General features: G+C 41.7%; 4 protein-coding genes across 5 annotated transcripts in view; 1 reads left to right on the plus strand and 3 right to left on the minus strand.

Moving 5' to 3' along the window:
• LOC141991282 (uncharacterized) overlaps window positions 1-8,171 on the minus strand; it is a 10,289-nt gene extending 2,118 nt beyond the window's left edge. Inside the window, exon 1 of the mRNA XM_074959594.1 lies at window positions 8,081-8,171. Within this exon, the coding sequence (XP_074815695.1) occupies window positions 8,081-8,171 (91 nt within the window). The remainder of the gene's footprint in view (window positions 1-8,080) is intronic.
• A 41,214-nt stretch (window positions 8,172-49,385) lies between these two features.
• On the minus strand, window positions 49,386-88,324 carry SEC23IP (SEC23 interacting protein). Its single transcript, XM_074959240.1, has 19 exons — window positions 87,967-88,324; window positions 77,745-78,283; window positions 76,207-76,423; window positions 74,448-74,641; window positions 73,588-73,677; window positions 72,148-72,268; window positions 71,123-71,212; window positions 70,315-70,456; window positions 69,132-69,340; window positions 67,698-67,816; window positions 66,756-66,926; window positions 66,327-66,422; window positions 63,625-63,822; window positions 62,812-62,967; window positions 61,840-61,942; window positions 60,621-60,806; window positions 59,458-59,620; window positions 54,405-54,505; window positions 49,386-50,326 (listed from the first exon to the last, which is right to left on the minus strand). The coding sequence occupies exons 1-18, from the start codon at window positions 88,322-88,324 to the stop codon at window positions 54,424-54,426; spliced, it is 3,234 nt and encodes a 1,077-aa protein (XP_074815341.1). The 3' UTR covers window positions 49,386-50,326; window positions 54,405-54,423.
• Window positions 88,318-119,431, plus strand: MCMBP (minichromosome maintenance complex binding protein). The gene is made up of 16 exons (XM_074959241.1): window positions 88,318-88,486; window positions 90,408-90,493; window positions 93,593-93,733; window positions 94,153-94,194; window positions 96,242-96,343; window positions 96,603-96,732; window positions 98,544-98,695; window positions 99,468-99,568; window positions 103,452-103,627; window positions 107,839-107,962; window positions 111,266-111,383; window positions 111,947-112,112; window positions 116,410-116,543; window positions 117,364-117,528; window positions 118,363-118,451; window positions 119,055-119,431. The coding sequence occupies exons 1-16, from the start codon at window positions 88,429-88,431 to the stop codon at window positions 119,179-119,181; spliced, it is 1,911 nt and encodes a 636-aa protein (XP_074815342.1). The 5' UTR covers window positions 88,318-88,428; the 3' UTR covers window positions 119,182-119,431.
• Window positions 119,432-126,052: 6,621 nt separating this feature from the next.
• INPP5F (inositol polyphosphate-5-phosphatase F) lies at window positions 126,053-230,030 on the minus strand. 2 transcript variants are annotated; one of them, XM_074959242.1, is made up of 20 exons: window positions 229,899-230,030; window positions 195,489-195,569; window positions 172,859-172,995; window positions 169,148-169,276; window positions 161,603-161,770; window positions 161,173-161,229; window positions 158,227-158,425; window positions 156,543-156,722; window positions 153,019-153,086; window positions 152,411-152,535; window positions 151,116-151,193; window positions 149,252-149,372; window positions 144,150-144,278; window positions 141,753-141,870; window positions 140,649-140,847; window positions 139,284-139,355; window positions 139,036-139,109; window positions 135,462-135,590; window positions 134,571-134,658; window positions 126,053-128,777 (listed from the first exon to the last, which is right to left on the minus strand). In XM_074959242.1, exons 1-20 carry the CDS (start codon window positions 229,993-229,995, stop codon window positions 127,628-127,630), a joined length of 3,399 nt encoding a protein of 1,132 aa, XP_074815343.1. In that variant the 5' UTR covers window positions 229,996-230,030; the 3' UTR covers window positions 126,053-127,627. The 2 variants fall into 2 exon arrangements, with proteins under 2 accessions (XP_074815343.1, XP_074815344.1); XM_074959243.1 differs by lacking the exon at window positions 229,899-230,030 and adding an exon at window positions 226,121-226,138.
• Between the last annotated feature and the right edge of the window lie 58,328 nt (window positions 230,031-288,358).

The raw sequence follows: 288,358 nt of genomic DNA on the forward strand, positions 1-288,358 counted from the left end.
GTGTCCCAAGGTGGGAGGACAGCACAAGGGAGAGCATGAAGAAAAGAAAAGGAAGAATGAAAGGGGAGGGAAATGTGACACAGCAGGTAGAGAAGGAGACTGTAAATACTGAGCAGCTGCTGTTTCTACTGCACCCCAGCTCAAAGAGATAAAGCAGCGAGGGACCAGAGTATGCACTCCAACAATGATAATAAGTTCAATGCCTCCTTATGTGTATTTCCTTAGAAATAAGAAACAGTGGGATTTCTACAGTGATCCTATAAAACATAATGTTGATCCAGTGGTAACTGAAGAATCATAGCATGTAATGTGTATGTCAAGAAAAAAAAGGAACCTAGTACAAATAATTAAAGCTAAATAAAAAAAATTCAAAGGTCAAAACCCCTTAAACATGGCATGAAAGGGCTAGATTATGATCAAAAGTCAGATGTGTGTGAGATGGCACAGAGGTTTGTGCATGGGATACTAGCTTTTCATCTCCAAAGACCAAATCCTGGCCTATCCATCTCTGCAACAGGGTGTCAATCAGAATCATATAACTCGGTCAGGCTCTGCCACCACACAGCCTGTTTAAAGGCTGTGGGAGGGGAGATACCTCTGGGGAGTGGAGGCCATAATTTGGCCCCTCACACATACACTTCTACATACAATATATGGCTGTGAGGAGGCTGGAGAATGTCATGCCAAGCAGAGAGGTAGAGTACTGCTTGGCTAATTGACATAGAGGACCAGGGGGACCAGAGCTAATGTCTCACTGGAGCTGTCCACCAAGAAGAAGAATGGGCTCCTTGGGACAGAGATCACCCACCTCCTATCACGGCAATGGCAAACAGAAATAGACAGCCTCCCACACGGCCCTGCTACCCCCTGCCCAAAAGACACATTTTTAAAAATATGCCATGGGCCCCAGTCCTGGCTCCTCTTGTTCGTCTCTTGTCAGTGACATTCGAGAGAGAGGGGAGCAAGGAGAACCTATGTGAGACTAATCCCTTCTGCTTAGGAGCAGGTGCTGAGCCTCTCTCTCTGCTGCTTTCTGATCAGGGTCCAAGTGCCCTCTGGATCAGGAGAGCCAGGCTGCAGCCTGTGGACCTGCTGTCCCACACTCCTTAGGGTCTCAGTAGCAGCCCTCAGGGTTTGGTCCTAAGGAACCAGTTCAAATCTGGCTCCATTTAGTAGTGGCTGGAAGTCCTTGCCCTCTTATGAGTGTTAGGTGGCCTCTGTCAGATAAATTGTCAGGCTTCAAGAGCAGTGGTGGGCATAAGCACAGCTGGGACCTAGGACAGGAGTCCTTGTAGGCCTTGGCTACACTTACAGATGTACAGCGCTGTGAGTTAAACCTGCCTTCGTACAGCTGAGTAGGGAAAGCGCTGCAGTCTGTCCACACTGACAGCTGACAGCGCACTCTCCTGGCCACATTTGCAGCGGCATTGGGAGCGGTGCATTATGGGCAGCTATCCCAGCATTCAAGTGGCTGCAAAGTGCTTTTCAAAGGGGGGGATGGGGTGGAGTGTGACAGGGAGCGTGGGGGGTGAGAGAGTGGGGTTTTGGGGTGCTGAGAGTGTGTAAGCAGGCTGTCTTGTAAGTACAGACCCCCCCACACTCACTGAAAGCAAACGGCAGCTGTTTCTTTTTTTCTCATAGACGAGATAAGCAGCCGCTCACAGAAACGGACCCCAACCCTCCTCTTCCCCCCCGCGCCGCCTCTCTCTTCAAGCAAACGTTAGCTGTCGGCACTCCAAACGGAGCCCCCTGCCTGACCCTCGCTCATGCAATGCAAACAGTGGCTGTGTTTGTTTTTTTGATAAGCAGCCCCCGCAATGGAGCTTTGAAATGGCACTTCCGCCTCCGCAGTTCACAACAAAACAAGAGAGGCCGCTTCAGTTAAAAGGATTATGGGGAGTTTCCGGAGCTCAATTGGTGCGTAATGACATTACTCCCCATTCACACTGTAGCTGGAGCGTCAGCCAATGCGCAACAGCTGTTAATCCTCTCGGGGAGGTGGAGTACCAGGAGTGCTCCAGCCTGGAGTCAGAGCGCTCTACGTGCCTTGCCAGTGTGGACAGGGAGTAAGGTAGAGCGCTCTGGGAGGCTTTATTGCAGTATAACGTGCAAGTGTAGCCAAAGCTGTGAGGCCATGGACATAGAAATGATGACAAGGTTATTGCTTTTCCTTTACAGGGCTCCTCTATGTTAGGGTCAACTTTCATTGAAATCAATAGTTGTCTTCCTATTGAGTTGACTAAGAGGTCTTAGGGTGAAAGGCCATTGATACAGCAATGTGGGCAGCTTTCACGGCCATTGCTTGTGCCCTCCCCATTCTGTGAATATATAAAAGACCTCACTGTCCAAAGCTGTCAGATTTGAGCCTTACTCTTTCAAAAAGTAACATAAGTTTGTGCAATACTTAGGCTAAGTTATGGTGCACGACTGGAATGAAATTGCAACCTCTATTTTGAACATCCTCAATGTTATATTGGAGCAGTTTTTTGCTTTTGAACTGCCAATGACTTCTCTTTCCGCACCCAAGACTAGACACTCGCATCTGGAATCCATTAGCTCCAGAGTACCTTGAACAATATGATTCTCTAAGTTGTGACTGAAGCAAGCTCGGTTTGCTTTGGCTCTCAAGTGCTCCTGAGCTCAGTCAGCTATGCAAAGCTGCGTAAGCTGCAAGGTGTTTTATTAATCAAAAACTGAAAGATAAAATATGAACAGCACAACTTATGTGCAGAACATAGTTTGTTTCCCTAGCCTCTCTTCCTTTATTTATATAATAAGTTCCAAGTCTAACCTTTCCTGCTGGTGAAAAATTCCAATTACACCTATAAAAAAACATAATCCTTTTAAGTTTAATTGAATTGAAATACACTGAATCATTTTAACATGTTCCCAAAAATAAGTTTAATATGACCTTGACGTGACATCTTTGCCTTAAATTGCATTAACGTCAAACGGCAAACTGCAACAGAACAGTTATCTCAGGCAGGACTGCTTTGTTCAAAGAACTTATTTCAGTGCTGGCTTTGCTCCAGTGTGCATTTAACTCTATGGACTCAATTCCTTGATGAATGCTGCATCCACTAAGAGGTTTCTTTCCCCAAAATGGAACTCATAAGTACTGCCAGGGTCAAATTTTGTTCTCAGTTACATCAGTGTTAATCTGGACTAACTTTTCTGAAGTTACTCCAGATTTATACCTGTGCAAAAGAGATCAGAATTTTGCCCAATATCTGGCTATGTTCACAAGTGAAGTGAGTTTGGTGGTCTGTTTCCAAGCCCTATGTGGACATTGATTCACAAAATGTCTACTCCCTCTCTTTCTTTTTAGAAAAGTCATCAAAATAAGCTATCGCGGTTCAGTTTAAAGTCAGCATTGGAAAAATAACAATGCCCCAAGCACATCAGCACACACACTGGCAAAACTGTATGGGGATCACTATAGTCAGTGTCAGCATTCTCTTCTTTCATGAGACAAGTCAGAGAGAATAAAAAGTTACAATTCAAATTTACTCAATGTTCTCCCTGTGCATGGTGGATGAAATTCACCCAGCACAGGGCTTACATGCTATTTAGGCCTGTGTTCTGTAGAGGGGTGAATGCTCCCTGCAGATGTAAGCTCTGCAGAGTTTGGGTAGGATAGAATCTAAGGAATCTGGGTGTATCCCACAGCTTCTGCTGCATCCTTGCCAGCAGAAATCTCCCCCACATCCGCACACATGGATGTGGCTCCATGTGTGGACTTCTTCCCTCATCCCCAACACTTCTTCACACCAGGACAAAGGAAACCACAATGGAATGGTGTCCCACGTCGCACATAGGTACCCTGCACGGGCTCCCCACACTTTGCCCCCATCCTGTGCAGTGGGGACCTACAACTGTTCAGTTTCACTTAGAGTCTTACGTCCCCCTTAGTAGGATTAGGCCCTAACAGAGTCATAGCAGTTTTCTCCCAAGAATGAGGTATAATTGGTTCTAGGTGTGTCTATCCCCAAGGAGGGCAAGGATAAATTCCTGCCTCAGATAAATAAAAGACACCTATACAGTAGAAACTCCTGCCTAGCTGTGCAATGGAGGCTTATATGGCAAGTGGACCCAGAGGCTGCTCTCATGTCTACTACAGCCACTTCCATGGGCTTTACATCCATGAATCATTCCTGTGTTCAATAAACAAGAAATTTACATAGCAACCCTGAAGGCTATGAGAGCTAGGCTTTTGTGGATCACGTGAACTCATGGCTTTTACCTTGCTCTAAAGAAAAGCATTATTACCCAGTGGGCAAACAGTTTCTTTGATTGTTCAGGGGCTAGCACATTGTATGATCAGTTGTTTAGTTTGTCCTTGATTAACAGGGATAGATCTTTGCTACAGGAAACTGGAGCCAGCTATCTTACAGGCAGATACCATGCAAGTGTCCTGATCTACGTTTGGCTCTCATTTCTGATCTGTCTCTTCTCTCTCTCTTCTCAGACTACCTGGTGTTTCCTGTTCAGAGAATTCAGGCTGTGCTAAACACAACCAGGCCCCCAGATATGATTATTTTTATTTGTTCTTTCCTGTCTTTCAGCCAGGCCCGCTGACAGCAATTCCGGGCCCCAGGGCAGAACAGTCAATGAGCCCCCAAGCACGCACAAGCTGCGCCCGCACAGACATGGTCCGCCTGACATTTGGGCGGTGCTGCACCTGCGCTGGCTGGTGCCCAGTGAGCTGCCGGCTGCGCTGACAGGCGTGCTCCTCTAGCATGCCCAGGGCTTCCACATGCCCACCCGGTAGGGTTGCCAACTGTCTAATCACGCAAACCTAAAGACTCTTGCCCCGCCCCTTCCCTGAAACCACACCCCTGTCCCACCCCTTCTCTAAGGCCCCTTCTCTGAGGCCCCGTCCCCTGCTCACTCCATCCCCCTTCCCTCCATCGCTCGCTCTCCCCCACGCTCACTCACTTTCACCGGGCTGGGGCAGCGGGTTGGGGTGCAAAAGAGGGTGCAGGATGCAGGCTCTGGGAGGCAGTTTGGGTGTGGCATGCGAGCTCTGGGAGGGAGTTTGGGTGTGGGGTGCAGGTTCTGGGTTGGGGCAGGGGGTTGGGATATGGGAGCAGGTCAGGGGGATAGCATTTACTTTGGGCGGCTCCCGAAAGTGACTGGTACACCCCTCTGGCCAGCAGCTCCTAGGCAGGGAACCCGGGGGGGTCTCTGCGCACTGCTGCCTGCAATCACCGCCCCCACAGCTCCCATTGGCCACAGTTCCCAGCCAATGAGAGCTGTGGAGTCGGCGCTTGAGGTGGGGGCAGCGCTCAGAGACCCCCTCTCCCCAGGGCCCACAGGGACATGCCAGCCGCTTCCAGGAGAAGTGCGGAACGAGGGCAGCCAGGAAGCCTGCGTTAGCCCCGCTGCACTGCTGGTGATGGCGGTGGCCAGGGACCCTGGGCCCTTTTAAATTGCCCAGGCCCCTGGGCAATTGTCCTCTTTGTGCCCCGCCCTATCAGCCATCCTGCTTTCAGCAGTGGGGCTGGGACCCACAAAGCTGGAAAGTACTGCAGAAGTGCATTTATACAATGACATTTAGCTATTTAATTATCTGCAGTATCTCTGACGCATCTAACAGGTTGGGTAGCGCAGTCTAAATGCCCTAACTGAACTTGAAGTCATAGCACAAAGATCTTCTGTGAAGACCCTACCTTGCCTTGTCAAACCCTATTTAAAATCACTATAAAACCTGAGAGCAGTCAGTTTGGATAATCCGTAAATTAAATGGAAAACAGTGGGAGTTCAGCACCTAGGTGCTTTTGAAAATCTGCATCTTTAGGTGCCAAAATACCTTTGAATATATTTCCCCTAAGTGCCCAAGTCACTTTTGAAAATAGGACTTAGCTGTCTAAGTCACTTAGGCCTTGCAATGCTCAGCAGAGAAACACCTACGCGCCTTTAAAAATCTGGGCTTCTGTGCCTCTATTCCCCATCTGTGCAATGGGGATAATACTTCCCCACCTCACATATGTGTTGTCATTGAAAGATCGATACATGCTCAGATATTATGGTAAGGGGAGCCATGGGATGTCCAAGATAGAAGGAACGGTCCCAGCTCCATTGAAGTCAATGGATGTAGGTTGATTTACACAAGCTGAGGATCTGACTCTATGTTTATAGTAACAGGTGGAATGAAAAGGAACAAACAAAATATCTACACAAGTTGAAAATTGTTTTATTTTTTTAATTAAAGGGACACAATCTGGTTAAATTTGGCCCAACTGTTAGCTGTTGTAAAAACAAACTTTTACTAAATCTTTAGAAATGTTTTCAAGCCTTTTTTGTTTGTTTGTTTTACAAAATATAATGGAAGCATTTTTTTAAACCAGTGGTTCCCAAACTTGTTCCACCACTTGTGCAGAGAAAACCCCTGGCGGGCCAGGCCAGTTTGTTTACCTGCCGTGTCTACAGGTTCGGCCAATCGCGGCTCCCAGCAGCCGCGGTTCGCTGCTCCAGGCCAATGGGAGCTGCTGGAAGCGGCGTGGGCTGAGGAACGTAATGGCCGTCACTTCCAGCAGCTCTTGGCCTGGAGCAGCGAACCACGGCCACTGGGAGCTGCGATTGGCTGAACCTGCGGACGCGGCAGGTAAACAAACTGGCCCGGCCCGCCAGGGGTTTTCCCTGCACAACCGGCGGAACAAGTTTGGGAACCAGTTTTAAACAAAGTCTCATTCAGCCTTTGGAACCCAAACATTACAGCACAGTGCTACCATCGGACAACAGACAGACTGGATTAGTTAGAAGTTGATCAAAGTGAAACATCAGAGTCTATCTTTGTTGTAGGTGCCAAGAGAAATGCAAAATGAAGAGAGAAATAGTACAAATGATAAAAGTTAAACTTGAATTTTAAGAGAGTACTTTAAGAACCAGAATGGTTATTTGTCATGATAGCTGATCAAATATTATTTGCTGAACGAATTATTTGAGAAACATTTATTAACCAGCTCTATTTGTTGTAGCACATAAGGAATTATTTTCTCATATCTCTTCTTTTAACCTGGCAGTGTCCCTTTAAGCAGTTGGCACTTTAGAATAGCTCTGCAGCAAAATACCGGGGAGTCATTAGAACGAAAGCAAAAAGCTTTTTGATTGCATGCGTGTGCTGAACTTGCATTGTGCTTAATTTGCTGCTAAATGTATCTTGTTAGGGATAGTTTTCTTGAGATACATATTGACCTTTCCTTGCTCTTTTAGCAGCAGCTTCAGAGTTAAAGCACAAGATAACTAATGGCACAACTAATCAAACAAGACATTGCATAGGAAGTATAGAGGATAAAGGAATTAGGGCTAAGCTAAGTACAAATAAGCATCCTGTCGGCTTGTATATTGCAAAAATTGTGCCGGACTGACAGTAAAATTTTAAAGATTGTTGTGGAAAAGACAGCTTTGTTTCAAAACCAGATGTAATTACAGTGCTATTTCAGCAGAGTGCCCAATCCAGAAAGCCCCACAGTGAGTGACCCCCTAGGGAGGGTTCCTACAAATTAGGTTTGAGATGCTGACAGGACAGTATGATCAGTGTCGTTTGTACTGATGTTGCCCATGTTGTGGATCTAGGCTCTTGAGTTTCCAGGATATCAGTCTATCATCTTCTTACTAAATTCACGTAAAATTAGAGCTGGTCAAAAACTGCAGAAAAAAAATGAAAACTATTCTTTTTTAAGTTTCCGTGTCTATAAGTTCCTAGGGGACTGGGGGGAAGTCATCAATTTTTTTCATGGACAGTTTTGAAAAACTTTTGCAAACAATTTTTGTTGACATTTCAAAACCTTTTTACCAGCTCTACCTAAAAATGTTTTCTTTCAGACCTAGTTAAATGTATGTTAAACAAGATTTGGTCATCAAAAATCTACAACTTAAAAAGACCAAGCTATGTATCTTCAACTCAAATGTTATTACTAGAGCTGGTTGGGAATTTTCCATCAGAATGGTTTTCCAGAGGAAAATGCCCTTTTCATAAAAATTAAACAAAATTAAAATTCCTGTGGAAAATTAATTTTGCCTGAAAATGTTGATTTTCCCATGGGAAAATTGAAATGAAAGCTCCCTAGCTGCCTACCTGCAAGGCTTTTATCAATTTCAATTTCTGCCTGCAGTGGGAGAGTGAAATCAGCAAGACTCTTCCAGGCTGGCGAGCTGAAAAATTCCATTTCTTTTCTCCCCCAAACTGACATTTTCTGGAAATCCCTTTCCATGAAATATTTTGCATTTTTGACTTTTCATCATGATCTGAGATGAACAAATTTAAAAAAAAAAACAGATTTTTTTCTAGGAAGGGATTTCCATTTTCTGGCCAGCATTAGTTATTTCCATTATAACATAACGGACATCCACAAAAGGTGTAGACGGGCATCTACATGTCTTTGAAAGCAAATGCCTCATGAAAATAACTAGGTATTAAACTGAATACATGTATAACAAATGCTGAGATCCATCAGAGAGTTCAATAACTTGGTATCTCAAAAACTGAAAATAAAATGAAACTATCTGGAACTTGTGTTAAGAATGAAGCCACAGCATTTCTCATGGCAGAGACGCCATTGGGCAGCTGAAGAAATACATAGAAGGTACCGACCAAAAGAATTCCTCCATCAGATAGAAAGGGAAAACTTATGGGACTTGACATAGAACACATGCGAACAGTGGCCTAGGATAGACAGGAATGGAAGAGCCTTGTTTGTGCCCTAAGTGCAGGAAGGATTCAAAAACATGTTGCCAGTATTTTAGCCAGGGTCTTCCAAAAAAATACCACACCATTCTCCTCCTCCTGCTCCATCACCACCACCACCGACAACTTAGCCTGTGATAAGCCCGTGTACAAACAAAAAACAAAAGAAAACACACATAACCAAGAAGAGATGCAACACTACTTGGCCAAATAACTTATATTATCCTGCAGTTTACTTGAACTATTTATACTTTGTTGCTGGGTATATTAATAATTTTTCTGCTGAAAAATATGCTGGTTACATTAGCAGTGTTGCATCTCCTGTACCTTAGTGGCAAAGATGGGGGCAAAGAGGTATTTTGCTGAGGTATCTTCCACAGGTTTCTTTTTTAAAAAAAAAAAAATCTATCATTTAGTGCAATCAACTTCATTCTAAAGGTTAAATATTTGCTCTTCTGAAATATTTTTAAAATCCCCCAAGGATAAGTTCTCTCTAGCAAGGAAGATTTAGCAACGTCCAGATTGGGGAAGACTCTAACAGAGGAAGGGAAATCAGACCAATGGTCCCTTCTCTTGGGTGGAAGAATTTTAATGAGGATCTTCCACCCGCCGCCTCCTGCACTTCAGTGAGTTAAAGTTAAATTAAAAACTTGAGGCTAAATTCTCTGCTGGCATATACTGATGCAGCTCCATCGATGTTTGTGGAGCTGCACCAATTTACACCCACAGCGAATATGGACCTTGCATTCCTTCTAACAATACTCTTCCTTAGCTCTCTATCCAAACCTTTAATGTGAGAATATTGTACCTTGAGATTCAGCAGTATTATTGATTCGGTTAACCTGTCATTGTTAATATGCACACGAGATTGACTGGCAATCATTGCGAACAGCAAACTCAGCATAATGACAACACTGATTGTCATTCACGCAAGTTCATTGCCACAGTTTACCAACAAAGGCCCCGATACTGAAAATGCTTTGGAATATGTTGACTCACTGAGTTCAGTGGGACTATGTCCAGGAGTAAAGTGAAGCTCACTGGATTGCACCCAACGCATTTCAAAACCAAAAGTCATATTCTGAACCCTATGGAATAAATCCCCTTCTTATTTATATAGAATAATTGCATCTATGGAATAAGCCCTTATCAAAAACAAGGTGTTATTTGCATATGAGAAAAGTTGTGAGGCTCAATCAGTATTATTACTATATTATGCCCTGTCAAATAGAGAGATTTGATTATTATATTACTGTATAATGTTTCTCAAAACAAAAAATTAAGTTCATTCTTGTAATTATTACAGATTTGTTTCTGATATTAACATATGATTTATAAACCTTATAAAACTTCCTAACTAAATAGTTATTACAAAAATTCTGAACTAATGATTGAGAAGTTAGGGGCTGCTCCTGCAAACATGGCCTAGCCATAGCATGTGTATCCCCACAAAATTCCCCACCGGGAATTCACTCAGAGTAGTGAGCCAACACCCACTAAGAAGTGACTGAAGGATTGGGCCCTTAGGCATTTGGTGGTGAAGAGAGATTTGCAGATATATATAATCTGGAATATTTTTCTGCTTCTTAAAGGTACCTGGGCAATTAGCCATCATGTCAGCCATCACTGATGACTGAGAGAAAAGATGCTCAGTGACAAGGGGTAGCTATTTATTTTTCCACCACCAACAGAAACAAAGTGACAGGTTCATACATGAGAAATGGGAAAGTCACATCCGGTCAGTCTGTGCAAAGAATCTCATTAAAAGTAAGGAAATATTTCTCTGAAAATGTTATGCAACTTTCCCAGCCTGTATTATGCGTGGCTTTTCAAAAGGAAGAGAAATACATACTGTAATTATGCATTTCCCTCTGTTATGTGTTATTTATTATGCATCTACTTGCTGCAAAATGGTGTGGGGGAGAAGTAATTTGATGCAGAATGTCAATCAAGCATAAGGAAATAATGAGTAGGAAATAAGTGCAGCTATAAGACTCATACTCCAAAATACAGTTACAGATACAGAAATACAGAACAGATGCAGAAAATACAGAACAGACTCTGAAACAAAACTGACAGACTCAACAGCCAGATTCTCAGCTGGTGTAAATTACACCAGTTTACTGGAACCAAGACCCTCATTCACTGTTTGTCCCATTTCTCTTGTACAAAATAAAATATGGTAATTCCTAACCCACTTTATTAGCACCTTTTCTTTATGTGCAGAAAACACAGTATTTGTTTCAGAAAAGGTCTGGGTTTTTTGAGAGCAGAGTTCTAAATTGTCCATCATGCTTTCCCCTCCACCAGCCCCTCGAGTTTATAACTCTTTCATCCCAGTCTTTCCAAATTAATCACAATACCTTAGCTTACACATGCAGTATATTTAGTTTATTTGTTTGCTGTGACTTATATTAGGTGCCTGAGAACCCCACTAACCTTCCTTCATGTGCCACATGTTTCTATTCTGAAAGTCCAGCTAGGGCAGAACTCAGTAGCCAACTTGCTCAGTGGGGTTCCTGGCTGGGAGCATGTTACATCTGCATTACATGATCTATACTAGCCTTCAGTTGTTTTCAGGTGCTATTTGACTTGTTATATTTCACTTATAAAGCCCTAAATGGTGTGGTGTCTGGCTTTGTAAGAGATTGGCGTCTTTGCTTGTGTGATATTGTTGTGATTGAGGTCAGCTGTGGTGATCCAGCTAACAAAAGCCTAGTCTAAATAAAAGCCATGCTTAAGCAGCTATTTTTAGGGAGGGACTTTGGTGCTTGGCCTGATAGAGTTTGAAGGTGGGGTTCTAGGCTATGCCTCTAAGAAGTACTGCATGTATCTCCTGGCCCCAGGAGGGATAGGGCTAAAGTAGCTATAAGTGACCTTTGCTGCCTTGTGATCTTGTTGCTCCAGGGCTCCCAACATAATTTAGTGAATCTTGGGGCCTGTCTCAATGACAGTAGTCTCCCCAGATTGCCCTGTGGATTGTAGTTCCAACTGTAATCTCCACAGTGTTGCATGGGGTAGTTCTGCCCCTCTTCCCTCAGTGCCCTCCCAGCACACTCCCTGCAGCCAGGCTCATGAGGAGGAGGTCCTCAGAAGGTAACCCACTGGCTCTGTTTTGCAGTACCCACACCAGGAGGCTCTTTCCCTGGCTGGATAGAGGGCCCTGTTCTACCCTTACAGCCCTGTTATGTGGTAGAATGGGGCCAGGATGGGGATGAGGTTTGTTGGCATTCACTAGATAGTGAATAGATGAGGCCTACCCCGGCTTTGGAGAATAAGTGAGTTAAGATTAATTAGCTACTCTCCCTACCATGCTTTGCATGTGGCAAGTGTAATATAAATGCTGGGTATTGTTAGTAAAAAGGGGAAATTGTGAAAAGGGGGCCCTTGTAGTTTGATAACTGGATGGCTGAGAAGTTCATTATTTATTGGTAAATTTCAGGCCTGGCCTGGCATCTCCTTGAGGGACCATTTCTAGGGATGAGAACTTAGTTCTGTTTCCATGGTGTATGCAGTCTATCTCCAGTCTGATTAGGTGGCTTACAAAGGTGCCATTTAGTACATCTGTGATAAGATGAATTGAAAAAGGGTATCCAAAAGGCCTGTGTTTTTTCTGACTGTAGTGTTGGCATTCTTTCCAAGACCTTTTCCCCTCTGCTTATCCAGAACACCTCATGCAGTTCTGGGAGAACACTTCATCCAGTTCTCTGGGAAAACTCAGTTTGGCTCCAGCTCATCACTCAGCTTACTTTATTAGGTATGTCACAGCTCTATGCCCTCACTGGCCAGGCCCAGACTAGGGGGATTTGGTACAGGGTAATATCATCAGAATTCCAAACCATGTCAACACCAGGGGTGCTGGGACAGGGGGGTCATGGGCCTCCTAGTTTTAACTGATCCTAAGGGCGAGCGATGGGGGGGGGAGCGGGGGGGGGCTCAGGGAGAAGGGGCAGGGCCTTAGGGGAAAGGGGCGGCAAGGGGAGGTGGGGCCATGGTTCGGGCACCAGTGGTCCCCCCACTTTTAGGGGCCTTCTTTCGCTCCTGTCACACACCACACAGTTTATATACATTTTTCTAAGCTCCTAATATCTATACTACTTGAATCTAATGGGTTTGGACATCATATGGATCATGTAAAGACCAATTGCTTACGTCTTCAACTTAGCTACATTTCAAGCTTATCAGTTCAGTGTCTTCCCACTTATCTCAACTAGCCTGAAAATACTGTGTCCAGCATACAGCCTGCCACATATTTGTTACAGTTTAACTTTGCATTCAAATCAAGTTATATGCAAGTTTCCTCGTTCCCAGCAAGAGCTATGACTACCTTCAGAAATAATTGTGAGTGACAAATCCTTAGGCTCTTCTTTAGGCCATCTCGCATATAAAAGTGGGAAAAGATAGATATATATTATCTGATATACCAGTATTTACTGGCAGAATGTAATCAAGAGAAGGAACAAAGGATCTAGGATAAAACAATACCTGTAACAAAGAAATGATTTACTTGTTAAATGCATAAAGTCATAACACCAAATATGCCTTTCTCACCACAGAAGTTACCTCTGAGAGTTGCTGTAATATTCTTGTTTGTCCTTGGTAAGATAGTAAACAAAGATAAGAACATTCAGACATAGACATTTATAACTAATTATAAACCTGTTGGGTTGAGAGAGGAATCCTGCTTTCGTGTTCATTGCTGTTAGCCTATTTCACTCATGGTGAGCACAAACCAAAACCCCAGATCCAAACACCCCAAAACTCTGGAAAGTTCAGATCCAGACACAGCCCTTCACTTCACAGTTCAGCCACATCTCTGATTTTTGGATATTTATCACAACAATCACCTCTGGGGTGGATTTTTCCTAGCCGTTAGTGATCAGCTGAGTGAATGACCCCCTAGGTTAGTCTGGTCCTCCAGGTGGCCATCGCCCTCTGCATTGCTAGGTGTTTCACAGCTCTAGTTCATTTCTATGATCACTTTCACACCTTGATGTGGCTGGAATCTGGGCTAGTTGAAGCCAGACCTAGGTTTAGATTCTTTCCTCTCTAGGCAGCAGGCTGGAGAAATGACGTGTGGGTCCTGCTTAGTCCCACACACTAAGCGATGCTGTCCATTTTCATGAGAAATCATTTGTTTGGGGAAGAACTTCGCTCCTCCAGAGTCACTGATAGTGATGTTTATAGGAGTTTAGAGGTTTCTTTTCTCCCTAATCATTCTGGGCTGGATCTCCACACAAAAGAGCCACAGGGGAAGGAGAAGTCTGTGAGGCTGTCCTAGTGGAGATCGTTCCACTGTGGCAGGAATGGGGAAGCCATTTCCTCCTCCTCCTCAGCCAAGAATTAGCAGGTGCTTCACCAGGCAAAACTCTTATTTCTCAGGGTATCCACGCAAAGCGCAGGAACACCCACTCCACCTTTGAGAGCCAACTTCCAGCTTGGCAGCAAGGCCCTAAGGGAACCTGCAAAAACCTCTCCTACCTGCCACTGACCCAGAACCTCCTTCACGGGGAGAAAGGTTCAATAGGCCGTTGGGGGGGAGTCCATAGACCAAGCAAAGCTCAGAGTGAATTAACTTTTCAGTGGATTCCCCACCAGTCTGGGCAGGGGAAGAGAGGGATGTTATGACTGGTGTCTCCCCATACTGGAGGGGCACAAACTAAAGGGGAGGTGTGACACTGCACTCCATATTCTTCATAATTGTATGATTCTAACATAATTATGATGCATCTGGTACAAGATATGTCCTGTGAGGTGTCACTAGAAAAGTTATGATTTGCTGAATATAGTTATCCTATTTTGTATGCATGTATCATTTTTGTATCTGTACGTGGTCAATTTGTTATCAATATTGACCATGTATCTGTATTTCAGTTGTGCTTACTCTGGAAAACCCCCACAACTAGCCTTTCAGGTACAACAATGAAGAAGCTAGACAGTGCTGATGGCCCTTCAGCAAAGACATTGGAGCATGGAAGAGCTTAGCCCTCCTGTAAACATTTCAGCCAGCCTGTAAGTAATGGCTGCTATGACTCAGCAGGACATGCAAGGGCATGTGAGCAGACCACATGACACTGAACTCCATTTTGGTATCTATTTTTCCACAACCTGGACTGGGAACTGAGTTTGAAACAAAGGGCTCCTGCCATATGGAGAAGTTATATAAGGTGAGGTGTGACATCATCTCAGGGCCTCACTCCCCACACAAGAGAACTCCTGGAAACACCAGAGGACCAAAGATTGAACTGGGGGAAGTGCTGGTCCCAGGCTAAAGGGATTTCTAACCTGTGTATGGAAACTTGGTGGACTGCCTGTATTATCAGTCGGGATGATAAATAGTTAATTCAAATCCTATCTATCTAATATGTTAAGATTCATTTGTGGTTCTTTTTGTTTGTTTGCTAGGTAATCTTTTTCGATCTCTTTGCTATCACTTATAATCACTTAAAATCTATCTTTTTGTGGTTAATAAACTTGTTTTATGCTTTATCTTAACCAGTGTATTTTGAGTCGAGTAGCTGGGGAAAAATCTCAGCTCTGCTAACAAGGGCTGGTGTGCATATTCCTCTCCACACAAGGAAGGGGAGAACTGGATAATAAACTCATACTGGTCAGATTTTTGACCAGGACAGGACAGTACAGCTTTGGGATCCTAGGCTGGAGAACTGGGGGATATTTTGGCTATAGTTTCTCTATTGTTGGTTCATGCAGTGGCTGGCCAGAGTGGTTGCCTGTGTGAATGCTGGTGGGAGAGTAGGACCAGGAGCAGTCTGCAGCTTGTCACATCAGCACAGTGTGAGAGGGAGCCCAGGCTGGTGAGTTAGAGGCTTTAGTGGTACCCCAGTTCCAGGAGGTACCCTGGGGGTACAAGCCATCACAGGAGGACACATGATCTCCCCATGTCTCCTCCCTGCCCAGCCCAGGACCCCATGCTCTCCCTGCCCCCTTCCCACCCCACATTACTGGTGAGGAGAGGCTCTATCCTCCTGCTGCACTGGCTCTCCACCCCCACCCCAGCACATTCTGCAACTCTCCCTGGCAGGACAGAGCCACTCCTGGTTGCTGCTCTGTGCAGCGTAGCCAGCTGCCTGGGAGAGAGCCTGGGTGAGGAGGGGCAGTGGCTGGGTCCCTGCCCGGCCTCAGCTTCTGGGGACAGGGGCCAAGCATGCCGGGGTGGGGAAGAACTGTGGCTCGCTCGGCTGCTGTCCCCAGAAGCCAAGCCTGGAACGGAGGCAGCCTGCCACCACTGCACCCAAGCGCTCTTGCAGGCAGCTGCTGCTCTGCACCAGGCAGATGTATCTGGATGATACATCTGCCTACATCCTGCCTCTTCTCTTCACATGGACTCTCAGAAGGCAATCCAAGCATGGTCCTAAAGAAGTAGCTGACAGCCCCTGCCCCCTTCTCCCACCCCTCCTCACACACCCATATCTGTGAGGAAGGGCAAGGTTACCATGAAAAAGGTCCTCTCCACATGCAGCTCTCAGGGGGATGATCTGGCCCGATGACTCTAATGTGCAGAGTTGCCAGGAAGAGCCCAATAAAGTCTCAATTAGCTTTTGTTCCTTTTTCTAGTAGCTGTTCCAAGAACACGATGGCATTAGCCATAGCACCACCACATGACATTGTCTTCCCCAGCACAGGGAAATAAGCAGTGCAACCTCCTAGTCTGACAGAGCTGGAGTTTATTGATTTTCAGGGCAAGTATAAAGCCTGCATGTTCATTCAGGCTTTTCCTAACAGGGTAGGTTGAGTGGAGAGGGTCTTAGTCTGTGGTGTTGGTGGACCTGGATGGGCGCAGTGTGTAGTATCAATGTTGAAATTGATTTTGTTTGTGCTGTATGTGTGCTTTAATTTTTAGTGAGTGAGTTACACTGCCATAAGCACACTGAAGAAATAGAATATATTAATCTGAATAAATGTGGGTGGACTGATCACAGACCTCTTGTCATGGAGCTTAATGAGCTTGTGAGAGTCCATGTGAAGAACACTTCTGAGACTTCCTGCAGCCCTACACCAACTTCTTTTTATACAGGAGAGAGAGAGATCCCTTCACAGAAATCTTTCTCCTACAAGCATCCATGTTGTAGTGCAATATCTCTTTGAATGCTCTGTTAGTTTTGGAGATAAAATGTCCCCTTGGGCCTATCCAGCCTTCCATGCCTACATCTAAATTGACATCAGACCATTTTTCTGTTCCCATCAAGAAGCACAGAAACAAGGAAAGGAAAAGCAAGAACCATGTTGAAATGCAATTCACTCATCCCTCTTGTCAACCCTGTGCAATCAGGATCTCTCACATTTCTTTAGGAAGCATGAGAGCCATTTAATCCCTTGAAAGAAAAAGGTGATGAGCCAGAAAATGGATGAATCATAAGCAGGTGCAGACAATCCATGGGAGAATAACAGATGTGATCTGGTTCCTGCCATCCAACTGTGTGTGTGTGTGTCAGAGAGAGAGAGAGAGAGAGAGAGAGAGGAGGAAAATATCAAACTTTTTGGTTGTTATTTTTCTTCCCCTTCACTTTTAACTCCAAAAACAAAAGAGCTGCAGAACTGATTAAAAATGGCCTATTTAGGGGTAGCTTTCCACAGCCTACCCTCTGAGCACACACAGCATCCAATGATTAACATTTTCAAGGAAACAGGCCTGAATTAATGTTAAGAAAATTAAATATGATCTTCCAGGTTTAAAAAAAATTGTGGAACTAATGTGACTGTTGCTGCCATCACATTGATCATTCTGTTTGTTTGTTAAACCCCCTTTCCCTACTTGTGTCTGTCTTGTCTATTGTAAATTGTCTACTACTCTGGGTTTGTATTTAGTGCAATGGGTCCCCATTCTTGGTCATTCCCTAGGCACCACTGTAATAAATATGATTATCAATAATAATTTAGGCTGCACTTTTCACAAGACGCTAAAAAGCGTGAGGTACCCATTGAAATTTAATAGGAGTTGAATACCTCATACCTATCAACTCCATTGAAAATTCCATCCTTAATTTGGTAACCATAATAGTCCATATTTTCAATGTTGTGTGTGTACACATCAGATACATACAAATACCAAATGTGCTCATACAGTTCAAACCACTGCATGTGGCTAGTTTGGTGATTAAGGCCTCAGTCCTGCAGCTGGATTCACTTGGCTGGACTTGGAATCTAACCCCCCATAGATTCCAAAAATCAGGGTCTATCTTGCTATGTGTGCCACAAATATTTATTACCATGTAGATTGCATATTTTCACACATAATATAGGCACACACAAATGAATGGACATAATTGCAAATGCTAAACTGTGACAATCTGACCTAGTATATGGGCCATTTGATTGACTAAAATCCTGTTACCAAAATCATGCTTTTAAAAGATTTTGTTGTCTACAATTCACCAATTATATTTATTGAGGAACACTGCTTTTCTTAAAGAACTAAAAGCAAGTCAATACTAAAAGTATGCATACATGTTTTAAAAGAATTTGATATATATACACACAGGATGCATGTTATGATATAAAACATACAGCAGAATAACGGATTTGACACTTGGATTTACTGGCATTTGTCTACACAGAGAAGTTTACTGGCATAATTATACTGCTATAATTACACTGATATAAACCTCCCTTTGTGGACACTTTTACTCCAGAATAAGAGTCTCCATATGGGGAGTTATATACATATAATTATAGCAGTATATTTTTGCTGGTATGCTTCTCTGTGTTGACAAACCCTTACTAAATATTGTTGTTGGGTTTTTTGTTTGGTTTGGTTTTGTTAGAAACTAACTAGATTGCTTTGGTTTGGAATATAAAATGAGGCCAGCAGATGTCAATATTATGTGCCTGTTGTGGGCACCACTCTGCTGTGAGTTTCTTACCGTGATCCATTGGATAAGTGTCAGGTTTTAAGAGATAAGTAATAACTGACTGTCTGGTTTACAGATATATGTGTACAAGTGCTTGGAGGGGTTCACCTAGGCATTGGCACAAACGTTTACTTTCAGGCTCATGTAAAGTTCTAGTACAGTGTGTGATAAGATATTATAGTATCACGCTTGTGATGCCATTAGACCTTCCTATAAAACCCAATTTTTAAGTGTTTGCCTCTCAAACTTTTCAAATTGGCTCCACTGACAGCATAAATTGTACGTGGTCCTTAAAGGGACCCTAACAACTCATTTAAGTTTTCTGAAAATAGCATTTTACAAAATCTACACCTGATTTACACCTGTCATATATTTTTTTTAATTTAATTGTAAACTCTTTTCTGTTTGGACTTTAAATGCTCCTTCCACTTCTGCAACCCAAATAGGGCAACTTTCTGCTCAAGCATGACAACCAGAAAGTGAAACTGACTAGGGTTATTTTTATTGTCCAAGACAAAGAATGTGTGAACAGTAAACTGACAACATAATATAAAGGTGGTGGATGAAAGGTAAGTGATATTATTTCAGATTTAATAACATAGGGTATTAGTAGTATAGGTAAGGATTTTGTTTTAATGAGATTTTTCACCAGACAATTTAAAAAACCATAATTCACAGATAGAAAATTAAATTTTCTGTTTGAAACACTAACACACATTTCATTTTTAGACCCATCCTTAGTAATGCTTAATTCAAACAAACATTCTTTTCCTGATTACAACTTATCAGTTAACCATAAAACATTTCCCTTTCATGAATCTGAGACTCTTTTGTCATGTTGTGTAACTGCTGTTATTCACTGAAAACTCAGCACAGTTATGTGCCCATCAATCACTGCTTCTTTTTATTCTTGATTTCCCCCCTTTCCTTCTCCAGGGTTATTGGTTTCTTAGCGGGTGTGGAATATTGCATGACAGTTCCATTTATATCTGATGTGTAACATAAAAATGTGAAATTTCTATTCTCTTGTAAGGCTTAAGGTACAGTACTTGCTACATATTCTTGCAGGACCAATACAACCAAACCCAGGTTCTTTCCAAACATTTATATGGAAAAAATGTAGCTGATCTAATTAAGAGAACAAATTGAATTAATCTTAAAATTTGATGCATATATTATATTTTAGCTAGAAAAGCCTGAGCAAAATCCTCAAACCACCTAAACTGTTCACCAGTATACAATTGCTGCGATAGCCAACCACAGATTCTATTAATACCAGCAAGGTCAGTAACTTTTCACTCTACTACTGGTTGGCTCATACCTATGAACTTCTCTATGCCAAGTAACTGTGACAAAACTTACTTTCTAAACTGTCCAAATATAGTGATTGGATATAGAAAATGGCTAGGTAATTCTATCACTAATAGCAAGATGTGTAGTAAATCAAGCTCCAGTAATAAGGGCTAACCAAAATGCATTCTTTGTTTAAGTCAACTGCCTATAAGGGGTTGGGGGAACAGGAAGGAATTGTTTCCTGCCCCGTGTTCAGTACTGAACTACTGACTAGTTGTGTTGGGGTGAGACACTGGACGAGATGGACCAGTGGTCTGATCCACCACAGAAACTTCTTTTGAAAGCGGAATAGTATCAATGTAGAATGGGTAGATTAGAGCCAAAGACAGCTGTTTGTACAAGCTATGTAAATGTTCTTTTCTAATGAATGGGTCACCACTAGAATTGGCCAGATAGTTAAAAGCATCAGGTATTTAAGTTAGGAGCACCTTTGTCTTGCAAACCAAACAGCCAAACAAGATAGCTGAACAGGTCAGACAAAGTCCTCAAGGTGGTCTTTACAAAAAACAAAATAAAAATATCACCATTGCTATCCCCCTTAATATCAATAACCTGTTCCTTTATTTTCTCTCTGATTTTCAGCATCATGAAAATTACCAGGGAGACAACTATAGTTCATTATGTTCTTAAATTGTTAGGACTGGCAGGAATTTTTCTGCAAAATCTTTAAAGTTAGTAAAAGATCTTCATCGAGCTGGAATAAAGAGAATCTTGACCCTGCGTCTTCTGTCCCCTGTGTTAGCAACCTTCCGCAATGATACAAGCAGCTGGTTGGCAGAGCTGCTATGGTGCTTTCAGGGTAATTGTGTATTCTGTGCCTATACTTATAGCTACAGCTGGGATACTTTTCTTTTGGTCCTTTTGCTCCCAATAATGTAACAAAATCATCTTTGTGACTTTCCTCTGATCATTCATGTCCTTGCTATAACTATTAAAAGTTGAAATCTCTCATCATTGTCTCCATGGTATGGGCAGAATCCCTGGTAGAAAAGAGGTAAAACAGGTATGGATCTACTGGAATCTGTCTCATTCTCCCTGATCCCTCACCCTGCTTTTGAATATGGCTGAAATATAATAAAATTCTAATAATATGCTTACATCCTCATTTCTGCTTTTCTAGATGAGGCAAATTAATATAATGGACCAAGTCCTCAGCTGCTGTAAAGCAGTGTAGCTCACAGAGCTGGGGTTCTGCTTTTCCAGAAGAGGCAAATTAATATAATGGACGAAATCCTCAGCTGGTGTAAATCAGTGTAGCTCACAAACCTATGCTGATTTACACCAGATGAATAATCCTGATCCAGATAGTAAGAGGAGAACAAACCTCCTAACTCCACCTACATTCTTATAGCAAGTTTCCTTTTCACCCAGGAAATCCACTCTAAGGTCCTATAACCAACAATACACTATTCTTCCAGCACTGCACTATTCACTCAGATGCTGTGGGGAAAAAAACATTTATTTCAATGGGTAGAGTGAACATTTTAGCACAATTGATACCCTTGAGTATATTTACACAAGCCCTATCCAGGGAGGCAATATGGCCTAGTGGATAGTGCACTGGATTGGGACTCAGGATACCTGAGTTCTACTCTGAGTTTTGCTACTGGATTGCCGGGTGACCTTGGCAAGTCACTTCACCTCCCCATGCCTCAGTTTCCACATCTTTATAAAGAGAACAACAACACTGGCCTCCTTTGTAAAGCACTTTGAGATCTATGTATGATGAGCACTATGTGAGAACTAGGTATTTTTATTATTATCCAAAACCTTAGACTCAAGAGAGACCAGAGTGATGGCACTCCTATTTGAAAATACCCACTTGGCAATTAAAGCCTCACTAACGAATGAGGTATTGACAGACTCTCTCATGATTGACAGCAAAATAAGGAGCCTAAATCCTATATTTTACCAACAAATTAATCCTAGCCTAATTCCAACACAAATAATAACCAGGAGCTAGAATATGCCTAGCCATAGAAGAAGCAGGAAACACCATAAAATGTTACCTGGTATCGTTTCAGGCTTCCAAAGGAAGGAGTTTGAAGACTTGCAGATCCCAAAGGAGCCTTAAGTGACATCCTGATCTATGGAGGATGTCACTTAAGGCTATGATAATGATATGATCTATCCATGATCTATGGATCTATGAAATTAGATGAAGGTTACTAACTAACTCCATCCTACAAGGACAGATCTCTGTGCTTTGACCCACCTCACCCTTGGCATCACAACTCCTTCAGCAGGATGGAGCCTCCCAGTCTCCAGGAGGTCGGCAGGGGACCATGCCATGGAGAATGCTGGGTGCTCTGTTTCTGGCCCACCCTTACAGCTCTTGGACGAACAGAGTGCAGCAACGTTAGGTACAATTCCCACAGGTCAGCTGAATGTTGAGCACTAGAAAAAGCATAAAAGTGTCAAAACCCATGAAGACAGGTTTCAGAGTAGCAGCCGTGTTAGTCTGTATTCGCAAAAAGAAAAGGAGGACTTGTGGCACCTTAGAGACTAACGCATTTATTTGAGCATAAGCTTTCGTGAGCTACAGCTCACTTCATTGGATGCATTCAGTGGAAAATACAGTGGGGAGATTTATATACACAGAGAACATGAAACAATGGGTGTTACCATACACATTGTAAGGAGAGTGATCAGGTAAGGTGAGCTATTACCAGCAGGAGAGCTGGGGCGGGAGGAGGGGAGAAAACCTTTTGTAGTGATAATCAAGGTGGGCCATTTCCAGCAGTTGACAAGAACGTCTGAGGAACAGTGGGGCGTGGGGTGGGGGGAAATAAACATGGGGAAATAGTTTTACTTTGTGTAATAACCCATCCACTCCCAGTCAGCCACACTTAGAACAACGCTTCCTTAGCTCTCGTCCCCTAATGCCCCTACTCTACTTGGCTACATTGATGACATCTTCATCATCTGGACCCATGGAAAAGAAGCCCTTGAGGAATTCCACCATGATTTCAACAATTTCCATCCCACCATCAACCTCAGCCTGGACCAGTCCACACAAGAGATCCACTTCCTGGACAATACGGTGCTAATAAGCAATGGTCACATAAACACCACCCTATGCCGGAAACCTACTGACCGCTATTCCTACCTTCATGCCTCCAGCTTTCACCCAGACCACACCACACGATCCATTGTCTACTGCCAAGCTCTACGATACAACCGCATTTGCTCCAACTCCGCAGACAGAGACACCTACAAGATCTCTATCAAGCATTCTTACAACTACAATACCCACCTGCTGAAGTGAAGAAACAGATTGACAGAGCCAGAAGAGTACCCAGAAGTCACCTACTACAAGACAGGCCCAACAAAGAAAATAACAGAACGCCACTAGCCATCACCTTCAGCCCCCAACTAAAACCTCTCCAACGCATCATCAAGGATCTACAACCTATCCTGAAGGACGACCCATCACTCTCACAGATCTTGGGAGACAGGCCAGTCCTTGCTTACAGACAGCCCCCCAACCTGAAGCAAATACTCACCAGCAACCACACACCACACAACAGAACCATTAACCCAGGAACCTATCCTTGCAACAAAGCCCGTTGCCAACTGTGTCCACATATCTATTCAGGGGGACACCATCATAAGGCCTGATCACATCAGCCACATTATCAGAGGCTCGTTCACCTGCACATCTACCAATGTGATATATGCCATCATGTGCCAGCAATGCCCCTCTGCCATGTACATTGGTCAAACTGGACAGTCTCTACGTAAAAGAATAAATGGACACAAATCAGATGTCAAGAATTATAACATTCATAAACCAGTCGGAGAACACTTCAATCTCTCTGGTCACTCGATTACAGACCTAAAAGTCGCAATATTACAACAAAAAAAACTTCAAAAACAGACTCCAACGAGAGACTGCTGAATTGGAATTAATTTGCAAACTTGATACAATTAACTTAGGCTTGAATAGAGACTGGGAGTGGATGGGTCATTACACAAAGTAAAACTATTTCCCCACGTTTATTTCCCCCCTACCCCACCCCCCGCTTTTCCTCAGACGTTCTTGTCAACTGCTGGAAATGGCCCACCTTGATTATCACTACAAAAGGTTTTCTCCCTCCCTCCCCCCCCCCCCGCCCCCGCTCTCCTGCTGGTATTAGCTCATCTTAAGTAATCACTTTCCTTACAGTGTGTATGGTAACACCCATTGTTTCATGTTCTCTGTGTATATAAATCTCCCCACTGTATTTTCCACTGAATGCATCCGATGAAGTGAGCTGTAGCTCATGAAAGCTCATGCTCAAATAAATATGTTAGTCTCTAAGGTGCCACAAGTCCTCCTTTTCTTTTAGCAAAAACCCATGAAGCTACTCCAATGGCTGGTGATACTAGAAGAGATTAAAACCAAGCAGAAGTCAGAGCAAAACATCCTGGGTAAATATGCTGATGCATCATCATGTCAATAAAACTGAAAAAATGTAGGAGGCTAGCAAATTGCTAAACTGCATGTTTGTCACATCCGTAGCGATGCACATGCCATCAGTAATGGCTCATTTTAAGTTCAATCTCTAAAATTCCTTCTAAACTCATCATATACTACACGCTCTGCTGCTGACATTTAAACCAGAGTAGCATACTAATAAGTGCAGGAAAAGACACACGCTTTCAGTATTGGATTTGTAGCTTCTGTAGATTTAGCAAGAGAAACAACACTGACTTAATAGCCAGCTGCTTTGCCAACCTGTAGTCACAGAAGAATCTAGCAATCTGATTACTGGCACGGAGTTTCAGAAGCAACTGTGTGGTGGCTCAGTTCCAAAATCATTTCATGTTTTTTTTTCTATTGCTTCCTTTAACAAAATTGGCTATTAGGCAAATAATACATTATTAAAAACAGATTGGGCCAGATTCTCAGCTAGTTTAAATCAGCATAACTTTAGTGAAGTCAAAGCAGCTACACTAATTTACACCTGACTCAGAATCTCCAGTTAGTTCATTTGCCTTATTTATTGACAATTCCACACACACATGCTGGGGAAAGCATGCAGAGTTGTACTTCCCTGATCGGGTGGTTTCTGTGTCTCTTCCAAGCCCACAAATACAATGTCTATTTGCAACAATTAACCACCTAAACCAAATCTAATGCTCCTTATCAGCTGAAACTAATACAGGGTCCAGTACAGGCTATGTATTACCACATTGCTTAAATAGAATATATAAATTGGTCTCTGTTGTGTCATGTAGGTCCAGCCCTACAAGTGGAGTTGTTTTGAGCTGCTCCACCACAGGAAGAGCTCCATGAGGCAGTGCAGTGGCGATGTGAGACTTTGCTTCCTCACCATGCCGTTTGGGGTAAAAGGTGCACCTGCCGGGATGCATGGAGGGAGCAATCCCTGCACTCCCCCAGGAGCAATTGAGATAGACCCTTGAATATGGCACATAAGGGTGAGAGGTTCCCTGTATGCATCCCACCCACAATGAAATTAGTAAAGAAGAAATCATTTCAGCTATAACCCACTATTTACTCACCACATATTCAGCCCACAGTTCTGCAAAAGCCTCTGAGCACATCTTCATGGACTCGTTATTGCTGTTAGGAGGTAGATGGAGAGAGAAGGATCTCACTGGAGTCATTGCTAGCCTAGCGTTTCCTTCCTTGCACCAGGTTCAATACCTACATAAGAGCTAATTTATGAATACTGGGGTTTAAAAACAAACGGGCATAAAGGCAAAATCCTGGCTAATTAATTTTATATAGTCAGTTTGCTAGTTCATGTTACTGGAAAACAACATCTGTGAATCTTCACTCGACTTTCCTTGATCAAATTCAAAGTGTTTCAAATGTGTTTTCATTTTCTCCAGTGGGAACTAGTGAATGTATTTTATTTCTAGTCACATGCATTTCTTTAATTCTCAGGCACATATAAGATGATTAGGATCGACATTCAGGTATTCTTCCGCTTGTCCTTGATGTTGTTTTGATCAGCACCTAAAAATCTGTCCTCTAGAACCTGCTACACTACTGATTCCTTTTCACAGATCTGCCCCATACCAGATATTTCCAAGGCTCCCAATTTTTTGTGTTAATGTCCTTGGAATTCTTAGCAGGCTGCTTGCACCATAGACACTAGTATATGTTGTATGTCTGGGCTCTGAATTCTACAGAACATGTCGATTTCTGCTGCATTTTTCCTGATTGACACTGAGTAAATGAGAAGAGAATCCGAGCCCTCCTTTCAGTTCTGAGTAGATATAAAATCACTCTGTGTCCCTCATTGACTCTGTTTCAAGTTGTCCCCACATCTTGGCTTGAAGCTGTAGAGAGACCTGTCAGTTTTCAGAAAGGAAAGTTTCTTTTCAGTACAACCAGCAGGCAAACCAACGATTATTTTCTGTGAGACATGGTTTGACTGGCATTTACAGACAGCCAAGGCCCATCCACTATTATTTTATTGTTTTCATTTTGTATTAAAAGCATTATTTTCCTTCCTTTGGGTAACAAAATATAACACTATTATTTATTATTTGCATTATTGTAGTGTCTAGGAGCCTTACCATGGACCAGGATCCCATTGTGCTAGACCATTGGTTCTCAAACTGTGGGTCGGGACCCCCTTTGAATGGGGTCACCAGGGGCTGACTTAGACTTACTGGGGCCCAGGACTGAAGCCTTAGCCCCACTGCCCAAGGCCGAAGCCAAAGCCTGAGGGCTTCTGCCCTGGGTGGCAGGGATCAGGTTGCAGGCGCCCTGCCTGGGGCTGAAGCCCTTGAGCTTCAGCTTTGGCCCCCCTGCCCAGAGCAGTGAGGCTCGGGTTTTGGGCTCCCCCCATCCCCGACCTGGGGCAGAAGGGCTCGGGTGGGCTCAGGCTTTGGTCCCCCGTCCTGGGGTCATGAAGTAATTTTTGTCAGAAAGGGATCACGGTGCAATGAAGTTAGAGAACCCCTTGTGCTAGACATTATACAAACACAGAACAAAAGCAATGTTAATAGAGACGATACCCCCGATCACATTCCCTTCCTAACCCCACACGACTGACAACTCCAACAGACTCCAAAACAGCAATACTAAGCTCCTTCGATCAACCACGGACACCCACCATCAAATAATCCTTCACTCCCGAGAAAAGCCTGGGAGACAATATATCTTGCAGTGTGAACAGATGTGGACTCTGGGGGGAGCAAATTCTGCAGTTGAAGGTCCTTCACCCTTCAAAAGTTCCCTGTCTCCATCAAACTCATGATTAGACTAGTAGAGTTAAAGGGATTGCACAAGAACATTCAGCATGATTTCAACTGCTGCAGAAGCACCCAGGCCATCCCTGGGGTAACCATAGACCAAACCCACTTAATGGGCCTGGACTGTAGCACCACATCCGTGGCCCTCTGAACTTGGGGAAGGTTCACGTATGGATGTGGGGTCGCAGCTCAAGCCATTTTCTCATGTTAAACACCTGGTCTCAGTGTTGGCCTAATTAGCTCTTGCTTCCTGATATCAAGGTTGTAGATACACGGGCATCATTAAAATATCAGCATGTACCATACTTGACTTTAACATAGTATTTGTGATATTCCTTATATTTAGGATGGGTAATACCACAAATATATTCTTGGTAAGTTTAACCTCTACAGTTGGCAAATATTGATTTTTATAGCAGCCACTACAACTGTTGTTCATTTTAAAAATATGATACATCTTTGTTTTCTAAAAAGACTTGGTCATGGGGCATTTGGTTCAACGGGACAAGTGATTCAGGACCACAGAAGTAAATATTAAGTATGGATGTGGAAAATGGACTTTGCACATAGGAAACGCAGCAGAAACAGCTATGTATGAAGTTATAATCTACATGGTTTGCAGGAAAGTGCCAAAAATCAAGTATAAATGGAGAAAATGAAAAAAGTGCTGATACCTAACACCATAGCTCCACCAACAAAATAGATTAGAAGTGCAGTCATGAATCTTGACTTCAATGAGTTTCTCTGTTTCGCACTGAAATGCCTTTTTACCCTGTTTCCCCCTAAAACAGAAATCAAAGAATCATAGAATACCTGGGTTGGAAGGGACCTCAGGAGGTCATCTAGTCCAACCCCTGTTCAAAGCAGGACCAACCCCAACTAAATCATCCCAGCCGGGGCTTTGTCAAGCCTGACCTTAAAAACCTCTAAGGAAGGAGATTCCACTGCCTCCCTAGGTAACCCATTCCAGTGCTTTGCCACCCTCCTAGTGAAAAAGTTTTTCCTAATATCCAACCCCACTGCAACTTGAGACCATTACTCCTTGTCCCTTACTATAGTTATATAGACCCATGAGCCTAAAGCTGAATGCTGTATTTACCCAAACAATCGTAGGGTTTTTATCTGGGAAATCAGCCAAAAGCCAAATTTCTAGTGTTATTTCTAAATTGCATATAAATAACTGCCTATAACTGCTTTAATAACGTTAATGTTGCTGCCATGATAAATTATTTCAAGGCCGGTGTCTGATTGGATATGTTTTGATGTAAATCAGGAGCATCTGCCTTGTAGTTATTGGAGCTACTATAAATTTACACTCCCATAAGTGAGATCAGAATCTTGCCCCTTACATTTTTGTAATTTACAGAGTTCTTCTGCAAATTACTTCCATTACCTTATCAAGACCCAGGAACCAAAATTAACCAACAACCCACTCTTATTATATCAGAAAGTAGGTAATTCTTATCATAAAAGTGAATAAAGCAAAATTAAAATTCTAATTCTGGGGCTACAGCCAATTACAAAAATAATTACCCTGCACTTGAGTCCAATTTGTGAGGAACAAGAAAGGATTTAAAACTATAAATGCCAGTGTCCTAAATCCCAGAGCCAGATACTGTTATGTGATCCCGCCACATTCGTCTGTTTTTTTACATTTTCTTATTAACTTCCCATTTTCTTTCCATTATGTTCCTCCTTATGCCAGCCTTGCACTTAGGTGACCCCTGTGGCAGGAGGAAAAGAGTGGATTTAACTCTTTGGGTTTCTAATTGCCAGCCTACAAACGATAGTGCAATGGATGGAAGTACCCTGGCGTCCAGGTAGATAAACCCAGTTTTTACTCAGAGTGGGGCTAAACTATTAATCTTTCTAACCACAGAGCATAAAACATTCATCGTCAACTGAGACTAATCTCTCTTGACTTTATTCAGGGAACCTCAGCTACTTGTGGTCAGGCTTCAGGATCAAAAACTGATATGTTATAGTGGCCAAGTTGGGATGTTAGTAGTGACTCTGCGCTACTTAAATCATCCCTCTGTCTGCTCTGGGAACCTCCATCTGTCCTTTCACTCATGAGATCTCACTGCAGAATTCTGAGACCAGAACAATGCCAAGATTCAAGAGCAAGCAGCTCAGCAGCAATCTACAGGAATGAAGGGGGAAAGGGACTGAAACCGCAGCTGATGCTTGGGAGGAACTCGCCCTAAACATCTGCAGAGCTACCTCAATATCCTCCTCAAAAAAAAAACAAAAACAAAAAAAAAACTGTTGTCATAAATATAAAGGGAAGGGTAAACCCCTTTAAAATCCCTCCTGGCCACAGGAAATCTCCTCTCACCTGTAAAGGGTTAAGAAGCTAAAGGTAACCTCGCTGGCACCTGACCAAAATGACCAGTGAGGAGACAAGATACTTTCAAAAGCTGGAAGGAGGGAGAGAAACAAAGGGTCTGTGTGTCTGTCTATATTCTGTCTTTGCCGGGGATAGACCAGGAATGGAGTCTTAGAACTTTTAGTAAGTAATCTAGCTAGGTACGTGTTAGATTATGATTTCTTTAAATGGCTGAGAAAAGAATTGTGCTGAATAGAATAACTATTTCTGTCTGTGTATCTTTTTTGTAACTTAAGGTTTTGCCTAGAGGGGTTCTCTATGTTTTGAATCTAATTACCCTGTAAGGTATCTACCATCCTGATTTTACAGGGGGGATTTCTTATTTCTAATTACTTCTATTTTTATTAAAAGTCTTCTTGTAAGAAAACTGAATGCTTTTTCATTGTTCTCAGATCCAAGGGTTTGGGTCTGTGGTCACCTATGCAAATTGGTGAGGCTTTTTATCCAACATTTCCCAGGAAAGGGGGGGTGCAAGTGTTGGGAGGATTGTTCATTGTTCTTAGGATCCAAGGGTCTGGGTCTGTAGTCACCTAGGCAAATTGGTGAGGCTTTTTACCAAACCTTGTCCAGAAAGTGGGGTGCAAGGTTTTGGGAAGTATTTTGGGGGGAAAGACGTGTCCAAACAGTTCTTCCCCAGTAACCAGTATTTGTTTGGTGGTGGTAGCAGCCAATCCAAGGACAAAGGGTGGAATATTTTGTACCTTGGGGAAGTTTTGACCTAAGCTGGTAAAGATAAGCTTAGGAGGTTTTTCATGCAGGTCCCCACATCTGTACCCTAGAGTTCAGAGTGGGGGAGGAACCTTGACAACTGTCCTTTGCCATACCTACAAAAAACTTGACAATGGTGAGGCCACCTATACCCTTAGGCCATCAACTATCATTCTGACCAATAATGTTTCATTGTTTCCCCCATCTTTCTGTCTGCATCCATTGGTTGTCTCATCTTATATTTAGATTTAAGCTCTTTGGGGCAGGGACTAAGTTTTTGTTCTGTGTTTGAACAGCACCTAGCTCAGTGGGGTCCTAGTCCCTAGCTGGGGCTCCTAGGCACTGTGGTAACACAACTACATCATAATAATGAGACTTAAAGAAGAACAAAAGCACAGCAGGTGACAGAAGTAATAGTTTCTGTGTGTTCATACACCGAGAGGGGCCACCACGCTCCCCGTTACACAAGCAGGTATGCATGCTGAATAGTACTATTTTGGAAGGTGAGCACAGGGCAGTGGTGGATCTAAAATCTGAATCCTCAGGAATCCCAAATACTTCACCTTACAAGTGAAGTATGCCAGGTGCCCTCAAATGCCGCTGAAGTCAGGAGCTGCTTGGCATCTTGCAAAATCCAGCTCTCAATCTGCCAGGGAGAAAATTCTTACACATTGGCTGAGGAAGAGGAACATGAGCTTCACTAAGGTAAATATGATTGAGGGGAAGAGAGAGGACAGCTGGTCATTTTGGTTAGTGTCCAGTAAAAGTCCAGGAGCCAAGAATTTCACCTGGGGCAGCACAAACACTAATGAAATCTAGGCAAAACTTGCTCTGCTTAGTTATTAGATAATATAGGGAGTAGGCCCCCAGGAGAAACTATTAGAAATTTCCAAGGAGTTGGATATACATATTTAATGAGAAAAAACAGGGTGCAAATGCAGTTACTTATTCTATAAAAAAAAAAAGGGTGTACTCATCTGGGTCTTCGGAGCTTCCTTCAGTACAGAGGGCCTAATCTAAAGCCCATCAAATTCAATGAGACACTTTTCCATTGACTTTAGTGGAGCTGGATTGAACCATACATTGAACCATAAGCGATGGTTACATAAACACCACCCTATACCGGAAACCTAGTGACCACTATTCCTACCTAAATGCCTCCAGCTTTCATCCAGACCACACCACACAATCCATTGTCTACAGCCAAGCTCTACGATACAACCGCATTTGCTCCAACCCCTCAGACAGAGACAAACACTTACAAGATCTCTATCAAGCGTTCTTACAACTACAATACCCACCTGCTGAAGTGAAGAAACAGGTTGACAGAGCCAGAAGAGTACCCAGAAGTTACCTACTACAGGACAGGCCCAACAAAGAAAATAACGGAACGCCACTAGCCATCACCTTCAGCCCCCAACTAAAACCTCTCCAATGCATCATCAAGGATCTACAACCTATCCTGAAGGACGACCCATCACTCTCACAGATCTTGGGAGACAGGCCAGTCCTTGCTTATAGACAGCCCCCCAACCTGAAGCAAATACTCACCAGCAACCACACACCACACAACAGAACCACTAACCCAGGAACCTATCCTTGCAACAAAGCCCGTTGCCAACTGTGTCCACATATCTATTCAGGGGACACCATCATAGGGCCTAATCACATCAGCCACACTATCAGAGGCTCGTTCACCTGCACATCTACCAATGTGATATATGCCATCATGTGCCAGCAATGCCCCTCTGCCATGTACATTGGTCAAACTGGACAGTCTCTACGCAAAAGAATAAATGGACACAAATCAGACGTCAAGAATTGTAACATTCAAAAACCAGTCGGAGAACACTTCAATCTCTTTGGTCACTCGATTACAGAACTAAAGGTGGCAATTCTTCAACAAAAAACCTTCAAAAACAGACTCCAACGAGAGACTGCTGAATTGGAATTAATTTGCAAACTGGATACAATTAACTTAGGCTTGAATAAAGACTAGGAGTGGATGGGTCATTACGCAAAGTAAAACTATTTCCCCATGTTTATTTCCACCCCCTCACCCCCGCTGTTCCTCAGACGTTCTTGTCAACTGCTGGAAATGACTCACCTTGATTATCACTATAAAAAGTTTTCTCCCCCCACCCCCCGCTCTCCTGCTGGTATTAGCTCACCTTAAGTGATCGCTCTCCTTACAGTGTGTACGGTAACACCCATTGTTTCATGTTCTCTGTGTATATAAATCTCCCCACTGTATTTTCCACTGAATGCATCCAATGAAGTGAGCTGTAGCTCACGAAAGCTTATGCTCAAATAAATGCGTTAGTCTCTAAGGTGCCACAAGTCCTCCTTTTCTTTTTGCGGATACAGGCTAACGCGGCTGCTACTCTGATTTCTATTTCTATAGCTTAAAACGAATATACTATGATGTGTCCTTTCTGTGCTGATGGGCTAGCCCTTAGTTGTTTCCTCTTGTGATTGCTCTCAGGAGAATGGGGGAATTCCTGCCAGTGTGGGTTCATATTAATAATAATTCATAATAAACAGTCCAAGTATCTGCTCTTTGATGCACTTTAAATGGAGAGCTAATTAAAAGTTCTGTAGAAGACTGTATTGGTTATAGTCAGTTTCCATCTACTTTTAAATGCCCTTTTTTAGTATGGTCGTTTGCAACTGCTGAATTGATTTGTTTTGTTTCATCCTGCTTTTTGCTTGTAGAGTAAATCCATTTAGACATTCATTTATGGTGCTGGAACGTTAAATATTTTTAAAGGTATAGTGACATTTTTTGATAACACTGCATACCTGAGCTTTATTACTGACTGACAACTTTGCTTGGAGGAGGAAAGAATCTTTATTGCACATCATTTTAACATTTACTATTTTATAAAAGGTGCATAAAAAAGTTAATATCATTTTTACTTTGAGTTGCTAGCTCAGAGAGATGGGCCCAATTCCCAAAGCTCAGATCCAGAACCAGCACTGATGTGTTCAGATCTAGGGTTTTGGTTTGGGCCCTTCATCTCTCGGATGTTTTGATTGAAAATACATTTATTTTACACATCTAGCTGATGAAGATCTAGGGAGGGGATTGTCTCAGCCTATTTTTCCACTCATTAAAAAATTAAGGTTAACTTTGTGTCATAAATACTACATATTCCTCCTCTAATTCACCTGTGGGCACATTCAACATTACCTATTCGGACCTGCTCCTGCAAGCACTACTGAATGACTTCTTCCAGGTGCTATTGACTTCCTGTGACCCTCCAGTCTGAATTGAGGGTGCTTGGTATCTTGTAGGTTCAGGGCTTTGTAGCTTCATTGAGGGGGCATGATTCTGATCTTACTTGCACTGGTTTTACTCCACTGTCATCATTGGAGTTACTCCTGATTTACATCAACATTAGTGGGGATCAGAATCAGGCAAGTTCTATGTTTTTTGTTTTGTTTTTCCAGACACTTAAAGAAAGGGGTCTGTTGTAGCAATTTACATTTTAAATCACTCCATTTTAGGGTTACCCTAATTGATTTCAAAGATCTCACTAACCGAAAGCTCGACTCCCACATCAAACTGGGGGAAACTTGGGGGCGCACTCCTTTTCATTATTTTGTCACAAGACTCTTATGCAACTTTTGCCTGGCTACTGGCTCAGGAGAGAAAGAGGAGCGAATAGACAGAGAGCAGAGACAAAACATTCACTGAATAGGAAAATGACTAATAGGGAAATAGAAAACCACTCAAAGATGACAAGAAAATAACTACCGCAGCCCCTGAAGTTAACTGAAAAGAAACAAGAGATGAAGTGTGTATGTTATTGTTCTGATTATGGCAGGGAAACGCTGGTATTTAGCAACTAAACTATTTTTATTTAATTTTTACATAACTCACACAATAGCAACCAGGTCTTGTATAGATGGCAGCTCCGTAACCTCTCCAGTTCAGAAGCCTGGCTTACAAAATGAAGAGCGATCTTTGGCCTCTGTAGCTGCTACCTCCATCCTTACATAACAATAGTAGCGGGCCTCAAATACATATATCAGCAACAGCATCTCCTTTTTCTACTGACGGGCAGCTCTCTTATTTCTCTATCCCTTTTGAACAACGATTATTTATTGGTCTTAGAGCAGCATCTATAGGCCCCCCATTGACAGTGGAGCCCCACTGTGCTGGGCACAGCACAAACACAGAGTAGGAGACAGCACCTGGCCCTGATAATTTTACAATCTCAATAGACGAGGCAAAGGCTAGGAGGGGAGACAGAGGCACAGAGAAGTGAGGTATCTTACCCAGAGTCAGAGAGAAGGGCAATTGCCGAGTCAGGAATACAACCCATATTCCTGAGTCCCAATCTAGTGCTCTATCCACTAGACCACACTGCCTCTCCTAAATAATTTCACTACCAATTATTAAAGAGGTGAAGGAGAAACTCAGCCATTTAGATGATGCCCAAGGTGAATTTGTGGTCACACTGCACAGCAGCGAACTGCTAGGGTAAAGAGGAATGACATGCAAGCACCACCAACATAATGTCTTAGCCTTGCTCTACAAACTTATGTTGATATTACTATGCTGCTCAAGGATCTGGAAAATCCACAACCCTGGAGCGATGCAGTTATACTGACTGAGATCCCAGCATTGACAACACGGTCACCGCTGTGTCAACAGGAGGGCTTCTCTGGTCGACAAAGCTACCACCTCTCGGGGAGGTGGAGTACCTACGCTGAAGGAAGAAGTTCTCCTGCCAGCATATGTAGTGTCTTCACTAAGCACTACTGCACCTTAGAGAAGGTGACCAGCTAAATTTATGTCTAAGGTTTCCCTTTTCTCTTCAAGGTGCAGGAGTACCCAGGATGAAGACAACAACAAAGATCTCAATACCCTACGCGCTTCTGATTCAAAAGCAATCAGTCAGTAAGGCCACTGAAAATCCATACAGTGACACTGACCATAGCAGAGGCACATGGAGAAGGCAAGTAAGCAAACCTGAGAGAGAAGGCAAAATTCTATAAAAACGTCATTCTTGCACAACACCTTTTGTGTCATAGATTCATAGATATTTAGGTCAGAAGGGACCATTATGATCATCTAATCCAACCTCCTGCACAACGCAGGCCACAGAATCTCACCCATCCACTCCTGCGAAAAACCTCTCACCTACGTCTGAGCTATTGAAGTCCTCAAATCGTGGTTTAAAGACTTCAAGGAGCAGAAAATCCTCCAGCAAGTGACCCGTGCCCCATGCTACAGAGGAAGGCGAAAAACCTCCAGGGCCTCTTCCAATCTGCCCTGGAGGAAAATTCCTTCCCGACCCCAAATATGGCAATCAGCTAAACTCTGAGCATGTGGACAAGATTCACCAGCCAGATACCCAAAAAAGAATTTTCTGTAGTAACTCAGATCCCACCCTATCTAACATCCCATCACAGGCCACTGGGCCTATTTACCATGAATATTTAAAGATCAATTACCAAAATCATGTTATCCCATCAAACCATCTCCTCCATAAACTTATCGAGTTTAATCTTAAAGCCAGATAGGTCTTTTGTCCTCACAGGGTGGAAGCTAGTGTAAAATTATGTACAAGTAATGCCTGTATAAATAGTTTCTTCTGTGACCATGGAAATGTTTAATTTCTCTTCACCTAGAAGCTCTTAGTGCTGCTTTACCAACCAATGGGGTATGACTCACTTTACTGAGGTAAGCAGCCCTGACAGTATAAGATGGAAAAAGTACTAATCCTGACTTTGGGTTGACAAGCAGTTCTGCTGAATTCAGTTTGAATTCAAATAGTTTCCAAAAGGCTGTTACCTTTTAGAATCCCCTTAGGCTTTAAAGGGCACTAACATCACCTTGGGCATTCGCTTCAATTCATTTTCCCTTCTTGGCACGCTAGCCTTGGGCTGACCTCCTGTCATGGGTTAAAGATTCCACACTAAGAGCTGCTCGCTATTTACTGCATGGATGAGCTTAAAATGTTAAAGCTTATTTCGCTACCTAACTTTGAAACAATGCCTTCTTATTCGTCTCAGGATGCTTTGCTTTTCTTCATAAATAATCAAAAGGGAATATTTCTGGTCTCTGTAAGGAATTGTTTGACACGCCTGGTCAGACTTCAGTAACTTTGTGTCAGGTTCTTACTTGGGAGCTTTCCAACTCTAGTAGGCAAGATTCACATGCAGTTTTGTGACCTTCCAAACACAAAAGCCCAGACTTTTCTCTGAGCTACTCTCCCTGGGTCGGGTTTAATTGGTCTCTGCAGTAGCTGTCCGTAAATGCAACTGGGAGGGCTACCACGGAGATTACTCATATGCATTCATTAGCATGTTTGGGGAAAAAATCCTTTAGAAACAAAAGTAACAAACAGACACATTTGAAACATTTAGTACACATGCCTTCTGAGGGCCAGATTTTTTAGCCTGTTGAAATCAATGACTTTGATGGATCTTGGATCAGGTCATTGGTTCCTTACTATACGCTCAACTAGCGCTGCATAGTTTAAAAATAAATAACATGGCCAAATGTAAAATCAGACATCTAGGAACAAAGGATAATTACAGGATGGGGGACTCTATCCTGGGAAGTAGTGACTGAAAAAAGAGTGGACATCATAGGATGGTGAATAATCAGCTGTGCTCCCATTGTAACACTGTGGCCAACACAGCTATTGCAATCCTTGGAGATTAAATAGGGAAATCTTGAGTAGCAGTAGAGAGGTTATTTCACCTCTGTATTTGGCACTGGTGTGATCTCTGCTGGAATGCCATATCCAGTTCTGGTGTCCCAACAAGGATATTTAAAAATGGAAGAGGGTTCGGAGAAGAACCACAAGAATGATTAAAAGATTATAAAATACGCCTCATACTGATAGCTTCAGCTCCTTGAGTCATTCTAGTTTAACAAAGAGATCACAGTCCATAAGTACCCTTCAGGGGGAGCAGAAATTTGATAAGAGGGCCCTTCAACTAGCAGACAAAGGTACAGCAAGAGCCAATGGCTGAAAGTTGAAGGTAGACAAATTAGACTATCAATAAGGCACAAATTTTTAACAGTGAGGGTAATTAACCATTAGAACTATTTCAGGAAATTCTATGGCCTGTGTTTATACAGGAGGTCAGACTAAACGATCACCATGGTCCCTCTAGTCTTATAATCTGTTTTATAAATTGGTTATAATTACTGACAAGACAAAAAATTCCTTTGGTATTTTATTTTAAAGAGAAGGCATAAATCTCACTCATCCAGCAACATAATAAATTCTTATAGCCCATTTTGAGGGTCTCAAAAAACTTGACATTAATAAATTAAGTCTCAGAACACACAAGTGGAGTTAAGTATTAGCCACAGTTTACAGGTGACAACATTGAAGCTGGAGCTTTGGGTGACTTAACCAAGATGACCTAGTCTGTTGGAGAGCAGAGAATATAGCCAACTCCTGGTGAGTCCCCAGTAAGAATGCTTGTTTTCTCCTTCTTCTTTATTAACACAGTCAACTTAATAGTAATTCCAGATAAACAGCACTATTTGTTATGTCTTTGTACAGTGCGTAGCCCAGTGGGGTCCTGGCCTATGACTGGGGGTCCCATCGACTACCATAATACAAGTAATATCTTTATTTGTATTTATTATTTGTTTCTGATGTTATATTGTGCTGACCTGACCACCTGATAGGGTTAGAAATTAGTATTTAAAAAAAAAAAAAAGAGTATTTAGGAGGCTCCCAACTTCCACTGAAATCCCTGGAAGTATTTAGGCTCCCAAGGATCTGGGCCCTTGGCACTATTTCTGCCATCATTACCTCTTTCATTTCTCTCATCACAAGACAATGAAAATCAGTTGAAGTCAACTTCACTTTTCACATTATTCAGTTTTACTTTCAGGCTTTCAGCCATGCCACCTTTAGATTATAGATCTGACAAGGAGAAGCCTGTTTAGAATTTAAATACATCAGCACATTTCTATTGAGCTATGATTTTGTAAAAACTTGTTTAAGTTTTAGACCAAGTTTAAAGGAACAATGTTCCCTTAACCTGAACTCCGCAATTTGAAGAGAGCAAAATAGAGAGACGTGACAAATCTTTGAGGCATTTAGTTATAGAACCTTCATAAGCTTTTTATTCATCTAAAACAGGGATACTCAGACTGAGGCTCATGAGCGACAAGTGGCTCTTTGATGTGTCTCTTGTGGCTCTTTGCAGCACGTGATATTACAACACTGATTTAATTATTAACCAAGCTAAGTGATTAACCAATTAGGATGCTTTTATTATGTTATTAACCAATTGCAGTTGATAAAATAATAATGCTTGGGCAGTCATTTTGCTGTGAGAATAATATATATACACACTAAATATTTCTCGTCATATTGTTTAAATATGAATATATAGTACTATAGCAGAAACAATGAATTCACACGACTGGGGCTCTTTGGGGTAACGTGGTTCGCTAATTAGGCTCCTGAACCACGGAGTGTGAGTAAAACAGACCTAAACGTACTCTGTATTGCCCTCTTCACCTAAACAAAATGCTGATCACTTTATTGTGGCTACTGTACTGTTCTGGGACACTTAGCACTACTGGGATTAAGTAAGAAAGTACAAAAGTGTCCATTTATAAAAAACTAAAGAATTTCTCATTCAACTGCCTCTTCAATTTCAAAAGACATGCAACTTAGAGAACTTAAAATTGGCTCCCTGATCATTAGAAAGGAGTACAGTGAGGAGCTCCACACCTGTTGTCTGACCAAAGAAACCAATTACACAGTGGCTGTGCAGAAGCCACAGGAAGAATTGGGAATGACACACACTAATCAGCCCATTTCCCCTCTACTATTTATCTGCCAATCAAGAGCAGTTAGCGTTGCTAATTCTGAGAACCCGTCCTCCACAAAAGCCAGAGCTGGTTGAGACCAATGTCACAGATGCTAGCTGGACACAGCAATAATAAGCAAAGTAGGGAAAGAAAGAAAAGAAAAGAAGCAATTAGTTTTAATAGCACCAAAGGTGTAGGCAGAACTGCAACCCCAGCCCAGTGCAATTGTTAAATTAAAGCTTCAAGAGGCAGCATGATCAAATAAATAAGAGTACTGGACTGGGACCCGGGATTGCTGGTTCCATTCTCAGTTCTACCATAGACTTCTTGGCTAGCCTTGGGCAACTCACTGTCCCTCTCTGTGCCCATTTCCTCTCCCACCTATTCTGTCTTTTTTATTCAGACTGCAAGCTCTTTAGGGCAGGGGTGCTCTCTCACTCTGGGTTTGTAGGATGCTTAGCATCACCAGAGAGAGAGAGAGAGAGAGAGAGAGAAAGATTTTATATATATATTGATTGATTGATTCCACAGCCTTAGCTAACAGCCAGGGCCAATTGGCTTTTAGCTCATGCACTAAGCTCCAGGCACCCCAGGTTCGATCCTGCCCACAGCTTTATAAAACCTCCCCTATTCCAGTGAAATGCTACTTTGTTTTCTCCAATACTGGAATGTTTGCAGTGCAGGATGAAGTAATAGCCTTCCTCCTCCAGGTATAGATTCCAGAATTTCACAGGCTGCTCATGAACTTTTCAAGAACTGGAAAAGATTAAATTAGAGAGCAGCTTGTTTAGTGAGAGTTCTTAGCTCTAACCAATAGTTTCTCTTAATACTAAAAATCCTTGAAGAATTCCAGCCATGCATGCTGAGAAAAACTGGTAGAATCTTACTGTCATAAGTTTCAGAGCAGCAGCCGTGTTAGTCTGTATTCTCAAAAAGAAAAGGAGTACTTGTGGCACGTTAGAGACTAAATTTGTTAGTCTCTAAGATGCCACAAGTACTCCTTTTCTTATCGTCATAAGTGTTTAGCTTGTAAACTTCTTGGTTCAGGGACCTTCTTTACAAGCTTCTCTTTAAACCATCATTCGCATGCTTAGCACTACAGGCTACCAACTGTTCCACATTTGGTTGGTTTTTTTCCCCCTCAGCATTGTCATTTCACAGTGTCATTTTCCAGTTACTTTGTTCCAGTTACTTTGTGTCTTTTCTGGAACTGAAAATAAAGTTGGATATACCTCCAGTGAGCATTTTCAGCAATTTCTCTTTTCAGTTCAAGTTACAGACTTGAGTTCACTGAATTCTTTTTGGTTAATCTTCTGCATTTCATTCCTTTTTAAAAATATTCTCTCACTTTCTCCACTTAAATTCCTTTACTGCTGAATGCCAATACCACCCATATGACAGCTGTCTCGGATGATCAACCCTTTATTTCAGTACTGGGTTTCTTACATTGAGTGCACTAATTGGCTTTCCACCATCTGACTTTCAACTTTGCAGGATAGATCTTACTCCATTAAACCATCTTCTTCACTTTCTACCCCTTTCCCGTTTCTTCTGCCTAATATATTCCCTTCTCATTAGCAGTTGGAAGACTATTTCAAAGTAACATTTCACCCAACTTTACTTGCTATCTGGGGAAGCACCTTTCAAGACTAGTTGCCAGATCCTCAGTTGCTGTAAATTTGCTCTGATAACTCCAAATGAGCTATGCAGATTTACACCACATGCGGATTTGGCCCATGAATGCAGTTACAGTTAGCTCTGTGCTTGCTGTACACTTCCCTCATTTACTTAGCATCTATCCTATCACAGCCCTTAACATCCACTCAGATTATTTTTTTAAAGCATGAACTCATAAGTAATCATTTGTATTTGAAACAGTGAGATTCACTATCTAAAAGCAACCATAGGAATTTTTCAGTTGCTGAAACAAAGCATCAGCGGTTTCATAAACAGTCTCCTTTGAATGTTAAAACACACTTGTAAAGGAAATAAGTGCCACTTTCAAATTAGTCTCGTCACACCTGGCATGTTTGAGACTTACGTGTCTGGGGGAATCTTCTCTCTAAAGAATATTTATGAGCAATGATTCATTAGTGATCTAGCCCTACTCCCACCTCCCAGTTTACTGAAGTAAGATCTGCATTTCATAGTGAGCATTTCAGACTATATAGTGTGACAAAGTTCCTCCTCTGCCTTGGTGGGTCCTGTGCTTATTGGTGGATTTTCTCGCCTCAGAAGTTCATGGCAGCCCTCAGTTTGGCCACTTTCGTGGCTCAAATCTGCCGTTCACTCAGTTAGCCTCATCACTGGCCAGCATGGGGAAAGGAAGAACAATCCCCGCAGTCTCTGCTGATCCACCTTGTGGATCGGGGAACAGGCCAGAGACCTTCCTCTCTGGTGGAACCCACTGTCCAGTTCAACTCCTCCGGTATCAAGTAGGGAGTTGGGGCGGGATGGAGGGAACCCGGGCACGCCCTCTACTCCGGGTTCCAGTCTAGGGCCCTGTGGATTGCAGCTGTCTACAGGGGCTCCTGTAACAGCTGTGTGACAGCTACAACTCCCTGGGCTACTTCCCCATGGCCTCCTCCCAATACCTTCTTTATTCTCACCACAGGACCTTCCTCCTGATGTCTGATAATGCTTGTACTTCTCAGTCTTCCAGCAGTATGCCTTCTCACTCTCAGCTTCTTGCGCATCTTGCTCCCAGCTCCTCGCACGCACCACAAACTGAAGTGAGCTCCTTTTTAAACCCAGGTGCCCTGATTAGACTGCCTTAATTGATTCTAGCAGCTTCTTGATTGGCTGCAGGTATTCTAATCAACCTATCTGCCTTAATTGTTTCCAGAAAGTTCCTGATTGTTCTGGAACCTTCCCTGTTACCTTACCCAGGGAAAAGGGACCCACTTAATCTGGGGCTAATATATCTGCCTTCTATCACTCTCCTGTAGCCATCAGGCCAGACCCTGTCACAATAGTCTGTTGATTAAAAATAGAGTGAGATCTATATGCTATTACTTTTTAAGGACATATCCATTTCCCTGGGTGCTTTCACAATAACTACAAATGCAGAATATTAAAAAAATCAAGTTAATAATATAAGGAAACATCCACACCTAATAACTGACATAATGGCTGGATCCTGTAATATCCTGAACCTTATGGAATTAAGACTATTTTACTGAATTAAGTTAAATCTTATTGAACTAGGGTTAATACCTTTGGGTTACATTGTATTAAAGATGCAGTGGTGTATGTGTTATTGTGACATTTCATGCATCTTCTCTAGGAGGAGAGGGATGCTAATGTACTTCGTCCCTTATCAGCCATTGGAAGCCATCTCCCTGGAGAGGTACACAGGTCTGAGTTCAAAATGGATTCTCTGGAGACCAACAGACAAAGAAAGGGTTTGGGGATAAAACAGCCTGGTTTTTCAAATTGACTCAATGTTTTCTTCCTGTTTCAGCAAACAGACAGGACCCGTGATCCACAGAAGGCCCCAATCCTTAGGGTAGGGTCAGAAGAACTGGACCTGCTGTGGCCCCATAAGACTGGATGCTTGTTGTGAGCTGAAGCTGTGCTGAAGTTGTGACCACAAAGGAACACCCCACCCTTTGGGTTTCAAGGACTGCTTCTGCCAGAGCTCGTGTTAGTTTTGGGGTGATCTCCAGTAATGTTAAGTAGAATGTGCGTAGGTTATTTTATTTTTAATGTTTTCTCTGTAGTGTTTTTACCTTAAGAATAAAATAGGCTTGCACAGAACGAGCTGTGTGCTAACTTATAACTGTTGACAATCACTTTATCAGTCTCTGAAGGGAAAGCAAGTAGGTGTGCTTGGGCAACCTTCATCTGCTGGAAAAAACACAGTGAAGGCAGAGAAGTGTGCAGTCTGGAAATATCTATCAGAAGGGAGCGAGACATCGGTCTCCACCCAAGAAAGGCAACAGCTGGGGAGCTGGAAGCCTGAGAGTGGGTGCCTTTGCTGGACCACAGAGAGAGGAAACAGGTGCATCTGCCCTGAATTCTGATGATAATATTAATCCTAAAATCCAGCTCTCTTACCATCCACTTACCTTTAACTCACCTCCTTCCTCAAATGCCTGAATAAAAATACAGGCAGGCTTGAAGGTTAACAAATCTGGGCTTCATCCCATGCCCCAAAGCATCCTTCCTTTCAATCCCCTTGGGGGAAACAAAACAAACCACCACACACAAATTGCTATTTACCATTACCCTTTATTAGAGGCTTAAACTGGGTTTATGTTCAGACTACTGTTGCTACTCAACTAAATCTGAATTAATTTTCCCCAGCTGGGATTGTGATCCACAATTAAATCTGCATATAATACATCCACTGCATTCAATCCAACCACTAGTTTTGCAAATCAATCAGAAAAGGCAATGCAGTTTTCATGGTTATTGATAGGGCCACTCTTTTCATTTTTGAAAATCAGGATTGCATGTGTTTCCTCTCGGTCTTCTGGTTTCTTCTTCAGTTGTCAGAGACTTTCCCTAAGAATATTTGTCAGCAGTTCAACACATTTATTAGCCAACACCCTTAACAATATGCCCTTTTTCTTTGTAGCTATTTTTAAAAGGTCTTCTAATTTTTTAGATTTCTATTCTGTTTTTCTGATCAAGCACAGACCAACGTGCTGGTGGTTGAACCCATGAAGTGTGTGTTTGGGTGGGTTTTGTAGATCCAGGAGACTTTCAGTTTGCGATTTCATACGGGAAATGTCACATGTGGTTTCACCTAATAAAGTTGGTGGGTAGATAGCTTACCAACTGCTGCAAAGTTAAAGTTGTCTGTGGAATCTTACCTATGCATTCCTGGCATTCAAATATTTTTTTTTTAAAAGTAACTACTATATTCTTAGATACACGCTTGGTTACTGTAGCAATCAGTGGCAATAAAAAACTCTACAATAGAGTATTTTTCTTCCTTAAATTTATAAGACTTTACAAGTCTTAAAATTTGTCTGGGAAGTACCATAAAATTAGTTTTTTCTATTTTTTCCCCGAACATTACTTTTTAACAACAATAAAAATCTGGTTACTTTGAAAAACAGTACGCACCCAGAAGCTAGCACCATCCTAATTTGGGTGAAGAAGAAAAAAAAAACCAATTCATGAATAGGCTTAGACACAAATATATACTGCAGTAATGTGCTGGTTCAGAAAAAAGATAGGACATGCCCGAAGCATTTTAGGAAACTTTTATAACAAATCACATCTCTATTTTTTTTACAGTTATCTCACACTAGCCTTATTCTATTATTCTGGCCTAACAGCCCAAATTCTATCTTGGCAGCACAGCACGAGGAACATGTGACATTAAGGGTGGGTGGGTGTGTGTTTTACTATTAAGTTGCTGCCTCTCCATGGCTGCATGGCAGTAAAAGTCACTGAAACCATATTACACCAGTTCATCAGGAGCAGTAGTTTCCTATTCACTTCTAGGTGCAATAGGTGTTCACTTGTAGTCTCTTTGGTAGCCAGGAAGGCTACATAGACGACTATCTCCTGTGTGCTGCCAAGATTACTGAGGGCAGATGAAATGCTTAAGGTAACAACCCTCCCTTTTAAAAAAGTCCAGGGGTTAGCCACCACACACTCATTCTGGAGGACCCTAGCCTCTACAATTCAATTCCTCCAGTAGTTTGACAGCATTAAAAGAAAAACACAAAAAACAACAAAACAAAAACAAAACACAGCAAGCCTCAAGAGTGCTGCCTAGTGGAGAGAGTACTGACTTGGACTCAGGAGACCTTGGTTCTATTCCTAGCTCTGCCAATGGCCTGCTGGGTGACCTTGGGAAAGTCACATCACCGTCATGCCTCAGTTTCCCCATCTATAACAATGGGGATACTGACACGGACTTCCTTTGTAAAGCACTTTGAAATCTTCCGATGAAAAGCACATTATAAGTGCTTGATACTAAGTTTTGTACTTTCATCCATGACGTTGGTAACAGACAAATTTAAAATACAAGAATCTAGGGACTTAAGGGCCAGATTTTCAAATAAATTAGGTCATGCAATTTTGTCACATTTGCATGGACAAGTTACCATGACTGCGTGGGCCAGTTTGAATACTCCATGATTTGCATGCAAAATTAAGTGCCTGACTTGTGGAAAATCCAGACTAAGAATTCTAAGAAAGTTTAGCACAGCAAGTAGTAGTGTTTTGGCCAAGATTTTAGCACTGTAAACCCCTGCGATTTAGAACCAACCAACGGCTGTACAGATTGACACGTTTCATTCATTAGATAGATATTTATATTAAAAAGACTCACAAAAGGGTCGGGTGATAGGAGGGAAAGTACTACAATTGAAATCCACCATATGCTGTTTGTAACAGCAGAGAAACGGAGTGGAGGTCACTGATAATAGATAAGTAAACAAGAATATCATCCCTGGAAAGCTGAATATTTGTACATTATGAAGAGGAGGTTAATCAGAAAGCGTTTTTGTAGACAAAGGAGGCCCAAAAGAAGTAGAAGATTGATCACAGTATATTTATATTATTTTGACATAATGATGGACAGAGCTTTTAAAGAAGGAAACTACTTGAGAGTGGCAGAGAGCCACATTTCTTAATCTGTTGATCAACAAACAAGATCAGAAGATGTTTTAGGTTTAAGATCAAGAAAGAACAGGAAGAAATAAGAGTAAATTTTCCGTACTATGTGAGACTCAGTAGTAATTCTCTATTAGAGTTTAGCTACATGGACACTAATCCAAGTCACAGTGTTAGCTCCCTCCACTGCTTGCCCTGGCAGTGGATTCTATATGCTGTGAACAGGGAGGACTGAGTGATTAGAGTATCACACAAATGGAACCTTTTTGCAGGTACATTTACACAATAGTAGGAAATGGTGAATACAAAACAGCAGACAAAGGAACGTTAAGTACTATGCATGAAAAGGATGTGACTGGAATTGGGTATTTTCCAAAAGAAATCTATTTAAAAAGTTGTGTTATTTAAATAACTACATCTGAACACAGAGCAGAGCTGTTCAGCAAAGACAGTAACAACAGAGAGCAGTGTGCATTACCTGGAAACTGGAAAAAAAATTGAGGGTGAGTCTTCTTAGCATTCCTTGTATCCTTTCCCTTGGGATTTTCAGAGTAAAAATTGGGAATTTAATAAAATATATGCTGTAAAACTAGTGATTTTTACCTTTTTTCTCCATTTTTCAACATCTCTGGAGACTGGAAATTATACCATTATATCACCACTTCACTATTAGAGCTCATATCCTCGATACTTAAATTCAAATTATTAAAGCTAATTTTTCCTCCCTTATCTTTCTGCAAAACTCCATGTCACCTTTTGTATTTTTAAAAAAGTGCCTCAATGATTTTTAATCCACCCTCAGTTTTCAATCTCCTTTGCCAACACACCCACATTCAGGACCAATTTTAAGAAAATAAAACATGGATACACAGTAAGGAAAAAACAAAACAATAAAAGAAACTTTACAGTTTCTGCTTCCAAGTGAAACTAGCAAAAAGATATGGTAGTATCGTCTTGAGGCTAGAAAAGCCATAAAAATCAATAAGTCACCAAAACAAGACCACATACATCCAGGTCTCTTACCAGCATTAAAGTTATTTCTAAGGAAAATTGCAACAGGCAAGTTCACACAGGTCAGATGAGATAGCTGAAAACTATACAGAGACCAACAAGCTTCATATGACACCAGAGGAGTGTCAAGAAATTAAAGCCCAACTAGTTACAAAGCCTTTTTCTCCAACTTTTTGTCTGACATCATCAAATGCTATAATACGCCCAGAGACGGGGGAGAAAAAAAACCAACAGAATTTAGAAGGGTTGACATCATACCTTACTCAGTAAAATTCAGACACAAAACAGCCATAGGAAAGGGCCTTGATGAACTAAATGCTAGGAAACAGAGACCAGTAAAAATAACTAATTAATTTAAAAGGATTACTATCCTTTAAGGATTACTATCAAGTATTCCAATATTAAAGTTTCAATATTACATGCTTTTGTGCCCTTTCTTGATGCTAAATTATTTCTAAATGTAAGTAATGAGGCCCAGATACTTTGGTGATGGCCAACTTAGAAGTGTGTGTGTCATTTCTGTATCCTTTGTCAGATGCAAATCGTGCTTTCATCAGAAGACAATAGATACAGAATTAGGGGAACATTATTGAAATAGGTTATTAGGTTAAATCATTAGTACTTTCCGATTACAATGACAACCTTTGAATTATTACCTGGGTTCTTCAGTTCAAAGCTGATAATGGGATTTGAAGAAGTGAGAGAATAGGAATCTAGTTCAGGCTGACAAGACAAGTGATGTAATATGCTGAACTGGAGAATATTAAGAAGGGATTATGAGGTGGCAGATGTGTGTGTGAGACAACTATGTAGATATAAAGAAGCCGTGAGGTGGTATAGTAACACTGCACTAGGGTGCATGAAAGAAAAGAAATCAATATTAGAAGATGAAGATGAATTTTATTCGATTGGGTAAAATATTTTGGAACAATTGTAGTGGAAAAGCAACCGGATTTGTATTTAAAGAAAAGTAAGTACATGGAGCCCAAACCCTATCTCCATTTAAGTCCATGGAGTTTTTCCCTGGATGTAAATGGGAGCAGGACGAAGCCCATAACATAGGGTGCACCAAATATATTATCTTTAAGATAACACTTCTATAATATTTATATAAACCTTTTAAGTGGTTATACATTTATATTATTATTCTGAAGGAGATTTTCTATTTCAACAACTAGAGGTCCCAGTCAGGAACAAGGCCCACACCGTGCTAGGCACCGTACAAAGTCCCCACAAAAATGCCCCCAAAAGCTTACAGCCTAAGTAGCTAATAATCCAGAGTTCTAAAGGAAAAACAAATATCACAGGAGTCAGTTATAAGGTAATATAACTCCACTCTCTTGCCAGTGCCCTTTGTTCCCCGTAGTACATTTTCTAGTGCTCTGTTCCTGCCTAGATTTAAATGGCTGTTCTTCTCTGACATTATGGGGTTCCGTGTTTATTGTCTCTCTGACTTCCAGATCAGTGTCCTTGGTTTACTAGAAAGGATATTTGGCCTCTAGAGGGTAACTCTGAAAAATTGGATTTGAAAAAAAAAATCAAGATGGGTTTTCCCCCTTCTTCTACATGATTAAAGTTTCCATTGGACAAATTATATCTCACTCCCTCCAAAGGTTTGTAGTGTTGTGGGTCACCAACAGAACTGTTTACTAAGTTCCAAGTTACAAGATGGAACAGGATTTAAAAGCAGAAACTTCTGTCACTGCAGTAAGCAGAAATGACTGAATATATACAAGATGATTAATGTGCAACTTTTAAAAAGTCACTTTTCAGAATATAATTCACATTTTAGGTGGCTCAAATGGAGGAGATTCCACATAAGTCTAAGATCCCAGTCAGAATTTTTCCCACTGAAATAATTGCTTATCTCAGACTATCAAGACAAAAGTGTTAAAAAAAAGGTTACATTCCTTGGAATTAAAAATAGTTAATGGATTTAAAATATTCAAGTTCAAAGAAACATATCTATTTTAAGTGACTAACTGCTTAATCTGTTTTAAACAGTAATTTCCTTTCACAGTAATGAATAATATACAATCAAAAAGCAAGCTGAATTCCCAACAGCATCTTCCCTTAGATTCAAAGTGATAAGTCATATCAAACACCCTCTGGACATTTTTTTTCATTAAATTTATTTTGTTTGCCTTTATGTACACATTCAACATTGTTGTAGATTCTTGAAAACCATAGTATCTTTCATTCTTTGGTATTTTATCCAGTACTATAGGCTACATGATCTGAATACCAATTATACGGGTCTGAAAGCTGTTGGGAAACTTATCTTTAATACAGGATTTACTGAAGGGATTGGGCTTTTCCACTCATTGTGCCATCAGCCAAGAGACTGGTCCATCCGACATATCTTGGCAAAATGTATTCTAGCTTAACAAAAAAAATTGAAGGGAAACTACTGTACTATATGTAATCCTGAATATTCAGAATGGGAGAAGTGACACCAAAAGCATCCACGTTCCTTCTCATTAAATGAGAGAACAAATCATTAATTGTTGAGATAAGTACAAAAGCTTGCATTAAAGATCCTTGGGCATTACAGTAACTTTTAATTATACTAACCAAAATATACACACAAAAATGTGTATTTTACATATACTCAAAAAAGTCACTGTGTTCCATAAGAACTTACTAAGTAAACATTAGCAAAATGTCCTTACTGCAGTAACAGAAGCAAATATTGTTAGCACTATAGGTTAGGTAATTGCATTAAAGATGCTGCCAGAAGAAAGCTACAGAAGCCCAGCGTTCACAGAGACACTAATCCAGAAGACCTCACCCCATACAACTCCACTGATTTCACTAGATGAAAATAGAATATGGATCACAGATCTTGGCCTTGGCTGTTACATTTAGCTCCAATAAGCTTGAAAGAGGCTCTACATTCACATGCCATGGTGAGAGAAATTAATTTTCTGAGGTCAATGTCATAATTTCAGTTCCCAGGTAGAGCAGCCACGAGGTCACATGAACTGTTAATTACCAAAATGAAATGTAGTTTGATTCATCCCTCTTTGTTCTCTACATCAGTTACATTCCAAGAGAGGTGAATGCTGAACTGGCTGTAACAAATCTCTATATTTTCTATAACAAAAGATAATTTTATCTCCATTGCAAAGAAGTCAGAGGGTTAAAAAGCTTTTATAAAATCTCAGCACTGAACTCACAGTAGTAAGAAAGTCATTCTGGCTGCTGATTTTAGCAAATACAAAAGCTTGATGTAAAGCAGCTTATAACTAAAATTCACATTTTGTTTTTAAAAGTGGAAACGCATTTTTTTAAAAAGAGCAGATTATTGCTGTGTCTCAACAAGTCCTTTCTTTAATAAAGAACATATTGCCTTCATAGAAAATACATGTTTGACACCTAACAGACAAGGTAGCTTGAGAAGAAAAATAATAATTTGCATGCCACAAATATTTCTTCACTGGTCAAAGTTTGGCAACAGTACAACTAAATTTCAATAAGAAGGTTAAATGGTGTCATTCCAATTATGCTTCCCAAACTGCGGTGCTGATCATTTTAAAATTGTGAAACACTCTTGAATGAAACAAGAAGGTATTATCTAAATCAAAGAGTTCTGTACTGAAGAAAAAAATGCTGTTGTGATTCGGATTCTTGCCATGTGTGACTAGAGAAATACTGGAGGTTCCTCAAAATGTTTTGTCAGCAAGCCTGCTGGAACGTTAGATATGCTGTGCAGAGAAAAAGAAAAACAGGAAAGGTGAAACTGAACTCTCTCATCTTGCAGTAGTACTATGTTAAAACTAAACACACCAATGTTCATTTTCAAAGAGAAAAAGATTAAAAACCCACACACACCACTCGTCATTTTATAAAAATGTAATACCCTAAGGTCTATTTCCCCAGCCCCCCCATTCCCCTCTAAACACCACCACCATGAACAGGATTCATTCTGGTGATGGGAGTTATGATTGCAAATTAGAGTGATGGGAGTACTGCAATGCTGCACTAATGGGAGACTTGTGTTAATCCCCCACAATGATGATTGAATTCATTCCTAAATATCAATAAAATTGATACTGGATCTTGATTTCTGATCATGGGATCACTGGAAAGTTGGATTAGCTACTGTGCCCATATGTGTAAGCATACCCTTTAACTTAACTCATTTTATAGGATGTGCTGGGGCAGCTGAACACAGAATTTAATAGCTCTGGCTTTTTATGAAGTTATATTAACTTGCGTATTGTGCACTTTGGAGGACCCACTACAAAAGAACTAAAAATACAAGTAGGGCATAAAGTTGCCTGGAAGAACTCTCTTATTACAAATATTTAGAGGACACAAAAATGACAAGCAAGAGCAAATAAACACTAAGCATACAAAGAAACATATTACGTAAAAATGATTAAATCTTAACGTAACATACATTTCTATTCAACCAGGCCATACTGGCTATAATTCTGTTATTCTAAGTACAAAAAATCCTGTGAACTTTACAATATTGTTTATCAAAGAGTAATTTCAAGAAGACAAAGCAGAACACTCTGTTTAGGGTGACCAGATAGCAACTGTGAAAAACTGGGACAGGGGTGGGGAGTAATAGGCGCCTATATAAGAAAAAGTCCCCAAAAAACAGGACATCTGGTCACCCTAGTCATGTTAGATGAGAGGGCTGGACGATTTTTTCCCATGGTTTAGATGACTTTGGTCACAGCTGACTGCCGGATCTTGGGAGCTACTCACTGATTATTATGGGAATCCAATCATGGCTAATATTTTTATCACCAGCCCAGATGAGGGAAAAAAAACAAAAAACCCCACAAAACACACTGGCCCGGCCTTGTCAAACAACAGTACACACAACTACACTCATACACTCACACTTCCTCAGACGCTTCACACCAAACACACTCTCTCTACTCTCACAAACACTTCACGCCAGCTTCTGTACTGCACTGATCACTTCATAATTCACTTAGTAATCACCAACATCCTAAATTTGACTCACCCCCATTTATCCCTCTACCCACTGAGCACCATTCCACTTAATTCATCACTCTTTGATCTCTCTATCTCTTGCAGAATCTTCCCTAATTTCCTCACCACCACAATTCTGTTTCTCAAATCTACTGTCACTCAGCAGAAACTTCTCAAAACCACACTGGCCATCTCAGCCCCTCAGGCTTCTCACAGCTGCCTCAGCACGTTTCCCTATTTGGGCTTCTAGTCTTTTCCTGATGGCAGGGACTTTTCTTCTGGCTGTTCTATGATCACAACACTCATGGAGAAGCCGGGGGTCCTATTCTTCCCCCACCCACTGGAGCCACAATATCATTGTTCCTCTCCCAGGAGAGGAATCAGGAGCCATGCATATTGTGTCCCACTCGCTTGGGCTAGGAGACAGCTCAGGACAGCAAAACAGGAGAGGTGTGTAGGCCTCCATACTAAGGGGTGAGGAAAGAAGAGGAAGGGAAGCCCAGGGCTACTGCTGATCTTTATTCTTCCTGTTCATGAGCCAAGGAACCTATAGGCTGCTTGTCCACTGAGTCTGCTTCTAAACAGCAGCAAAGTAAATGGAGCTCTTTTTGTAATTCCATCAGGTAACCGACGCTGCCTCACACTGCATAGCAGCTACAGCACCAATTGCACTCATCAGTTCTTGTTCTAACGGGTTTTTTTGTGGTTTTTTTTTTTTTTTTTTGCAACTATAAGAAGAATAACTGCTTAGATTCTGCAGAACATGGCTGGTCATGCTAGCCTGGGAAAAATGCTTACTTTTCCTAGAGGAGCAGGATTTTGCAAAGACTTTTTAGATCGCGCAAGCAGAGAGATATTTCTTGTCGCTGAAATAAAAATAACAAATGTACCAAAGGGCCTGGACTGCTTTGCCATCCAGGACATTTACTATTTGAAATGTAGTTTCATATGCTTGCTGGCTAGCCAAGCAAGGGATGGGAAAGCTCCGAGCAACTCCTGAAGCTGCTGCAACTGTACAGACACTCCTGACTTGCTCATTAGCAAACAGCAATAGACTGTGATATACTGTACATCCATGCTCTTTCCCATGAGCGATCCTGTGCATGCGTCTTAATGAAAGAGAGTGTTCCACCTACACACCAGAAACCAGGAATGAGTTTATTGTAGAATGATTTGCCACTAAACAAACAAAATTACGTAGAGTTTAAAAACAACCATTCTGTAGCGAGAACAGGTGAGTAAGGATTTTAACCTATAAGGACATAATATAAGAGACAAAAGCCAAGAGTGCAACATTACAACTATGACGATGTGAGATGCTGTAGATAGCATCTTGACAACTGATATAAGCAGTTGCGTTGCTAGGCAATAGTTTCAAATGTGTTTTTCCTTTTGCTACACTTAAAGTGCAGTCAATCAGCTATGACATACTTCAGCAGAGCAGGACTGACATTAGGCTGGTACACCACCCCCATTGGCAATCAGTTAAACTGGCTATTTAGTACACTAGCAGCAGGAACATTCTGTTACAAAAACCTATTAAGATTGTACAGCAGCAGTACAGGCATCTGGGATACTCCTATGAACGTTCATGTACTCTCCCGCAGATTGAGTATTTTGACCCCCGTCTGTGCTTTTAATAAGGAAGGATACTGTCCTCTCTTGATTTTATTGTTGATATGTCTGAGAACGAGGAAAGCATCAAAAGCTGCTGTCTAAAGGGGGTACTTTCCAGAACATTAATGCAGAATGTCAGCAAGTTTTCTGGGGGGGCAAAGATGATTTCTCTCTCTATATTTTAATACCTCCATGTCCATAATAGTCAGTGCCTGAAAATGGTATCATCAAAGCATAGTATGAGCATGAACTGTAACATTCACTGAGGCTACGTCTACACTACAGACCTTACAGCGACACAGCTGTACCGCTTCAGCTGCGCCACTGTAAGCTGCTCTATACTGACGGGAGAGTGTTCTCCCGTTGGCATAATTATACCCCCAACGATTACATAAGTACATAATTACACCCCCAACGACCAGCAGTAGCTATGTCGGCAGAAGAGCGTCACTCAACGACATAGTGCTGTCCACACTGGTGCTTCTGTCGGTGAAACTTATGTCAGTCAGGGGAGCGGTTTTTTTTCCACACCCCTGACCAACAAAAGCTTTACCAACAAAAGTGCCAGTGTAGACATAGCCTGAGTCACTGCCAAAGAGCAAGAAACGATTTGTTTCATTAATTTCTACAGCTCTGTTATGTCTTAGTTGCTTTGATTTTAACAATTAACACAAAACCCAGGAAAATCAGCAGGATACTAACCAAAATGATATTTCCATTATCACCTCGAATTCAGACTCTGGCTCCTAGTGCTCAGTGGAAGAAACTCTGAGTGAGGACCCTCAGTTGGGATACTTACTACTTTAAAACTGCTATGTACTAAAGATATTTTTATTCTGAGATGCACAATATGCAGTTTATTATTTTGGTTCCTTTTAAAATAAGCTAGTGTCTTTTGGGGGAATTATTTATGCTGCAGTTCTCAAGCTATATTGCTTGTATTTCTAGATTATGTATTTGTCTGGGCAGAACTCTTTAGAAGGTAAGTTATTCTACTCTCCCTGTCCCCTCCATACTATGCACATGCACAACTTTCATCAATCGGTGGAGGATCATTATAGCCAGAACCACAATTCACACATTGCAACATTACACACTTTGTAACTGCCTGTTTCACACTGTAAGCTTTGATGGGAAAAGAAAAAGAAAATGGCCTCCAAAATCATGTTTATATGATTTAAGTGCATGCAGTTTAATGAGGGCAAAACTTACAAATTCAGGTATCTACACATCAGTGTTGCGGCTGTTCCGGACTGATATTCATAGTCCTATATATTTCTTTGAGAAGTAGCAAAGCTGTGTCTTCAGATTCCCTATGAATAAAAAGGGTCCGTTAGTTTTTTTTATAACCAACATTCTATTGCTTGAGGCAAGTCCTAAGAGTTGTGCAAATATTGCACAAGCCCCTCTCATATCCTTTCAAACATGCCAGAAGGCAGCTGAGCGAGAGAGAGGTGTAATTATGACTATGATTATGATCTATATTAAAGGATGTTGCCCTCTAAGGAATGCTGTTTATAGATTGCCAATACACAGTTAAAAATGCAAGAGAAATTATGCGATTGCTCAAATATTTACAATGAGATTCAGCATACAGGTCATAACCACATTACACCCTGATACCCCTCTGTATATCTGGACCATACACAAGCAACAAATTTTCAGGCAAAAGGATCAATGTCAGGGTTTCCTCATCCTGAAGGTTTGGCTCACTTCACCGATGTCTTCCTGAGAAGACTTTTTAATTTGAATTCTTGGGTATTACTCACTATATTCTACTCTTGCTTACTTCTGATTAGGTACTTTAATATGGCTTAGTCTATTAGAGTAACAAATCTTTAGATAGAAAAAAAAATAACTACAGACTGCCACCTTGTGGAAAACACAAACTACACAAATACTATTCATCATAAAAGATAAAAAATCCAGACAATGAAGGCTTGTGCAGAAGAAATCACCACCATTGGAATTTATTATTGATTAGATTAGAGAAACCCAACTATCAGAGCAAACTGTTGATATGACTGGCATACATCACGATTGGAGCTGCGATAAGAACAGCTCCTATACAATCAACTGTCAATTTACCACCATGTAAACATCATCAACACTAAAAAGCCCCATTAGATATTATTTCAAGTCCTGTGGTTTAACCACTGGACAACACTGCCCATTTCTAGACATAATTTACATTATTTCTATGGAGTTTTTTCTTTCCAATAGTCAGAAGACATTTTAGTGTAGGGTGACCAGATGTCCCGATTTTATAGGGACAGTCCCGATTTTTGGGTCTTTTTCTTATATAGGCTCCTATTATCCCCATCCTGATTTTTCACATTTGCAGTCTGGTCACCCTATTTCAGTGGCACCTGATAACTAGTGCAGTAAGCTACTTGTGCTTCTACTATTATGAAAATTATAGCAAAGCCACACAGTACTAGTTTTAGTCAGCAAAAAAAGGCTATTGTTTTGAAGGACCAATTTTAGTTTACTTTTGTTTTTCCAAATACCAACTGGTCTTTGCAATAAGAGAAAAAGATACAGTTAACTAATCATCTGGATGTTTGAGGATCAGTTGTTGTTCATGTTTTACACAAGTCATGTTAGCTATCACACATGCAGTTTACATACATGTCAATGTCATCCCACAACCCATGTCTATTCAAATGTACTGTGGTAATAAAACGCACAAATCTAAGATATACAAAAGCGAGAAATTAAGTATGCATAAGAGTGAATACAGATTGGCAGCTTTTTCCTTTCAACGGGTTATTGCTTCTCATGCAAGTCACTCTATATCCTGCACCATCTGAAATACATGAAATTAGTTTTTGTTTTTTTTAAACTATTGTTTTAAACTCAAAATCCAGATAAAGTAATGGTGTTTTCAATGGCCAATTACACAATGGAAATGAAATTTCCCTTTTCATGTCCTAAAAAACCAGCTTTGAAACCACTGTGTACATCAGCAGTAAAAATCATAACAAATATCAAAGCTTTGAAGGAAGATCCATTTGCGGCAATTCTTTTTCTTTATTTTGTTAAAATCTGATGACAGAGCATTAATATCTTGCAATTTCATTCCCACACAAAGTAAAATAAAGTTTTGCTACTTATTGTGCTCGAATCTCTCTTCAGGAATGGTTGCATTTGAAAAGCTGTAGCTATCAAAACAAATATGGTGTCCTTGCCTAGCCTTGAAAATGATCTTTGCTACATTTACCTTTTTTGAGCACCAAGTTCAGAATAGGGAAAAAGTCAAGGCCAAGCATCATACGAGAGATAAGAATATCAATTTGTTTCTTTACAGAAAAATAGCAGTTCTTATTTCAGAACAAAATGATAATGCTACCTAGATAGGCACATGCACTTTTGAGAGTGACATTCCATGATAACCCCAGAGAAAAAGATTGGTTTCTAAAGAACGGGATGATTTCAGAATACCAGGGATCTCACACCTTCTAAAATATCAGCTGAAACTCTAGGTGTAGTCAATGCAAAACATGTCACCTGAAAAATAAGTCATACCAGAAATAGTACTATTCAGCCAGGTACAACATGATGTCCAAAAAAAAAAAAAAAAAAAAAAAATATGCTGGCCATTTAAATAGCAATGAAACCCATTCTCAGCTTGTGCAGGAGAAGTGAAGGCCCATGGTGGCAGATGATTAAGGATACTGTTATAAAAGGTTGAAGCTAAATTCATGCCATGAGGTTCAATTGAAGTAGCAATGTCTTCAGAGAGACTAGCTAGATGACCTAGTTGGATAACCTAAGCAGAACGTCTCAGAGATGTGTACAGAACTTCATGTGGCTGAACACAGCCAATATTCTAGGTTAGAAGAGTCTGAGGCTGGAAACAGAGGCTGGCGCACCTCTGCTAGGGTGCTCATGATCAGGACCTGGAAGTTGTGAGTCAGCCAAGTAGCAGCATTTAGACATGGCTCTCTTGGAGGCAGCTTGATCTAACATACCAGTGCCAAAAGAAACAAGAAGCCAAATGGTTGTTTAGTCAGCTTTATATAAAAGCCAAAGGATCTTTTAATATTGAGTTTGATACAAAAGATCTTGCTAGTCACAAGAAGAGATAGCAGCAGAAGGTTTGATTAAGCGTGGAATACTATATTTCCAAGAGAGTGTAAGGTGGAGGTTATTCCGAGGCTCACTCGGAGAGAGTCAGTATTCCTCAGGAATACAATTTCTCAATGCTAATTGCCCACACACATGATAAACTCTGTCCCCTTCACATAACAAGCAAAGAACGTGCTTACTGTAAAGGTTTTCTTTTCCACAAGGTTGCAATATTTGGAGAATTAGAGAAATATTTCTTCCCAAAAAGCAAGCTGATCAACGTTACATAGCTTCTACTCGCTGGCTACCTTAGGTACTAAAATGACCGCAATGGAAGAGGGCAAATATAGTGCTAATCTATAAAAAGGGGAATAACAATACACCAGGGAATTACAGACCACTCAGTTTAACTTCAGTACCTGGAAAGATAACAGAGAAAATAATCAAGCAATCAATTTGCAAACACCTAGAAGACAATACAGTAGAACCTCAGAATTATCAACAACTCAGGAATGGAGGCTGTTCATAATTCTGAAATTTTCATAACTCTGAACAAAATGTTATGGTTCTTTCAAAAGTTTACAGCTGATCACTGACTTAATACAGCTTTGAAACTTTACTATGCAGAAGAAAAATTCTGCTTTCTACTTTTTTTTTTTTAAGTCATTTACTTTTAGTACAGTACAGTACTCTTTATATTTTGGTCTCTGCTGCTGCCTGATTGCATACTTCTGGTTCCAAATGAGGTGTGTGGTTGACCAGTCAGTTCATAATTCTGAGGTTCTACTGTAAAGTGATAAGTAACAGTCAACACTGATTTGTCAAGAACAAACCATGTCAAATCAACCTAACAGCTTTCTTTGAAAGGGCAACAAGCCTTGTGGATAGGGGGAAATTGGTAGATGTGATATATCTTGACTTTAGTAAGGCTTTTGATACTGTCCTACGTGAACGCCTCATAAATAAAATAGGGAAATATAGCCGAGATAAAGCGATTATAAAGTGGGTGCATAACTGGTTGGAAAACCATTCCCAGAAAGTAATCATCAGTGGTTCACAATCAAGCTGGAAGGGCATATCGAGTGGGGTTGTGCAGGGATTGGTCCTGGGTCTGCTCAATACCTTCACAAATTATTTAGATAATAGCATAGAAAGTACACTTACAAAGTTTGCAGGTGATACCAAGCTGGGAGAGGTTGTAAGGGCTTTGGGGGATAGGTTTAAAATTCAAAATGATCTGGACAAACTGGAGATATGGTTTGAAGTAAATAGAATGATATCCAATAAGGACACATGCAAAGAATTCCACTTAGGACGGACCAATCAACTGCACACATACAAAATGGGAAATGACTCCCTAGAAAGAATTAAAGATCTAGAAAATATGACCTACGAGGAAAGATTGAAAAATTTGGGTTTGTTTAGTCCGGAGAAGAGAAGACTGAGAGGGGACATAACAGTTTTCAAGTACATAAAAGGTTATTACAAGGAGGAGGGAAATGCTATTATCCCCATTTGACAGATCAGGAACTGAGGCAGAGACTAAGGGTAAAAATTTTTAAAGCACTTAACTGACTTTAGAGCCTAAGCTAATTTGCAAGACTCCCTTTAGAGTTTTGTTTTGAAAATGGTTCTTTGGGACTTGTCCAAGTTCACAGAAGCCTGTGTAGAATCACCAAACCCAGGTCCCCACGAGTGCCAGGTTAGACTCTTAACCACTGGACCATTCCTCCTCTTTGTAGTACTGTATCAAAGGCAACCTTTCTTTCACCACTGTGCACCAGCAAACCCATGCCAAAACTGAAGGTGTGTATTCATCAGTAAAAATCCAACATAACTTGTATTGTTTCTAACCTATTTCAACAGATATCCTCTTTCTACCACTCCTGGTCAGTATCAGACTGAGGAAAAATCCTGTGTAGAACACTGCTATTTCTGTCAAAACTAAAAAATACAATAAAATTAAATAAAATAAAAAAAGCCTGGAAAATTAAGCTCTATGATCCTCCCAATCTTCATAATGAAAATGCTAGAAACAAGCAGTAGCATTCTTGTTATTGTCATGTTGGTCACAGATAAACTGTACAAAATAAGAGGTAGAGGACTGATAATTAAGTAACCTGAATTAAATACATATAACTACATTGGAAAAGCAAAATTTGTGGAATTACAGAAAAAAATATGTAATTCTTACCAGTAACACAAGTGACTCTGTAGAGCAAAAAGGTATTCATTGAAACTTTCTATTGGTTTTTCCTGTAGAACATAGTCAATACGACGTCCTCCATTTAGCATCCCGACCTTTACTAAGCAACCCTCTTCCTTTGAAAGATCTGGACTTTCGGCAATTTTTTCAGCTAGAATTGATAGTTTTAACATTGAAGTCAGTCACAAGCTCAACCCTTTATTACTGCTTGATTCTATGACTATAAACGGAGGTCACCATTTTCTACATTAGTTTCTGGGAAGACAATAGTAGCCTCAACTCAACTGTGGAATAAAACACAAATAAGTCCTTTGCTGTTTTCTGTGTGGTTTATTATTACAAACGGAGGTCTCAGGTTCTTTTTATTATAAATTTAAACAACAGTGCAACCTTGAAGCACAGAGTCTCTGCAAGACATTAGATAGGTAATTAAGAACCACGTCTCACTATCCATTCATGTGGTTTCATTCTATCATGCAGCAGTGTGACTAATAACCATAAAAATGAATTGTTTCAATCTGTTTCTCCAGCAGCAATGACCATCCTTAATTGATTGTGTGAGACTAAGGAAGTGTTTGTTCATTCTACCCAGAAACAACAAAGCATACAGTGGTAAATAATACCTGTCAGATAAGTTATAGCAGGCAGAAATCAAGCCCCCAACCTCCCAAGAGATTAATGTTTGTAGAAGGCAATATCTATGACTTAGACACAGTGTTCATTTCAGTTTCTCCACATCCACTCTTTCTGACTTGTCTTATTACTCAGCCTGGCCTTCTAGGCAGCAGAGCTTAATTAAAAAGCAGAAATCCCACAGATGTTAAATATTTGTTTACTCATTTTTCTTACAGAAGAGTAAAGGCAAGACACTTAGAAACTTGCTCTTGACATCAAGCTCAATTGTAAGATTTCACTAATCAAAGCCTCCTTTGAAGTAGATGCTGTTAAAGTTTAATTTAATAAAAGGCAAGGAAATACAGTACCAAATACAAAGAATAACATATTAAGAATCTGAAAAAGTATGTTTTCCTGGACAAGATCAAATTGTAATTAACTAAAAATCTAACATTTCTAACGTTCATTTGAGCTTTGATGTTTCCACAAATATGAGATTAGTGTACTAAGAGAATATCAGTGAAACGTCAACCTACCTTCTACCACTTGTTTTTCTTCTTCCTCTTTAATTTGATTAGCTACCTTCTCCAGTTCTGCTTGCAGCTGAGTTGAAGAGGTATGAGCACGTGCAAATTCATTAAGAGTCTGCCAAGCGCTCTTCAAAGAGCTGATAAAACCCTGTTTTAGATCTGATCCCATACGAGAGAGAGAATCTTTCAACTCTAAAAAGATCACAATATCAGAAGCATTCTTAGTGAAAATGTTATGTGAACACAAACACATTTTTTTAAAGTAAGTACTAGCCAAGGTACCAATTATTGGTGCATATATGCCCATGCCTCTTATTCCTCTTGATTAAAAGATGACATAGAACACAGCATCTTCACTATGAAAGCAGTATTTTGCCACCCGTATTTGAAGTAGATGCTGTTAAAGTTTAATTTAATAAAAGGCAAGGAAATACAGTACCAAACATGTTCAGAATCTGAAAAAGTAAATGTTGGAAATGGCCACTTCATCCTAACCAAATGATTTCTTCCCAGAGCTCCACAGGAAGTCAGAACTTCCTCCAGGTCCCTGACAACCTAACTTGGAAAAAGTTCCTTATAATCCTGAAATGTGTCATTTTAACCAAGGGCATGTGAGTTTGACACAAGAGTCAAGAATCCAATCCTATTAACCCAGATACTGCTACTGTCTCAGTAAGGATCTTTTCCTGACTACCCCACAGTGACACCAAGCAGAAAGGCTGGCTAACTCAGTAGCATGAGGATCAACGTCCACCCAGAGTGGGTCTAAGTTTTCAACTATATTTGGGAGTGGTAGAGTTGCAGGCACTGGGGGACAGAGTTGGGGATCCAGTTAATTTGGCTACTACTTCTTATCCTCAGAATCTTAAGTTAATAAGAACAGGACAATTACCTGCAACTATTAAAAATACACTTCCAATTAGCAAAGTTACTAGTTGATGATTGTTAGACAGCCTCAATTAACAAAAAGGCTAATATTTTCAAAACTAAACAGACTGTGGGTGCTCAATTTGAGACACTTTAAAACAGCCTGATTTCAGAAAGTGCTGAGAACCTGCCCTTTGAAATTCAGCCTCCTTTAAAGCATCTCAAGTTGGGTGCATGAGAAGTAAGACACCAAAAATCATTAATCCCCTTTGAAAATCTTGACCTACAATATTTGATGCATTAGAAAATCATAGACTATACATATACAGTAAAATATACATATAAAAAAACCTTTTACCAAGATGAAGTCTTTTTCTGCCTTTGTGGTGTGGAATGAGAACTGGTTTAATGTCCAAGTCTGGAATAATCATAGGTTCTAACCTATAAGCCACTGGGTCAAGCTGCAAATAAAGAGAAAGCCAGAATAACTACAATTATTTGATGTTTAACAATCCAAAATGTTAGTGACGTTTCAGTTAAAGAAACCTGTTGACAATTAGTGAAGATAATTTGTAGATTCTGTCTTTTTCAGTTAACTCAAGTGAACTAATGTTTAGTTAAATTGTAAATTACTGCTGATTCATTAACACAATGAGTGTTTTCATTCTCTTAGGTTCAGAGACTCTAGGAGAGGGACATGATAGCAGAGATGAGCATTATTTTGCCCTAGCTCTTTAACATAATACATCCAGTGCACAAAAGGATCTCTCTTGCTACAGAATTAGCAAATATCAGTAACCATTCAACACACCACAAAACCTTGCAATACACTACTCAACCGTGTTGAAAGCAACATAGAGTCAAGATAAAAAACGCAGATTTTCCCCAGTTTCCAGTATTTCATATAGCTGGCATACTGGTTAGTACCATGACAAGATGGGAATGAAGAGAAGGATAAATCTATTATTTTACAATAACTATAAAGAGTTTCCAAATCTCAATGTGAGGAAGTGGAGTAGTGGAGGAAGACAAAGAGCACTCTAAAAGTCAGATGACAGAAAACAGATTCTCAATAAGATTATTATTTTGGCTTTGGAAAGCTAAGAGGGCAGGTGGCAAGGTAATTGGGCTAAGTATTAAGTACATGACTTGCAACCAGCTACTTATTTTCTGTAGAGGTTCAAAAATAACCGAGGGTGACTGCAACGTTCAGGGGACGATGACTGTTTTAAAATTACTTTTGGTGCCTTAAGAAGTTCAAATGTAGTTTTCCCACCTTCCTTTCATCTAAATTACTTGAAATCCAATCTCACAGGTACTTCTCACTCACTGGATGGTAAATATTGAAGAATCCCTTGCAGGTAGGAAGTCTATAGTTCTCATCAATATTCTCCACTCCTCGTACAGAAAGGAACACACCGATTGGAGAACCCAGGGCAAAGAAATTTTCTGGTTCGAAGTCTAGCACACTGTAAGCCACAGAAACCTAGCAGCACAAAGTAATCAAACAAAATAAATGCCACCTCAAATGTCAGGCAATTCACTTTAAGCCTAACTAAAAAGGAAAAATGGTGACTGGCTCAGCAAACACCCAACAACCCGCTAGTTTACACTGCAGGGTGGCAGATATTTGCTGGGATATTCTGCCCATATGGCTTACGTGGAGAAGCCTTGCAAAGGCACCTTAAAAAACATACAGGAAAGTATATGAGGATAAGTCAAACTAACAGGAAATATTTCAGTGTATTTTCTTAAAATAAAACTTTAGATTAAGAACAGACCATTCAAATTTTAGGTCTACAATGATGTAGAACAAAGGTAATGTGTAAGCGTCCAAAAAAAACCCAAATGACCATTCAACACCATGGCAGTCCATGTGCTGTAATTTAATGTAGGAGACCTTGATTTGGGAATGGAGCCAGTCCTAGCCACTCTGAAGGGGTGAAATTAATTGTGGTGGCCACATTACTGAAAGCAAAGCCTAACGCTAACTTTAACAAGCCCTCCCACACTTATAATGAAAAACAAGAAATACCGAAGTTCTTTCACATGACTAGAATGAAATGGGATGTTTTTACTTTTTTTGTTTTGTTTTAGTATATACCACTATTCTCAAATAAGATGTTTTAATTAACAATCTTACCTGGCCAGTACCAACTTCAAAATACTCATAGTCAACGTTCACAGAAGAAACCAAGGCACCAACAGGAAGTTTTCTCTTCGACCGCTCATGCAGGCTATCAGATTCTGAAGTGGCAACAGAAGTAACTGCTTCTTTTGCTTTCTGTGCAGCTTCCTGAGTTTGCACTGCTTTTTTTTCTGCTAATGATTTTTTCTTTTCCTTTTGAAACAAAGTTATCAAAACCTGAAAAAGTCTATTGTTATGGCAACTTTTCTCGTCCCTATCTTGGGCTTTCAGATGTACCTTATGTATTTACAATTGGTCTGTTTCATATGCTGGAAGCACACACACCTCCCCGACCCCGTCCCACCCACCCTTTTTTTTTTTTTTGCCTCTTTCTACCAACCTTCCTTATGGAGCACTGTGGGAACCTGCACAGAGGATTCTAGGGCACAATTAGCATGAACACTTGCAGGCAGCCAAACAAAGTACCACTGCACAAAAACTCACAATATGTGCCATATTACCCAACGAAGCAAACACCACATTTTTTGATTCTTCTAGTTGATAACTGGTTGCCAAGTCACTGAATGTGTTAACATTTATTTTAAGTTTATGTTAAGAACAGTGACAGAAAGCAGATGAAAGCATTCCTCCATCCATCAATCTTCAAAACAAGTATTGTTTATAGCGTGAAATCAGTTCAATATTTGAACAAATGAGGCAGTTTTGTTCATTCTCTTTTAAAAAAAAGCACAGAAAGGGATTACTATGACAATATCAGCTTATAATAGGAAACCTGAGAGTCTAAGTTATAAAATGATTAAACTGCAGACCACCTCATTCTGTATTAAGTGCTGTAAGAACCGATATCGATACTGAGCCACCTAGAATTAGTTGGTGGTAGCAATCTAGAATATTATACTATCAATGGATTTTCACACTGATGACCGAAAGCTATTCTCAAGAGTTGAAAATCGACCATTTAAAGAAGGAAGTCATTTGGTATTGCTATTGAAAAAACAAACACTTTTTTCACAAGCACCAATTAAAACACAATCAGTAAATGAGGTTATATTTAGAACTAGTATAAAAAAACTGAACGGCAAACAACCAAAAAAGATACAAGCATTAATCAGGGGAGGGACTAGGGTAGAGAGAGAAACTTTCGCCTCTAAGTCATACATTCAAATCTAGCTCAGACCAATAGTGACCACAAGACACTATCTGACTGCAGTTCAGTGGCCTACATTAATTTGGTGGTTCAGTCCAGCTCCCAGTCAACAGAACAAAATCCTCCACCACAACTGGCAACAAGTTTGGCAATTTGAGCAAGGATAAAATTGGCAAAATGTGAAATATCCTTTCACCCTCCAAGTTAGGTATGAGGCATGTTGCAGAGATGCCATGAAGAAGTTATGCACTGCAGCTACCTCTACTGTGCTTCATTCTCTCTTTTTTCCATACAGTATTAAATTTTATCGTTGTAGAAGTAGTTAGGAAAGGTTTTTTTCCTATTAAATTCAGTTTTGCTTTCAATTCAAAATGCCAAACCACATTACCCTGGTGTAGACTCTACAGAAGCATGTCATGTGTGCGCAGTGTGGAGATCTACAAATATAATAAAATAGATTTTTATTGCTAATACACAGAAATCAGTTTTTAAAAAAATTCAATCACATTAACTTTTCCCCTTGTTAAAAAATTAGCACATTCCTAAGATGCTACAGATAAGATCTATAAATCTGGTATAATTAAAAAAAGATTATTTGGCATTTACTGGAAATTCTTCAGTGATTTCTTGCATTATTCTTTTGCTCATTGTTATTGCAGTTAGTGGGGGGAGGGAAGGAAAAATCAAAGATTCTGACAGAACCCACCTAAAAGGAAAAAGCAAGAACTTGTTTTTCCCCCAAAGGCTTTTAACTCATCGATCTATATATTAGATCTTTACTTGGACAAAAACTATAATTGTGCCTAATTTACTGAAATATAAACAGGCAAAACATTATTTAAAAATTAAGTTAGTCAGTTTAGTTTCTGATAGGAGGGTGCAATATTTACGTCTCTCTCAACATTTAGGGCTTATCTTTCCAAAAGGAGTTTCTTGTAGGGTTCTATCCTGTCAAACCTCCTGCTTAGCAGCCACACATGTATAGTAAGAGAGATGTTTTGAGCAGTAATACCAGCAGTTTGCTGTTGACATTTTTATTTCTACTTATCAAACTTACATTTTGAGTTTCCTTGGTTCTTCTAGTTCCTGAATGAATTAGGATCCTGCATGAAAGCTAGCTGGCTTAGGATCAAACCACACCACACAGGTGATAATAGCAGGCAGAGGGAAACACTTTGAACAGTTGACAGAGGCTGTGGCTATGCCTTCATTTGAGGGCACCCACACAACCTGAATGGTTCACTATCTCGGGATCTTAAAGCCTTTACAGATTCTGGATTTTCAGATAAAAGGTACAAAGCCTGCCACATCAACCATTGCAACTAGAACTGTTTGAAATTTTCAGAATTTTGAGTTTAACAACATTTAAAAAAAGATTATTTCAATTCAATTTCGGATGGAAAACTTGAAATTTTATGCATATTATATATAGAAGTATTGAAATCATTTGTGCCATTACATAACAGTAGAGAATGTTACGTATTAGTAGAAAAGCAAATAATGTTAAATACCACCAATATAAATGCATTATAAAACATTGCGCATTTACCTGTTTGGCTGCTCTGTCTTTTACAAAGTTGGCAATTTTCTTTCTTGGTCCAAGAGGTATACCCATTTCCTTCAGGTCATCAACTGTACACATCAGCTGGAAAAAAAACCCAAAAAATATATATAGTATTTCTTACCTAGTGACTTACTGAAAATATGGCTTAAAAATTAGTTAAGTAAACTCAAATAATGCAGATTAAGATTTACATGGAATTAAATAAAGATCAAAGAGGGTATAGGACAACAATAAATGTACATAACAGGAGACCAAACTACTTAATTGAAAGTGTTATGGATTCACATAATATTTAATCTTAAGTATACAATACATACAATTAAAGTTTCAATTTTTAAAAAAGCTATTTAGACTAAGCTCTAAAGCAAAAAAGATTGTCTGGCTCCCAATGTCAACTTAAACTGTTAGCTGTACCAGAGATTCCATATCAATTCTCTCCTTTTCAAATGTGTCAATATACTCTGAGACACTGAGCATTTCTAGAGCCTTCTGTAAGGTTGGAACTTCATCCTCCACATCAGGCTCACAGGGCTCCTCACTAGAAGGAGTAATCATGGGTGCCAAGGAGTTGGTATCCTCTGTCACCTTGAGAGAAGATTAAAGCAGCACAATGAGATTGACAGATAGAGTTAGAAGTTAACAGCAAGCTACAGTACACAAATATATGTTAAACCATATTTTTAAAATATCGGTAACATCTGAGCATTGTTAATCATCCTAGCCTAAGGGCTTTAAAGAAAGCAAATAGCAAATATCAACATCAAATTTTCGACTGGTGAGAATAGACTGAGCTTAAATGAAAGTATTTAAAGGGAGATGAAAGTGGCAATGAGGTTCCAGGAGTTTTGAATCTCCATGGTTTACACATCAAATGCCGTCTAAGATTTAAAAAAAAAAATCTACCTGTCCTCACTCTCAATCTGAGACCTGAGAACTAAAGTAAACGGACTCCTCCTCATGTATATCCATCATTACTCACAAAGTTGTTCAAGCCAGTATTTTACTTCTCTTTTGCAGACCGCTTTACCTCACTTTCCCTACTTGCTCAATGCCACAGAATCTGTAACAGAGCTAATGTTTAGAACTTAACAGTTTCTGGGTCCCAGCCCCATGCTTAAATCCACTAGACAGAACCTCCACAGACCTTTAAGTTTATGAGGTACAAGAAACCTCAAATATAGAGACTACAGAAACACAAACTTACTATTTTTAGATTGCATGTTTCCATTAGTCAATTAAAATTTACTATCACATCAGGTACTGTGTTAAACTGATAACAGTTCTGACAGCTTGAGAAACATCTCCAAAAAACCACCAGAGTGAATTCATCTCAAAATTCAGGTAAGCAAGTAATACCTGCTTTTCACGAACAACCACATCATTCACAAGTCCATTAGCAGCAGTGGGAGGGCCAGAGTTTCCTGATGAAGTCAAGTCTTTCTGGTTGGACAATATGTCAAATAAAATTAAGGCACCTGGAAATATAAATTGTTTTGAGTAAATATTCCAGTTTTCTTGATCCAAAATCTTAACAAATAGGACTTCTTGGTGATGGCAGTGGCTGTAGGTAGAGTGCAAGAAAGATTATTTATATAATTTTACAGAAAAAATAAAAAACAAAAAGAAACATATTTAGATATTACACTTATGTGAGAATTCCTAGAGTATAGGAAGTGCTTAAAGCTGGTTCACTTGAACAGCAATTACAATAGCCAACATCACCTTTACTCATTACCTCAGGCTATGGACTCTTCCTAGAGGCAGGATTAGAGAAGCAGAGCCCAGATAACACAGCCAGGAATTCATAGCTTCATAATACCCATAAGGAAGGCATAGTAGGATAGTATTATCCCCATTTTACAACTGGGGAAAGCAGGCACAGAAGATAAGTGACTAACCCATGGTCAGATGTCAAATTGCTTTTTTAAGACTAGACTAGAATCCAAGTCTTTTGACTCCCATCTCCATGCTCTAACCTCTAGATCGGGGTGGGCAAACTTTTTGGCCCGAGGGCCACATCAGGGTTGCAAAACTGTATGGAGGGCCAGGTAGGGAAGGCTGTGCCTCCCCAAACAGCCTGGCCCCCGCCCCCTCCCACCCTCTGACTGCCTCCCTCAGAACCCCCAACCCATCCAACCCTCCCGCTCCCTGTCCCCTGACCTCTCCCTCCCAGGACCCCCCGGCCCTAACCGCCCCCGACTCCCCCCCCCGGATCCCACTCCCTATCCAACCCCCCCTGCTCCATGTCCCCTGACCCCTATCCACACCCCCACCCACTGACAGGCCCCCTGGGACTCCCACACCTATCCAAACCCCCCGTTCCCCATCCCCTGACCACCACCCCCTCAGAACCCCCACCCAGCCAACCCCCTTGCTCCCCGCACCTTTACCATGCCGCTCAGAGCCGTAGGACTGGCAGCCACGTCGCCCAGCCACAGCCAGCCACACCGCTGCGCTGCCCAGAGCGCTGGTGGCACGGCAAGCTGAGGCTGCGGGGGAGCGGGAAACAGTAGGGGAGAGAGCTCAAGGGCCGGGCAGAACGGTCCCGCGGGCCGCATGTGGCCCGTGGGCCGGAGTTTGCCCACCTCTGCTCTAGGTCATAATGTCTCTTAAGAATTAAGTATTATAAACTGAGTATATTGACAATGTGCGTTAGGAGCCAACAACACTCTAGAAAACCATTATGGTCTATCAGGCCAGCTTTCCCCATGCTTAAACGCAGTTTACATTTTCCTCTCTCGAGCAATGCTATTTTGTTCCAGAAAGTAAACAGATATATTAGTAGATTACCTAAACTGTGCCCAGCAACAGAGACTCCTCCTTTGAAGTCTGGGTTGCGACTCATGAAAAGTGCATGTAGGCGGTTCATTTCCAGGCCTACTTTATCCACAATGGTCTGACAGTAGGTCGGGCTGTTGTAAAACAGTATATCAAGCAAGGTCTCATTGGTGAAGTGGCGCAGACGTCCAATGCTTGGCAAAGTGATTTTTTTAATATTCCTGGTGGTGCAAAAATTTTAAGATGTAGAATGATTATTTTAAAAGTCTTTATAAGAGCTTTGTAATTCCATTTTTCCATAGTTTTGAAGGTTTAACCATCTGGCAGTCAATTCAGATATCCTAACCATACCAGTCATGTTCTCCACACTCCTCAAACCAAAATAAAATGTTCTGGTCTTATCTCAAACTCATACATTAGTGCCAATACCTTCTCTTTAAATTGTCAGTGTACTTATTTCTATGTTAAGGAACTTATATGTCTCTCAATCTTTGGTGTCATGTCTAGGTTTAAGGAAAAACCTGTGATATTACTTCATTATAGTTTTTCTCCTGTTGCCAAGGATGTGGGGATGGGGAGAAATGACTGTGTATAAAAACAGGAGGTGAAGTACAGCCTGCACCAGAAAGGAAAGAGAGAGAGCACAGCAAACAGGGAGAGAAGAGACAATAAGAATGGGACTACACAGAGGGAGGCTACAAACGAAGGACAAGCAGTGACAAGAGGAGAGGTTAATATTTGAAAAGACAATACATATTAACCCTCTTTACTGCACTCAGCTGTAAAAATGATAAGTGAAATACCCATCAGGGAAATGGTTACCATATTTATGCATTATCTTCCCTCCTATTCATGATCACATAACATCTCTAATGACAACTAACAGAATTGCTTATGTGGAAAAGAAATGTCTGGAAAATATTAAATCTATTATCTTTTAATGAAGTCTAGCAACTGGAAATAAGGGAAGTCAGCACTATGTGATCATCCAGCTTGTTCTATCACCCACTGTTTAGAAACTTCTCAACTAAAACATTACAGAAGAATCATTCTATTTTTATCAGACCATGTTTATCTACCCTGCCTTTATGGCATATGGTAATTTCTCATTCATTTTCCTTAACTCTATAAAGTATTGTATTATGCAATTTGTATGACAGAGGCTGTGCATAGTGGTACCGTTCTGTATACAGACCTGTCTACACCTGTTGCATCCCCATGTAGAGAGCTATGCCAGTGAACCGGTAGGAATTCAACTCTGCTCACTTTAAGTTCCTCTAAAGACTTCTTAAAATGAGTCTGCAACAGTTTCAGAGACACAGTCCTAAAATCATCAACTGGGGGGGAGGGGAGGAAGTAATGGAAATCGGATATTAATGTTAATCAAAAAAAGTCTAACACAACATGATTTCTAATGTGTTTCTCAACTATACTAAACATTTTTAAAGTCCTCTTTCCCTATTTACTTTTTTTTTTTTTTTTTTTTTAAGAAGTTACAACATTTCACAAAAACTACTTATCTAGGTAGAAGAAAACTGTCAGGAAATAGTTAAATATCTAATTCAAAGTTGTATTTGGTGTATCCCCAAACAAAACCATATTTAGTTCCATGATCAAATATATTTTTGTGGGGGGTTTTTTTTTTTGTTTTGATTAGAATATATGGAATATAAATGTATTAGGCAAAAGTCTTACCCTAAATGTTTAAGTTGTTTCAATAGTCGTACAGGAACTTATAAAAATATGAGTTCAGTGTTGAGGGACTCATAGCAATGGCTAAAATTATGAAGAACCGTTTTGAGAAAAAAATAATACTCTTTTCCATTTTTGGCTTCTTTCTCAAAATAAGGAAATATTTGCAGTTCTTAAATTAACACATTGTTCAAATAACATTTCAAAAACAATATAAAAACTGTCTACACCGCATTAAAGAATTCAATTAATGACGAGAACTATAACCCAAGTTTAAATACTTGGGAATAAAGCTATGATTAAAGACTTACCACATTCAACAATGCTTCTAAATCGTAAATCACACACAGGACCTATGCCATGAACCATGAACACTAAATGGTCTATTTGAGACATCTCCCCTATAAAAAGCAAAAGAACAAGCAGTATTAGTATCTGATTATGTTCACAGTGATGCAGTTTGGTCATGTAGTTTTATATAACAAGTATTTAGGGGGTTAGGACAGGACAGTAATAATGTGGCCCAGGATACAATTTCACCTACAAATTTTCTTTTATAATTAAGAAAATCCATTTCTTGCCACCCCTCCAATTTTACTTAACTTTTCCTGTCTTTATTATTTACTACCATGCCGGTGTCATTCCACATGCAAGAAAATGTGGAATTATATGGTGTGTGTGTGTGTGTGTGTGTGTGTGTGTGTGTGTATATATACACACACACACACACACACACACGCCTCAGAGCCTGCCCGTCTATGGAAATACAGTGGACGTTCAAAGAAGGGCATTCTTAAAAGCAATTCAAGCACCTCAAACTGACGACCATGTTGGGTCTTTTGTTCTAATGTGAAGGAAAAGTTGTAGTCCCAGCCAAAGCAGTCTAAGATTTATATAATTAGCACAACACTACCATCAGCCAGATTATATTCTCACACAGTTTTCTGCTAATAGATGAAGACAAAGTACTGTTAATTTTCAAAACTTTTCCGAATTATGGGATGGAGTAGCTTAAAAATCAAAAAGGCAGATCTAGGAAGCCGATTTAACTGTGAAAATGGAAGATTTATTTGTAGGCAAGGAGCAACTGACTGACCCTTACAAAAGCAAACAAATGTTCTCCAATAATATGCAATGATGGTTGCACTGGTAACACTTGCTTTCCTCTTGGTTATAAAAATGGCACTCTCCTGGAAACACTGTCTGCTTGACAAATATATTGGGGCAGAGAGCGATTGTTTTGTAAATCAGATTGATCAAAGCTTTGCAAACTACAGGCAAAAAAGGGACTCAGGAGAACTCTCCCACTGCAGTCCACATGTGCCCTGTCACATACCATCAGGAATTTCATCATGATCATCATCAATGCCACGCTTTACCACCCTTGGCCTTGTCTGACCATCTTGTGTGGTCCCCCATTCATCTGGTACTGCAGAAGGTTGGAATTGAACTATAACCTGAAAAGAAATATATCGTCTAACTTTAAACAAGGAAAATTCATTTTCTAGTCTGTTTACCTGAAAATTCTGGCCTTGGAATGTATGAAGGTACTGTATGTTTTAATATACCTCTTCTCATTCACTAAATGTATCTCTTGTGACTGACTCCAATACATTGTCTGCTCTTAGCTACTATTATTCCTATGCTTTATCGGGTGAGTGGCTAGCCGACTAAAACTAAACTCAAACAAGACTTAAGTAATTCTTGTTGGTTTGGGGGAAGTAACTAGACAAAATAACCTTTGCCAGGTTGTCTTCCATAACTGGGGGAAGCTGGCCTGCTGATTGATTCAGGTTTGCAATGCCCAAGAGTACCTTTTTACTTCGTCATGCCCACACTTGGTTAGCAGGTCAGATATTTTTCTGCCATGAGACGGACCTCACTACAGTTACTTACAATAAATCATTCTCAAAGTGACAACATTATGATACACTTTTTCACGTGGGGCAATATCTTAAGTCAATTCAGAAACCTCAGATGGTACAGAATTCAGCCATCTGCCTACTTACCTGAATTTTCAGCAACAAGCATGTTACACCTGTATTCCACAATCTACATCGGTTTGGTGAAATTTAAGGTACAGGTTTTAAACTAAACAGCCCGTAATGGTTTGAGTACTGCCTGCCTGAAAGATTTACTAGCTGAAACATCATAGCTTGTGCTATATGCAGTGTTGTAGCTGTGTTGGTCCCAGGTTATTAGAGAGACAAGGTGGGTGTGATAATATCTTTTATTGGACCAACTTCTGCTGGTGAGAGAGATAAGCTTTCAAGTTCACACAGAGCTCTTCTTCTACTTGTGTTATGCAGGAGTTCAAAGTATATGACGAGAGTGGTCCCTTCTGGCCTTAAAATCTTTTGCATATTTCCTGACATGATACCACAATAGCCAAGGTCAGCTGAGCTGACAATCCCTCATTTAACAACTAAGGAGCTGCAGGCAGGTATTCACAGCAAAAGGCCTTTGACTTTAAAAGTTGTCCCACCTCCCCAGTGGCCTAAGAACACCCAAGTGTATCGACTTTGTGGTTACATTGCAAAATCTCTCAGGTTTTAGAAGAGAGGATGATTTTTATTATTTCTGATAGGCTGTTAGGGTAAGGAGAGTTTATAAACATTATTTTTAACATACACATACCCAGAGCAATGGATAAGTGCATTTTTAAAACTCCACGTAAGGCTAAGTTTGCATTCAAGTTATGCTTTAGTTTTACACAAAAGCATACTCAACTCCATGCTACACTGCAAAGACCTAAAAACCAGATAATTAGCATTACCTTAGGATTATGCATAACAATTGTTTCCCCATTTGGAAATTCAAGTCGCCGGTGCCACTGATTCGCAGTTACAGCTTTTTTATATTCTGCCTGCAACAATAGACAAGTTATGTAAAACCAGTATGTCTTTTTAGACTAACTACATGTAACATGCCAAGTCAAAAGTTAGGGCTTGTCTACATGATGCACTAGGGCACTCCAGCTGGGGTGTATATTCTCATGTGCACCAGTGTGTCACACGTGAACTGGCCGTGTGAACCCTGCTGGCATGCACTAAAAGTTCCCCAGTGCTCGGTGATGTAATCCTGTTTCAAACAGTATTATGTCACTGTGCACTAGGAAACTTTTAGTGCATGATATGCTGGTGCACCACCAGAATCTACAACCTAGTTGGTGTGCACTAATGCAGTATTTCTCAGTGACCGGTCTGTGGACTGGCGCCCATTCCTGAGATCTCCCTGACACAGTTTAGGAAAGCACAAAGGTGGTCCCTGGTATCAAAAAGGTTGAGAAACGCTGCACTAATGCACCAGGTTGACAAGCTTTCAGAATATGCTAGGACACTACTTGCATAATTTTATTTACAGTAGGGAAAATGATAGGGATATACAGCAATATAATGTGACTCAAGTTATAATCTGGCAAACTGCATAAATATATTTTAGGCCAACAGCACAAGGGGCCAGAAGTGAGTCTTAAAGCATCTTACAAAGCCCCACTTTCTGAATTAGAAAACACTAATTTAGCCCCTTTCTCTAATACAACTTCAAGCAGGTGTAAAAGCTTTTCTAGAAGAGAGGTAATAGATTAGAATTATTAGGTTAAGTTCTTAGTTATGCTCGCTTAAAAGTAATACTGACCTCTAGTTTCTCACTGAAGTCCTCAGTATAAGGAATAAACCTGCTATCTTTGTCTCCCTTATAAAACCATGTACATCGTCTGACTTCAGATGGCTCTTCTTCCCAATATACAGCTTTTCTTAGTCTGTCATACAGGTAAACATCATAGCGCCCCCCATCAGTGCTCAAAACCACGCTCTCAGGATCAGGTTGGACTAGAATACAAAATTCATGCTTTGTTACAACAGTAACTTGTGCTTTCCTCTTTTAAAGCTGTGAAATTAATGTCAGTCAGGATGCTAATCAACCAATTAAAACAGTAACCTACGCTGTTTTGAACTCCGTTCAAAACCCCTGCCTTTATCTCTTTCCTTATAATGTATGTACTTTTCCACACTTTTAGATAAAGGAGTGAAAACATTTTCAGGAGTGACAGCTTGGAGGTACTTATTTTTTCTGTTGAACAAAGGTTGTTAGTGAAAATGGGAAAAGACCTATTTGGACATACTGTGGTGTGCCACTTTCTGCAGTTACTCCACTTCATTCCATTATGAAATGCAGTAGGCTGAGAGCAAAGTAAAATATGCTACTATCCTGATCTATGAAGTGAAGTGCCTCAAAGATAAGGATTCTAGTCAGTTTCAGATGCCTGCTGGTACACTGAAGTGAGTGGAGTCTGTGGAAAAGCACAGAACCACAGGATGGACAGAACAGGAAAATGAAAACAGACCACAAAAGGAAGTAGGGCAAACAGGAGGAGAAATAATATGAAAACTTGGAAGGCATCAGAACAACAGTGAACAGGCAAGTTCCTCAATCAACAGTCAAGTAGCTGACAGAAATTTTCTCTACATATTGTATAACAATACTAATTCTGTATCCACCTCTCAGATTCAATTACCTTTCTTACTGTAGAGTGCAACAAATGGAGCCCTGAAAGTTTACTCTCACCGCTTGATTATGTTCAACAGATCTCATTCCACTCAGTAGTATTTTGCAAAACCACCACCCCATTCCACCCTAATCTACACCCACACATACCTAGAATCAGCTAATAACTTCCATTTTTTCATTAATAACCATCCAATAAAGTTGGGCCATCAGTCTGTAAAGGCTAAGATATCAAGATAAGTAAATCCATTTGAAATCACACCCTTCTAGGATTGCTACTTTCTAATGGAAAGGTCTTTAGTGCCAGTGGAATGTTTTGCCATATTTCCCATTATAACTTTGTTTCGATCAGATCCTTGAAAATAACTTCTTATAAACTTGACCGACTTCTTATGTCCAATTACTGGCAAAAATAAATGAGAGAGACATGGCTGTCAAGGCGGACAGGGTTAATCATTAGACCAACCATCTCTTTTCTGAAAGACCAATATGTACTCTGCTCTATCATCTTCAACCCCCAAAATTGACATTTTGCCCACTCACAAGAATGAAGATGTAAGGCAGAGATAAGAAAAAAATATAGTGCATACAATCACAGAGAAATGCAGCACAGTGAGTTTGTTATTGTGGGATGGTTACATACATATTAGACCTGTAAGCCTCAATAGTAATGATGCCAAGTAGCAGACTTCCAACCTAGTAAACCTCTGGATTAGTAAAAAAGATTCGTTCAAATTTATCTTCTCAGTATAAGCCAACACCCAACATTCTCACAGCATTTCTTCTTCATCTTTATAAATGAACCACAGAACTCTAGCATCTACCTTCACATTCAATGGCAAGCAGCCACAATCTAAGAATAAGATGTAAAGAAAGTTTCACTGCTTACCAGAGTTATAAACTTCTTCTAGTGTTACAGAATCTAGAATGCTGAATGGCATCCATATTTGTTTGTATTCCACCTCCTTGCAGTAAAACCAGTGGGGCTGAACTGGTTCATATTGGTTCTGTAGCAAAACAGGTGGTGCCTGCACCAGTGGACCTGCAGGTCTGGGGGCTTGCAGTGGTTGTGATGGTGATGGCAGTGGCGGCTGTGAATGAGGAAACTGAAAATACACTAGATTTATTACAGATGATTCAAGTATCTCAGTCTCAAATTATGTTTATTGCGTATATTTTATCTCTCATTTAGGAGGTTATTCTCACTCGTCATTCTCATATGCTCCCCTCTTTCTAAAAGATTAACTTTTTGGCATACAACTTTTACAGGATGTCCACCTGATGGTGTTTTAAAAATCCATATTATTTCAAGTTAAAGATCTGACTTTTTCTCTTCTCAGAAAAAGTAATCAACTAAAACTGCTAAAGTTTCAAATTTGTTATGGCCTAAGTGCTTTCCTTCATTTGAAAAAAAATGTTTTAAAATAAATGTTTGAAGTTTGAAAATTCAGGCTCAGCATGTTTATCTTACATGTCTTTCCTACCAGCACCAAACACATATCTATACGCTGTTAGCTGCTCACTTAAACATGGATCCACCAATGCAAGTGTTCACAGCTAACTTCAGTGAATGGTTTGTACTTGTTGGGTTCAAAGAACACACAATCTGTGGCCCCAGTCCTGCAAATGAATCTGGACAAGTGGATCCTTACCCAGTGACTCAGAATATTTAAGATCTGATTCTGAGAAGCACTGTGGCTAAACTCAGTTTAGATTTCATAGGAGTTGTGGATGCTGATGACCTCTCAGGATCAGGCCCAAACTGCAAAAAGGGAGTTTTTCCCATTGCCATCAAGGGGACCAAAGATTTCGACCTCATGTTAATGTGAGAAAAGGTGGCAAGTTCAAGCACTCAGAAAGTCAAAATATTTCAAATTCCAAAAGCTAAGGTTGTTCAGGCATCATTAACTTGGAAATGTTATATATACTCATAGACACATACCTTTCTATTCCTCTTTCCCTAGTGAGCAACAGAGGCAGGAAAATTTGTGTAAGAAGATATGTTTAACCTAACATCCCTTTAAAACTGAAATCATTCTGACTACCAGCTTGTCCTCCAAAACCAACGGATTGTTAAAAACACTATCTTGAGAATCACAAGAGCTAGAAACTAATTCTTTTCACCATATGAAACCCAGGAATTCAGGATTTTATCTGTTACACAGTCTAGCCGCTAAAATCATGTGGCTTTAAAGATGTCATTTAGTATAAAGTAAACTTTCCCAAAGTACTGGTCCTAGATCAGTGAAGACATTTTTATATTAGAGGTCAAAAGGACTCAAGATTCTCTTACTCTGTTAAAGGGCAACATGAAGCAGAAATAAAACAGAGAAAATTAAGACTATGGTTAGGGAAAAATATAATTAAAATAGAACAATCTGAAATAATTCTATATTAACACCAAGAAATCAAAGATCATTCGCATACCGGTGACAATGATCCTGGAGGTGTCTGATACATGTGGATAGGTGGTACAGAGGGTGGTGGCTGGGCAAGCTGGCTTGGTGTCTGAATCTGCTGCAGCTGCGGTGGAGTTATGTAAGGATTAGCTCTACTGCTTAAGGTGGTATGGCGATATGGGTTATATCCTTGTTGCGGTGCTCCATGGGGAGGAGTAGAAAAGTTTGCAAGTGGGGGACAACTCTCTGGAGGAGTCTGATAGGCACTGATTCCCACGAGGGAAGTAGGTGGTGCACTATAAGATGGTTGTGACTTCGGAACACTTGCCAAAAAAGCATTCTGCCCCTCTTGTGATCCAGGCAAGAGTGGGAGAGAAGTTAGACCCTTGGAGAAGGTTGATGGCCCAACAGGTGGTGTCACTGTTGTTAAGGGTGGCTGCCCTATGCTTCCAAAAGGATCACTGCTACTAGGTACCTGGGAGAAATAGCTAAAAGTCTGTGGTGGATTAGGAGTAGCAGAAGTCTGGCCCAAGAAGCTGTCCTCTTCTCCAACATCTGTGGAATCATCTGCATTGAAACACAGAGCAATGGTTAATGGAGCTCTTCTAAGGAATTTTATCATTTGCTCTACAGTCTGAAACTGTTCTATAATAGTATAAACTATGTCCAATATTTTGCTTATCTTAAGTGTTTTGGCACAATTTAGGCCCCAAATTCATGAAGGTTAAACAAGCTATGCACTAGAAGGTAGTAAGTCTCCAAAAACATTTGAATAATTTTATAGTCCATTTTAGAAACACAGACAAAGCAATCTGAGTTAATTAAAAATCCTAGATTGTTAGCCTTAGATCTGAATTCCTCTTATTTACAACATGCTTATCATACCAACCCAGGTGTACTTGCATAATACAAAAAAATTTAATCAAGTAGTAAATAAAAGTTACATTATAAGTACTTCACTCCCTTTTATTTTCCTCCACCTGCAAAAAGAGGATCATTCCACCTCCTAAGAAAAAGCCAGTATAAACAGATGTGCATGGAAGGAGAACTTACTCTGACTCTATTGTATTCCAGTGGGAAGCAAGTTCCAGAGTACATGAACATTTTGGAGCAGCTTGGCAAAAGCTCCCCCTACCCTTCCCACAAGTCAGCAACATAACTTTGAGATAAGTTTCTAAACAATTAGTGACATGGTTGGCTCTAAATATGTTTAGTGTCCACAGCACAACATGGTTTATATTCGATTAATGGAAGTTGCTGCTAACTGCATGATGCTCCTACCAATGTCCAATTGTTTTCCTGCAGCCAGGTCATAGCATTTATTTCATTACATTAGACAAGTTGCTTAACAAGTTGCTTGTATAACTGATTGGCTAGTCCTCCATCCTCCGAGCTTTCAACATAATGTTGATGGTGTTGCTTGGCCTCTGTGCACACAACCCATACTTTCCCATAAAGCATGGATGCAAACTTGGTTAGGTAGTTAAGTAGCTGTGGACATGGAAACGAGGTCAATGTAGGGCAGTCTTGTGAAACATTATGGCACTGATACAATTCAGCCATAATGAGCATGCCACAGCCTCATTACAAAAAGAACTGTAACACTACTGTAGTCATAGCCTAATCTGGGGGGTGATGAACTCAATCCACCCAGTTTCCAAATTTTCTTTCGAGTAGCACTACAGTTCAGAAAATTACTTCCACCATTATTCATTACTCTGCTGCAGACTTTGATTGCCTCTTACTGATTTTTGGAAAGGGCAAGGCTGCTAAACCCACCAAAGCAACTTTATATGTGTGGTTCTCTTCTGAAATGCTACACACACTTTTTTTTTTTTTTTAAATACCCTTTACTTCATTGGCTATAGGGAGCAACCCCATTGATGGTAGCTCCTTAGCTGTTTGCACACTTTCCCTGATTTCTTTAGCACATATTATATAAGTTGGTGTCTTATACTTTGGATTTTGGACTCATAGCCTGCAACTAAAAGGACTCAGAATCTAAACTTCCTATTCCAATAAAAATCCAGACCTTTCCTTTTCTGAGTTTCCATAGAAAAATGTTCGGTTATTTTAAAAGAAGAAGGTCCATGCATCAGATATGTCCTTTGCCACTGAGATATGGCAATGTACTACACTGACCCTTGGACTAAGCTATGCAATAGCTAAGGAAGGTGAGAGAAACCTTAGATTTTGAAAAGCCTTTAAAGTAACAGTACAATAATACTAAGAGATGAAGCTGGACACCATTCTGCAGGGTATATTTGTTGGAGAGCGCTGTGGAAGAAAGAAGAGACACAAACATGCAGGTGAGTATTTGTTAATAGAGAAGCCTTAGCAGAGAAGTGAGCAACATAAGAAACAAGAAGAGAGGAGGTAAAAAGGGGCAAAACAAGGGACACTTTTGCTATCTGATTTCCTGTACGCTAGGCTGGCAGTTTTGAAGAAGCCCCTCTGCCTGAACTTGGCGTGATACTGGCGTGACAGGCTTTAAAAGCAGAAGAATGATCATTCCAACACCCCACCAGATCTTTAGATTTTTCCCATTTTCCAGCTGATCATTGTCAGCATCCTGGCAGCCTCTCATTGGGAACAGGGCCTCCATGCACTCTGCTTTGTGCAAGTACCCACTCGTATTACCTCCACTCTGTTTCTGTGGTCCTTTTGGTCCAAAGGCAGGTTGTTGTTTTTTCAAGAATGATCCACCAAGGATTTGCCCCATCTTAACCAACATCAACACTAAATAGGGTGTGTCTCAATTGGAAGGCTGAGAATCATCACATAATCAGGAGATAAATATGAACATGCCTCAGATAGATAAAACTTCTAAGACAAGTAAGTAAGTATATGAAAGAACCCACAGTGAAAGACCACAGGAACCACAATACCGGATCAGGGCAGTGGTCCACCTATTCAAGTATCTTATCTCTGACAGTGTCCAATACCAGTTGATTCTGAGGAAAGAACAAGGAACCTCACAGTAGCCAGTTAGAAAATAAAGTATAACTGTGAAATTTTGCCTCTAACTTCCTTATCTGGGAAAAGCTCCCAACAGCATCCCAACTCCCTGCCAGCTACAAACAGAATAATTAATTTAGTTCCCTTCTCCTTCACTGTGTGGCACTGACCTTTAACCCAAGGCCACCTTTTTCCTTATTGGTAGGGTTTCAAGATCAAGTCCAAAAGTAGCATTTAGGGACATTCCCTTAGAACAGGCCACGCCAGAAATTCATTCTGTCCCCTGCCTTAAATACAAATCCTGAAGGGGTCCCATCTAACAAGTTAGTGAGTACAAAACTCACCAGTAAAAGTCATTTAGCAAGTGACTGCATTTGCATAAAGTCTAAGCCATCAGGTTTTACGTGGGAGTTTGAGAAGATGGGAAGCAAAATCTCTTCACCCCCCACACCCAAACACAGAGACAGAATGCAGGTCTGTAGTCTCTCCATCCCATCAGCGCAGTGCAGTGAGGGCCCCAGTTCTGTTTAAACCCTCTATGCAAGACTGGTGCAGAAATTAGCTGTATGGTACAAAGGGAGTACAGGAGCCCCACTCTGGGCAGCCCCAGCAGAGGGCTTAAGTGGCATGGAACCTTGCACTGGTCCTCTGCATCATGCGAGTTTCACCTGCAGCGAGTACATAATAACTTGGACACTGAAAACAATTATAAATCAAAGGCCAGACCCTTGTCCTTCATAGCTGCTGCTTTGCAATGCTCCAGCAACACAAAACAGAGGAATTACCAGACACCTCAGAGCCAGCTTAGCTAGCCCTCACGTGCTTGGAGAACGTCTAGGGCATGGTCTCAGCATCGTTGCACGTCAGCAATCCCTGGCATGTAGAACAGCCCCTTGAAGGCTGTTAGCAGCCAACACAATTTAGAGAAACAATGAGACTGTTCTAAGTTACACTGGGAGCTAAAAATGACCCCACAGGCTGTGAGGAAAAATCATTCCATAAAGCCACTTTTGCTCATGCTCCACTGAACCATAGACAAGAATGCAGCTCAGATATCGATAGCTGTTTGCAACCTCTAACAACATAGATCAATTTGCAGCCAAGAAAGGTCACAATACAATAGAGCACTGAGGAAGAGGAGAGGAATCCACTGATAATCCAAAGAGAAAGAAGACTGGTTCTCAAAGGCAGCTGCCCTAATAACTTTTTTTAAAATACTACATGCTAACACAAACAATTGCCATCACTAAGGTAGGCTATACTGAAATGAGTTTCTTCCCCTCATAAAAGAGTGACATTATGTCTTGTGGTTCCAGTCTACTTCATCTACATTTGTGAGTTTCTCTCACCTTTGGCCATTATATTATGCACTTCCAAAATGGAATTAAAAACCAACCAAGTATGTGAACCACTATGTGGTGAAGGCCAAACTGCATTTTTAATTAAGGCGTAGGGCACAAAGTTATGCTTATATACTACTCTCAAACCATAAAACAATACCCACTTATGCCAAATGAAGTTTACCAAAAGATACAGGCCCTTAGTTACTAAAACTAACCATTACATTTAGCATCACTAAATCTCAGTGGAAAAAGTGGTGCAGGGCACCTTCAGGTATGCCTTTCAATTCTTTCCATCCTCTTCTCCTCTGTTTTTCATCTCTTCTGCCTGAATTTGTGCGTCTGTCTCCTTTGTCATTATGCTGTAACTCTTGAATTTTTATCCCTGTTTGTTAGCAAAGAAGTGAACTTGAAAAATTCAATCCACGAGTTTCCCAGTAACTAGTACAAATTAGAAAGTTTTGCCTGTAATTTCCTGTTTTCCTCGAGCACTTTACAAGCATTGTCAATGAAGTGACACATTTCAGTATATTAATTTCCAATACAGCCAAAAGGAACCAGGAACTCAACTATGATTACCAAGATAAGCACTATTTATGTGCAGTCTGTAGACGTGTAACTTTGTCTTTGAAAACTCCCATAACTGCTACATTTTTTATCTCTAGGTTATATTTTTAATTCCTTATCACAGGGGTGGGCAAATTTTTGGCCCAAGGGCCACATCGGGGAATAGAAATTGTACGGCGGGCCATGAATGTTCATGAAATTGGGGTTGGGGTGCAGGCTCTGGGGTGGGGCTGGGGATGAGGCGTTTGGGGTTTAGGAGGGTGCTCTGGGCTGGGACCAAGGGGTTCAGAGGGCGGGAGGAGGATCAGAGCTTGAGTAGGGGTGCGGGAAGGGGTGCAGGTTCCAGCTGGGGGTGCAGGCTCGGGGGTGGGGCTGGGGATGAGGCGTTTGGGATGTAGGAGGGTGCTCTGGGCTGGGACCGAGGGGTTTGGAGAGCAGGAGGGGGATCAGGGCTGGGGTAGGGGCATGGGGAGAGGCTCAGAGGTGCAGGCTCTGTGCAGCACTTACCTCAAGCGTGGTGTGGCCCCAGACCCAGTCCAGAGCGGGGCTAAGCCGTGTGGTGCGGCTCACGGGCCGGCTTAAACCTTGGCCTGCTAAACCCAGAGTTGTGAGTTCAATCCTTGAGGGGGCCATTTAGGGATCGGGGCTAAAATTGGGGATTGCTCCTGCTTTGAGCAGGGGGTTGGACTAGATGATCTCCTGAGGTCCCTTCCAACCCTGATATTCTATGATTCTATGAAAACAGCTTGCAGGCCATAGTTTGCCCATCCCTGCCTTATCACATGTAAAATATAGACTATTATGAACTATAATAATTACGGATATGGGAGAAAAAAGACAAGACATTTCAAACTTTTTACCAAATACCTACAAGTAAAACACCCGACTCTTATTCCTTCCAAACAGCGCTGTATAGGAGACCTAACATGTCTTTCTATGAAAGACAAAAAAAAAGTTCCTGATGACAGGTTTTGGGGGCTTTTTAAGCAAAAAATTGTTTTCATTTAGCTTTACTAAACACTAAATTGGAGTATAAAGACAGGCTGGTATTTTGTATAATATGCAAATAATATGTTAAAAGAAAAAGGGACTGAGCACAGGTTCAATCTTGTTCACATATTTTATATAAAACTATACTTCATATTAACTACTCGTTTCCTTTTCATTTGCAGCCTTCACCATTTAACAGGAGTCACGGTCACATCCTCAACCAAGGCCATCTGCTCAGCAATAGTAAAAGAACTGCCCCATCTTGGGATCTTGTTGAACTCATCTCTGCTCCCAATGATGACACAGATTCTTTTATCTGCAGCTGGCCAAGAAACTTCAGTAGAATCCCTATTTACAAACTAATTGAAGACTTCATAAAATTTAACATCTCAGAATTACAGCAGGCACAGTTTATAAGTTGCAGTAAGACACACTGCATTGGTTTCTTCTTGTCCTCCATACCACCACCAAGTTATTTCCAATGCATCAAAGGCAATGGAATATAGAGAGATGTTGACTTGTTTTTAATCAACATCACTTTCCTTATATGCTTTTTTTTTTTTTCCTGTGAGGAAAAATGCTCTGCATAACTGGTGGTTCATAAGATTGCTGTTCATAAAAATTGGGATTCTACTGTATACCCTTTCCTCTCAGATGTGGACAACAAAACACAACTGCTGGTCTTTGAGGATGTGATAGATTTATGCGAATATGTTACTTCCAGCATTAGCTGTCAATTCACTTATTGCAATTCCAGAAGCTGATTACCAACTATAATAACCTAGATGGTTTAGGACCTCAAAGATTTCCTCTCTCACATACCTTGCTGTGAAAATGAAGGCTCTAACTCGGAAGCTGTTCTGTGTACGTGGATCCCTGTGTGACACCCCGGCATGCCCTTATTCACCCCTGTTATATAATTAGGATATGTTTTACACAAGGTACGCCTTGTGAGGTATCACTCTAAAAGTCTTAATCTGCGAGACATTAATATCTCGTTGGATTGTATACACTATCATAGTATCTGAAGTTATGAAGTTTAGCTAGGTTATGTGTTACTGAAACATGTTTTGAGGTTGAAAACACCCACAAGCAGCCTTTCAGGTACAACAGTAAAAAGGCCAAACAATGTTAATGGCCAACTGAGGAAATGCACACAAGCACAAGGATTACCCCAGGAACTGTATACAATAGAAACCTCTCAGAGATAGCACTACACGCTGGGAATGTTTGACCTAGGTCAGAGCAAAAGAGCTTTCCAGTAAGTGATGGTACCACACTCTCCGTACAACTATACACCTGGAAACACCTGAGGAACAAAGACTGAACTGGAGGAAATGATGGTCCCAGGCTGAAGGGATTTCTAGCCTGTGTATGTAAACCTGGGAAACATTAGTTATTCTTGTGCATGAAAGCACCCAAACAATTTGTAATAGCTCAAACAAGCACTATTATTTTCAGTTAGGGAACTGACAAAAGGGAAAAAATGTTTCTTCCTCAAACAGCCCCCTCCCAAAGCTACAGCAAAATGACACACTTCAGGGATGAGAACACGCATAAGACATTTCAGACCAAAGAGAACTTTTCCATAAAGTTTTTTAAGAAACTCAAAAAAGGGGCTTGAAATGAAAGTTAGCACTACAGCTGTACAACAACATAAAGAACCCCACTATGAGAAGGAGGGTAAGGCCAAACAACAACTCAGTTCACACCAGTGAAAGTTTTCTTTGAGCAGGTATGAAATATAGTGATTGAAGTCTGCCTTCTTGCTGCCTGAGGAAAGAGCAGGACATATAGTTCCGGGATCTACTACCACAGAGAGACTCAAAGTAGAAAAGTGAAAGGAGAAATGGTGTCTCCCCTCTGACCACATATAAAGTGGTGCAATTTACCCTCCATTCAGAATCATCCAGGAAGGCTTCCAGAACTGATGTAACAGTAGGAGGCCCTTTCAACTGAAATACATACCCCCCATTTAATTTCTGCTCCTGGTGCTAACCCTAGCGAACACAGTAAGCACATATCTCTGAAGGAAATGAAAGATCCAGAGAAAAACTTATTTTTAGGGAGCAGCTCTCCACAGGGTTTTTATTCATGGCACAAAAATCACATCTGCGTGTCACAGCACAGGATGCCGCAGGACATCGCTGATGAAATAGGGGAAAAGGGCAGCAATCTGTACCAACATGACACAAGATAACAAAAAGTGGTCTGAGCTGAGTGGTCACCTCCCCACTCTGCTGCACCGCTGAGCCCATCAACCACAACTCCATCTACCCCAACACTTTCCCACATCTCCTACTCCCCCCACCCCCCAACACCATTTCTCCCACATGGCTCCCATCTCATCCCCCCTTCCCTCCAGCTACCCCTAACACCATGTCCCCCTCCACCAGGGCCCCCATCTCATCCCCCTCCCCCTAGTTGCCCCTGGCACCGTTCCCCCCCACACCACCCCACCTGCTCCGATGCCTTCCCCTCTCATGCCCTCAGCTACCCCGACACCCTTCCCCCACCAGGGACCCCATCTCATCTCCCCACTACTCCACCAGCTCCAATGCCTTCCCCCAGCTCCTTCCCCCACCACCCTGACACCATTTCTCCCACGAGGTCCCTCACCACCATCCCAGCTACCTCCAGCACCATGCCTCCCCCCCCACCAGGGCCCCCATCTCATCCCCCTTCCCTCCAGCTACCCCCAACACCGTGCCCCCCCCACCAGGGCCCCCATCTCTTCCCTGCTCCCACCAGGTACCCCCAACACCATGTTCCCCCCCCACCAGGGCCCCCATCTCATCCCCCCTTCCCTCCAGCTACTCCGAACGCCGTGTCCCCCCCACCACACCAGAGCCTCCATCTCATCCCCCCTTCCCTCCAGCTACCCCAACACAGTGCCGTCCCCCTCAGGGCCCCCATCTCATCCCCGCTTCCCTCCAGCTACCCCCAACACCGTGTCCCCCCCCACCAGGGCCCCCATCTCATCCCCCCTTCCCTCCAGCTACCCCAACACAGTGTCGTCCCCCTCAGGGCCCTCATCTCATCCCCCCTTCCCTCCAGCTACCCCCAACACCGTGTCATCCCCCCACCAGGGCCCCCATCTCATCCCCCCTTCCCTCCAGCTACCCCCAACACCGTGTCCCCCCCCACCAGGGCCCTCATCTCATCCCCCCTTCCCTCCAGCTACCCCCAACACCGTGTTCCCCCCCCCACCAGGTCCCCCATCTCATCCCCCCTTCCCTCCAGCTACCCCCAACACCATGTCCCCCCATCTCATCCCCCCTTCCCTCCAGCTACCCCAACACCATGTCCCCCCCCCCACCAGGGCGCTCATCTCATCCCCCCTTCCCTCCAGCTACCCCAACACAGTGTCGTCCCCCTCAGGGCCCTCAGCTCATCCCCCCTTCCCTCCAGCTACCCCCAACACCATGTCCCCCTCCACCAGTGCCCCCATCTCATCCCCCTTCCCTCCAGCTACCCCTAACACCGTGTCCCCCTCCACCAGGGCCCCCATCTCATCCCCCTTCCCTCCAGCTACCCCCAACACCGTGTCCCCCTCCACCAGGGCCCCCATCTCATCCCCCCTTCCCTCCAGCTACCCCCAACACCGTGTCATCCCCCCACCAGGGCCCCCATCTCATCCCCCCTTCCCTCCAGTTACCCCCAACACCGTGTCATCCCCCCACCAGGGCCCCCATCTCAGCCCCCCTTCCCTCCAGCTACCCCCAACACCGTGTCATCCCCCCACCAGGGCCCTCATCTCATCCCCCCTTCCCTCCAGCTACCCCCAACACCGTGTCATCCCCCCACCAGGGCCCCCATCTCAGCCCCCCTTCCCTCCAGCTACCCCCAACACCGTGTCATCCCCCCACCAGGGCCCTCATCTCATCCCCCCTTCCCTCCAGTTACCCCCAACACCGTGTCATCCCCCCACCAGGGCCCTCATCTCATCCCCCCTTCCCTCCAGCTACCCCCAACACCGTGTCATCCCCCCACCAGGGCCCTCATCTCATCCCCCCTTCCCTCCAGTTACCCCCAACACCGTGTCATCCCCCCACCAGGGCCCTCATCTCATCCCCCCTTCCCTCCAGCTACCCCCAACACCGTGTCCCCCCCCCCCACCAGGGCCCTCATCTCATCCCCCCTTCCCTCCAGCTACCCCCAACACCGTGTCATCCCCCCACCAGGGCCCCCATCTCATCCCCCTTTCCCTCCAGTTACCCCCAACACCGTGTCCCCCCCCCACCAGGGCCCTCATCTCATCCCCCTCACCCCGCCACTCCAGCTATCCCCGACACTTCCCCTCCAGCAATGCCCCCATCGGCCCCCCAACAACATGCGCCTCCCCAGTATCCCCCGGCCGGCTCCCCCGTGGCAGCCCCGCCAGGCGCCGCGTACCTGCGCCGAGGAGAGCGGGCCCCGGGGGCGCAGCGGGGGCCTGGCTGACCGGGATGAAGGGCACCGTGAAATTGAACTCGGTCGCCGAGGAGGAGAAGAGCAGATTGGTGCCGCTAGCGGAACCAGGCCCAGGCGGCTTCGCGGCGGCCATCGCTGCGGCTCTTCCACGTCTCCCCCCCGGACAGCCGGAGCAGCCAGCGCGGCCCTTTCCGCCCGCAGCGCTGCCCGGCTCCAAGATGGCGGCGCCGGGACCCACCCGCACCTCACGCCGCAGCGTCGGGGCGAGAGGGGCGGGGCTGGCCGGGCGGCCGCCATTGCCGCCGCGGGAGGCAGCCTGGGCCGGAAGTTCGGGACCCATCTCCGGGAGCGGGCGAGCGCGTGGCTACGGCGGGGCGCAGGGCCCCATCTCCGCGAGCGGCAGGGCCTGGGGAGTCCCGCCGGGCGCCCGCCCCGGCCCGCGCGATGCCGTGTGTGGCCGACTGGCTGAACAGCCCCCTCAGCATCGTGCAGGGCATCTTCGGTGAGAGCGGGGCGGCCGGGCGCGGCGCCGCGGCTGGCGGGAGAAGACACAGCGGGGCAGGGCCCGGGGGACGCCGAATAATGGGGCGGCTGCGGGGAGGGGAAGCGGTGGGCGAGCGGCGGGCCGGGCCGGGGTCGCGCCGGGGAGCGGCAGCGGGTGGCGAGGCGCAGGGACTGGGGTGACGCTGCCCGCTTGGCGGGGCTTGGGGCGGGTCGGCGGCGCACGGAAGGAGCGGAGCAGCCCAGCCCGGGAGGACGGGGGCCAAGCCGGCTGCGGCGGTGGGTGTTTCTGGTGCAAGACCGAGCCTGGAAGCGATCACAACACTGGGGTGCAGAATCGTGGTGGGGACTGTTTTGTGCCTTAAAATAACCAGAAAATAGAGACGCTGGGCAAGGGGCATGTTGGGGAAGGGGTGTTGAAAGTGCCGGGCTAGAAATGTTGTGGGGGAGAGTTGCTGTCTGTAACTAGCAGAGCTGTCGGGCAGCCGAGACAGATGTTCAAAAAGTCTCCTGACACAGCAACATTATTTTCTTACCAAAGACTTTAAATACTACTTTCAGTGAAGGAGTCTCCTTCCTAATGAGAGACCTGACAGGGCAAGGCAGGCACGTTCACTTGTGCCCAAGATGTGAATGCACCATTACTTACTATAGTCTGTTCCTTTTGCATTAATAATCTCACGGTGCTGCAATTCCTCCTCTCACAAAAAAGTCTCACACTTCCTCTGAAAAGATGCATTTGGAATGCAGTTTCTTCATGTTTACATGTCTTGAAGGAAACCTTTATAATGTTGAAAAAAGTATTGCAAGAGTAAGACGGTTCATGGGTGGTGATAGGAAGCGATGGTTGGAGTTCTTGAATCAGTCTGTTGTAATACTCTCCAGATTCTACTGTGGGCTCATCTAGAGGGAAAGGAGGAGGGATCATTTTAACATACAGGAAAATAGAGCTATGCAATATAAAACTTTGCTGAAGAAGCAACTCAGGAAATCATTGGTACACACTCTAAATATCTCCTGGTGTCCAATGTGAGGAGTGAGAGCAGCTAGTAGTAAAAAGAAATAATGAAGCCAGCTGAGGTGGACTAGAAAGGATCTAATTTCAAGGACTTCCTAATGAGGTGCATGTACATCATGTATAATTTGGGACCCTGTCTACATTGGACTCGAATTTAAGAAGCTATGCCTTTAATTCTGTCCCAGCTAAGAAGGTATACGTAACAGTTGAGTGAGTTAGTGTGGACAGAGCCAATGCATGCTAGGTGTTTCTAAAACATGTTCTTGTCTAGAATTGTAAACATAGGTCTAATAAGCTCTCGCACCAGCCAATGTTAGAAACTGCATTTTGAAAAATGATACTTAAAGCTCTGGTTGATGCCCAGCACTACATAGACTGTAAAATGAGGCAAAATCCCTATGAGTTTATATCGCCCTGCTGGTACTGGGTATACAGTTCTCAACTACCAGTACCACTACTTAAGGACATGCCAATGAAGCTCTTTATTTTAACCAAAACATAATTCCTGATTTCTTAATGACTGGTATAGGAGCTCATGCAGAAATAAACACTTTGCAAAAGTATAATCATGCATGCACAGTAAGAAGGAATGGTAACAGATAATCCCTCATCTCTTCCCAATAGTTTCTAGTGTATTTGAAATCCATGGTGTCTGAGCTTTTCCCCGCCTACACAGTGTCCATATTTTCCTTATCTCTCTAAGGTTATAACAGAAAGATGAGAGGAGACAAATGACATCAAGGTTGTTATAATATACATTTGTGTAGGGATAAAGTCCCCTTAAAAATCAGTTCACATCAGCAGATTCAAAATGAGTGTCAGATTGCTCATAGTGCTGTCAGAGTGCTGAATAGAAGTCCAATGTACTGTACTATTGCTATTCTTAATGCAGTTTGTTTTCTAGCTCAAAATGGTCCAAGTCCTGACTGGGAGAAGAAAGTAACCGAATACTTTACAGAGAAGCTAAAAGAAAATAATGCAACTAACTGGGTAAAATTGATTGAATTGTTTAGAGTTTTTTTTCCATCCTTCCAACTCCTGCCTTCTTGTTCCTCTATTATAGTGACTTACTGTTTTTTGGTAAATGTATCCTTTAGAAATGCATTTGTGGAACTTGCTCATACTTATCTGAAAGGGACACTGTTGAGATTGTAGGCCCAATTTTGGTTTATATTAAAGTTATTTACGTGTGAAAAACCTGTACACAAAGCAAAATATGTAAGGGTCTGATTCAAAGTGAGTTGAAGTCAATGGAAGTAACTTCAGTGCACTTTGAATCAGAACCTAAACTGCTGAATGCCACCTAAATGTGCTCCATTAGGTGGCACTAGTTGACAAATGCTGTCTTCTGTTGTATTTGTATAGGCATTAAAATCTGCCCTGACTACTTGTAAATTGGAGATACATTTTGTACTCCAAATGTTTGTGGTTTCCTGCAACATAGCATCTGATCAGGATCTGTTACTGCAATACTTGACACTTCAACTGATTGGAGAACCAGCTGTTATGACCGCTGCCTTTCAGTTTGGTTAGGTACAAAAATAATTCACACCTCCCACTAACTGCACCTTCTTGTGTCGTCCAAATTCCTATGCTGTGTTTGGAAATCTGATTACTACAGTCTCCTAATCTGCAAATGTAAGGTGCAATGCAACTTGATTCCTCAAAGTATGGGCCTACTGGGAAAGGTGACTAAAATTGACACTGACTTCTATATTTATTGGCCCTCTGGAACTTTCAGGTCAAATCTGCCACTTTAATGGTAGAAAAGATACTTTTCCCAGCTTGGAATCTGAAAATAGTTAGTTGTCTTGTGCATCAAAAGATTTTGCAATTGGAAGTTAATGAACAATTTTGTTGATAATATACAAGATGGAATAGAATTCTGTCTCTCTCTTTCTCTACGTTGGTCCAGTAGAGTTAGTAGTAGTAAAAGGATTAAAAGTAGTAAAACCTTATTTGCTTATTTTAAAGCAAGCAGATCTGATTCAAAATAAACACAAGTTTTGATGTTTAGTAAAAAGTTTCCAGTTGTACATGGTAACTTTTCTGATAACCATATTTTAATGTGGATATTTTCCCTCAATCTGGCAATCCAACTAAGACCTGATTTTTCAAAATCAAATAGACTTCTGGTATAGCTTGTGCTGCTGTCATTCAAGTCACGTGCAGTTTGGTTTTCCTGGACAACCTATGTTCTCTTTCCAATTGTAATGTCATCCCATACGGAAAAGCCTCCCTTACCTTAAAGGAGCCCTGTGTTTTGGCTGCCTTTTCTTGGCCATTTGGAATTGTGGATGTTTTGATAATCAGAAGAGTTGTATGCAGTATCTTACTTGTTTTTGCAATGACATGGCCTTATTCCTTTCATGTTTCCCATTACTCAGAGTTGTGCTTTTCCCCTATGAAAATGAATAAAAATAAAGATTTTTGTAAAAACCTTCTGCATGATAGGTGCATCCTGCAGTATGTGAAACTTTACATTTGTGTTGCTAAGAAAAAGGGCAGCCAGGCCTGGTGAGATGGAAAAAAGTCACTGTCTCATGGCATGGAGTGGCCCTGGAGTGTTTCTACATCAGCTTACCTCTTTTTAGGGCTCCTCGGTAATTTTACTAAGGCTTTCTTGCAGCCAATAACCTCTTACTAGGCTAGCTTCTTATCACAAACAAGTCCAAAATCAAGTCCTCAAAGTCCAAAAGTTATAAGTCAGTATATTGAAAGTTCATATAGTTTATGTATTCATCCTTTCCCATACTTCATCAGTCCACTCCCAGGTCTCTCTACCTGGAGCCTTCCCTGCTTTGGCAAGCCGCTCCCAGCCCTGCGTAGCTGGAGACTTTTCTCCCTTGGTGTCTCAGGGTCTCCTGCAGAATTCTTCTGTTCTCTGCATCCCTCAGCCTCTGCTTCAGTCTCTCTCTCCTCCTGGTCTCTTGCTACTGAGGCTGCTCCCTTGTCTATCTCACAGACCTGTTTGGGTCACATGACCTTCATTTTCCCAACCTGGGGAGGAGAGTTAGCTGTGTCACAGGTAGGGCTGAGATCCATCTCCTTCTAAAGGGCCAGCCTCCCTGTGACAGTGACTTTATGAATTTTATTCAATAAGAAAATTAAAATTGTAAAAGTATGATGCTTTATTCCCACTCTCTCTCTCTGCCCCACAGTGATTTACCTCTCTGTCTGCTTCCCTGGGCACCTGAAACATACTGCTGGGGAGGGTCGCATGACTGCTCTTGTGGCTTCCCGATCAGAAAATCATTTTTCTGCAGGGAAGCAAAGAAATCTGTGAGGGACATAAATTCTGCTCATGGGCAGTGGCACAGAATTCCCTCAGGAGTAATAGTGTCAAGTGTGTCAAAAAGGGACATCGACTGAAAGTGAAATCTGGTTCAAGAGAAACTGTCAACTTGAATTTTTTTTTAATTCAACAATTTAAAAAACGGTTTTCTGATAAAATGCCCTTTAAACTGCATGTCACTAAAATTCTGTAAAGTATTTGTACAGTGTTTTTCTTATGCCCCTCTTAAAGGTCCAAGAGCAACACTACTAAAAATAGGCCCACCTCCAATCCTTCCTTCCTTCTTGTTCAGCTTCACTTTCAACTTTGCTCTTTCCTAGGCTTTGATGTAACAGCAGCAGGATATAAGTGCAACTGACCCTCACCAAATCTGTGAAACTAATTATACATAAAGCTGTCAAGTGGCCAAAGTAAAAGAACTAGAACAACATACAGAAATATACTTTTCCTAATCTTTTAATTACAGTAATCCCAACTGTTCCCTGAAACAACAGTAGGTACGAAAATTAGAGATGGAAATGTGCTTTACACAGTTGGGTTAGGACAGATGAGCAAAAAATTAAGTCTCCTAACTGACTACTTGGTGAGCAGACCAGGGTGATTAATTTTGCTCACAATAATGAAGTGATTGAGGTGAATAATAAGGGGTGCTGGATGATCTAAGGATAGTAACTAAAATATGGGATGGTATCTCTGTATTATCCCACTTCCTTCATGGTGCTTATGAGTATTTTATAGATCATGTTTAAAATAAGATCTAATATTAATTTGATGTTTGTTCATACTTTTTAAAGGTACCATCATTGAATGATGTCCCCCTACATTACCTGAAGCCCAACAGTTTAGTGAAATTCCGCTGCATGGTTCAAGATATGTTTGATCCTGAATTTTACATGGGAGTCTATGAAACAATTGACCCAAATACTAAAACACGTGTAAGTAAAATACTGATGAATTGTTAGGGTAAATGTTTGGGGTGAACTAACTTTTCTTCATTCATGTCTTTACCCTTCTCTGTCTACTGAACTGAACCTCTTGAGTATTCCAAGGCTGCATAACATTAGTTCAGTTTCAACAGACTCAAGTGGCATTAGGGACATAACATTTTACTATATTTTTGATTGTGATCTGCCACAAGTAGATATAGTTGTGGAAATTATAACAAGTGTGTTGTGGGATCTGTGGGAATTGAAATGAATCCCTTCTCTATTTGAATTCTACAGACAGTAAAAGTTTACACAGTTATGTTTTTGGAAGGACTTTAGCCTAATGACTTAGTTTCTTTTATCAATAGTAATTCATGTGAGTCAAGATTCTGAAAGGAACAGAATTATCATATTGCTTTTTTTGGCAGGTTTTGCATTTTGGTAAATACAGAGATGTAGCTGAATGTGGGGTAAGTTGTGCGAATGCGGTACAAAGTAAGAATTTAGCACTTAATTTAGTATATTAAATTTGAGCTTTTCATTCTCTCTTCTTCTCCTCCTCCTCCTCTTCCTCCTTACAGTGACCTCCAACAAAATATGCAATGAGCCTTAAAATTAATTAAAATAAATCAGTTGATTTCCCTTTCCTTGTCAACAAGGTGGTATCTCTGCCACTTTCACTGTGTTATTTTAAGAGAGCAATATGGACAAAATTTGTACCTACCTCTTTGTCCTTCCCTTCTCTACTTTGAACGTTGAAAATGAAGTCAGTTAAGGTTTTTTTTTAAAAATAGAATAACTTTATTAGTCCTAGAATTGCAATCTCTGTTACAAAGCATTGAAAAAAATGGAGGCTTCCATTCTACTTTACAAAATGTATCTGAATTTTTGGTTATAAGCAGGTTCTGCAGACTTGAGGCACATAAGTGTGGTAGAGATACTCCTGGGGGAATTCTACACCACTGCGCATGAGGAGAATTTATCCCCTGCAGATTTCTTTGCTTCCCTGAAGAAAAATGACTTTCTTCCCGTGAAGCAAAGGGAAGCCACAAGAGTAGTCATGCGACCCTCCCCAGCAGTATGTTTCAGGTGCCCAGGGCAGCCAACAGAGAGGGGCAAGGGGGTGAGACTTGGGAAGACCCGGCTAGTGGCTCCTTCCCTCCGCTGGGCTCAGCTGCTAGTTGTGGCTAGGCTGGGGAAGATCGGACTTCCTCTTCCCCTGCATGACATCCAGGGCCGCATCAGACCAACCCCCAGATTTCTCCCCCAGTTGCAGGTATCTCTGCAAACTTCCCCCGCCCTGCTTCCTGCTCCCCCATTCGCCCAACCGCTGTGCATCCAGACCCTGTCATACCCAGTCCCTCCCGCTGAGCCTCACCCCTGTGCACTCAGAACCCCTCAATGAGCCCCACTCCCCAAGCATCTAAACCTCCCACTGAGCCTCCCACACCCAGATTCCTCTGCCTAGCTCTATCCCCACACACAAACTCCCACCCCAGCTGATCCCCAGCCACCTTCACCTGGACCCACCTGCAAAATCCCATTACCATTGCACCCAGAACCCCCCAACAAGCCTCCGTGCTTCCAGATCCCCCACACAGAACCCTCTCTACACACACCTGGATCCCTCCACACTAAGCCCCTCAACTTGGATCCTGCCTTGTTGAGCCTGCCTGCTCACACCTGGTGCACCTGGTATGGAGAGGCAGGGCCCTGGGGTGTTTCTGGGACAGGACCAGTCCTTGTGCTGTGTCAGGGTTGGGTGCAGTCTCACCGCTGAGTCCGGGGGGTAGGGAGGGAGGGAGGGAGAGGAAGCTTCAGTGATCGCCTACCTTTGTGCTGCCAGTGGCCTGTGCTCCGCAATGCCATGCTGGAGCCTCCACATTTATTTGACAAATAAAATTTGCAGAATTTTTAATTTTTTGGCTCAGAATACCTTCAGGAGTATAGAGAGTAACTAACTAATAATCACTCTTTCTTTCCATACATTCTTGAATAAGAATGATTTTTTTAAAATGTGAGCTTTTTGACATTGTTCATGCAATTGCATTGAGATTGCATTTGAGACCAAAGAATGTCATTACATTATTGACCCATAGTAAGGGAATCCTTTAAAGAATTATTACTTCTGCCCACAGGGGTTAAAGCAGCTGAAAGCACCAAAAATTTTCCATTCATTTACTGAAAGAATGGAATAAATCATATCCCACTAACCTCCATGCAAAAACTTCAGAAGAATATCTTTTTCTTATGGCACCAAAAATATGGTCTAGAAGATTAAACAAAATGTGGAAAACTTGTATGGAGTGCAGTTTAAAATTACCACTGGATTGTGTTTAGGTTTTTATAGTCTTAATTTTTGTGCTTTAGATAGTAAATTGCTTCATTAGGAAGCTACTTCTTGTAACTCATTATGGCTAAGTACATAATTCTACTGACAAAGTAAGGTAATGACTTAAAAACAAATATGTTCAATGTTAAAAACCTGAACCTCATGATTTATTATTGATATCCTAGCCTCAGCAGGAAATTGATTTAAACTCTTCACAAACGGTCACTTTGGAGAGACAGACCTTCTACTGTGTGCCAGTGCCTGGAGAGTCAGCGTGGGTGAAAGAAATATCCTTTGTTCAAGCCTGAGATATGTTAATTATGATAAATTCATTTAAAGTACCTTGTATTTTGAGGGGATGAGAGGGTAATTCCTTAATTTAGATATGCCTCCATCATAGGACAGCACCATAGTACAATTTGCACACCTATTGTAATAGTATCTTACCCAACAAGATAGCCAGGCTAATAATATTTGGATAATGCTACTTATTCTGGTTGACTTTTTTCAAATTAGTTTGATGATGTCCTTAATTCTTAATCATACGCATATATTAGTGCGAGTCAGGCTCGAGTTAGCCCTTCAACATCCTACACTCCAAGTCGCCACAAGAGGAGTTATGAGGAAGATGAAGATATGGAGCTGCATCCATCTAAACAGAAAGAGCAGCATATGGGTAACATTTGATTGGTCATTTAGTACCATTATGAACTATTTATGTATCAGGGTGAGTCAATAGTGTTATCCCAGTCTTGATCACTATGCTGGTTGAACTGTGAATGGAAACAAATGGGAAAACCAGCAGTTTAACTTGAAATTAGCCCAGGACAAATGTTACATATGTAACATATGATTTGTTTTCTACTGCTTTACAAAAAGCTAGTATTTTTTGATTGCTGCAGTAGTACTGTGGTTGCTGTGTGAAGAAAGGAAAGGCTTCAGTCACTGAATTTAATTTCCAGCTCTGTCACACAGTTCCTGTGTGACCTTCAGAAAGTCACCTCATCTCAGTGTCTCTATTCCCTACCTGTAGAAAGGGAATAAAACAGACAATGGAATTGTCAGTTTAAATTGTAAACTCTTTGGGGATAGGGATTGTCTCTTATTACATGTATAGAAAGCACTTATCAAAATGGGGCCTAAATATCAGTTGGGTCTGCTTTACTATGAACAATAATTTGGGCCTCAAGAACTATCCCACCTTGCCTCTCTATCTCCAGTGACAGCCCCCCTACCTCGGCTTTTTAAAGGAATATAATTGACTTGCATTACCTGGAACTGTCTTTTGCCCTCCAGAGGTTGGAAGGGAAAATGAGGAATACCAGGCATTTGTAGTCCCCTGAAAAAAGACCTAAAATCCTTAGATTTTCTGAAAGGATGATATTTCCAAAACTGGCAAATGTTAGCATGAGGCAAATCAGGTATGTGTGCACATCCTGTGCATTCACAAACTGATGAGAAAATTGCCTGCCCTAATTAATGTATTCTTTTGAGCAAGAGGGGGTTAGTTTAAAAATAAGTCCTTCAAGTTCTTTATAAAAGTACTGCAGAAGCTGTTAATTAAAGCTTTGTTTGGTGTTATATTTCAGTCAGTTGAACTGTCAGATTTTAAGGTTTTAAGTATTTTTCTAATAGTTTACAGTTTAAAATACACCTTTTTCTTATATTTGTATTAGATTTCCAAGTAAATACTCAGATTGATTTACCTGCATATGTAGCCTAAAGCAGTGGTTCTCAAACTTCATTGCACCATGACCCCCTTCTGACAAAAAAAAAAATTACTACATGAGCCCAGGAGGGGGGACCGAAGCCCAAGCCATGCTGTCCTGGGCGGGGGGGAAAGGGGGTGCAAAGCTATCCCAGGGCTTCTGCCTTAGGCAGGGAGCATGTAACCTTAACCGCCCTGCCCAGGGCTGAAGCCCTTGGGCTTCGGCTTGGGCCCCAGGCGGTGGGACTCAGGCTTTGGCTTGGGCCCCGGTCCACAGTTTGAGAACCCCGGCCTAAAGTAAGCAGTTACAGAATGGTATTTTATCTTTGCATTAGAAAATCAAATCTAAAGAGATTCTTGGGAGAAGGAATTTTATTTGTGCTTAACTTGTTTTTAAACACAAGATGCAGAATGCAGTATTTCTACAGCTCTACACAAATGATAGGTTGCCTTGCAGATGACAATGTGATGCTTAAAGATAGATTGAGTCAAGTTAAATCTCCTTGGCTACGTTTAGGTCTCCAAGATGAACAGATTTTCATGCCTAAAATCCTACATATTCATCATGGTGTTAATTTTTGGCAATAGATTTACAAATCTTTTATTTCTGTGAGGGACAATAAAGTAATAGTTGGTAGAAACTACTACTTTGTTGTTCTTCCAGGATCCCTTTTTGATTCAGCATGCTTCTGTATTGCTTTCTGAAGGAAGGAAAATTGTTTGGATTTGCTGTTATGCTTAAGTAAGCTGTAGAAGGCTGTCTTTCCTTCATGTTGCAGGGAATATAGGTGATATCCATGGGTGTGGCGAGCCAAAGCGATTAGAAACTGAAGCTTCTGCAGGACATCAGCTAATATCCCCAAACTGCTCCCCTCCACTTGATCTAAACTTTCCGCTGCCAGGAGAGAAGGGCCCTGCATGTCTCGTAAAGGTAACCAGACTTTGGAGGTGATGACCAAAGTGTGATTGCCTCACTGCGGGGATAGATTAGGGGTGGGAGAGAGAATCCTGAACCCAGAGCAGTTACAGTAAAACCTATATTATCTTGAATGTGTCCTCAATTAACAGCTGTCTTGTTTTCCTCTTCACTGCCCATAAGGGATATTAGAATTGCTAATATCAGTGCTAGTAGGTGTTAAAGCACATATATTCATAGCTGCACTTGGCAAAATGTGTTCTGTCAGTTCAAGACACCCAAGTTTAAGGATGATGTGGACTCATGGACCCTTGAGTAAGTTGAAGATGCGCTCTTCTAGCGGAAAAAGGTGTGATGAAGCAAGAGGGAAACAATGCAATGTTTGTTTTCACTTCATATTTGAAATAGTTTCCTGTTGATTAATACTTAATGCAGACTATGAAACTGCAAGCAAGTAAAACTCATCTATGCTGTTTCTATCCCATTCTTCAGCAATCTTATTCTACATTTAGAGTTTCATCCTTTAATTAACAAGTGTAGAATATGGTTGTTTACCACTTTGGCAGAAGAAGGCAGATAATGTAAATCCTACAAAAGTAGAAAGTAATTTTTCCAATCTCACCTTCTTAAAAACTTATTTGGACAGCCTCCCTGCACAGAATCTCTTTAATCTACAGTTGTCTACTGAGATTTCTGCTCTTGTCTGACAATCCATGATGTCCTTGTTCTTGCATACATCATTCTGTTCTGTCTGCCTCCTTGTTTTATCATGCTATCTCTGTGGCAGGTCTATGAGAGATGGGATAGTTTCAAAGTCAACGATACTCTTGAGGTGTATGGCATTTTGTCTGTGGATCCAGTGCTCAGCATAGTGAACAATGAAGAGAGGTAAGGTTTAGGCTGTGATTCTGATCTGCAGGGATTATGAAGTTAAAAAGCAAAATGTGCTTGAATGCTTGTGCCCTAAAAATTAAGAAAGTGTCTAACCATTTGTCTGAGCATTATTCTAAAAATGCTTTTTGCCTAAATTAAAGGTAATGCTTGTGAAAGGTACTGGATTGACAGCCCTGGCAATTGAAGTCCTTTGTCCACAGAACAGGTACTGCATGAGCAATGGCTGTACATATTTCCCAGACTGCCCCATTATCAAACGGAGGTATCAAGTGTTAGTGCTGGAACAAATTTATAAAGAGGACAGGACCAAGAGATTCGAAGGAACTTCAGAATGATGTGTGGGAGTTAATGAGACATTACAATTAGCTTCTATAACAAAGGACAGCAAATGTACCTTTTTTTTTTCTCAAGTGCTGGATAATTTTTGGAACTAAACTGGAGAAATTTACTTCAGGACCAAGTAAATGGGTTGGAAAAAATTTAAAATACTTTTAGACTACCTATAAAAGTATAGCCAAAAGAGAGATGGTCCTGTAAACAGGCAGTGAAAATGACTGGCGGCATGGAAAGTCTTCCATATGAGAATATGAAATAATTAGGACTGTTTACTTTATACAGAAAATAAATAGGGGCATGATAGATGTATACAAAATACTGAATGGTGTAAAGAAGTTTTATCAGATGTTCTTATTTACCCTCTCAGAACATGAGAACCTCCAATTAAATTAAAACAGACTCAAAACTGATAAAAGAAAATACTTTCTTTTAATGTAATGCACCATTAATCTGTGCATATCGCTGCCACAGATTAGGAAGGTAGAGAGACCAAGAGGTTGGTAAAATCTAAAAAAGTGATTAGACTTCCATATAAAAAATGTTGAGTTATATTAGATAACAACATTTTTTAAAAATAGAAGGCATTCAAAGCCTAGTATCATGGTGCAAACCAACCACTAACTGATGAGATTTAGGAGGAAACTTCCCTAAAGAGCATGTTATTTTATGATTATCCACTTGGGTTCCTAGTGCCTTTCTCTGAATTATACTGTATTAGACACTTTTGGAGATAAGATATTTTATTCCTGGAGGAATTCTGTGCTAAAAGAATTAAAATTCTGTGCACAATATTTTAAAATTCTGCAAAATGTTACATATTTTATTTGTCAAAATAACACAATATAATTATGCCCCTTTCAATTATTTTGGTAATTTATTTCAAAATACTTGTCAGCAAGTATGTCTGTAACAATACAGACAATACAGAAGATTCAGGAAACGTCTTTTGACAAATAGATTCCGTACTAAGCATATTAATACAGAAATTTGAGTAATTCCTTTAAACTACAATACAGAAATGAATTTCTGCACCCTTCAGAAGCAGCCCAAAGACTTGGGAAAGTCAGGGGTAACGAAGGAGCTGAGGGAGAGGGAAGTAATTGCTGGGACGGAGCCTGAGAGTGAATCTCGAGGTTGGATGGGAGAAGTATGGAACAGTTTTTTTGCGGGGGAGGGAAGGGTGGGGACGGATTGTTAGGGATTTGGGGAGCCTCCCCCATGTTGACTCTGGCTGACCCTTAGCCTCTCCCATTCATTCAAGCACATGTGCCCCCCGTGTGTCCCTTCACTCCCACACCCCGTTCAGCCAGACATATCTGCACATGTCCCCATGTGGCCCTGCATCTTCCCTCCCCCCTGTATCCCTGCATCCCCCACTCTCCATTCAACCAGGTATAGCTGCCTCTGTCCCCATGTGTCCTACACCCCCACTCAGCCACCGCTTCTCCCCTCACTCCCATTCAACCCCTGGTTCAATGTTGTCATGCCACTAGTTCCTGTGCCTCTGTCCAGTCCGTCCCCCACCATTAGCCCTTCTGAACCCCAGTCTGTGACCCCGCCAGCAGCCCCATGTACCCTGCTCTATCCATCCCCCTCATATTCCATGCCTCCTCACCTGGCCACACAAACAGGGTGCTTCCCCCTCCCTCTCTGCGGCTGGCTGCTCTGGCCTGTGAGCTAGTAGCCCTCTCTGCTGGTGCCACATAAGCTTCCCTTCGTCTCCCCATCAGAATCAATTATTCTGATCAATTATTCTATCTCTGGGAAACATTAATTCTGTGCTTGTACAGAATTCCTCTAAGAGTAGATATTTGAGTGCATGGATCACAGGCGTCATCCAATATGTCAGTTTCTGTCATATTGATGCAGGTGTTCAGAACCTTGATCCTTTGAAAACATTCTTTTTGGTATGTTACAGCCTTGATATTTGTGTTCTTGTGTAGAGCCAGACAAGCTTGTAAAGGTAAACCAGCAAAGCCAGCTGTTTTTGTTTATCTTTCCAACAGTAGGCTAAGGCCAGAGTGGTGGCTCAGTATGCCTAATCAAATGTATTTGACTGTTGACAACCAAATTACATAAAGACAAAATGGTGGAATTCAGCAAGGATTTTGAACTTTAAAGTTGTTGCATGAAGTAGAAAGAGAAAAGAATGGTTACAGTCCTTTCAATGAAGAACAGATCTTGCCCAAAAGAAGGAGGAGAGGCTTAGAAGATTAGTAGGACTCTACCAAATTCATGGACTGTGAAATCAGACTTCCACCGTGAAATCTAGTTATTGGAGGGGTAGGGGAGAGGCAGGGCTGGGGATGCCTCAGCCAGGGGTTCCCACTGTTCAGCGGGCTCCAGCTGCTAGTCTGCTGGACTGGGGAGGGACTTGACTTCCTCTTCCCCTGCGCAGCCACTCTCGGGTGAGGGGAGGGGAGATCAGACACACCTCCAGGTACTTCCCCAAGCTGCAGGAAGCTCCGCAGCTGTGTTGCCTTCAGTGTCCAGCTCTGAAGGCAGCACAGAAGTGAGGGTGGCAGTCCTGCGACACCCCCCCACACACACATGTGCACGCACACAACAGCTTTGTGACCCCCTACAGCCCCGTTTTGTGTCGGGACCCCCACCTGAAAGTGTGAAATTGACCAATTTTAAAACCCTCTGACCATGAAATTGATCAAAATGGACTGTGAATTTGGTGGGCTCCTAAAGATTAATAATAGGTTATAGAGCCTTTCGCTTCTGTCTCTGGTGCAAATCCAATCCAAGTCAGTAGTGACTGAAGTTTGTTGCCATCTGATGTCTGTGTCTTTGTTCCAATGTCCATATCAAAATTAAAAAAAACCTGAAGCTACTTTTGGAAGGCCTCAGAGACTGAGAATTGAATAGTCATGAGGTCTAACCTGTTCTCTCACCTCAAAGGGTGGTTTCTCCAAGTTAGGGTTGAGTCACACTGGTGGGAATTTTTGACTTTCATCTGCACTACATGTTCTGTGGCTATACAGAAAATTTAAGTGTCCAAGATTGATGATCTGGCAGCCTTCTGGAACTCTGTATCCACACAAGATAGACGTTACTTTACAAAGTTGCTTTATTTGCTGAAATGTTACAATGTCTGCATTGGATACCTGTTGAACAGAAACCTGTAAAGAATGTAAAGAATACTTTACATCTCTCATTTAAATGGTAGAATGATTTAGGGATTTGCCTCCTTTACAAAACTAAAGCCTGTGCACTCCAAGTATTTTCAGAAATATAGAAGATGGCACATGTAAAAATCCAGTTTAGTAGTTTTATATTGTCAGTGTATAGGATTTTCATGTATTTTGTATTTATAGTCTTTTTATAAATACCTAAAATATTTCAATTAAGCTTTTATAATTAAAATCTATAATAAATTATATTAGTTTAAATGTAGTCTTCAGTAAAATGAAGCAGGGAATGGATGTCACTTATGTTTATGTGTAACATTATTGGAATAGATTCCAGATTCATTTTGACAACAGCAGGGGCATTTGCATAGAATGTCTTTAATTTTAATTGTGACATTTACTAGGGAGAACTCATCATCACCACTTGATCCTATGGAGTGTATGGACACAGTAGAAGAACAGAGAGTACATAGTCCTCCTGCCTCATTAGTCCCCAGAATTCATGTGATTTTGGCACAGAAATTACAGCACATTAATCCATTATTGCCTGCCTGCCTTAATGAAGAGGAGAGTAAAAGCTGTAAGTATCTGAACTGCTGAATGGAACCTAAACAGGTAAATCTGAAGTATGTAGACACACAGGATTACCTTGCGGATATAAAATATGTAATGAATGTCTGTACTATCAAGGAGCTTAAAGGGAGCTAAGTTTAAAAAAACAAACAAAACAGAAAAACCAATTATGCAACTAGTTGCCCATTTGATTGTTCTTAAACATTCACCACAAACTGTGGCACGCGCTTCTCTTTTTCTGTTTGTATTTTTCCTCTCCATCTGTGTGTGTTTCTTGGACTCTATCTGTGAACTTCCACAGCTCCTAAAATGACTGTCAAGTGGAGTCCTATATAGATATTATGTTTGACTCATCTTAAACATTTAGGAAGCTGTAGAAGGCTGTTGGTTTTGGAACCAAATGTATAATAGAACTTCCAATTAAAAATCTGAAAATGTTTCCAAGGGGATGTTGAGCAGATCATACTAGTCCCAAGTCAGCAGTTATTCGACAAATTGATGTGTGGGTTTTCAATTCCTACTCATATTGGCATTTTAATTTTTAAAAAATCCTACTTTTGTTATGGCAGCTGCTATGTTGCATCCATCTGAGATGGAGGGCAGCTTCTTAAACATCATTAATTATAAAACTCTTGCTTATTTCACAATAATGTTTGAGAGTAAACTGCCATTTCTAACCAGAGCTAACTTTTTTTAGGCCTTGTTTTATGAACTATATTTTTTTCTACATAGACCACTTTTCCTATTTTATCATTAAAAATCTTGACTTTCAATGAAATTAACATGCAAAATAAGTTACTTAAATATTTATATAAAGGTGGCAATTAACATTATGGAACAGCATTGAACATTAAATGATATATCAGAAAAACAGTTTGGGGGTTAGAGCAAAGAAGCAGTGGGGAGCTAAATTTGATCATCCTTTGACTTATCACATTTCAGTTTTTGTTTGACAGAATGTAGCTCCTGTTCTTATTTTCATTATCTTCTCCCCTGGGAGCCTGTGGCAGGGTTTGGAGGAGGGTTTTCTCTGTGATCAGATTGCAATAGTTGCACTGAACTTGTGAACTGGGCTGGAAAAAACCATGCATAATTCTGCAAGACAGACTTACCAAAATGAGGACATGAATGTAGCAGCAACATAGATTTATGAATCAGTTTGCTGAGTGTGTAACTGCTGACTCAGGCGGTATGATCTGCTCAGCATCATCTTGGGAATCCTTTCAGATTTTTAATTGAAAGGCGTATTATATGTTTGGCTTCAAAACCTGCAGCGAGTGTTTAAGATGTGTCATGTATGTCTATATAGAACTCCACTTACAGCAATTTTAAGAGCTGTGGAAGCTCACAGATGGCAGAGCCCAAGGAATAAACAGAATACATACAGATCAGAGCCCAAAAAACAAACCGAACATACACACAGTAGAGCCCATAGAGCTGTGAATCTGTGCTGCTGCTGCTACAGTCACTTACTAATTTTGGTAAGTGTCTTGAGATTTGTGTCTTGTTTTTTCCAGCCCAGTTCGCATGTGGGAAAGCTGCGGCAATAACTTGCAGTTTGCCAAAAGTGGCAAGCGTTATTTTGTTTTGAGTCCCTCTAATGGAATTTGAAAAAATCATGGATGCTAACAGACTCATGGTTTAAAACCAAAAAATGAGAGTCGGGGAGCCAGCTGGTCCAGGAGCCTGGCAGCCTTGAGGGTTCTCAGGGTCTAGGCTCTGTGGCAGGGAGCCTGGCAGCCTTGAGGGTTCTCAGGGTCTGGGCTCTGTGGCAGGGAGTCTGGCAGCCCAGGCTTGAGCAGGCTTCTCAGGGTCTAGGCTCCTAGCTCTGCAGCAGAGAACCTGGAAGCCCTAAGAGCACCCAGTTGGGTCTGGGGAACCAGATGCCCTGAGTTAGCGAGCCCAGGTACCAACTGGCCTGGGATTCTGGAAGCCCCTATCCTGAGTTAGTCAGCATAGCAAGGCAGGCAGTATAGCATGACTGCCTCTGAGCCACAGACCCTGGAAGTTCTGGGTTTCTGACTCTAAGGAAATCAGCACATTTAGGGCTGCACCCAGCCCTCAAAGTCTAGCAGCTGGTGGCTAAAATTGACATGATTCCTGTCAGATTTACTGGTGCCTATGAAATTATCCAGACTGGTCAGTTTTATGGCTGCTGCTAGATCCTGGGGAGGATATTTGGTTTCACAAACTCCAAATGTCCATGTGGTGCCAAAACAAACACTTTATTTTTTCCTGGGTTAATAAAAACAGCTGTTTTTGTTCTTTTTTTTTTAAAATGAAACCAAGTACTGAAATTTCCCCACAATATGGAAATTCTGAGTTGTGACCAACTTTGCTTATGGCCAACCCTGGTATGCCTGTGACTTGCTTTGTTGGCTGGTAGACTCTTTTGCAAAGCTGCTTAATTTGGTCTTTTGGGAGAGTCTTTACAGCTTTGTCTCTCTTTAAATCCTGATCCGTAAAGCACTGCCATCGCCAGTCCTGGGAAAGGCTGCGTACACGACATGCTTGGTTGGAGTGAAGGCATACAGAAGGGAAATGGGAATGAACCGCGTCCTTGGAATAGTGAAGTGAAAGGAGAATTTTGTGTTCCCAATTCTTGCAGAGGGGCTATACTTGGGTACATTGGTGCTTGCTGAAAAAATTTTAAGAAGCCGAAATACTAAATTTTTCCATTGACTGGTATTTTTGGTAACACTTTAAAACATAGCTTTGGCCTCTGCATTGAGAGGATTGTGGATTGGTAATTGATTACTTCTCTTCCTTTGTTTTTGAGTATTCTTTAATGTTTAAAATCACTTTTGATTCCTTATTTGTTGAAAGTAGCTTGTTCCATATTGGTAAGCATAGTAAACCCAGGAGTGCAAATGCTGCCAGAGGAGATTAGACAGCATTCAAGCCAAACTCTGTTTGTATCAGTGTGAGATACACCTTGATAAAATAAAAATAACTTTCTCTGAATATAAGAATTTATATGCTCCTGTAATTTCCAAGGAGCAAGGAGATAATATACCACTTCCTCTCAACTCATACTTTTTTCATAACTTTTATGAGCTTTTAGATACCAGCGAGATAGGTACCTTTAAATACTTCAAATGGAAAATAACAGTCAAAAAACATTTCTGTTGTGATGCAGGAATACACTATAATAATTCAGAATTAGTCTATTCTAATTGGGTGCATGTAGCAGAAGCTGACAATGTCAGGTGGAACTTCTATATACTTTACCTCTCAGTTTGCATAATATACTTTAGGATCTTCAAAATAAAATGTTTAAAATAAAATCAAGTAATGGCATTCAGATATTAAAGTGTGTGTGAGGGGGAAGCTAGGCATGCCATAGAAATCTGTATAAGTGAGGCAATAGTTTGGCTCTTCATAGCTCTGATGTGACCCTTTCTGTGGCAAGAAAGGATAACTGAGATCATTAATGTCTCATTTATTGTTATCCAAATGACAGAAGTCTTGGGCAAAAACTTTCAAAAACCAGGAGTCTAAAAGTCAGCAAGTTGCTGTTTACTTGGCTCTACAGAGAAGCGGCCCATTTGTTTAGGAATCTTATTTTAGATTCAGTTTTTGAAAATCTTGGCCCAAATTTGTAAATTGTGCATATAGCTGGTCTATGTAACTACACTATTGCCTTCCTGCTATCTCTGCCACCAGTGTGTGTTTGTTACATCCCCTCATTCAGGTTAGTTTAGATTGTTCGCTATTTGGGGCAGGAACTGTCTTAGCACTGCATATCACCTAGCACACAGAGTGGTGCCCTGAGGCCTCCATCAGAGCAGAACTCAAAGACAAAACAATTAAGTTGCATGAAGTTATGGTCACCAGAGATCAGGAATGGTGTGGCAAAAAGCAAGATACAAAAGAGCACAGCAATGGAGCGTAAAACAACATAGTGAAGAAGACTGAGTTGGATTTGCGTAGTCTAGGAAAGAAGACCTATTTGGGTAAGATCACTCTAATTACATACGCTGTAAGTCTAAGTAGAGGGCATTATTCCATCTCAAATCTGCAGAGCAAGGAACAATGTCCTGAACCTAAAAAAGGTAGGAAAAATCTAGGTGAATGTGGAAACTTCGCTCAGAGTAGAGTGCTGTTCTTTTCCACTCACTATTCCCAATGTGTGATATTGCAAGGTATGCCTCATTTGGAGAGGAGGGGGAACAGATGCAGGACATTTCTGACACTTGTCTTCTGCTTTCTTGATAGTTGTTTCTAGTTTTATGATGGAACTTTCGCCACTTAGAGCAGAGCTGCTTGGATTCCTCACTCATGCACTCTTAGGAGACAGCTTGGCTGCTGAGTACCTTATATTGCATCTCATCTCCACAGTGTAAGTACGTAGATGCCTGCTGAGAACGCTTAATGTATTTGTTTTGAAAAATATTATCTGCTTATTTTTGCCAGTCTATCTGAGTCTATGAATAACTTTTCAGCAGAGATGGTATAAGTATTTATATTCCATAGTGCCCAGGGAGGCTGCAGCTGAGGGGCCCCATTGTATTAGGCACAAATGCAGAGATTATTGTCCACAGTCCAAATAGGTTTTAAAACAAGGCTAATTTCAAAGCTTAGTATCTTCCTAGCATTTGAGTTGACAAAGTCCCTCCCACTTCTGTTCTCTCCACCTTTTTTTATTCTGTCCTTCGATTAGACTAAAATCCTCCAAGCAATATATATGTGACCAATGTGGATGTCATGTTTCCTATCCAATCTCTTTTCTGTGTGAGAGCAGACCTGCTATTACTACATTTCCAGGAATAGTTTAGAGCAGTGGTTCTCAGCCTACTTACCATTGTGGGCCACATCCACACAATACATATACTACCAGTACATCTATAAAAATAAAGTTTGGGATTTGTTATATGCTGGCAATACCATTCAAATCAATATAGTACCTTTCATTTCAGCATTGCAAATGTCTACCAAGAGCATTTTAAATTCACAAAATAAGTCAAAACATTAACTGTGAAAACTAATTAATTTACTGTAAGGGAGGCATGGCATCTTGCCACCCTCATTTCCGTGCTGCTGCGGAGCCAGTTTGCAAAGATGGGGAGCCCTGCCTGGTGTGGGGTGCCTCCCTAGCCAGGGACGGTCTCCCATGCAGCCAGCCCCTCCTCAGACTGCCCCCCCAACCAGGGAATGCCACCAATCACCCAACTCCCCTGGGACTGTCCCCCCCCAGCATGCAGAGCCCCCCTCCCCCTCAAAAAAAAAAATCCAAAAGACTGGGCTGGCACACATGCCTGCCCTGCAGAGACAGGGTGCCCTGTCCAGGGAAGAACAGCCTACCTAGGGACTGCTCCCCATGCACCCAGTCCGCCATCCAGGGACTGCCACCAGTCCCCCTACCTAGAGTCAGTCTCCCATGCATTGGCAGCACCCCCCTCCTAGAGTTGCAGTGTCTGGTCAGCATTGCTGGACACTAAAAATCCAGCTACCGGCCTCCACCACCAGGGGATGGGAAGAGCAGTAGCTGCTGTTACAGCCTAGAATAGTGGTTCTCAACCTATTTACCACGGTGGACCTCATATGCAGCTCTCTGTGTTATGTGGGCTGCATCCACACAATATACAACCTGTATAACCCTGAGGGTGTCATATGGGCTGCAGCTGTGTGCTGACTAGACTGCAGGCAGCCCATGGGCTGCAGGTTTGAGAACCATTGTCCGAGAGGAACTGCTCTCTGCTCAGCTGCTGACTCCTTATGGAGAGAACTTGCTGGCTGGCTCCGGGACCTGGCTACAGCCTCCTCAGTGACGAGGTGGGGTGGGGGGAGGAGAGCGGGAATCCTGTCTGCTCTACTGTGCACCAATTTCTCCAGCCCCTTGCTCCGGGGACCAATCGCCCCCCTCCACCCTGTTGTGCTCCAATTGCCCCCAACCCCTCACTCCATGGAGCAACCCCCCCATCTCCCCTGTGTCCTGATTTGGGCAGCCTGGCTCTGCAGGTGGCAAGTGAATCTGGGGGTGTGTGTGGGGGGGGTGTTAGGGGAAGAGGTGGGGGTGGTGGCGGGGCCTCAGGGAAGGAGCGGCACAGAGGTGTCCTGTTTTCAGCAATTAGAAAGTTGGCAACCCTCCCTGGTGCCCCAGGCCCCTGCACCTCCCTCCCTTCTGCCCTAGCCCCCTGCACCTTCCTCCCCGCACCCACTGGTCTCCTACTTCGGCTGCACCTAGCTCAGCCATGAAGCTTGCCCTGCCTCGTGCATCTGTGGCCCTAGTGCCGGGAGCCTGCTACAGCTGGTGTCACTGGACGCGCGATCCTGCAGGGTGGGGGAGCACTGAGCACCCTAGCCTCCTGCTGATTCTGCAGGGCCCAATCCTGCTGCGGGGGAGGGCCTGATGTCACTGGGCCCCATCCTGCACCACCCCATTTTTGCGCGCACACACCCCTCCACTTACTCTGTGCCTGGCGCAGGTGCCCCTCCTGCCTTGCCCTAGTTTCGGCGCTGAGCATGTCACAGCTCTGTGCAGATTGGGCCGCAAGTGGCCCATGCATTGAGAACCACTAGTTTAGAGAATGACTCATTTTTCTTCTCTGATTTATTCTTGTTCATTAAAAAGTTAGGTACATTTTCAAAAACTCCTAGTGATCTTAATTGCCCAACTTAAGATGCCTTAAAAAAAAAACCTGAACACTAACTCTCTGAAAGTCAGACCCCTGTAAGGTATGTCCAATTGAACACCCAAAATCATGAGTCGCCCTGGAAAATGTGGACTTATATGTATACACCTGAGAGAAAAAGCAGTTTGAGTGTAGATGTCAGGTATGTTGCACAGAACAGCCAAACATCTGAACAGCCAAATGTGTTGCGGGTGTCATACCTGCCCAACGACCTGGCCAATTTTCAAGTAGCTTATTTGAAGATCAGGAATTTCACCCTAGTACCCAGCATATAGGAAACCTGAATATATGGTAGGCCTAGTAAACTTCATAATGGCATAAAGTATGCTTGTGTAAATAGAACATTTCATGGTCTAAGTGGAAATCTGTTTTCATTGTTGTTCCAGTGAGTCTTTACCATTGTGGCATTTTGTGGTCAAGCAGACATTCAGCCTCATTTTTCCAGCCAGTCTTCTGATGGTCTGTCCAGCCTGCAGTGCCTTCTGAGTTGCAGAAATGACTACTACATCTGCTGTCTCTGCCTGTCATTTCCAACTAAGCAGGACTCCTTTTTAAGCTCCTTAGCCCCTTTCTGCCTTGCGTGGAAGAGTGTGTGCCCCATTACATTAGTCATAATTAGTCCAATCTCTCATGGTTCTGTCACTGATCTACTGAGCTACTATCTTGCCCCACAGAAGTGGTCTTTTTAGGTCTTGGTTAGTTAAAGGTCATAGATAAGTTGATATGAGATTCATTTTTACATGTGCCAGCCATCGTCTATTTATAGTGTGGTAGCACCCCGTATGTTCTAGTCCTGTGGGGAGACACAGGAAGACAGTCACTGTCCCCAAGAAAGAAAACAAAGATGTGTAAAAAGGAATGACGTTTAAGCAAAGTGATAAGGGTGATGGTTCACACACAGCTTGTGGCTCTTTTTATGGGTGTATTTTGATTCTAGAAAGTTTTTAGGACTTACCAGGGGTGCAGGCCCTGTATCAAGTGTTCAGCTGATCCATCTTTTTTTTTTCTAGCTATGCGAGAAGAGATGTGCTTCCTCTGGGAAAATTCACAGTGAACTTGAGTGGCTGTCCAAGAAATAGTATCTTCACAGAGCACATATACCGCATTATCCAGCAGCTCGTTCCAGCAGTAAGAATGGCATTAATATGCTTTAATCGATTTATGATTGTGCAGTGATTTTTGGCTTTAATGTTACTGTATTTTTGAAACAAAACTTAGGTTCAGTTTGAGGCAGGCTCCTGGTGCCTGGTTAAAGGATAGCCCAAAAACTAAAATGGGGGTGGAACTTTCATCCGAGAGAGCGCCTAGATTTCTCCCCCCAGTGCCACAAATTCCTGGAAGGTATTTTGCAGAGAAAACACAGTAATTTGAACAGGGACCATATTGACTGGTAACTTACAGTACTGCAACACATTGTACTGATATTCCCATAGCTATATATAACTATACTTTTAAAAACTTAACTTGCCATAAAGTAGTTTGCCTTTGAAATCCTTTTTCCCTTTAAGAGCTTTGGAACTTGTGATTACATATATCTACTGTGTATTTCATTTAATTGTCCTTATAATTTTGTACATATTATGGGATTCTAAACTTAATGATCTTATTAAAGCAGGGTACTTTTACCTAACAAGGCAGGTGGAAGAGTGGGGATTTGCCTCCTTAGCTAATAATTTCCTTGCTCTTGGCAGGCCTATCGTCTGCAGATGACCATAGAAAACATGAATCACTCACGGTTTATCCCGCACAAGGACTACACAGCTAACCGCCTAGTCAGTGGAGTATTGCAACTGGCCAGTAACACTTCCCTCGTGATAGATGAGACCCTGCTTGAGCAAGGACAGCTGGACACAACAGGTAGGCAGTGCTTTGTGTTCTTGTCCTCCCTGTAAAACTTTGACCTAATACATTACAGTAGACTGAATTAGTACATTTCAAGACATACAGTGATGTTAATTATGTGGCAATAGTTAAAACTTTTAATACAGGTCTTCCACTGTTAAGCTGTGTGGGGGAAAAACCACCTTGTCCATGAATATCACAACTGATTCATGTATCAGACTAGCTTGCTGTCAGTCCTGTGGCCTTGTTGTATGGAGTTGCGTGCCTGATCACAGTTCAACAAGGCAGTTGTATTTTATTTCTCTTATTACTGCTTTACTGTCAGGAAGCATCTGGCTATTTTGTTTTATTTAAAATATTCTAGGTTTCAGGTAAAAACTGGTAGCTCTAAATAGAGCTCCTAGAGAGGGTGAGAAAGTCATTAGGAATCTTTTCACCTGTAGGTGAACGGTTAAAATCTAGGAGAGGGTGCAAATGACCATTGTGAAATGAGCTGTTACTGCTCAGTCTGATTTCTTAGTTCATCGGTATTTGCATTGCAAAGACTTCTTTGGCACTCTCAATAGAAAAGGCCAGAAATTAAATGAAGCTGTAACCTGAGCTCCTGTCTTGCCCCACAGAAGTGGTCTTTTTAGGTCTTGGTTAGTCACAAGTGGAGCGGTGTGGGCTACCTTATGTTTCTGCCATTCGTATAGCACCTTTCCTGTAGAAAACAGAACAACCCCTGGTTGCATAGCTGACACCTTTGAGCACTGAAGTCACTTAAGTTTTTTTTCCCATTTGAAAAGTGAATGCTGTGTGGGAGCAAGAAGTAGTTTTCATTTGTGTGTTATGGATTTCCAAGATTTATATAGTAAACTGTGACTTGTTCTGTGTATCAAAGAAATGTAGGACTGGAAGGGACTTTAATAAGTCATTTAGTCCAGTCCCCTGCACCAAGGCAGGACTAAGTATTATCTAGACCATCCTGACAGGTATTTGTCTAACCTGCTCTTAAAAACCTCCAAAGATGGAGATTCTACAACCTCACTAGGTAATTTTGTTCCAGTGCTTAACTACCCTGACAGGAAGTTTTTTTCCTAATCTCTAATTTAAATCTCCCTGGATACAATTTAAGTCCATTGCTTCTTGTCCTGTTCACAATGGATAAGGAGAGAAACTTATCACCCTCCTCTTTATAATAACCATTTATGTATTTGAAGACTGTGATCATGTGTCCCCTTTCAGTCTTCTCTTCTTCAGACTAAACAAACCCAATTATTTCAACCTTTCCTCATAGATCATGTTTTCTAGACCTTTAATCATTTTTGTTGCTTTCCTCTGGACTTTCTCCAGTTTGTCCACTTGTTTCCTGAAGTGTGGTGCCCGAGCTGGACACACTATTCCAATTGAGCTTGAGTAGAGTGGAATAATTATTTCTTGTGTCTTGCTTACAACATTCCTTCATATAAAGCAGTGAATCACAACCTAGACAGAGAGGGAAGACTTAAGGCGAGCTTTGAAGAAAAGTTATTTGAGAGCTGGGAGTGAGGCAGCAGATTGAGGGTTCAGGTAGCTGGGATATACAATTGGGGTGCTTATTCACTTTTCTCCCCCCTCCATCTTCCAGGTTCAGGTAGGGGACATCAGGTTGGAACACAAAATCAGATAAGTGAAGCGAGCAAAAGCAATGTGTCTACAAACCCATAGCGGACAATTTTGAGTTGGATTACAGATGAATAGGAAGCCAGTGAAGGTGATTATATTAAAATAAAAGAAGCATCCTGATCCGCCTTATATAACAAGGGTACCTTATCCCTCCTGGAGCTTGTGACATCAAAAACTGTCCTGATGCACGATCTTAAGTTCCACTGTTAAGAAATGCTCTAGTGAGTCCATACCTGTTATAGACCTCTTTTCATCTTCTTTACAAGCTATAACAGTGGAATAACCGTGAACCTTAAGTGTTCATTTGTATATTTCGAAGAGTTGAGACCAAAGGCCAGACAGAATATAGACAATTTGGCTACTTCTGTACAGTTTTCAGTTTTAGATTTCAAGTTGATACTATGTTGCTGTAATTAAGGGCTAAGGAATTGAGAGGGGAAAGAATCCCAAAAGAAGGAAATTATACACAGCTTGCCATCCTTTTTAAAGAGTATTTAATGACTGTCTGCTGGACTGAAAGATACAAAGCATTTGGCATAGTAGGTGGTGGTGTTCAGGAGAAATCTGATTTTTATCAGCTGGATTTCACTATTTCAACAAACTATCTTTAAATGAAGTTTCAATTCCATTTTTTTAACTTTTTAAGTCTTTTCTGGTTTGACTTCTTTTTGCAGGGGGGGAAGGAACTTACTATAATTTTTTTAATAAATGGGTTTGTTTGATTTTAATCACTCTAGCAGTAGTCTGGAATAACTACAGATTTTAGTCAGTTCCTCTCTCCCCTTTAATCTTTCTGCTGTTCCTCATTTTAGTTGGCCAGTCTTCACCTTTTATGTAATGAGGCGTTCTTCTCTGCTTGGACTTCAAAAAGTGATTTGTTCTCTTATCCAGATGTAAAGTGGCAGTGTATTGCCATCGTAAAAGTAACGTACAAAGAAATAGAGGGGAGTGCTATAGAGAATCTGTCAAAAGCTGGTTTGACAGCCCTGCAGAGTGAAGTTGTACTTAGAATTGGAACAACAGGGTCAGCTACAGTGGAAGCTATCCCACATCTGCGAATGGGCCTGAGTACAGAAGAGTATTCCACTTTAGGGTGAGAGAATAGTTCATGTCTGGTGAGTTGTGGTAGTGTGTTTATGATGTGCTATCAGTTCTCTAGGTTCTGGTCAAAAATCACCAATTTTTTTCACGTAAGCCCTTGGATCCGTCTTCACATTGCACTACTCCTCATGGTATCTGAGGATCTTTACTGTACTGGTCACTATAGACCTGCAGGTGAAAAATCTAACCAGTGATGGAGTAAAAAGGCTCTAAAGCTCATCACCAATCCCCTAAGCCATACAGTCTTCCAGAACTTCCCAAGGGACAGTAACACCATCATGCCAGGTTTCTGTAACTGACTCTTTCATTTTAAAGAGTGGTTTGTAATAATAGATTAACATTGTTCTCAGTTTCTGTGTATTTCATTTGGCAAAACGTGGATTATTCTGCCGTTCCTAATGCAATTTAAAAGTAACATGATCACTTAATTGACCAGCAGCAAGATCAGAGATGCCTACTTTGAGAATAGCTTACTGCAGTTACACAGCCAGTTGTGGAGAACAAATTGTGGTTTATGAGTGTCTCATGAAAATGTCTATCAAATTCGCTCAGCTGCTTAGGACCAATGCAAGTGCACTATGATGCACATGATCAGCATTTGGATTCCAAAACTTGCTGGGTTTCCTTGATGCAATGGAATTGTCACTCCAGCAAATACTGCCACCTCTTTCCATGCTAAAAGCTGCTTCTGTCTGGCTATTATGATATTCCTGAATGTTGGAAAGGAACTTATTCCATCATCTAAACCTGCTGGAGAGGGTAGCCTCAGCATATGGCCTCTTGAAGCTAGGAAAGTAGGTGTCTTCCTCAGCCAGTTCAGTTATTTCTATACATTAAAAGTCCAGTATCTCACCTCTCCTTGGGTAGAAACTGGAGCTTTATGCCATTGCCAGTGGTGCTGGATAAGCACTCCTGGTCTTGAATGGTCCTGGGATATGACTTGAAAGATTTGTGTGTGGCTTGTTTGGGGGGTGGGGAGACAGGTTGGTACAGAAAAGTTATGGTTCTGAGCCTCGTCTGTTTAAACTCTAGGGCCCTGATCCTGCACCCTTCAAGTCAATGTATTGGAGAGCTGAGCCAGCAGTGTCTATGGTCTTATAGCCATAAGGATACCAAAAAGTCAGGACTTTTAAGTACATTTCTAAAATATACAGAATGCACAATGGTGCGGTTTGGAATAGAGCATTAGCCATATTAATTTGGGATGTCCTGAATTACTCACTTGTGAGTAAGGTACCCATTCCAATCTCATGCTTAACTCTTTCTAATAACTACAGCCTTATTCCCTCTAGCAAATTTTGCATAAATATTTCTACATGTTTATAATCTGATCTTTCCCATAAACTACACTAATATTAGGGCCGGTCAACTTTTATGCCTGAAATCCTTCAAAGGCTCTTGATTTTGTTTAGCACGTCAGGTTAGTTTAGTAACCTAGTTGTTTCCACTGTGACCAAGTAATAGTTTCTGCTAACTGCTAATTAAAACCTGAATGAAAAATCAATTTCAACTCTGCCGATTGTTTACATCCAGCTGTCAGCATCTGTTTTCTTGCTTTTTCTAGGTGTACATAATGTGACAGCACTGGGTAACCTGATAACTTGGCAGAAGGTGGATTATGACTTCAGTTACCACCAGATGGAATTCCCATGCAATATTAATGTACTTATCACTTCAGAAGGCAGATCACTTCTACCGGTATGGCAAGGTCTTAAGTTGGGGGATAATTACAGCTGATAGCTGCTTAATGAAAACTGAGCATGCCATTTCCAGAAACGAGTGATGTCAGGGAAATGATCTTGTTGCCGTGAGCTGCCTGGACAGGCTGCTGACCTGGCTTACAGTGCTCTAGCTAGTGCACCTAGAAAACCTGTGTTTAGTGACAGTGGCCTGCAAAAAAAATTATTCGGTGAAAGGAAAAACTGACATTTTTCTCAGTGGCTGCATGCTGTAGAAATGGTAGCAAGAGGATGAAAAATTATTAGAGTATATGGGTAGTCCTAGTAATGGAAAAAGATTGTAGATGCAGATTTATTATTAGATAGCAATCTCATTCCAGTGCAATAACTGCCCTGTCTGTGGTGGAGAGATCCATCTCACATTCATACTGAAAAGACTATGAATTCAGCTTATATTTATGTATGATGGATTATGTAGGTGTCTACAGCTGCTAGTACACAGTATGATTAGTTGTTCAAACAACTTGTCTTCACCCTTTTATGTACTGAGCGTTTGCTCTCTTGGCTGTTTTAAAATTGTGATATTGATTTCTCTTCAAAGCGAAAGTGTTCCCTTCCAAAGAAGGGTGATTAAAACAGCAAGAGATTTCAGACTGGGAGTTCTTCAGGAAAGAGGTTTTCATTTATTAATGGTTGATATTAAACTGATTTTTATCCTGTCTTCGACAACATTGGATGACACTGACTTCTACTGCTGTACTGAAATCATAAGTGTCTTACTGGAATGGAACAGATGTGAATGGGGAAAGGGATGATGTGCAACCCATCTTGTTTTTCAGTCAGACTGTCAGGTCCATTTACAGCCACAGATAATTCCACCAAACATGGAGGAGTATATGAACAGCCTTCTCACAGCAGTGCTACCATCCATGCTGAACAAATTCCGCATCTTTTTAAGCTTGCTGAGGCTGTTGGATTACAGCATATCTGATGAGGTGACCAAGGTAGGAAGGCTTCTCTTATACAAACACCTTTTATATAACCTCTGCCCTCTACTAGGGAGAAGTAATTCTGTAGAAGCTGGAACAGCTGAAATACTACTTTCCTATTAGTAATTGCACTTAACTCTGTGTGGTATTGGACTCCTTTGCAAGGGACAGGGGATGCATTTTGTTTTGGGTGGACTCCTATCCCTAAGAAGGGTTGCTGATGCTCAGAGCACCTCAGCAAAAGGCACAAAACTATGGCTCTTACAATTGGCAATTTGTGAAAACTTTATCCCCTTTGAAAGATCAGAGACTTGATTCTAAGGAAGCTTCACAACCTTTTTCTTTCTGAGGCCCCCCCAACATGCTGTAAAAACTCCACAGCCCGCCGGTGCCACAAGTGTTTTTCTGCATATAAAAACCAGGGGTAGCGAGCAGGGCAACTGCCCGGGCTTTGGCTTGAGCCCTGGGTGGCAGGGTTCAGGGCCCCAGAGAGTGGCAGCTTGGCAGACCCCCTGAAATCTGCTCACAGCCCCCAGGGGGCCCCGATCTCCTGGTTGAGAACTGCTGTTCTAAGGCACCTTCTGAAGCAGGGCCCCAGAGAGCAACCATTTTACTGCCTTTTAGGCAGAAGTAGCTCTGTAGCTTCCCCAGCAAGCAAGGCTGAAACTAGCCTCCCTCCTTGGAGTTATACAAGTCTTGCAGGAATTTTATAATCTCAGGAAACTAGGAATATTCTTCATGTAGCCCTAGTGCTGTAGCTTTTTTGACGTTTCTCCTCTATTGCAATATATTGTGTTCACTGCAAGAAGCTAAATCCTAACTACCTATCAATGTATTGTCTTAATTCAGGCAGTAGAGGAAGACTTTGTAGAAATGCGTAAGAATGACCCTGAGAGCATAACCGCTGATGACCTTCACAGAACTCTGCTTGTAGCAAGGTGAGTAGCCTTATAACTAGTGAATCCGCTTTTTTCACTTGTGATAGCTGCATGTAATCTCCTCCCAGTGACACTTGTATAACTGTTTGGCTGCCTCTTCAAACTATTTCAGTATGTGGGAGGGTTGAAGAAAATAGCATAGGCAGGAAGAGCAGGGACAAGTTAAGTCCATTCCCCTAGATGGGCTAGTTGGCCACTTCTTATACAGCCAGAACTATTCTGTGGCCACTGAACAGTGAGGCAGACTCTTCCTCCCTACTCCCATGTCAAGGACTTCTGCTTGCCTCCCATTTGGGGCTTTGCCACTTTTGAGTGTCCCAGCCTGCTCCCAGTACCTCACTGGAAGGTTGAAATGAGAATGTGGGAGATGTTGTTGCTAGTAAGAGAAAGTATTAAATACATCTTCCTATTTTTAGTTCAATAAGAGGTTCTAAAGCACTGTCTGCTGGGATAAAGGGGTGGGGGGATGAGTGTTTGTTCGTAAGGACTGCTGAGTTCTGTAACTTCCTGCTGTAGTAGGGCTACTACCTTCTTTCTCATGGCAAAGCTTAAGAGGAATCTGTATGAATTCTGCTATTTAACTTACACTACTTTTGCCCCCAGGTTTCTGTCTCTCAGTGCTGGGCAGACAACGCTGTCAAGAGAGCGGTGGCTAAGAGCAAAGCAGCTGGAAGCATTACGTAAAGCCAGGCTCCAGCAACAGAAGTGTGTCAATGGAAATGAACTTTAATAATTCCTCCTCTTATTTTGCTTACCTGTGACTATGAAAATGAGGTTTGTCCTAATCCTAAGTGGAGCCAGCACTAAGAACAGGGTACTGTTTATTCCACAGTTTCTTGTAGATAATTTATACCAAAAAATTATGGACACTTACCCTCAAAACCTGAACCCATTTAGTTTATATGGGGTTCAGTAAGCTAATGCTGAAACTTACTGATTTTATGAAATTTTTTGGAGCTTGTTTTGTAATTGAGAATTAATAACAACGAGCAACTTGTTTGATATTAAAAGTTTAATACTGAAATTGTGTAAACGCATTTCCTTAAGTGTAAAGTCAAGTCTGATCACAGGTTCTAGAGGTACAGTAGGGTTGACTGCTTCATAAGATGCAGGTCATTCCACTCACAGCCTTTGGCTCTTGCACTGCAGCAGGCTTATGTATTTAAATCACGTGACAAGAACCAACCCGTATTTTTTACACTGAGGAAAAAAGCCTCAGATGTAGATTGCAACTACCATGGTTGCTGCTTGAACTAACAGGCTTATTCTATGATAAATATCTGTAAAACAGTTTCCCAAGGAGAAGAACTTCTGTATTTCAACTTTTACACAACCTACCTGACTCAAGCATATCCTGTAAAAAGGGCAAAGTTAAAAACAAATGGTGGAACAGAGCAGTGAATAGGCAGTATGCGATCTTCATCAGCAGAAAATAGAAAGGGCATTACTTTCTAGACCACCTGGAGAAGCCAGAATCCCTTGTCCCTCTCGACCTAGTAATAAACTTCTAATTTTTTCAAATGACATATCAAATACATAACACCCAGATGGTGGTACAAGTTACTTTTTATTCTTGCACAGAGAGCTTCCACTGATAATCTTACAAGATGGGACAGGACTTCATTTTGAAACCCTACCTGGCAAAATGGAGTCTCCTGTAGCACTCATGTGAGACAGATTAATGGAAAGGGCTGCTTTTCACTTAATCATGGTTGAGTGGTGCTTACAAGTTAAGTGCTAAATTTCATGTAGTTGAACAAGTGTGGCTAGTACTGACCAAGTATATGCTACATCATCCATTTGTCTTTGGGAATATAAACAATGAAATATACCTTATCAACTGCAGTGCTATTGCTAATGTGTATATAAGGAATAACTTTATACCTAATCTATAACTCTGAGTTTAACCATGAAGCTTCTAAGACATGAGATGAAGGGATTGGAGTTCTGAGTGAAGGAGGCGACCATGGTCCTGTGAGATCAGATCTGGATTAAGTGGCAGTGCTCTGAGTGTCCACAGACCTCTCCAGAAGCATGGAGTACTAATGTTATCTTGGCCACACTGGGGCCAGCATGATCACATCTGCTCTTTCTCTGCGGATCTTGAGCAGCACTTTGTGGATGAGTGGGACCAACAGGAAGGCATACATGAGGTGGTCCCCCCAAGGTAGTTGGAATGCATCTGAGATGGAGCCCCAACTGTGTTTCTGGAAGGAGCAGAGTGCTGGACACTTCCTGTTGCTCCTGGTAGCAAATAGGTCCACCTGGGGAAAGCTCTATCTGTGGAAGATGGAATGTAAGACATCCTGACCACTTGTGGTTGAGAAACAACCTGCTGAGACAGTCTGCAATCTCATTCTGCAGGCCTGGGAGATAGGAAACCTCCAGGTGAAGAGAGTGGGTTATACAAAGATCCGAAACCTGGAGAGCTTCCTGACAGAGAGGGGAGGAGCAGGCTCCACCCTGTTTATGTAAAACATGGTAGTGGTATTGTCAATCAACACAGCCATGCAGTGACCTTGAAGTCTGTCAGACTCATCTCACTGCTCTGAGCTCCTTTATATTGATGTGGAGCAAGATCTTAGACTACGATCACCTGCCCTGCGTCTGTAGATCTCCTAGGTGGGCCCCCAGGTCTGATGCGTCTGTTACCATGGTCATGGACAGCTGAGGAGCACTGAAGGGGACTCCCTCATCCAGCCACCAGTGTAGAGGGTCTAGGACTCATCCTAGCAGTTACTACTGCATGCAAACTGTGTCCACCTGGGTGATAAACTGAGGTGAGCCAAGCCTGTGTCTCAGTTTGGCATGTCTGACCACATAGGTACATCCTGCCATGTGTCCAGGGAGACTCAAGCATACCCTTGCAGTCATGGTGGGGTATTGCTTGACAGTCTGATTCCTGTTAGTGCTTGGAATCTGGACCCTGGTAGTATGGCTCTCACCTGAACAGAGTCTAGCACTGCCCCCAGCGAATTCTATTCTTTGGGTCAGTGACAGCATCAACTTGTCCACATTGAGCAGGAGACAATCTCTGGAAGGTATTTGTGACCAACTGGACTTGAGACTCCATCTGCTCTCTGGAACACCCCGATAGCAGCCAGTCAAAAAGGTAGGAATATACATGTACCTGCCTCTTGCAGAGAAAGGCCATGACCACTGACATGCACTTGAACAGCCAGGGGACTGTCAAGAAACCAAAAGGGAGCACCGTGAACTGGTAGTGCTTGTAATTGACCACAAATCTCAGGAAACGTCTGTGGGGCCAGATGAAGGGCTATGTAGAAGTATGCATCTTTCATGTCAAGGGCAGCATACCAGTTCCCCAGATCCAGGAAAGCATGATCAAACTCAAGGAAACCTTGTGGAACTTCAACTTTACCATAAACTGGTTGAGTCCGCACAGGTCTAAGATGGGTCTGAGACTGCCTTTTGCTTTGGGGATTAGGAAGTAGTAGAAGTAGAAGCCCTTGCCCCTTAGCTCCTGAGGAACCTCCTCCACAAGGAGTTGCTCTTGAGTAGGGTCCCTGAAGAGGGACAGGGAATGGGGGTGGGAAGGAGCAGAATTGAAGAGAATATCCCACCTTTACCATGTGAAGGACCCAACAGTCTGATGTTATAAGGGACCATGCACAGTACAAGTGGGATAGGTGGTTTGGAAAATGGGGAAGGCAGCAGTATGTAATCTGGCACACTGTCTTTGGGCATCCCCTCAAAACCCTTGTTTAGATCCTGACTGGCTTAGTTGGGCCCTGGCTTGAAGACTGGTTAGACAGCCTATGCCTATTGTTCCTGCCCTTAGGGCCTGGGTCCTGCCTTAGACAGGATTGATATTGCCCCTGCTGCTGCTAGGGTTGAAGCTTGAAAGGTTTTCTCTGGGTAGCAGGTGTATGCATCCCCAGAGACTTCAGTGTTGTCCTTGAATCTTTGAGGCTATGGAGCCTCTGGTCTGTCAGGTCTGAAAACAGCCCTGTGCCCTCAAAGAGAAGGTCCTGGAGGGGTCTGCTAGACCTCTGGGGGAAGACCTGGAGCCAGGAGGTTCTTCTCATAACCACCCCTGAGGAAATGGTTTGTGCCACCAAGTCAGCTGCATCAACGGAGGTCTGAAGTGATGTCCTGGCCACTGTTTCCCCTCCTCAACCAGAGCTGAGAACTCCACTCTTGACTCCATAGGGACCATCTCTTTGGATTTGGACATAGTATCCCAAGAGTTAGTTATGCGTGCTGGTTGGCTATCTTCAGCTGTAGGCCCCCAGCAGCATACCCTTTCCTGCCAAATAAGTCCATGCATTTGTCCTCCTTAGCCTTGGGAGCCAGCACTTGGCGCTGGTGCTCTTTTTCATTCACTGCTGAGACCACCAGGGAGCAGGGGTATGAGAGAATAAAAACTAATTCTTTGGAGGGGACAAAGTACTTTCTCTCCACCCCCCTGGCAGTGGGCAGAATGGAGGCTGCCACTGGGTCTTGTTGTTCTGGATCATTGTAATTATTGGTAGTGCCACTCTGGAAGGACCATCCAGAGCAAGACTGTCCACCATTAGGTCCTCCAATTCAGTTACCATATTATGGGCAATACAACAGAATAGGTCCTGGTGAGCCCTGTGGTCAATGGGCTGAGGACCTGAGGCTGACACTCCTGCCACCACATTATCAGGTGAGAATGATGGGGAAGAAATCAGGGACACATGGTCCTCAAGGTGCCCTGGTTCCTGGATTGTGCTAGGCTCCCCTGTCATTCCAGCCCAGTCAGGAGTGTCCTGGGCTACAGGTGGCACTGGAGCCGCATCCCTTGACTGCTCTGCAGTTTGGCAAGGGTTGCATCCATCACTCAAGGGGCAGGTTTGTCCTTTGGGGAGTAGGAGGGGTGATGTCCCGAGACCACTGACCTGGAAGCCCTTGAAAGGGTACCCTGGGCCTGGTGGTAAACCCAGGGGTCCAGAAGGGCATTGTGTGGGGGTGGTCACTGTGGTTGCCAGGCCATTTGGAGGTCTCTCTGGCACTTCCCAGACCTAGGCCTACTGCACCTTGAATAAAACAATTTGGCCTTGGAGTCAGAGGAACCTGAGGGCAACGACAGCAGTCGGTGCCATGAAGAAGAGGTTGGGGATCGGTGTCACAACAACAGAGATGAGGATCAGTGCTGGCTGTCCCTCAGTTGAGACCGTGCTGCATGTACGATGCCCAGGGTCTCTTCCCCAAAAGTCCTTCCTCAGCATAGAGGCGTGGACCGATGCCAGGGTACTCTGCACCGACAAACTCAGGCCCAGGGCTGGGCAGTCGGTGCCATGGGATGGAGTGTGGCTTCCATCAATAGTAGTTTTAAATGGATTTAAAATGGATTTCATTGCTACCTCTCATAAGGGGGTAGTAAAGAGGGGGCTGTAGTATAAATACAGAATGCAAATACTGCCCATTTTACGTTTTCTATCTGCATTACCCTGAACTCAAACTTTCACTAATTGCATGTTTTCCAGATAGTTTGACTCCAGCCTCCCCACCCCCATTACATTTGTTGTTGATCTAATTTAAATTGAATGTTCAGCGACAGACATCTTTCCTCACAAAAGATTATGCTGTGGTTCAGCTGCTGAAGGCATGCAAGCAAAGCACATCCAATCTAAGCAGAGCTGGTTATCCTCAGGACAAACAAGAGTTTCAGTTGCAGCCCTTTTAATTCAAGCTAATCCACGGAGCTTGCACAGCAATGGTGTAACCTACATTCAATTAAAGTTCAGGTTGCACAGTAAAGGTAAGTACTGAACAGACATTACTTCGACAGCATGCAGCTATTCAAGAATGACAACAATCTACATAGCTCTAATACGCAGCAAGTGTAAGACAGAGGCTAAGCTCTCTTTCTGTGTATCTACAGAGATACATAGCAATAGACCCTCAGTAGGCAGGAGCTTTTCAAGAGAAGCAACTGTAACCATGTGGAATTTACTCAAGCCACCTCTTGAGAAGGAGAAATGCTACTTAGCACATTTACTCTCCATGTTTCTGAAACTATGTACATCTCGTGCAGCAAATTTAACAAAAGGCCCTTTTTCCTCTTAAGAGAAATACTTCTCCCCAATGTTTTCTTTATGACTGCTATGTCACAGTCTTTGCTGGCTGTATTTTCAGTTTCAATTTGCTATTGTAGAAATACGATTCGCTCAATTAATCTGGACACACAGTTCTTGAAATAAGATGGTTTGCAGCTGCACTTACCCTTTTTAGGTTTTAGCTCTGCTTAACAACGTTATACTGCAGTGCCAATTATACTTCTGAGAGAAAAACATTCCTTCTAAGCTAGCCAAGAAATAAGTTGTTCTGATGATGCTTTTTCCAGTCTAACTAAAGCCATTTTAGATAGCAAAATTTTTGAACAAACCTTGTTGAGTCAAGGGGGAGGAGGGACATTAGCTAGACAGGGAGCCTTCAGCTGTTTTCCTGATGGAATAAGAATAAGAATGACCTCATTGTGCTGTCTTATAACTCAAGTCTTCACAAAAAGGCTTAATACAATCAGTTTCGTTATGACCAGCTCAAGCATTTCACAATATATACACATAGCATGTAATCAAACAAACTCTTCTTGAATTCTCTGCTCAGCGATGACCCAGCTTTAGACCACTGAGATGAAGTGCAGCTGGCAGTGCTAAGGATAAGTTTGTACAACATCTAGACCCTATCTTCCAAGTAATGCTGTTCGTTCAGAGCTCTTCTTCTGAAACTCCCTGAGCTTTAAAGTGGCTTGCCAGGGTCACTAGAGGATTCCTACTGTGTAGCTGACTAACATTCTTTTAAGTTGCATGATGTAAGCATTTTATTACTGTTTGCACAAAGCACTTTGAAAAGTTAAGTTGTGAATAATATACAAGTCTTCTAAAAGGGGAAAACCCTGGTGAACAGATCTTCAGTGTCTCACTCCTTCCCCCACCCTCCCAAACTCTAAATATGCATCTGCTCTGTATGCATTCTTTAGACACATAAGCATCAGAAGCTTACTGATCCCTCCAAATTTCCCAAGCTTATTCTGTCTACCATAGGTGGCAATGCTTTGTCTCTTTCTACCGACATTAAACGCACGTAGTTGTTATAGGGTGTGTCACTATATTTGTAAATTCGTTCCCCCTTCACTTTGTACCAAAGCCATAGCACGGCATCCTGCACTCCTTTCATTGCCTTAAGCGTTAGTGATTTTTTTCAAATGTTGCAGGAAAATTTAGAACCTTGACAGGCAGAGTAAGTGATGGATTCATGGTCTGACCTGTATAACATAGGCTAGAGAACAACATCCAGTTACTCCTGCGTTAAGCCTAGTAACTTGTTTGGCTCAAGCATATTTTCAAGGAGATGGAGAATCCAACACTCCCCTTGGTGGAGGAATTAGGGTTTTTTAGACATCTTAGTGAAAGCACTTATAGGACTGAAACCTGGGAGCCAAGGAGTGGACAGTACAGCTCAGGAAAAGGAGATGAAAAGGAGGCATAAAACACTGCCTTCCCGGACCCTGGGCTGAACTGGTAAGATGGCTGCTTTGGTTTGAAACTTGAACTGAAGTCCAATATCCCTTCAAATATGAAGAACCAGAAAGCCTCTTTGGGTTCCTTATTTATTTATTTTTTTTAATTAAAATATTTCTCATGTTCATCCCTCACCTTAAAATACAATGTATTTTATTTTTAAATATAGTCACAAATGTATATAGACACTCCACAAAACAAACCGCATTACTGTAATAAAACAAATAAATAACAAAACTGAAATTGTTTATCAAAGTCCAGACAGACAATCAGGTTTAGTTGATAATTACTTTGGTTACACTAGAGAGGTTCTAAGACACCTTACTACCATCATGACGCTTGTTAATTGCTTAGAACACCACGTGTGATCTATCTACAGTACATGTACTAAAACACAGAGGCACTGGCTCTATAATAGTGGTGGTTATAGTTATGAACCACTGTATAGCAAGATCCTGCTTTATGCTATAGTTTCTATAGATGACATCCTACAACAGAACAGTGTTGGAACACCAATTCTGGGAAAAATCAAGAATCTAAAGATATAATTCCTTACACACACATTTATTGGTACCCAGTTCCCTGCACAAGTATAAGTTCAGCCTCATCCATGCGAATATCACAAAGGTTGAGTTGGTTTAAACTAAATGAACTGTTTTGATACGTGTTACTATAATCGGAGTTTAAAAATCACCAGACTAACCTCATGAATGAGTACACTTTCCTTCTATGGTTTGCTGGCTTAATCGCTTGCTGCTTTTGGCTAGAGGACAGTTAAAATTTCTAATCAAATGAACAGAACATCAGGATGTATCCTGATACACTAAGCAATTATTTCTGGATGTAGAGTACCCTGTTTGTTTTACCTTATTATAGGGGACAGAGAAATTATAGAGCAGTGTGTTTAGTAGAACAGAATGGGGAACAGGACAGCTTTAACACCAGCAAGATAATTAAAAGAACATTAGTTCCCACTGGTTTTACAAAAAAAAAACCCACGAACTTTAAGAAATTGCACTTCAGGCAATTGGATATTATAGATTTTTGCAACCTGTCTTATCCTTTAATTGAGGTAGGACAGACAAGAGTTGTGGTAGGGAAGAGTCTAAACTTCCAGTTAATGTAATGATATGTATAGGAAAATGTATCAGTTTCCATTGCAAAGACACCATTTCTTGAGGAATGTGTCTAGAACTTCAATGGAAACCACACAAAAAAGATTAAGTAAAAAAAACTAGTTCAAATATAAATAGAATAAATGTAATTTGCCAGTAAAATATGTTGCTGGTGCAGTGCAAGACTAGTAAGGTAACAAAAGAAGTGCAGTACCAGCCCCTTTTACTATAAATATTCTACACAAATCAGAAGACCTACAAAATGTGTCTCAAAGATAACTGTGCAACTAATTTAAAATGAACAGCGTGTTTACTAAATACCAGTGTATAGGCTACCTGTTCAGTATGGTATGTCTTTCTATCATCTCGGCTGCTTGAGGGAATTCTAAAACCTATTCAGAACCAAAATCAACTTGCATCAAAAACAGTTCCTGTAAACATTATTGGTATTTTATCCCAATGTTCAGTGGCAATTCATGTTACATAGATCTTCCAGTATGAATTTTTAAGAATATGTACAAGCCACAACAAGAGTACTTTAAGTTAGCAACTAAATCTGAATTATTCGGGTCTGGCACTGTGTAAACATTTCTATCAGTTCATTTTGTTGGACATCATTTGCAGCCTCGGGTTCTGCTGGGCTCTTCTGCACCTTTGCCACTGCAAAGTTTATCCCTTGGGTCAATCCAGCTTGTGTAATATTAGCAACTTGGACCATAGAACTGCGGATCTTAGCAAAGGGGGAGACTGCTCTGCTGCCATTACTGTCTGCTGGAGAAGGAGTCATGTGAAGTCCTGTCTCAACTTCAAGAATACTGGGTGCAGATCCTGGGCTCTTATGAGATCTATTGGAGTAAATCTCCTCAACAGCTAAGAACTGAGAACCTGACTCAGAAAATGGTACATCCAGTTTAGATGGTCTTGAAGGGATGTCTCTGTTTGTTTCTGACCAGGTTTCTGTTTTCTGAGAAGCACTGTTGCTGGTTTGATCTACTCTTTGGCAGGATTGTTGAGGAGCAGTCTCTGCCATTGAAGCATCTGTCATCTTGTTCTGAGCGTCTTGTACAAATCTGTGGCAGTATGCATCGATGGGTTTAATGAACTCCATCGCCACATTGTCAGCAAAAGGACTTCCCTGCATAGGTCTGTCTTCACACTCAGGCCTGTTAGCCTGGGTGACATGGATCTCTGAAGGAATGTGAATGCTAATGTTGATGTCAGTGCTATTTATAGACTGGGACCGACTACCCAGCCGAGGAGCTGAAGCAATGATACCACAGCTGGGCAAAACGTAGTCTATCTGTCCCACATTCTCTAAAGAGCCAGTTAACTGATGGTCCTCATCAGATTTAGAATTTGTAAGGAAGTCATCGGAATGAAAAGAGTCATTATCTGATATTTCAATATCTGATTCAGCACAGACTTTTGTATCTGCCATTGGATTTTCCAAAGTTTCAAGGCTACTGTCTGATTTCCAAAGATTAACTTTCAAGTTGGGTTTTAAAAAATTGACTTTCATTTCAGGCTTGGTAAAATTCCCTAACTTGCGAAGACTGCCAATGTTAACATTGGATTTAGTTTGTTTGACTTTCTGATTAAGAGATGAAAACTTGCTCATTAAGAAATTCTTGCCTTGAGCCAGGGATCCTCGATTCTGGGATCTAATGCCAATGATGTCCTCATGAGGTTTACTGCTCTTCCTGAAAAATTAAAGAAAATAATGTCTTCTCTTGTTCAGTTAATCAAGCAGTTACACTTCTAAACCACAAGTTTCACAATATCCCAGTTAATATTGTTTTAATATTTTAATAGATGCAGATACAAGCAAATGAAATTTATTTTTAGAACCATTCCAAGAGAATGACCAATGAGATATTATGATGAACTGTTCTTTTAGTATTAACCTGACCAAACCAAAAAACCTTAAGATTTGAAAGTCATTGTTTTTCCTGCTGATCTTTAAATAACTGGGATTAATCAAGGGGAAAAAAAAGGAAAAACTGTTGTATGAAATGGCAAACATTTACTGAAGAGACTAAATTTACCCAAGACTATTTCAATACAATAGTTATTACGGGCAAGTTTATGACCACAGATTGAAATCAGTACCTAGACTTCTGTTCATGACAAATGACATCACATCTATGACACTCTAAATGTAAGAAACAGAACAATATTCATAAAGTTTGCTGCTTTATGAAACAGTACACATAAATAACAATATTACCAGGAGGGGAAGTACAGGAGAAAACAACAGATAGTAATAATAGGTGAACTGGGTGATTTCTCTCCCTGGCAATGTAGGATTGTTTTATAGGATATATGGAAAAGTCCCACTTGATGAGAGACCCTTGATTCTTCAACTGTCAGGTTTTTTCCCCTAAATATAGCCTAAATTTTCTTTTCTTAGTTTTACTCTATCCTCTTTACACCTATATTTATCACTAAATAATTTTCTTCCTTAGTGTTAATGCCTTTCAAATATTTGCAGACAGTTTGCCCCTGCTTAGCCAAACTATTCATATTTATTTCTGAGTTTATGTTAATCTCTTCTGTCCTTGATTACTTTTTATTCTTTTCTGAACTTCCAGTCTAATGTGCCAATATCTTTATGGTAATGAGATTCCTGGAACTGAATGAAACATTCCAAATGCAGCTTAACCAGTGCTACAGAACAGGATTATTACTTTCCTGAAAAAGGGGGGCCTCTTTTTTGAGCCAATTTCACATTGAAAACTCCAATCTAATTAGTTGTCCATTATCACTCCTTGTTCTCCTTCAGCATTACTTTCTATTGAGCATGTTACAGATGGTTTCAATCTTTCCAACCGCCCAAATGACTTCGCTTGCATTTTTTCCAGGAAAATCTCTTATTTTCTATTCATGTTCATACGTTCTACGTCCTTTTCTTATTTCTCTGCCCTTGTTAGTACTTGCACTTCCCTCCAATTTATCCTCATCAGCAAAGTTCATTATAGACTACTTACTATTCTTCTAGATTTTAAGGAAAAATGTTAAATACAACCAGTCTTACTACTGATCTCTGTGGTACCCCAGCAGACATGCTCCCTCCCTTGCTCAATATGTTACCATCTACCATCACCTTTTACTTAGGACCATTTAAGCTTTTTCTTTCATTCTTCTGTTTCAGAAGTACTAGTGTCTGCTGTGCCTTAATTTGCAAATCCTTTAGAATTCCTCACCTTCTTGTACTCTGGTGGATATGGGGTCTCTAAATCACCGTGATCTGCTTTCATGAAATACAATATGCATACACTCCTGCGTTCTGGGTACCCATTCCTGCATTCTGGGTACCCATTCCTGCCTGAGTGGAAAGTAGCTTGTAGTCACTTGTTTAGGCTTCTCCGTTATTCATCCAAATCCCATCTGTTTCTCCCTATGTCGCCTTCTCTACTCTTTGGATCATAGTTATTTTCTACATAACTTTGGAAGTTTGCTGTTGTTGCCTGTTTGGATTTCTTTGAAACCCCACTGATAGCTGATAATTAAAATCTCCTATGATTACAGTATTCTGCAGTTTATAAACACTGAATTGAGCTAGGAAGCCTTCTCTTCCTGTACTGGTGGTATATAAACAAATGTCTACATAGGTTTCCTCTTGTTATTAACTCCTTGTAGCCTTAAGGAGGGAATTTTTCTACCACACCCTCAGCAAGTTGCAACTCCCTAACATTTAAAAAAAAAAAAAAAAAAAAAAAAAAAGAGTACCCACCACTCTAGAAGTCAATGCAAGTGGTGTGTGCTCAGAACCTCTAAAATAAGGTAACTGAAAAAGTACAACCCATCCATCTTCCTTCTACTCTGAAGTAGATAATTACAGAATAACCTGTCCATAGGCAAGTGTCTTCTTCACTCCTTAAGCACAAGACTGACTTACACCTGAAGCATGAGGGTTTATATCCCTTCCAAAATTATACTAAGTATTGACATTTCAGATATGAGAATCATCTCAATAAGCTTCTGGTTTCCATCATACTGTTCTTGATGAGAAAAATCTAGTTCTTAAAGATCAGTAAATATTTACAGCTACATGGAAATTTTTCAATTGAGAAAAGAGTAAAAACACAATAGTACAGAAGATAAGTATTTCATTATATGGGTTATGACACCTCAAGAATAACTTCCATTTACAAGTATCCTTCAACTATTTACCTTACGAATAAAGATGGCAATACAAGACTTACAAACTATTAAAGAAAAAACAGATTGGTGAGAGATATTGACACATCTGGTTTAGAGATCAATTCTATACAAACACCAAAAGTATTGGCCATTTAGACTTCTGTATCTCATCAACGCCAAGTGAAAATATCCTGAAATAAGATTATCTGAAGTCTATTAAATGCAGGCCTTGTCTGCAACGAACCTGAATTCTGACCTCAGAAAACACTGCCTCTTACATAGTGGGTATTTTCATCCCATATTCAGTCTCTAACCTTTGTGAAGAAACTCTAGTGAAATATCATCTGTGAGCAGCTGACACCTCATCGTATTTTTCCAGAGCATAATAAGGATTTTTAAATACTCAAGAGTTCAAAACATTTTTTAAACTTATTCACAACATTCCCCTTCCCAATTTATGATGCCATCCATTTTGCAGCATATAAATGTGGGGTACCCTTAATAAAAATCTTCAGTTCATACATTTAAAGTGATTTACAATTAATTTGAAAAATGGAATTTGTCTTCACCTGTGGCAATTCCCAACCTGAAATCTCACCCCTCTTTGGGACAGTTTGTAGTCATTTCTACAGCAATCAATGCTGATGTAGAATACCAAGGCTGCATCACCAGAGGACAAGAAAGCACTAAATGAAGATGAACTTTTGAAAACAGGAAGATCTGTATTAAAAATCCTAAAAGTAATCAAGAAAACTTAACAAAAATATCTACTATGGAAACTAAATTATTCCATCAATTATCAACTGCTCTGAAATACACACCGCACAGGCACTTCTTGAGGGCTGTATTCATTTTCTCCCATAGGCAAGATATTGTTCCCTTGCAAAATCTCTATCTTCTAGTTGTCTTTTCTTGTTGATCCAAGGGAACCTCAATAATCTCTCTATGGGCTTTTGTGCCCCCCAATTTCAATTATTGTTTGCTTTTAATATTTCAGACGATCCTTTGTCTTTTCATAACAACTATGATTTACAAGGACTGTTTTTGTTCCACTACAACTAAAACGATAAACACACACACACACACAAGACAGTCAAAGCTTATGGGTTTGATAGCAACTGAAACTCTGACAAATGTTGCAAGACAGAGATAAAGACAAGGTTATGTAATGAAAGTATTACACAGGCGCAAGAGAAACAGTTACAGTTCCTGTGAAAATAGTCTTGAATTTTCTGATTTGTGCTTTTAAAATATCTTCCATCAAGTTAAAACCAAAGTTACGTCACTTGCATTTAACTTCTTAATGGTTCTAGGTATTCCGTAAAATCAACTTTTTCCTAACAAAAATCACTAATTTAACTACACTTGATGTCGCATCACTGCCTTCACTAAGCTTGAGTGTATACTGGCTTCATTATGTATCTGCACATTCTTCTAATACCATTTACCACAACTATGTTTGTTGTGGGTATCAAGCAATGCAGAATCAACAGCCTGGAGCAATTAGCCATATTTCAGAGATAATGTAGAGCCACTTTCCCATTGTTTATTGGGTATATAGTTTGTTGCTTTTCTAATGAGATACGTTTTAAGTTTATTTTGCTAGGCCTTCAGAGGCATGGACTTTCCTAGAAATAAATTTAAAATTCATCCTATACAACAATCAATTCTAAAACAAAGCTGTTTATCTTGTTCAGTTTGGCTGTTTTAATACAATATCCATATCCATTCTTGAGTATTATGCCAATATACAGTAAATTTATCTAAGACCTTTTTTGTATGATGAAACTAGAGTCCTATCATTTAATTATTTGACAGTTCTTTCATAGATAGGAGACAGTGAATTATAACCTCTGTGTACTTGCCCTTAACATGTCTTGGGATGGTGAGATTAGATACATGAATCTTCTAGACATCAGACAACAGGAAAAAAAAATCAAACTGACAGAGCACTTAAATGATAGTTTAGTACTTCTTCAAGGTGAATGATTTTTGTGTATGTACTGCTGGACCCTAAAGTCGATTTTAAGAGTCCATTCTAGCTCTCACAATAGCATTTTTAATAAATTCTATCGGAGTAAGCATAAATTGTTTCTTGTTTATCAGATTAAACTTCTTCTAAATTCAGCTCAATTTTACAGCAGTTTTTCAATCAATATAGCAACATACATATGCTGACAGTCTAGCTTCACACATACGCCTTTCTCCTCATTCCTGCAGAGTAGCTTCTGGAAGGTTTCAACAGATTATAACTTTCTCCCAGGAGTTTCATGCAGAACACAGTGTGGCAATGTTTTCTTCCCACAACATTTATTGCTCTTCAACATTTCAACTTAAATTGTCAGATACAAAATGGTGTCTAATGGTAATGTGCCACATTTTTTTAAAAATAGACCGGAACATAGCATTCAATGCTCCTCATATGCCTTAGAGTATTTCAGCATGTCACTTTAAGGTACCTTCAAGCTTTTGTAGTTTGTGAAGTCCAGTCCCTTGCCATCAATGAGAGATGTCCCATCAGTCTGTTGAGGTGTGGTAGGACTCTTCCTCAACCCATACTGAGTGGTTCCATAAAGGTTACCTTTAATATTATCTTCTGTTTTGTAGCATATAAAATACTGAACACATTTCAGAACCACTGAATATTAGGAGAGGAACAGAACCATGCCTGCCTTATTCGACGCAGTTTTCCTACTCTACTACCGACAAGAGAGCATTAAAATAAGGGAGAGGTCCAATTATGTTTCAATACACATTGCAAAATACTACTTATTTTTAGGTGTTAAAGGAACAAACAGCATGGCACCAGCTTCAAGAGGGGCTTTCATTTTAAAGACAGCCTCTACGAACACAGTACACGCGTGTTTAAACGTAAGATAACAAAGGACACCTGAAATCAACACACTGTCTTATATTCAAATAGTGTCCTTAAAAGAAAAGCAGTTGCCATCTTGGAAGACCTTGTGTAGCAAGGATTCATGGCTCCCAAGATGGTCTCACTTTTAAAGCGATAGTGCTATATGCATGTGTACACAGAAGGCCAGATCCTTAGTCCACTGGAATCACTGGAAATCTTTCCATTGACTTTGATGGGCTTTGATCAGTCCCATACACTAACACAGACCAGGAGAAACTCTTATATTCTATCCTTCAATAAATGTTTACAGAGCATAGGTGCTGAAAGCAGTACAGAAATCAGGTCATTCTTAGCACAGTAGCTAAAATGGGGACACAGTTGCTGTGAGAATCCCATGCAGAAATAACCTGGTGTCTCTAAAAAGAGTTATTTAAATTGTGGCTTGAAGATTCAGGGCAATTAAAAAAAGAAAAAAAAGAAGCACACCACTCACCTCTCCAGCTTTTTCTCAATAATGGGCACATCTAATCCCATAGCTTGCTTCGTGATTCGCAGCATCTCTGCAATACACTGAAGGGTGTCTGAAATCCAGTTAGCAGACTGTCAGATTCCCTTAAATATAAACTTTTTAAAATCCCACGTTTTAGCAAATCTAATTTTAGAGGCTGTTTGTCAATTAATTAAACGTGTTAAATCTCTCTTTTTTTTAAACTTATACCCCAAAAGTTGTGATTTCCTGATGTAAAGCTCAAAGTGGGAGTAGACTATCCTCTTCCCTTCCCATGTCCTGGTACTGATGGGTTAGAAAAACATTCAGAAAGGAATTTTTACTGTAACTACTCAATTTGGGGAGAGAGAAGAAAGGGGAGAAAGTATATGGATTATACTGACAGAATGATATTTATTTTAATTCTCATTGACATCAAATTTGGAGATACGGGTAGGAAGTAAGATTTTTCTGCTGATAAGTGTTCTGTTAACCAAGTTAAACAAAATACCAAGGACTTTAGTCATGGATTACACTGACTTAATCCATACTCATCAGCATCAGTGACTTTAACATTCATCCTACCCTAAACATGAATAGCAGAACAAACTCAGACAGCCATTGTCCAGACCCTAGAAGGAAGATTGCTGTTTTAAGCTAACCAAATCTGAATTTACCCTGTCGTTTTTTAGTAAGTTAGGTGGCATCACAATTTAGTATCCAAACAGTGAGCCACTGTAAGACACATTCTCTTTCCACCTGTAAAATGGGAATATAATTAAACTTACCCTCCTTTGTAAAGTGGTCTGAGATCGATAGATTAAAAGGGTTATATAAAAGATAAGCTTTAGTATATTGAACATGATCATGTGTTATTGCAAAATGTATATTTCTTACCTTTTCCGTCTTCTTCAGGGTTGCGCACCACAGCTCTGAGAGTATGAAAATAGCCACTTGTTTCATTGTATTTATAATGCAACCTCATACAAGAGAACTTGGGCTTTCCAAAAAGGGTGGGTTCAGGACCTGAGAAATAAGCCAGACATCCACATTTTTGGGAGGGTGAGGAGTGTTCTTTCGTGAAATAGTGGAACAAATATTGCAAAATTGTCAGCATATATAATAAATATCCATTAGCTACTCTATCTCTGGGATATAAAGGAGAATTTGGTTCTAAAACAAACAACTTCTAAAACATCTGTGCAAATCTCTATAGAAAACCTGCTGCTTTTTCATCATTCTACTAGAAAAATTATTCCAGATAATATCTTCACCTAGAACCAAATTCTCTTCTTACTATCCATTAGCTGCTCTATCTCTAGGACAAATACTAGCGAGAATGAAAGGGAAGAGAAAGAAACTTAACCCTATCCCAAGTCACTCAGCAAAAACAAGCACTTTAAGAATACAAGTCTCTGGTTCCAGTAAGAATGTAAGAAATTTTAACGTATTGCATTGTGGTTCATCAACACTAAACCCTGCCTTTGAAAAGATATGGCTAAAACAAAGCCATTTTATCCAGAGTTCTAATTAAACCTTGCAAATACTGAGTCTCAACCCAAACCATCGCACTCTGCAGATCCACATTTTACAACAGGCTCTGGAAAAAGTTCTTTGAGATGTGCATATTATATGAGCCTGTGAAAGCTCACAGAAATTACAGTATATGCTCATATAAAGAATGGAAACTCGGAATCAACAGAAACTAACATCCTCATGAAGAATGAGATTGCTGGCCAGGTCACTGGTACAAAAGAACATTCATATATCTCCTTCACATCGTATATCTGCCTCCACATTGAAGATGAAGTGATAAAATGACAATAAGCAAAAGAGCACAATAGAGGACTTAATTAAACAAGGTGACTGAATCTATCCTACTACACAATGGGATTTCATTCTCTCCAGGGGAACAACATAAAAAGACCTTCCTTTTCAATACTTGAGAGCCTCAGCAACTATGGTGAAAATACAGATAACACTTAGGCTAGTGGCATCCATAACTAGAAACTCTGGATTCCCTCCTTTAGACATTACTTCCTTTAGCAGCCAACTAAATTCTCATGTAACTGTTTACTTGGCGTTCTAATCTGGCTAACTCTTAACTAGAGACAGGGATTACATTTTCAGCCAACAATGAAAAGATGAATTGATAATATTATGTTTAGAGTTCAAAAATAGATTTTCTTCTCTATGGAGCACAGTTTTGGAAGATGTCCAATTGTGAGCAGTCCCTACTAATTACAAAGAATGCATTTAAAGAGTTTCTACCATTTTGAAAGAAAACTAAATTATTTTAACAATATTCCCCGTTTCAGTAGAAGGAATCTCTCTTGAACTGTTAAAAGAAAAGAAAAGGCGTACTTGTGGCACCTTAGAGACTAACAAATTTATTAGAGCATACGCTTTCGTGAGCTACCGCTCACTTCATCGGATTGTTGAAATCTTTCAAAAACAGAAGAGACTTTTTGAAAAGCAACCATTGTATCTCTGCTATTTACCACAGGCCTTATGAAAGAAAGAATACAAGAGCACAAACGTGAACCTGAAAACTCTGCAGAAAGGCGTCTAATCAAGCAGTCCTCTCAAAACAGGCCATGACACCTTTGAAACTTTTCAGCATGTGATGCAACTGACTATAGAACATATTTTGTTTTTGATTTGGTTCAGACATCTAATTGCTGTAATAACTTGACAAAATTAAGCCAATACTTAAATTTGTTTCAAAGTTTCTTTGAAAACCATGTACTCAAAAATTATTCCCTTTCTACTATGCATTATTATGTGAGCTAACTGCAAATGGAGAGAGGTATACCCTGGAATTGACCATTCTTGTAAACTCAGAGGAATCTGAAATGTGTTCTCAGAGAATACTGGGTATGGGACATAGAGGTTATGATCTGAAACCCTGACCAGCACTGGAGACATTGCCATTTTCCTTTTCAAATAGTACTGCAAGTAACCTGACAGAATCCAAGGTGGGCAAAGGGAAGAGAAAAACTACTTAATGCATGCTCAGTCTGGTTATACACCACCAGCGAGACAGCAAACTTCTGCTAGAGTCCTAACTACATGAAAGTTTTTAAAACCATCTGACAGATATTGCAACTGCATGCATTATCAGTGGGGACCATTTTGTGTTAAGCGTACTAATGATTTATTTAACACTGTGGAACAGGGATTACAGAATCATAAAAATGGAGGGCCAGAAGTAACCTCAAGAGTTCATCTAGTTCAGGCCCCTGCTCTCAAGGCAAGACGAAGTAATAAGACCATTCCTAACAGGTGTTTGTCCAACCTGTTCTTAAAATCCTCCATTGATGGAGATTCTATTCCAGGAGAAGCCTATTCCAGAGCTTAACTATCCTTATAATTAGAATTTTTTTCCCCTAATATCTAACCTAGATCTCCCTTGCTGCAGATTAAGCCCATTACTTTTTGTTCTACCTTCAACGGACATGGAGAACAATTGATCATAGTCTTCTTTATAACAGCCCTTAACATATCTGAAGACAGTTATTAAGTACCCTCTCAGTTTTCTTTTCTCAAGTCTAAACATGTCCAGTTTTTTTTAACCTTTCCTCATAAGTCTAGTTTTCTAAACATCTTATCATTTTTGTTGCCCTCCTCTGGACTCTCTTTTCAACTTGTCCACACCTTTCCTAAAGTGTGGTGCCCAGAACTGGACACAGTACTCCAGCAGAGGCCTCACCAATGCTGAATGGAGCGGAACAATTACCTCCTGTGTCCAACATACAACACTCCTATCAATAATCTCCAGAATGTAGTTCACAACTGCATCACACCGCAAACTCATTCACTTTGTGATCTACAACAACCCCCAGATCCATTTCAGCAGTATTACCACCTAGCTAGTTATTCCTATTTGTAGCTGTGCATTTGATTTTTCCTTCCTAAGTGAAGTACTTTGCGCTTGTCATTATTGAATTTCATCTCGTTAATTTCAGATCAATTCTCCAAATTTGTCCAGATCATTTTGAATTCTAATCCTGTCCTCTAAAGTGTTTGCAACCCCATCCAGCTTGGTGTTATCCAAAAATTTTATAAGCATACTCTCCACTCCATTATCCAAGACATTAATGTGAAATTGGCTTGTTAGGGACGTCACAGTGAAGGCAGGGAGTTGTGCAGCCTTAAAACCCCCAAATCAGAAGGGAGCAAGACAAGGGCCCCTACCCAGAGACAAGTGATGACTGGAGACCTGACCGGGCACTTCTGGAGAGGACCACAGGAAGGAGTGGCGGGGGGGTGGGAGGGGGCGGGGGAATATATAGATTACCCTGAATTACCCTGAAACTGTGACTCCCATCTATAGATACCTACTGTACAGTGAGGAAATAGCCTTTGTACTCATAACATGGTTTGGCAACAAGTGTGGAACTCTATTTAAGATAGTACCTTCAAGGAACAGGGATAGCATGTAATGAAGTGCAGTGTCATTCAATCTTACCTATTTCTATTTTCTCCAAGGCTTCGAGGCTTAGTCTTTGATACTGATTTACTTTGTCAACTTCATCATCATAACTAGACAGAGAAAACAGTTAATGTCCAAAGTTAGATCTCTATTTACTCATAGCTAAAAACCAATTACTGTGTAGCACAAAGCTGTCAAAAGTAAAGTGATTCTGCATATAAATAGGGTATGTTTATTAACAGAATACAGCACATGAAGAATGAAGGAAAAAAACAGTGACTTACTACGCCACATAGTAGGAAGAGTTCGAAAGCAGCAATAGAACATCCACATCTTTGTGAGTAGCATCAATGAGGCTACAAAACAAGCAGGCAAATATACACAATTGTTTAGTGATACAGCTGTAACTGATAGGCATTTCGCAGACATTATGTTTTAGACAGAAAAAGACATGACCACAATACCAAAATAAAAAAGGAATTAAAGTAATTATAACTGTGAATCGTCTAGATTTAAATTACTGCATAATGTGTTGTGTGTTTATATCTGTCCATGTTACAGTTTTCAATAAAAATACACCAGCACAATGCAAATATAATTTTGAAGAGAAAAATTTTCTGTGAGGTATATAAATAAAGCGCATCAATAACACCAAGCCAAATTTGCCTGGCTGAAGCTACAAATGAGGTTGGGTAGGATCATGCAACTGGGCTTGGGGAAGAGGCAATGTTCATTCCCACCTGAAGGTGTTGGACATTTCTAAGGATTGGTAAAGGGATATGAAGCTTTCACCTTGAGGTCAGCAGTAAGTCACGTACACATATTTATTAATGTTAGACTGCTGTTTCTTGATTGTTCTTTTAAACAAAGCTATGACAGTCCAAAATTAATTTCTTTTGTAGACTCAGCTCAGTTCCTAGGGGATCGTTATTTACAGGGGGAAAAAAAAAAAAAGTTTCATAATTGAATGGACTCTTCCCTGACAGTCTCAGAGGCTAAAGGTTAACCTGGCAGGAGAGACAACGACTGTTTTATCTTTATAGGTCACCTCACCTGAACAAGTTTGAGGCACATTGGCACAATGGAAGTCTGCACTCTTATTGCCCCTGTGTGCCCGCTCTGTGGTTAACAAGAGGACACCGGGCTTTCACAAATCTTAAATTCACTTAATCAGATATGGCTCCATTACACTGCAAGTTACAGGTATGCAGCATACCTCAGCTTGAAAGCAATGAGGGTAACATACCTACTCTCAATATCCACAAATGGCTGAGAAGTCTCTTTATGGTACCCGTCACACTTAAAAGTCGAAGAGACTAAGAATGGCTGCATGGCCAGGTGATGTCTCCCAGAACTAGTTATATTACGCACCCATTTTTAGGGTACTTAAGAGAATACATTTAAGAAATCTTCACCACATTAATCCTCTCCTGTATTCAGAACAAATCACATTTTAAAGTGATTTGTAGGACACAGTCACTTTCTGTAAAAGCCTTCATTTACAACATGCTTAGAGTATGGATGTATCAACTATCAAAGCTATAAATACATTTAAGTAATTTAGCAGGTTTTATCTAATAATTGTGAAAGACTCCATGTTGGCAGATGACCAACAGAAAATCAATCAATTGTAATCTTGTTCTACACACCTTGGGTCACAATCAATAAGTGCCCATCCACCATGGAATTTTTCATCATCTGGTAAAAGTAGTTTCATGTAACTTTGCAATAGCTGGCTGATCAGTTCCTGATGGCTTCTCAGTGTCTCCTTGTGCAGTGCTTCATGTTCTTTCTCTTTTGTAAATATGGAATAAAGATCCTCAGTCACAGGGATACCTTGCATCAAATCTAGACAGCAAATATAGGAGATAAATGTAAGGAACTGAAAATATAAGTGAGATAAATAACTAGGGAGATACATACAGAAGCAGTCTCTCAACACCTTACTGTACGGCTTTGAATAAGCTTTATGCTCTGAAACTTGGGGGTCTACAATACAGTAGAACCCTTATTTTATAAGCTAATTGGGGACTGGAGGAGTTCATAAATTTAAGAAGTTCATAAAGTTGAACATCTTAAAATTACAGGAGGCAGGGTGTATGACACTTTCTTCTTGTCCTCCAAACCACTGCAAAGTGATTTCCAATGTACTGAAGGCATCAGAATGTGAAGGGATATTGACTTGTTCTTTACAGACATCACTTAAGTTATGTAATTTCCCTCCCCCCCTTGAAAAAACTGGTTTGTATAACTGGTTGTTCGTAAGATTGGTATGTATAAAAATCGAAGTTATACTGTATGGTGGATCCGAAGAACTGTCACTCAACATCTCCTAAATATATGTCTTAATATTATACAATGAAGTATCAACAAAACTATTTCGCTCAGAAAAATTTAGCTATAACCATTTCTTAAAAAACAAATAATTACTGGAAACAGTTTCCAAGAAGAAAGTTTTTTCTAATTATATTGTATGAATAAGATAAACGGATAAAGTCGAACTGTTGGTGCATCTTAAGTTACCTAGACAAAATGAGGTTATGGCCATATAATCGTACTGAGTGAACAGGCATCTACTACAATGCACTTAAGCCATGTTGCATAAAGTGTAAGTCACACACAGACTGTGGTAACATACTTGCTTACCCTTTTGAAAGCATGAGTCACAAGACAAGATATTTTCCACAAACATTCACAAAAGTAGACAAATAAGCAATAATTCAGCTGAAAATATATTTATACTTTCCCCTTACCTATGACTGCTTGCCTATAAGCATCCCTGAAGCGATTCAAGTAGTATCTATTTGCAGAATTGACTCCATCTTTCATTACTCCTGCCAGTTTCCTTTCGCCAGTTCTTGTGAAGTCACCCTGTTACACAGAAACACTCCTTTGAACACTTAATTAGCCAAAGTGTGTGGCATTTAAACAACAACCTTCTCAGTTCTCAAAAAGCCGTTTTGGAGGTTAGTGTACATACTGCATAACTCAATGAGTGAAATTTCAGGGAATTAAATTTAAGTTGCTATTCTGCATATACAAAATAAAGATATATTAAGAATAATAGAAAGAGTATTTCCTTTACCTGCGAAACATAAAAATAGATTTACAAATATAGTTCAAGGAATCTTTGAATCTGGAGAACCTTAAAAAATGCTGTTGACAACCAGGTCAATAGCGTTTTAACATAAATTACACCTACCAAGAAATCATTTCTATCAATTCATAGAATAAATGTCTCAGGGACACAAGTTCAAAGTAAAATGAATCAAGGTCACACTTAGATTGCATGGATTGTACATGCACAACAGTAAGAGAGACTAAAGAAAGAAATCAATAGTCTGAATATTTATCCTATCTGTTAATATTAGGATAGGTCATATAGGATTTTTTTTTAAATTAAAATCAATAAAGGCATCACTATTCTTCAGACTAGTTTGACATGCATCACTCTCCATCACTGGAGATTTTTAAGAGCAGGTTACACAAACACCTGTCAGGGATGGTCTAGATAATACTTAGTCCTGCCATGAGTGAAGGGGACTGGACTAGATGACCTCTCCAGGTCCCTTCCAGTCCTATGATTCTAGAATTCTTTTTTGGGGCATTGCAAAGGAGGCTTAGAATCTTTTGGCTTCTATTATTAATATGAGCCAAGCACCATGCACGGAGGGACAATAAGTCAGTCATCTACATCCAAATAGCTGCCCTCATAACCATGATCCTCAGTAAGCAGTCGACTTGTCTAGGCACAGTAGGGCCTGCAGCATCAGGAGTCAAAATTCCTTAGAGCAAAGAGTTTTGCCAGTGTCACTCCTAGATCTTACTTCATGAGAGGATCCTAGCAGAAAATTACCCTGATATTCAGAGGTGCTGCACACCAATAGTTCCTGTTGGCTTTGTGGGTGCCCAGCAGCTCTGAAAATCAGGTCAGTTATCTTTAAAGAAAAATATGTTTCAAGAGTATTTAATTTTTAGGACCCTAAGAAATGTATCCATTGGAAGATTGCTTAAGTTGGTTTCTAGGTGAATAACTTGACTGTCAAAATACAAGCATCTTTGTGTAAACTAACTGAAAACAAACCAATCTTTGTGCTTCAATCTAGTTGCTTGACAGGCACAAATTAAAGATACGATGGAGGGAAAAAATAAAATAAATAGTTTATTCAATGAAGGCTCTAGCCAGGCAGCCTTATTAATTTGTTAAGTGACTACAAAGTGCTGTAGCAGACAAAAACCATTCCTACCCTGAGGAGCGTACAATTACAAAAGAATGTCTAATAACAGTGCAATCTGCTGACAACATACAGGCCCTGCAACACCAAGGGCTGGGAGCACTGGAAAGATTTCACCGGTGTTTGGGTGTATTGAGAGCAATTTGTTTTAGCTCCTTAATGATCCCTTGTAAAAATAAATGAAGCAGCCTCTACCAGAGGAAAGGGTCACAGCTGTGAGAAGTACAGAACCCTCAATTCTAGTCTTGGCAGGTAAAAAGCATTTAAAGTTCACCTACAACATTAAAAAACAAATACTTGTATGGATTATTTTTCCATTATTTAATGATAGCTGGTTGATTCTTCTCACCCTAGCTAAAAAGGCAGACTATCATCTGCTATCTACCAAATTCTTCAACACGTGTTTTGAAATACTATGTATGTATTCTGCTGAAATACTCAAAAGGTTGTTAAAACAGATCTCCAGTTTCAATATTAATTCAATTCTTACACTTTTCTTCTCTTTAGAACAGAGTCAAGCTATTTAACACCAAAAGTCTCATGTACTGAAGAATGCTGGCAACTTAGGCAAAACTAGACATTCACTCCTTGGGTCCAATAAGTGTTTCTCCAATTGTCTAATGTCATTCTTTAGAAATCCCCCAAGAGTCCACAGGTCTCTACGAATTGTATAGAAGGAATCAAACTTCAGCTGATTTTACTGTGTCATTTTTATGTGCATCTTTTAAAAGCAATAAACTAAATGACTCCTACTGCATATTGCATAATAATTCAGATCACAAAACTTAAGGTACTCATTATACTAATGTTTTTGTTTCGCTGGTTTGGAGAGGGGTTATTTTTTGGGGTTTGTTTCTTTTTTGTTTGTGTCTTTTCTTTTTTCTTCTTTTTTTTTTTTTTTTTTTTTTTTTTTACCTTTAAAGCTGCTGTTCCAGCATACTGTCTGCTTATGGAATCTCCATTGTTTGCCCACATTATCTGGTAGATTCTGTTGCATTTCATTGGCAAAGGCTGTTCTGGTGGCATCACACCCAACTTTTTCAGCTGGAATTTGACACATTTATTAGTGGATAAGGTCAAAGTGACATTCATTCTTAAACTATATAAATTCATTAAAGAAAATGGTAATATGATACACATCATTTTAGTAATAACACCATTTACTAAATTTTCTTAGTTATTTCATTTTACAAATCAGAACAAAAAGAATCATTAGGTTATACTGTAAAAACAAACCAACATCCTTAATTTTTAGGATTTATCCTTAAATATTTGAAGATATCAAATATTCATTTATTTAGTTTCAGTGTCTTCAAAAGGTGACATTTCTTTGAGCACAAAAAACTTACCAGATTTATTTTTTAGTGATCTAAGCAGAGAAAACTAATTTTTACCCCATCAGCCAGCCATAGGTCATGTTTTTGTTTTTCCTCCTCTGAGCATGCCATGAGGAAAGCCAAAAGGCACAAAGGAGAAAGACCACTTCTATATAGAGGTCTTACACTGAACCAAAGGAACAGCTAACTGGAATACTGCTAACCCAATGGAATTAACAGGTGCCACATGGAAAAGAAATACATTTGTTGAGCAATGTGGAAGCTACTGACCTAGCATTAATGAGAAAGTAAGGAACTAGAAAGGCAAAAAAAAAAAAAAAACAAAGAAGCAAGCTTTAAGATTTCAAGCTAGTTGGTTAAAGATGGTCTCACAGAAGAGCTGTTCTTCAGCCCAGTACCCATTAAGATAGCTCTGGTACTGGTGAGGATTTTGTTTGAGGCCATTTTCTGACATTCTGAAGAAAAGAATAGTTACTCACTTACTTGTAACTTGTTCTTTGAGATGCATGCATATGTCCATTACACTCTGTGCGCGTATGTCTTGTGCGCTAGTGGCAGAGTTTTCCCTAGTGATACCCACAGGCCTCTGATGCCTGAGCCTTAAGCTCCTCATGCTTGAAGAGGAGTATAAAATGTGGAAATGCCCTGTTCTTCCTTCAGTTCCTTCACACCAGACCCCATGTTGGGGAAGGAGGGTGAGTTATGTAATGGACATTTGTAACAATTGCTCTTTGCGGTGTGTTGCATAAGGTGAGTAACCAGTCTTTCTTCTTTGAGTAATGGCATATATCCATTACACTAGGGGACTTCCAAGCAGTTTCCAACAGAGGTGGGGCTAGGCATCTTATCAGAAGAGGAACTGATTTCCCTACATTAGAATCTTCCTTTACTGCAGCAATCACGTAATGTCTAGACTATAAACCACGTTGCTGCTCTGCAAATGTCCACAATTGGGACATTACTCACAAATGCTGTGGCAGCTTTATCTGAAGGAAAGCTTTAACTCGGGTACCAACCTTACTGTTTTACATTAGCAAGAGAAACAAAAATCATGACAAATCCAAGGAGAAGGTGTGGCAGGCTGTACAGCAGTATACTGTTTAATAAGCTACAGGGTGTTAAACTGTTGTAACAAGGGAAGAAGAAATAACTGATGGGTCAACATTTTCAAATCTGGATGTCTGAAGTTGTGTTCCTAAATCCATGTTTGAAATAGAAGTGGCCTTATTTCAAAGTGCTTTGGGCACTCCTCATTCCCATTTATTAGCCTGATCAGTGATACCTCTTTCTTTTTTCAAATAGTTTTTAATATTCTGTTGAATAAAAATTGGTGTCACTGTCAGGTTAGAACAGTTTCAGATTACAGCCTGTAAGTGTACAAATTAGTGGCAAAATTTTGTTTCAGTTTTAAAATGAAACTTCACAGCACACAAGCCACACAAAACTGACAACTGAAAAGCAGTCAGGCTTCAGAGGTGACATACAGCTGAACTGAGGGAAACGTTAATGAATAACAATCCCAGATATAGTATTCACTAATTAGTTATTACTGCCACGAGTTTAATTAATCTAAACATTTAAGACCACTAATTATACATCTGGGTTCCAAGATTAATTAATGCACTGAAATTTAAGCATCAGAATAGGTAAAAATCTGACTTGCAAAACCTCAGACACTCCCACTCCACCCAAAATCTTAAAAGCATGGACATAAGACGTTAAGGGGAAAGATCTGCACATTCCTTTTCCATCTGCATAATTGCTTACAACATTGTCAGTAACATATTCCACAAGAAATTCACTTTCATCTCCAACAGATACCAAAAAACATTACTGTATCCCAATTTTGTCAAACTTGTACTCTAATGCAAACCTTAACATTGATCTCATATTTTTATATCAGACATTCCATGCCTTTGAAAAGTTATTCTGCCTTAACACTACTGAGGTCTCCCTCTATCAATTCAGTTTTCATCAAACCACCATGAACAACTCAAATAGCACTCAAAGTTCATATTCTATGTTTTGGTTTTTACCATTTCATTGAGAGTTTTACAAAATAAAAAAGCTTAAAGCTCCTGTTATAAATTTAATTCTAATGCAACCTTAGCTACGGCTTTCCAATGGGCTTTACTGGGTTAAATCACAAGTGTGATTTTTTTACTTTAGACTATTTTCTTACAGTCTAAATGCTAAAACACCATTTGTGGACAAGAAAAGAATTTGTATTAAAAACTCTTTATTGATTTGAGAAGTGTTATCAAATTTCCAGCATAAAGACAATAAGTCATATGCTCCTGGGAAATGTGACAAGTTTACAGGCAACTAGAGTTCTCCGAATACTGTGCTTCTGCGGGTCTGTATTGTAGGAGTCATACCGTGCTTAACAACCGTAGAACAATTCTAAAGTAGATTAACTTTAGAATTGTTAATCTACTTTGAGGGGGGACAGTGTCACAGATCTAGTGTTATTGAGTTATGGAGTGGGGCCTTCTGCAATATCAATCAGTATGTCTACACTGCAATTAGACACCCGCAGTGGCTCATGCCAGCTGACTCAGGCTCGTGCGGCTTAGACTAATGGACTGTTTAATTGCAGTGTAGATGTTAGGCTGCAGCCCTAGCCCTGACCCCCGGAACCCTTCCACCGTGCAGAGTCCTAGAGCTGACGCTCCAGCCCAAGCCCAAATGCCTACACCACAATTAAACAGCCCCTTAGCCCAAGCCCCACAAGCCAAAGTCAACTGGCATGGATCAGCTACAGGTTTTTAATTGCAGCACAGACATATCCCAGGACTCGAACCTAAGATTTCTAGAAAGATTATCTTGCTTTGATTATTCAGAGGCAGAAGAGACCAAGAATCAGAGGCAAGATGCTAGAAGAAAAAAATCAAAATCAATCGTACAACCAGAATCATATGGTCAGGATTCCTTGCTGCGGATGACATTGGAACTTGGCAGCACCTATTTTCATAGTCAGATCAATTCATTCTTTATTTATAGGAAGGGCCAGCTTGCCTTTATCCTTTATCTCAAGCACATCATGGAGCTTTTTCATCTCTTCCTGCACTGCAATGTTGAATTTTCAAGGCTACTGTTAGGATATAGATACTCAGGCCTGTCTGTAAAGGCCTATACGCTAAGAATTTAGGTGTATTCTTATCACTTAGCTAGTTATAGAGGTACAAAAGAGAGAATCAAAATCACTGACTGTATAAGGCCTTTTCTCACTGTGACAGTCTGAGGCCCTGTTCTTAGGCTAAGGCCTTTGGCTAAGCAGCAGAGGCAGCCATAAGCTGGGAAGCGAATGCTAGTCACATTGAAATAAGGTGCTATTGGGCTGTTAGGAATACAATCCTGTCCTGATAGTGCCTATCACCTCCAGAAAAAGGGAAGTGCCTAGAAAATGTAAAAGGAAACTTAGTTTTATAGCATCCTGTCTGGCAAGAACTCACTTATCAATAGCTGGGTTGTGAAATCCTCATTTCTGTGTTTGTTCTACCATTGTAGTCCCCATTTCCCTATTGTTTTGTTGTAGAATCTCTGTCTGGTTCTGTGATTGTTTCTGTCTGCTGTATAATTAATTTTGCTGGGTGTAAACTAATTAAGGTGGTGGGATATAATTGGTTAAATAATCATGTTACATTATGTTAGAATTGGTTAGTTAAATTTCAGGAAAATGATTGGTTAAGGTATAGCTAAGCAGAACTCAAGTTTTACTATGTAGTCTGCAGTCAATCAGGAAGTGGGGGGGGAATGGAGGTGGGGAAATTGGAATCATGTTTTGCTAAGGGAGGGAATGGGAACAGGGACACAGGTAAGGCTCTCTGGGTTCAGAGTTGGGAAGGGGGACACTAAGGAAGGAAACTGGAATCGTGCTTGCTGGAAGTTCACCCCAATAAACATTCAATTGTTTGCACTTTTGGACTTCGGGTATGGTTGCTCTCTGTTCATGCGAGAAGGACCAGGGAAGTAAGCAGGTGAAGGAATAAGCTACATGCACCATCATCTACTTAACATCCTTTTCAGGCAGAAGATATAACCAAGGTTGAGGTTCCAAAGAAGGAAGCAGATGATCGTTGAACTATAAGAAAGCTCCTTAATCATCTCCTCCTATTTGGAAATGCTGTCTCTGAAAGGGACAGATTCATTCCAGAAGAGATGATCTGTCAACTACCTGTTTAGGATACCTGGAAAGATGGAGAATGATGGTCTCTCTATAGTCAAGGGGAATGATCTCTCAGGCATATCGAGCACTTAATATGCAGATTCATGGGATATTTTATTCTCAAGTGCCTGAAACTAAAGTACATCTCTGGACCTACTCATTTTTCTACCTATACCTAATTTTGTAAAAGAAAAAAAGTATATGCAAGCGATAATCACTGCCTATGAACTAACAAACTACAAATCTACACAATAAAACTGAGATAATAGTTCTGGTGCCCCTAATGCCAGTCTCTTCTCCCAAAAATGTTAAAGACATACCTCCCAATCCAAGAACTATTGAGAAGTTTAAACATTTGGGGGGCATATGCACATTCCCAGAAGATCCCGTTACCTTCATAACTTAACAAGTTCTAGGCTATTTTCACTCACAAAAATGCTGATTATCTTTTCATAAATAAAAAAAAAAAATCTAAGATATTTAGCACTTTAAAATTTACACGTCATACATGCCTGCTGTTCCATGACCACTCTTGCAATAGCAGCCTGGACTACATTGGTCCGATCCAGACAGTCCATACAGTTAACACGAAAAATTCCTTCTTGTTTACAAATCACACCAGCTTGATCAACCCTTTCAAAGGTGGTAAAAAAATAGCAGTAGTAAAATGTTTATTGAGAGATCTTAAATATAAAAGAACTGATCAGTCCATGCAAATAAAATAGAAAATTTAAGTTAGAAAACATGTTTCTACTAGACTAAACCATGGAATATTCATTCGGTTTCATTCAACATCCCAGCTACACTCCATTAGAACTGCATGAAGTTTTTCAGACAAATAGTTTATTTGCTGAAAAATGCAGTTTGTCTACCTGAAGCTTCCTGCAAATTTGTCAAAAAGTTTCAAACAAAAAGGGAGGAACATACAAACCATTCATAAAACAAAACAGTCAGAGAAGGTGGTAGTGGTGGAGTCCACCTTAACTTTTAGCCCAGTGGTTAGGGCATCTGCCTGGGATGTGGGAGACCCAGACTCAGTTCTCCCCTCTACTTGATATGGAAGCAGAAACCTGAACTGGGATCTCTCACATTACAGGAGTGTGCCCTAACCACCAGGCTATAGTCACTCACTTTTTCTCTCCAGCCCAATGGATTATTCAAGTATTTTATACACAGGAGAGAGAGAGAGAGAGAGAGAGAGAGAGAGAGAGAGAGAGAGAGACTCACCCCAGAATATCCCATAATCTACTGGCTAAGGCACTCTCCTGCAGGAGGGGAGACCCAAGTTCAAATTCCTGCTCCACATCAGACAGAGGGGATGAACAGAATCCCAGTCTCCCACAACCCAGATGAGTGCCCTATTTGGCTAAACAGTTAGAAGGTGAGCACCGGCACCATCACTATCACCTCCACCCATTCTAGCACTTTACTTCCTTTAATGTGAAAGAGTGCAAGTTTCATTCAACCCAAAATGAAATTCATCAACTTTTCTGATTCATCAAAACTTTCTGGAATTTTCAGGTTGTTTGAGACAAACCAATTTTTTTTTTCAATTTTTCAGAACTACCAGCAAACCCAAGTCAGCCCAGCTGACATGAGCCCCCTTTTCAGAATAGCTATCTCCCCCTCCATTCCCCTTCGCCCACATTTCTCCACCATTATCCTGAACTTGCAAGGAAGCCCATTTTTACTAAAAATTCAATATTCTAGTACATGCACACAAATTTACTTATTTCATTTCTATATAAAAACAATGCCAGCTTTAGAACAATCACTAACATATAGGACAACCATTCACAAAATTTCCTAAATGTTGCAGAAAAACTTCTCCCAGACACCAGTGACAATCTGACAGCACACTTCATTTATTTACACACACACCAATATGAAACAATGTACTGAACCATATACAATGTAATTCATGAAAGCCACATCAATCATATATCAAAATGCATAAATATGTAACCAATATACCTGGCTGGAGGTCAAGGGTTTTCACTGGCTGTTCAGGGTAAGGTTGGAGCTCTATGGGTGGGGGAACTGCGTGATATTTCATACATAATTTCTTTAGATTTTTTTTTCAAATTAACAACAGTGAACCTCTGGGAAGGAACAATGTTATTGGGAGTTCTTTTGTTGTTAAAAGGGTAGAACCATAAGTAGAATACTTCACAAAATTGATTCCAAGATGCTGATTTGCTAACCAGGAACTAATGTTCAAGACAGGTAAGATTGGAGGGAAAAGATAATCGTTGGAGAAATGTAAGGCCATAAAAATCCATCTAAACGAACATTGTTTAAACTGTTTTTCCCCTACTCTTTCATTCAAATTTTTCTATAAACATTTCATACCAGCCTGAGCATGCTAATACCTACCAACACCACTTCATATCAAGGATGATATCATGAATGGCATCAGTTAATGTTTGAACATTTTCAAACTTCATTCCTCTGCTAAAATAAAAAAGTTCACAAAAGTAAATTAAGTTTCAACTAGAAAAATGATGCAACACACACAAGTCAAGTACAGACAAATATAAACTGATATTTAGCTAAATATGAAGCAGAATTTATTCACAGCAGTTATCAGGCAATGTACAAAGTTTATGAAAATCTTTTCAAATGTCAGTTGCAAATTAAACCATTTAAAAATATACTCAAACAGCTACATTATAGCCATGCCTATCTTCCCTCCAGCCTCTCAAGAATTCTCTTTCGATGCGTTCACCTACAAATGGGAGAGGATTTGGGGGGCAATTATAGTATGGTGCTAAAGTATGAACCAAAAGCAAAACAAAAAAAAGTGACAAATGATCAAATCTTTACATTCATGTCATTTTCATCCTGAGGGTGCTCAACAAGCCTGACAGACAATATATGTAGAGATCACATTACCCATCAGCAGAATGCAGCCACCTCAGTACTGGAATGTAGTAGGCAATCTGCTCCAGCAACATCATAATAGGATTTAACATCCTCCTTGTGTCCCCTGCCCTTCCCCAACCATGTGAGCCAGAAAAGGGGACCAGAGGAGTTATCAATCATATCTATTATGGTGGCACTTGAGGGCCAGCCAAGAACAGGATCACATTGTGCTAGGCACTGTACAGAGTAGTAGACAGTCCCTGCCCTGAAGAACTTACAATTTAAATGGACAATACAGACAAAGGGTGCAGGGAATTCCATAACACAAAGGCAGAGTGAACAATGTGATGGCAGAAACAGTCATGTTATTTCCATGATTTTGGGGGTGGGGATGGATTAGTCCCGAGGGGATGAGCTAAATGGAAAGAAAAGGGAAGGGTAAGGAGGCGTTGAAAGGAACAGGGTTGGGGGACAGAGCAGGGAAGGATAGGTTACAAGGGGCAGGTGTGGAGTGAAGCTGAGTTGAAGAAACTGTGAGGAAAGGGAGGATTGGAGCAAACAACCAAAACACTAATGATGCTTTTTGAAACACCAAAACTGTCCAGCAGAAAACAATGGCAAGCTAAGCTATGAAAAACCCAAGTTATATTACCTTCATTTACAAAAGACAATATTTCTCTCCCTCTCTCTCTGTGAGAAAGTCAATGCATTTCACACACTATTAGAAAACGGTTTCGCCTACCCTCAACAACATCTCTCATTTTAGCAAATACTACAAGATGACACATTTTAGAAAGCCCTCTTACCAGTGCTCATGGAAGTCAAAGGAAACATAAGTGAGGTTTGAATTGTTGTACAGTAGCACTTGTTTAAGGTAAGCATCTCCAATAATCTTCTCTCGTCCAGTCTGATCCACCAAATTAATAATAACCTGTTCAAAAATTAATAATTTAATAGTTTGGTAATCTTAGTGAAGATACTTGCAGAATTACACTCTCTCTGGAAGGCAACATACAAAACAAATTAAAAAAACATGAAAACAGTAAAAAAAAGTTAAGTAATTCCACTTAGCTTATCTAACACAAGGTTCTCTTCAGACACCTTTTTTTCCCATTTTTGTTTTGGAACCCAAGTTATCGGGTTAACTGCTGTAGTTAATCTCATCTCCAATAAAAAACAAATGCTGATTTGACAAGCCCAATTAAAAAAAAGTTACCAAAAAGATGGGTTCAATTACTATTTCTGGAAATTGCTGTATAATTCAGGAAAATCAAGTGCTACACCTAAAGTTCTAATTTTTTATTGTCCTTTTAAGTACTCAGATTGTTTATGAAGTATTTTTAAACAATTCACACTAGTTAAGTTTAAGTAATAAATACACTCATAAAAGTAGAAGTGCCAGCCTAAAACACACCTGTTTCTTGTAAATTTTCAGTTGTTCTTCAAAGTGGGCACAGAAATAGGGTACAGTTTCCTTTTCACCTACAAAGTAGAAGGACACTATGAAGAACTAATCATTTCCTTTCACTTGAAGGTATTAATTCATATTCAATTTCACATTATTAGGTACCTTGGATTAAGAAAACCTGCATGTGCATGCAGGTAGCATGATACATTCTACAGGATCATATTAATTCATTTTACCTTCTGAGGTCCAACACTGACACAGTGGAGATCCAGTTAATGCTATGCCATATTACTACTGTGCTACTTACTTACCATCAAAGTGCAGATGGGAGTATCAAACTAAAACATTCTCTTTTATACTTTGGGTGCAAGCCAGTCTACTCCTTCCTTTTCTTATTTACAAACCTCTTCAACCTTTCTATGCAAGCTCCATACTTCAGATGAACTCCCTTCACCTCAGAAGTATCTTAAATGTTTAAATAATCTTGTAAAAGTATGTAGAGCTGGTTTAAGTATAAACATTAGAATAGGATAGCACAGAGCCTGCTAAAGAATAAAAAATTTCACAAACTGTCCAAGACTGAAAGTAGACTATATTCTTAAAGATGTAATAGCACAGACTAGGAGAAACTATCTGGAATACATTTAACTAATGAGGTAAGATTTTATATCTTTGACATTAAAACTGATCCCGACAGGTGCTATAACCTACCTATAAATCTTCCAAATTGAAATCCTCTTCACATTACCCACCAATTTTGCTAGGAATTCAGAAGCGCTGATCACCACAGTATTGAATTGCCCAGCCCCATAAACAAATGCCACACACGGAGAGTCTTTAGCATTTCAAACTGTTTTGATATGATTTTCGGGGGGATTTTCAAACGTTCCTATTGCTCACTGTTTTTTCTCATCTTTAGTACAAATTTGTTCACACTTTGCTCTTCTAGGATCTGGCAAGAGATCCCTTTTCAGCTATTTTAAGGGTTTTAGCAAACTCTTCACAAGACAGTTGAATTTGTTAGTGCTTTACAAAAACTTGAACCTGACGGGATGATGCTGGCAAAAATACTAACCTTCACTACCCTTCTAACACAGCCAAAAGCTAAGCATTACCATAAAGATATACCTTTACTTTTTGTTTTATGGTAGCGTTAAGGACATGTCTAGACTGCCCTGCACTTCAGACTCTGGAGGTGCAAACAGCACTGTGCACCAAAATGCTATGCTGTAACTCCCCTGTGTGGATGCTGCAGCCACAGACTAAAAGGTTCCTATTTCAAATTAATGGAGTCTTGTCTGAAGAGAACTATATTAATGTGAACTAGGAAACTTTGTTTGCACCCACAACATTTACATGGGGGGAGTTACAGTGCAACACTTTGGTGTCCACTGCTATTCATGCCCCTTCAGTCCAAACAGCAGGACAGTGTAGACATGTCCCTAAAGACCCAATCAGGATCAAGGTCCCATTCAGCTAGTGCAAACGTATAGAAAAAGACAATCCTCCCTTTAAGAGAAAGCACCTAAAACAAAATAAGAAAGTCTCTCTCCTGGAGAGTTTACAGACTAACATTAACTTTTAGTCCTAAATCAGCAACTAACTTTAAGTGCAGATTGTTCAATATAGTCTGTAGTTATCAGAAATAGGAGATAGTAAATATCACACACATACAAATCCTAGTCTTGCTGAATTACATGCTTCTGTTGTGGTGGGTTTAATACCACATCAATGGACTTATGAGCCCTGTCTGTTTCTCTGATGCTATGACAGTACTGTCAAAACACTTTTCCCTTCGAGTATTTTTCCCTTTGCGGTAATGAATATGCTGTACTCCTGGGGGAATTCTGCACCAAAAAATTTAAAATTCTGCAAAACTCTGCATTTTTTTTGTCAAAACAACATAATATAATCTCACCAGTTTCAATTATTTTGGTAATTTATTTAAAAATACCTGTCAGCAAGTATGTCTGTAATAATACAGAGAACAACAAAGATTCAGGAAATGTTTTTTGATAAACAGATTCCTTGCTAGGCATATTAATACAGAATTCTGAGTAATAATTCATTTTAAACTATAATACAGAACTGCATTTCCCACAGCCATCAGAAGCAGTGCAAAGACTTGACGGAGTCGGGGTAATGGAGGAGCTGAGGGAAAGAGAAGTAACTGCTGGGAAGGAGCCTGGGTGTGAACTTGGAGGGTTGCTGGGTATGGGTGGGAAAAGTGTGGAACAGGCTTTTTTTTTTTTTTGGGGGGGGGGGGGGGGGGTTTGGCAGGGGTGTTAGGGAGCTTCCTCCATGCAGACTCTGGCTGATCCCTAGCCTCTCCCATTCAGTCAGGCACATCTGCTCCTGTCCCCATGTGTCCTTGCACCCCATTCCCATGTGTCCTTCCACCCTCACTCAGACACTCAATCCCATGTGGCCCTGCACCTCCACTCCCATTCAGCTACTGCCCCAATCTGTCCTCCCTCACTAGTCCTTATGAACCCCAGTCTGTGACACACACTCCAAAACAGCCCCATGTGCCCCACGCTGTCTCCCCATGTCCCCTCTCCTAACCTGGCCCGACAAGCGCTGTGAAGAAGGCACAGGCAGTCTCTCTCTTCCCTATGATAGCTGGGGCTGACCAGGAGCCACTGCTGTGTTCTACTGCCACAACACCCCCTGGTGGGTAAAAGGTAGAGCAGCAGCAACTTTCCAGCAGAAGTTATTTTCTGCAGGGGACGGACAAAAAAATATGCATGGCCTACGAATTCTGCAGTGGCGCAGAATTCCCCCAGGCATAACATTGGGATACAGAGCACTGGCAAATCTCAACTTTTCGAATTTCATTCTGGAGAACAATCCAGAAGCCTGGGTGCTAATCTAAACTTGATGCCCATGATCAGCCCAGATTCTCTCCAACTCAGAACTCTATTTTTTGTGCCATCTTAGTAGCAGAGAGAGAGAGACCAATTAGCATACTTCAAAATTGATGTAGCAGGAACTTCTTGGTTTCATTTAAATTTAGAAGAAAGTCTAGAAAATGCACGTCCCAGAACTCACTGTAGTAAATTTACAATGTTGTACATTTTCATTCCTACCAGATTAGAAGAAGAAATTCTTAAAAAGCAGAGGGAAGAATCTTATCAGTGAACTCTGTGGTGTAAGTTTCATACTGCCTCCAAAGCCTTTAGCATTTCCATTTTCAAAGCAGACCAGACTCTCCCCCTCCCCAACCCTGAAGACCTGCCACTGCATAAAAGAGTTTGGGGCATTAAAGAGGGGTGGAAGTGCATACAGTTATTTTGGGAACTCAATTATCCTCCTGTATCTGGGAGAAATGGGGACTCCTTAATCAAGTTTTGAGTTCAACTAAAGGACAGAGAAGTTGTTTTAAATTGGACCAACTCACCATCATTACTTTTAGTTTTTAAAAAAAAAAAACTGTTGACCAGAGGTCAACAGAGTAACAATTTTCCACGTCTATTATTTTAAAGTGATCTGGGTACGTTTTACAAGCTCCACAGATTACCAATACTTACTCTTGTCCAGTCGTGGTCGTGGGTTGTACCTGTATCCAACCTGACTCCAGAATACTGGCACAGAGCCACGTGTTTGAATAAATGAGAGAGTATGATTATGGACATGAATCAATTGCTCTGTCTCCACATAATTTGCCACATTCCCATTTTTATCAACGCCTCTTCGCTTATACCGCATCCCTAGAAGACAAAGAGAAAGATGTTTATCAGTTTACTCAAGAAAGGTGTGAAATTTTTTAAAATTAGTCCTAAATATGGATATTCTTCACCACCAAAAACACTTTCAGAAGTGTACAGAAGTAAATTATGTGAAATACAAGACAAATCAACCAGGCTATCCCAACTGACAACAACACTGATGTCTGGTTCCTTTTCTGGCTCCTCTCTCCCGTTTTATTTTAATTTGGTAGAGATGGAACAAGGCTTTGGTTTTAGTCCTTATCCTCCCCTGCAACTATTCCCAAGGGTTGATTTTGTCTATACACCCTATACACCTGTACTGCAGCAGGGTCTTCGCTGTAAGTACAGTACTACCATTAGGACAGTACTTCCTGGACAAACCACAGTGGTAATGTCACTTCGGTAACCTCACTTTCATTCTTCCCTTCCCCTTCTAATCCCTATACACTGTTGCAGTGAGTGTTAATCTTGTTCCTGCGCTACTATGAAGGTAAGAGTCAAGTTCTGATTTGTGAGTGTTGTGTGCTATTACTGGAGCAGCCCTATAGCAGGAGTTTAACTATATGAAAAAAATTTAAGGGCTGCGGGTGGGGTCTGACAGTAATTTATAGACTTGTGATAAGTAAACTGTGTGATTTAAAGTAATTAATCCATTACAAAAGGCATACAACCTTGATAGAGCAGATTTCTACCAAATAAACATGTACAAGCAAAACCTGAACACTAAAAACCCAAAATACTAAATTGAAAGAAACTACAGATCATCTTTGACTGACAGATGCTCCAGTTTACAGAACAGTAATGAAGAAAGCTCCATGAGCAGCTTCAAGATTTGTAATATGGGCAGAATTGTTCATTAGCAAATGAAAGCAATTACATTTCCATCTATATACCTAGCTCTGTGCATTTTAAACATTTCTTGCTGCTGTGGCTACTATTTGTTTTTCCATCCAGTGTCCTCTGACCTGATTGCCAAGTACAGTAGTTTGGAAAAGTTTATAATGGTTTACATCAGTATTCCAAAGGCAAGAAAGTCAGTAAGTTTGAGTAATTACATTCATATTAAGTAGGAAACTAAATTTATATAAAACATGGAAATGTAATTCCACAATATTAGAATAAGAATCAATCCCTGAAACAGCACTGAACTTCTGAACTACAGAGCATTAGTTAAACAATACTGTGTGGTGGCTGCGTGGGGGTGTCAGAAGGAGGTTATGTAACTAACAGTATCTAAACTTTAAATCACCACTTTTTCCTCAAAATTTCTAAGGCATCTAGAGGATGGCAAGGTCTAAAAACAAAGCTTAAATCTATTTTTTATGTACAGATTTGGACGAATTAATTTTTTCACAACATTTTAGGTAGCGCTTCAGTTTTTTCTCATTTATCAGTGAATTTTGGAGTGTAATTCTGGACTGTACCATGCAGCACTATTATTTTCAAAGTTTTATCCTTCACATCCCTTTTGGCATGGTTAGTATCTTGGACACACTCTGCTTACCAGCTCTATGCCGACTTCGGCGTGAAATAAGTGCTACCAGAAATCGAGGGTGAATATCATCTACACAAATTGATTCCTGAGGAGGCGTCTCTGGACTGCTTTTCTCATCATCAGATGCATCACTGTAATTAACTACAAGTTCTTCAATCTGTACAAATCCCTGAATGATGGGTATAATCCAAGAGTCCACTTCTGCGTTCTGTAAATTACAAAAAAAGTATATACATCTATACCAGTTTTAACAGTTACGCTAATCTACAGAGGTTTCTGATATTATTGCTATTTCTGCAGGTGTGCTTGGTGTTACTCTGGCTTTTAGAGAAGTCTTCTCAAAACTCAGGTCCAATCCCACAAAAATTCCCAGAATCCCTGCCTCTTCATTTTGTATGAACACCTTTTTTACCTTCTCTTCTGATGGTGCTTTTATTTTAATCAGCAGAACCAGAGGGTTGTGGGTTTTTTTGAGCGGGGAGAAGGTCTTTTTGGGGAGACTGGTGAAAAATAAAACCAAAGGAGCTGCCCTGGCGCATTACAATGTAACCTAAAAGTTTCATCATATTGCTCACTATTAATTTTAAAAAGTTACATTCTTTAAAGGATTTCATTTGTATCTTACAGACAGCATCCAAATAATTTAAACTCTTCTTTTAAAAAAAAGCTTGAACTCTGACAGTTAACAGTCAAATTAAAACACAAGATTCAAGTGTTCTGTCAATGGAAGAGGAGATCTGTTGGGTAAATAATATCGTTTCAGACAAGAACCAAAGAGCCTTCTGTAATAATGTCAAATCAGAATATTCAGATTGGATTTTTTTTTTTAAACATCCACAATCAGTATCCTGTTGTAATGTTGAAAGATTAAATTATCCTTGCTAAAATGTCAGACCAAAGTCTATTCATTTAAAAATTTCCAGAAGGCTTTCAGATAAGAAATCTCTCTCTTATCAGTCTTTTCAGGAGGGAAAAAGCAGTTCTTTCCTTCTTTGTGGAATTCTCCTCTAGCTGCATTTTATGGTATGCTGCTTTTTGTCTGGCTCATCAAAATCTCTTGTTCAAGTCACTTTCAAAATAGTGCAAGTAAAGAATCCTGCCAGGATCAGGTATACTATTGTGCCACAAGAATTACACATTCCATTTACCTTTTTAAATTAGTTGCCATAAATGGAAGAAGTTCAGCAGATCAAATGCACAGGAGATCAAAATTAATGTCAGAGACAACTGCTACTTCTACTTTGAAGAGCCTGACATATTTGTGGAAAGTCAGGCATCACACGTGAAGCAATTAACCACACAGTATAAAGAATAACCAAAACGTTCAAATCTTAAATGATGCATATATAGTTTAGATTAGTTTCCCCTTTATTTCTGTTTATCATTTATATTTAACTTATTATATTCTAAATGTATACATAAAACAAGAAAATGTAATAAAGATAAGAGACATATACTATGCTTGCTATTAGTTGTATTCTCTAAAATAATAGTCTCTAACTTGTGGTGAGAACCCCCTAGGAGGGCACGGAGGAATGTGCGGGGGGGAGAGGGAAGCACGTCAGGACCTGCTCCAGCCCCCTGGGGGGGGGGGGGGCGGAGACAGAGCACCACCCAGTCCTGCTCTGCCCCCAGCCCCGCCCTGGCCCCGGCCCTGGCCCCAGCCGCAACTCCATCCCACCCCACCCCCAGCTGCAGCTCTGTCCCCTGCTCCACCATCAGCCCAGCTCTGGCCCCACCCGCAGCTCCACTCTGCCCCCTGCTTCACCTCCAGCCCAGCTCTGTCCTCATTCCCTCTCCACCCCCAGGCCAGGGCCACCTCCAGCCCTTCCCCCATCCCCAGTTCTGCCCCCAGCCCTGCCTTCAGTCCAAGCTCCTCTGCTGAGCCAACTGTGCAGTAATGGAGGCGGGGCACAGACAGATTCCATTACTGGTAAAGGGTCAGGTGACAGGAAAAGTTTGGGCACCACTGCTCCAAAAGGAAGTCTCTACTGAAATGAGCTGTGAGTTGTGTCATAAGTCATCAAGTTTCTCATTCTCCTATAAATTATCATGTGAATTTGCCCCAAACTATCTTTTTTTTTTTTTGGCTCAAAAAACAGACGCTGTCATATTTACAACTAATGTAAATATGACAAACTAATTTTCTACATTTTTCATCTTGTGGACAAAACCTTTATATATTTAGGCCCTGGTCTTCCAAGTCTCAACAAATGAGAAGACTCCCACAGAAAGATGGCACATTTGATGGCCAAGTTTTATTTTTTTTAAACCACAAATGACTGAAGGCAAGTGTTAAACTTTTGTTTTGAAGTTTCTAGTGAGCCCAACTTGTTAGTGTAATATATCACAAAGATTTAAAGGTTAAAACTATGTTCATCTATGAGCTTGAAAATTTAGAAGACAGTCTTAATGAAGCATTTCTAATTCACATTTCTATTTAAGGAAAAGTTAAAGTGGCTTGTTTGCTGCTTTATCACTTATATATCAGCCATACATACTAACAAAAGCTCAGAATACTTTGATGCACAGTACCACTTTGTAACGCTGAACAGTATTACTATTACTTAGTTGTATTACTGTAGCACAAAGGAGCCCTCGTCAAGGATCAGGACGCCACTGTGCTAAGTATTGCACAGACATCGCCAACCTGGCAGCCAGCCAACCAAGGAAAGAGGCACCCCTATACTGCCAACATGCCTGGAAGTCCTCCCAAGTCCCCTTCCAGGCAGGCCGACAAGATGCTGGGGAGCCCAGCGCATGAGCTACCAGGAAAACAGGCAGGTTTCTGTGGAAAGTTTAGTTAAAATCAACATAATCCTGCAGAATATTTCCATTGCAACAAACCTGCGTTTTCCTTTGAACAATTATGTTGGAAAATTTCTGACCACCTCTACTAAATAGTGCTCAGCTTTAAGAAATTTAAGATGCACTTTTTAGAAAACAATTACTCACATCAGTATTGATGAGATCTTGAATCATGTGTTTGTTCCAAAAGAATCTGTCATCAACCTGTAAGAGAATAAAACAGCAGTATTTTAAACCAGGTTTTTCAGAACCTCTCAGTAAAGATACAAATGTGATCCCAAACATGAATTAGCTACCCAATAACTCCAACTGGTTATCCAACCCTTCACTGCTCGCTTTTTTCTTTTTTTTTTAAATCCAAAACATTTTGACAGATCTCAGACCAAAGACATGTACTTGGTAGTTTTTAATTTTGTTTTCATTATGTAGAAGCCTAATGTAGGGCCAGTTGATATTTTATACCAGCTGATGATCTGGCCTTTAAAAGTTGCAAAATCAATACCACTAGGACTCAGAACAAATATAGTACGTTGAAAACACAGACTGGGCAGCCATCTTCTGACGTATAAATACTTACTTTCCTCCACAGCGACAAGTTAGTCTTCTCACATGAGCTTTGCTTCTGGACAGAGTTTGTTAGGTCATAAGTCAGACTATAGTAAAAGGAGTCTGAATCCATGAACATTTTGAAGAGTTCTTCTAATAACCTCCTCTCCAGTTTCTCCTTCTCCTTACTTTCTTTTATCTGCAAGACAGAAGAATATTACCACCTTTTTAGTGGAGCTAAATAAAAATCAGGTAAGGACACTTGCAGACCAGCATGCACACTTTAACAAAAGCAAATTTTCCTGATGAAGAGGCCCATGTAGATGTAGGCAAGATCAAATTTAATATAAAACATAGTAGTCGTAGTAGATTCTTAGAGGTGCTGGGCACAAACGCAAACTTTCCTTGTGCATCATGTATGGGAAAGCATTTTGCCAAGAACAGTATCCAGAAGGTGGTGCAAGCAACCTGGACATGAACAAGTTTTATAGATAGTTTGGGGGAATTTTATGAAAACTACTGGCCTAACAAAATGTTTTACTAAAATTACGCAGGTTTATTCAATTTTACTTCATTCAAAATTTCAACCTACTGAATATTACCATGGAGATTTCAATCTAGAATTGAAAACTAATAGAAGAATTTTGCTATAAAGTCTAACTCTTCTTTTTAACTCCAACACTATGACGACACACCAACAGGCACTTATCAAGAAAGCAGTCACAGTCACAGCTATAAAAGTTAGGGATCTCACCTGGAATAATTTTGGTGATTTAAGCTATTTTATTATGGATTCTTCAGAAGGATGTTCAAAGACAAAACTGACTGAGGGAGAGAGATGCTTGTGAAAGATTCTTCCTCTCATGATCATGAGCAGAACAAAAATAAATGGATAAGATGGATAAGCATCTCTTGCACTTAGAAAGGCCTTGTTGCTACAGCAAAATGCTGCAGATGCTGAGGTAATATTATATAGCTGACTGTAATAAAACAAGCAAATTAGTAAATGAAAATGCCCTATGCCCCTTGGATTTATTCAGCAAAGCTAAACTGGATTCTGCGCCAAAGTGAGAATCATTCCACAATGTTCATTCCAACATATTTCAGCTCAAATGAAAAAGTTCTAGAAATGCACCACAATGTAAATTCCTAACAATCCCTATTATTGTCTTTGTAAGAGAGGAATGCTACTCCAATCTGGGTGCTGTGTGTTTTGGGGCTGTGTGGCCACAAAGGCAAATGGGCTGAGGAAGGGAGAACAAATTGTGCTAAAAGAATTATCTTGAGAACATGAGGAAGCAGTTTTCAGCTGAGGTCCTTAAATCATGAAGAAACAGATGAGTTTAGGGCCACACATAACAGCCATCTTACTCTCTTACTACATAGTTCCCTAAGCCATGCAGAAGCAGTAGATGGCAACCATCTCCAGCTCAGTCTCTTCTGCCCACACTTCTTAGAAAAAAGGACCAGCTGAGCAAGCCACTCATTTTTGCTACCTTGAATTGCCAACAAAGTCTCTCTTGCTGCCTCCCATTCTCATTTTAAGGGCAGCAGACAAGAAATCCACTGAACCCCATCTTGTAAGAAGGGAATGTCCAGAAAAACTGTAGCAAGGCAAAACAGCAAGTGGACGATCTTAATGATGGCAAGAAATTGGACATTTTAATTATCTGACTCAGAGAACACAAATATGTGGCATCTAGCCAAACTGAAATTATGGGGTCACTTGCACTACCGCAGAATCATTCATGGGGTCTTGCATGTGCAAAAGAGCTAGAAGTTATTGAATGAAATTTTTCCATGAGTTACACTTATCAATAACCAGTGCTCTTCAGATATTAGTCCTAAGCAAAAATGGAAATTTGTATTTTCAATCACACTTTTCTAGGGCAAACATCTGAAAAAGTCCACAATTTTACTGTACTCTCGAAATAAATGTTTTAAAAAGTAGATTATTTTTAAATATTGTGAAGTAAGTGGTGGCTTTTAAATACCATACAAGGCCACCAATAGAAATGGCCCACATTGTTATTAATCGTGATGACATCTTCATCACCTGGACCCATGGAAAAGAAGCCCTTGAGGAATTCCACCATGATTTCAACAATTTCCATCCCACCATCAACCTCAGCCTGGACCAGTCCACACAAGAGATCCACTTCCTAGACACTACGGTGCTAATAAGCGATGGTCACATAAACACCACCCTATACCGGAAACGTACTGACCGCTATGCCTACCTAGATGCCTCCAGCTTTCATCCAGACCACACCACACGATCCATTGTCTACAGCCAAGCTCTACGATACAACCGCATTTGCTCCAACCCCTCAGACAAAGAAACACCTACAAGATCTCCATCAAGCATTCTTACAACTACAGTGTCCACCTGCTGAAGTGAAGAAACAGACTGACAGAGCCAGAAGAGTACCCAGAAGTCACCTACTACAGGACAGGGCCAACAAAGAAAACAACAGAACGCCACTAGCCATCACCTTCAGCCCCCAACTAAAACCTCTCCAGCGCAACATCAAGGATCTACAACCTATCCTGAAGGACGACCCATCACTCTCACAGATCTTGGGAGACAGGCCAGTCCTTGCTTACAGACAGCCCCCCAACCTGAAGCAAATACTCACCAGCAACTACACACCACACAACAAAAACACTAACCCAGGAACCTATCCTTGCAACAAAGCCCGTTGCCAACTGTGTCCACATATCTATTCAGGGGACACCATCATAGGGCCTAATCACATCAGCCACAACATCAGGGGCTGGTTCATCTGCACATCTACCAACGTGATATATGCCATCATGTGCCAGCAATGCCCCTCTGCCATGTACATTGGCTAAACTGGACAGTCTCTACGTAAAAGAATAAATGGACACAAATCAGATGTCAGGAATTATAACATTCAAAAACCAGTTGCAGAACACTTCAATCTCTCTGGTCACTTGATTACAGGACCTAAAAGTGGCAATTCTTCAAACAAAAAACTTCAAAAAACAGACTCCAACAAGAGACTGCTGAACTGGAATTTATTTGCAAACTGAATACAATTAACTTAGGCTTGAATAAAGACAGGGAGTGGATGTGTCATTACACAAAGTAAAACTATTTTCCCATGTTTATTTTCCCCCCATACTGTTCCTCTCACATTTTTGTCAACTGCTGGAAATGGCCCACATTGATTATCACTATAAAAAGGTTTTGTTTTTTTCTCTCTCCTGCTGGAGTAGCTCACCTTATCTGATCACTCTCATTACAGTGTGTATGGTAACCACCCATTGTTTCATGTTCTCGGTATATATAAAATCTCCCCACTGTATTTTCCACTGTATGCATCTGATGAAGTGAGCTGTAGCTCACAAGAGCTTTTGCTCAAATAAATTTGTTAGTCTATAAGGTGCCACAAGTATTCCTTATCATTATTGATGTACATCTTTACATTCCACCATTTGGTTCTTCTAAACATTTAAACTCAATGTTAACACCTCGGCTTATAAACATACACATTTTTATTATGTTACTCACAGAAAGAGAGCAGGGCTTAAAACACTGAACGTACAACTGAGTAGATATACTTTACCAGTAGAATCTCACCTTCAGTTGAAAGTTAGTGCTAAGCAAGGGGCTGAAACTCTCCTCCTTGAGTGTTTCAGCCAATTAAGTCAGACTGAGCTCTGGGAGTGGGGGTGTGAAACATTGTGAATTCTCCCCCCCACACACACTGCCCTTTGCTATAGCCATTCTGAGCAATGCGGCCTTCAACAAGAAGAGGGAGTGGGGACTTACTTCCATGACAAATTAAATACATTTGCTGCTTACTGTGGAGGTGGGGAATGGCTGCAAGAGAGAGGAGAGGACAAACTACAGAAAAAAAAAAAAAAGAGTTGCCCGATTTTTACACTGGAGATTATGAAGTGTTTTCTAATGACCAATCAAGCTATCACCTTCAATTAGATTAGCAGCTAAAGGACTCAAAATAAACTATCATTTATCACCCCTCTCACATACAAACTGTGAAATTAAAAGGAAAAATAAATGAATTAATGTAAGAAAGCTGCTTGCCAGACTATGGAAGCTCCAGGATAGGTGCAGCTTGGATATGGTTTCAGGAGACAAGACACTCGTCACCTTAACAGGTAGTATACCCAGGAAAAGAAAGTCAAGAAAATGACTGAAGAAATGTCTTATCCTGTAATTAGGCTTGGCAGAATTTTATTTTCATTTTGTTATAATTTTGACACTAACAAATGTTTGTTTTAAGCTTTATTTATCAATTTAAGTTTTCCCAGTTCCTGGAAACTATGGGGGTCAGACAATTATTTAATCATAGTAGATTTAAGAAGTTAAAGCTTTATAGGTGTTAAAACACAAACTGTCAACATCAAATGTCAAAGGAAATATCCTTATATCAAACATTAGTAAGTTCTCAAGCTGCATTTTTCTTACTTCGCCTACCCATAAATTGCAGTCATCATCTATGGGAATTTTTGTTTGTTTGTGTGTATAGTAAAATCGACATTTACCAATACAAAAATCTAATCTTTCCAAGCCTACCTATAATCGTGACACTGAAGTTTTGGGCCCTAACACATGTGATCATTGAGGTAAATTAAATGCAACACTTGTATGTCTTGTTTAGAAATGCTCTTCCCTTTTACTGATTCGCTGCTTGCTACTGCTCCCCCCCCCCCCCCCCGCACACTCTCTCTCACTCACCCACAGACACAGTTTCTTACCCCCACTTCCCTCCACGCCACTCTCAGTCCTTCCCTCCCTCTGTCTCTGGGTTTGATACTGTCACACATCACCACAGTATCCAAGCATCTTCCATATAAAGTCGAAAGCAAAACCCCTTGGAGATTTCATGGAATTCCCCACTCATCTTCTCCTCACTCCCCCTTCCTTTGCCTTTCGGTTTAGGTATTCCACTCCTACCATCCCCTGCCCAACCTCACCTCCAACATTTTTTTTTTCCATTGTGGAACTAACTCAAGGCTTGCAAACCACTATTTCGTATATCATAAACCTTCCCCTCCTCCCCATCCCCTTTTCTTTTCTTGTCTATTTAGATTGGCCATGAGTAAATTTACGCTGGAAATTAGAAGACTGTTTCTAATCATCAACAGAGTGAGGTTCTGGAACAGCCTTCCAATAGGAGTAGTGAGGGCACAAGAGCTAACCCGTTTTAAGATGGAACCGAATCTTTACGAACAGGATTATATAACGTGGTTGCCTGCGATAGCAGGGGACTGAACTTGATGATCCAGGAGCTCCCTTGCAGTCCTATGTTCTTATTGTTAACTATTTGGGGCAACAGGGTGCAAGCTGTTGGGGCTACCAGGTACTACAGCAATACAAAACTAATAATATTTAAATTATATCCCGATCAGTATCAAGAACGACAAGTTATTAAAAATATGTATTTAACTTTACTGGAAAAAATGCACAAGGGAAGAAAAGGTAGAGGACATTGATAGATAAAATGCCATGGTATAAAGCTATGATTGTTTATCAAACGTTTTCAGAAATAAACTTTTTAAACAGGTTTGCATTATAAAAGCAAACACTGTCAACTCATCTGTTCTTTGATGAAACATTTCTCTATTTCACATGTGAAAACTGTTTAACTTAGATATCATCCATGAATCAACCTGTTCTCCACTGGTGCCTCAAAAATGCAAACCCCCCAAAATATCAAGCACATTCTTTTCGAAAGCATAATTTGCCACAAGGAAAATCTTCCTAGAGATCACACTCAAAACATTAAGTCTTTTATGAAGAGTCTCTTTTTATTTGCTCTTTACGTATTGTTACTATCAATAACTGGCTGATTACATTATCAAGCTTCAAAGTGCTAACACCTTGTTCAAACGTGATAAAAATACCAACTCCACAGATTCAAGAGCCAAACCAAAATCTTTTATAGAAGAAAAAAGTGGCTTTGAGGTACTTGTATGAAACAGAGAACACATACCATAAGTTAAAAAAAAAAATCTAAATACTGATTCAAGATTAAGCCTCCGTCTAGTTCCCCTAAAAAAATGTTGAATGTGTATATACACTTCATTATAGGATAGAATTCAACAGAACATTCTTTGTAGCACTATCTCTATGAGAGTTTAACATCAGCCTAAAAGCATATGTCCAACTACCACAAAACATTGTTCTGCAATCTCCTCAAATATAAAAAAAATGGAAGCACCTGTTTTTAAAATCTAAAGTTTTCAAGTTATCAAAATTTATCAGTTAACATGTGAGGACTTGGACACACCTACCACAAATACATAGGGGACCCTCCCTTTAAGTCAATCCTATCATCTGGGTTCTATGGAAGGACCCCAACATTTAGGAATAATTATTGGGAGAAACCACATACCAGCCAGGTCAGACTGCAGAGACCTTGCAATAAATAACAGGTGATTACAAAAATAAATGCATTAATAACCATGCTGTCCCTTTAACTTTTAAAGTTATTTAAAAGCATAAAGAAGAGATTTTACTGTGTGTGATGTCACAGACTGTTTTTTCAAACGTCTCAAACTTAGTCACCTCTAGTTTTTTTCTGTTCCAGTCAGGATTTAAGAACAAAACTAAAAAAGCACTAGATACAAGAGTGGATGTAGAAATACAGTTTTAGTAGATCATGGGGATCATCTAGAGAAGGATTCTGAAGTGCTAAAGTTAGTGAAACTAGCTTGTTGTATAGCAAACAGTATGTACACATGTGCTATAGTTTGTTAGATTTAGTTCCTCAGTGTCACTTCAGATTTCTTTCTACAGAGTTTGGAGAAAGCTTCATCTCTCATCCACTAGGTACACAAATCCAAAAATAATTTGAAGTGTTTGTATTCTTTTCAGGCTACTTTCCAGGTGAAAAGCTGAATTGTTTTTCTACTTTGCTGGAAACTGAAATTCCTGAAATGAATTAGGCAATATCTCTGTGTATATAAAATCTCCCCACTGTATTTTCCACTACATGCATCCGATGAAGTGAGCTGTAGCTCACAAAAGCTTATGCTCAAAAAAATTTGTTAGTCTCTAAGGTGCCACCAGTACTCCTTTTTGCAATATCTACAGACCTCCGCTCTGTTCCATCATTCCCTCACGAATTTTGTTTCAAGATGGTGACTTTATGACTAGGGTTATAAGATAGAAGAATGTTTTGTATGCATAATTTTTCTCTTTATTACAGCGTTAGCAACTAGTATTGTTTTATAAAGATGAAAAATATCTCTATTAACTCCACTTCACCAGGAGAACCCTTCAAGTGTACTTTCCATTCTAAGTGAATATAAATCTGTAACAGTTAAACCTTTAATGCTATGGCCTCATCTTCTGAAAATCTATATTACATAAAATCAAATGAATGAGCATGAGGACTAAAATGAAACACTCAGGATGGAAGTCAACTTGTTTTCTTTGTGTTATATACTACATAATTCTAGGTCATTTACTGGTTTTCTTTACAGGGTGTATTATGTTACTCTGGTTATCCACCACAGCCTTCAAATCACTAAATCAAAAATGCTTTGAAAAATCACAAATAAAACAGCAAATCCTCACCTTCTTTTTATTTGATGCAGATACATTTGATTTAATTTGAGTAAAGGTCTTGAGTAGAAATTTAGAGTCATCTGGAGACTGTGTAATCTTCTCTGTCTTATTTATCCCAAAGTGATGCTTTTTACAGAGCTAAATAATAAAAATACTGTGTCAGTTAAAGTTGATACTTAACATTTGTCCCAACAGCAATTTTTATTTATAAATAAAATTTAAATAAAATTAGATTTCATTAACATGTACTTAGACTCTCAGTAAGATTAAAAATAAGGCTAATATCTTCATCAGATTAAATACAAGTTCAACAATAAAAGAAGTATTTACATCTTTCCATCTACTTCTTGCTGTGTTAATTGCATGCTTTATAATGTGTCACCGCCGTAACTACTTATACCCATAATAAAAAAGGTGACACACATCAAACCAAGTATTTTGACATGTACAATACAAGCATGCTCCCGCAAAGAATGCCTGTCAATACTGAACTGCCACTAAACAATACAAACATGGATCATAAAAAGCTCTGTTAATTGTTATGCTAGTCTTTGGAAGTCAGACTGATATTTTAAATTGCTGAATAAATTCTTTTTTAAACAGGGAATTACTAGTTAATAGCAGTACTTCCATAGATAATTCTGCAAGATTCAAGTCATTCACTCCTAAACTCAATATTTCTTACTTATTACCATACCAGTGCATAATTCTACAGTTCTGTCCTAATTTCTCTTGTGTTTGGTAGATAAAACAGAAGTCATTTTTTTCCTGTTAAGTGCATTCACCTTTTTAGATTGTGTCTTCAGAAAAGGACTTCAAATTATGTCTTACTTTTAAAATGATACAGTTAAAGAACTGTGAATACAATACATGAGAGTTTCATTTTCTATTTATACACAAATATTTTTAATCCTAAAATACCAATGTGTATCAGTAAGGAGAGGAATTACACTTATGGAACCTTGTACACCTTGGTTCTTTCATCGACTACTGAACCGTTCTAAGGCACTCTCCCCCCTCTGTCCTCATCTTTGCCTTTGACATGGCACACCAACAGTTACTTTTACTTCTCTCTGCCTCCCCAGAGGACAGAATGTAAATCCGTCCATAGGCATCTGTAAGTAATTACCAAAGATTCATTAGTCCAGCTCTTCAATTCTATTTACCTTGAACAAACCAAAAGGTACTAATCACCATATTACAGAAAGAGAAAAAGCAGAAAGTAAAAGGATGGTAAGTTCATACACCTTCTAGCATATCTGTTTAATTGTATCTTTAGACTGGCAATAAGTTTTAAATTATAAAATTCCAAGATTATCGTGTCCTTGCACCGCAGGGCTGGCGTGAGTTCATCACACAGTCCCATGAATGTGGCTTTCCTCATCCGAAAGTTCTGCAGCCACTGCTCATCATCCCAGACATGCATGACGATGTGATCCAACCACAGTGCTTGTTTCCCTGAGCCCAAAAGCAGCGTTCCACTGTGGTCAGCACCTCCGTGAATGCCACAAGCAATCTCGTGTCGTAGCTACTACCCGTGGAGAGATTAATGTCACACTCCTCTTGCCTTTGTAGTTTAAGGAATAACGCCACTGCCACTCATGATGGGTTAGTCAGAGCAAGCAGCATACTTGTCAATAGTGCCGAATCCATTCCTGCAGACCGAAGAGGCTGAGCATTCAGTATACAAACCGTTGAAAGATAGTGCCAAAAATGCGAACAGAAGCACAGGGATTACTGGGATACGAAGCAATGCATCACAGGGCACTGGGACAGAACCCAGGATGCCCCGCGACCCCCTCCGTCTTCCCACAACTCTTAGTGGCAGAAGAAGAAGAGATGCTCTATGGGATAGCTGTCCAGAGTTCACCACTCTGAATACCGCTGCAAGTGCCATGAGTGTGAACATGCTATTGCGCAAGCAGCTGACAGTGTGAACACACAACAGTGGTTTCTCTTCAGCGCTGCTGAGAGGCGCTGTAACTCTGCCAGTGTAGACATACCCTCAAACACTTTATACATTTATGTCTGACAGTTACGACTGAATCAAAGGCTTACAAAATTCATTTATTTTGCAGAACATAAATTTATTATCCGTTAACTGTCATCCGTGCACTAATTAATTATTCATGCTACAAGTCCGAATGAAATCACTAAACCTCAGATTATTTCAGAGAATTGTTATTGTGCTGAACACAACTTTTTACAGAAATCCAAATTTAAACATCGGGAAGGCCAAAAACAAGTTTTCATAACTAGATATGAGAGCAATATCACTTATTCAAGTAGGAACATAAAAACAATAGTTTAATTTCCAGTTGACATAAACCACTTTGCTGTTCAGTGAATAGTGACCTCTGCCAAATTAAAACCCTGTCCTAAATATGAAAGGCTCCATATATTTCATTGAGCCATCTGTCCACCCACTTTTTTTTTTTTTTTAAACAAACATCCTGGTCCTGTTTATGTAGACTACGTTTTGTAAAATTCAGTAAATCGGTGTCTTTTCAGGGATTTTCTGATAGTTAGCAATTAGTTATTTCCATAATCTCTTGTTTAGAATGGAGGTAAATAACGTGATCATCTTAAATTTCATTACGGAGAAAAAAAAGAAGAAGGCTACAGAGTTTTATTTGTAATCTTCAAGTCTCAACTACAGATTACCAAGAAACCGAATAAACTATATAGATTCCTTGACAATTATCTGGGTGTTTTCTTCCACAAATTTTTGTGACAGAAGAGCGAAAATTTTATTATTGATGGGTGATTATTAATAGTATAGTTACCAGATACTATCCTAGTTGGAAGTTTGTCAACACTGGATGCACATATTCATGCAGTTCTACTCCTATTGCTGCATAACTTGCTATAAGACTCTGGGAGGCAGGAGCTAATACTGTTGTAGAAGTAGCACACTCAGACCCCAACAAGGGGGTCTGACAGAAAGAGTGCTTTGCCACACAACAGCAACTTTCCAGAACTATTGAATGAATAATTCTTTAGAAGATTTTATTTCCCAGTTAGTTATAAGCCTAGAGTCACACCTTAATTGTATTGACATTTAAAGAATACATTCTGGATCTGTTAGACTAAAGCATTTCTTACTAACAAGAACATAAGCTCTACAGTCCTGAAGATATCCTATTGCAAACCTCAAAATAAGCATGAACATACACACTAAATAAAATGGCGGTCAGTCATTTCCCACTGAAGCCCCTGATTATCATATCTTTATAGGCACTATCCTCCCCCTATATCTCTGCAGGGAGGGTAGCCTGAGCCTAAAGGTGGTGTGAATTTCCCCTCTGTGGCATACACAAAAGCCTCCCCAATAGCTTCGGCCTCTGCAGAATTTGAGGGGACTGACAATCTGATCAGATTACTCTGGATTCTTTTCCTCCCAACCTACAGTGAAAATTAATACAGTCTGAGGGTGCATTTGATTTGTAGTTTTCCCTCATTTCTGAGAGGTCCCCCTTTAGAAATGTCCTGGGGCAGACACATTAAGGGAAGCTTGTGTATGAAGGACTCCTGCAGGAGTCATGATTACAAAAGCAAGTAGGACTGTATGTCAGAGTGGAGGCAATGGGCATCCATGCCAACATCTGTCGCTTCCTATGCATCCCAAGCGATATGTTGGCCCAATAAAAGATACTACCTCACATACCTTGTATCTCTAAGAATTTCAAATTAGATGTTTTCAAGGTTTTAAAATCATACCTCCAACTCCAGATCCTGAGGGTCCGTTTCAGAGAGCGGAATCACTGCAATTTTGGTTATTTTGCATACTTCATGGCTTTCTGGAAGCTTGCCAATCAATGCTTTCTGGCGAATGAGAAGTAGCCACCATGGTAGATCTGGAAAATGTCAGCAAAATCTGTTAGTGTTACAACAGAAAATAATTAAACCATATTCACTGAGAGGACACAATCATATTAAACCCAAAACCTTACTCCTACCTTAAAAATGTTATAATCTCATAGGCCAATTCCCTCCAGATTTTCCTGAGCTTTGTGGGAAGAAAAAACCCACTGCTACTCTATCACTGAAATATTAAGAAAAGTCACCATGTTGTGGGATAAGCTATTAAGGGAGAGGGCACCACTGCTTCACTGGCAGCAATTAAAATGATCCCAGGCACATTCCTGCCAACATCAATAATGCTAGTGCACATTCAAAACAAGGTCAGTCAATTTGATTTCTGTATCATTAGAAACAGAAAAGGAAGAAAATTAGAGTTCACCGCATGGAAAAAAAGTCAGCCAACAGGGAAAAGCTTTTCCACAAGGCTGTATCACACAAAAATGGAAAGTAAATAAAACATTTAAACACAGCTGCTGTGTCCATTTTAAATGGTCATAATGTGAACAGATCACTTCAGTGCACAGACATGAACGCTATACCCTAAAATCAGGCTTAATCAAGTTACAGAGCCTGTATTTTTAATGTGCATGTTAACCAGTTTGGGGATTGAGAGAAAAAAGCTTAGTTTTGTAACAAGGGAAATGTTAGTTATACTGGCACCTAAACAATCTTTGTAACACAAAGAACTGTGTAATACCTGACACCCATGTGAAGCAGACACATTTATCATACCCTCAACAATTCAAAAAGAGATGGGGAACTAGAGAGAAATTAAGTGGCATACCCAGGCCTCCTAAATTCCTGTCCATGGTTAATCCATAAAACTATATTGTCACTGTTTTAACAAGCCAAAAATATCAGACTAACCCCATCTCTTGTCCAATATGCTGGGTTTTGTTGTTTGTTTTTTTTAGAAACACACACCCTCGCTATTTGTTGGACTCAGCAATAGTAACAAGATGGCGTTGTGCATTTTGATGGATTTTTGTATAATGCTATGCAAGCTTCACAAAGTCGTTGACATCGCTATGTTAATACATTTGCTACGATGCAGTGTGCACATTTAATTGTAAGCAAGGATCACAATCGCAGTTTTGCTTTTACTCTTATTACAATGGATCATTGGCTCATTCATGCAATAGAAAAAACCCAACCAAAATGAAAAACAAAAGTCTAAACTGATTCAAGTGAAGCACTGCCGCAGCACATATCAGTATATGTACTTGTGGGGCGGTGGGGAAGGGAGGAAGGACGTAAACTAGTACAGACACAAAGAAGGGGGGAGCTAAAGGACGAGGATAAATTGGAAGCACTTTTAGGACTTCTATTTTCTCCTAGGCCTACAACTAAAGGGTAGACCAGTACAGAAAAAACACTCGAGCAATGCTGCAGACATTTTTAAAAATGCAAAGGAAGAAAAAAAAATTACTGAGCAGGAAAATCATTTCATTAAAGGTATTTATACAGAATAAGTATTTAAAGGGGGGGAAAAAACAGGAATAATTTTGGGCATTGTACATTGTTAAAGATATTGAACAAAAAAGTCAATGTTTGAGGTCCAAAATTTTATCTACTGCACAAGTGCATTAAGGGTGAGAAAAAAAGTTTTCCAGACTCAAAATCTAGATGCCTTTGGGTGGATTAAACTTTTTTCATAGAAAAGCATGTTTAGAAACTCAGCTATTAGAGTTTTGTTGATTCCCACGTACAGAAAAAAAAGTTCACTTCCTGGCCAATTTTTATGAGATACTATATGTATGCCAGTCCTGCTGTCCATTGACTGAAGATGAAGGCAGCATAGAACTATCAAAGCAAAGATACTTCTATAACCTACCAACATGGAAGCCAGATATAGCCCAAAACTGCTGGAAGTGGTGTTGTGTTATATCAGTACTGCTGTTCAAGTGAGTTTAAAAAGCAATGAAGGATGGTCACAACCACTGAAGAGGCTCTCCTAAGAGTTACTTGCAAAAAGAACAGATCTGTTTGCACAAGACTGGAGTCAAGCACTAACTAGACCTGAAGAGCACTTCCTTTTGCCTGTGCTGTTCTGCATTGGCAGCCTCTGGAGAAGTGGCTATCCCCCACACAGCCTTCCAAAAAAGGCCAAGAGTAGCCAAAAAAATTTATACCTTTTAAAAAAGGAAACTGAACTGCTGTAAGATAAAATTAACATTAGACACTTCAAACAGGGATCGAATTTCCACTTAAAACAGAAGCTCTGTCACTCTAGTAAAAAAGCTGTACCCTAGACACACAAGTCAGGCCAGATCATAGAAATAGATCTGCATTGTAACTAATAGCTCAGCACCACCTTAGTCTCTGGGCAGCTACAGGCACAGCGCGCCACGCCCGCAGCAGCGCCTGCCCGCCCGTCCCGTCCCGTCCCGTCCCCGCACCTACGGGCACAGCGCGCCAAGCCCGCAGCAGCGCCCCCCCCCCTACGGGCACAGCACGCCAAGCCCGCAGCAGCGCCCCCCCCCCTACGGGCACAGCACGCCAAGCCCGCAGCAGCGCCCCCCCCCCTACGGGCACAGCACGCCAAGCCCGCAGCAGCGCCCCCCTCCCCGCACCTACTGGCACAGCACGCCAAGCCCGCAGCAGCGCCCCCCTCCCCGCACCTACTGGCACAATCTCCTCAGACCTGAGCTGCAATCAGTTTATTGCAAATACATATCAGTAAGATATTGACAGGAGAGGGTACCGTCCAGGTCAGTGGTTCTGAACCTGGGGCCCAATCAGCCCAGAGCTACGGCCCATTTGACATCCTCAGGGCCATTGAGGTAATATTGCATGCAGCCCACATAACACGTTGTGGGCCACATATGCGGCCCACAGCAGTAAATAGGTCGAGAACCACTGGTCTAGGTTGAAGTTGTTTTTCCAGCATAGCCATGTTGATATTAAGTGAAACTGCATTTAACGAAGTGAGGAAAAAACGGTTACTCACCGTCTCGTAACTGTTGTTCTTTGAGATGCGTTGTTCATGTTCATTCCAATCAGGTGTGTGCATGACGGCTGGAAGATTTTTCCCCTAGCAGCATCCGTAGGGTCGGCCTGGGAGCCCCCTGGAGTCGCGCCTTCATAGCACCCAATACAGGGTCCTGCCGACCTGCCACCCCCTCAATTCCTTCTTGCTGGCTACTCTGACAGAGGGGTAGGAGAGTGGGTATTAGAATGGACATGAACACCACATCTGGAGAACAACAGTTATGAGAAGGTGAGTCACTGTTTTTTCTTTGAGTGCTTGTTCAAGTCAATTCCAATCAGGTGACTCACAAGCCCAAGTTCAGGAGGTGGGGTCAGAGTCCTCCACTGATTGGAGCACCACTCTTCCAAAGACCACATCGTCTCTGGCCTGCTGGGTGATTGCATAGAGCACGGTGAAAGTGTGTATGGAGGACCACATCGCTGCTCTGCAGATTTCCTGGGTGGGAACCTGCGCCAGGAACGCCATCGAAGAGGTCTGAACCCTGGTGGAGTGCGCAGTGATCGAAGGAGCAGGCACCCTTGCCAAGCTGTAGCACTCACAAATGCAGGACGTGATCCATGATGAGATACGTTGAGAGGAGACAGGAAGACCTTTCATTCTGTCCGCCACTGCCACGAATAGCTGGACGGACTTTCGGAACGGTTTCACTCTCTCGATGTAGAAGGCTAGCGCTCTGTGGACATCCAATGAGTAAAGCCTCTGCTCCCTGATGCTCGAGTGAAGGTAGGGCAGAATACAGGGAGGAAGATGTCCTGGTTGATGTGGAACTGGGAGACAATCTTCAGGAGAAAAGCCAGGTGAAGCCTGAGCTGAACCTTGTCCTTATGGAATACAATGTAAAGGGGGCTCTGACGTTAGGGCCCTGAGCTCAGACACCTTCCTAGGTGAAGTTATTCCTACCAGAAATGCCCCCTTGTATGAGAGAGAGAGAGCACGAGCAGGGAACAGGTCACCAAGAGCTAAAATGGTAACCCCATAAGTTTGGATAGGACCAAATTGAGGTCCCAAGCCGGGACAGGCTGTCAGACCTGCGGGTATAGTCTGTCGAGACCCTTAAGGAAATGGGTGACCAACGGGTTGGCAAAGACTGAGCATCCCTCTGCTCCTGGATGGAAGGCAGAGATGGCAGCCAAGTAAACTCTTATTGACGACACAGACAGTCCCTGCTCCTTGAGGTGGAGAACACAGCCCAGTATTAGTGGAACTGAGGAGAGCGTCAGATGAATGGTGCTGTGCAGACCAGATTGAAAATCTCTTCCACTTAGCAAGGTAGATAGCTCTCGTGGAGGGTTTCCTGCTGCCCAGGAAAAAACTTGTCTGACTTGATCAGAGCAAGAAAGCTCAACTGGGTTCAGCCATGGAACTTCCATTGTGTGAGGTGGAGTGACTCGAGGTTCGGATGTTGCAGATGACCATGATCCTGAGTTAAGTCCAGGAAGAGCGGCAAGGTGACGGGAGCTTCCATGGACATTTCCAAGAGTGATGTGTACCAGTGGTGGTGAGGCCAGGCTGGAGCTACCAATATCACCAAAGCTTGTTCCCTCTGAATCTTGAGGAGCACCTTGTGAATGAGAGGGACAGGCAGGAACACATAGGAAACTGCCTCCCCATAGGAGGAGGAACGCATCCGCGATGGAGTCCAGGCTGCAATTCAGGAAGGAGCAGAATAGCTGACACTTCCTGTTGTGTCGCGTGGCGAACAGGTCTATCTGGGGAAAGCCCTGCTGATGGAAGATTGAGTTCACTACATCCAGGAGAAGGGACCACTCGTGGCCGTGGAACAACCTGCTGAGATGGTCCGCCAACTCGTTCTGTACTCCAGGGAGGTACGATGCTTGCAGATGTATTGAGCGCTCTACATAGAAGTCCCATAGCATGAGGGCTTCCTGGCAAAGGGGAGAGGAGCACGCACACACACGTTTGTTGATATAGAACATCACCATGGAGTTGTCTGTCATGATTGATACACATCCCCCTGCTAGGTGGGCTCGGAAAGTCTGGCATGCCAGGCACACCGCTCTCAGCTCTCGGACATTGAGGAGTAGAGCGAGATCCACCTGAGACCAGAGGCCTCCCAAATGTGCCCCCCAGCCCAAGTCTGACACGTCTGTCATTAGCAAGAGGGATGGCTGGTGAAGGGTACCCCTGCACATATGACCTGAGGATCGAGCCACCGCAAGAGGGAGTTGAGTACCAGACGAGGCAGGGTTACAATCCTGTCCAAACTGTCCCGGACTGGCCGATACACTGAGGCTAGCCATGACTGAAGAGGTCCAAGTCTGAGTCTGGCTTCGTAGGTACTACGAAGGTACAAGCAGCCATGTGTCCTAGAAGTTTCAGGCAGTTCTGTACTGTGGTGGTGGGGAACTTATTTAGACCTCAAATGATGTCGCTGAGAGCTCAAAATCTTACTTTGGGAAGGAACGCCCTGGCCTGTGTCGAGTCCACTATCGCCCCTACGAATTCTATCCTCTGAACCGTGGATAGCTTTGATTTGCCCTCATTCAGTAGCAGGCCATCGACAGACGCACTTATGAAGATGGCTCTCTACCTGAGCCCTGGATCGGCCTTTGATCAGCCAGTCGTCGAGGTATGGGAACACATGTACCTGTCGCCTGCACAGGAAAGCGCCCGCAACTGCCATGCACTTGGTGAATACTCGAGGTGCCGCTGACAGGGAGAACGGAAGGACTGTGCACTGGTAGTAGGTCTTGTTCACCACAAACCTGAGGTATTTTCTGTGGGACAGAGTTATTACTATGTGAAAGTAAGCGTCCTTCAAGTCGAGGGCAGCGTACCAGTCTCCTGGATCCAGTGAAGGGATGATGGGGGCCAAAGAGACCATGCGGAATTTGAGTTTCTTCATGAACTTGTTGAATTCTCGCAGAGCTAGGATGGGCCTGAACCCGCCTTTGGCTTTCGGTATTAAGAAATACCGGAAACAGAAGCCCTTGCCCTTCTGCTCCTGAGGAACCTCTTCCACTGCCCCTAGCAAAAGAAGCGAGTGCACTTCCTGTATAAGGACTTGCTCATGAAAGGGGTCCCTGAAGAGGAACAGGGAAGGGTCATAGGAGGGCACAGAATTGGATGGAGTATCCCCTCTCTCCTGTGTGGAGTACCCAGCGGTCCGAAGCGATACGGGACCATGCATGGCTGAAAGGGGATAATCGGGACGAGAAGGTAAGGTGGGGTAGATCCAGTTCTCAATATTGTACGCCATCCTCATGCGTGCCTTCAAAAGGCCTGTTTCTGGCTCCCAGAAGGCTTGGTATGGCCAGAGCCCTGGCCTGAGGACAGGTGCGGCCTCTTCCTGCCACTCCTATTCCTCCTCTGGGAACTGTCCTGTTGGTTTTGCCGGTAAAACTGCAGAGGAGGTTGTGTCCTGAAATGCCTGCATTGTGTGGTGCGGATGTGTGTACCGAGGGACTTGAGGATAGTTCTCGAATCTTTTAAACTATGCAGTCTTCTGTCTGTCTTTTCAGAAAACAAAGCCTGACCTTCAAAGAGCAGATCTTGGATGGTCTGCTGGACTTTGTTAGGTAGTCCAGAGACCTGGAGCCAAGAGAACCTCCTCATGGCCATAATCTTTGTATGGGCGGCTGCATCCACACCATCAAGAGCTGCCTGCAAGGAGGCCCTAGAAATGAGTTTGCCTTCCTCCACCAAGGCCTTTAATTCAGAATGGGAGACTGATGGTAACAGCTCAGAAAACTTGGCCATCGCTCCGCAGGTGTTAAAGGAGTATCTCCTAATGATGGCCTGTTGGTTTGCAATTCATAGCTGCAAACCAACGATGGAGTAGACTTTCCTCCCAAATAAGTCAACCTTTTTGGCCTCCTGGTTTTTAGGTGAGGGTCCCTAAAATCCCTGGTGCTCCCTTTGGTTTGCAGAATTCACCACCAGGGAGTCGGGTGGAGGGTGAGTTTCCAAGTGCTCGTAGCCCTTTGAGGGGATGAAATAGTGTCTTTCATTCCTCCTTGTTGTGGGGGGCAAGGAGGCCGGGGTCTGCCATAAAGTTTTTGTGGTTTCATTTATAGTTTTAATAAGTGGCAGCGCAATATGCGAAGGTCCAGAGGGGGAAAGGATATCCACCATGGGATCCGCATCCTCTACCACCTCCTCTGCCTGGATCCCCAGGTTCTGGGCCACCCTGCGCAACAACTGTTGTAGAACCCTGCTGTCCTCCAAAGCCAGGGCCGTTGACATGCCTGCAACGGCCTCATCTGGGTAGGACAAAGATGAAAACACTGGCCCATGGTCCTGGTCACTGTCCTCGGTGCCCAGGGGGTCGCGATGCTCATGGGGCTAGCGTGCTGATGGAGCAGAGGCTGCTGGTGCTGGGATCATCAGTGCCGTTGGCACTGGGATCATCAATGCAGAACCCAAAGCAGCAGGCAGGAGTCATCACTGAAGATGGATCCAATGCCAGTAGCTGTGCAGGGGCGACGGATGCCAACGCGATCAACGCTGATCTGGATCTCGATGCCTGGCTCTGACCCTGGACCTGACGGTAAGCCCAGGGAGTCCAAAAGGGCCACTGAGTGGGTTGTTGCCATTGAGGTGGCTGCGGCACCAGAGGAGACTGGCCATGTCACCTAGATCTAGACCTGCTGTTGCTGGACCTATCCGAACAATAGGACTCTGCCTCAGAGGTCTCCGAAAAAAGACCACTGAGGCGCGATACTGGTGGTGCTGAACAGCAGTGCTGAGCCTCTGGGGACTCATGTGGTTCCCCCGGGGGGCGGCCGGTGCTGGGAAGTGGCACGCCAGAGATGGGGAGCAGTGTGACATCATAGCCTGCTTGCCTCTAGATGGACTAGGTGGCCTGGCTAACACCAGTGCCTCTTCCCTCCCTGAAGAAGGCAGAGGCGTCAGGCAGATGAGGTCCTGGGCCGCCTCAAAAGTCTCCGGAGTGGAGGGGAGTTGAATGTCCCAGCCCTGATGGTCCAGAGAGCAGTAGTGGGATGGAGTCAACTTGACCCGTTGTGGGGCAGGAGTTGACGAGCCCCTTGGAGCTGCTGGGCCCGAAGTAGGCTGCGTGAGTTGAGGTCTCCCTGCTCCTGTCTCCTTAGGCTTAGTAGGGGAGAGCACCCTCTTTCCTGCTTCTTTTTCTTCTGGGCACCAGAGATACAGATCAGCACCTACTAAAGTCTTATGTTTGGCGCCGTGTCGGTGCCGGGAGTCCTTAGTCTCCTTTCTAGGAGCCGACTCGCACAGCATCGGCACCAGTGCGCTGCACACGGAGGAGGCAGCGACTGGCACGGGCTCTGCTGACCCGAGGTCGGATTGCGGGTGGAGGACTGCGTCCATGAGGATAGAACTGAGTCTCTGTTCACGATCCTGAGGGTCCTCGGCTGAAACCCTTTACAAATGCGGCATTTGTCCTTTTGGTGACTCTCGCCAAGGCACTTCAAACAAGAAGTGTGCGGGTCACTTTTTGGCATCAACTTTCCACAGATTTCACATGGTTTGAATCCTGGTGACCGATGCATACCCCGGTGGTGGGGGAGAAACAGGGAGGTGGGGAGGTAACCCCCCACAACGAAAACTTAGACTACTACTACTACTATCAAAAACAAAAAACTACTACTAACTATATACAAACAACAGGACACTGCTAATGTTCTTGCAAAAGCAAGAGTGAGGGAAGTTCCAGCTAGCCATTACTGATGGTAAGAAGAAACTGAGGGGGCGATGGGTCGGCAGGGCCCTATATTGGGTGCCATGAAGGCACGACTTATGGATGCTGCTAGGGGAAAAATCTTCTGGCTGTCGTGCATGCAGCGCACACACACCTGATTGGACTTGACATGAACAAGCACTCGAAGCAGCAGCAAGCTTAACAAAGTCAAGAGTGATATTTTGGCCATTCCCCATTCCATTTACCGCACAATGGAGTATAAAGCCTCCTATAATGCTGAACAAGAACTAAAGAGATTAATTTACTTAGCTCTATTGTTAAAAGCAAGGATCCAGACACTTAAGGTGCAAAATGTGTACAGAAAACATGCTTGGGTGCATTGAAAAAAAAAAGCGCTTGTACTGTAATTCTGATCCCTGAGCCAAAATAATAGAAATGACGCTTAAATCTCAGAGCAAGATGAGAATGCCGATCAGGAAGTGATTATGCAGATAAAGTATGACCTGAAGGAAAAACTAGAACAATGGCCAGGAAAGGCTCTCAATTATTCAGATATTGCTTGCAACTGTGATAAGGAATCCCTAAAATGGATGTGTGCTCTTATGGATAAAGTAAGAACAGTTTCCTAAAACAGTTTTTGAACAACACATTTGATTGGAATTGTTTCTTACTCATGTACGCACGCTAACTCCCGCCTTCAGGGAAATCACAACTTCTTGTCATTTTAGAAGTGTACATTTTAGTCATCTGCCTCATTTTTCACTGGATTTAATTATTGTGGGGTTTCTGCATAAGCAGCTAGGGAAGAACAGATGGCAACAGCTAATTTAAAGCACTGTATCTGTTAAAATAACCTACCACTTCAGATTCTTCACTATAACTGGAATTTAGTTCAGATTTTTGCTCCAACTACCAGCCAGTACCACTTAAGTGTTTTTCTAACACTTCCTAAAACACACATGTACAGCAACATCTCAAGTAACACATTATGCATACTGTCTAGTCACACTTTTCTCCCCTTGACAAGGTGACATCGCTATAGTATTACAAGTCCTAAACCTGCAATCACATGGCCTTCCTCTATGAACACTGCTGCTTGAGTTTGCTCAGAAAACATTGCCACCTCCTTATTTTTGTCACATTGGAATTGTTGTCTGAGCTAAATAACAAATTCCTTGTTAAGTGCCAAAATGATGCATATTTTATTTCTTGCAAATTTCTACCTATGCTTTTGATTGGGTGGAGGTGGAGGTGGAGGTAGAGGTAGAGGTAGTCATGTCCTGTTGAAGATACGAGATCTCTTTTCACAAGTTTTTTGGTTTCAACAAGTCAACATTTTCCAACAAACAACAAAAAGCATTTCTTCAAAAAAATTTCCCAACCAGCTCTGCTAATGAGATGTACAACATTAACTCAAAGAGCTTTCCGGCACTTCATCCATCTTATCTTACAGGGCACCCTTCCCAAGCCATGCCTACTTCAACTTTTATATATTCTCATCTTCTAACATGAATACCAGAAACACCACTAGGTTCAGCTATTAACTTTCAGTGAAAGCAGACATGAACCTTCACATCTGCTGGGATAATTCTTCTGCTGCATTCAGCTGGTTAACTATTTACATACTATAAAGACTATGCAACGGCTAATTACAATTTTATCTTGACTGGTAGCACTGAGGGATATTTGATATATCTTTTCACTGACTGTAGACCTCCTTCAGGTGCAAATCAGGGTGTGTTCAACATGAGTGAAATCTGCACAGCACTGGTGTAGTGTGCTACTCATGATCAGCCTTCCTACCAAAGCAGGCCACTATACCATCTTCTAACCACAGTTTCCAAGTGGTCTTCAAGGGAAGCCCCAAGTAAAGTGAATTAAAATAATCCACTCTGGCAATCAGAAACACATGGATAAGCATAGCAAAGTTCACATCAGAAAAGTAGTCAGACAGATGAATTAAAGGATGCTTCTATCCACCAAAACCATCTAGTATTCCAGAAATAGCTTTGGAGGGGCAGGTAGGTATTGGGCTTCAGAAATTGCAAATATTACTCTCCTCCCCATAGGGCCTTCCCACACAAAGTACTTAAGGTCACAGACAAAATGGAGCATCCTCTACAAGTCTAGGATAAGTCAATACAAATCTCCGTTACCCCAATCCCCGCCATAAATCAAAAAAAGAGTCTCTCCATATCTTCCCCAGAAATACAGATAGAAACCCTTTAATAAAACCAATCAGAGAGATCACTGACCAACAGGAGAACTGCATTTAAACAGCTCCTCCAACCCCACATGATTGTGCTGAAAGACGGGCTCAGCTCTTATGTTGAAATGGCCAGCTGCATGTAATAGAATATTCAAAGCAATATACCCTGCTATATCAGAAAAAAACATTTTATCCACATTTCAGCTCACTCTAGCCATTTACTTTTTTTTTCCTTCATTCTACTGGTTTCTCTACAGCAGCTTCTATAGCACAGAATATGTATGAGTTATTTCTGAAAACACAGGTGATTATTAAGGATTACACAGAAAAGTGTAATGGAGACCTGGTTAAAGAATCTCTAAAAGGTAAACGCAGAAGGGACATTTCTCAGCTTTTGAGACTCAACAATTTGTGACCTACACAAAAGCCAAAATTATTTCTAGTAATCTTGCTTATACTTGTACTGCTAGCTCTCAGGGTACAGTCTATTTTTATATGTGCTTGTAACAAAACTGATTGGAACGACTCGGTGCTATTGCAATGGACATTTTTTTAAAAAACAAACAGTGAAAGAATTAGAAGTTAATATTTCAGAAAGGAAGTGATAGGGCACAGTCCAATACCACATTAATGAGCACAGTTAAGAACCAAAGTATATAGAATGGGGAGATAGAGGTCGTAGTGGGCACAAGAGCCAGCTGGAACTGTCAGGCTACCACTTAGGAGTTCACAGTAATAATCTTTCAAAAAATAAACGCAAACCACAGATTTAGGAGAAAAGCCTAACTCAAAAAAAAAAAAAAGTGGTGGGAAAGTATAAGGCACCATTATAGGACCTCTATAGCAACACAAAGCCAACTGGTATAATACTGACCGCTCAATTTAAGGGTGATTTTTACCCTAGATAGTATCCCTTTGATTACTCGTTACTGCTGATGTATTTTAGAGACAAGATGAAGCCAGTTTATTTTATTTTATTTTGGGTGAAATTCATCGCTTATGTAACAATCCACCCCACAGGTAAAATTCTTTGATATTTTAAGTTTATGTGACCTACACATGTTACTCCTGGGGGGAATTCTGCATCACTGCACAATGCAGAATTTTGCAGAAATTAGTGTTGTGTCAGCAGAATTTCCTCCACCCCACAGAAATGGGCTGCAGACATGTTGGCCGCCACTAGGGGCCGCTGGATCTGGCATAGCCCAGCTCTCAAATAGAAGACATGGCCAAGGGGAGGGAGAGGGAACTGGAGGGTTACCAGCAGTTGCAGTTCCCAGCACGCCCTGAAGGAAGGAGGCGGCGGCATGCAGGAAGGGCTCTGGGATGGTAGGGGGTGTGACTGTCTGGGTCGGGGGGGACCTGCAGCTGGCCTTTGGGGGATAGTGGGTGTGAGTGTCTGGGCCGGAGGGGTGAGAGTGTCTGGCCACCCAGCTGGGCTTTGTGGGGTGGGGGGCAGAGAAACAGGAACTGGGTTGTCATAGGGGTTTAACTCTCGACTCCTGGGGGAATTTTTGGGTGTGTCTGTATTGTTACAGACATACTTGCTGACAAGTATTTTGAAATAAATTACCAAAATAATTGAAACTGGCATGATTATATAGTACAATTTTGACAAATAAAATTCAGAATTTTAAAATATTATGCAATTTTAATTTTTTGGCGCAGAATTCCCGCAGGAGTAATATGCAAAGCAGGGGATGCTCACTGAAGCTTCCCCTGCAAAGGAAATTTTCTATTATTAAAGGATGAAGCACCAACACATGCAAGATCACAAAACATACATATAATGTGAAATGGCTATCTGCCAACATTTTCAAGGTTATCAGAATTTATATTCATGTCCTCGAATATGCATATGAGTTACTTGTCACAAACCCTCCCCGGCTTTTAATGAGACTTTCTACAACCTCTTCTCCCCACTTCCTGCTCAGTGACACTCAGTGTTTTAGTTTCTCTTTTACTAAAAGGACAAAGAAATAGACTACCAAGAAACATGACAGAAATAGGGCTCAAAAACCGCAAAGAGACAAAGACCATGTTACCAAGAGTTTTAATGTGTGAAAGGATTTCAGCAAAACAGGAAAATAAACCTCTTGAACAAATAGTGAGACAGACGTTCCCCAGGGTACAGTCCGGACTGTTGAACAGCAGTGTCCCCTTAACTCAGTGGCACCCTAGGGCGCCTTTTACACTGCTTTGCTGTCAGAACAGCCACACCTGGCCTGCTCATACAGCCTTCAGCATGCAAATTCACTCCCAGCTAAATACATGAGCACTCTGACCAGTCACTCATGAATTACATACAGGGCAACACCCAAAAATTCTTAGTCTCAACCTTGTTCCCCAAGAAATGTGCAACTTGTACTGACCAGCACACTACTGAACAATGCAAGCTCACAGAAACTCCAGCATTTAATTAAAGGAAATGACATATGCAGCAGCTTTGTTATCCTAAATGGAGTTTCCAACACACTTTAATCCAAACAGAGAGGTTACGATAAAACTAAAATAAGTTTATTAACTATAGAAAAATAGATTTTAAGTGATTATAAGTGGTGATCCATAAAAATCAGGATTGGTTACCAAAAAGAGTAATGAGTAGTTGAGGTCATGAACAGAGACATGGGAGGACAAGAGTTGAGTTGGAGGTCACCGTCTCTCATATTTATATCCCTCTCCCTTCAAGGATTACTCCCTACTGGGATGTAGGGAACAAGCTGTCTCTTGTGGATGCGAGGTTTGAAACATTCCTGAGATGTCATGTAAATTTCCTGTTTACATCTCCCCCTTGCTGGGAGATGTCTGCTTAAGTAGGTGATGGCCCTTTAACACCTGTCTGGGATGCTAGTGTGCCTTTGTCTCTGAAAAACTGGTTTGTGGGTGTTACCCAGAATTACAACATATTTCAGTAACAATCATGCAGTAGAAGCTTATAATTTTGCATGAAGTGTCACGACACATATTTTAACAGGATAATTATATTCAGCAGATTATAACTTTTCAAATGATACCTCACAAGGTGTACTTTGTACAAAATTTATCATCGTTTTGTAAAAGTGGTGATCAAATTAGAATAGATTGTCCATATTGATTTGATTCAGATACACAATGCTGAGATTGGTTATATGAATCATTTCCAGATGAAGTCATTTCATTCCTTCTCAGTGCATGCCAAAAGTTCATTTCCTTCACTCCCCTCCAAGCACCCAAATCTTTCATTCCAAAAGAAACTGCAGGTGCTCAACACCTCTGAAAATAAATTAACTTAATGTTTTAGTTATGTTTCTGAAAAATGCTACTTTAAGCGAAACGATGTTAAGCGAACCCAATTTCCCCATAAGAATTAATGTCAATAGGGGGATTAGGTTCCAGGGAAATTTCTTTTGCCAGACAAAAGACTATATTGTGTGTGTGTATATATATATACACACACACACACACACACACACACACACAGTATAAGTTTTAAACAATTTAATACTGTACACAGCAATGATTGTGAAGCTAAGTTGAGGCGGTGGAATCAGAGGGTAGAATATTTCCCAGGGAATGCCTTACTGCTAAATGATGAATAATACTCAGCTGAGCCCTCAAGGGTTAACACATCGTTGTTAATGTCACCTCACACTCTAAGGCAGCACAAACGGAGGGAGGGGAGACAGCATGGCAGAGAGAGACACAGCGTGTATGTGTGAGAGAGATGTGCATTGCCCCTTTAAGTACACTGACTCCACTAAGTACATTGCCTTTTTAAGTAGATCAGCAAGTGAGACAGCCGCTGCTGCCGGCAAGCTCCCTCTGTCCTGAGCCCTGTCATGCCCCCACCCCCACTCTATGGAGATAAGGTAAAAGAGCGGGGTGGAGGGGGACACCCTGACATTAGCACCCCTCTCCCCCCACTCTTACACAGCACGCAGGAGGCTCCTGGGAGCAGCTCCAAGGCAGAGGGCACGAGTAGCACACGGCAGTGGGGAGAGGGACAGCTGAACTGCCAGCAATTGATAGCCTGCTGGGCAGCTGTCGCACAGGGAGCTTAGGGGAGCGGGGAGCTGATGGTGGGCTGCCGGTCCACCCTGGTTCCAAGCCTATCATAAATATAAAGGGAAGGGTAACCATCTTTCTGTATACAGTGCTATAAAATTCCTCCTGGCCAGAGGCAACATCCTGTTACCTGTAAAGGGTTAAGAAGCTCAGCTAACCTGGCCGGCACCTGACCCAAAGGACCAATAAGGGGACAAGATACTTTCAAATCTTTGGTGGGGTGGGGTTTGTTTGTGCTCTTTGTTTACAGGGTTGTTCTCTCTTGGGACAGAGGCCAGACAGAAATCCATCTTCTCCAACCCATCCTAATCCAAGTCTCCAATATTGCAACCAATATAGGTAAGCCAGGCAAGGCGGATTAGTTTCTCTTTTGTTTAATGTGAATTTTCCCTGTGTTAAGAGGGAGGTTTGTTCCTGTTTTCTGTAACTTTAAGGTTTTGCGCAGAGGGGGATCCTCGGTGTTTTGAATCCGAATACCCTGTAAAGTATTTTCCATCCTAATTTTACAGGGATGATTTTTACCTCTCTCTCTTTTTTTTTTAATAAAATCCTTCTTTTAAGAACCTGACTGATGTTTCCATTGTTCCAAGATCTAGGGGTTTGGGTCTGTGATGATTTTGTAACAAATTGGTTATGATATTATTCTCAAGCCTCCTCAGGAAAGGGGGTGTGTAGGGCTTGGGGGGATATTTTGGAGGAAGATGTCTCCAAGTGGTCTCTTTCCCTGTTCTTTGTTTAAAACGCTTGGTGGTGGCAGCATACTGTTCAAGGACAAGGCAAAGTTTGTACCTTGGGGAAGTTTTTAACCTAAGCTGGTAAGAATAAGCTTAGGGGGTCTTTCATGCAGGTCCCCACATCTGTACCCTAGAGTTCAGAGTGGGGAAGGAACCCCGACACCCCCACCAGCTAGCTCCAACGGGCTGCTCTTCCTGCAAGCAGGGGACTTCCACTAAACCCCATCATTAAGAGATCAGAACTCTTAGGAAGAGGAGAAGGCAGGCAGGTTAACATGCTGGGCAACAGCATTTACTGGTAAATAATCTCTCAGAATTGGATTCTGCATATTCCACTTGTGGATTCTGGCTAGTAGCACAACTTCCAGGGAAGTGGATTGAGGAGTCCCAATTAAACAAAGATTACAGAACTGCCCTCCCAAACCCAACAACAGATTTAGATGCCATATGCAGAGCAGGGCTGCATAAAAGGCATAAAAAAGTAGCAGCCCTCAGGTTTCTCTGACAGAAATGTTACAGAGCAGGTCATCAATGCCGTCTTCATCTTAAAACTTTCAGATTATCCTAGCTGTCAGTTTACCCTAATCCATTTTGACAGGCTTCCAACGCAAGCACCAATCTGCTTACGCTGATTGCCAAAGCTTACAAAAAGCTTAGGTTATTTTATAAATGACTTAGTTCTGCTCAAACACATGCTTAAAGCGCAAGGTCTAGGGTTGAAGCTTTGTTTCCCAATCACAAGAATGAGGTTTTGGAAAGAAGTCAAAAGATTAATAGCCTATTTTGAGTAGAAAAAAGACATTCAAGGGGGAAAAAAAATTAGATGAGGATACAGAACAACTTTGTTCCTGATGGAATAAAAAGCACTCTTCCAAAGGTTCAAAAGGTGTATCCACTAACCTTCTCAGCACTGGGTTAAAATACCACACTGGAACAGGTTCTTTGACTAGAGAGAGATTATTCTGTCTTTTAAGGACACTCATGATCGTGAAATTGCTGAAGAAGATTTTACAGTTGTCAACTGGAAGGTGGAATGAGACTGCAGAAATGTATACTTTCATAGGCAATATGGAAAGGGTGAGAGTCTTCAGGTATCATAAAATAGCCCAGAACGGATGAAAGGACAGAGTGCATAGCTCCAACGGTTGTAGTTATCTTCTGCCCATAGGGAAAAGGCATCTTCATCTCCAGACGCATTATTTTATTGTCATTTCCTGGATTGCAGAAAGATGCTCTGCACTCTTGCAGAACAAGTAAAGTCAGAAGTAGTCATGTCCCATAATCAAAATAAGGAGGCAAAATTACTCTGGATTTAGACCATGGATTGGCAAACTTTGGCATATGGCCTGTCAGGGAAATCCACTGGCAGGCCGGGACGGTTTGTTTACCTGCAGCGTCTGCAGGTTCAGCCAATCGCAGCTCCCACTGGCCACGGTTCGCCATTCCAGGCCAATGGGGACTGCGAGAAGCGGCGTGGGCCGAGGGATGTGCTGGCCGCCACTTCCTCCAGCCCCCATTGGCCTGGAACAGCGAACCGCAGCCAATGGGAGCTGCGATCGGCCAAACCTGCGGATGCTGCAGGTAAACAAACTGTCCCGGCCGGCCAGTGGATTTCCCTGATGGGCCATGTGCCAAAGGTTGCCAGTCCCGGATTTAGACTATTCCTAGGTTAAAAGGTCTACAGACACGGATAGATAATATGCAAGTTCCTGTAAGGTATTCAGGGGGAGATCTCAACCATTACCACCTGGTACAAGCTGGCACCATCAGAATAATCCAACCTCTGTCTTCGCTTAATGATCACTAGTAAAAGATGATTGATTGAAAAGCTTATAGTAGGTCTCTGCTCCAGTCCAGCAGGAGCATATCTGATGGAGACCATCCATACCTGTTCGTAGTTTGTGGCAGAGCTCTAAGAAAAGAATGTTCTGAATGGAAGGTCCATCACAGACTCCTTCAGAAATTTCTCCTGCTGGTTTTATGGCTTCTGACTTAAGTTACCAGCAAAGAACGCACATTGTTTGACAAGGTTAGGGGCCACACACAGACTGCATCCAACAAAGCCAAACATCAGTCCTACAGGGATTTCACTTCAACAGAGCAACTGAGAGCGAGAGCATCATTCTGCTTGTTTAGAGAGAACTCTGATGACGTTGCCCCTCACCAATTTCACAAAACAGCACTTAAGTAACAGCAAAAATGACTTTAGAGCACATTTAATAGCCTGCAGCTTCAAAATGTATGTATAATGAAGGGCTCGATTGCTGTCTGTATAGACCAGCACAGAAACTAACACCAGAATATCCCATCTAGCTCAATCTGCATAAGAATCAGCCTATGAAAGGGTTGCAAAATTACAAGGGATCCCCTTTGGAAAAATACTACTACTTAGGGATGTTTAAGCTATTAGTGATGTTACTATTAAATACAACAAACAAGTGTATGCTGCTATTTTAAATGCATGTCAAATCCTAGAAATGAAGACTGGGTGTCACAGAGACGCTCATTTTTTCTAAACAATGAAAGCCTTTATCGAAGTTCTCCTAACTTTTTTTTTTTTAAACATTGCTAATTAGTTAAATATTAAACCAAAGATAATGAAACAGAGCTTGAAATACCTATTAGTTACAGCTGGTACTAAAGGACAGATTTTGAGAAGAATGTTTATTCTCACCATTACAGAATTTAGTGGAAGTGTCCCAACTGAAAAAACAAAACGAACAGACATTTCTGGAACAGTTCCATCATTTATAGCTTTGACTTGTGATTGGGGCTAGAAATTTACAGCTACTGAGTTGCACACCCACACTAGCACCAACAGAACAATTACCAAACATCAATGGCAATCAAAATGATGACATTTCAAATCCTTTATAAAGCACTACTATTCTATGGCAAGTAACACTCAAATTTCAGTTACATATGGGTATCAACCCATAAGCTAGGTTTCAGAGTAGCAGCCGCGTTAGTCTGTATTCGCAAAAAGAAAAGGAGTACTTGTGGCACCTTAGAGACTAACAAATTTATTTGCGTATAAGCTTTCGTGAGTTACAGCTCACTTCATCGGATGCAACAGCTGTAGCTCACGAAAGCTTATGCTCAAATAAATTTGTTGAGTACTTGTGGCACCTTAGAGACTAACAAATTTATTTGAGCATAAGCTTTCGTGAGCTACAGCTGTTGCATCCGATGAAGTGAGCTGTAACTCACGAAAGCTTATACGCAAATAAATTTGTTAGTCTCTAAGGTGCCACAAGTACTCCTTTTCTTTTAACACATAAGCTAATTATCCTTGAGCTTAAGAATACAATTCCACAAGTTAGCTAGTATAAGATAGATACAAGCTAGTACAAGTTATATCTGTTTCAAATTTACAATAAAAGCAAAGTTTTATTTAAAACCCACCATGGGTTTTATTAACACGCTAAGGAATTCTTTAAATTGATCATTGCAGTAATTCTTAAGCAATGGCTAATCCTCTTAAAATGGCTCACTAACTTCTCAACCCATTAACAACTTTGTTTAACGTTACCTTCACCTTCTTTTTCATAGGTGAGTTACAACTTCCATCTTCATATTCTATGTCACTTTTGGAGAGATTAAAAAACTCTTGCATTTGTTGCCATTCTACTTCCACATTTTTCTTTTGAGGTAATTGGTGCTTTCTTCTAACTTTGTTATTAGTCACATACCAAATCTGGTCATCTGTATTTCTCGACAAAAGAGCAATATGTTCTCCTTGATAGAGAAAGCTCAACAAAAATATTGTGCTTTGGGATAAGTGTATTCTCACCTCAAAATGTATACATATAATTGGTGAACCTCACAAACTCATTTCCTCTTTGTATAAATAAGGAATTAAATGTAGAGTTTCAGCTGTCCAGCAGCAATGCAACATGCTGTTATGCCATTCTGGGCTATTCAGGATCCACCCTTGGACATAATGTTTGAAGCCGAGGCAGCAAACTCAACCCCTCGATGATGGAGCATTAATGCTGTCTAGCAGCCGCTCTGGCCTGTGTTTACTAGTTCCAGAGAGAGCGCCATTGCTAAGCCTTAGCAACAATGTAAGACCCTTAAGGGGGGCCAGAAACTCCACGTCAGAGATCTTTGAGTTGTGTAAGAGGTTCTACTGTCAAAGACATCCCCCTCCCATATTGTCAGCCAATATTTTAGAATATATCTAACTTCCTTGTGTAAGCGGGGGAACAGTCCCGCTATTGTGGGGAACTTTCCTGGCTTCTGCACTACCCCGGTGAAGTGGGCTAGCGAAAGGATCTGAGACCTCGCTCCCACTTCCTATACCCAGTGGCATCCCTGCCCTTGAGGACTCCCCTTCCACTCTCCTGTCTGGCAGAGTCCTCGTAACCCCAACAAGGCTGGGCCCAGGATTCCTGTGGGGCTCGACCCCCAACCCTGCTGTGGTCACCTAGGACAGGGGCTAGGGTGTCCCCACTCCAGGGTACTCTCTCTACACTGGGCACTTCTCTGACCCACTGACCATTACATACAAGTTAAAGCAAATGCAAGTTATTTAATCAACAATTAATTTTAAAAAGAATAAGAAAAAATGGGAAAGGTTAAAAGGAAACACATCAACCCCTCTGTGGCAGGAAACATCACAAACAGCGTCTCTGGAATGTCAGGGCAGTTCACAGTCTGTTCCTTGTAAGTCCCAGGCCTTCTTCTCAGGCCCTGGCTTTGCTGCAGGGATGCTGTGGGTTGGACACTTGCTCTGGTGGTGACCACATGCTCTCAGGCTCTAAGTGGTAGGACCCTTCTTCCCAGTGTCGCCCCCACCCTGTCGGGGTTATGATCCAAGCCTGGCCTGCAGAGCCTCTTGGCTGAGGCGTCTGCCTGTGCTGGGCCCGCTGCCCAGGGTCCCCCTTGGTCTCCCCAGCTGCTCACCGCACCCAGCTCCGGACTGCTCCAGCCCCAGCCCCACCACTCTGTCTCTGCACTACTACTGCTGCTGCTGCTGCTGTTCTGCTTCCAGCTCCCTGGCCGGCTTCTTTGGCCCCTCTGGCTCTGGTTGCTGCAGCTCTCCTCCCAGGACAGGTCTGCTCTGCAGGCTGCTTCTGTGACTCTGCTCCCAGCACTGACCTGCTTCCTGGGCTGCTTTTCTGGCCCCTCTGGCTCTGGTTGCGGCAGCTCTGCTCCCAGGGCAAGTTTGTTCTCTCTGGGCTGTGCCTCTGGCTTTGGGGCTGCAGCTCTGCTCCCACAACAGGGTCTGCTCTCTCTGGGCGGCTTTTCTGGTCCCTCTGGACCTGGCACAGCTCTGCTCCGCAGCTTAGCTTGGGCCCCTGCTTTCTCCTTAGCTCAGCCCCACTCTGTCTGACCCAGGCAAATCCAGTTCACACGGAGGACGGGACCTCCCCGGCCTCCTGACTCCCTGATTAGCCTGCTCGCCCTGTCATTCAGGTTGACCTGGAGCATTGGCCTCTCCCCATTGTTCCTGGGGGCTGTCAGTCTCAGGGTCCTGATTCCTCATCGACCCTTCCCCCTTTTTAGTACTGGAAGCTAGCAACTAAAACACCCCCACTGAATGTTAGTAAGGGGGCAACAGTCCCCTTACACTTGGATACATATAAATGCAAACATTAAGCACAAATAAAAATAAGCCAGCCTGAAATGATAGCATGAAAATAGCATTTTGTCCCTTAATAAACCAAATATCAATTCAAAATAATTCAAACAAATAGGCGATAACTATTTTGATCCCCACATCAATTTTTCCCTAGTTTAAAAGAAGATTGATTTAGTTAATTTTAAGGAAAATAAAAGTCTAGAATATTTATCTGAAATAGGGATTAGAGATTTCTTCACCCACTCTCCATAGCTGTACATCCATCATCACAATGCAGGGAACAGCATTTCCTGTGCTCTTGCCCTATAACACCACTGGCAGTGCTCTATTTCAGCATCTCTAATACTGCAGCGTATCCATTTCTTATTTTGACAGCTAGCAAGAGTCTGATCCATTTTACCACTTAATCTATCCTAGTGTTCTGTAACTTATTGTGAAACTTTACCTACATAGACCATGTTGCCAAAAAATCACTCTTAAATGCTGCGTTAAGCACTCATGAAAAATTAAAAATAGCATTGAGAACAAGAAATAATGTAAACAGAAGCTATGCAAGCTTTCCCCCACACAGTTTTAACAATGCACTTTTATCCAGACCTCTATCAGCATAGAGATAGAGCAGCCGCTTCCCAGAGAATGGAAAATGGAAGGCCAATGGGAGCTTTGGGGAGATACTTGGAGAAGCGGCCAGGACAACACACAGACCCTGTTCCTGGCCGCTTCCCAGAACGGTGCAGGGGCAGGGAGAAAGCCTGCCCTGCCCCCGGTGCACCCTGGGCTGGAGCCGCTCTAGGTAAATGCTGGGGGAGGAAGAGAGACCGCGGAGAGCTGGCGGGCCACAGAAAATAACCCCGCGGGCCATGTGTTTGAGACCCCTGAGCTACACCAAGAACCTAGGTCTCCAGGTCTGACAACCATTTTTAGCTTTCTCATAGCAACTCTAGTTGACATAGTGCTGAATATGGCTACCCAAACCGGACAACAGTACAGCCAGTGAACTTAGAAACCTAGACAAGAATCTGTTTCCATACAGCCCCAATTCTTGGACTATAATTTGCCTCCATCAAAATTTACAGAAAACTCTACCAGGACTATTCTTCCCACCCAGAAAGAAACTAGACCAGGAAAAGAGGACAAAACACCACAGTCCAGATCCTCTTTTCTACCCACTAGTGATATGGAGGATTGATCATTTCAGATTGGTGCACGGAACACTGCAAAGCTTCTTTTTTATTATGCAATCACATTACAATATAAAACATGTTTAAACAAATCATACCTGTATGAAGCTGAACTTTCCCAATCACTCCCTCTACCAGGCCCAGACAGACAGGATTCCAAGCCAGAAGAAGATCAGTGGCTGCAAGAAAAATTGAGGCTTATAAGAAAATCTGAAATGTAACAATAGAAGCACTTACATTAAAAAAAAACAAAACACTTTACTCTTCAGGAATTTCTAATGCACAGTGTAAAGAGTTGTTTTCATCATCAATCCTAAAGTATTCTAAAGACATAAATTACTAACCCTTGACACCTTAATCAGCACTACTAATTACTGTTCTGGATGAAACTCAGTTTTGTGACTTCTATCCAAGCCTCATGGATTCCCAGTAAATCTCAAGTTAATGAGACAAGCTTAGTGTAAAAACTAGTCCTGTTCACTTTCGCATATTTATCATTGAAACATGCCTCATCCAAGTGTCCAAAATAGGAGAATGCCATGGCAATTACTGGCGCCCTTTAGTCTCAATCATGTAACAGCAAAAATTATCACCCTCCCTCGCAACACACATCCCAGCCATACTTTGATATAGACTATGAAATAAAATCCAACTCATCCAATAGGGACATGGTGCATAAAGAATATAATGAGATTACCATTTGGGGGGTAGGCATATCACCCTGAACTGCATGATTAGTGCTAGAATGATGTAAAGCCAGCTCCTTCCAAAAGGTGTCATTGTCACAAGCCAGCATAGTACAGAAATAAGTATGAAGGTAAGTTTGTACCTCAAGTGAGATGCTCAAGATGCATGCTTACAAACACTTCTTGAAGTTTAGAAAACATCCTTTGAAACCATTTCTACCTCACTGAGGTGAAATTATTTGATTAAGGAAAACCACTTATTCCCAGAGTTTTACAGACAAGGAAAAACTCCACAAATCCTCTTCATGGTAGAATAAAGCAATGTGTGTTAGATGTTTTATTCAAGTCTCCACTTACAGCTTCAAATGTATCTGATAATAACAACGGATCACAATAATACTTTATGTACTAAATCATCCCAGGGAACATGACACACAGAAAAGAGAATTATTCATCCAGAACACTGTGGGGAAATAAGATTTGGCACTTTTGTTTTCTATAGTAAGCTTTTTATTCCAATTTTGTTCCCTCCCCACTTCAGATGACTTCAGTTTAATCATCAAGACAACACAGTCTTTTGCGTTGCCAGTTAAAAACAGTGATCACTAGCTTCAATTTTCTTTTAAACCTTTTGCAAACTAAGACCAGAGCTTGTAACAAAGACTCTACTTTGAATCTCATTTTTGTATTATTTTTCCATTATTAAATACGACTTAAAAGCTGCCTTCAAAAAAGAGAGCACGCCACTTAGATATTAGTAAGATAAGAACTAAAAGGCAAAAGATTCTTCATTCCACTGCCATCAAGAATTCGAGCTATTTGTCAGTTTGCTTACAACAAAAGCAAGATATCTAGATTCACTGAGAGATTCTCATATACTTCCTTTAGCAGCTACCACAAAGACATAATCAATTCTACCAAATCTTTTAAATATCCTCCCAAATTAGAAAAACAGCCTTTAAAAGAACGAAAAGAACGTATTATAATAATGATACATAATACATCTTAATAATGCAAAAAAGAAACTAAACAGTGTTTACAAATCTTTAAGTTTAGTGTTTGCAGGTGACAACTTAATGTCAAACTGATACCTAAATGATTCTTTTCCCACTCAGCTTTGCTCAATTTTAAATTATCAGCAATTGCATTAAAAATGCCAAATGGATTTTGTTTTCCAATACCATAAATTTAACAAAACAGTGGGTATACTGTACTGGAAACAGTGAACCAAACTCATCAGGGGAGTTGTGAAGTAATAGTAATTTGCACAGGGAATCTGAAAGTCTGACAGGCCAGGCTAGGCAATATTCCACAATTCAAAATCAGGTCCAACCTGGCTTTAGCTATTCCCATTACATTAAGTAACCCAGTAAAATTGTGTGTGTGTGAGAGAGTGTGTGAGAGAGAGCACAAGCATAGAAAAATATACAGCATCAAGCAATATCCTATACTTTACAGAAGTAAGTTAGAGCTCATTGTTCAAAACTTCCAAGAGGTGATGTGAAGGCACAAGCAGAGTCAAACAACCTACTGCTAGCGTACGCATTCTATATGAAGTGTCTTTAAAAAACCACCACACCACACTGAGCATATATTGGTTAATCATCTTGAAGAATTTTGACACGCAATAGCTCAAAAACTAAAATATTTTTCAAAAAGCTAAAAATTAAAATTCCCATATTACGATCATTTAGAGGTGATACAAAATCAAAGTTTAAAGTAATCGAAGAAGGAATGTTTCACATTAAACTAAGCAGCATGGTCTAATGGACTGTGCATTGGATTGAGACTCAGGAAACCTGGTTCTACTCACAACTCAGCAACTTTGGACAAGTTACTGTCTTCCTTTGACTCAATTTTCTCATCTGTAAAATGGGAATAAGGACACTGACCTCCTTTGTGAAGTGCTTTGAGATCCATAAATAAAAGTGCTATAAGAACAAAGTATTGTTTATTGTATTTTAACATTAGATGTGACAAATGAAGTGCGGGGGGGGGGGGGGGGGGAGCTCCCTTTGATGGACACCCAGCCAGCCAGTGAGCTATAAAATCCCTCTTGGTAGCTGTTCTCTGCTTGCTTTACTTGTAAAGGGTTAAAAGTCCCCCAGATAAAGGAAAGGAAGTGGGCATCTGACCAAAAGAGCCAATGGAAAGGCAGAACTTTAAAATTGGGAAAGAAACTTTCCCTTTGTCTGTTCTCGAGGAGGAGGAGACACGGAGCAGCAATGCTATAAGCAGGAATGCTGTGTAAAGTTTGAACCAGATATGAAAACCATCAGATCATATCTAGAACTACTTTTAACAACCCAAATATGTAAGTAAATTAGGAATGTTTAGGAAGACGCGATTAGGTTTATTTCTGTTTATTTTTTAAGGCTTGTGGACTTCTCTGTGCTAACCCCAGATGCTTTTGTTTGCTGTAACCTTTAAGCTGAACCCCCAAGAAAGCTATTTTGGGTGTTTGATTTTTGGAATTGTTATTTTAAAATATCGCAAAAGCCTAAGTTCCAGATGTATTTTCTTCCTTTTTTGTTTTTAATAAAATTTACCTTTTTTAAGAACAGGATTGGATTTTTGGTGTCCTAAGAGGTTTGTGCATATGCTGTTTGATTAGCTGGTGGCAACAGCTAATTTCCTTTGTTTTCTTTCTCAGCACTTCGCCGGGGGAGGGGTGAGAGGGCTTGAGGGTACCCCACAGGGAAGAATTCCCAAGTGCTCCTTCCTGGGTCCACGGTTGTTGTTTTTTTGCATTTGGGTGATGGCAGCGTTTATAAAGCCAAGGTCAGAGAAAAGCTGTAACCTTGGGAGTTTAATACAAACCTGGAGTGGCAAGTATTAATTTTTAGAATCCTTGCAGGCCCTCACCTTCTGCACTCGGGGTGACAGAGTGGGGATTCAGCCTTGACATTAGATATGCCATTTTCTGTGACATACAGTAAGTCTTGTTACAGGTGCCTCTGTAGCTCTTATTATTACTACTACTACAAGACCACAGTTTACCTGTGTTATAACACTTCTCTCTGGATTCCTACAGTCCATCACCATTCCAAATTATGAAACATACAAGATTTCTTTCCACCTGTCAGTAGGAACTGGGGGGAAGTCTAGGGTAAAGAAGAAGTGTCCTTTTCTATCTTTCTCTGAAGGTGCTAAAATTCATGGTCATGTGGTTATCTTCCATGAATGAATTCCAGATTCATAGTCCAGTAGCAGAGAAAGCTCTGTCTCTTGTACACAAAAGTTTCACTCTTGGTGACTGACAGTGCCACAGTTCCAGAGGAATAGCTGTCAAGGGAAGGTCACAATGCAAGGTAAGGTGGTCTCTCAAGTAACTTGAGCCATTCCCACTGGGAATTTTAATCTTGACTAAGCAGAAGGTCTTACTTGACGGCTATCCCTAGTCCTTAATACACAAGCATTTCACTAACTAGGGACAGATTGTTGAACTGGGACCTTTAAGACAATGACCCAAGCCTGACCTCATTTCACCTCTAGCGTATAATAGTACTAGACCAAAGTTACTTAAAAAACTCTGCACTGTAACAAATTCATGGTTATGTTGTGGGTTCTTGTTTGTTTGCTTTTTGCAGGGGAAGCAGGTGTTTGTTTTTGAGGTTTGTTTGTTTGTTGTAAGCAGAAGCTTATGCACACAAACTGTACTTTTAGAAATTTTTCCGTTTTTGTTTTCAAATCCAAAGAAAGAGAAAACTAAGTGCAAAGACATGAAAAGTTGGCACCCATTTTGACAAGAAGCTCCTGGATCCTATTTCCGCGTAAGATCAGCTATCATAGTGGTGGAAAACAGGACTTGGAAATATTAGCTTTTAAAAGAGATGTGAAAGTTAATTTCTTTGCAACAGAATCAGAAATGCAGCTGGTAACCAGTGAGAACTGTTCCACTTTGTTTTCACTTTCAGCTACTTTCTGAGCAGCTATAGTATCAGTTTGCACACCTGGTCTCTAATACTTTAAACTAGAAAGAGATACTGTAGTAACAAGATTTTTTAAATCTTCCCTCCTTTCTACTCACCTTACCCATCGAAAGCAATTCAGAGATCAAGCTAGTTTGTGCATTTCAACCAGATACCCACCAACAATTTCCAGGAGCCAGAGTTCTCCTTTATACATGTTCGTGTTGTAGTGGAACCTCACTAACTCATTACGAGGTAGGAAACAAATTGTGAGTTACTAAATTTTGGAAGCAAACATTAATGAAGGGTTGGTCATTCACTGTAGTGAACAGGTAGTCCAAGAATTATCTTAAAGGCCTGTGCTGCCTCTCTGCACCACAAAGTTTTGGTGGATTTGTATTAACAAGTACAATCTTTGTAAATATATATTACCTGTTTAAAGCCTCTGAAGATTTACTTTTGAATGAAATGAGCCAAACTCAAAATTTAAAGCGGAAATGTGGGTAGTGTTATTTCCCCTACACAGTTGGCAGAAGTCTTAAAAGTAATCCAAAAGAGATGATTAACTCCAGGGTTTTGAACAAGGCAGTCAAAGTAATCTAAAATGATAAAGCCATCAGAAGAACTAATTAAAAATTCCTGAAGCTGGCCTGATGTAATCAATTTATAGATTACTCTTTTATTTGGTGTGGGAAAAGGGGAGGGTGTGATTACAGACTCAGTTTTGTTATTGTTTTCACAATAGTCATGGATTCCATAATTTTCATATTTTATTTACAGATATGGATATAGATCTTGACATTTGGCATTTTGCACGCTTAGTGGCTGTGACAAAAACTGATTTAAATGAGAACCTTGGGAACTGCCGAAATAAAACCTGGGATGCCTGACAGGCTAATAGAACAAAACTTTGTTTAGCTAGTGATTTGTTGTGGGTCACCAATCTACAGTTTCTCAGCTTTGGGAAGGGGTGGAGGAAGGCAAAGCTTACATAGAGAGTTTAAAAGGATCGGTGCAAAGCAGATGCTTTTGTTTTTGTAAAAACAAAAGGAGTACTTGTGGCACCTTAGAGACTAACCAATTTATTTGAGCATAAGCTTTTGTGAGCTACAGCTCACTTCATCGGATGCATTCAGTGGTGTCATAAATATAAAGGGAAGGGTAATCACCTTTAAATCCCTCCTGGCCAGAGGAAAAATCCTTTCACCTGTAAAGGGTTAAGAAGCTAGAATAACCTCGCTGGCACCTGACCAAAATGACCAATGAGGAGACAAGATACTTTCAAAAGCTGGGAGGAGAGAGAAAAACAAAGGGTCTGTGTCTGTCTGTGTGATGCTTTTGCCAGGGACAGAACAGGAATGGAGTCTTAGAACTTAGTAAATAATCTAGCTAGATAGGCGTTAGATTCTGATTTCGTTAAATGGCTGATAAATTAAGTTGTGCTTAATAGAATGAATATTCCTGTCTGTGTGTCTTTTTGTAACTTAAGGTTTTGCCTAGAGGGATTCTCTGTGTTTTGAATCTAGTTACCCTGTAAGGTATTTACCATCCTGATTTTACAGAGGTGATTCTTTTTACTGTTTCTTCTATTAAAATGTTTCTTTTCAAGAACTGAATGCTTTTTTTCATTGTTCTAAGATCCAAGGGTTTGGGTCTGTGGTCACCTATGCAAATTGGTGAGGATTTTTACCAAACCTTCCCCACGAAGTGGGGTGCAAGGGTTGGGAGGATTTTGGGGGGAAAGACTTTTCCAAACAACGTTTTCCCAATAAACCCAGATAAATGTTTGGTGGTAGCAGTGGAAGTCCAAGAGCAAAGGGTAAAGTAGTTTGTACCTTGGGGAAGTTTTAACCTAAGCTGGTAAAAGTAAGCTTAGGAGGTTTTCATGCAGGTCCTCACATCTGTACCCTAGAGTTCAGAGTGGGGAAGGAACTTTGACAAGTGGAAAATACAGTGAGGAGATTTATACACACACAGAACATGAAAAAATGGGTGTTATCATACACACTGTAAGGAGAGTGATCACTTAAGATGAACTATTACCAGCAGGAGAGCGGGAAGAGGGCAGGGAAAGAAAACCTTTTGTAGCGATAATCAAGGTGGGCCATTTCCAGCAGTTAACAGGAACGTCTGAGGAACAGGGGGGGGGGGGGGGAGAAGAGAGGAAATAAACATGGGGAAATAGTTTTACTTTGTGTAATGACCCATCCACTCCCAGTCTCTATTCAAGCCTAAGTTAATTGTATCCAGTTTGCAAATTAATTCCAATTCAGCAGTCTCTCGTTGGAGTCTGTTTTTGAAGTCTTTTTGTTGTAATATTACGACTTTTAGGTCAGAGATCAACCCCCCCTCTCCCCTCCCCCCGCCCCGCTGGTAATAGCTCATCTTAAGTGATCACTCTCCTTACCGTGTGTATGATAACACCCATTTTTTATGTTCTGTGTGTATATAAATCTCCTCACTGTATTTTCCACTGAATGCATCCGATGAAGTGAGCTGTAGCTCACGAAAGCTTATGCTCAGATAAATTGGTTAGTCTAAGGTGCCACTAGTACTCCTTTTCTTTTTGCGAATACAGACTAACACAGCTGCTACTCTGAAACCTTTGTTTTTTTAGTGGCTGAAACAGAAAAGCAGCACCGAAGACAAGCAAGGAGCAGCTCTGTTCTACTCACATTCCTCAACTGCAGCGAAGGCAACTAGGAGGCACCAAGAAAAGTGTTTTCTATATTATGCAATGGCTTGAAAAATTTCACTGTGAACTAAAGGATATTTTCATTGACATCCTACAATGATGACTATCATACACTCCCTCTCACCATGATTTTCCATATAATTTACCATGAGAAACACTACTAACCTTAATTACAATTCTCACTCCAAGAACATTATATGCATGCACTCTACAAAATATTTTGTTGTATTGGGTGAACGTACTTTGTAAGTACTTGCAAGACACCAAGAACCAGTCTACATATTTCCTTCTTCTAGCAAAGAGTTCTCTAACAAAATCAGAAGTGCAGAGTTATTGCTCATTCCAGAGAGACTATCCACCCTCATTCCCTGAGATTTATAATAGATCAACTGATGAAATACTAATTAGTTTGTAAAAAGAAAAGGAGTACTTGTGGCACCTTAGAGACTAACAAATTTATTTGAGCATAAGCTTTCGTGACCTACACTCACTTCATCGGATGAGACCTTTTAAAAACAGCCTGCCAGTACCACATCAGTACTGAAGATAATGCCTAATAAGTATAATGCACAAAACTGTTAAGCAGCATTGTATGAAATAAGTCTGCAAAATTTGTTAATATAAATACTAGGACTTGTATACAAGAGACAACAGCTGGAAACTGAAGGCAGACAAATTTAAAATTAGAAATGAGGCCCACATTTTTAACAGTCACGGTGATTAACCATTGGAACAAACTCCCAAGGAAAATGGTAAAAAGAAAAAAGAAAAGGAGTACTTGTGGCACCTTAGAGACTAACCAGTTTATTTGAGCATGAGCTTTCGTGAGCTACAGCTCACTTCATCGGATGCATAGCATATCGTGGAAACTGCAGAAGACATTAACGTCTTCTGCAGTTTCCACGATATGCTATGCATCCGATGAAGTGAGCTGTAGCTCACGAAAGCTCATGCTCAAATAAACTGGTTAGTCTCTAAGGTGCCACAAGTACTCCTTTTCTTTTTACGAATACAGACTAACACGGCTGTTACTCTGAAACCTGTCATTAAGGAAAATGGTGTGGATTCTCCATCAGACTTAACTTGAACAAAAGCTGAAACAGCCCTAACTACAGAGCTGCTACCAGAGCCTCAGTAATTAGTAATGTGAGCTAAAGCAATTGTCTCACAGTTTGATTAGTATTTGCAGAGCATGGTATTCTCTCCATCCACACCTACTAATCTTCCGTACTCTTTCCACCCAAAGAGCTGTTAGTCTACAGCTAATGCTGCTCAAATTGAATTTCCTACCAATGCATTCATAAAGAGTGTAGGAAAATCACCACATCAGCCATAACTCACATGCCTTGTCACCCCATACCCAAACAGACTCCACTCTTCTGCTCCAAAAACACAGACCTTTTTTCAATTCCAACATGCCAAACTTGACACAGTTTCACACAATCATACTAGAACACAACTGTCTCCTACTGTTCAATGCCAACTCTTCAGGGCAAGAACAGTGTCTTTGTATAGTTCTTAAAAGAGTAGGATCCTCAGTCCTAATAAGGTTTTCGCATTTTCATAAGAAAGTGGAGACGTTTAATGCCTATTTTGTTTCAGTCTTCACTAAACAGGTTAATAGTAACCAGTTACTCAACACAAGTAATATTAAAGGAGGAAGGAGTGCAAGCCAAAAGAGAGAGAAAGAACGGGTTAAATTAACCTCCCCTTCTTCGAATGATGGTCCCTATTGTATTCCACTGAGGGTGATCAACAAGCAGTACCTAGCTAGGAGGAGCGTACAAGGGTGCAGTGGAGGACCACTGTGCAGAACGAGGCATCTGTTGCAAAAACACATACTACATAAATGAGAAGGAAAAAGTGTGTACCGAACTCCACATACCCCCTACATATGTCTGCAAGGGGCACATCGTGGAGCCCGGCAGTAGCTGAGGTTCCTCAACCGAGTTCTCCAGCAACCAAAAATGTCCACAACTACCCTGCTGTGCAACTTGCATTCATGGCCGGTTGCAAAGTCCCTGCTGAGAGCATCAGCAAGCACGTTCTGGGTTCCTGGCAGGTAGGCTGCCGACAAAAGGATATGCTGTACAATGCACCATTTCCAGAGGCATACCGCTTCAGCACACTGAAAGAGTTCCCTGGCCAGGATTCAACTGCGGCCCCATGGTGACCTCAATGAGGTGCTTCTTAAAATGGAAGACTCTTCCTTCAAGTGTACAAGCAGGGAAGGAGAGCAGATATTGCATCTGGACATTGTACGGGCTTCCTCCAAAAACACTACAGACAGCGGTGCTGCTCATCGCTGAGGGAAAACAAGCGATAGCAGGAAGCGCAGACTTTGAATCCCGGCCTCTTCAGCATAATCCAGTACCCAGACTCGGGTACTGGGGAGAAGGTAGCAGATTGTTTGGCGGGAAAATGCTGAAGCTGCGTCCCCAGACTTTAAACCTACAATATTTCTAAAAACAAGAAAACTACTATAAAAACAGCAAGAATCCTGACTATAAACAAAAATAAAAATAGTTTTTCTGGAAAGTTTGGAAAATGTGTCACCAAAGAACAAAAGGACAGCAGAAGCCCCAACTTGGACTATGCAGCAGTGAGAACGAACTGAAGATATGGTTGGTCTGCCCCACTCTATCGCCTTGGGCGAAACCCTGAGGCAGAGCAAGGCTGCATAAGCAGACTGATGGACTTTACTACTTTGAAACACTTCGGACACATGGTGCATAACCCTCAGTGGAATACAATAGGGACCATCGCTCAAAGAAGAACTAGCTGAAACCATCTCGAAACTGTTAGTTTCTTTGAGAACTCGTGGGAGACAGGTGAGGTTCCAGAAGATTGGAGAAGGGCAAACATAGTACTTATCTTTAAAGAAGGGAACAAAGAGGATCTGGGAATTATAGACCAGTCAACCTAACTTCAATACCTGGAAAGATACTGAAACAAATTAAACAATGAATTTGTAAGTACCTAGAGGATAATAGAGTTATAAGGAATAGTCACCATGGATTTGTCAAGAAAAGATCATGCCAAACCAATGTAATTTCTTTCTCTGACTGTGTCACTGGCCTACTGGATGGTGGGAAGCAGTAGATGTGATCTATCTTATTTTAGTAAGGCTTTTGACACAGTCCCACTTGACAGTCTCATATGCAAACTAGGGAAATGAGGTCTAGATAAAATTACTATAAGGTTGGTGAACAACTGATTGAAGGATCATACTCAGAGTAGTTTTCAATGGTTTGCTGTCAAACTGGAAGGAGTTATCTACTGAGAACCTGCAGGGGTCAGTCCTCGGTACAGTATTATTCAATATTTTCATTGATGACTCAAATAATTGAGAAGAGAGTACACTTATAAAATCTGCGGATAACAGCAAGTTGGGAGGGATTGCAAGCACTTTGGAGTACAGGATCAGAATTAAAAATGACCTTGACAAATGGAAGAAATGGTCTGAATTCAACAAGATGAAATTCAATAAAGACAAGCGCAAAGTACTTCACTTAGAAAAGAAAAGATCAAATTCACACCTGCCAACGGGGGGAAACTGGCTAGGCAGTAGTGCTGCTGAAAAGGATTGGGGAAGGGGTGTTTATAGTGGGTCACATATTGAATATGAATCAACAATGTGATGCAGCAGCTAAAAAAGTTAATATTCTAGAGTGTTTTAACAGGAATGCTGTATGTAAGACACAGGAGGTAATTGTCCCACTCTATTTAGCTTGGGCGAAGCCTGAGCTGAAGTATGGTGTCCAGTTCTTGGTCCATACTTTAGGAAACATGGGGATAAATTGGAGAAAGTCCAGAGGAGAACAACAAAAAATGATAAAAGGTTCAGGAAACCTGACTTATGAGGAAAGGTTAAAAAACTAGGCATGTTTAGTCTTGAGAGAAAATGCCTGAGGGTAGGGGACCAGAAAAGAGTCTTCAAAGATGTTAAGGGCTGTTATAAAAAGAGGACTGCGATCTATTGTTCTCCACCTCTACTGAAGGTAAGACAAGAAGAAATGAGCTCAATCTGTAGCAAGGGAGATTTAGGTTAGATATGAGGGGGAAAGATTTAACTATAAGGATAATTAAGCTCTGAAAAGGCTTCCAAGGAAGAGACTGTGAAATCCCCATCACTGGAGATTTTTAAAGCCAGATCAGACCATCTCTGATAGGTGTATGTCCAAGTTTACTTGGTCCTGCCACAGTACAATGGGCAGGACTAGGTGACTTCTTGAAGTCAGTCCTACATTTCTATGATTCTATGGAGTCTATAATAACTGGAATGTTAACAGTAAATATGACCTCAGTTGAGTTAAACTCTATTTATTTCTCATTAATATTTGCTATAAGTTATTGGTAATTTCTTCTTTACAGAGTTGTATTTTTATTAAAGAAATGGCAATTACTGTAAATAATCATTTGTTTTCCAAAAATTTAATCAATAAGCTGTTTGTTAAAAAATTTGTTTGCTTAGATAAAACAACAAGATCGAATTGACTATTAAGGTCATTGGAACCTGCTATTTCCCTTGAAAGCCCACAAAAAGGAACAGTCTATTTTTCGGTTTCAGTCTGCTTCAGCTCCTTCTTTAAAGATGTTATGCATGACTGGAGAACTACAGCTGAATGAGGATGAATTAGAAGTATTGCCCTTTTTGTTTCCTATGAAAGAGTAAAATGAGTGCCTGCAGCAAATGTAATATGCCACTTTTAAACTGGATCTTAAGTGCAGGTTTTCTAACCTATATACATGTTGCTCTTTTGCCCCTGCTTGCCTGGAGACCATTAAAAATTATTTAAATTATAAACCTAATCTAACACTTTAGTTATCACCAGCAGCAATACATACAGCTGAGGTTGTGAACTATTAACCTCTTGCATGGGTTCTTTACTTTCTACAAGATTCATTTTGCAAGCTCTCTCTCTGCCCAAAGTAGAGTTTTTGTTTTAAAGATGGAAATGGAATATAAATAAATTCAAGTTGTGCCGATGTTGAAAACATTTTGGGGGTACTGTAATAAAAATAGCAATCACTTTTAAAGACAGACTAACACGGCTGCTACTCTGAAACCTCTTAAAACGGGGAGGCTCAAAAGTATCAGAGCTTTGAAAAATAATACATACACCAGCCCAAAACTAGAGTTCTAGGAAAAAACAGTACAGTATGTGATCATGTAAATAAAGACCACCTTAAAGCAGATGTACGAGAATGCTTCACAAGTATAACTGACATTTTGTTTTTGAATATTGTTCGATCCTAGCAAAGTATCCAAAAGTATATGAATACCTATAATTCCCATCATGCAGGAGTGATATTTTGCAGTCGCTTGTATCAAACTACAACAGAAAAATTGCTTATGTTTAAAATCAAAAATGTTCAAGTTCTGATAATAAGTGCAGAGACTAGGTAGGATTCTTTCCAGTTATTTTTAAATTTACTTTTCATTCCTTATGCTATTTAGTTTTGCATTTCTTATCTTGGTAACAAAAGAAGATCAGTCAGTCACTTGTCTCTAGTTAATTTCAATTTGCAGTAGTCATGCAGTCACACAATAATGCAATGCTTGGGTTCCAGGCACTATAGGCAAAATACTGGCTTTAAAAGCTTTCCATCATGTGCTTTTTTTTTTTTTTTTTTTTAAAGGGGACAAATGTTTTTAGTCCTAGGTTTTGTTTAAAAAAAAATTTTACTTTTCATAGAGCTTAAAACTGGCAAGCATTCTTATGTCATTCTTATGAAGGTATTTTTTAAAACATCCTTGACCTGGTTAGCTACACTTTTGACCTTCTCCTTCTTGACCTTCTACTGAAAAAGGCATTTCCTCCAAAAAGACTACAAACTTAGCCGCCCCTCCTCCTCCTGAGTGAGGTGGGTTAGCTAATGAAACCACAATTGCAGAAACTCAAATAGTGTAGTAAAAAAAAAAAAAAAAATTGTGGAAGTAATATGCATATTTAACCTCACTACTTGTCTGCATTCTTTGTTGCCTCCCATTTTCCCTCATCTGTACACTATTTAGACTAAACTATTTCCAGTTGGACCCTTTCTTAATTCTGTAATGTACCTAGCAAACTATTAGCACAATGCAAATACTTCAGATTAAGAAAAAGCTATTTCCAAAAGCACTGAAGTCAGTGGGAGTTTACCTTGACAAAGGAGTGCTGACGTTGTAAAGAAGGGATGTTGACTTCTGCTTGTTTCATTGCTAACTACAGCCCTTTTTAATTTCTGGGCTGGGGGGGGAAGAAGGGGGAAGAGACAAGCCAACTACCATGGTAAAACAGAAATACAACCATTTCCATTTTCTTGGGTGTGTCTGAGCAAGCTCTCTATAGAAGCACAGAATACAAGCAGGTACATGTCCTCACAGTCTATATCTCGGCAAGTGACAGTATTAACTAAATGCAATTCTTTTATAACCGAACTATTATGGTTACTTGTGGAATTTTCCTTCTGTATTTGAGATGTGAAGACTTTGGATGAAAAGCATATATTTAAAAATAACCTTATTATATAGAAATCATGATGGGTGAGAGTGAACAGGGATTTCTTTCATTTGCAGCAACAGGAACATATTAAAATGACAGACTTCAGTAGCTGGTTAATCCACCAAGAAGATTTTAAGTTCCCTTGTTACTATAATCAGTATTCAAATTTCAAAGCAACTAATTCTCCAGAAACAATTATCAACCTCTTCCTGATCATGTGTCACTGTTTGTTTTTCCCCCCACCAGTTAGTTTCTTACAGGAGTCTTAATATCCTTTGTAAACAGTAATGAAATGAAGCTTTGCAGCTTGCATTGAAACAAAGGACTGCAATCTACAGTGGCAGTAAAGGTTCCCTCTGAGTCAGCAAGGTACAACACAACTCAAACTGACCTTACAGAGAAGTATATCATAATTACCATTTGTGGCAGGACCCGAGTCTGAGCCACAAAAAATTCACAGGAGGCCCAGTTAAGCAACAATTCTTTAAGGATGCCAGTTTAATTTCCAGAGCTCTTACTGAGCACACACCACAGCCAGAGAAGCATCTGGCCACACTCCCTTCATACATACATCTCTACCAAGCTATCCCAACACAAAAGACAGCCCTTAGGTCTGTACAGTTCCCTGTCTTCATCTTACAAAAGTATACCAGCCCTCTTTAAATGTTACAAGCTTTTGCAGGCTCAGCTACATACCAGTGGCTTCATTTCAAAGAAGCACTCCCTCCCATCAACAACAAAAATAGTGTGGGGGGGCTTAGCAGGGCAAAGTCCCAGCAGTAATCCTAAGGCATAAAGCAAGAGCGCTGAAGGAACCCCTTCAGGAGTCACAGCCAACCTGTACTATACATCACACCCTTTATGAAAAGAAATAGAATAGAACAGACATTTTACGTGCATCTTCTTCCCCCACCCAGTCCCAACATCCTCTGAACTTACCCCTTAATGAAAATACAATTACATCGTCAAGAGTATTTACCATCTTATATACAAATTTGCTTAGAATAAGAAGACAATTACATTTCTCAAGGAAGAGACAAGGTTTCAAATATGCATCTGCACCAATTCAGGCAGCAAGACAAGTAAAGAATCTTGGGTGCTCACTTTGTATTCCCAAATAGTTTATACCACTAAAACACTTCAAATAGCAAAGCCACATAAGAATACAGACTGCATCACAAATACATATAAAATTGAAATTCTGACTTGCCGACAACTTTATTTTGTAAAGAATCCTGCATGCAAACTGTATAATGATAAAAGGCAGCACGCGGTTTAAGTAACTGAAAGCAACAGTGTAAAATGACACTGATGAATAAATTAAAGCAATCATAAGACAGAGAAAGGGAAAGAAAACAGCATAGAAAAAGTGTTAAGATTAGCTTTTCACAAATATGTGAGTCAGCAAAAGAGAGCAACTCAGACAGCTAAAGGAAGGATGCTCTTGATAGCAGAATCTATATAGGAAGAGTCAAGGGTGGCAAGAGAAAGGGAGGGGACTTTTTTTTTTTTTTTTTAAGTTGGACATGGAGAAGAGAGGGAATTACAGAAAAGTAAAACTGTGTGTGTGAGGTAAGGTTACACACTATTTTGAACCAAAACCTATGAAAGTGGGAAGCTAACAGAGTAGCCTTAAGATTGACCAATGGTCGTCTTCCTTAAAGTTAAGAGCAGCAATCTGTATAAGCTATCTAGGACACAAGACGTTTGATTCCGCAATGAAGGAACCTGAAGATATTGGCTTGGTGCAGAAAGAAGCTGCTCACTTCCAGACCACTGCAGGCCTCACCTAGCACATGGAACAGATATTTCAGTCTCTCTAGTGGCTTCTTTATTGCTTTGTGATGTAATCGGAGACGTAAGTGATTATATAAGAAAACAGTGTTGGGCATTTGACCAGACCAAAAATAACTGGTCAACTGACCGGTCATATTATCAAATAATGTAAAAAATGGTCATATATTTTAAAATACTAATTTATTACAACAGTAACAAAAAACAGCAAGACTTTATGGTCTCCCACAAGCTTATTCTTACATAGATACTTATGCCCGATTACAAAAAACAAGCTCCTTAACTGAGTTATTTTAACTCTGAAAAATGTGAAACAATGAAATGAAATTCTAAAAATAAAAAGGATTATTATTGTTACCAATTTTTTTGTGCATTGTTTGGTTAGCATTTAAGTGAAAATGTTATTCAAGACTAAACTGTTACAAAATAAAGAAATTAAACAAAAATAGAACAGCTACTACATAAGAAAAATATATATTTTTAAATACCACTTATGCTAATTAGGCATCAGGCCAACTCTGGAAGAAGCTTATTGGCTTCGCATCTTTTACCTTTGTGTCAGGAAAGGAGGTTTAATGATTGAACTTTCCTCCCTGACCCCTACTGCCTTCTGAGTTAATTTTTGTATGTTTGTCTAGTCAGTTTAGATTGTAAACTCTTTGGGGCAAGGACCAGGTCTTTTAACTTGATTAATATGCCTTGTAAACTGTCACATACACATACGTTTGTTCCTGAAGATTCTAGCCAATCAAGATGCTCAACTTTCAATTAGTTCACCTTTTTCCCCCCAATAGGTGGCATTATCATATAGTAAAAAGGGAGTAATCAAGACATTTAAGTAGGCGTGCTAACAGATGACACCATGATGCAACCAAAAAGGTACGCTGTGGCCTAAATCAGGCCCCAGATACTCTTGCTGGAATATATGAAAATATTTGACTATGCTATATATATTAAGCAGTCAACTGACTGGCTTGCCAAGACTAAACGGGCATTATACTTTTTATATTATTATTCTCCATCCCTTTACTTATATATCCTAACACCACTGACTTCCTGAGGAAACTACAATCCACCACAGGTGATCTTCCTGAAAACACCATCCTGGCCACTAGGGATGTAGAAGCCCTCTACACCAACGTTCCACACAAAGATGGACTACAAGCCGTCAGGAACAGTATCCCCGATAATGTCACGGCAAACCTGGTGACTGAACTTCGTGACTTTGTCCTCACCCATAACTATTTCACATTTGCGGAGAATGTATACCTTCAAATCAGCGGCACGGCTATGGGTACCTGCATGGCCCCACAATATGCCAACATTTTTATGGCTGACTTAGAACAACGCTTCCTCAGCTCTCATCCCCTAATGCCCCTACTCTACTTGCACTATATTGATGACATCATCATCATCTGGACCCATGGAAAAGAAGCCCTTGAGGAATTCCACCATGATTTCAACAATTTCCATCCCACCATCAACCTCAGCCTGGACCAGTCCACACAAGAGATCCACTTCCTGGACACTACGGTGCTAATAAACGATGGTCACATAACCACCACCCTATACCGGAAACCTACTGACCGCTATTCCTACCTACTTGCCTCCAGCTTTCACCCAGACCACACCACACGATCCATCGTCTACAGCCAAGCTCTACGATACAACAGCATTTGGTCCAACCCCTCAGACAGAGACAAACACCAACAAGATCTCTATCAAGCATTCTTACAACTACAATACCCAACTGCTGAAGTGAAGAAACAAATTGACAGAGCCAGAAGAGTACCCAGAAGTCACCTACTACAGGACAGGCCCAACAAAGATAATAACAGAACGCCACTAGCCGTCACCTTCAGCCCCCAACTATAACCTCTCCAACGCATCATCAAGGATCTACAACCTATCCTGAAGGACGACCCATCACTCTCACAAATCTTGGGGAACAGGCCAGTCCTTGCCTACAGACAGCCCCCCAACCTGAAGCAAATACTCACCAGCAACCACACAACAGAGCCACTAACCCAGGAACCTATCCTGGCAAAAAGCCTGTTGCCAACTGTGTCCACATATCTATTCAGGGGACACCATCATAGGGCCTAACCACATCAGCCACACCATCAGAGGCTTGTTCACCTGCACATCTACCAATGTGATATATGCCATCATGTGCCAGCAATGCCCCTCTGCCATGTACATTGGTCAAACTGGACAGTCTCTACGCAAAAGAACAAATGGACACAAATCAGATGTCAAGAATTATAACATTCATAAACCAGTCAGAGAACACTTCAATCTCTTTGGTCACTCGATTACAGACCTAAAGGTTGCAATATTACAACAAAAAGACTTCAAAAACAGACTCCAACAAGAGACTGCTGAATTGGAATTAATTTGCAATCTGGATACAATTAACTTAGGCTTGAATAGAGACTGGGAGTGGATGTGTCATTACACAAAGTAAAACTATTTCCCCATGTTTATTCCCTCCCTCCCGCGCCCCCCCCCCCCCCGCCCCCGGTTCCTCAGACGTTCCTGTTAACTGCTGGAAATGGCCCACCTTGATTATCACTACAAAAGGTTTTCTCCCCCCCCCCCCCCGTTCTCCTGCTGGTAATAGCTCATCTTAGGTGATCACTCTCCTTACAGTGTGTATGATAACACCCATTTTTTCATGTTCTGTGTGTATATAAATCTCCTCACTGTATTTTCCACTGAATGCATCCAATGAAGTGAGCTGTAGCTCACAAAAGCTTATGCTCAAATAAATTGGTTAGTCTCTAAGGTGCCACTAGTACTCTTTCTTTTTGCGAATACAGACTAACACGGCTGCTACTCTGAAACATATCCTAACACTGTGTTTGCTCTTTTAAGTACAGCTGCATATTGAGCAGCCCTGGATGACTTGGGCACACAGTTATCTTACATATGCCCCCAAAATCCATGGTAGTAGTTAAGATCAGTTAGGAGACTATTACAGTCAGTTCTTCATCTGACTACCGACTTCAGGGTTCTCTCAAAAGGAGCCATTCTCCCCACCTGCCACAACTGTAGTGAACTTCCAAATTAACAGAGCTCTGACTTTTCATTTTGTTCCCTCCCCTACCCACTCACCCACCCAGCACAAGCACATCCAATTTTTAATTTCATCTTTAATTACAGCAGCTAGTAGCTACTACAAGAATTAATAGCCATAATATACTAATATAGCATGCTATTTTCATTAATTTAGGCTTGTGAAGAATCAATATTCAAAAAGCATTCCTGTACTTGATACATGATAATTTGTATTTATATTAGATGTCAGATTGCACACTGATAATGAGCAGTTTTTTAAACAATTAAATTTTTGTTTCAAGTACATGTATTTTAATTTTTCAATCTGGGTGCCTGATTTGGCAGGAAGTCCTAGGTATCCTACATTTTCCAGCTCCCTCTATATGTCGGAATTCTCTAGGGATAACCCTATCTATAGCACTGCTCTTGTGCATACCATTTGCACAGTAACGTGATAGGAGCAGTAAGGTTAAGCTAATTAAATCTTTATCATTTTCAGCCTTTTACATTTCCTGGTAGCACTGGTTGGCACATGCTGTGTTCTGAGGGAAGAGGAAAGTGATGAAAATGTAGACAGGAAAAGGAGAACTTGTCCAGTTGGTCTAGCTAAAGCACAGTTCAGACACAGGTATGGTCCCTTTGAGGAAGGGGAAGTAAAAAAAAAAAAAAGGAAGGAATGGGAAGAGATAACCATTCTTGAAGACTAGATTTAAAATATATTGAACACAAGTTTGAAAGTTGCACTCTGCATGTGAAGATGTAGGTTTTATACATAACAGCATGTTTGTAATGCATCAAAAACAAGTTACCTTAAAAAGGCAAAATATTTTGCCTTTCAAAAAGTTAATATGAGATGTAATTCACAAATTTAAAAAAAAAAAAAAAAAGAACACAGAACCAAAAGTGTGCATGGAACTTAGACATAGGGTAATATCCTGGCCCCACTGAAGTCAGTGAAAGTTTTGCAATTGACTTTAACGGGGTCAGGGTTTCACCCATGGTCCCTGCACTGAAGATTTCAAGCTAAGTCAGACAACGTACAAAGAAAAGAAACATGTGAAATGACTTTTGTAAACCCATTTATCTTAAAGTTCCAGGATATATATTTAATATGCTATAGTTATTTATATATATGCATGCACATATACGGCAGACGAGAGGAAAAAAAAGACTTAGCAGAAGTAATGAGTTTTTAGGAAGGGCTTTGAAAGCAAGGTTGCTTGCCTGGAATATTCTTTCAGCCATTAGGCAGCATGAAAACAGGTAGGGAGGCATGAATCAAGGAAAGGGATAGGGATCAGTAAGGTAAGAGCAGGTGGTAGAGCACAGCTCACAAACAGTACCATAGTAAAAAGTTAGTATAGAGATGGAGGTGGAAAAGCAATATGCAGGGCACCTTAGAGATAAGAATGAGGAGATTCAGCATGATTTAGAATTTAAAAAAAAAAACCACACACACACACACACACACACACCCACCACTAAACAACATCAGAACTTGCTTAAGTGCTTGCAGGATCAGGCCCCAAGATGGTAAGATCTTTGGGACAGACCTTATCTCTGTACATTCTGAAATGCCAGTGTCGTTACTGAGGCTACACAAATCAGTTAGAAAGAGAGCTGGACAAAGAAGAGAATGGACGTCTGGCATGACAAAAAATGGTGAAGGGAAAGAAAAAAATATTTTTGCTGTACAATGTTTTAATAAGCCTTTCTTTTAAAAAAAATCAAAAGTATAGCCTTTCAACATATAGTACGTTAACTTTGTTTAAAAATTCCCCTACTGTCCTGCTATGCAGTGGCAAGACAGCTTCTCCGATAAACCTGCATAAAGCATGAGTCATTCATTTCAAGTTCATGATTAACGTGTAGGTGTCACACCCTGAACCAAGCACGTACAGCACATTATTCTTTAGTTCATGAGTAAATAATTTCATCATATTTGGGAAATTGTTTGTATATCCAAGTCAAACTCTAGAAGAGCATACTGTGAATGCAGAAAGGTCCAATGCTGCAAGAATTAAAACACAAAACATAGCATCAGAAGTATGCTAGGAACTATAAAGACAATGAGACTATTATACCTTCACCCCAGAGATGAAGGGGATATGAGAGACTAAGTGATCACAGTGAATTTTGGCATACATCATTAGCTCTACACTTTTAATGCAGTTTTAATCCACTTGGGACTACCATTTTTAGCCTCCTGGGAGATATGTTAGAGAGTCTTGAAAAAGAGGCAGTGCTAGCAGGATATTAATTTTCATATTAGAGTATCAAGATTCCCACTGTCAGGGTCAATTCCAAAGTGTAGGATTACGCCACTGACGCAGAATCCCACAATTACTTTCCATCTCCTCACAAGCTGGCATGTCCACACTTAGGGCTTGTCTACACCAGTGGTTCTCAACCAGGGGTACATGTACCCCTGGAGGTATGCAGAGGTCTTCCAAGGGATACATCAACTCATCTAGATATTTGCCTAGTTTTACAACAGGCTACATAAAAAGCACTAGCAAAGTTAGTGCAAATTAAGATTTCATACAGACAAAATGAGAAATTAAGCAATTTTATGCCAACAGGAGAATGCTTTCCCGTCAGCATAGCGTCTCTTCACCAGACACAATGCAGTTGTACCATTGTAACCCATTAGTGTAGACTACCCCTCAGTGTCATTGGCACACAGCACTTCCTGCACTGTAGCAGTGGACAGAGGATTCAGTTGGAGAAAGGAGTGAAGGGGGGCAAAGTATTAACAACTGAATCCTCTGGGTTTTGCTGATAATCACTGTTGCCAACAAGGTAAGTTTGCATAACTGTCTGTTACCAACCTCTATTTTCAGACTCCTAACTTTCACCTTTCAGGATGAAAGGTTACAAGACTTCACTTCCATCCAAATGTCTTTTTGATAAAGCTAAAAAAACAAACAAAAAACTGTTCAGCTACTTAGTAAAAAGTAAGGATGAAAAATAGTGACATTCCATAGTCTTCATAGAAATATTGTTATGATATGAATATGGCCTAAGACATATTTTATGCAAGATGGGTCCTGTAAGGTATCATTGGAAAGGTTATAATTTACTGACTGTGATTATCCAATTTGTATGCATGTATAATTTCTGTATCTAAGGTTAGGAATATTGACTATGTGACAATTACAATTGTGTGTGTATTTGGGAGACATCCACTAGACAAGCCATTATCAGCTTTGATGGGCCATTAGGAAGAAACAATAACACTTGGAAGATACTCATCTCTCCCTTTCCTGAGAGGCATTCTGGGATGTAGCTGTGACATTAGTAGGTCAGGCGGTCCTGTCACCTGGGACTAAACACCTAGGCTCCTCCTAAGGCTGAAGGGCAGCATGGAAGAGAGCATGAAGGTGCCCGTGAAAATTTAACAAGGGGGCAATGAAAGCTCGCATTATTGGCCAGAAATGGAAATTTACTATCGAGATTTCAACAAGAGATGATAGGTAGGGTGGGAACGGGCCTTGAAAGTGAAGACAAGTACCTTATATTTGATAAAAAAGGTGGGCCATTTCCAGCACAAATCCAGGGTTTAACAAGAACATCTGAGGAACAGTGTGGGGGGGGGGGGGAGAATAGGAAAAAACAAGGGGAAATATGCTTGAATAGAGACTGGGAGTGGCTAAGTCATTATGCAAGGTAACCTAAGTTAATTGTATCCAATTTGCAAATGAATTCCAATTCAGCAGTCTCTCGCTGGAGTCTGGTTTTGAAGTTTTTCTGTTGTAATATCGCAACTTTCATGTCTGTAATCGCGTGACCAGAGACATTGAAGTGTTCTCCGACTGGTTTATGAATGTTATAATTCTTGACATCTGATTTGTGTCCATTTATTCTTTTACGTAGAGACTGTCCAGTGATCACTTTAGATAAGCTATTACCAGCAGGAGAGTGGGGTGGCAGGAGAGAACCTTTTGTAGTGATAAACACCCATTTTTTCCAATGGTCTGTGTGTATAAAAACATCCTCACTGTATTCTCCACTTTATGCATCCGATGAAGTGAGCTGTAGCTCACGAAAGCTTATGCTCAAATAAATTGGTTAGTCTCTAAGGTGCCACAAGTACTCCTTTTCTTTTTGCGAATACAGACTAACACGACTGCTACTCTGAAACCTTATATTTGATGTGACAAAGAAAGGGGAGCCAGTGAAGGAATGCAAATGAGTGACATGGTCAAAGCAATGAGCTAGGAAAACAATCCCTGCAGTAGTATTTTGAATGATATTAGTTGGGCAAGACAGTATTTGTCAAGACCAAAGAAGAAGAGTTGCGGTAATCAAGACACAATGAGGAAAGCCTCAACAAAAGCTTTAGCTGTATGGATGATAGGAAAGGCCATACCTTAAAGAAGTTATGACAGATAGGACAATATCCTGGACAACCTTACTAAATTAACGTTAAATCTTATTAAATTAAGTATTTCAGGAGTTCATTGTACTGCTGAGGGACTGTATGTGTTTTCATGAAGGAGAGGGAACAAAGCCCTGCAGGAATTAAGAACAGTGTGGGGGGGGAGGGTTTAGGCAAATTAATTCATGCTTTAACACCTCCAGAGAGAGTTATCACTACCCAGAGAGAGACTCAAATATGCTGGTTCAAACTGGATTCTCCAGGGATCAACAAACAAAGAAAGGATTTTTGGTTCAATAGCCTGAGCTTAAACTGACCAAATGATCACCAATACAGCAAATGGACAGGACCTCTGATCCAAGAGGGGTTGGAAGGTCTTTGACCTTCTGAGGCCCCATAATATTTGGGTGCTTGTTCTGAACTGAAGTTGTGATGAACTTGTGAAGGGAAGGGACACAAACCTGTATGGGGTTTGAAGTATCTCCAACCAGAATTCTTGTTGGAAAGAGGGGGTGGTCTCTGGTAAGCTTAATAGCATATGTCTATGTTCAGTTTGGTGTTTAATGTGTTCATAGATATTTAGGTCAGAAAGGACCATTATGATCATCTAGTCTGACCTCCTGCACAATGCAGGCCACAGAATTTCACCCACCACTCCTGCAAAAAACCTGTCACCTATGTCTGAGCTACTGAAGTCCTCAAATCGTGGTTTAAAGACTTCAAGGAGCAGAGAATCCTCCAGCAAGTGACCCATGCCCCATGCTACAGAGGAAGGCGAAAAACCTCCAGGGCCTCTTCCAATCTGCCCTGGGAGGAAAATTCTTCCCGACCCCAAATTTGGTGATCAGCTAAATCCTGAGCATATGGGCAAGATTCATCAGCCAGATACTACAGAAAATTCTTTCCTGGGTAACTCAGATCCCACCCCCATCTAATATCCCATCACAGGCCATTGGGCCTATTTACCATGAATATTTAATTACCAAAACCATGTTATCCCATCATACCATCTCCTCCCTAAACTTATCGAGTTTAATCTTAAAGCCAGATAGATCTTTTGCCCCCACTGCTTCCCTTGGAAGGTGTTCTTTCTGTAATGCTCGTACTTTAAGAATAAATGTTCTTGGTTAGAAAGAGCTGTGTGGTAACTTAACTGTGGCAATTACATTGTGTACTGTCTGCAGAGAGAAGCAAAGCAGGCCTGCTTAGGCAGTTTGTCTTCTGCTGTGGCTACCACAGCATAGTCAGGAGATTGTGCAGTCTGGAAATACCCTGATAAGAGGGAGAGAAATGAGGCTCTCCGCCCAAGAGAGGTGATGGCTGAGGAGCCTGGAGCAGGGTGCCTTTGTTGAACCACAGAGGGGAAATGCAGGTGCAATTGCCCTGAAGTGTGACAGTTATTCTCAAAGAATCAGCAAGATTTAGATACAGCCTGGATGTGAGGTTATAGAAAGGGCTGAATCGACGAGGACTCCCACACTACAGATGATAGGTGTTACCCACAGTGATCAAGAAAGAAGGGTGTGTATGCATAGTACAGAACACTTGAGGTTAAATAGAGTCTCACACATACCTCCCAACATCTGCAGAACAGGTAGGATTGCCAATTTTGGTTGGATGTATTCCTGGAGGTTTCATCACATACCAATCTTTAATTTTTGGAGACTCCAGGACAATCCTGGAGAGCTGGCAACCCTAGGAACAGGGGTTCCCTAAAAGATGACACACATAAAGACACTACCTTTGGGCACCTCTTCTCTAGTCTAGCACTGTCTAATCAGGAACTTATCCAGCAATTCCAATGGGAATCTCTTCAGTCTTTGTTCCCTCTAGTTGTAACCTTGGGCAAGTCTCAGTCTCTTTGTGCCTCAGTTCCCCCATCTGTAAAACAGGGGTAACAGTACTTCCCTACCTCACAACATTGTTGCAAGTATAAATACATCAAAGATTGATACGCTCAGATAAGTATATAAATGGCCCCCATTTATTTAGTAAGACAAAAAAACCAATCACTTGCAAATTGCAAGTGTAATCCTAGCTGTGCTAATATATTTTGATAAGTCACTTCTAAAAATATATATATACACGTTGGCACAATATCCAAACCTAAGTCTTGCCATCTGTCTATTCCAACATGCAACACATACAGCACTTCACCAAAAATTCTTGCAAGTGATGATGTGAACAAGGAGTCTGGAAAGTTTTCAGAATGCTTTTCTCTCCCAGTCTTCTCCTCACTGCATAGGATGGGAAAGGTAAATGCCTGGAGGTTACAAAGGACTGATGAGTAGGGGAGGGTGGGAAAAGGAGAAAGAAGGGATGAATAGTCAGTAGGATTTGTGGAAATAGTTGCTTAGCACAAAATCTTCTGAGACAAAGAAAGACATTTGTGTAGAAAAACAGTGATTTAAAATAGAAAAGGAGTACTTGTGGCACCTTAGAGACTAACCAATTTATTTGAGCATAAGCTTTCGTGAGCTACAGCTCACTTCATCGGATGCATACTGTGGAAAATACAGAAGATGTTTTTACACACACAAACCATGAAAAAATGGGTGTTTATCACTACAAAAGGTTCTCTCTCCCCCCACCTTACTCTCCTGCTGGTAATAGCTTATCTAAAGTGATCACTCTCCTTACAAGGAGGGGGGGTTGTTTTTGTTTTGTTTTTTGGCGGGGGGAGAAAACCTGGATTTGTGCTGGAAATGGCCCACCTTGATTATCATATACATTGTAAGGAGAGTGATCACTTTAGATAAGCTATTACTAGCAGGAGAGTAAGGTGGGGGGAGAGAAAACCTTTTGTAGTGATAAACACCCATTTTTTCATGGTTTGTGTGTATAAAAACCTTCTGTATTTTCCACAGTATGCATCCGATGAAGTGAGCTGTAGCTCACAAAAGCTTATGCTCAAATAAATTGGTTAGTCTAAGGTGCCACAAGTACTCCTTTTCTTTTTTTTGCAAATACAGACTAACATGGCTGTTACTCTGAAACCAGTGATTTAAAATGTAGAGTAAAAAACTGAATAGTCTCCGAAGACTGAAAGCAGTCTGTTTTTGAGAGTGTTTTTGTCAATGGAAGAGAACCTATATATACACGCACACAAATAAATTCATATATTTGTTTATGAATGAAAGAATGTAGCGCTGTCCAGGGTCTCACAGCAACCAGCAAGTGAGTCAGAATGACAGGGATGAGGATGTGAGTCTAAAACTAGAAGATTCAGAGCTTTTGACACACTAGATCCATTTTTATCTGCCAAGGCTTACTGAATTATTCCTTGCTCATAAAGCTATCCTGAAAGTTGATTTAAGACAGGCATCATTCCTTAATCATTAACAAGAAAATAATTTTGGTTTCATACTCTGAAGTTTCACTCACTCATCTCTCTTTTTCTAAAGAGTGTTTATTTAGTTTCCATACAGATTTAGGCAAAAAGGTACTGTACATGGTTGTGAAAGGTTTATGCTGACAAATGGTAAAATCCACCATTAGTTTCCAATAAGGTGAAGTAGCAAGTCACAGTTAAAATTTCAGAGGAGCTCGATGACTGTTTCAAACCTTCAATTATATCAGTCACGTGAATGCAGTCAGCACTACTTGCTCTCTTTCAATTAAACTCTAAAAAAAGATAGTGGCCAGCCAGCTTAGGTATCCTACTTCCATTTTATGTTCTGGACCTCTGGTCTCTGGAAGTGAGCACACTTTTGTACCCCAAGGTTGGGGGGGAAAGGGAGAAAATAAAATCCTATAGTAATACCTCCCATACTTTCAGGTCCCTGTATTGTAACAGCTGACTGCATGACAATCTCAGAAATGCAAGTGTTCATTTTCTCTTAAGGCTTATTTCCTTAGGTACAGATGCAGTTTCTCTCTCATCTAAGTGAAGAGTTAAATTTTCACAAACTAGAACATAGGTCCCCATTTATAAGGCTTGTCTATATTTTAAATGCTGTAGCACTTCAGTGTAGACTCCCTACAGCAACGGGAGTTCTCCCACTGACATAGGTAATCTACCTTCCTGAGAGGCAGTAGCTAGGTCGAATGTGATATATGCCATCATGTGCCAGCAATGCCCCTCTGCCATGTACATTGGCCAAACCAGACAAAGAATATGCAAAGAATAAATGGACACAAATCAGATATCAGGAATTATAACATTCAAAAACCAGTCGGAGAACACTTCAATCTCTCTGGTCACTTGATTACAGACCTAAAAGTGGCAATTCTTCAACAAAAAAAACTTCAAAAACAGACCCCAATGAGAGACTGCTGAATTGGAATTAATTTCCAAACTGGACACCATTACATTAGGCTTGAATAGAAACTGGGAGTGGATGTGTCATTACACAAAGTAAAACTATTTCCCCATGTTTATTTTTCCCCCCTACTGTTCCTCAGACGTTCTTGTCAACTGCTGGCAATGGACCACCTTGATTATCACTACAAAAGGTTTGGTTTTGTTTTTTCCCTCCTCTCCTGCTGGTAATAGCTCACCTTACCTGATCACTCTCGTTACAGTGTGTATGGTAACACCCATTGTTCCATGTTCTTTGTGTATATATAATCTCCCCACTGTATTTTCCACCGCATACATCCGATGAAGTGAGCTGTAGCTCACGAAAGCTTATGCTCAAATAAATTTGTTAGTCTCCAAGGTGCCACAAGTACTCCTTTTCTTTCTATGTATTAGGCCACTTCTAAACAAAACTATTTCACCTTTGGAAAGCATCAGGTTTTATCTGAAATTGCTTAAATTTTGGGATATGCCAATGGATAACAAAGTTGGACCCTAGTGCTGCAAAGACTTAAGCACTTACTTAACTTTATGCATGGCAGGTAGTTCCAGTTGCTTCAATGGGACTGCTCACAGTGTCTAAAGTTAACCATGCATTTAAGTCTTCGCAGGATCAGAGCCTTTACTGGCAGGAATCATGAACACCGCTTATAGTTTTTTTTAAAGTGAAAAGAGACCGTTACAATGATCTCCTACATAACACAGGCCAAAAAACCTCATCCAATAATTTTTGGATCAAGCCTGAATCTTCTTTGAGCTATGCATATCTTATAGAAAGAAAGACACTTAAAGTAACTGAAAGTCCACCACTTCCTTAGGTAAGCTGATCCAATTGTTAAATTACCCTCACTGTTAAAATATGTGCCTTATTTAATCCGATCTGACTATGCCTTTTTCTGCTTGATTAGAGAGCTATTATCAAAAATCTCTTCTCCATGTAGATATTCTATAAACACTTGAATCTGAAGTGAGTTATAAAAGGGTATATTCCATTGCAGGGAATTACTTCAACTGCTGATATGCATCCATCTCCTCCACAGAAACAGGAGCCTTTCTGCAGCACCAACACTATTATCGTTTGTTTCCTAGGAAAGTGCCCTTTTTTGTTAATTCACATTTGCTCCTATAGATCCAACTACAAGGTAGTTCTAAAAACACCTCTGCTCTTGCAAAAAGGCATGGGGTCTTTGGTGACACCAACCAGTGAGAAGTTGTGTTAGACTGAATGTTTTCTGAGTGAAGTGTCAGACATTTTATATTTATCCTGAAAATACTGGCTCAGTACTAACAGCAAGAAAAATATCACCTAAAGTCAAAACTCTTTTTGGACACCCGTTTCTCCCTTCACAAGTGTCTGATCCAAGCAGTAACTACAATCAATCTTGTTCAGGTTGAGAGATCACAGTCCAAAACATTATGGTTGCAGGTGGCGTGTGTTTTATCCTTCAAAATTTCTCGTCACACAATTCCTCTTAGCCCAAAGAGCTCTTTATTGCTTTCTCTCCCCCTTGAAGAAGACCACCTGGTTAAGAGTCTCTTGTCATATCATGTTTTTAACTGATCAGTTAGTACCAAGGAATTCCTCATCTTCTACTAAGATATATCCTTGTAGTAAGAGTCATTACATCCATATTTGTAATCTGCATGGTGATACATGCCAGGAGATCCTAGGTAATATGTAAACAAGAACTGCTAACAATTTATTCTAGAACAAGTCAATAAATGTTCAAAACATACTTTGTTTTAATATGTTGTAATCACCCAGTTAGATTTTCATGCTGCAGACATATATCATGGACAGTTAAGAATCTAACATATAGTGCCAGAGTAATCTAAAGATTCTATATAGAGATTCAATAACGCTTTAGGTCCACAAACAAAAAAACAGCTATGATTAGAGAAAGCCTGTGTAAACACAAGCAGATATCACTCAAATTAGGGCATAATGTCAGCCTTCTTGTGAAGTCAAACAACTGGAATAAAGCCAATCCAGTTAAGTTGTTCTTTCCACTATCTAAGAGATTAGTCAGGAATTTAAATGTTCTATTGGTCCAAAACTTGCTATTCAATCCTGAAGAAATATCAAAAAGACATTTACTCTTAATACCTCCTGCCCTGACAGTTTTAGGAACACTTTTACAAACAAACAATACAGCTGTTTTGAAGCTCTCCCCCATCTCCACAAATTTACTGGTCCAGGACCAGTAACAAATTTTGTTTCCTGTTAATGGATATACATTTTTAGACATCCTTAAAAAAAATTAAGGAGCCAATTTTCATTTTTAATATTGTAATAGATTTCCTTTACCAAGTCTACATACCAAGTTAAATACAGTGTTTAAAATCAATTCATTTTGATATCAAGTACTACACTTGACCTGAGTGTGTCTGCCAGTTTGGGGTTTTCATATTTCTTTCCTTGCTGCTGTGTGCAAAAACATTCACACAACAGAAACTGAATGCAGTTTAAAAAAAATGAACATACTCAAAGGGGCTATCAAATGCACAAACTAAGAGACATATTGCTGGCCCTACCCGGGACCCAGTCTTTCACTTATAGGAATCTTAAGTATTACTTGCAACAATAGTAGGTAAAGAGTTTCTAACACACGGCTGTGTTCCTTTAAATATATGAAATAGAGAAATCATTGTTTACTGGTAAAGGAACTAGGTATTTGAGAGCAGAATTCTAATAAAAGCTCCCCCACAGGACTTGTGTGATTTTGACCTGAGACAGTGTCTCAATTTCCTTCATCCATAAAATGGAGAGAATACTTACCTATTTCTAGGGATGTCAAGAGCCTTACATTCAGTAGTGTTGGCAAATTAATTTGAGCTCTTCAAATGGAAGGCCTTAGATATATAGACTAATATTTTGCATGGCTTATCACTCACCTGAGATTCAGTCCAAACCATACACATGCATTGTTTAAACAGAATGAAAGTGAAGCTTTTTTAAAAAAAAGAGCAATACATATTCACGTGAAACATTTTGACAACTGACACAATTATGAAACATTTCAATGACATAGATTATGGCTCTACTGTTTACTAACTGATAAAACACTGGCATATAATCTGATTACTTACATCATTGGGGAATACGGACCATTATAATGGAACGAAGTACACTATCAACAAACAAAATTCAGACAAATGCATCTTTAACTTATTATTACTAAAAGAAATAGCTAGAAATACAGAAATACACTTCTTTTTTTCAGATTTACTTTACACATTTGAAAGTACTTTGTGTATAATCAGTTTCACTACTTTCATTTTCTCCTGTTTGCAAAGGTCAGCAAGAGACAGGAAAGAAAAAAACATTTAAAAATAAGGAATGTGGCTGTAACCTCAACAAAAATTGGCAAGAAGGCAAAGGGGCAGATGTAGCATCAAATTACTTTTCACTTACTCATTATTTTAAACTGAGTAGAGTTCAGGTTTACAGTATTCCTTTAAATTTTCAGTCAGTAAGAATCCAATCCTGCAACTGTCAGCGTGCAAACAGACTGCTGCACCCTCACAAGGCCCCCCTGAAGTAAATGGGTTCCACAAGACCACAGTAATCCCTGCAACTGACAGCATACAGATGATTAAAAGCCTTTAGGCCCCAAGAACGTCAATCTCAAAGACTAGTGTGTGCAAGTCTGTTATTTTACTATTCATGTGCAGAGTAATAATTTTCTACAAATGGATAGAAAGCTATAACTATATCAGTTTAAATTAGAGTTTGTATAAACATTTATTCAATTAATAAACTATCCTGTAGACCAACTTTTGTCAGCAGACTTTTTATAAGTGGTTGTTATAAGATAGTTATAATGTGGTTTATAAACTAAAATGTTCAGACCCTAAACTATAAATAAAGCTCCTGGACAAAATGTAATAAATAAATGATGCTAGAACATTACAACCCATCTCAAGTGAACTGAAGCATGCAAATTAAAATGGCAAGAGGGACATACTTTAATGCATACACACATAAACCTGGCCAAATGTTAAAGTTGTTTGGGGTGGGTTTTATTTAAATGAGAATGAGAGAGAGAGAAAAATTATTCTGATACATGAAGATTGATAGCATTTGAGATTATGTATTTTGTTGCTAGAAATATTCTTTACAGACTAGCTTACTCAAAAGATGGTAATAGATTTGATTATACACATGCTTATACAATTTTTCCTCAGTTTTCCTTGGACTCACATTTTAGACAGGTATAGGTAGTAAGACTGGGATACAGCTAGAGTCCATTAACAGCTGCCACACTCTTCAGTGAAATATCCCAGCTATCTTAAAGTAGCCGAAGTATTTATACCATACTACAAACTAGTCAGCATCAAATATTTCCTTAATTTTAAGCCTATGTCTATTACTCAAGGGTAGAAGGTTACTACTTAGAATAGTACCGTATTTAGTAATATCCAAAATGACTACCCTATTGCTGGGGAAAAGGGGTGTTGCAATTTCTTCCTTTGTTTTATTTTTCTTTTCTCAGTATTTGAATCTGAGTCCTCGTTTATAATCCTACGTTTCTTTACTTTTTTGGACTATATCTTTGAATATGATTAAGTGACACACAAAAAGTTGGTACTTGCTTCAAAACAGACTTAGTCATCACAGAAGTGAGTCTGATGAGAACAACATGCACAAAAGTACAAACCTGCCTGATTGCTCACAAAAAGAAACTCAGGAGAAGGGAGAGGGAATTGTTTACCCTATGTAAGAGATAATGTGCCAGATAACCAGCCTGTATTAAGATCAATAGCAAAGAACCATTTATTTTGCACACTGTTAGTCACACAAGATGGCCTTCCTCATTTTCAGGATGGTCCAAGAGGGACAGGAATCATACACCAGTCTATTTCAATGGCACACATACAATATAAAGAGAGAACACAATCTATAAACAGCTGGCAGTCACACTTCCAGTTTATCTTTACAGGGGGGAAAAATTCACAGGAAAACAAAGACTGCTTTTAAACTGATTTAGACTATCATCTGTCTGAACTGATGCATGATGTTTTACCCTGCCTATACTAAATTATATACACAGGGACAAGTGTTCTGTCTTGTTCTATATTTTGTGAATGACTGTAATTCTCTAAAACCATTATTAGAGTAGCAGCCTCAACAATTTATCAACAGCAAAACCTGACTGAAGCCAATTCCTATCACCAGCAGGAAGCATTAAGAAATTCACCACTGGAATGAGATATATCCTTGATGTATAATCCTTCATCAGTACAAGAATAAAAAATAGGTTGTAGAGACTGTCAACAACCACACAGCCATTTCAGCATAAGTCCCACTTTCTAATGACCAGATGACAAAGCCCCCACTTCACGGGGCAATCAGCAGAGGACTACATGCCCATACCTACAACCACACACATCCCAGACTCCCATGTACAGGGCTGTATAACCAGCTCCCCTCATGGTGTTTGGATTCAGACAGCTGGCTGCAGCAACATAATGAGGAAAGGTGACTGTAGCAACATAATGAGGAAAGGTGACTGTAAATATTGGGTTATGTTTTGCTAAGCAGGGGTAGTAAACCATCACAACCCTACTGCTTCAGGAGTAAGGAATAACATGATCCCTACAGCATTGCCAGGCTGCAAAAGAAAGAAGGAATGAAAACTCATGTTTATCCAAAGCCAGTGCTAGGCATAAACAGACTAAGCAATTTCTTAGGGCAGGTCAAGGGGACCCCCTATTCACTTTTCATTATGTGTTCTGAGGGGGGGGGGATATTCCTACTTAGGGCCCCCAATGGGCTAGCACCACCTCTGTGTTTATTAGTGCCTCAAAGATTTCAAGATTCTCATCCTCACCCTGTAAGCACTCAGCAGCCTGCCTGAATGGGTCTCCTGCCATCCTCTGTAACCTCTCCACCCACTCCAGCCTGCCTGCCTGCCTCCAGTGGGTCTGTCATCCTCCTCATCACCTCCACACTCACGAGCCTACCCCAGTGGATCAGCTACCCCCTTTGTAGTCATCACCCCCAACCTGCATGGGCCCAAGTGGGTCTGCCATCCTCAAGCACCTCCCCATAACCCCCACTCGCCACCCCATCTGCCCCTGCAGCAGGTCTGCCAACGTCCCCATCACCCACACTCGCTATCCTGCTCCCCTGCAGGGCTGCCTTTCCTCTTATCACCCCCACCCTACCTGCCCCGCCAGCGGGTCCACACCCCAGCCCCGCTCTCCAGCCTGCCCCGCCCCCAGCGGGTCCACCATCCTCCTCGTCACCCCCTCCCCCACTCACCACCCTGCCCCCATTCCCCAGCAGGTCCTCCTTGTCACACCCCGCTCGGCCTGCCCCCGCCATACCGCCATCCCCCCCCCCCGGTCACACACACCCCGCTTGCCCCCCCCCGCCATACCGCCATCCCCCCCCCGGTCACACACACCCCGCTTGCCCCCCCCCCGCCATACCGCCATCCCCCCCCCGGTCACACACACCCCGCTTGCCCCCCCCGCCATACCGCCATCCCCCCCCCCCCCGGTCACACACACCCCGCTTGCCCCCCCCGCCATACCGCCATCCCCCCCCCCCCGGTCACACACACCCCGCTTGCCCCCCCCGCCATCCCCCCCCCGGTCACACACACCCCGCTTGCCCCCCCGCCATACCCCCCCCCCGGTCACACACACCCCGCTTGCCCCCCCCCCGCCATACCCCCCCCCGGTCACACACACCCCGCTTGCCCCCCCCCCGCCATACCCCCCCCCGGTCACACACACCCCGCTTGCCCCCCCCCGCCATACCGCCATCCCCCCCCGGTCACACACACCCCGCTTGCCCCCCCCCGCCATACCGCCATCCCCCCCCCCGGTCACACACACCCCGCTTGCCCCACCCACCCTTCTCCTCCCCAGCCATACCACTCACCACCCCACCCGCCCCTCCCCAGCGGGTCCGCCACCCCCCTCGTCACCCCCTGCTCGTCCCGCCCCCAAGGGATCCGCCACCCCCGTCTCGCTCCCCAACCTGCCTACCCCGTGCCCTAGCCTGAGCCGTCTGTCGGCCATGTCCTCCCACTGCCCGCCCCCGGCTGGCTCTGCCCGTCTCCTCACCCCCGCCCTCAGGCGGACGAGCGCACCCCACCTGTCCCCAGCCCTGCCCGCCTGCCCCCGGCGGCGGGAGACGCTCCCCTCCAAAAGCCGCCGAGCGCCGGCGCCTGACTTACCGGGTCGCAGCTGCAGGGTACCGTCCCTCCGGCTGCACCAGAGCGCCAGCTCCCCGCGCTGCAGGATGTAGTGATCCTTGGCTTGGAACAGCTCCATCCTCCGGGGGCCGGCGAGAGAAGCGGGGGCGGGGGGGGGAGTGAGGAACGCCGCCCCGGGCAGGGGATCGCGGCGAGCTCCCGCCGCGAGCTAGGGCTCCAGAGCCCGGCGGCGCGCGACACGGCGGGAGGAGCGAGAGCGAGCTCCGCAGCCTCACTGCTGTCTCGAGCTTCCCAGCCCGGCCGGGTTCCGGCTCCAGCCGCGGGGCACGTGATCCCATCCGTCAGCCGCTCACCGGCCACTTAAAGGGGCCGCGCGGTCTCACCAAGAGCCGGGGAGTCCCCGTAGTCCTCGAGCCGCGCTCCGTGCGCGTGGCCGGTGTCACCCCCTCCGCCAGCCCCGGCCGCGTCGCGCCCCCTCCCCCTCAACTGTGGGGGCAAAGAGCCCGGCTGCGGGTGGCGCCACCCTAGCAGCCACCGGCCCCCTTCCCTGCAGCATATTATGTCCCTCCGGCCGCTCCGAGCCCCGGGTGAGGAACCAGCAGCTCACCGACCGTCTAGACTGGGTGCTCGATGGACACCCAAAGCCGCAGCACGACTCTAAGCACGAAAGGCGCCTAGCCACCACCAGCTGCTACACGTCCCGGCGTGGAAGCCTCACCCAGCGGCGGCAGATGATCTGAGCGCGATGCCAAGCGCATCTCGACAGCAGCCGCTCACCAGACACAGAACCAGCCGTGACCTTAAGCTAGAGGTGGAAACAGGCAGACCCAAGCCAGCCCAAACCCAGAAAGGAGCAATCGTGCAATCTTAAAAGAGAGGTTGACGCAGAGAGGCACTCTCTCCTCCCGTGTGTGAAATACAAGAGAGTGCAAGAAAATGTTTCCCGCAGCCAAGTCGTTTAATCAAGAAGCATGACAAACAAACAAACAAAAAGCCTAAAACTTTCCCTGGACCTGAGAAAAAGGAGAGAAACAGCAAAGATGCAATTGCACTATGCAGCCACCTGTTACTGAGTCAGGAATGGACTGTTACAACAAATGGGCACAGGATATAAACCTCCAAAGGAGGGAGCAAATTTTGGCTTAGATCCACAAAAGTACTTAGGCACCTAACTTCCATTTATTAATTGGTTGCAATATGAGTTACTTGCTTAAATACCTCTGAGGATCTGGGCTATTATGCCTGTTTCTGACAGGCAGGGGTTTATCTCTTTTTTTTATAGTTTGGCACCACTTGTATAGCACAGCTTGTGTGCCAATAAGATATTGTTATGAGGTAGGTGAAACTTTGGTATGGGTTGAGTTAAAACCTGGTTGAGATTGATAGGTAGGAATGCACCCCTCAATTCATAGAATCATAGAATATCAGGATTGGAAGGGGCCTCAGGAGGTCATCCAGTCCAACCCCCTGCTCAAAGCAGGACCAATCCCCAATTAAATCATCCCAGCCAGGGCTTTGTCAAGCCTGACCTTAAAAACTTCTAAGGAAGGAGATTCCACCACCTCCCTAGGTAACCCATTCCAGTGTTTCACCACCCTCCTAGTGAAAAAGTTTTTCCTAATATCCAACCTAAACCTCCCCCACTGCAACTTGAGACCATTACTCCTCGTTCTGTCATCTGCTACCACTGAGAACAGTCTAGATCCATCCTCTTTGGAACCCCCCTTTCAGGTAGTTGAAAGCAGCTATCAAATCCCCCCTCATTCTTCTCTTCCGCAGACTAAACAATCCCAGTTCCCTCAGCCTCTCCTCATAAATTATGTGTTCCAGTCCCCTAATCATTTTTGTTGCCCTCCGCTGGACGTTTTCCAATTTTTCCACGTTCTTCTTATAGGATGGGGCCCAAAACTGGGCACAGTACTCCAGATGAGGCCTCACCAATGTCAAATAGAAGGGAACGATCACGTCCCTCGATCTGCAGGCAATGCCCCTACTTATACACCCCAAAATGCCATTGGCCTTCTTGGCAACAACGGCACACTGTTGACTCATATCCAGCTTCTCGTCCACTGTCACCCCTCGGTCCTTTTCTGCAGAACTGCTGCCTAGCCATTCGGTCCCTAGTCTGTAGCGGTGCATGGGATTCTTCCGTCCTAAGTGCAGGACTCTGCACTTGTCCTTATTGAACCTCATCAGATTTCTTTTGGCCCAATCCTCTAATTTGTCTAGGTCCCTCTGTATCCTATCCCTACCCTCCTCCATATCTACCACTCCTCCCAGTTTAGTGTCATTGGCAAACTTGCTGACGGTGCAATCCACACTATCCTCTAGATCATTAATGAAGATATTGAACAAAACCAGCCCGAGGACCGACCCTTGGGGCACTCCACTTGATACCGGCTGCCAACTAGACATGGAGCCAATGATCACTACCCGTTGAGCCGGACTATCTAGTTAGCTTTCTAGCCACCTTATAGTCCATTGATCCAGCCCATACTTCTTTAACTTGCTGGCAAGAATACTGTGGGAGACCGTGTCAAAAGGTTTGCTAAAGTCAATTAACATAACCATACGGAGAAATTCATCACAACCCCCCATATACGACAAAAAAAGGTTATGTAAACCTGCCCAGGAGTTTTGGGCTATGTGGGTGGAGGGTGTTTGTTTGTTAGTTGTTTTTTTTTTCCCTCTGAGTATTGTGAGTAATGTTTTGGGTATGAAAAAGGGTGCATGGAAAGCAGAACAGAGAACCAGAGAGGGAGAGACAGAAACAGCCTGAAAAAAAAATCCAAGCAGAAGCCTGTAAGCAAAGTGTGACTCTAAGAAAAACCTAGAGAGAGGTTCTGGGTTGGGGCGGGCTGAAAAGAAGCATAAGAACGGCCATACTGGGTCAGACCAAAGGTCCATCTAGCCCAGTATCCTGACTTCCGACAGTGGCCAAAGCCAGGTGCCCCGGAGGGAAGGAACAGAACAGGTAATCATCAAGTGATCCATCCCCTGTTGCCCATTCCCAGCTTCTGGCAAACAGAGGCTAGGGACACCATCCTTGCCCATGCTGGCTAATAGCCATTGATGGACCTATCCTCCATGAACTTATCTAGTTCTTTTTTGAACCCTGTGATAGTCAATACTTGCTTTTGTTTGTTTTAAACCTGCTTCCTATTAATTTCATTTGGTGATTCCTAGTCCTCATGTTATAAGAAGGAGTAAATAACACTTCCTTATTTACTTTCTCCACACCACTCATGATTTCATAGACCTCTATCATATCCCCCCTTAGTCATCTCTTTTCCAAGCTGAAAAGTCCCAGTCTTATTAAACTCTCCTCATATGGAAGCCGTTCCATACCCCTAAGCTTGGGCCTATTAACTAAGAAACTACTCTTTTTGCCTTTGATTCGTCCTGCATTTGGAGAAACGGGTCTGTACATTTCTTGTAAAAATAAAAATAAAAAAGGAAAATAAATCAAAGAAAAAAGCAGACTCCATCATCAGTTTCTGCTTCCAATTGGAACATTTCTGGACCCTGAATTGTGGCTAGCTGCTGAGATTGAAAATGGGTAACACTAGTGGGAGATTTCAGAGTAACAGCCGTGTTAGTCTGTATTCGCAAAAAGAAAAGGAGTACTTGTGGCACCTTAGAGACTAACCAATTTATTTGAGCATAAGCTTTCGTGAGCTACAGCTCACTTCATCGGATGCATACTGTGGAAAGTGTAGAAGATCTTTTTGTATACACACAAGTCATGAAAAAATACCTCCTCCCACCCCACTGTCCTACTGGTAATAGCTTATCTAAAGTGATCACTCTCCTTACAATGTGTATGATAATCAAGTTGGGCCATTTCCAACACAAATCCAGGTTATCATACACATTGTAAGGAGAGTGATCACTTTAGATAAGCTATTACCAGCAGGAGACTGGGGTGGGAAGAGGTATTTTTTCATGCTTTGTGTGTATATAAAAAGATCTTCTACACTTTCCACAGTATGCATCCGATGAAGTGAGCTGTAGCTCACGAAAGCTTATGCTCAAATAAATTGGTTAGTCTCTAAGGTGCCACAAGTACTCCTTTTCTTTTTACTAGTGGGAGAGTAGGCTCGAGTGTCCAAGGAGAGAGACTGTAAGCTGGGATTCCTATTGAACCAAAATGGAACTGTGAAAGAATGTAATAGGTTTAAAAAAAAAAAAAGGTACTACCCCTTTAAAGGTCAGGCTGGACCCTACAACCTGCAGAACAGCTCTAATCAAGGAGAACTTGATCCCGCCCTGGAGGTGAATAGGAACAGGACATTAGGGTGGAGAGGAGAAGAGAAGTCAGGTAGAGTGCAGTGGGGCAAGATAGTTGTTCTGGCAGATACCAGGAGATGAACCTACTGAGTCAGAGACTTGGGTGTGGACTTGGGTGTAAGTTTGGAAGCCTGGTCCAGAGTCCTGAAGAATTGTTTGTTACAATGATTCCTGTCTTGAAGTGTAATTTTAAAAGGGTTTATGGTATTGTATGAACATATGTTGGTGTCTTCTTGCTCTGGATGTTTAAAGTGAATCTATTGCTGTTCCACTTGAGAAAATTAAGGTGAGGGCACACCTGTAGTATCACCCTGGGCCACTAGGAGTGTGTGGTGACTGCATATACCTTTTAGGAACAAGTAATGGAGGTGATTACAGTAATCAAAAATAGCCAGCAGGAATTAAAACTAAAAGGAATTAAAACAGGAACTGGAGGTGTCCCAAAAGGAACTAAAGCAGCATCTAGAGCCTTCCCAGAAAGAGCTAAGGATTGACTTGCACGGAGAGGTCAAATCTCTGTTAGAGCAGCAACTACAAAGTGTTTGAATAGATGGGGAAACTCAACTTCAAAACTCCCAGGCTGGAATAGTAAAATGAATTGACAAGGTGGCCAACAATCTGACTGCTGGACACTAGAAGTTCCTCCATGAAAGACGGAAGACTAAACAAGCTTTAGTCAACCTGGAGCTCGCCAACAGAGATGAGCTGCAGCAAAGACTTAAGTTGCTGAAAATTTAGCTCCAGAAGGAAAGGTCACAGACTACAGGGGAAAGCAACTACCTGGGTGAGGAATGGAACCAGCCAGAGGACTTCGGTAAGACTGGACACTTAACAATAGTTTTCTACTCTGTTTGTAACCCACAGAGGGAAGAGGATGGGTTGTTCCAGCTCAAATAATACAAAAGACCACTGTCTCCCTGTAAGGGTTATTTGGTTCAATTTAACATTATAGCTCAACTGAATGCCTGGGAAGAAAAACAGAAAGGGATGTTAACAAGAAGCCAATGTGGGTGGCCCAGCTGTGATTGTACTGCAGAATTTACCCACTGAAAAGAGACTGAGTTTATCCAGACCAGGTACAAGCCCTTGACATGTGGTTTGGAGCTAGCCATCAATCTGAACTGGACAGGGTACAGCTAAAAGCTAGAAGGAGAGGAAAAGAAGAAACTGCACCTGAACTGGCAGCGGATCTGCAGAGACTTGCGTTTCTGAAATCCCCAGATACCACTGCCTTGTGGGCAGTGGTGTATATGTGCATTCAGTGCAATCAGCTCATGACTGTCTGAGACCAGTTACAGGCTATTGGGTCACCATGGCTGAACTGGAGCAGCTAAGTGAGACCAAGATACATAGACGAGACTTTCCAGGCACAGTAGAATGGTCCCACCCTGAGTCTGATGGCGTCAGTGCTACTGAGGAGGACGAAAGTGAAGCTAAGGGAAACGATCCTATAGTTGAGACCCTGCTTCCAGATGTTATGGTATCTTCTTGCCCTGAGAATACCTCTTATTACCACTTATTTGGAAGAGACAAATAATAGTGATGGGGGATTTGATTATTAGAAATATAGATAATTGGATTTGTTATGACAGGAAGAACCGCATGGTGAATTACCTATCAGGTGAGAAGGTTGCAGATCTCCTGAGACATCTAGACAGACTTATTGCTGTGCTGGTGAGGAGTTCGTGGTCATGGTATATTTACATACCAGTGACATGGGGAAAGATAGGAGAGAGGTCCTGGAGGCCTAATTTAGGTTGCTCGGTAAGATTAAAGTCCAGGACCTCCATGGTAGCAGTCACTGAAATGCTTCTAGTTCCACACACAGGATCAGTTAGGCAGAACTGCAGGATCTCAATAAGTGGATGACACAATGGTGGAGGGAGGAGGGTTTTAGGTTCATTAGGAACTGGGGAACCTTTTGGGAAAGGAGAAGCCTATACAGGAAGGATGGGCTCCGCCTAAACCAAACAGAACCCGATTGCTGGCATGTACAATTTAAAAGGTCACTAAGGAGTTTTTAAACTAAGAGCAGGGGGAAAGCTGCGGAGAAGCACTTGGTTTGGACAGAAACATCCTTTAGGGGAGGATCTATTAATGGCAGTTCTCCGTATCCTAGGAAAGGTTAAAAGCACAGGTAGGAGCTGAAGCGAAACAGTCAGATGAAAGAGTCCCATTCAAGTACATCACATGAAGGCAGACAATTAAATATTGACACATTTTATAAGTGCTTGTATACAACTGCTAGAAGTCGAAATACTAAGAAGGGTGAACTTGAGGGCCTGCAATTAAATGAGGCTATTGATATACTAGGCATCATAGAAACTTGGTGGAACAATGATAATCAATGGGACACGGTAATGCCAGGGTACAAAATATATAGCAATGATTGAGTAGGTTGTGCTGGTAGGGGAGTGACACTATATGTAAAAGAAAGCATAGAGTCAAATATAGCTAAAAATCTTGAATGAGGTAAACTGTACCATACAATCTCTATGACTAGACATTTCATGGTTGAACAATAAGAATATAGGAGTAGGAATATACTACCAACCACTTGACCAGGATGGTGATGGTGATTGTGAAATGCTCAGGGAGATTAGAGAGGCTACAAAAGCAGAAAACATAATAATAATTCATCCTCATATTGACTGGGTATACAACACTTCAGGAAGGGATGCAGAGATAAAATTTCTAGACATCATTAATGACTGCTTCTTGGAGCATCTAGTCCTGGAACCTACAAGGGGAGAGGCAATTTTTTATTTCATACTAAGTGGCGCATAGGATTTGGTCCAAGAGGTGAATATAGTTGAACTGCTTGGTAATAGCTACCATAATGTCATTAAATTTAACATCCTTGCGGGGGGCGGGGGGGGAAGATACCAAAGAAGCACACCACAGTAGCATTTAATGTTAAAAGGGGGAACTACACAAAAATGAGGAAGCTTATGCTAGTTGAACAGAAATTAAAAGGAACAGTCACAAGAGTGAAATGCGTGCAAGCTGCATGGAAACATTTTAAAAACACTGTAATAGAGGCTCAAAGTGAAAGTATACCCCAAATGAAAAGAAATACTAAGGGGGCAAAAAAAAGCCATCATGGCTAAACAAAGTAAAAGAGATTGGTAGAGGCAAAAAGGCATTCTTTAAAAATTGGAAGTCAAATCCTACTGGGAAAAATAGAAAGGAACATAAACTCTAGCAAATCAAGTGTAAGAGCATAATTAGGCAGGCTGAAAAGGAATTTGAAGAGCACCTAGCAAAGGAGACAAAAATTAACAGCAAAAAAATGTAAGCACATCAGAAGCAGGAAGCCTGCCAAACAATCAGAGGGGGCCGCTGGACAATCGAGTTGCTAAAGGAGCATTCCAGAAAGACAAGGCCATTGCTGAGAAGCTAAATGAACTCTTTGCATTGGTCTTCGCTGTAGAGAAGGTGAGGGAGATTCCCATACCTGAGCCATTCCTTTTAGGTGATATATGAGGAACTGTCCCAGACTGAGATGTCAATAGAGGAGGTTTTGGAACAAATTGATAAATTAAACAGTAATAAGTCACCAGAACCAAATGGGTTTCACCCAAGAGCTCTGAAGGAACTCAGGTATGAAATTGCAGGACTACTAACTGTGGTATGTAACCTATCACTTTAAATCAGCCTCTGTTCCAGATGACTGGAGGGTAGCTAATGCTGATTTTTTTTTTTTTAAGGCTCCAGAGGTGATCCTGGCACTTACAGGCCAGTAAGCCTAACTTTAGTACCAGGCAAATTGTTCTTTACCATAGTTTCTATCAGAATTATCAGACACATAGATGAACATGATTTGTTGGGGGAAGAATCAACATGACTTTTGTTAGAATCTGTTAGAATTCCTTGAGGAGGGCCAAACATGAGGAGAAGGGTAATTCAGTTTATATAGTGTACATCGACTTTCAGAAAGCCATTGACGAGGTCCCACCCCAAAGGCTCATAAGCAAAGTAAGGAGTTATGGAATAAGAGGGAAAGTCCTCTCATGGATCAGTAACTGTTAAGAGTCAGGAAACAAAGGGTAGGAAATAATGGTCAGTTTCCACAGTGGTAGAGGTAGAGAGGATCGATACTGGAATCAGTGCTGCTTAACATTCATAAATGATCTAAAAAAAGGGGTGAACAGTGAGGTGACAAAGTTTGCAGGCTATACAAAATTATTCAAGATAGTTAAGTCTAAAGTAGGCTGTGAAGCGTCATAAAGGGATTTCACTAAAATGGGTGATTGGACAATACAATGGTAGATGAAATTGCGTTGATAAGTGCAAAGTAATGCACACTAGAAAACATAATCTCAACTATACATACAAAATGATGGGGTCTCAATTAGCTGTTACCACTCCAGAAAGAGATCTTTGAGTCATTCTAGATAGTACTCTGAAAACATCTGTTCAATGTGCAGCAGCAGTCAAAAGAGCTAACAGAATGTTCGGAACCATTAGGAAAGGGATAGATAATAAGAGAGAAAATATCATAATGTCACTATATAGATCTATGGTATGCCCCCACTTTGAATACTGTGTGCAGTTCTGATTCCCCCATCTCAAAATAGATACATGAGAACTGGAAAAGGTACAGAGAAGGTCAACAAAAAATGATTAGGTGAATGGCACAGCTTCCATGTGAGGACAGAGTAAAGAGGTTGGGACTTGTTCAGCTTGGCAAAGAGACGACGAAGGGCGGCTATGATAGAGGTCCACAAAGTCATGAATGGTGTGGAGAAAGTGAATAAGGAAGGTGTTATGTGAAGGGGTAAATAACGAACACAGGAACGAGGGGTCACCTGATGAAATTAATAGACAGCAAGTTTAAAACAAACAAAAGGTAGTACTTCACACAACACAAAGTCAACCTTTAGAACTCATTGCCTGGGGATGTTTTGAATGCCAAAAGCAAAAAAGAATGAAGTAAGTTCATTGAGGATAGGTCTATCAATGGCTATTAACCAAGATGGCTAAGCCTCTGACTGCCAGATGGATCACTGGGCTAGATGGACCGTTGGTCTGACCCACTATGGCCATTTTCTTGTATTCACTTTGGCCTTCCAGGATAAGTTGAAAATGAACTAATTTATACGTGTTCAGCAGGACTTGAACTTGCAGCTCAAGATCAGTGGAAGGAGACCATATACATGAAGAGAGGGTGCACACTGTCACCGAACTTGAATCTTTCCTTCCAGAAGAGGAAGCAGGCACTAGCAAGAAAGATGGAGACGGATCACCAGGGGTCCTGTAACTACAGCTCTGCAACTAATATGTATGAGAGAAAAGGGGATTCTCATCTGATTCATGACCTTTATTGAACAATGAAACAAACTGATAAATTCAGTTTGTAAAACAAGGAAAGCTGACAATACAGGATATTCAGATTTATCCAAACCCGTCATCCAAACCTCTGCATTAGCTGCATCCCTCCTCTGTCCCTCAGGGTATCTCATGCTGGGGAACACGAAAGGAATCTGGATAACACAGAGGTTCAGATAATAAAGAAGAAGTGCCTGGGCAGGACGACAAAGAGGAGTACGAGCCCCTGGCTTCGGGGGAGGGCACACCCTCTGCACCCCGCTGACTTGGGAGTGAGGCCGTGACAGCAGAGCTGCAGGGCTGGTGACATCCTGTCCATTCAGGGGCAAGGTCCTGGTGGGGCAGAGCAGAGACACCCGGCCAAGCCTCTGCTCTGCCCTGCCAAGCCAGCATCTGTGCCTCTAAGGATTGGGTGCGACCAGCCCTGTGACAGCAGAGGGAGCCCTCTGCAGCCCCACTGTCATGGGAGTGAGCGAGTGGGGCAGAGCAGAGACCCCTGGCCAGGACTCGGAGGAAGATGAGCCACTGTCTGCAGAGGAGGCTCCCTCGTTGACAAATAGCTGCTACCCTCTTGATTATTGAAACTCCTGATTATCCAACTAACAGCAATGTCCCCCATGCTATTTGGATAATTGGGAGTATACTGTAATGCAGAAATGAAAGGAAACAGATTAGTTAAATGCTGGTACTATGACAAAATTGGCACAAAAAGGATTGTTATAAACTTAGTGTAGGCCAAGACAACATATCACGTGTCTGGTGGAAGCCCCTCTCCCAGTTTAGGAAATGGGGGAACACCAAGTTGAGGGGGCAACGTTTGGTGGAGGTACAAGGAGCAGCTCCACAGTATTGGTGTAGATCTGGGTAATTAAGTAAGATGAATGGGAGTTTGGCTATTGAGTGTGTAATAGAATTTGGTAAAATGCTCAGCAGTGACGAAAAGTAGCTTGAACACAACAGTTATTAAACTATACAGGCTAAAAAAAGCTGGGAAATCAGGGTTCCAAAATTGAACCATCTATCTGATTGCAAGTGGAGACAATGACTGGGGCAAGAGCACCTGTCTGAAAATTAGGTTTAAAGACTGGACTTCCTGGAATTCACATAAGAAGTCTGGGTGGCTGCAATTGGGGATGAACTGATAATTGGTCTGGATTTTCTTATGGCTAATATCGGTGTAGTTAATGCCAGGAAAGGTGTCTTACAAATTCAGTCTGTGGACATTCCCTTTAAAAATATGGCCTGCATGAGATAAATAGTTTGTAGACAATTAGTTTGCAGTAAATGAATTATGCCCTTAAGGACAGAAACCATTGTAACAACTATATGCTATAGCAGCTTTCAGGAAGGGAAAGGTGGGGAGAGGTTCAAAATTGTTTTCAGACCTAGGATTGGGGAGAGGAGATTTTATCTGCTAAAGTTTTTGTGGATCTGAAACAAGAACTGATACCTGTTCATTTGCTGAATGTTTCTGACAAGTAGCAAATATTAAAAAGGAACCACAGTTGCAAAATATGAACCAGTATATCTGGCATATGCTGTTGAACAGGAAAACTACAAGGGGAAGTTTTTACTGACAAAAAGTAACTTGAGACTTTACAGAAAAGGCCAACTACCTAGACATCCACTGAGGGGCTGTGTTCTCATTATAGAAGATTTATTTGTGGGTTGGCAAAAACGCTGTATAGATTGGATGAGAAAGGGAAACCATTTCAGCAGTGAGGTAAAGTATGATACAGTATTCTCAGAGCTGAAAAAGGCCCTTCTGACTTTCCCTCTATTTGTGTGTGTTTCAAAACCCCTTTCATATTGGCCACAGATGCTAGTGCTTATGGTTTGGGGGGCAGTATTGACACAAGAACACAAAGAATTTTATAGATTGGTGGCTTATTACTGCAAAAGTTTAGGTTGTCTTGAGATAAATTGTTGAAAAAGCTGTATAATGTAAGGTCACATGGAGACACTCTTAAAACAGGTGATCTGATATGGTTCCACAAACCTAAGGAGGTATCCAGGGTACAGGATTTCAGCATGGTTGCCACCCCAAATCTGAGAACATAGCTGTGTAAGCTGAGGCTGCAAAAGTTGTTACAGAGCTGAATTCCCCATTCCCCAAATGGAAAAAGTCTGCCTCAGCCAGCAAATTCTATGGAAACAACAGGCATTTCTCAGGGGCAGATTGAAAGGGACCCCTCCTTCGTGACTGAAAGAAAGTCTATCAGGGAGCAAAAAGTACCACAGAGGTTTGAGTGGGAATAAAAATCTATTTGTGATAGTGATGCAAAAACATCTTGACAGACACTGCATATATGTAAATAGTTAGCCGTGTATCATTTTAATTTGTTCGATTTGTCAAATTATTTCTTTTCTTTCTGTGAGGAATGGGGTATTGGGTGCCACCATTTTTTAGGATGATGAGTGAAACGGAGTTTGGGGGTGGGTGTTACGAGCGGGGTGAAACCTTGTGATGCGTTGGGTTAAAATTTCATTGAGAATTTAAGGGAATGAATGCACCCTTCAATTAACATAATTGTAAGGATAAATTCATCACAATGCCCCACCTATGACAAACGTGTAATGCAAACTGCCCAGGACTATATGAGCAGTGGGGATTTTGGTGTGGGTGGGGTTGTGGACAAAGAAAGATAGACAGACAGCCTGAGGAAATCCAAGCAGAAGCCTGTAAGCACAGTGTGACCCTGAGAGAAACCTGCGGAGATGTCAGGGATGCTGACTGAAAAGAAGGTTGGCCTGTAAGCTAAGAGACTAATGCTTTTGCCTTTGGTTCCTCCTGCATTTGGAGAAGCAGGATTCTTTGTTCCTTGTTTAAAATAAAAACTGCATCAAAGAAAATACTAGTTTCCATCATCAGTTTCTACTCCCAGCTGAAACATCCCCAGAGCTCTGAAAAGGTGCAACAATACTATTGAACTGAATGCTTTTACAGCTGACACATTCTGAATCTGAGTGCTCCCTCATTGACACACACTACCAAACATCAGACCCAGTCCTGCTCCCATTAAAGGCTGGATCAGACTTTTTTTTTTTTTTTTTTTTTTTCAATTTGTCCTAGGCCCCACAAGGTTGTCAGCATAAGCCTCAAGGTCGCAACTGGTCATTCTCAGTCACCACTACTTAAGTGAGTGGGAACTGTATTCAGAATAAAACTATATTTAAGTACATCATTTAAATTTCCAGAAATTGGGAATGGGCAACAGGGGATGGATCACTTGATGATGACCTGTTCATTCTCGTTGGGGGTCCTGGCATTGGCCACTGTCGGAAGACAGGATATTGGGCTAGATGGACCTTTGGTCTGACCCAGTGTGGCCATTCTAATGTTCTATGTTCTTACCATTCCCCACACTCCTTCCTCCCCAAAAGTATGTGAAGAAAACGTTTGACGGAGCAGACATCGTCAAGGAGTGGTTTAAGGGAAATTTTCAAAGAAACTTTGATTTCAACTGATACCATAACTCAGTTTTCATTTATACTTTACATTTTACATGGACCAGAGCTGGCAGTTGCTGAGTTGATGTGTTTGGGGTGCCCTCTGTGTCTACCCCAGACTTGATATGATTCTAAGGGCTTGTGTACACTGAAATGATACAGTGGCACAGCTGCAGCGTAAATGCTACTTACACCAATGAGGGGGTTCTCTTAGCAGTGTAGATAATCCACCTCTCTAAGAGGCAGTAGTTAGGTTGAGGGAAGAATTCTTTGGTCAACCTAGCGCTGTCTGCAGTAGGAGTTAGGTCGGCTTAACTACGCTGCTTAGGGGTGTGAGATTTTTCACACCTTGGAGTGACTTAGCTGTGTCAACCTAACTTTTTAGTGTAGACCAGAGCTCAGAAGTGTCAGATGGAACTGTCAAAATCCAGCTGTCAAAACCTTCTCACCCCCAGCATTCTCTAACTGCCTCTTGGTCATAGGCTTGAAAGTCTTGATCTTCTATTTAAAAGGTTGCATGGGGCCCAAAATCCCTGAACTGAAACCACTGCTTCCCATACCAATTAAATAAAATCCCATATACAGGCTTTGCTGAAGCTTAGCTTCTGATCTGAACTCTACCTCTGGTATACTTCTAAAATTAATGGTGCATATAATTCCTGATAATTCCTTTGAGGTCCACATCCATTAATGTGGAATCAGGCTCTGGCTGGTCCCATGAGGTAAGGGGGATGACAGAGATTCCAGCTTGAAACCCTGAGGCCTCATATAAAGAACTTGCAAGTGGTTAAAATGCTGGGTCTCTGCGGAGGCAGGAGGCAGAGAGTCTGCAAAAAAGCAGGCTGCAACTTGATTCCTAGGAGGATGGGGGCTAAGTCAGACCTACCTACTTCCAGGAGGCAAATGTGAAAACATGCTTTTAGGCTTTTGTTACTTTAATCCCTTTTCTCTCTGCTTGTAATATTCTTATAGGTACACAAATATGTTGTTTTGAACAAACCATTCTGTCAGTGTATTTTCAAACTGGTCACAACTCCCAGAGATAAGTCAATAGCAGGGTCCAAAGCCACTTGCATCTGCTCAGGTCATACAGCTGGTAAATGGAGGTACTGTAGCCTGCAGACCAATCTAAAAGTGGAGGGACTCATAGGATTCCAGTCAGAGAAATACAGGCACAAGCCTGTAAGTTGGAAAGTAAACCCATGGAGACACTGGGTGAGGGTTCAAAAGTACAGCTTACTCTGAACCAACAGATCCCAATCAGAGATGAGGCACGATAGTGCTAAGTACTGCAGAAGTCAGGAGTCAGGTACCAAAAGGTCAGAGTCTGAGAGGGGTGAGTGGGCAGACCAAGAATCAGGCATCAGGAGGCACAATCAGGTTACAGGGTGATCAGGGTTGGGCACCAGGTTACAGACAGCAATCAAATAGTGAAGTCAAGGACAAACCAAGGTCAGAAGCCAGAATTTAGTGTATAGTTCCTGGAGGATAAGTCCACCAATGGCTATTAGTCAGGAAGGGCAGGGCTTCAATATCGTGGTCTGAGTGTCCCTAGCCTCTGTTTGCCAGAAGTTGGGAGTGGATGGATAGGGGATGGATCACTTGATGTACATTCCCTCTGAAGCACCTGGTGTTGGCCAATGTCAGAAGACAGGATACTGGGCTAGATGGACTATTGGTCTGACCCAGTATGGCAGTTTGTATGGTCTTATGGCAAGCAGGGTCTAGAGCAGAGACAGCCAGGCAGTCTGTGTTGTTTCTGAGACAGCTTCCCTTCACTTCTTCCTAGTTTAAGTACTAGTACTAGTACTGGCCAATCAGTGGGCTGTGAGGGACTGCCACTCAGGTCCTACTGGGTAGTACTTCCTGCCGAGCCCAGCCTTGGAGCGTCCTCTCCGGGAAGCCCTGCCTAGGCCTCCAGTCACAATGCAGAGGTGTCAGTGGCCCAGAACCCCTTGGTCCCAGGTTCCAGCCCTGCAGATTCTCACAATACACATAAGAATTGATAGGTTGGGTGGGCCCATACTATAAAGAGCCTTGAAAGTGAATGTGAGTACTTTGTGCTTGATGGAATGCAGGAAGAGGAGCCATCAAATAGACATTAAAGAAAGGATGGTGTGGTCAAAGTGACAAGCCAGAAGGATGATATTTACAGCAGTCTTCTGAACAAGTATAAAGTGGCACAAAATGGGCTTTGTCAAATCCGGAGGGGAGGAGGTTTCATTAGTTGAGATGTGAGATTAAGGCCCAGACAAGAGATGTAGCTGTGTGGATGGAGAGGAAAGGCCAGATCTCAGGGATATTGTGCAGAAAAAAGCAGCAAAATTTAGACATTGGTCAAGAGAGAGGGTTGAGTCAAAGACAACATCCAGGTTACAGGAAAGATGGTGATTATGTCCAGTGATTCATTAAGGGGGTAATTCTTGGAGAGAAAGATTAAGTGCTCAGTTTTGGCCATGTTGAACATAAGCTGGCTATCCATGTCACAATGTCAGAGAGACAGACTGAGATTTTAGTCTGTCTAGGAGGAGACAGATCTGGAATGGAGCGAGAGAGCTGCAAGTCAACAGCATGAGGATGATAGTTAACACAATGTAAATGAGATCATCCAGAGACAGGGTGTAAAGCAGTCAAGGACAGAGTCCTAATACCTGGGATCCTTTGCAAGAATCTATGAATAGTATATAAATGCTGACTTTCTTGTTTGTCTGCCTGTCTTCCTTGCCAGAGCGGTGGAATTTTTTTAATGATATATATAGTATGCATGACTTTTCTTAGCAGACTATTTATAAGGTATATCAATTTTTGGATCTAAACAAGTTGGCATTGTGCCTTTAGATAAATTCCTATGATGTGAGTTCTCTTGTGTATTTTTTTCTCTTTATATGTGAAAAGAAAATTATACAGAGGATGGAAATGAATCTGAACTCTGTTACATTTGATACAATAGACTTTAATAGCTCTCAGTGTTTCACTTGTGGCAATTGTATAATGAAGACTTGCTATGCTTTCTTGGCCACACATCCTTTAAAAATATTAAGTTACTATTTTTTAACTATACCATTCTACCTTTTTCAGCTGAGCTCCTCTCTTGACTGATCCCTAGATGCAGAGGTCAATGTCACAGGCAAAACTGTGCTATCAATTTGTCACCCTACAGATACCAGGCAAAAGAGTTTAAATGGCTACTCAGCATTTCTCATCGATTTTCCCATAAGCACATATTCATTTTCAAAGGCATATCAGATATACACAGAAATGCAGTACAATAATGATTTGTTCCATATAGGTAATATTAGAAGTCCTGTCTTTGAAGGGATAGATCTAAAAGAATAAATTTAAATATACATAAACAATCCAAAGCTCCTCTCTGTGTAATCCACACACCAGTACTATGGAGGACAGATTATTGGCTGTCAAACTTGTTATAATACACTACTACCTTTTCATTTCACTAGATATCAAATGTACACAGTGCTTCATTCTTTCTTTAAAAAAATATTATTTTATGTTGATGTCAACTGTTGCACCAATATAACTACTTCACAGGGGTGTTGTGAAGATTGGATAATATTTATGTAGCGTTTTGAAGATAGATAAGGCCTGATTCTCCATAGTGATACACCAGTATGATACCCTTGACCATGATGCCTTAAAAGAGAGATGGGGTATTTTTGATGCAAAAGGAATCCAAGCCCATGATTTGCATACATTGGTAGAAGTTATTGGGTTCTTTGGCTAAAAGGTGTTATATAGGAATATCATCTATTAATAATAATCTGATTGTAAGAAAATTAAATGTATTCACATCTGATTTTTCTGAAATATTTAAAAATTACAGCTAGTACTACTATGGATATTGAATATAAGAACAATTTAAAAGCAGAAAATAAATGAACTTTCATAATTGTTACTGTGTTTGATTGAAAGTGTTGAAACACTTTCTTTTTGTTACTCCAAATAGCAATATTAATTTATGGGCCTACAATTACAGAGATATTTTTAACTGGAATGTAGTTACTCAACTGGACCTTACCCAGGAAACCAATGCTAACATCACTAGTCTTTCAAAAAGTACTGTGGGATTTTTTTTTAAATAACCACAAATGGTCAGAATCTCAGTTGAAAGACAGCAGCCCAGTGCTTAATAAGGTCCCCAGTTCAGTAAACCACTTCAGGACTTACTTCACTGTAATAATTTGTGTTAAGCAGCGTATTTAAGTACTTGTTTAAGTCCCTGTGATGGAGTGTTGACCCCACACCAGCCCTGACGGGGATAAGGTGACTCAGATGGGGCCAATTAACCTTATAGGCTGCAGCTGGAGGAGAGTCAGACTTGACTGAGATTCACTAATTGAAGATTTCAGAGTAACAGCCGTGTTAGTCTGTATTCGCAAAAAGAAAAGGAGTACTTGTGGCACCTTAGAGACTAACCAATTTATTTGAGCATAAGCTTTCGTGAGCTACATCCGATGAAGTGAGTTGTAGCTCACGAAAGCTTATGCTCAAATAAATTGGTTAGTCTCTAAGGTGCCACAAGTACTCCTTTTCTTTTTACTAATTGAAGATGAAGCCAGGCTGAGCTTGTTTAAAGCCAGGCAACTGAGGGCAGAAAAGGGCTGTAGGGTGAGAGTCTGCATTTGCTGTCTGTGCTGGAGAGCTGGGTAAGAGAAAATCTATGGTAACAGCAAAAGTCCTGGACTCCTGTCCCTGATATTGGAAGAGGTTTACCCAGAGGAGTTGTAGGGAAGAAAGCATGTGGAAGGCAGAGTAGGAAGAAGCCCAGGGAAAATGCAGTGAGGGGTTGAGAATGTATAGACCTTGGCTGCTGATTATAGGGTCCTTAGGTTGGAATCAGGAATAGTGGGTGTGCCTGAGTTCCCCTCCCAGCTGGTAGGGAAGTAGCACAGAGTGGGAAGTCACTCCGAGGACTGTCTGGGACAGTGTATAGATGGTTGGTCTTGAAAACCTTTGATACCCTGGAAGGGCAAGACTATATAGTGACCTAGCTGGAGGGCTGAGTCATAAAGAGGGAGTGCTGTGAAGTACAGGAGGAGAGGCCACTGCAGTGATGGAGTGACCGCTAGAAGGAGGTGCCAAACTGGTCCTTCTTGGATACAACATCAGTTGTATTAAAAAAATCTATAAAAATGCAACTTATTTTTATGAACAAAAGTACCATTAGGCGCAGTTACAGTATGTCATTCCTGTTCTTCAGAAAGCAACTGGAGCAATAGCTGTCTTAGGTCCTAGCTCATTTGAGAGTAGCAAGTAATCTAACTAGCATTAGTCAAACATAATTAGTATTTTGTTCAGTTTCCAGAGACCATGAAGCAAGAGGCATATCCAGTTTACATTTATTCTTCATCAACTGTAGCAAATGAAGAGAAACATATTTGTGGAAGACATTGAACTGATCATTATCAATGCTTGTCATTAATGTGGAAAGCACTGTCTTGGTGATGGAAAAGGTTGATTGACTAGTTTTATAATTAGGCTTTTTCCAGGTGAGAGGCTAAAGTTTGATTTCCTCAAAGATAACCTGTCCCTTCCCAATTGCAGTTTTCTTTTCTTTGATGAGCTCTCAGGATCTCTCAAGTGTCAGCTGCAATGTTAGCATCATTAAGCAACACTCCAAGCTATCTTTCAAATAGAGATTTTGGTCTTCCATAACTAGGCATAGAATACTTTTGTTTAAAAGCTATTCAGGGACATTGGAAGAATGTGCCTCGCTCAACTGAAATTCCATAAGAATAGCAGCACCTTGAAGCTTTAGTTACAAATTTTAAGACTGGAGACATTCAGAGGATAAACTAGTTAGTGCTGAGAATCTTTGTAAAGCAACACATAAGGCATTGATCCTTCTGTTTTGACACAACCAAGGTGGTTTATACAACAGCTTAATATATTTATTTAAACGTACTCTAACTGTTATGAAATCCATGGTCTTTCCTGACACATTTAGTGCTGCTTTTGACAAGTTCAGTTACTTTGTTAATTTGGATAGTGATTTCAGCATTCACAGTACATCATTTGTTATAACACACGCTCCCAAGATAAATAAATGGTGACACTACTGGATACATTTGGCCACAGATAAATATTGCTGGTTTAGCATAAGGGTGGCCAGGAGGAGGTCAGCAGAAAATGTCTATCTTGTTTATTCTGTCAATGAGACCCATGTCCATTGCTACTGTTCAGACTGTAGCTCCTACAGCAGTGATTCACACATTTGGGGGGCAGCTGTAACAATTTACCAGGCTACAAGTTCAGCTGTACCAGCTAGTGTCAGCCAACTCATTCAGTTTTGTACTTTCTACTGTGCAGTAAGGAAGGGATTACTCCAGACCTCAGGCTACACTGTGGATTATAACCTGCACCACAGCAAACAGAAATGTAATGATCTTCGAAGATGTCACTCTTTCTAAGAAGTGGAAGAAACCAACATCCCGGAACTCTCCCTGAGCACAGGAGAGAGGATGTCACTCAAAGGAAGGGTTCTTCTTCCTCCCTTTAATCCCTCTCTTTTTTTCCCTAATTTACCTTCTTTCCCTTCCATATATATATCTTTAGAAAATATGCAGGAATATGATACTTGGGCTGAAATGTTTGCATTTATTATACAGAAGCTAAGCTGCAATTGCTCACTGTTGGGCTAAAACATATCTTTCTTTTATTTATCATTTGGCTTTAGTTTCTTCTTAGTTTCCCATTTTCTTGACTCCTTTTGCAAGCTTCTTCCTCTCTTCTCCTCTGCTTTCTGTTTTTCCTCCCCCATTCTCTCTTGCCTGTTTTGTCTGGATTCAGGAAGTATATCCTCAGCCTATTTTTGGTCATTTCTTTCTTTTGTTGCTGAGCAAGGAGCAACTCAGGGCATGGCGCCTCTGCAGATGTAAAAGGAAAAATGATTGGAAGAGTGAACGTTTTATTTCTGATGCCTGAATATTACACGTAGTGGTGTTTATGCAGGGGGCTTATGGAATGTCACTACGTTCAAGCTCCACTTGGAGCAGGTGTGGGAGGGGGGGTGTATCATGGAGCTGATTACAGCTTCCTGATTCTGTGAGGGGGGAGTGTCAAGGAATAGGTTACAGCCTGAAACTATAGGTCATTATGCTACCCTTGGCCTCAACATTAGTTAGGGCTACTCTCATTTATGCCACGTGTATGGTCCTTATAGGATATCATGGCAGTGGAAGATTAGCAGAATGGCACTTCATCACACCCCTTCCTAATACTGCCTCTTTCCATCCCTCTTTTGACAGGCCCCCTATACTGGGCTGGTGTAGGAGCTAGCTCCTCTGGCATTACACTAGCAGTCAGTTCCTGCCTCTTGTGCGATTCTCCCCTGGTCAGTGGCTGCTGGAATCATTCTGACCCCTTTTTGCTGTTTGGAGGAACAAAGGAACAGGTTGTGATTTAAAACAAGAAAAATGTCTCTACATGATGTGCCTTTGCAAAGGTGAATTTCATTAAGTGAGAGTGACGTTGCACTCCATATGTTTATGAAAATATGCTTATGAGTGTGAATATAATGTAACTGGAATACGCTTCATGCAAAAGGTCTCTTGTAAGGTCTCATTACAAAGCTTATAATCTACTGAGTGTATTCATCCTATTTGTATGTATGTAAGATTCTTGTATCTAAAACTAGAAATATGAAGTATTACTCTGAAGTCCTATTGTAACTATGCAAAGTGTGGGCCATTAATGGTGGCTTGAAATCTTGATGGCTCCCATTAACTAGGACAATTAGTTGTAAATGGCTCTGTTTACTTGTAAGCCTTCCTGTATAGGTGTGTGCCAGCCAGTGGGTAATGAAGTCTCACAGGACATGTGAACATGTCACATGATCCTGGAATCCATCTTAAACCTGATGCTTTTCCATTTAGAAGGAGGGGTGGCCAACAGCACTATAGCCGACAGCAGCCCAGGCTCGCAGCCCGGGGTGGGGGAGGGACGAGGCAGCAAAGGATACCGAGCCGCCCGGCCCACCTCACGGCTGTGGAGAGTCACAGTTCCCCGCAGAGGGCCCCGTACTCTCTCCCTCACGCAGAATGCACGGGACTGGCGCATTCGGCTCTGTGAATACAGCCCCTGCCTAAGGAGACTGCAGTGCCCACTGGGTGTGTGGGAGCCAACCCACTCTTACCTGCTGTCACAGCCCACCTGTGGCCCTGCCCATACTTCAGCCGAAAGTATCTTTAAATCCATTTCTAAGAGCTAGTGCCTGGGCTGTCATTCAAAGCCACCACTCCCAATCATCTGACCAGGTGTCATTCACCATCCATTCACCCCCAGTCTGTTGGCTGCTGGACTACATGGGGTAGCCTGACTACCCAGAAAGGTACTATTTGTAGTTGAACCTGTGCTGCCACAATTTCACTGCTATTTTTAGCCATGCTAGCTAAATTAAAGCTAGTGGGGGGAGGGGGGGCCAGAGGGAGGAAGGCAGTATGCCTAGCCGAGCTGCACTCACATCTCTGATTGGGGAGACGTACCCATTGTGCCTCATTGAAATAAATGTAAGCATTTGCCCATTTAAGCCATCATCTTCATTGGTTGGGAGGCCTGCAGTGATTTTTTTTTTTAATCTTTTCTCTGAAGAGACTAAAATAGCTCAAATATAGTCTCTCTCCATTAGTGCATTACATACATCTATCTGGTATTTGTTCTACAGTACATGTGATAGGACAGTCAGAGGGGGAAATCTCCATGTTAAATATTATCATTCACGACCTGGTTACGGGTCTGGTCCTGAAAAGTACTGAGTACCCAGCAAAGCACTTAAGCCCATGCTTAACTTTTAGCTCATTGACGTTCAGGGGGCTATTCAAGTGTTTCAAGTTAACTACATGTTTCAGTGCTTTCCTGGGCTAGGGCCAATGTTCAGAACCTTCTTACATCCTGCCTCCTACTTTCTCAGCTAGGATTTTGTGTATTTCCCCTCTTCTGTGTTTTTCCATAGTTTGCACTAAGATCTGCCACGTATCATGTTATGAGGTGCTACATACCTGTGTCAATAACTTCATCTTTGTTGTATGGCTTCCCTCATCTATGAATGTTACAAATAATTCACTGATTTAGTGCAATATGCACAAGTAGCACACTGATTGAAGGAATTCAGTGCTCCACACATGCGTTCAAGGACAGAACTTGTTTTGATCTTCCGTGTTCAGGGTTTTCCCTCCCCTTGGGTATTTCTCCATTGACTTTCACTGTGCTCTCCTTGGATTCACAGTTTGGCAGGGTTTTAATGATCCTGTCAGCTCTAGTTAGCACAAAAACGGGGATTTTTGCAGTTCATTGACAGTGGCTGGCGGAGAGGAAGTGTGTGGGCTAATAATATGCAAATACTGCTGTGGTATCATTATTCATTCTTTCATAACATAACCTGATAGCTTTGTTTTTTATTTTCAATTAATATTTTAACTAATGGGAAGTGGTTGGATCTGATTTAGCAGCAGCTGTTGGATAGATGTGCGGCTCTAGCTAAGGTGGATGATGTCATTGAAATAAAATGCTGACAGTGTAAAAACCATGGGAACATGTTTACTTGTATTTTCTGATGACTAAGAAACAATATTATTTGCTCATGAAATGTTCTGGCTTGTCAGTCAGGGAGAGAAGTCCTCTAACTGCAGATCAGGTACAGCACAGGAAGAATCAGAGCAAACTTCTGCACATCACCGCCTGGCCAAAGTGACTCTACCGTCTTCCCAGGCAGTCCCCTTTACAGGTGTAAGGTTTCCTCGCTTTTCCTGAGAAGGGTATTACCTGAAAAGGGTATTAGTGCAGTTTTGTTCAGCTCCTCTGAACTGAGAATGCAAGCTAGGTTTTCATACCCACCAAACAACGATAAGGTGGAAGTAATTTTTGGTCACCAAACTACTTACTTAGGGTACACTTATATTGGTAATGTACTGTAAAGGTAAAATGCCATATATCTCATTGCCCATCTGTGACACTGGCAGACCAGGTGCCAGCTCTTGCCAAAGCTTTAGGCCTCAGCCGAGCACGAACAAATTCATTGATGGAAACCAGTCTGTTTCACCTGTGTGCTAGTATGGTTAAGTGTCTTCTAACTGTGTTTAGTGTTTTGACTTTATGAAACATTTGTAAGATGCTGCATGCATTAATCTCACTTATAATACCTTTATCACATGCTATAAGGTAATATTTCAGTTTTTGCTTTGTATCTTTAAAAAAATGTTTGCTCTGAAACTGTGAACCCAGTCAGGAAGGGTCATGTCCTTCCCATCAAGAAGGCCTGTCTAAACTAAATGGGCCACCGTGGGACATCACAATACAAAGACATTAATTACCCCCTTGGTCCCATGAAGAGGCTATAGGCCAAAGTGCTCACCCCATCAGCTTGAATTCTGAGAGAAGGAAATAAAAATAGCTGACAAAAAACTTTTTCATCTATTTTGCTGTTTGGACTCTCTCAGGGCTGGAGCTATGAAACAGAAGCAGAGATCCATAGGCTCAAGCTGGGTTAGCCCTAAAAGACATTCAGAACTAACAGATTAGAACAACTCCATCATTTTTTTAAACCATAGACCATAACTCATTTGTGTGTATACCTGCTTTAATCTAGTAATAACTCATTTCTTTTCTTAATTAATAAACCCTGAGATAGGAGTGGCTACAGACATTGTCTTTGGTATGAGATCTAGGGTGCAAATTGACCTGTGCACCAGTGTTCCCTGTCTTTCTCTGTGGCTCCCTGCAGCGAATCCAGACAAGCCAAACTCCTGCAGGAGGCTTGTACTGTGCTCCTTGAAAGCACAATGCTCTGTGGGTATTTACAGCAATACAAGCTGTGTCTTCAAAACAAGGTAACCATTTATTAGTCACCTGGCACACAGACTCTGAGAGTCCTTAGGTGAGCCCAGAGAGGCAGGAGTAAAGCCATAGTCCGTCTTGGTCAAACCAGTGCCCTGATGGACAAGCTAACTGTAATCGACTCCATCTCTGGCACTCACTCTCTTCCCCCACCTCCAGTCCAGGCTCCTCAGTTCTTCCAAAAAGCCCCCTTCTTCTGGATGCCTGACACCTCTGCTTTCCAGCAGCTCAAGAATCCCGCCTGCTGAGGTTTCCTGCTCTTAGGTGTTGATAGTTCAGTCTTTGAAGTATCCTTGTTTCTTGCTGGACCCTCTGTTGACTTTGGCCAGTTTCAGTCAGTTCTTTAATGATCCTATATCTTCTCCTCCCAACCCCGCCCCCCAGCAAGGTCACACACCCACCCCTTCTGCCTCCTGTGCTGTTCCAGGAATAGTGTTAACCCATTTGCACCCACTAGTTAGCAATGCCACATTCAGAGGGAAACTGAGGCATGGATGCATACAAGTATTACAGAAAATTCCCCCTTTGTCACATATGCATTAAACAGACATTCTGCAAAGTCTGTCTTTAAACAAGAACTCCTGTGAAGAAAAGTAACACTGTCGGCTGTCCTGATTTACAAATCTCTTTTCCTCTGCTTGCTTGTCAAAGTTATTCAAAGTATTTACGTTACAGCCATAAAACATGCTTTTGAAGCATTTGTAAAGGGGTATCTTAAATATTTAATGCTGTGAATAATATCTGTTTAATTTAAATATTTTATATCAGAATAATACTAAGGCATTAGTATCACCATCAGCACTTGACAACAACACAAAACTTTGCTCAACAAAAGGAGAAAAGTGTTAGATGTGAGACTCTTGCTCTGAAGTTTATCCATTTAAATGTTTTGAAATGTCAGGGATCAGAAACGTTATTAAATAAAGGTGAAAAATCCACATTTTTCCTTCTTTCCTTCCTCCCTCCATACCAAACCTTTTTAAGTGTCCGACTCAAAGCCAACTGGAGTGTTTCCATTGTCTTCAGGGGGCTTTGGATCAATGCCTAGAAAAACATTCCTATTTTACATATAGGAAATGACTTGCTCAACTATTTTATTCCTTAAAAGTAATATGCATATTACTAACATTTGTGGAGTATTGTGTGGATTGGTTTCCATGTGTTGCACTCAGTTACTCAGTATTAACATATAATATTAAGCTTAAGTCAATGTGTCTGTTTGCACGAATAAGTGAGAAGGATTTGGCCTTGTTTGATCTGCTTCATGCTCTCTTACTACAGTCTAAAATTACCTGTATCATCTTGCAAACTCTGCTATCCAGTGTGTTCACAGGCATAACGATTACTTGGTTTAATTATGAATATTGATCTTAATTTGGCATCCTTGACAAAACACATAAAGGACTACAGGCAGGTGTAAGATACTGCCAGCAGTACTTGAGGGACTACACATGTGTGGAAGGGTTTCAGGATTGGTCCTTTATCTGGATGATGGAAGGTACTACTGCAGTGGTTCTCAAAGCTGGTCCACCGCTTGTTCAGGGAAAGCCCCTGGCGGGCTGGACCAGTTTGTTTACCTGCCATGTCCGCAGGTTCGGCCCATCGCGGCTCGCGCTGGCCGCGGTTCAGCGTTCCGGGCTAATGGGGGCTGTGGGAAGGGCAGCCAACACGCCCGTAGGCCCGTGCCGTTTCACGCAGCCCTCATTGGCCTGGAGCGGCGAACCGTGGGCAGTGGGAGCCACAATCGGCCGAACCTGCAGATGCGGCAGGTAAACAAACTGGTTCGGCCCGCCAGGGGCTTTCCACTGTACTACTGGACAGAAAAGATGCAAATAACTTATCTCAAGAAAAAAAGATTCAACAATGTAGTTTCATATGGTGCAGTAAGGCCAGAGCAGCTGGCATTTTATGCAGCTTGATGTCAACTTTAATTGACTGCATAGGGCTGCATTTTTCTTCAGTCTTACTCTAATAAAGTTCACAGAGAACTTACACCAGAAAGTCATCTGTTTTTCCTAAATGGGTTACCCAGGCAATACAAAACACTACAATATAAAACAGTAAGCTGATGAGTAGCTCATCTTGTCCAGCAATGATCACAAAGTCCTTTATGAAGTGAGAACTAATTGTCTGGTCCATAGCCCTGCCTCATTAGTCTTTCTTTAACACCTGCCTGAGAGTTGAGCAGGGCATTCATGCCTTGATTATTGCTGGAAATCAAGTAGGGCCTCAGCACCCTTTCATAGGTACATCCATGGTTTAATAGTAGCTCTGTAACTGGTCAGCTTCTCCCAACACTATGTATACTCTTACACACTTGCCTGATTAACATACCTTTGTACCAAGAGCCTCACACACACCACCCCTTCTACATTAAAGGCCTAAGGGCTTCTCTACACTACCAAGTTTTATTGACAAAAGTTATGTCGACACCCAAAAGTCGACAAAACAAAAATCACCAAAGGGTGTTCACACTTGCTCCCTCCCTTGACAGATCATGTCCACATTGGGGACACCATCATCGACGGGTAAGCAATGTACCGTGGGTATGTGGCCCACAGTGCAGTGTTGTGGGAAGGAAGAGCTGATCGCTGCGTATCTTGGGATTCTCTCTGAATTCTCCCACAGCCCCCTTAGCTGCCAAGAGCAGCATCATGAGTAGCTCTGTGAGCTCTCCATGCTGAGGAATGGCAAAGCAGCACCGTAATCTGTCCCCCTCCCCCTGCAGCAGCAGTCTGCCTGCTGCTATGTTCCTAGTGCCGGGCAGAACAGGAGCATTCCAATGATTTGCTCTTTGAGGGATTGGCTACACTTGCGAGTTAGAGCATATTAAAGGAGCCCCGGGCGCACTAGCTCACTACCTGTCCACACTGGCAAGGCATGTAGAGCACTCCGACTCCACAGCTGGTCCACTCCTGGTACTCCACCTCGGCGAGTGGAATAACGTTTTGTGCGCCCCTGCTGGAGCACCGCAGCGCCAGTGTGGACGCCCTGGTCTGTTAATGTGCTCTGATTGGCCTCCAGAAGTGTCCCACAATGCCTGTTATAGCCACTGTGGTCATCACTTTGAACTCTACTGCCCTGCCCTCAGGTGACCAACCGTCAGACCCATCCTTTAAATTCTCTGGGAATTTTGAAAATCCCCGTCCTGTTTGCTCAGCCAGGCATGGAGTGCTGTCAGCGAATCTTTCCAGGTGACCATGCCTTCATGCGCCAGTCGATCCCAGTATGGAGCAATGGTGAGGTGCTGGACCTCATCAGTGTTTGGGGGGAGGAAGCTGTCCAGTCCCAGCTGAGCTCCAGCCATAGGAATTACGATACCTTCAGGCAGATATCAAGGGACATGATGGAAAGGGGCCATGACCGGGATGCACTGCAGTGCAGGGTTAAAGTGAAGGAGCTGTGGAATGCCTACTGCAAAGCCCGTGAGGCAAACAGCTGCTCCGGTGCTCCCCTGCGACCTGCTGTTTCTACAAAGAGCTGGATGCAATACTTGGGGGCGACCCCACCTCCACTCCGAGAACCACCATGGACACTACAGAGCCCAGTTCAACAAGGTGGGAGGAGGAACAGGAACAGCAAAGCAGGAGCGAGGGTGCTGAGGCAGAGGAAGACACCCCGGAGTCCCTAGATGCATGCAGCCAGGAGCTGTTCTCAAGCCAGGAGGAAGGTAGCCAGTTGCGGCGGCTGGTGCTTGGGGAAGGACAAACACCAGAGGAGGTTCCTGGTAAGCGGCTTTTATTTTGGGAAGGAAGTTATTCTGTGCGGGCTCTTGGGGTGAGGAGGGTTAGGGCTGCGTGCATGCCTAGATGCGGAAGAGGGCGTTGATGTGCTCTCTCACATCATGGTAATCGACCTCAGTGATCTCTTCAAAGGTCTCAGCCAGAACTTGGGCAATGCGCTTGCGCAGGTTTCTCGGGAGAGCCATTGTGGTCCTTGTCCCAGTAAGGCTAATTTGTCCGTGCTACGGTGCTGTGAGGGGTGGGGGGACCATTGCTGCACACAGGCAAGCTCCATATGGGCCAGGTCGGAATCTGCATTGCAGTAGAAGACCCTCCCTTGCTTCCCAGGTCACCCTCAGCAGCGAGATATCTTCCAGGACGAACTCCTGTGGAAAATGTGGGGACAGTGTTCAGTATAGGGGCCCCCTGCCGCTGTTGGCTCTGCCCAAGGCACAGAAACCCAGAGGACAGTACAGCCGTAAAACAATCAGTCACACTTGAACCTATGCTTACTCATCATTTTGGGGCTCCTGTGGGTTATGTGCGCTCTCTTTGGGATGGGCAAATTATGCTATTGTGTAGACTGTACTTGCCCTTAAGTATGGGGGAATCATTGCTCTGTCTGGTGTCAACAATGCTGCCTCTGTTAAGTGTTGCATTTTGCCTTTACAGATGCAATCTTGAGATCTCAGTCATCCATGTTATCACCGGCCGAAGGACTCCAAAGAATCAGAAAGAGGCAACGTAGAAGCAAGGAAGACACGTTTCATGAAGTAATGCAGCATTCAAGTAATGAAATCAAAAAGTGCAGGAGTGGCAGGACAGTGAAAGGAGGATGCACCAGCAGAATGAGGAGCGCCGGCACAAAAGCGCGGTGCTCCGGCAGCAAGGCACGGATCGGCTGATAAGCATAATGGAGCACCAAGCGGACTTTACCCAGGCACTCGTAGCCATGCAGGCAGAGCACTACCGCCCCCGCCCCCCTGCAGCCCTTGTCCCAAAACTCTTTCCCTTGTGCCCCCATGTCACCTTCAACGCACTTTCCCCAACATCCGGGTTCTTACCACCACCAGCTGCCTCCAACACCCGTGGCTTCACCACCCAGCCCTGAAAACTACGACCCTTACCCACTGCACTCAACCCCCATCACCAGGCAGTATAGCCATCCTGAAGTGCAGCACTCATTGCACAGCACTCCAGACAGGAAGGCTGAGTATGATAACAGGACATACGCAAATCTGTGATTGTACCATTCCCCACCCCACCCCCTTGCCCTTTCTGTTTCCCAAGCAGTTGTGTATCTTTTCAATAAATGAATTTTCTTTTCAATAAATGGATTTTTTTGGCTTTGAAAACATTCTTTATTATTGCATAAAGTAAAAGATAACTTAGCCCAGGAAAGAAACAGGCACTGCAAGTCAGCATAGCAAACACAGATTCCTACAAACATTGGAATCACTGCCCTTCACTCCCGTGCAGGGCACCAGACATTACTGGTGGCTTTCAGCCTCAGATTCCTCCCTCAAGGCATCCCTAATCCTTGCAGCCCCACGCTGGGCCCCTCTAATAGCCCTGCTCTCTGGCTGTTCAAATTCAGCCTCCAGGTGTTAAACCTCCGAGTTCCATGCCTGAGCGAATTGTTCATCCTTCCCTTCACAAATGTTATGGAGGGTACAGCACGCGGATATAACCGCGGGGATGCTGTCATTGGCCAGGTCCAGCTTCCCATACAGAGAGCGCCAGTGGCCCTTTCAATGGTCAAAAGCACACTCCACAGTGATTCTGCACCGGCTCAGCCTGTTATAGAACTGCTCCTTGCTGCTGTCAAGGTTCCCTGTGTAGGGTTTCATGAGCCACGGCATTAAAGGGTAAGCGGGATCTACAATGGGCATTTCGACTTCACCTACAGTGATCTTCCGGTCTGGGAAGAAAGTCCCGGCTTGCAGCTTCCTGAACAGGTCTGTGTTCCAAAAGATGCATGAGTCATGCACCTTTCCAGAGCAGCCTGTGTTAATGTCAATGAAACACCCATGGTGATCCACAAGCGCCTGGAGAACCATAGAGAAATACCCCTTCCGATTAACATACTTGGAGGCTAGGTGGGATGGTGCCAGAATTGGAATATGTGTGCCATCTATCGCCCCTCCGCAGTTAGGGAAACCCATTTGTGCAAAGCCATCCACAATGTCACACATGTTACCCAGAGTCATGGTTCCTCTGAGCAGGATGCGATTAATGGCCCTGCAAACTTGCATCAACACGATTCCAACGGTCAACTTTCCCACTCCAAACTGGTTATCGACCGATCGGTAGCTGTCTGGAGTCGCTAGCTTCCAGATTGCAATAGCCACCCGCTTCTCCAGCGTCAGGGCAGCTCTCAATCTCGTGTCCTTGCACCGCAGGGTGGGGGCGAGCTCCCCACACAGTCCCATGAAAGTGGCTTTTCTCATCCGAAAGTTCTGCAGCCACTGCTCGTCATCCCAGACTTGCATGACGATGTGATCCCACCACTCAGGGCTTGTTTCCCGAGCCCAGAAGTGGCGTTCCACGGTGGTGAGCATGTCCATGAATGCCACAAGCAGTCTCGTGTCATATGCGTTACTCGAGTCGATATCGTCGGAGCTCTCACTGTCACTTTGGATCATAAGGAATAGCTCGACTGCCAAACGTGACATGCTGGCGAGACTCGTCAGCATACTCCTCAGCAGTTCGGGCTCCATTCCCGCAGACCAAAAGGGAAGAGAGAGCGCGCAGTACAAAAAACGTTGAAAGATGGCGCCAAATGTGGACGGAAGCACAGGGATTGCTGGGATGCAAACCGGTGCATTACGGGGCGTTGGGACAGGACCCAGAATGCCCCGCACTCCCCTCACCCTTCCCACAAGCCACAGCACCAGAATGGGAAGAGGTGCTCTGTGGGATAGCTGCCCACAATGCACCGCTCCCAGGGCCGCTGCAAGTGCCACAAATGTGGCCACGCCAGTGCGCTTGCAGCTGTCAGTGTGGACAAACTGCAGCGCTTTCCCTACTGCGCTCTCCAAAGGCGGGTTTAACTCAAAGCGCTCTACATCTGCAAGTGTAGCGATGCCCTTTGTTTGTTTCCAAAACGGAGTGCACATAGATACTTCCCCGAGCTTTAAAAGGGGTGGGGCACATGCCTGCAGGGCAGCAGAGATCAAAACATTGAGCAGAGCAATCAGGGCAGGCATTGTGTGATACTGGCCAAAGCTAGTTCCGCAGACAAAAAAATCAGCAGTGTCTACACTGGCTCTTTGTCGACAGTAAAGGAGGGGGAAAGACAAAAGTCTCTCGCAGGGGTGGAAGTTTTTTGTTGCCAAAACTGGGCGTTTTTCGCAACAAAAGTCCCATTGTAGTGTGTATGCTCTTGCTGTTTTGTCGCCAAAAGGCAGTTTTTGGGGACAAAACTTGGTAGTGTAGACAAGACCTGAGTTTAACTAGTGTAGGCCCTTCTGCGGAGAAGGTATGTCCACAGTTACGTCTCTCTTTAGTAGGGTTACACCGAGATAGCGAAGGTCAAAATTTGACCTTTTATAGGTAAATAAAATGCTCCAAAGCTTTTTAGGTTATTGGGTCTGGCTGAGAAAGCTTGGTGAAACTTGAACAATACGTATCAAGATATTTTTCATCACTGTTGCTAGTTGTTTTCCTTGGACTTTAAAGTACTTCAGAGCTTCTGTTTGTCTATTATTAGCTTGATTAACAAGAATAATTTATAGTTTCAAGCAGTGTAGGGGCTCCAGGGAAGTACAAGATGTCATAAATAGAAAACAATGTGTGTATTTCCTTTCTTGGCAGAAAAATTCCTGTCTTTAAGTGCCATGTGGGACTTGGCGTAAAATACCTCACAAAAAACAGGAAGGGTTGCCAAAAACTGGAGCAACGTCACAGCTCTTTTCATCAGTTGTTTACAATTATGTTGGCTGCATGACGACAAATACCTGGCTTAGCCAGTGCCAAAATCTCCCTTGGTGGAACATGATGTAAACAACCATCAAGAAATTCTAATCTTACTTCCTTTCTTTCTTGTCGCTTTTCTCCTGTTTCCCCTTCTCAAGCCATGCTTAACTGTGTCTTTCCTATGATATGAGCATTTTCCAGTCCCGCTGACATATATCAATGTATTTGTGTATTCTGTGAAAATAACAAAATTAGTGTATGGAATACTTTATACCTTTTCCCCAGCTAACACTTATTCATATCCTGATATTGAGCAGTGTTGTCAAAAGTTTTAACGTCTGTAGATAGTGGTAGCAGTAACCTGTGTCACAAGTTAATTTAGAGTCAAAGTCTCATACTGAGTAGTACTGTACTCAGTGAGTGACCCCACTGACTTCAGTGGAACTTGGTTGAGTAAGGTACTGTATGTATAATGGTATCAGAATCGGGACCTCGATGAATAGAAGGGGCCTGGTTTTCTGTTGTTCTGCACCTAGTGTAATCATCGACATCAGTGCAAAATGAGTGTAAAACAGTACCATTCTGATCTGGTAATCTTTTACATGCACTTGTCACTCACTTGGTATGGGTGTGCATGACTAGGGCAACAGGTGCAGGGCAACAGAATCAGGCTGAGGAAGAAGATGCTGAGCCTGCCTCACTAATACACACGCACTGCCCTCTAGCTGAAGTCACAGTTACAGAACCTCAACTTAAAACACTCATATGGCAAACAAACACATCAACATTTGGCAAGACAAATACAGACTGTATAAAAGTTCCAAGAGGAACACTACACCTCCTCTCTAAAAGTGGAATCTCCACAGCTGTAAGTGCTGTTTAACGTCAATTGTTTTCCATCAGCTTTTTTCCCCATAGTGCATAAGAAGCCATGTATGAAAGTTGTGACTGTTGGAACATTTGCTCCAGAATTAAGTCAAAGGACTAAACCCAAAGATTAAAAGAACAGTGTTTTCCTCAGAGATGAAATGTTTTATACTTGCATAATTAGAATAGAGGATCATTGCTATATGGAGGCTAACATTATTTCTTGCTGGCCTCTGCATTTTTTGTGCTATTATATGTCAGCCATTATGTAATATAGGGAGAGAAAATGGTCTTGTGTTTAAGATGGAGAGCTGAGAGTCGGAACATTTTAGTTCTATTCCTGAATATGTGACCTTGGACAAGTCACTTAACTGCTCTGTACATCAGTTTCCATAGTACACAAGATAAAGACCCTGGGTATCCTTTACGGATATGAGCAGATCCCTGCACCCACACAGAGCCTCCTGGAAGTCAGTGGCACTAGACACAGGTGCAGAAGACTGCCTGCAGGGAGCCAGGGAAAAAATTACCCATTTTTTCATGCTTTTTGTGTATAAAAAGATCTTCTATACTTTCCACAGTATGCATCCGATGAAGTGAGCTGTAGCTCACGAAAGCTTATGCTCAAATAAATTGGTTAGTCTCTAAGGTGCCACAAGTACTCCTTTTCTAAAGGCCTGTATAACACTTTTGTTTAAATATGTAAGTCATTGTCTTTTCCTTATGCCGATTGTCAGGCAGTCTAGAGTAGCTCACAACTGAGAGTGCCAGACTCAGGTCAGGCTTCTCAGAAAACAGGGCAGACATCCCAAACTGGAGATATTCTATAATTAAATTTTACCAAGCCAGTAACAAATACGTGCTCCTGGATTACAATGGTCTCACCATGAAGCTACAAACAGTCCACTTAGGCTTTCCAGTGCATCTTGCTGCCCAGACAAACTAGACTTTGATGAGAGGTTATTAAAACCAAAATCACTTCACATTAGGTTGCTCCCAGTCCCAAAGGATCAGTCACTTACCCTGATCAATGGATACTCTTGATCTTAGACCAAAAACAACACTGGCAGCCAGTTTGTCTAGTAAATTAGAGTTTATTAGCAAAGACAAAGAAATGAGTTAAGCTTTATTAGTAAGAAAAAGAAATGAGAGTTAGAGAGGTTAAAGCATGTAAAATACATCAACAGATGAATCCAAGTTTGTAAATCCAATGTGGTAGCAGAGATATAATAATCTGCTAGTTTTCCATAACTCTTTCAGGACTACCCAAAATAACTTTGGGGATCTCTGTCTTACATCTGGAATGCTTCCTGAAAGTGTCCAAACAACTCAGAGTTACAGGATTGATCACTGGATCCATTCTTATGGCTGCTTTCCATGGAAAGCAATCTGGCAAGTATTTTCATCACAGCATAGGCTCTTAAATGCAAACTGAGCTTGTGAAATTCCACTGTCGAATACAATGACCTATGCTTTGAAGTTAGCAACCTTCTTCATTTACATTTCCAAGGCTTCAGTTGCATTTGATGGGCAAATGTAATTACTGGGATTTATGCTATGTAAATTGTAATGTAACCACATACAACAATCCTTCATTAGTTTTCATGAAGTTCACACATCAAGTAAATTCTCATCTTAATGCTAACACACGCTTTTGATCTAGGGTTAATTAGGCACAGGGATATACATAATGTAAATCGATAATAATCAACAGGTTGAGACAATATTATTTGCATTTCCTTTGAACTAAATTAACACTCAAGTGAACTAGTACACTTAACATTCCTTTGATATTCACCCACAAGTTAATTGGCCTGTTATTCTGACCTGAGCTGGCCTATCAGTGTCACACATATTTTTAGCATACCTTTCCCTCCATCTATCACTTCAATTAGGCCACAGTATCGCCCATCTACAGTACCTATACCTCCCAGATCAATTATAAAACCTGATTGTCTCTACTGTCTGTGTGATAAAGCTGGGAGTACTTTGTTATTTTAGCAGCCTGAGTCAACATTACCATGGAGGATGTTTTAGAAACAAGGTCAAAGACATTCCTGAGCAAAATTTAAAAGATATGAATAGACGTGTTTGTCCAAGAAACTACTGATAAATTGTCATTTTCTTCCTGGGAAAGAGAGAGATAAAGAATTTTGCTGAAAAAATGATAGCATGATATGACCCATTTAAAAGGAACCTTTTTATATTAGAGAAATTTATTGAACCCTTCTGAAGATACCATATCCCTCGAGGGTAATTTGAAATCCCTTATCACTCTGGATCCTAGCTTGAGATTTTTTTCTCTTGAATCAACTAAACTGCCAGTTCAACCTCTTGTAGAAAAAGGTATATCTCCAGGTAATATTTATCAATATAAAGTCTGTCGCATAGAAATGTAACATTAAACTTTTTCTTCACAGAAGTCAACTATTATAATGGTTTGGGACAAGATTAGACTTGGAAAAGTAACTTGCTTTAAAAAAAAGTTAATGAATTTCACATCTTCCCCTGTTTGTAGAAGTCCAGAAGTAGATTGTAGTTTTCACAAATGTATTTATTTTAAAATGCTGAAAAAAATCCCTGAGCAGGTCTGTGAGTAGTTTGTTGCACATATTTGCTTCTTTGGAAAATCCAGCTGTTTTGATTGAACTTATGGGACCAGATCCTCAGGATTGATTCTTTTGTAGCTAAAGCAGCAGGGAGGACTGGGGACTGCAAATATAATGTAAAACCCCCTTTACAGTTCCCTGTTCCTCAGGCTACCAACCATATTTTACTAGGTACAAGCTAGGATTCCTTTAAGCAGAATGGCCAGATCAATCTAATGAACTCCCATAGCCCCAACATTTTGTGTGCTTTTCCTTCCACATGTTCTCTCTGAATATGCTCCAACCTTCTCATCTGTCAGAGCTCCCCTCTTTGTCCAGTCCAGCTCTGCTTCTCCTCCCCCATACACCTCTCCCCAATCTACTTCTTTGTTCCTCTCCCACCAGATCACACCCTTCTCCTCCACTGTGCAGAGCCAGCAAATGGAAACAGCTCCTCCCCTAGGCAGACCAATGCACTTAGAGTGGCTAAATACCTGCTAGCCAGCCAGATACTCAAGGTCCTTCTGCCTAGGAGGCAGGCAGCCCAATTACCCTTGTTACTGCTACTTGCTTGCCTGCTTGGCTGACTCCAAAATGCTCCTCCTAACATCATAGGCCCAGGACTTTTGAGGTTAACTTCGTCATGATAGATGTTTCTAGCATATGATCTATTTGTAGACCAAAATGTGCAAACTTGGGTGCCTGCAGTTAGGTAGCCAAATCAGTGGCCTCGTTTTCAGAAGAGCTGAAATCAGTGAAATTTGCTACTGCTGAGTATTTCTGAAAATCAGACAAGTTCTTAAAGCCCTTTGTCAAGGTTCCTTCCCCACTCTGAACTCTAGAGTACAGATGTGAGGACCTGCATGAAAACCTCCTAAGCTTACTTTTACCAGCTTAGGTTAAAACTTCCCCAAGGTACAAACTATTTTACCTATTGCCCTTGGACTTATCGCTGCCACCACCAAACGTCTAACAGGGATATAATTTGGAAAGAGTCCGTTTGGAAACGTCTTTCCCCCCAAAATCTTCACAAACGTTACACCCTCCTTTCCTGGGGAAGGCTTGATAAAAATCCTCATCAATTTGCATAGGTGAACACAGACCCAAACCCTTGCATCTTAAGAACAATGAAAAAGCATTCAGTTTCTTAAAAGAAGAATTTTAATAGAAGAAAAAGTAAAAATAATCACCTCTGTAAAATCAGGATGGTAAATACCTTACAGGGTAATTAGATTCAAAACATAGAGAATCCCTCTAGACAAAACCTTAAGTTACAAAAAGACACAAAAACAGGAATCTGCATTCCATTCAGCACAGCTTATTTTCTCAGCCATTTAAAGAAATCAGAATCTAACGCATATCTAGCTAGATTACTTACTAAGTTCTAAGACTCCATTCCTGTTCTGTCCCTGGCAAAAGCATCACACAGGCAGAGAGAGAGGCTTTGTTTCTCCCTCCCCCCAGCTTTTGAAAGTATCTTGTCTCCTCATCAGTCATTTTGGTCAGGTGCCAGCAAGGGGAAGAGTTAATGGAGACTACACCAAATATGAGCCCCAGGAGGATACAGGATGGGTTGAAGAGGATTACAAGGGAGAATAGGAATGGAAAGAACTTGCAGCCAGAGGGAACAGGGGATAGAATGGAGAATAGCACCGACACCAGGAAAAGGCAGTTCTATGTGATCGGGTCTCTTTACTGAGAAGAATAGACAGGCCTGTAATCAGAGATGATCCAGAGAATAGGAAGGTATGTTGTCTTCCAGGTGCTAAGATACGGGATGTAGACCCGAGGTTGAAAAGGATTCTAAAGGGAGCAGGAAAGAATCCCCTAATTATCCTTCATGTGGGAATAAATGATACGGCTAGATTCTCGCTGGAAAGTATTAAGGGAGACTATGCTAGGCTGGGGAAGACGCTTAAGGAAATCGAGGCTTAGGTGATCTTTAGTGGGATTCTGCCTGTTCCTAGAGAAGGGCAACAAAGGTGTGACAAGAATATGACTATCAACACATGGCTTAGGCAGTGGTGCTATAAGGAGGGCTTTGGGATGTATGGCCACTGGGAGGCATTTATGGACAGAGGACAGTTCTCTCGGGATGGACTTCATCTGAGTAGGGAAGGAAATAGACTTCTGGCACAACTGATTAAGAGAGCTTTAAACTAGGAATTTGGGGGAGATGGTTGGGAGATGTCCAGGTAATCTCCACGCTGGATTTTAGCATTGAGAGGAAAGAAAACGAAGTAAGAGAGGATACAGCCGTGGGTAGGAGGAAGGGTAGTGTAGATACCAGTCTAATAGGTTATACTGGCTGTAGAATGACCGTGCCTAATAGAGTACAGAATGTGAGTGAGGCCAAACAGCAAAAATTAAGATGTTTGTACACCAATGCAAGGAGCCTAGCCAACAAAAATGGAGGAACTAGAGCTACTGGTGCAGGAAGTGAAACCAGATATTATAGGGTTAACACAAACATGGTGGAATAGTAGTCATGACTGGACTACAGGTATTGAAGGGTATGTGCTGTTTAGGAAAGACCGAAATAAAGGTAAAGGTGGTGGAGTAGCATTGTATATCAATGATGAGGTAGAATGTAAAGAAATAAGAAGCAATGAAATGGATAAGACTGAGTCCGTCTGGGCAAAAATTACATTGGGGAAGAAAACTATTAGAGCCTCCCTGGGATAGTGCTTGGGGTGTGCTATAGACCGCCGGGATCTAATTTGGATATGGATAGAGCCCTTTTTAATGTTTTTAATAAAGTAAATACTAATGGAAACTGTGTGATCATGGGAGACTTTAACTTCCCAAATGTAGACTGGAGGATGAGTGCTAGTAATAATAATAGGGCTCAGATTTTCCTAGATGTGATAGCTGATGGATTCCTTCATCAAGTAGTAGCTGAACCCACTAGAGGGGATGCCATTTTAGATTTGGTTTTGGTGAGTAGTGAGGACCTCATAGAAGAAATGGTTGTAGGGGATAATCTTGGCTCAAGTGATCATGAGCTAATTCAGTTCAAACTGAATGGAAGGATTAACAAAAATAAATCTGCAACTAGGGTTTTTGATTTCAAAAGGGCTGACTTTCAAAAATTAAGGAAATTAGTTAGGGAAGTGGATTGGACTGAAGAATTTATGGATCTAAAGGTAGAGGAGGCCTGGGATTATTTTAAATCAAAGCTGCAGAAGCTATCGGAAGCCTGCATCCCAAGAAAGACAAAAAATTCATAGGCAGGAGTTGTAGACCAAGCTGGATGAGCAAGCATCTCAGAGAGGTGATTAAGAAAAAGCAGAAAGCATACCCGGAGTGGAAGAAGGGAGGGATCAGCAAGGAAAGCTACCTTATTGAGGTCAGAACGTGTAGGGATAAAGTGAGACAGGCTAAAAGTCAAGTAGAGTTGGACCTTGCAAAGGGAATTAAAACCAATAGTAAAAGGTTCTATAGCCATATAAATAAGAAGAAAACAAAGAAAGAAGAAGTGGGACCGCTAAACACTGAGGATGGAGTGGAGGTCAAGGATAATCTAGGCATGGCCCAATATCTAAACAAATACTTTGCCTCAGTCTTTAATAAGACTAAAGAGGATCTTAGGGATAATGGTAGCATGACAAATGGGAATGAGGATATGGAGGTAGACATTACCATATTTGAGGTAGAAGCGAAACTCAAACAGCTTAATGGGACTAAATCGGGGGGCCCAGATAATCTTCATCCACGAATATTAAAGGAATTGGCACATGAAATTGCAAGCCCATTAGCAAGAATTTTTAATGAATCTGTAAACTCAGGGGTTGTACCGTATGATTGGAGAATTGCTAACATAGTTCCTATTTTTAAGAAAGGGAAAAAAAGTGATCCGGGTAATTATAGGCCTGTTAGTTTGACATCTGTAGTATGCAAGGTCTTGGAAAAAAAATTTTTGAAGGAGAAGGTAGTTAAGGACATTGAAGTCAATGGTAAATGGGACAAAATACAACATGGTTTTACAAAAGGTAGATTGTGCCAAACCAACCTGATCTCCTTCTTTTAGAAAGTAACAGATTTTTTAGACAAAGGAAACGCAGTGGATCTAATTTACCTAGATTTCAGTAAGGCATTTGATACCGTGCCACATGGGGAATTATTAGTTAAATTGGATAAGATGGGGATCAATAGGAAAATTGAAAGGTGGATAAGGAATTGGTTAAAGGGGAGACTGCAATGGGTCCTACTGAAAGGTGAACTGTCAGGCTGGAGGGAGGTTACCAGTGGAGTTCCTCAAGGATCGGTTTTGGGACCAATCTTATTTAATCTCTTTATTACTGACCTCGGCACAAAAAGTGGGAGTGTGCTAATAAAGTTTGCGGATGATGCAAAGCTGGGAGGTATTGCCAATTTAGAGAAGGACAGGGATATCCTACAGGAGGATCTGGATGACCTTGTAAACTGGAGTAACAGTAATAGGATGAAATTTAATAGTGAGAAGTGTAAGGTCATGCATTTAGGGATTAATAACAAGAATTTTAGTTATAAGCTAGGGATGCATTAATTAGAAGTAATAGAGGAGGAGAAGGACCTTGGAATATTGGTTGACCACAGGATGACTATGAGCCGCCAATGTGATATGGCCGTGAAAAAAGCTAATGCGGTCTTGGGATGCATCAGGAGAGGTATTTCCAGTAGGGATAAGGAGGTTTTAGTACCGTTATACAAGGCACTGGTGAGACCTCACCTGGAATACTGTGTGCAGTTCTGGTCTCCCATGTTTAAGAAGGATGAATTCAAACTGGAACAGGTACAGAGAAGGGCTACTAGGATGATCCGAGGAATGGAAAACTTGTCTTATGGAAGGAGACTCAAGGAGCTTGGCTTGTTTAGCCTAACTAAAAGAAGGTTGAGGGGAGATATGATTGCTCTCTATAAATATATCAGAGGGATAAATACCGGAGAGGGAGAGGAATTATTTAAGCTCAGTACCAATGTGGACACAAGAACAAATGGATATAAACTGGCCATCGGGAAGTTTAGACTTGAAATTAGACGAAGGTTTCTAACCATCAGAGGAGTGAAGTTTTGGAATAGCCTTCCAAGGGAAGCAGTGGGGGCAAAAGATCTATCTGGCTTTAAGATTAAACTTGATAAGTTTATGGAGGAGATGGTATGATGGGATAACATGGTTTTGGTAATTAAATATTCATGGTAAATAGGCCCAATGGCCTGTGATGGGATATTAGATGGGGTGGGATCTGAGTTACCCAGGAAAGAATTTTCTGTAGTATCTGGCTGATGAATCTTGCCCATATGCTCAGGGTTTAGCTGATCGCCAAATTTGGGGTCGGGAAGGAATTTTCCTCCAGGGCAGATTGGAAGAGGCCCTGGAGGTTTTTCGCCTTCCTCTGTAGCATGGGGCATGGGTCACTTGCTGGAGGATTCTCTGCTCCCTGAAGTCTTTAAACTACGATTTGAGGACTTCAATACACAGATATAGGCGTGAGGTTTTTTGCAGGAGTGGTGGGTGAAATTCTGTGGCCTGCGTTGCGCAGGAGGCCAGACTAGATGATCATAATGGTCCCTTCTGACCTAAATATCTCTGAAAAAAAAAAGGTTATCCTAGCTTCTTAACCCTTTACCGGTGAAAGGATTTTTCCTCTGACCAGGAGGGATTTTAAAGGTGTTTACCCTTCCCTTTATATTTATGACACCCTTACATATGGATTTAGCTATTTAATTCATAAGCACCTAGTTTTAAAATTTGGGCCATGTTGTCTTAATTTATTGACCTCTTTCAAGCCTTCATGAAAGTTATATTTATTGCTGCGCTCAGTTCACTCGCCCTTTCCTTTTGGATGTCTGTTTTTCAGACACTGACTTTAAACTAAGATTTTTTTTAAAAGAATATTTTGTCCAAAAAGCAATGATTAAGCAGTTCAAAGAAAAATGTTCACATCCAAACTACACAGGAAATAATAGTTGTCATCCTGTTTCTCCACTCAGCCAGCCCTACAGCATATCAGAAGTGCTATCTATGAAGATGTCAAAAAAGGAAACAAATATGTGCAAGCCTCCAAGTAGTATTTCTCCTCTGCAGAGAAAACATTCTAAATCTAAAGAGGTTTCTGAATCTCTTTAGCTTGAGCATTATCCACTGAAATTTTCTGCTTAGCTGATAACTCAGCCTCAGGCCTCTAGTGTTAATTACAGTGAAAAGGATAAATACAGATTCAGCATTGAAAATATGCTAAGAATATTATAAACAGAAACCACTACCCTATGTTTATACAAATTAATTCAAGCACAACATCTGCATGCTTGTGCATTTTAACTCTGACCAAAGCAAGAGAGGTCATGGATTAGATCCTCAGTTGGTGTAAATCAATGTAGCCCCATGTGCTTTGTTCAATCTGGAGTCGGCTCTGCTGGGTTCTGTTCCTGACTCTACCAATGAGTTACTGAACAGCTCTGCCTTTACACATCTGCAAAATTGGAATAATGTGTCCCCCCACCTTGTATCTGTGTGATGTTTTGGGGCTTAGTTCATTCAAGTTTGTACAGTGGTTTGAAATAATAGAATCAAAAATGCTATGCAAGTACAAAGTACAGCCCACAGCATGGCACAGCAGGAGAGCTGCTGAGGAATAACTCCTTTAATTGGGATGAGAATGGGAATTTTGGGTGGACATTGCTTAATTACCCCCAACTGGAATGGTGGTAGGACACCAAAATGCCACAGAACCAGCTGATTAGGGCTTCAGTTTTATGTCTCATCTGAACTGTGAAGTCAAAATTAAAACTTCTACAAACAGGATGAGTCGAATGGCTGCAAAAATGATCATTAGGCTGATGGAAATATGACCTTGTAAATGTTGTACTATTTTATAGTCTCTTTGACTATTGATTCACTCCTTTGACCCCCCTTGTCTAACACTAACTTGTCCTCTATTTACAACCCCATCCCTTTGAGGAAGGGTCACATCAGCTATTAAATCAAAAAAGAACGGAGTAGTATCATTGTTAGGATATAGATATTCAGGCCTGTCGGTAAAGGCCTATACTCTAATTTAGGTGTATTCTTATCACTTAGGTAGTTATAGAGGTATAAAAGAAAGAATCAAAATCACTGTCTGCCGGTGTAAGGGCCTTCTCTTACTGTGACAGTCTGAGGCCCTGTTCTTAGGCTAAGATCTCTGGCTAAGCAGCAGAGGCAGCCATAAGCTGGGAAGCGACCAGTCACATCCTCACATTCCAACCTAATCATATTGAAATAAGGCAATCTGGGGCTGTTAGAAAGGTGATCTGATCTATCACCTCCAGAGAAAGGGAAGAGCCTAGAGGATGTAAAAGGAAGTTTAGTTTGATAGTTTTCTGTTCAGTAAGAACTCACTTATCAATAGACACAGCTGGGAAACCCTTATGTCGTTCGTTATAGATGTAGTTGTGAAATCCTCACTTCTGTATCGTTTTGTCATTATAGTTCCCACTTTGCTATTGTTTATTTGCATGGTCTCTGTCTGGTTCTGTAATTGTTTCTGTCTGCTGTATAATTAATTTTGCTGGGTGTAAACTAATTAAGGTGGTGGGATATGATTGGTTGAATAATCATGTTACAATATGTTAGGATTGGTTAGTTAAATTTCAGGAAAATGATTGGTTAAGGTATAGCTTAAGCAGAACTCAAGTTTTACTATATAGTCTGCAGTCAGTCAGAAAGTAAGGGGGAGGGAATGTGAACGGGGAGTGGGGAATTGGAATCATGTTTTGCTAAGTGGGGGAATAGGAACGGGAACAGGGACACAGGTAAGGCTCTGTGGTGTCAGAGCTGGGAAGGGGGACACTAAAGGAAGGAAACTGGAATCATTCTTGCTGGAAGTTCACCCTAATAAACATTGAATTGTTAGCACCTTTGGACTTCAGGTACTGTTGCTCTCTGTTCATGCGAGAAGGACCAGGGAAGTAAGAGGGTAAAGGAATAAGCCCCCTAACTATCATGGGCTTGCTGGCTCTGTAAGGGGAATCTAGATCCAGACCACTCATGGCAAGCTAATTTAAGAGAAAGAGCCTAGCTGGGCTGCTAATTGAATGACAGGCACGTGGGACTGATAATAGGCCATCAGGGCTCACTGGAGGCAACTGATGCCCTTTTATCAGGCTCAGGTGCTGTTATGCTGTTTAGACTTCAGGTTAGTGGAGTGACTTGGAAGCTGATGTGGAAGCAGTTTGGCTCTAAGGAAAATGTGCCAGTTCTGGACACTGAACAGGCTTTGGTAAATCATGGTAGTGACAAAATAACAAAATTCTAAAGGGATAACTACATAATTAATTGTGCTTTTATAGTGTCATGGAAATAAACAGGTTGTCCTGCTCAGTGTGATGCTTCGGAGGAGTATGTCCTATTCACAGCTGTCATTGTGTTTAATGATACTGCTGCCGTGCACTTCTTCCTCCTACATATTAAGGATGATGTTTGGTAGTGGTCTACTATGCATGCCTATTTTAAGAGGGTACTTGCAGGAAATTAAAATATAGAAACATGAGTGAAGAAGGCTGGAATCCTACGCTCCCTCTAGTCCTCTGCAGCATGCGAGAATCATTCCAGCTCTTTGGAGGAAAAATTGACCCTTGTGCAGAGTGCCAGAACATGGCCTATGCACTAGTTAAGTTCTGCTTGTTTTATTTTTGTGGACTAATGAGGTTCATAGGCCTTGTGCTGACCCTCTGGCCAAGGGTGAATTTCACCTGTAATGAGCTGAGAATGATGCTTGGATTCTACTACGAGTAGGGGTATAAACACCACTTGCTCTGCCCTGGCAGTGGTTGCGTCTGGTATCATAGTTGCTTTCACGGGTCTCAAGATGAGATGATTCAAATCTCCAGGCAGCCAGGTAAGAGTAAGATCCCATATTGTTGAGAGTTATAATGGATGTGAGTAAGGTAGGAGGAAACAAATGGATCTTGCTTGTTTCAAGATAATCCTCCATAGCAATGGTAGGCTGTGGAGGTGAAATTCTGAGGCTGCTGGGAAATTTCTCCAACATGGACACGTAACATGGTATCAGCACAAATTACTTGTATTATGTCACTGATCATTAAAGTGGTTGTGGAGCAGAATTATACTTTGAACCCATCATGTTTCCTTACAATATTTGTATTAAAAAGCTGCACTTGGCACAGATGTGTGAGGCTAACCTGACCTCACAATAGCTCCTCCAAAGCAGCTCTTAATGAGTAAGGACCCCAGAGGTTAGTTCAACAAACATTCATCCTTCATTTTGTCTACTCTGAAGTGAGACACCCAAGCCTAGTAGTTTAGGAGTCAAATCTCCAGAGAACAATCTGAAGAAAAAAGAGTGGAGGGGCAGGGGCAGAGTAGTGAAAGAAGTCTCTTCCAAACAGAAATGCATATGTTACGGAGTATCAGTGGTAATAAATTGCCCTCTGCTGGTTACAGTGGTGCAATTCTCCCTTCCCACATTCAAACTAGTTATTAATGTATTAAATACGTTGTAGGAGCCACATGATGGCTAAGGGTGTGAGACAAACTCTAAATCTCTCATGAACAGTGGGTAATGATTTACAAGCATCTTATTCAAATCAATTTTAAGAGATAAAAATTGTATGTGAAATATTACTTGATGCCTTACAGCATAAGTACTATGCCTCAAAAATTACAAACCGATCAGCAGGTTTTACATCACTTTGCCCAGCAACGCCAGCTCTGGGGTTTTTCCCCAAAACACCACCTTGAACTTTACAATATGGCTAATTAATACAAGGAGTTGTGATGTCTGCTGAGAAGGGGATTTTTTGGACACTGTGCTTGGGGCCCAAACCCAGAATATTAGCTAGCTCACAGCCAGTAGAAAAGTTAGACTTAAATTTGCCGATTTTACTTCTAACTTTTCTACCCACAGGATCGTAGTTCATGACCACCTCAGGCAGTCCGGGATGATGAGCCACGGTACTGTTCATATGATCCAGTAATTCAGGAATGGACGAGTAATAACCTCGTCGTAGGATGAAACTCCACGCGAACCTCCAAAAGTGATTTCAAAAGGGGTGTCTTCACTGATAGTGTTGCAGCTGTGCTGGTATTGTATTTCCACTAACCCCATGTCCCAGGCACTCAGGAGATCCAAGGGCTTAATTAGCCGTATTGTAATGTTCGAGCTGGTGTTTTGGGGAAAAACCCCAGAGCTGGCATTTCTGGGCAAAGTGATGTAAAACCTGCTGTCGCTCATTTCTCTGTCTCTCTCTTTGCAGGAGGAATCGTTTTTGTTCGCATCTAAATGTCACAGAGTTGAGAAGCTTCCACCCAGCTGTTAAACTTATCGGGCCACCCCAACCATTTCACCAGTAGCTGCTTTTTTCTCCCTTTTCCTTTCTCCACTAGAACTTTTTAAAATCCTGTCGCATTTGGGGTTTACTTTTTGTAATTCTTCAGGGTAAAAAGATACAGTAACTGTCTCACCCTTGTAATCTTTTAATCGATATACAGGTCACTGGCCCCTGGTTAAGGCTTCATTCACTATGATTATCTCATCGGTAAATGTTTGTTCATAATCTTTTTCAAAAGCTCCTTTGGTTTTAGATAGTCTCATGTGCTCCCCTTTTCTAAAAGGGGCAACAACCGGTTTTATTTTAAAACCGTCTCCGTAAACCATTTTCCATTTTTTCAGAGAATTTGAAGGGTTAACATCAGCGGGTCTGGTACGTATAGTTCTGTGAAAGCTCTGGTTGTAACTCTTTATAAAGTCAGGTAACACGTTGATGTAGCAAAAGGTATTATGGGCTGTAAAATATCTCCACATCCTAGTTTTTAAAGTTCTATTAAAGTGCTCTACACCCTGGCTTTGACTTCATTCTTAGTAACAAAATGGTGAATGCGATGCCACTTCAACAATCTGCTTAAAGGTTTGTTTAAAAATTCTTTCCCTTGATCAATTTGTAATTTTTGAGGCATGCAACCTTTGCCGAAAATAGCTTTAGAGGCCTTAGATACCTCACCACCCATCTTGTCTTTTAGGCCTAAGACCCAGGAATATTTGGATAGAATGTCTATCACTGTTAAGATGTGCTTAAAACCCCCATCAAATCTGCCTGCCATTGCACATCCACATCTGAAACAATGGTCTTGTTTCTTTTAAAACGTATTTGAGCCGGTTTGTGGTAAGCGTAAGCGTCCTGTCTGAAAGCCGAGCTGTTACCTGTCTTTTATTCAGAGTTTTACTAGGCTTTTTGACCACTTGAAAAAGAAGGTTCACCCAGCCAAAGCTCCCAACTTCCCCGGGAGTGTAATATATTTTCTTTTTTAAAACTGTCTGCGTAGACATGACTGTTACTTGTACCGTCTTTTACTAACACGAGTATGGAGGTGACACATTCATATTGACAAATTTAAACAAGTTTTATTAATGGCCTGGTTTAACATGCCTGTGACGTTGCACTCCACATGATGTTATGAAAATAATGAGTGTGAATATAATGTAACTGGAATATGCTTCATGCAAAACATCTCTTGTAAGGTATCATTAAAAAGCTTATCTACTGAGTGTGTTCATCCTATGTGTATAAATGCATCATTCTTGTATCTGAAACTAGAAATATGAAATATAACTCTGAGGTCCTACTGTAATTATGCAAAGTGTGGGCCATTAATGGTGGTTTGGAATCTTGATGGCTCCCATTAACCAGGATAATTGACTGTAAATGGCTCTGTTTACTTGCAAGCCTTCCTGTGAGTCAGGCCAGGAAGAATGAAGACTTGGGGTCTCACAGGACATGTGACCATGTCACCTGGTACTGGAATCCATCTGCAGCCTGGGGCTTTTCCATTTAGAAGGACGGTGGGGACCCAGAGAGGGACAAAGTATTCCCACCTTGTGCAAAAAATATATAAGGGGGTGGAACAGAATAAAGGGGGGTGCAGTCATGAGAAATCCCCTAACTACCACCTGAGCTGGAACAAGGACTGTACCAGGGGAAAGGACTGGGCTGAGACTAGAAAGGAATCTAGTCTGTGAAAGAAGCTTATTGGAACATCTCGGAGGGTGAAATTTACCTGCATTTAGTTTCCTACTGTATTAGGCTTAGACTTGCTTGGTAATTTACTTTGTTCTGACTGTCATTACTTGGAGCTACTTAAATCCTACTTTTTATATATAATAAAATCACTTTTCACTAACCCAGAGTTAGTGACTAATACCTGGGGGAGCAAACAGCTGTGCATATCTCTCTATCAGTGTTATAGAGGGCGCACAATTTATGAGTTTACTCTGTATAAGCTTTATACAGAGTAAAACGGATTTATTTGGGGTTTGGACCCCATTGGGAACTGGGTATCTGGGTGCTGGAGACAGGAGCATTTTCTAAGCTGTTTTTAGTTAAGTCTGCAGCTTTTGGGGGACGTGGTTCAGACCTGGGTCTGTGTTTGTAGCAGGCTAGCATGTCTGGCTCAACAAGACAGGGTATTGAAGTCCCAAGCTGCCAGGGAAAATGGGCTGAGAGGTTGTCTCAGCACATCAGGTGGCACTCTCAAGGGGGTTTCTGTGACCCAACCCATCATGCCCTTTTACAGCCACCTGTGAAAATGGATGGCATGACCCCTACCATTAGGAAGTCTGAGCTGATTCATTCTTCCATTTTGTCCTTTTCTGGATTTTCCTCTTGAGATCTGTGTCTCAGACACAAGCAAAAACAGTTGATGCATGATAGGTTTACTCCCAAAAGGCTACTGGAATGGCATCATTGAGCTGTCGAGAGATTTTCAGAAAAGAAACAGTGTAAGTCCCCCACTGCTTGTTTTTAGATTTACACAACCCTGGATTGGTTCCTAACCCCATTACACCCCATCCTCGACCATCAATTCTTAATTGTTCATTTACCCGAGCGATATCTTTTTGTTCACCTTGTCCACAGGTGACTCCCATGAGCCATGGCTGCCTTCCTCCATAGGGGTGCACAACGAGAGACTGTCATGCTTGTCGGGCTGCCTCATGAGTGCTTAGGTTTCAGGATCGGGTTCCAGAGTATCCATCAACAGCTGGGCCAAAGGGCTCCCCATGGCCACTCCTTCCTCCTCCTCCTCCTTGGAACTGTTGCTGATGTAGTGTTTCCTCCACGGATGGTCGAGGGCCCTCAGAGCTAAAACAAAGTCTGAAGTTCTCACCGGGGTGGTGAAGGAGTCCATGTTTACTCTCAGCATTTCCATGATTTCTTGGAATGAAATGGCCTCTTCCACATGGTGCTGGGACTTCCAGGGGCAGTGCTGCACTCTGATTGGTAGAGGGCAGTAGGGGGAGCTCTTAGAGAGGTCACACTACCTTCTTCTGGGCGGGTCACACTACTGTGAAACTCCCCCCTGATTGGTCAAATCCACTCTTTGGGAGGTCCTCTGTGGCTGAAACCCATCCTGATTGGTAGAGGGCAGTGGCAGGAGTTCTTAGAGGGGCCACGTGACCCACTTACGGATGGATCACCCCACCCCAGAACACCCCCTGATTGCTCAAATCTCCTCTCAGGGCAGTCCTACAGGGTGTGAAACCCATCCTGATTGGTAGAGAGCAGTGGGATGAGTTCGTAGAGAGGTCTGATGTCATCCTTTGCTTCCAGTCATGTGTCCATCTTGACCCCGGAAGTAATATCCACAGGGGCTGAGTCTTAGGGTGACAGGTGGGAGGGGCCTGAGGGGGCGGGGCCTATGTTTCATCGATGGTAGGCCCCTTATACTACTAGCATAATTATTAAGCACTCACTGATTTATAAGGACATAAGGCCATATTCTTCACTCAGTTACACTAGTGCAATCCCATTGAAGTTAATGGGGTTGCAATGGCATAACTGAAAAGAGGATTTTTGTCCATAATACAGGGGTTTTCAAACTGGAGGTTGGGACCCCCCAGGGGGTCACGAGGTTATTACGTGGGGGGTCACGAGCTGTCAACCTCCACCCCAAACCCCACTTTGCCTCCAGCATTTATAATGGTGTTAAATATTTTAAAAAATGTTTTTAATTTATAAGCGGCATTGCACTAAAAGACTTGCTATGTGAAAGGGGTCACCAGTAAAAAAGTTTGAGAGCCACTGCCATCATATAAAATTATATAGAAGACATTTGTTAAGTATGTTTTAATAGTCTATTGTTCTTTATTTAACTGTTGGCTAGACAATGAATACTTAACTAAATACATCATAGTAATCTTCTCACTTTTGCCTGCTGCCCTAAATGCCTGCATTGTCAGGGTAACCTGCAGCAAATAAAGTACACTAGAAATATGCTACTTCACTCATACACACGCCTGACTTCCAGTGTTTTAGAAGGTTTTGAACGGGAAAGCCTACGAACTGATTTGCCAAGATATATCTGAAGCACATAATCCACTCAAATGGCAGTAAGTGCTCTCACTAAAAACTGTTTCCACTCTGCTTTACTGGCATAAATTTACCTCAGGTCAATGCCAGCATCTGCCAACGTAGGCAGCTTCCGCTACAGGACAATGGAGGCAGAAAATCTGCAGGGGTGGGGGCAGAAGCGAGGTGAGAGATTACAGTAGTAGAAAGTAACCCTGACCTTCCTTCCACTGAGTGGGAGCAGGCCTTACATAGCCAGTGCAACCCAAAAAGTGTGTGGTGCTAGGCAGCCAACAAGGGGCATATCAAGTGTGGCAGAGGATGCATTGATTTGGTGCACTGTCTCAACAATTTCTGCTGGCAGGATCCTGTGGAGTACCCAGCAGAAAACCTGTTGGATACCACCTGCCCCCTCTAGGGGAGCACTCACCCTCCAGTGGAAGGGGCTACAGCAGGGGTGGGCAAACTTTTTGGCCTGGGGGCCACATCGGGGTTCTGAAACTGTATGGAGGGCCAATGTAGTGTATTAAATGTAGGCATGTGCTACTTACGGTATACAACTTACAACTCCCAGTCCTGGTGCTCTGAGCAGCATGGTGAGTGGGGGGCTGGAGGGGTTGGATAAGGGGCAGGGACTCCCGGGGGGCAGTCAGGGGACAGGGAGCAGGGGGTGGTTGGATAGGCGTGGGAGTCCCGGGGGGCCTGTCAGGGGGCAGGGGTGTGGATAGGGATCGGGGCAGTCAGGGGACAGGGAGCAGGGGGGGTTGGATAGGGGGTGGGGTCCCAGGAGGACGGTTAGGGGCGGGGGGTCCTGGGAGGGAGCGGTCAGGGGACAAGGAGCAGTGGGGTTTGGATGGGTTGGGCGTTCTGAGGGGGGCAGTCAGGGAGCGGGAAGTGGGAGAGGGTGGATAGGGGGTGGGGGCCAGACTGGGGAGGCACAGCCTTCCCTACCGGGAGTGTAGTGTATTAAATTGCTCCCCGTAGGAATGTGTTACTTACAGTGTGCTACTTACAGCTGCCAGTCCTGGTGCTCCATAAGTAGCACATTCCTACGGGGAGCAATTTAATACACTTCACCTGGCAGCTCTCGCAGCCGTGCTGCCTGGCAGGAGCTCACAGCCCCACTGCCCAGAGCGCTGGTGGCATGGCAAGCTGAGGCTGCGGGGCAGGGCCCCGGGGGCTAGCCTATCCGGCCGGGAGCTCAGGGCCAGGCAGGACGGTCCCACGGCCGGATGTGGCCCACAGTCTGTAGTTTGCCCACCTCTGGGCTACAGGGAGGGGTATCCAAACCCTATCAAAACAAAATACTCCACTGCACACACAGTGCTGTCCCTGGGCAGAGGATCAGAGAGAGAACAAGCTACATGTGACAGATGTTAGTCACATCCCTTAATGCACTACAGGAAGGCACTCGGATACTATGGTGATAAGGGGGTTAAAAGAGCCTATATATAACAGAATAGGGTCAGAAATAAAGGATAATGTTGGCAGAGCTGTAGTGTGTGATGAATCCGGGACTTAGTTTTGCGAATGTCTGTGAAATCTGTGAAACTGAAGCACAATAAGAGACAGATTTGTATTCAAAATATCACTTTGGAATGCTCACCAGTTATAATTAAATGATTAAATGATTAAATCTGGTGCGTGACTCCTGCTTCAATTTAGCAGTTCTTATTTGGTGAGTGTGCAATATGGTGTCTTCCTGAAAGATGCTGGAGCACGAAGACTGGGTGGCACTTAAGGAGGGAAGATGCAGGGAGCAAGGTCATTAACTTCAACTTTCCTTTCATGCAGATTTATATTTATTCTTGATGTTAACCTGAAACAGGTGAGGAGGCAGCATTGGAGAGGAGAGAAAAGAGCTGGAGAACAAGCCAATAAATGTAATGTTTTCTTCCATATTTTATGCATATATTAGGGATAAGCAAAAGAAGAGAGAGTTTTGATTCTGTAGAATCAGAACCAACAGTGGTTTGGATCCAGGTCCCATTTTATCAGAACAACCAAAGTTCAAGGGTAGTTTGGGAATTATATAACAATTTTTAAAGTTTGTAAAGTGCTTTGGAGAAGAGCACTGCTGTATAAAAACCATAGAGTATTCTTAGTAAATATAATATATTTTAAGGAAGAATCACTTAAATGAATGGAACTGACTTATTGAGAAAGCACATTATTCAATGTAAATAAATACATTGTTGGCTTATCATGAGATGACACCCATATAAAATTATGTTTTATTCTGAATCTATTATAGTATCTTTGTCTTACACCTTTCGCGCATCAAAATGAGGCCTGTCTCCTAGTATGTGTATTGCAGTGCTTCCACCCTAGGAACCACACCACAAGAGTAGAAATGGAATCCCACAAAAGCCTTGGGACTGGCCCTGTTGATTTATGGAACATCACAGAGTGGTAACAACATAATCCCACTCCGCATCTTTAAGAGGCTTACTCCTGTGGATCCTTTGAAATGACACACTATGGAAATGGTTCTGATGGGAAATGCTGGAGATGAATTTGTTTAGTAATGTGTTTAGTCAGTGGACATTTGCTTACCGGGAGTGAGTAGAGAGACATTACTGTTACAGGATGACACCTGCAAGCATAGGGGCACATCAGAACTAGAGAGTGACTAGTAATAGGGCATTTTGATAATAGTGAATGCTTTTCTACATAGGTGCACTCTCCATCCTTATGGATGAATGAACATCAGGCAGTCAAAACACACTAGCCCTTTATAATATCAGTTGCCAACCCAGTATATTGCTGGGTATACCGAAAGAAGGAGAGGAGACACTTGATATATATATTTTTTAATCAGGCCGCAACTTTATTATTAGATGTCTGGGACTACCCAGCAGATAAACATGCACAGTGCAGGTAACTGCATGTTCATTCAATAACTATCTCCGTGGTTTCTGCCACCCCGCCACTTTTTTTCTAGCCACATCCCCCAGCCAACCCACTGCTGGGACCTTACCATCCATCCCCACCTCGTACAAGGGTTAAGGTGGGCTATAAGAAAGAGGGGTAGGCTCCCTGCTGTACAATTCATAGGAGCCCTGAGACACCCCCTTCCCACATTTCTTTAACCAACACCTCCTTTTAAAGTCCTTTATCAAGCCATTTATCTGGTCACTGTATCCCTTCCCTAAGGAGTACCTGCACTGCACATCCACCCCACACTTACATCATGAGTTGCAACATATAGCCTAACTCCCTTCACTCCTCACCATAACAAAGCCCTCCCGGAACTTGGTGTGGAGAAGGCGAAACCCCCACCCCCAATCCACCTAGGCCAATCTGGTGGTGAGGGAAAAATTCCTTCCCAGCCCCCCTAAAAAGAAGCAGCTAGCGCAATTCCCACAGCAGGTTCTGACCAAACTCATGGGGAAGTAGGGTGTGTGGGTGTTGCCTCACTTGCTCCATGGAAATTGTCAATCTAATATATTATTCTGTTACGTATACCAGACAAACGTTCTCTGTTTAGCTCCCATCTGATGGAATGTCCTCATGTTTACCAACGGTCCAAATCCTACAGAATTTATTCCATAAAATCTCTAATTCAAGTGACTGAGTAAGGACTATAGGCTTTGGCCCAGTAAGCATTTATGTAGGGCCTGATTTTCAAAAGCATTGATCACCTTCCCCATTTATTTACTTCCATAGGAGGTACGGGGGCTCAGCACTTCTAAACATTAGGCCCACTGTGCTTTACTTTTTCAAAGCACCATGTAGATGTTAATTAATCCTCACAACACTTTTGTAAGGGTTGTAAACAGGTATTAGCCCCATTTAATAATAATGAGGAAACTGAAACTACAACCTTGCTCAATATTTTTCAATTTATATTTGCCATTTTTCCTCTCGTCACTCTGAAATGTGCCTTTTAATTGCTTCTATATGCTTTCCCATAAGGCTCCTTGATACTTATGAATGCCATGATTTCATTCAGTTACTAATAATACAATGTTGCATCAGAACTACATTTGGCACTTGATTGTGACTCTTCTGGTAAATTAGCCCTTGGCCCTTTGGAAGTTTTTGTGGCAATTTTAAGCTGGGATTTGGAAATTCCAGCTTTAATTCACCAGTGCCAGAGATCTAGGTTCCAAATATGCATTTAGAGAAAAATATCCAAGGAGGCCTCAATTTGGCCTCTAATTTTGTGCCCAAATCAACAGCTGTTTCAAACTGATTGCTGTCTAACTATGGGCTAAATCTGAGAGGTCATAGAATATCAGGGTTGGAAGGGACCTCAGGAAGTCATCTAGTCCAATCCCCTGCTCAGAGTAGGACCAATCCCCAATTTTTGCCCTATGTCCCTAAATGGCCCCCTCAAAGATTGAACTCACAACCCTGGGTTTAGCAGGCCAAAGCTCAAACCACTGAGCTATCCCTGCCCCCAGTCTGTGTGTCTGTGTTTTCCACTGGAGTCATCAGGAATTGCAGGGGCTGTGTAAGTTTAGTAACTCTGAGACTTGTTCCCAAATGTACAGGTAGCTAAATATCTAAGTTATATCACTTTTCTATCACGATTATAATGCAGAAAACTTAGTTTACTATAAATTACTTCATTCTCAGGGCCAGGATTTCTTATACAAGTGCTTAATGCATTAGCACTTGCCAAATCCTAGCTCTGGGTAAAAAAAGGGTTATAACTGACCCATTTTCAGTAGATCATAGAATCCTATCAGTTCAGGTTGGAAAAGCCACATTATATAATCTTGTCACTACCCCCAAGACAGGATTCTTCCCTATAGTTAATTTTCTACCATTTTTCCAGTCTAATTTTAACTGTTCCAAATAATGGTGCTTCCACTCCCTCCCTTGAGATGCTAATTAATTACTCCATCAGGGAGATCTTCATGATATTCAGACTTATATTTTCCTTCCTTAATTTCATAGTATCACTCCTCATAATTCCCCTTGTACTAACCTGAAGAATAGGCAGGTGTTGAGATGATAATTGACCAGAGGGTAGCAATCTACTGCTTTATTTTAAGAAATATAATGGAAATAACCCCTCCCCTAACCCCCCACCAGAAATCTTCACAGTAACGTGGTGTCAACGATTTTCAACAAGAGCCAAAAGATTATTTTCAGTGAAAGTCATTTTACTACTTGTAGCAGAGTGTTTTTTAAAAAAAGTTCTTCAAAGAATCCTGGTGCAACCTGAGGGCAAAATGATTTTCACATACTTTACATTGGGTCTGATGCGCAAGCTTCAGGGAAAGACTAGTGTACACTCCCAAAGCTTCTTTGCACTTGGCTGCCAGAGAAACCTAAGCAAACAGCCATGGAAATGGCCCACACGACGAGCCAGATTCATCTGGAATAATAAGGGGGTACAATTTGCTGCCCTTACTCTTGCAAGCAGGCTGTACCAGGGAAGAGATGCACCCCAAGGGAGGTCAGGTAGCAGTAGTGTTGCCATCTTCCCCCACAGGTTTCAGCAGGGAAACTTTAAAATCCAGCTGGATCTCCATAGACGCCCTGCCAGAGGATGTTACTAGACTGAAGCACTGAATCAGCTCCCAGCCAGTCTATCCTCACCCCACTCCAGAGAGGACCACACCCATTTCTGCAGGTGTATATGCTGGCTCTGGATGTACTGGCAGAGCAAGGTTGCGGGAGGCTTACGCTGCTGTGCTACCAGTCCTAGTAAACTTTCTGCCACCGGGGACCAGAGCCTAGGTTCCACCAGTTTATTGGATACCAGCACAATCCAGGGAGTGAATCTGGCCTAATCTCTCTTTTTCTGGGGGGAAAAAAACAAAAGTTGAAAATTAGGCCTGCAGGGGAAGGCCATTTTGGTGGCCTGAATTGAAATGATCCATGAATAGTTTTAGGTCTGTAAGCTAGTGTTAATATAAAAAAGCATCTTCATGTATTTTATTCATTGACACTCTTAACTGCAGCCTCAGAAGAGATGGTTAGGATAAACGAACAGGAAGACTGCACTACCCTCTTCCCCAGAGACGTGGTGCCATCCAGCAGGGCTGAGGTGCCCGGGTGGAGCAGTATGCGGACGCTTGCACTTTTGCTAGCTGTGCTGCCCCTGTGCAGCCAGGGGACTTGCTGTCCACCTGACACCTTTCATGAGCACTGCATTCATTTATTTAAAAAAAGTAGAAACATAAAAATGTGATGAGCCCATGCTATCATCATGCATCGTTAAAGCACTCACTAACCATGACCAAAACACCCATGTCCTTGCACCCTATCCAGTCGCAGCCTTAATCAACACACACGGGCCTAGAAAGATTAGGTACTATTGGAAAACACCAAATTTTGTTTATTTTAACACAACACATTGGGCTGCGCTACGAATATTGTGCGACACATCTTATCTTTGGGCCATGAGCCTGCCCAGAAAGGGGATGCAGTGGGAATCCTGACAACTCAAGGCAGGATTCTAGACAGTGGACCATAACAATACATCCTGAGTCACTTATTACTCCTGCATAATGACAGGTTTCAGAGTAACAGCCGTGTTAGTCTGTATTCGCAAAAAGAAAAGGAGGACTTGTGGCACCTTAGAGACTAACCAATTTATTTGAGCATGAGCTTTCGTGAGCTACAGCTCACTTCATCGGATGCATACTGTGGAAATTGCAGAAGACATTATATACACAGACACCATGGGCTATTACCAGCAAGAGAGTGAGTTTGTCTGTGGGGGGGCGGAGGGTGAGAAAACCTGGATTTGTGCTGGAAATGGCCCTACTTGAAGATCACTTTAGATAAGCTGTTACCAGCAGGAGAGTGGGGTGGGAGGAAGTTTTGTTTCATGGTCTCTGTGTGTATAATGTCTTCTGCAATTTCCACAGTATGCATCCAATGAAGTGAGCTGTAGCTCACGAAAGCTCATGCTCAAATAAATTGGTTAGTCTCTAAGGTGCCACAAGTCCTCCTTTTCTTATTACTCCTGGTGGCTGGTAAATATTGTTCACTGGCTTGTTGGGCAAACCATATCCATATAGCCCACAAACAATACTGCCCCAGGCACTGGTGCTTGCATCAGATGAAGGTGCTCAGCCAGGCGTGTTTGTTGAACACACTTCCAGTTCCTAGTACAGACCTGCACCCCTGAAGGTATTTACTTCATTTGTAAGGGTAGATTGGGGAGGGACCTTCTTTCTGTTTGTACAGCACTTGACATAGTGGGATCCTGGTCCAGGGCTGGGGATCCTTGTTGCTACCACAGAACAAAATAATAATGTTGCCAGGTGGTTAATATTACTTATGTCACTGCACCACGTAGGAGCCCTAGTTATGACCCAGGACTTCATTGTGGTAGGCATTGTACATATAGAACAAAAGTGTTATGCTGACTACAAAGGATTTGGGGACTGCCTACGCCCTTTAAATCCTCATGTCATAGCACAGCCTACAGCAGGCTCCAACTCTGTGTAGTTGCATCATAATGGAATCTTCTACCTAAGTTCTTAATAATTATACTTGATGTTCCAAGAAGCTCAAAGATGCATCACCGCAGACCTTGTAGTTTTAGATCTCAGGGACAGGTGTGGGTTTGGAAGGCACGATAATAACATTTGCTCTTATGGTGCCTTTCATCAATGACTCTCAAAGCACTTTACAAACACTAATTAAAACTTTCAACATGTCTGTGATGTAGCTGTATTAGCTGCATTTCACAAATAGGGTAAGGCCAGAATTTTCAAACTTGGATGCTTAAAGTTAGGCACTTATTGTAACTTTATGTTTAGACACCTAAACAAAAGCAGCCTGCTTTTCAGACACACTGACATGCACTGAAATAGGGATTCTGGTACCTAATTGTTGGCATGAAAATTTAGACATCAGTGAATTGCCTAAGGCCACACAGTAATTCAGTGGCAGAGCCAGAATGTAAACTCAGTGACTCTGACGGCATATTCCTCTGTTTTAACCATTAGTCATGCTCCCTCCCAAATATTTAATGTCATGGTCAGCACTTGTTGGTTTCTGTATGAGACTGTAAACTCTCCAAGACAGGGACTGTGTCTCCAGATGTGTCTGTACAGTGCCTAGCACAAAGAGGCTTTGAGCCTGATTGGGTGCTACTGTACTAAAAATATTAGATAATGATCATTAGGGCTGCAGACATGCCACAGCATTATTTTTATCAAAAATCACAGAAAAGCCACCTTAGCAAAAATCACGGGTGAGTAAATTTACTGTGACTTCTTTAAAAAGTGCCCTCCTCCTCGCCTGGCAGAGTGGACACCGACCACCTGCAGCAGCACCCTTTCCTGGCACCGCAACCTGAATGCTGGTTTTGGGGAGGAGAGGGGACAGGAGAGCAAGCCTTGGCAGTGGTGGCTCCTGTCCTGTGGGTCTGGGCCTGGTGCCCCACTCTGGGTGTTGTGACCTGGTGCATGATGGAGGGATCATAACAGGAGGTGATTGGGCCAAACCTGAGTGCTGCTGTGACCCCATGTGCCAGGTCTCAATGCCCAGACCAGGGTGGGCTCTGGGTCTAGCTCCCCAGGACAGAAAATGCAAGAGCTATCCATGACGTCTTTCCCACAATGACAAACCTGCAGCCCTAATAATGATTGTTGTTATGTCTGTCTTCAAGTAAGTACTATACACTCCCTCCCAAATGACTGGAAACTTGTGATTACATGGCTAGTTTCTAAGGTACATTAAATATTTTAATATACCTATAACTGCAGTATCTAGGCAGCAATATTTGTTTGTTATTATTATATAATCCTTTCCACCCTGTAAATTAACGCAGAACTGAAATCCTTTGCCTTGCCTAATAGAGATAGGCCATTCTGAGCTCTATGGATTTTTAATTTCCAGACCTGGTATTTTAAAATAGAGAGATTACTTTTATATTTCCATAGTGTTGGGTGACTAATGCCATGTAGTGATAATCATCATAAAATATATGCTTCAGGTTGAGGATGTACGCTATGGGTCAGACATCCTGTGCTGCTTTGCATGGTGCTATGGCATGTTTGAGGCCCAGACTAGTGTGTGCTTTCTTTTGGGACGCTATCTCAATAGCATATTCTGGTGAAACCTTAGGGCTGGGGGATGTTTACAGGAACCAGGACTTGTTAAAATTGATCAGGTATATGTGCCTCTCCACCATCTATTGCCAAGGTTTTTCTCTCTCCCTTTTTTT

Source organism: Natator depressus, chromosome 7 (genome assembly GCF_965152275.1).
Source record: "Natator depressus isolate rNatDep1 chromosome 7, rNatDep2.hap1, whole genome shotgun sequence".
In the NCBI taxonomy this organism is placed as follows: Eukaryota; Metazoa; Chordata; order Testudines; family Cheloniidae; genus Natator; species Natator depressus.

Coding starts and splice junctions, on each gene's coding strand:
- MCMBP (XM_074959241.1), top strand. CDS start 88,429: ATGCCGTGTGTGGCCGACTGGCTGAACAGCCCCCTCAGCATCGTGCAG. Junction 93,734..94,152: donor ACCCAAATACTAAAACACGT/GTAAGTAAAATA, acceptor TTTTTTTGGCAG/GTTTTGCATTTTGGTAAATA. Junction 96,344..96,602: donor AGTCAGCGTGGGTGAAAGAA/ATATCCTTTGTT, acceptor TCTTAATCATAC/GCATATATTAGTGCGAGTCA.
- SEC23IP (XM_074959240.1), bottom strand. CDS start 88,324: ATGGGTCCCGAACTTCCGGCCCAGGCTGCCTCCCGCGGCGGCAATGGC. Junction 67,817..69,131: donor TGTTGCTGGGCACAGTTTAG/GTAATCTACTAA, acceptor TTATATTTCCAG/GTGCCTTAATTTTATTTGAC. Junction 63,823..66,326: donor AAGACAGAGCAGCCAAACAG/GTAAATGCGCAA, acceptor TTGTTTCAAAAG/GAAAAGAAAAAATCATTAGC.
- INPP5F (XM_074959242.1), bottom strand. CDS start 229,995: ATGGAGCTGTTCCAAGCCAAGGATCACTACATCCTGCAGCGCGGGGAG. Junction 135,591..139,035: donor CTTGGAGAAAATAGAAATAG/GTAAGATTGAAT, acceptor CTTATTTCTCAG/GTCCTGAACCCACCCTTTTT. Junction 128,778..134,570: donor ATTGAGAAAAAGCTGGAGAG/GTGAGTGGTGTG, acceptor TTAATTTTTCAG/GAAGAGCAGTAAACCTCATG.